At 43.5% G+C, this 283,753-nt stretch overlaps 2 protein-coding genes and 1 pseudogene across 7 annotated transcripts; 1 reads left to right on the forward strand and 2 right to left on the reverse strand.

The window, feature by feature from the left end:
* Positions 1–283: 283 nt before the first annotated feature.
* LOC116881990 lies at positions 284–19,811 on the reverse strand. Its single transcript, XM_032882171.1, is given in 4 exon segments — positions 284–1,057; positions 2,918–2,993; positions 19,521–19,561; positions 19,563–19,811. Coding segments are annotated over 4 exon segments (1,032 nt in total). The 5' UTR covers positions 19,788–19,811; the 3' UTR covers positions 284–367.
* Positions 19,174–176,228, forward strand: ATE1 (arginyltransferase 1). Of its 6 annotated transcripts, none has more exons than XM_032882168.1 (12): positions 19,174–19,322; positions 22,388–22,451; positions 23,578–23,640; positions 28,403–28,506; positions 30,285–30,539; positions 36,175–36,407; positions 39,347–39,475; positions 68,777–68,809; positions 95,572–95,753; positions 99,741–99,840; positions 139,919–140,039; positions 176,008–176,228. In XM_032882168.1, exons 1-12 carry the CDS (start codon positions 19,238–19,240, stop codon positions 176,184–176,186), a joined length of 1,548 nt encoding a protein of 515 aa, XP_032738059.1. In that variant the 5' UTR covers positions 19,174–19,237; the 3' UTR covers positions 176,187–176,228. The 6 variants fall into 6 exon arrangements, with proteins under 6 accessions (XP_032738059.1, XP_032738055.1, XP_032738054.1 ...); XM_032882164.1 differs by lacking the exon at positions 19,174–19,322 and adding an exon at positions 19,725–19,861 and having other exon boundaries at positions 176,008–176,227; XM_032882163.1 differs by lacking the exons at positions 19,174–19,322; positions 39,347–39,475 and adding exons at positions 19,725–19,861; positions 38,291–38,419 and having other exon boundaries at positions 176,008–176,226.
* LOC116881909 lies at positions 62,369–63,995 on the reverse strand (annotated as a pseudogene).
* Positions 176,229–283,753: the final 107,525 nt, after the last annotated feature.

The raw sequence follows: 283,753 nt of genomic DNA on the forward strand, positions 1-283,753 counted from the left end.
CAGCTAAACCCAGCCTTCTAGGCCACCCCAAGGGCACGAGGCCTGTACCCTCTTGTCCAGCTGTCACCTGATCATCCCCAAGCAGCTCTGGCAGTGTAGGACAGGGAAGAAAAATCGCCCAGCTGAGCTCTGTCTGAATTCCTCTTACGGAATTGGGAGATACAACAAAATAGTGGTCGTTTTAAGTCACTAAGTTTCGGGATAATCATGCAGAGAGGTGAAACAAACACTTGGTTTAACTCCCCCCGCCCCAAGTTTGATGCAAACAGACTCAGAAACACAGTTCGGGGGTTATGGGATTTTACTGCGCTGACAGTTGTCAAAGGATGCCAGCCTGCGAAAGAAATAGAATCATCCATAAAATAACTTAAACTTCCTTTTTTTCTAGTTGACTTCTCAAAAACGGTGGCATACTCAAGAGCTCTCGTCGGAGTGGCTTCTTTACGTTTTCCTCTTTTCTGGACTTTTCCGTGAGGATGGTCACTTCTATGAGCGCTTCCTGGTAAGGCTGGGCAATCGGGTAGGCTGTGATGCGTTCGAATTCTTTCTCTTCCTCCTTGTGTGTTGCAGGCCTGTGGAGGGGAGGAGCGGGAGCAGAGACCCTCCAGGCACGGAGTCTCTCGCTTCTCTGCTCTGTGAGCTCTCGCCCCCGAATCATTCGATCCTGATGTCCCTTGATCTGTTCCTTTGCCCAGGCCGCCCTGTGCTTTTTGGTCTTCGTTTTATGGGTTTTCTGGACAGCTGCAGTCTTCTCCTCCTTCCCTGGGCTTAGTATTTTGGGGATGACCGTTTCACTTGGAACCCTTTGAGGGAGGAGCCGGTACTTGTGGTCTCGGAGGCCTCTGGCTTGTTCGGCTCGGTAGATGTGCTTCTCTATGTGGTCCAGCTCCCTCTCAGACACTAAATAGTCCCATTTTTTAGTATCTCCTGTTTTGTCACTTTGTGGTCTCTGTCTCTGTATTTTAATTTCCCACCTTGGAGCCATCGTGTATCTCCATGCTTCTCCCAGCATCGTTGCCTGATGCCGTCGATAGTAGTACTCCTCCGCTTTGGCAAACTGGAAGTCAAAAGACATGGCTTTGAGCTGATGAAGGGTTTCATTCTCCTGCTGAGACTTTCGGAGCAACAATTTCCTCACTTTTGAAGAATGGACACCACCTAAACTCTTGTCAGAAGGAAGGATTAGAAGGTTTTTAAGTTGGACGTCCTTCGTTACAGGCCATGACATAGATCACAGAGTGTCTGGCACTCTGACACCATGTCCCTGGTCAGGGGTCTCCTAGCCATGTTCCCTGGCTTTCTCTCCAAACCTCTCACACTCCCCTCCCCAGGGTCCCCTTCATGAGTTCACCTTAGGCTTCCTTGAGAAAGCAGAAGCACACAGTCAGGAACGCCCTCTTCTTTCTGTTGCCAAAACCACCACCTTGCATCGATCCTGGACTCTGTCTTTACAATGGAAACGTTGCCCCTTTCTCTATCAAAGACCAGTTCTCCCACCTGTCCTTGTGAAGCTTCAGGAACTTCAATTTGCAATTACCAAATTCTCTTTCCTGCTTCATCAAAATTCCACCATGTGCCATGAAGCAGACACCTAGAAACCCTCTCCACTCCCACCTCCCGCTTCCCCCTTGGTCTTCCTCGGGTGGGTTTCCAGGCCCCAACTGCCCCGAGACTGCTCTCGTCTAGGTTGTGAGGCAGCTCCACAGCAACAAATTCAGTGGTCCTGTCTCTGTCCCTGTCATACTTGACGTCAGCAGCATTTTACAGAGTTGAGTACTTTACCCCTCTGGCTTCCAGACTGTGGCCAAGGGCATGTGACCTAGGCTATCTTGGATCACCCTAGACTGCAACACAGCCAGTAGCCGAATACCCCCAGGTGACCGAATAGCCCTTCATTCTATGGCCACGCCCTTCCACCTACTTTGCTGGTTCTGTCTTTTGAATGTAATGTAAGAAAATACAACAGAAATTGTCACTAAAGATGACCATAGTCTCATTTAGACTTTCTTGGGCATGGACAGTCTCAATCACTCAACAGGTGACCTACCGTGTGTCAGGGACTGCTCTAGAGGGGGCAAGGAGAGATGAGTGAGACCATTGAGACACACGAGACTGCCCAGTACTCACCTCTCAACTTCACCCCTAGACGCGATCTACTTAACATCACTTGGCTCTTCTTCCGAAGTGTTTCCTTCTCTTTCCCCCTTCTCAGTCCTGTCCCTACTAACTTCAAAATGCCCCCACCCTAGGGTAGCAGCCTAACTAGCTTCCCTGAATTCACGCTTCTCTCTCTCTCTGCCTCCCAGTCCCATCAGACCATGGACACAGCAACTGGCGGTCTTTGTATCACAGAAACCTGAGCATGTCCCTTCCCTACATTGAAACCTTAGAATAGTGTCCTGTTGCTTTTAGGAGAAAATCCCAAATCCCAGTATGGCTTTCATAATTTGGCCTCTGACTACCTCTCAGCTGGACTGCTTGCCCACTCTGCTGTGGTTACCCCAACTCTTCTGTTCCTCGAAAACCATATTCTCTTTGCCATCTGAGTATTTTCACATGTTTTTTCTTCATATACTCCCAAACACACAACACAGCAACTCTACAGTACTTATGTACATAATCTTTAGGTTTTAGCTTAAATGTTACTTCCTCAGACCTTCCATGTATTCATGCAAAAAAAAAAAATTCCCATCTTTCATGACCCTTATCATAATTTGTTTAGTGTCCGTGTCCCTCACCTGCCCCAGCCCTGTGGGGATACAATCGATGTTTGTCTTATCCAGTGTTGTCCAGCTGGAGCCAAGCCTAACAGACAAACCACTCCGGCTTGAAACACTCAGGCCCTTCCTACCTTGGAGATAAACTTTTTATGATGGTATTACTGGCTCCAAAGTTCACGATAAATGTATTTCCTCACCTTAATCTTCTTTTCTAGTGGGGACTGGGAACCCACTGCAATCCGAGGGTCCTGAGTGTTTTTGGCCCAGGCCAATCTGGAAGATTAAAGAGAGAAATTGCACTAGGATTTGGAGAAAGGTTTCAGGAAACATGGCCCTCATGTGAAATGAGGGAGGGAGTTGATTTGGGACTCACTGTTCACCCGCTTGTCATATGCTTTTTAATAGCAAGAGGCATTTCTCTGTGCCGATGGCAGGACTATGGTTAACTTGTAGCTTTCCTTGAAACAAGGAAAGACTGCTCTCTGATAAAAGTATGAACAAAGAATCATATTGAGTTTGAGGTTGAGACTAACAAATACTTTTGACACTGGAGAGTGGAGGCTAAGTTACTGATTCAAATTCCACAAACCAGTTTGTATAATTGTTGGTAGAACAAAGAACCATACCTTTGATGAGAGAATAAGTTCTCAAAGCTGGTAAGCCCCTTTTAAATTCAGTTATGCATAAAATTATAAATAGTATAAGATATCATTAATTTCTAACAACAGCCAACTGTAATATTTCATAATTCTTGTCAAACGTTTATATTTTAGATAGCCAATAAAACAATTTGATGGCAGGAAAGTTTTTTGTTTGTTTGTTTGTTTTAATTTAATGCAGAAAAATACAGCCGAGGAATTTGCTGTCACATTTAGGTATCCCGGAGAACTCTTATTTCTTAACGGGTTTAGTTAGTAAATAGGTTCTGTGTTTAACAACCTAGGTTGTAAATATTCTGTTTCTCTTGACTTATTTTTTTTTTTTAAGATTTTATTTATTTGAGAGAGTGAGACAGAGCACGAGAGCAGGGTGAGGCGCCAAGGGAGAAGCAGACTCCCTGCTGAGCAGGGACCCCCCCCCCCCCCCCCCCCCCCCGCCGACGCGGATTCAATCCTGGGACCCCAGGATCATAACCTGAGCCGAAGGCAGCCACTTAACTGACTGGCCACCCAGGCGCCCCTCTCTGACTTCTCTCTGCAGTGAAAGAGGATTTTATATTATCCACTGGTTAAAAAACACAATTATAATGACCGTGTAAGGAGAGCTAATTTCTTAAACAGATTCCTCCTCCTGCTTTCATGTTTTCTTTTCGATGAGGTTCTCGCATTATCTCCATGACAGCGTTTACCGAGCTTACTATACGCTGGGAGACGCGCTGGGGCCTTAAGTGGGTCCTTCCACCGGGCCCCCGAGCCGGCCCCGGGGCACTCATCAGGCCTCCCTGCGAGGGCCGCGGGGGCGGGAGAGGCCCGGGACCCGCCGCTTCGGGGGCAGGAGTGCGCCTGCGCGACTCGTCCCCGCGCTTCGCTGCTGCGGGGATAAACGAACGTTCTCCGGCCTGTAACCCAGAACGGAAGGACGTAATACCCACTGTTCTTCCGCACTCAGATCCAGCCACTCGGAGTCTGTCACCAGGGGGCCCCGTGAGGGTGGGGTCCGGCCCGCCAGTCGGTCACCGTCCCCGCCCGGCGCCCCCCCGCGCCCTCCCAGCCCCGCGCCCGAGGCCACCCCTCGAGGAGCATCGTGCTGCGGCTCTTCCGCGTCCTTTTCTTCTGCCGGTGCCCCGTCGGTCGCCAGCTTGGAGGATGACACGCTTGCCCCCTCGCTCTCTGCGTCACGGCGTCGGCTTTCCCCGCGCGGGGCTCCGTCTGGTTCTCGCTCCTGCAAAGGCTCGGTTCTCCGACTGAGCCTTCCGCGGGCCTCGGCTTGATTTCTAGGGCAACCACAGACAGTCACAAGCTTTTGTGTGTGTCATCACCGTCCCAGATTGACACTACTGTGAGGTGGGAGTGAAGACATCGTGGGGCCGGCGCGGAACGCACCGGTGTGAGCCGCGCTGAGTGGCCGCGGACAGCAGGTCCCGGGGGCCGAGTGTCACAGCACAGCCCCTCTGGTGCAGCAGGAGAAAGCGTCTTCCACGGCAGTGGGAGCGTCTTTGTCATTTTCGGATTTTTTTTTTTCGGGGGTAGATATATATTATGTATCTTCCGCAGAAATACAATCTATGGAGGGCCTGGGGGGAGGGGCGGGCCCTGCATGCACAGTCCCCGTGGCAGAGGGTGGGTGAGCGTGCCCGTGGCCTGGTCCCGTGTTCTCACCATCACTTAGCTGAGTGCTGCTGCTGTGGAGGTATTGAGCTCCGACCCCTTCAGCCTACTTTCAGCCACGTGTTTAATTATGTTCCTAACTGGTCATTACTCAGGGACGAGGAAGCAGACGGTACTCCAGTGTCAAAATACACATTAATGAAATAATTCTGCATATTCAAGACATTTGTCACCATATATTTGAGCTGTGGATGTCCAAATAAAGTCCTCATTGCTTTTCCCTTTTTTCTTTAAAAGATTTTATTTATTTGACAGAGAGAGAGGGAGCGAGAGAGGGAGCACAAGTGAACACAAGCAGGGGGAGTGGGTGAGGGAGAAGCAGGCTTCCCATTGTGCTGAAACCCCCATGCCAGGCTCCATCCCAGAGCCCTGGGATCAGGGCCCCAGCCGAAGGCAGACATCCAAGGACTGAGCCACCCCAGCACCCCAGTCCCATTTTTACTTCTTGAAATGTCTCTACTTCTTACAATGTGAAAGGAGAAAATACAGTGATTAATTAGAACCTGGCTTCATACTTATTAAGAATAAAATCTATCCCTCCCCAAATATGCTGTATGCAGAGATGTGTTTGACACCACAGCCCTGAACTCATTTAGAAAAGAAGACATGAAACAGTTATGAAGTAAATACGGGTATTTTATCAAAAATCAAAAGAATTTCAAACATTGTCATGACAGTGATTTCTGTTTTCATACCAAAACCTTGAATTACATTACAACCTACATTTTAGTATTCACAAGATACCATTTAACATTGATAAAATGTCATGTTACTCAAATATCAAACTTACTTGCTATTAATTCAGCCAAAATTTGTATTTGCGTGTGGCATGACAGCATCATACTACCCCAGGTTCCTAGTAGTCATGGACTATGAGGCAGGCACTGTGTAAAGTGCTAAAAGGAAGGGGTGACTGGGTGGCTCAGTCAGTTAAGTGTCTACCTTCAGCTCAGGTCGTGATCCTGGGGTCTTGTGATTGAGCCCTGCACTGGGCTCCCTGCTTAGTGTGAAGCCTGCTTCTCTTTCTTCTTCTGCTATTCCTCCTGCTTGTGTGCTCTCTCTCAAATAAATAAATAAAATCTTCTTTAAAAAAAAATGCCAAAAAGAAATCTCTTATTTTACCCTCCTGAAAACTGAATTTAGCCTTTTTTTTTTTTTTTTTTTTTTTTTTTTTTTGCGAGAGAGTGAGCATGAGCAGGGTCCGGGTGTGGGGTGCAGAGGGAGAGAGAGAAATTTAAGCAGACTTTACGCCCAGCATGGAGCCAAAAACAGGGCTCAATCTCACAACCCTGAGATCATGACCTGAGCCAAAATCAAGAGTCAGGCAGATGCTTAACCAACTGAGCCACTCAAGTGTCCCTAGCCTCCTTTTTGACAAAGAAAAATATGCAATTCCTAATATGAGCCTCTTTATAAGTAAGGAATCAGCTTAATTAAAATAAAAGAGACCATCATGTGGACCTAACAGTACTTTTTTCATTTAAGTATCATGCTTTGAATTGTTCCTTTTTCCTGATAAGACAAACAAGGGATGAAGACTTTAAGTCAGGGAGATAAATAAGCTTTTCGATAGCAAATCAGGTTGAAACAAACTATTGGCAAGACTAGACTTTGCCCTAACATAAACAAAAGGTGGCCTGAACTGTGTCTTTCTGTGAGAAATATAAAAAGAACACTTTGCTAACAAATATTTTATCATATACCTAAATTCTCATCGTTTGTCAAAAGTCATGAAATGTGTTTGAGTAACCATGAGAAATCATCACTGGGGAAGGACAGGATAGAGGTTCCTGAGCTGAAAGTGTCATTAACCACTTCTCATGACATGGAACTTAAAACAAACCAGAGTACCGTCAGAGACTTACTGCTGGCTTTGGAAACCACATGCTGTCCGCTGGCCCCATTTTGCAGGAGTTTGAAAACAGACTTAGAAACTAAAAGTGCCTCTGATTGTATCTGAACATAAAACACTGACACTCCAACCATCCTATTCGGTAATGTTCTTATTCTTCTGCCCATTTTCCATGGGAGGAAACATGGCTAAGAGAGTTACATGATTTGTTCAAGGCCACGCAGTTGCCAAACTGGAACTTGAACATGGATGTCTAAAAGCCAAGCTTGTAATGTTACACATGCTATCCTATCTGACCTTGGGAAACGGGAGGGGTGGAAACACAGACCACTTTTCTGGAGCTCACAACGCAGTGAGGGAGGCAAGAAATTGACAAAAGTGCACATATATGAGGTAGCCATACAAAGGCATTGCACAAGTATGGAGTGAAAACAAAGGGCAGGAGTCATCAGCATGAGGTGGGACTAAACATGGAGGACTTGCTGGGACCACATTCTGAGTAGAGTGGCAGAAACGTGGGAGATGCTCCTGAGACCAAAGAAGCAAGAGGTGACTCTGTCAGTGGTTGCCAGAGGAAGTTTCACAGGCAGGGTACCCCATGTGGGGAGCAAAGACTGGAGCCAGAATATGATGTAGAGGAATTATGATGACTTCCCCAAACAAACGGAGAACTATGAAATGTTAATACGAAAATTATTAAAAAGAACTGGCATGAGAGAAAAGATCCTGAAACCATAGAGCCTAGAAGCAGAGATTAAGTGGAAAACTGGGTTCATCCATTGGTGCTGTGAGAACCTGGTTCTGGACCAGCATTGTTCAATGAATATAGAATGTAACTCAGATATAATTTAACTTTTTCTGGGAGCTATGTTAAAAAAAAGTAAACAGAAACAGGTGAGATTAATTTTAGTGACATATTTTAACCCGTGATATATCCAAAATATTGTCATCTCAACGTGGAATCAATTTCAATTTTTTACACTGATGTTCTGTTTTCATTAATAAATTTAATTTTTTTAAATAAACCTAATTTTTAAGAGCACCTATAGATTTACAGGAATACTAATTAAAAAGTAATCTCTCTCCCTCTAAGTTCCTCCTATTATTTGTATCTTGTATTAGTATGGTATACTTGTTGCCACTGACAAATCAATATTGCCACATTATTATTAACTAAAGTCCATAGCTTACACTGAGTTTTACTCTTTGTCTGGTACATTCCATGGGTTTTAACAAATGTACAGTGACAGGTGTCCATCGTTACTGCATCATACAGAATCTTATTACTGCCCTAAAAATCCCATGTTCCAACTCTTTGTCACTCCCCCACCCCACATCCTAAGCCCCAGCAACCACTGATCTTTTTACTGTCTCATAGTTTTGCCATTTCCAGAATGTCATATAGTTGGCATCATACAGTGTGATTTTTTTCATGCTGAAAAGGCTTTTTCAGATTGGGTTGTTTCACTAAATAATATGCTTTTCATGTTTCTACATGTCTTTTCATGGCTTCATACATAGTTCATTTCTTCTTATGGCTGAACAACATTCCATCGTTGTTTTATCCATTCACCTAGTGAAGGACATCTTGCTGGCTTCCAGTTTTGAAAATTATAAATAAAGCTACTATTAACATTTGTGTGCAGGTTTTTGTGTGGATATAAGCTTTTGATTATTGGATTATATACTGAGGACTATTGGATCATATGGTTAAGAGTATGTCTACTATTATAAGGAACTGCCAAAGTATCTTGCAAAGTAGCTGTGCATTGTGCCTCCCCACCAGCAATGAATGAGAGTTCCTGTTGGTCTAGTAGTGTTGTCGGTGTTGTGAATTTTAGCCCCTGGAGGAGGTGTGAATGCTAGTTTGTTATTTTAATTTGCAATTTGCTAATAACATATGATGCTGAGCTTCTTATTATAACCTTATTTGCTATCTATTTATCTTTGGTTGGTATCTGTTCATATCTTTTGCCCATTTTTAATTGGGTTATTTTCTTGCTGAGAATTTTAAGATTTTTTTTTGTATGTGTATGTTTTAGATACCAGTCCTTTAGCAGGAATGTGTTTTGCTAAGACTTTCTCCTGGTCTATGGCTTGTTTTTTCATTCTTTTGCAGTGTCTTTTGCCAAGCAGAAGTTTTTAATTTTAATAAAGTACAACTTAATTTTTTCTTTCATGGGCCATGTTTGAGCATTCTATCGAAAAAGCCATCGCTAAAACCAAAGTCACCTAGATTTTCTCCTATGTTATCTTCTAGGGGTTTGTTTTGTGCTTTACGTTTAGGCTTATGATCCGTTTTGAGTTAATTTTTATTAAAAGTATAAGGTCTGTGTCTAGATTTATTTGTTTTTTCCATGTGGATGCCCAGTTTCAACACCATTGTTGAAAAGACTATCCTTTCTTCATTGACTTGTCTTTGCTCCCTTGTCAAAGATCAGTTAGCTATATGTGTGTGGGTCTATTTCTGGCTCTCTGTCCTGTTCTGTTGATCCATTTGTCTGTCCTTTCGCCAATCCCACACTGTCTTTGATTACTGTAGCTTTGCAAAAGTCTTCAATTCTGGTAGAGTCCGTCCTCTGGTCTTGTTTTCTCCTCTGACATTGTTTTGGTTATTCTGAGTCTTTTGCCTCTTCATATGAATTTTGGAGTCAGTTGGTCGGTATGTACAAAATAACTTCCTGGGACTTTTATTGGGATTACATTGAATCTAAAGATCCAGTTGGGACAAAATGACATCTTATAAGTATACATATTCCTGTCAATGAACATGGGTCATCTCCATATATTTAGACCTTTGATTTGTTCCATCTGAGGTCTTTTTGTTTTCCTTTTATAGATCTTATACATATTTTGTTAGATTTATACCTAAGTATTTCATTTTCTTTCTGGTGCTAATATGCCGCCTCCTGACGGTGCACGGGAGAAGAATGAGGCACAAACAAGTCAGCTGCAAGAGAAAGGGAGCAGGGGATGACAGTAGGAAAGACTCTCCCCAAACAACTCCTCAGTCTCATATTTATTAGAAAGTGCCTAACGACCAGCAAGAAAGGGGTTGTAGATTACACATTGACCATGAATCTTGTAGATATGGAAGAAAAAAGGCAAAACATGTCTGGGTACGTAGTACATGACCTATAGTGAGCAAGCCCACATGAAAGGATTGCCTGACTGCTGGTGCTCTCCGGGTAAGGAGAGAGAATGGAAAAATGAAGCAGGTGGCCTTCCGCCCTGAGTGGGCCGAGCATTCCCAGCTGCTTGACTTCAAGGATGTGTATCGTCCTCTCCCCCAGAGGCCTATTGCCAATACATGTTTTTCTTAAGGCTACATCTAAGCATGCTTGGTAACTAATATAATTTCTCATAGGTCATATTTTAAGCAGTACATTGTTCGGAGGGGTGGTTACACTAATATAAATGGTATTGTGTTTTTAATTTTCAAATTTCGATTGTTCATTTCTGATATATAGGAAAGAGATTAGTTCTTGCTATATAAAGCTTGTATCCTGCAACTTTGCTATTATTCGTTATTAGTTCCAGATTTTTATTGTTGTTGATTCTTTGGAATTTTCCATTTGGACAATCATGTCATCTGTGGATAAAAATAGTTTTATTCTTTTCTTCCCAAACTATAAATCTTTTATTCCTTTTCTTGTTTATTGCATTAGAGGGGACTTCCAGCATGATGTTGAATAGCTGTGGTGAGAGGGGGACATCCTTGCCTTGTTCGTGATCTAATTGAGAAAGCAACTAGTTTTTCATAATAGTGAGTTTTTTTGTAGATGTTCTTCACTCAAATTGAGGAAGTTCCTCTTTATTCCTAGTTTTCTGAGAGCTTTTATCATGAGTACGTGTTGGACTTTGTCAAACACTTTTTCTGTATCTACTAATATGATCATATGATTTTTCTTCTTTAGGGCATCGATGACATGGATTGCATTGTTTTGAAAGGTATAATAGTATATAATTCCTTTTATATATAGTTGAGTTCCATTTATTAATACACTTTTTTAGGATTTTCACATCTACGTTTATTAGAGATACTGGTCTGTGGTTTTCTTGTAATGTCTTTGGTTTTGGTATTAGGTAACGTTGGCCTCATAGAATGGGTTAGAAAGGGGCGCCTGGGTGGCTCAGTGGGTTAAGGCCTCTGCCTTCGGCTCAGGTCATGGTCTCAGGGTCCTGGGATCGAGCCCCGCATCGGGCTCTCTGCTCAGCAGGGAGCCTGCTTCCTCCTCTCTCTCTCTGCCTGACTCTCTGACTACTTGTGATCTGTCAAATAAATAAATAAAAATCTTTAAATAAAAAAAAATAAAAGAATGGATTAGAAAATTCCCTTTGCTTCTATTTTCTGGAAGAGACTACAGAGAGTTGGTATGATTTCTTCCTTAAATGTTTGGTAGAATTCACCAATGAACCCATCTGGCCCCAGGGCTGTTTTCAAAGGTTATTGATTATTAATTCCATTTCTTTACATATAGGTGTAATCATGTTATGTACTTCTTGTATGAGTTTTGGTAGATTGTATCTTTCAAAGAATGAATTCATTTCCTGTAGGTTATCATATGTATGGATGTAGAGTTGCTCGTAATATTCATTTGTTATACTTTTAATGTCCATGGTCTTTCTTTCATTTCTGACTGTGGCAATTTGTCTTCTCATTTTGTTTTAATTTGCTTCACTGGAAGTTTATCAATCTTACCGATCTTTTCAAAGAATTAACTTGGTTTTGTTGAATTTCTCTATTGATTTCTTGTATTGTTTCATTTAGTTTTAATTTTTGTTGTTTTCTTTTTAAAAAATATTTTATTTATCAGAGGCAGAGAGAGAGGCAGAGGCAGAGGGAGAAGCAGTCTTCCCACAGAGCCGGGAGCCCGATGCGGGACTCGATCCCAGAACTCTGGGATCATGACCTGAGCTGAAGGCAGATGCTTAACTGACAGCCACTCAGGTGCCCCTTGCTTATTTTGGATTTGATTTGCTGTTCTTCTTCTAGTATCCTGAGGTAGAAGCTTAGATTATTGATTTTAGATCTTTTTTCTAATATATACTTTCAATGCTATAAATATCCTCTAAGCACTGCTTTTGCTGCAACTCACAAATTGGGTAAGTTGTATAGTTGACCGCTGAATGCTTATGCAGAAGTCCACTTATTTGTGGATTTTGAGAAATATGCACTGTAAATATATTTTCTCTTCCTTGTAACTTTCTTAATAACATCTTTCTCTAGATTACCATAAGAATATAGTATAAAATACTTATAACACAAAATATATATATTAAGACTGTGTTATTGATAAGGCTTCTTGTCAACAGTAGGGTATTAGTAATTGTTTTGGGGGAGTCAATATTTATATGTGGATTTTTGACTGTGTTGGGGGGGCTGGCACCCCAACCCCAGTATTGTTCAAAGGTCAGCTGTATTTTCCTTTAGTTCAAAATATTTCTGAACTGCTTTGATCAAAGCATTTAGAAGTGTGTTATTTAATCTCTGATTATTTTGGATTTCTCCTACCACCTTTCTGTTGCTGATATCTAGTTTAATTCCATTTTGGTATGCATACTTTCCATGGTTTCTATTCTTTTAAACTTGTTTTTTTATGGCACAGAAAGTGGTCTATTTTGGTAAATGTCCCATGTGAGCTTGAGAAGAGTGTGTATTCTGACACTATTGGATTAAGTGTCCTAAAGACGTCAGTTAGAACCAGCTGATTGATGGTGTTGCTGGGTTCAATCACGTCCTTACAAATTTTCTGCCTGTTGGATCTGTCAACTACCAATATACGGGTATAGGAATCTCTAAATATCATAGTGGATTCATCTATTTCTCCTTGCAGTTCTCAGTTTTCACCTCACATATTTTGCCACTCTGTAGCTAGATGCATATACATTTAAAATTGTTGTTTTCTTGGAGAACTGACCACTTATCATCATGTAATGCCCCACTTTATTCACTTACCCATAAACTTATAAAATTGCCCTATGCAAATTGCCATTATTACTTTGAACCACATGTTATCTGTTAGAGCAATTACATTTTTAAAAATGAAAAATTTGATATTATCTCCATTTATCCCTTCTCTAATAATGCTTTTCCTTTCTTTATGTGGATTAATTTCTGACCTATATTATTTTCCTTCTTTCTGAAGAATTTAACATTTCTTGCAAATCAGGTCTACTGGCGACAAATTCCCTCCATTTTTGTTTGCTGAGAAAGTCTTTACATGAATACCTTGTTTCATTGTACTTCACCTCACTTTGCTTTGCAGATATTGTTTTTTATAAATTGAAAGTTTGTGGCAACCCTGCACTGAGCAAGTTTCTTGGCAATATTTTTCCAACAGTATTTGCTCACTTCATGTCTCTGTGTCACCTTTTGGTAATTCTTGTGATGTTTTAAAATTTTTTGTTATATTTGTTATAGTGATCTGTCATCAGTGATGATGGGCTGAGAGTTCAGATAGTGGTTAACATTTTTCAGTGACAAAGCATTTTAAATTAATGAATGTACTTTTTAAAAAGATATAATGCCATTTGCACATTTACTTTTATGCACATTGGAGAACCAAAAACATCCAGTTGATTTGCTTTATCACTATATTTGCTTTACTGCAGTGGTCTGCAACTGAACCACAATATCTCCGAGGTATGGCTATACTTCTTTCATTTTTGCAGGATAATTTCACTGGGTACGGAATTGTAGGTTAGTGGGATTTCCCCCCACCCCCCGCAACACTTAAAATATTTCACTTCCTTCTCTTCTTGCTTGCATATTTTCCAAGGAAATGTCCAATGTAATTCTTATTCCTGCTCCTCTATTAGCAAGGGTTTTCTTTCCTCTGCTTTTTCAAGAGTTTTGCTTATCTTTGATTGTGAGCATTTTGAATATGATAATGCTTACATGTAGATTTTTTGAATTTATCCTGCCAGGTGGTTTACACTGCTATAATTTAAAAATTCAAATAAATTTAAATAAAGTAAAATAAGAAGCTCAGTACTCCTGCTGCACTAGCCACATTTTAGGTGCTCAATACCCACAAGTGGCTAGTGGCTACTGTTAAAAAATAAAACTGGTAGTTATTTTCCTAGCAAAAATGGGTTTATTTGAGGATAGCAGAGAACTACAATCTGGGATAAGCCAAGTCACAGCAAAACCACAGCCTGGTCCAGAAAACAAAGGAGAGGAACACTCTTTTATAGAGGATAGGAGGAAGTTAGGAGGGTGGAAATAAAAAGTCCATTGGAATTTTGAAGTAGAGTCGTTTTTCATTGGTTGGGTTGTTGCCAGGGGAAGAGGAGGAACTTTCTTTGTCCTCCTGGATAGTAAAGTGTATCCACCCTGCAAGATGTTTCTTCCTATTGGGTCTGCAATTAATGTTAAGTAGTAGGGCTTGAGAGCTGCCCCACCCCCATTCTAAATGAGGTTGTTGTTAATTTTTGCACTACTAAGTTGGAGAGTGCATATTTACATGGTGGAGAGAGAAGTCCTCCAAGAGCCTCTTGGCAGTGAATGGCCCACAAGGAAAGCATCTTCTAGGACTCTACCATCACCAGCACCTGAAACCCCTGGTGTTCCTATCCACCTCCCTGTCTCTGTTCATGACACACCTCCTTCCTAGATTTAATTTATTTTGATGACTGCATAGTATTCCATTGTATATATAGACCACATCTTCTTTATCCATTCAACTGTTGATGGATATCTAGGTTCTTTCCATAGTTTGGCTGTTGTGGATATTGCTCTATAAACATTCGATACACATGCCCCTTCGGATCACTACGTTTGTATCTTTAGGGTAAATACCCAGTAGTGTGATTGCTGGGTCATAGGGTAGCTCTATTTTCAACTTTTTGAGGAACCTCCATACTGTTTTCCAGAGTGGCTGCACCAGCTTGCATTCCCACCAACAGTGTAGGAAGCTTCCCCTTTCTCCGCATCCTCACCAACATCGGTCATTTCCTGACTTGTTAATGTTAGCCATTCTGACTAGTGTGAGGTGGGATCTCATTGTGGTTTTGATTTGCATTTCCCTGATGCCGAGTGATATAGAGCACTTTTTCATGTGTCTGTTGGCCATCTGGATGTCTTCTCTGCAGAAATGTCTGTTCATGTCCTCTGCCCATTTCTTGATTGGATTATTTGTTCTTTGGGTGTTGAATCTGATAAGTTCCTTATAGATTTTGGATACTAGACCTTTATCTGATATGTCATTTGCGAGTATCTTCTCCCATTCTGTCGGTTATCTTTTGGTTTTGTTGCCTGTTTATTTTGCTGTGCAAAAGCTTTTGATCTTGATGAAGTCCCAATAGTTCATTTTTGCCCTAGCTTCCCTTGCCTTTGGTGATGTTTCTGGAAAGCAGAAACTGGAAGCAGTTGCTGTGGCTGAGGTCGAAGAGGTTGCTGCCTGTGTTCTCCTCAAGGATTTCGATGGATTCCTGTCTCACATTGAGGTTGTTCATCCATTTTGAGTCTATTTTTGTGTGTGGTGTAAGGAAATGGTCCAGTTTCATTTTTCTGCATGTGGCTGTCCAATTTTCCCAACACCATTTGTTGAAGAGGCTGTCTTTTTTCCATTGGACATTCTTTCCTGCTTTGTCGAAGATTAGTTGACCATAGAGTTGAGGGTCTATTTCTGGGCGCTCTATTCTGTTCCATTGATCTGTGTGTCTGTTTTTGTGCCAGGACCATACTGTCTTGATGATGACAGCTTTGTAATAGAGCTTGAAGTCTGGAATTGTGTATTGCCATCAGCTTTGACTATCTTTTTCGACATTCCTCTGTCTATTCAAGGTCTTTTCTGGTTCCACATAAATTATAGGATTATTTGTTCCATTTCTTTGAAAAAATTGATGGTATTTTAATAGGGACTGTGTTAAATGTGTAAATTGCTTTAGGTAGCATAGATATTTTCACAATATTTGCTCTTCGAATCCAGGAGCATGGAACGTTTTTCCATTTTTGTCTTCCTCAAATTCTTTCATGAGTACTTTATAGTTTCTGAGTACAGATTCTTTGCCTCTTTGGTTAGGTTTATTCCTAGGTATCTTATGGTTTTGGGTGCAATTATAAGTGGGACTGACTCCTTAATTTCTGTTTCTTTTGTCTTGCTGTTGGGTATATAGAAATGCAACTGATTTCTGTGCATTGATTTTATAACCTGACACTTTACGGAATTCCTGTATGAGTTCCAGCAGTTTTGGAGTGGAGTTTTTTGGGTTTTCCAGATAAGGTATCATAACATCTGCAAAGAGTGAGAGTTTGACTTCTTCTTTGCCGATACTAACACCTTTAATTTCTTTTCGTTGTCTGATTGTTGAGGCTAGGACTTCTAGTACTATGTTGAATAGGAGTGGTGATAATGGACATCCCTGCTGTGTTCCTGATCTTAGCGGAGAAGCTCTGTTTTTCCCCATTGAGAATGATATTCGCTGTGGGTTTTTCATAGATGGCTTTGATGATATTGAGGTATGTACCCTCTATCCCTACACTTTGAATAGTTTTGATCAAGAAAGGATGCATTGTCAAATGCTTTTTCAGCATCTATTGAGAGTATCATATGGTTCTTGTTCTTTCTATAAAAGAACATTCTAATAATGTCCTTTTCCCATGTCTGTCTGCAAAAGAGGGAACTAAAGCTTTGCTTTATTTTTCTCATTTAGGCCTGCAAGATGAAAACTTGTCTCTAACTTTCAGCAAAATAAAGACATCTAGAAACCACTGCCCTATAGTCCTTGTTGATCTCTTTTTCATAATTTTATTTTTATCACCTTTATTTTTCCACCTCTCTTGTGGAAGGTCATTGAAAAGACATGACCATCAGTTAACCCATAAATGAGCTGGACCCAGGTGATCAGAGGTTCCTTGCCTCCTCCCCTGTCCTTAGAATGTGGGTCCCACTTGCTTTTTGCTCTCCCAGAGGTTGCTGCAAGGATATTGCTTTGAGATAATGATGTGATGGTGAGAACACCTGCACAGGGCACATGACTGAACCCAGTTAAGGCCTCTCTCTATGCAAACTTTTTTTTAAAAGATTTATTTGAGAGAGAGGGAGACAGACATAGTGAGAGAGAACAGGAACAGGAAGGAGTGGGAGAAGTAGGCTCCCCACTGAGCAGGGAGCCTGATGCAGGGCTCCATCCCAGGACCCCAGCATCATGACCTGAGCCAAAAGCAGACACCCGAACAACTGAGCCACCCAGGAGTCCCTCTATACAAACTTTTAAGATTTAAGTGCTCAATAGCCATGGTTAGTGTGGTGGTGTGGGGATCCATTCATCTTGCTGCTGCCCAGTGCAAGCCTCATTCGCAAGTTCCCTTTGCTTACTGACTTCCACCTGTGGCGGTACCTGGCTGGCTCAGTTGGTTAAGCATCGTACTCTTGGCTTTGGCTCGGGTGCTGATTTTATGGCTTATGAGACGGAGCCCCACATTGGGCTCCACACTCAGTGGGAATCTGCTTGGATATTCTCTCCCTCTGCCCCTTCCCCTTTCCCACTTGTGTTCACAACATGCGCACTCTCTCTAAAATAAATAAATCTTAAAAACAAACAAAAAACCTGCCACCTGCCAACCTGGAGTGACCTGCCTCTATCTTTGATCTCTTCCTGACCTCCACACACAACTGTCTTATGTCTCTTACTAGCTGTGTGGTCTTGATCAGGTTATTTAGCCTCTCTAGTCTTCATTTCCTATGTTGTGAAGTTACTGTAAGGATTAAATGAGTTAACACGTATGCCTAGGGCATTGGCTTATAGCTCTCGATTGGCATTCCCTGGCAGAGGTTGGTCTAAGGCTTGGGATAAGGTTGGGACAACGGGACATAAGTGAATTGGTAAAGGACTACACTAAGAAAAAACAAAAAGCCTCCTGGCTTCCTACTTTCTGAGGATGGCATCTGCTGTCTTTGTTTATTCCACAAGCCTTTACTTTCTTCCAGAACAAGAGTCTGCCTGGAAAAGGACCAGGAATACTCAAATCTGCCATAATGGACAAAATGAATGAAGTCTGTCTTAATGGGTACTGATATGTACCCAAACTTCAAGTTTCAGGAGGTACTGGAGAAACCGAGAGGGGCCCTGAGAGCCTCCTACATGCTACAGCTGTCCCTGAGGTTCTTCCCGTTGTGTGAGGCACAAGTGATCCTTAGTAATATAACAGGTCATGCAGCTACCAAGAAATCCCTTCAACTTAAGAACGCATATATCCAACATAGTGCACCTTGCAGTCAAGAATGATAAAACTGACCTCAAAGTTTACTTGTTTCTCCAAGGTTCGTGATTTCATTTTTCAAAACACTACAAAAAGATAATCAGCTTGTTGACAAAAAATATAAAGACAACCTTAAATTACCTATGCACTAAGATTAAGGAATATTACCTTGTTGGCAGTACTCATTTTTATACTTTGCTCCAGACTATTACTTCCTTAAAAAAAAAAAAAAAACAAAAAACATCTTTAAGGGGTGCCTGGGTGGCTCAGTGGGTTAAAGCCTCTGCCTTCAGCTCAGGTCATGATCCCAGGGTCCTGGGATGGAGCCCCACATCCAGCTCTCTTCTCAGCAGGGAGCCTGCTTCCTCCTTTCTCTGCCTACTTGTGATCTCTCTCTGTCAAATAAATACCTTTTTAAAATAGGGAAGTCCACAGGCTGAATTCAACCTACATAAATGTTTTGTTTTGCTTGCATTACAATTTAAAAAAAAATAACATTTACAAATATTGGAACATTAAAAAATCGAGATCTTCTCTTTAAAGCCGTAAGATGTGGCGGCAATAGGCTTATAGCGTCAGAAGGCGGCTACTGGCTCCAAAAGTTGTTTGCTTTAAAACCATCAAGTGTTCAATTCATCTATGCCGGCCACTCACAGAACACCTGCACGTGTACCTGCACATGGCACGTAAGAGTGGACGTGCTGGTTTGGAAGAAACCCGAGCTGGCCCCCCACATGGTTGTCAGGGACCGCCCGAGATAGTAACTTTTATACTGAGCCCTGCGGGAAATGACTGACTCACAACCTCCGTGCCTCAGTTTCCTCATCTGTAAAACGGCGCTGACGATGAGTGATGCTTGGCGACTGCTTGACGAGGAATTATGCAAAGGGTTGGCCCTAATTCGGGGCCCGGGGGGCACGAATACCACTCTCGCTAAAGTCTCCGCAAGCCCCGGCACCCGCAGAGACCGGAGCCCCGAGGAGGCGTAGAAGCTCCGGTACGGGAGCTGGGACGCACCCGCCAGGCTTCAGTTCTCCTCCCCTCCCCGCCGCGGGCCCCCGCGCTCAGCCGAGGTCGGCCCCAGGGCGCGGAGAGGCGTGGCCGGCCCTGGCGGACCCTGGAGGCGGCCATGGCCTCGGTGGTGGAATACAAAGGGCTCAAGGCCAGCTACCACTGCGGCTACTGCGGCTCCGAGGAGGGCAAGGTGTCCTGCGGTGAGTGTCCCAAGGGGCAGGGCTGGCGCGGCCGCCGACGTCCGACTCTAGCACCGCCCGCCGAGCCCCGCGCCAGCCCCTCGCCTGCCCCTCGCCTGGGAGCGCACAGGGCCGGCTCCCCAAACTCACATTCCCCTCTCCCAGATGTTTTTTCTCAGACTATTTCCCTTCACAGCCCTCTCTCCTCTTCACCCTCACCGAAGATGGCGGTCCGGGTTAGAGAAGGAACGGAAATAGCGGAAGGCTGCCCTCGGTCAAGATGGCGCGGGCGGCGTCAACGTGCGGGACTCCTGGCGAACCCGGCCTGCGGGCGCCCGAGCAGCTTCGCGCGCGCCTCGGGGACTCCCGGGCGGCGCGGAGCATTGTGGGGTGGCGGCGGCGGCGGCGGCAGCGGGGCTGGGCTGGGTCGCGTCGCGTTTGGAGGGCCGGGGCCATGGCTTCCTGGGCCGCTCTTTCGCCCAGCATCGTGGAGTATTTCGAGGGCGAGGACTCCTACCGCTGCGGCTATTGCAAGAATGAGTCGGGCAGTCGCTCCAATGGTGAGAGTGCCGGCGGGCGGCGGAGGGCGCCGGGGCCTCGGGGCTCCGCGGCCGGCGGGCGTCCTCCGGGGTCGCGGCGCCCTGACCCGGGCCGACCGGCTCGAGGGACGCGCGGATCCTCCGGCCGGATCCCGTCCTGGGCGGGTGTACGGAACGCGGCTCGCAGGTTTGGGCCGTGGCTGCCAATTAAAAATGAACTTCAGCTCTGATTCATCAGGGAAGCCTCTAGGTGCTTATCCTTCACGCAGGTGCTCGGACGGGCTAGATGATGATTGTCTCGCCGTGGCCCAAAGTGTGGAAACAGGTGTCCGTCTTCAGTCCTTAGGAGACGGTTAAATGTGTGACAGCATGCCGTGCCAGGGAGCACGACAGTGCGGTCAGTTCCGCTGGGGCGGACCCCCAAGTGCTGATGCCGAAGTGGGATCATCCCCGATTTTCATTGCAGAATGCGGCGTGTTGGGTGGGCTGTTTGTGCAGGAAGAGGTGTGTGTGTGCATACGTGGGCATGGGCATCGGGATAAAATGTCTGGAAGCGTGTGCAAGATGCTGGTGACCCACCAAGGCGCTGCTGCGAGGGAGCCTATTTGTATTAAGGTGTCTGAAAATTTTACCAGGTGCTCCTATGCCTGTCGTTCCTCCACCCACCTCCAGAACGACAACAAAGCCAGCTTACTCGTTGTTTTGTCCCCCCCCCCCACCCCGTCACAGTTCAAGTGTCTTTCGGAAGACTTGTTGTTTGTAAACAAAACATTGTATTTATTTCCTGCCCTGTCTCGTATTGGCAGATAAAAAAATTTTTGTTTTAAGGAATAGCCCAGCATTGTGGAAAATGGGATAACCACGAAGATACAAATTTAGGTAGTTTCCATTAAAAAAAAAAAAAAAATTATATATATATATATATATATATATATATATATGAATGACTTGGACGAGTATAGTATGTCCACTTATTAACTGAAATTGTTTGTTAGATGTTTGTAGGTAAGGGGGAGCAGAACTTAATATAATGCAGTTATTAGGAGTGATGGTTATGAAGATGAGCTAAGCAGAAAAATGTTTAGAGTGTGGGGTTAAAGGGAGAAAAACAGGATGCAAATGACGTGTGTGACATGATCACAGTTCTGGGAGGATAAAAACCCAGGAGAAACACACCAGCTGGCAGTGGTTGCCTTAGGGTATTAGAGATTGCTCCTGTTTTCAGAATTTTAGTATTATGACTACAGTATGGTGTGATAAGCACTTTGTATTAAAGGTGTCTAAAATGAATATTTTCTTAGATCCTTAATTATTTTCCCAGTAATTTTGTAAGAGGAAATTGATTAATATAGATGTCCTTTGTTTAAAGTCCTGTAGAAGAAACCTGCTTTCACCCTTTTCATCTAAAGAGAGAACTGTAAATTTCCATTATGTTTGTTTTAATTCTGATTATCTTTACTGTAGGGCACCCACCTATTAGGTAGGTAGGTTTTATTATTCCTATTTTATAGATGATGAATTTGAGGCTCATAAAGTAACTCAGTGAGCGCCTGCCAAGCTCCTTTCTGTTTCTGAATATATTTTGTACTATCAAGCCTACCTCTATCTACATATCTCTGATGCAGTTTGCTGTTTACAAGAGAAAAATTTACTTTTCCTTTAACATCAATTCAAATATATCTTTTAATGTTTTCTCATTGTCTTCATTTTTTTAATGGTTGCATAATTATCCCATCATATGGATAATATCGTAGTCCCTGTAATCATTTTTCTGTTCCTGGGCATTTCAATTACTTTCAGTTTTTATATTTAAAAGGAATCTTGCTCTATATTTTTGTTCTATTTTCAATATCCAAAGCTATGCTAAAAACATAAAAATGAGGAAAATTTATATGCTTAAGAAAACATTTCCTCTTCACTTCTTCTGAAGTGACCAGTTTACTAAATTATTGGGGATGTTATTATGGTTTAAAAGTGTGATATAATCTGATTGCAGTAAGGACCTTAAATATATGAAGTCATAGAGACTATTGGCTAATCCTATATTAAATATAATCACTTTGATAAGTTTGATTTTTAAAATTAAGATAAATTTTAAAATTCATCTTTTAATATAAAAGCCACTGGGTGGCTCAGTGGGTTAAAGCCTCTGCCTTCATCTCAGGTCACAATCCCAGGGTTCTGAGATTGAGTCCCACATCAGGCTCCCTGCTCGGGGAGGGGTCCGGGGGAAGCCTGCCTCTCCCTCTCCCAACTCCCCCTGCTTGTGTTTCCTCTCTTGCTTTCTCTCTCTGTGTCAAATTAATGAATAAAATCTTTAAAAATAAGTAAATAAATGAATAAAATTAAGATAAATATCTTTTCCGTTTGTGTTGTATGTCAAACTTAAGTATGAAGTATGTGCAGACTTTCATTTCTCCAGTGTGAGCTAGATTTTTTTCTTTTGCTTCAGTATTCACATTTTGAAATAAAGATTTTGAATTTAAAAAATTTTTAAAAAGTTGAACTTGCTGTAATTAACACGGCACATGGCACTTACTTTTTCAGGCATGTGGGCGCATTCCATGACCGTACAGGATTATCAGGATCTTATAGATCGAGGATGGCGAAGGTAAAGCTCTTTAATACAAAGATACTTCTCTTGTTACTCAGGTTCTTCTTGTAATTGCAAAATATTGTTTGCCTTTAAAATGTTTTCCTGTTTTTGGAAAGAGGTTTAAGAAATTTTTTTGTTATATTTCTTTGTGTAGTGATTCTTTCCTCTCTCCTTTTAAAGATGTTTATTAGGAGAATTTCAAATACACATAAATGTAGAGAGTACAGTATAGTGAACCTCATGTCCTATCCGCAGGCTTCAACAGTTGTTGACATTTTGCCAATCTTGTTTCATCAATTCTCCTTGCTCCCTGTGTGGAGTGAATGTGAGTGTCATTCTCACCACCTTCTCCAAGTACATGGGCTCAGTCCTAACCCCCAATTTGATAGTATTTGGAGGTGGGCCAAGTGATTAAGTCAGAGGGTGGAGTCCTCGCAAATGGGATTAGTGCCCTTGTAAAAGAGACCCAGAGAGCTCCCTTGCCTCTTCTGCCATGTAAGCTTACAACAAAAATATGAACCAGGAAGCTTATCTTTACCAGACATAGAATATGATAGCACCTTGGTCTTGAACTTCCCAACCAAACTACAAGGAATACATTTATGTTGTTTATAAGCACTCAGCCTGTGGCATATTGTTACATCAGCTTGAACTGACTAAGATGTTCCTTCCTCCCCCACAAAATAATTTAAAGCAATTTTGTGTATCCTATTAGTATACCTGTAATAAATACATGTTCCTATGAAAGGTTTCTTTTTTCCTTTTTAACGCATCTATGATACCATTATCATACTTTACACAGTAATTCTTTGATGTCATCTATTACTTTGAGTAGATTTTCCTTTGATTACCTTTATGGTAGAGGATTGATGGTGGGTTGAGGGAAGGATTGCAGGTGCTGCTGAGAGGGTAATTGAGGTAAAGAAGTTTGGAGTCCATATATCAAGGTTTAGGAAAAGGCTGTACTCTGTCTTTGGTATGTCTATGTTGCAAGATTATTTAGGTTATGAAGAGTAAATCTAAATGTTTTTATGTTATTGGTTAGATTTTTACTCAAATTAATTTTGTGCTCCTATACTAGTCTTCTTTGGTACAAGTGAGAAATGTGTAAGACATTAACAAAACTACTTTTTAATTTTAGAAGTGGGAAATATGTGTACAAGCCTGTCATGAATCAAACATGTTGTCCTCAGTACACGATAAGGTAAGAAAGAGGATCTATATATAAATTTTTTTTAAAGATTTTATTTATTTATTTGACAGACAGCGATCACAAGTAGGCAGAGAGGCAGGCGGCAGGGGTTGGGGGGGGGAGGAAGCAGTCTCCCTGCTGAGCAGAGAGCCCGATGCGGAACTCAATCCCAGGACCCTGGGATCATGATCTGAACTGAAGGCAGAGGCTTTAACGCACTGAGCCACCCAGGTGCCCTGGATCTATATATAATTTGAAGAGTATGTATAATTCTTTAGTGACATCTTGCTTTTTTTACATGTTAATTTTCATTCCAGCTAGACTCTTTATAAAGAAAAGCAAATAAGTTGTATCTTTTCTGCATACTGATGCTACATTTATACTTCATCAGTAGCTTTTAATAATACTGTTTAATAGTTTGGGTGTAAATAGGATATGAAAAAGTATACTATTTAGCAATCTAGTCAGTGATTTCAGACATATTGTGAGAATATTAGAAAATACTAGAAAATACTCAAATTACTTTTAGATATCAAGTGTTTTATAGAACTTAGCTTGGGGCTTTCCACATTCTGGTGTATGACTGGACGCAGCTGTCACACTCCAGGAGTGCTGTGGGGTCTGCCGGAAGAGGAGGGGGAGGGGCCGACGTTGAATCTGCTGCACACATTTAGAGTCCAGGTTTCTTCATTGTAAAACTTAAACTAAAATGTCTCTTTTCCTCCAAAGTGATGGCTTAACCAGCAGACCCCAGTCTGACGTGGAAGGATTTTCCATTCTTCTCAAGTTACAAAGATCTTCCTCTTCTCCCTTGTGCTCCTTGCCTTCCTCTTCTTCTGGTACAAACTAGGGAAAGGATGTTGCATTGTTAAGCATTGTCTACAGTTTCAGTGTGAATAATCTCCAGATAAAAAAGCAAACATGGTTGTATCCATCACGTTTTGGCTGGTCCTCATACCTCTTTCCCTTCGTTGCTCTTAATTTGCTTTGGGATTAAAGACTTGACAATCGGATGAAAAGTTACAGACCCTCTCTGCAGCAAAACAAACAAAAGGGAGGGGGTGTATAGATAAAAATAGATAATAACATCTTGCATACTAATTTTAGGATGATCTTGGGCTCCCAGTGGGCTCACAAAGTTCCACTAATTCCCGGTTAAGAATCCTTTCTTTTATCTAACTGGTCATAGGACTGGGGCAGTAAAGAGAAAAGGTGGGTGTCTGGTTTACTGACGTCATCTCACTTACTATCCCAGGACAGCTCTGGTGTCCTCTTGCAGGTTTTTGTTTTGTTTTTGTTGTTGTTGTTTTTAGATTTCATTTATTTATTTGACAGAGAAAGAGAGATCACAGGTAGGCAGAGAGAGATGGGGGAAGCAGGCTCCCCGCCAAGCAGAGAGCCAATGTGGGGCTCGATCCCAGGACCCTGAGATAATGACCTGAGCCAAAGGCAGAGGCTTAGCCCACTGAGCCGCCCAGGCACCCCAAATGTCCTCTTGCAGTTTTAATGTTTATGAAGCAGTGACATCGTCAAAGACAGAAGTCCTTTTCCTTCAAATAACAATTTGTTATTGGATTATGGCCAGGGTTCTGTTTAAATAAGTCTGGAGTTGATTTGCTAGAACCCTGAGAATCTCTAATCAGAAAAGGTTAAAAAAAAAAAAAGTCTGTTTCAGTGGGTTAAAGAAAAAGACCAAGATTCTGTAATTTATTGGGTGTGTCTCAATGCAAAGCACTGCTCCAGGTGTATTGTTTTTATGAAAAGGAATTCAATTAACATTGCAAAACAAAAATAATTATAAAACGTGATTTTTTTTTTTTTTTTGCATGAAATCACAAACATTTCCTGAATTGCTATCCTTTACACAACTTCATTGTATGTATTGATATTATGGAGTCATTTACTGTTCTGTTTTTTCTTTCTTTTTTTAACTTTGTTTACGACAGTAGATCTAATGAGGCCTAACGGGAAGGCAAGGCAATTCTAACCTACAGCATAGCTTCTTGTTAGATGTCAGGGGCTGTATGTGAGTGTAAGTGAGGATGAGCTTCCTTGGCTATGAATTTTTTTTTTTTTTTTTTAGTTTTTATTTTTATATAGAGTTATATATGCTGGTAATTTAAAAATCAAACAATTCCATAAACTTATTTTGCAAAATTGCAGTCCCCTGAACCTCCCTATTATCTGTTTCCCAGTGTACTCTCAAATTTTTAACTGATTTTTTTTTTTCTTCTTTCTACCTTTAAGTGATGTGCTTATATAATTACAGAAACCTTATCTCATTACCTTTGGGTTTTTCTCATATCTCTGGGTTTCTCTTTTTAAAAGGTAAGGATTCAACTCTATTTTTTCTCATTATCTCTGAATTTCTCTCTTTGGAAGATAAAGATTTAATTTTTTTTCCTCCCTGCCCCTGTCATATTCAAGCTCCTTTTTGTCCTCATTGCTAACTTCCCAGCTCAGAAGATCGTAATATTGAATGGTATAGTTGCTGTATTACGGCCTGTAAATGTGCCGTATGGTCGAACCATGCAGTGTACTATGATTACATTTTCTTTCCTTCACAAGTTTTTGCTTTCCATAGTCTTTTTTTGTTTGCATAGTCTTCTGTGTACCTACCCATCACCAGTCGATTTTAAAAATCTTCCCACAGTTGTGGTATGTTTAGATGCTTCCGGTCCTCTATCACTTGTGTCCTCTTGATGATACCTTTGTGCTGTCTTCTGACCTGCTATGATCTGGACAGGTTGTCTTTCCAACTGATGCATCACTGTCACCCTAGGATCTCTTTTTACTGCCATCTAGGGGATTCTCTTTGGATCTCATGTTTTCTGTCTCCTCTGACCTCTTGGATTATTTCCTTGTTTTAGTGCCGCTCATCTTCCAATAGCTTTCTTGAGATAAAGTACATGAGAAGTACCTTTTTTAGACTTTGTACGTTTGGAAAAAAATCTTTTTTAAGTGAGAAAGAGCTGGGGGTGGAGTGGGGAGTGGGGGTGGAGGCAGAGGGAGAGGGAGAGAGAGAATCCCAAGTAGGCTCCATGCTCAGCACAGAGAGCCCGACTTAGGGCCCCATCTCATGACCCTGAAATCATAACCTGAACCCAGACCAAGAGTCAGATGCTCAACCAACTGAGCCACCCAGGTGCCCCTGTTTGAAATGTTTTAATTCACCACTCAGACTTCTAGTTTGGCCAGGCCATAGAAGTGTAGATTGGAAATAATTTTGCTTTAGAATTTTGAAGGCTTTGCTTCTGATTCTTGTTCCTTTGTCCAAAATGTTCTTTCTTTTTGGAAGGTTTTTTTGTCCCTAGTGTTCTGATATTTCACATCTAATGATGTGTCTGTTTGCATCCATTGCGTACAGATTTAAGGGGCCCTTCTTACTTACTTACCCTCCTATCATATCCTTCACTTCACAGAAATTTTCTTTTACTATTTTGTTGAACTTCTTCCCGCCCGCCCCCCACCGTTTTTTTTTTTCTCTTCTTTTATAATGTCTTCATTCAGATATTCAATTTTTATTTATTTACTTGTCAGGGAGAGCATACAAGTAGGGGGGAGAAGCAGGCAGAGGGCGAAGCAGACTCCTTGCTGAGTGAGGAGCCCAATGCAAGACTCAATCCCAGGATCCTGGGATCCTGACCTGAGCAGAAGGCAGATGCTTAACCGACTGAGCCACCCAGGTGCCCGAGATATTGAACTTTTAGAGTGAGCCCCTAATTATTTTTTTTCTCTTCAGTTTTCCATCCCCTTTTTTATATCTTTTGGAAAATTTCCTTGCTGTTTAATTGTTTATTTCCTCTATTATATTTTTACTTCTGAGAGATTTTTGGTTTTGGATTCTCTCTCTCTTTCTCTCTCTCTCTTTTTTTTTTTTTTTTTTTTAAATAACCTCCCATTGTTGTGCAGCTGTAATAGCTAAAGAGAAATAAGAGCTTGTTCTTCTTAGGATGTTTGTATTTTTAGGCTCTCTTCTCCCTGGGTGTCCTCCAAGTTACCTTCTCCAGTGTTGCTGTTACTTGTCTTTGGAGAGGTTCTTCTTGAGTGACGATTCTGACTTTCCATGGGTGGGGATCCTTGGATCTTGAGGGATCTCGAGGTCTGGTCACATTCTGGAGAGAAAGTGCCCGCGTTTGTGGCTGAGTTGGGGAATGGGGTGGAGGTCTCAGCATTCAGTAGGTACACTTTCATTTAAGCTTCCTGTTGCTAGTACATTTCCATTGCTTTCCACTGTGCCTGCATCCTCATGTGGGAGGCCCTATTTTTTACTCAATGTGCCACTTTCTCCTGGGTTGTGTGGGGAGTCATCTGTGTGGAGTGGTGGAGGGCATCAGACATCTAACTGCTTCCAAAATAGACTTTCAAGAGATCTATTTTCAGACCCCCTTCACGCTTATCTCCTGAGGTATCAGGTGTCAGCCAGTCCCTAAAATTTGTAAGGGTAAGGCAGAGAAAATTAGTTATCATTCTGGCTTTTCCCACTCTTGGCTTAGGATTCAACCTTCTTTGGCTGCTAAGTCAGTTACCACTTGTGCATGCTCTGTGCTGCTTCCAGCATTTCTCCTCTTCTCTTTCTTTCAGTAATTTATGTCTTTTTCTTTTTTCTAATTCCTTAAGGTAGTTTTAGTGAGATTTGAGGTGGAACTAGAGGCTGTGTCAAGCCCTGCCTTTACCCAGAAATCCCAGGCATGAGTTTTGCCTTACTGTCCAGAACTCATTTTATTTCTTCTAGTTTGAGTTCACTTTTTAAATATTTATTTTGCTTTCCTAGGTGCCGACCTTTACAGTTTCAGCCATCAAAATCTCACAAGAAGGTTTTGAAAAAAATGTTGAAATTTCTGGCTAAAGGGGAAATTTCCAAAGGAAATTGTGAGGGTAAGATGAGTTGGGGCTTTAAAACCTCTTTACCTGCAGTTGATGTAGATTTCCAAGGTGGTCCCTTTCTGTTATTTCTTAAGTAGGGGAATGGGTCCTTAACTGCGGTCAGGTAGTGCTATTCCTCTGATGGGGGGGTTGCTGTTAGTGTTGCTTTGCTGTCACTGTTACCACTGGCCCGAAAGTCAAGGACATGAGGAATGTCTGTCAGGGAAAGTTTAGCCTCGGAAGAAGGTGAAGGACAGTTTTGATGATACTGTGATGTCTTGGAGTTTATTGGAACTTTAGTTTTCACAGTACTGCGACAACTCTTACCTTACTTGATCCTGATAGCACCTTGTGAAGTAAGTGGAAGGTGGTGTTACATCTGAGAAACAGGTGCTTGGGTGCACCTGACACAAGATTGCACAGTCGCTTTGAATGATGTGTAAAGCTCAGGTTTTCTGTGTTGGAGGAAGCCTTTACTTCAGTAAATCATAGTATCTGAAATTTTCTTATTTGTGTGATGAATTTTGAATTGTGAGTTAATTTCCTTCAAGATAATTAGAAACATTTAGTGAACTTTCATTACAGATACTTTGCTTTTTCAGTTTTTTCAGTGTCTTGTCTTTTCCTTTTTAAAGTTTTCATGCAGGCAGTGCCTAATACATAAGTGTAATAATTGGGAATGCTGCCTATCCTTAGAGCTCTTTCTCACTTCTGCCATAGAAAATACCTAATCCTGGGAGCCTCCCATCCCAGTTTTAACTTGTTAATATGGCCCAAGCGCCCAAGCGTGTTTTCAGTGCCCACAGTGTGCCACTCTCTGTTTTAAGCACTGGTGATAGAGTGGCCAGCAGGACAGGTAAGTTCTTTGTCCTCCTCTACTGTCCTTAACAGACCAAGATTCAGGACAGTCTGGAGCAGATTTGGCAGAACTATGAGCAGTAAAGAGGCGGGAAGGCTTGGGTCTAGAGGTTCAGGGGTAAACGGGCATTGGAAACATCAGAATTTTGGTGCAGCTCTGGTTAGTACTGTCTGTATGTAATCGTGAAGACTAAATAAGTTTTGTTAGTCAAACATTTTTCTCAGTGGCTGGGAATCATGTTCTGAGTTTCAAAATTAATATTCAGATAAGCTTCGAGGTGCCTTCCATTTATAAATTGATGGTTGCCTTTCTTTACACATAGCTTTTACATTTGGATCTTTATTTGACTTGTTACAGGCTTCTAAATTATTTTTGTCTGCAGCTTAATTCATAAGAGTGATGTAGAATGGAAGGGTAAACAGCCGTAACAGAAAGACACCACAATGCAGTGACTAAAAAATAATCGAAGTCTGTTTCTTTCCTCATATAACTGTCCAGCACGGGTGTTCCATGTTAGCCTGCAGCTCTGTCCCCTCCCTCCCCCCATCCGTTGTGGGACTCCCTTCAGTGTGTGATTTCCAAGGTCACTCTGGTTTTCACTAATCCAGCCAGTGGGTAGGATAAAGAGTGAAAGTTCAGGATTATAAAATTCCTTTAAAAGCAAGTGAGGCCAAATTGAGCATATCAGTTTGGTTATGTTCCATTGGTGGGAGCTTGGTCACAACTTGCAGAGGGACTGGGGTGCATACCCTTGTTTGGGTGCCACAGTCTTAACTACAGTTCTGTTAACTTTGGAAGCCAAGAGAATGGGTTTTATGCACACACAGTAGTTTCTTTCACATGGGAAAGAAGGGGTATTGTTTTTTTTTCCTGTGTGTATCTTAACTGTGTCAGATTGCCTAGCTGATGGACTTTGACTTCTGATTTGTAGATGAGCCCATGGAGCCCACCATGGATGAGAGCGTTGCAGGTGACTTTGCATTAATAAATAAATTGGATATACAGTGTGACCTTAAAACACTCAGTGATGACCTCAAAGAGACCTTTGAGAGTGGGGAGAAGAAGAAAGGAAAAAGCCCAAAGAAAGAAGAACCTAAGGAATTAATTCAATCACAACAGATAGAGGAGAAGTTGGGCTCTGGTGAGCCATCCCATCCAGTTAAAGTACACATGGCTCCTAAGCCAGGTAAGGCAAGTTTGCTCTGTGGCCATTTTAAAATCCTAGTAAGTGATTTTCTTTGTGCTTGAGACTTTGTAGCCTTTGGGCTCTCCCATCAGCTAAACACACGAATTATGTGAAATCTGCAAAATAGATCCATATATTGTACAATTTAGTTTTACCTGGATTTAGATGGACAGATCATATTTTAAAAAATGCCATGTTTAAAAAGCCTGCAATAATAGTTACATTATCCCCAAATACAGATATTTTAAAAGAGTTCCATTTCTTCTTACTACCTTAGGATCCTAGAGGTTTGAGAATCAAATTTTATCTGTGAAAAGATATGCTGCTAAACGTTTTTATTTTTGGTGTGAAGTGAGACAACGTAAATTTTAGGTATTACATTGAAAAGTACAGACATTAAAGTTCTTTAGTTTATCATTAGATTTCTTTATGAATCATGATGAATTTTAGTTTAAAAATTTCCAAATTTTGATATTTAACTTCACCTTTAATAAGGTCAACAATTTTTTTCTATATTTTCACTTGTAAAAGAATTAGGTTTTAAAAATGTATCCAACATTGAGGCACCTGGGTGGCTCAGTTTACGTGTCTGACTCTTGGTTTCGGTTCGGGTCATGATCTCTTAGTCCTGGGATCAAGCCCCATGTCTGGCTCTGGGTTCAGCTCAGAGTCTTTTGGAGAGTCTTTCTATCCCTCCGTCCCTTTCTCTCTCTCTCAAATAAATCTTTGTAAAAATAATGTATCCAGCATTAAATGGGTTTGTTATATATATGTGTGCATGCATGTGTTTGTATGATTTTTATTTACTTATTTTTAAATGATTTTATTTATTTTTTTGGCAGAGAGATCACAAGTAGGCAGAGAGGCAGGCAGAGAGGGAAGGGGAAGCAGGCTCTCTGCTCAGAGGCTTAACCCACTGAGTGACCCAGGTGCCCCTCATTTTTTAAAAAAATTATTTCACAAAATGTCAGTCTGGATGGTTATACTTCAGTTCCTGAGTTTTTTCTTATATTTATTTATATAAAATGACCCAAAGGAGACATTTTTATTACTATTTTAGTTTTCCTTATCTAAATCATGTTACTATACAGAAAAGTGTGTGTTTGCGTTTTTCATATATAGTTTTTCTTAACGTAGGCTTTCATGACGTTTAAAGGGATGCCAGCTGAGATTTCATCTTAATTAGTAAGATTAGTCCAATAAAATGTTCTGAAGGATTTAGATAATTTCTTTCAACTCTTATTCTCTTGGGTGATAGGGTCAGTTCTTTTATTATTTTAATTGTTTATTATAAAGACTACTTACAGTTTCTTAAATTTTAAAAACCTTCATTTTGGAAACGTAGACTGAATATTATAATGAACTTCCACGTACCCTGTTCTCGTGTGACACTGTTACTGACTCAGGATGGGCACTCTTGTGTCATCTGTACTCCCATCCAGTTGCCCTCTCCAGTACTGTATTGAAGCAAATTCCAGACATTATGTCATCCCATATGTCAGAATGCATTCCTAAAAGATAAGAACTTTTGGGGCACCCATGTAGCTCAGTCGGTTAAGCATCCCCCTCACGATTTCAGGTCAGGTCATAATCTCATGGGTTGTGAGATCAAGCCTTGACTCCAGCTCCACGTGCCGTGGGGAGTCTGCTTGAGATTCTCTTCCTCTGTCCTTCTCCCCACTCACATCTGCGAGCGTTCTCTCTCTCTCTCTCTCTCTCTCAAATAAATATATCTTTAGGGGCGCCTGGGTGGCTCAGTGGGTTAAAGCCTCTGCCTTCGGCCCAGATCATGATCCCAGGGTCCTGGGATCGAGCCCCGCATTGGGCTCTCTGCTCAGTGGGGAGCCTGCTTCCTCCTCTCTCTCTGCCTCTCTGCCTACCTGTGATCTCTGTCAAATAAATAAATAAAAACTTAAAAAAAAAAAAGAAATCTTAAATACATCTTTTAAAAAAATAATTTTCAAATACACAAGTACTACCATTACACCTGAGTAAGATTCCTTACTGTTATTGAATAGTCTGTGTTCGAGTTCTTAATTTTTATGTATTTGTTTGCATCAGGATCCAAACACAGCCACATACTGCAGTTGACTGACACAGTTAGAAAACCCCTGTAGATCTGTAGGTACCTTCCATCACTCCCACTTTTTTATTTGCACTTTGTTTTTTGAAGAAACTAGGTTGGCTGTTCCGGGTTGTCTGATTACATCCACAGTGCAGTTTAACATACTCCTTTACCTGCCTGTAAATTGATGGTTGGATCTAGAGAGTCAAGATTAAATCAGTTCAGAGTTAAGATTAAATTGTATTTTTTTTTGTTTGTTTGTTTTGTTTTGGTGTTTCAGTTTTGTTTTGCTTTTCAGGGAGAGAGAGAAGTCTTAATCAGATTTCTAGTTCAAATTATTTATTTGAGGGGGGTAAGGTTACTTCATGGGTGGTGGGAGGTTCTTTCAGGAGACACATAATGTCTGGGTACCTCTCTTTGTTAATGCGAATAGCCATGGGTCAGTGCTCAATGCCTAAATCCATTGATCCATTAGATATTCTGTCTGTCATTCATTTTTCATTTACTGGCTAGATGCTTCCATAAATAGAACCTCTTCTCATCTCTTTCTCACGGAACTCAGAAAGGCAAGAGGAATGCTTGATTCTTGAATTTTATTGTCCATCCTACAAAATAACTCTTCTAACAGTGACTAATCAATCTTTCTTTCTTTTTTTTTCTTTTCTTTCTTTCTTTGTTTATTTCTGGTATCATTGTGAACTCATGGATCTAAACACATTGGCTGTGTCTTAATTCTTTGCTCCTGTGGAAATTTCTCTAAGTTGCCTTCTAGTTTTTCGGGGGATGAAATGGTAGTAGTCATGGCAGCTTCCTCTGACCTGAGGCTCCTGGATCATCTTGTACAGCCATTTCTCCAAGGAGTATGTACCATATTGATACTTGCAGTTCAAATTCAGGACTATCATATTTTTACATGTTTGTTTGACATTTAGATCTTCTTTTCTTCCACACTGAGAAATCTCGTTCTCAAGGACACAGATAATGGTAGAATTAGAATTAGAATATTGCAGTTACCCACATGCTTTACTCTATCTATCACAAACTTTTAGAATAACAATTCCAGTCTGATCTTCAGCATGTGATTATTAAAACAGTAAAAAAAAAAAAGTTTGCCGTTATTTTCCCTTTATGATATTTCTCATTAAAAATGTGAGATGATTTTAAAATGTAGGAATCTCTGGATTTTCTCCTGAAGCATGCATTGCCTTTTTATTTTAAAAATGTTAAAAGTATATTTCCTGAAATGTAATTAGAAATTATGCAGGTCTGTTGAACTCTATTCAAAACTCTTGGGACTAATCTAGGATCCTTGAGTGGTGTGAGCCTCTGTGATGTGGGGTTGGTATGGTGTATTGATTTTATATTGATCTGTTCCCATTCTCTTGAAGGATTTTACTGATCTGGGGAAATCTTTATCCCCTAAATAAGCTGAAATCCCAATTTGCTGTCTATTGCAGTTGGTAATGCAATAGTACATATGTGTAGACTAAAGCAACCACAGTAAGTATTGTTTACTTAGTCCAATGAATTAATTAGTGTGGAGCTGACATAGGTGGTATTTCTGGGAAAAAAAAAAAAAAAAGCTGAAAACTTGTTTCTCACTTCACTCCAGTTTTATAATTTGTTCATAGTTTTGAAACTTTGGTAGGGAATGTAGTTTTAAATAACTTTTAGAAAATGCAGGGATTTCGTTTGTGTGTTTGTTGGTTTTTGCCTTATTACAATTTATGGGACACCTGTATAGGTAAAACATTGTAGGAATTGGTGGTGCATATGATAGCTAATAATAGATAATCCTAATGAAATAGTGGGGTTTTTAAAAAAGATTTTATTTATTTATTTGTGTGTGAGAGAGAGAGGGAGAAAGAGCATGCACAAGTGGGGAGGAAGGGCAGAGGGAGAAGCAGAGTCCCCGCTGAGTGGGGAGCCTGACATGGGGCTCAGTCGCAGGATTCTGGGATCATGCCCGAGTCGAAGGCAGCCCTAACTTCATTCTCTAAGGCAATAGAGTAATGGTTAATTATAGATTCAGTCCTTTGTTGCCTGGTTATTAGACTTATTCAAAGTCTGTTTTTATATGTAAAGTTTGTTTTTAATTGGAAAACATGATAGTGAAGTAAAATGATTTTACTATTAGTGAAGTCACTATTTTCTCATCAAATTTTGTTTTTTAAATAAGATTATTATGTATTTGAGAGAGCGAACGTGCGTGAGCGGGGAAAGGGACAGAAGGAGAGGGAAAATCCCAAGCCGACTCCATGCTGAGCATGAAGCCATATCCGGGACTCCATCTCATGACCCTGAGATCATGACTTGAGCCGAAATTAAGTGCCAGACGCTCAACCAACTGAGCCACCCAGGCATCCAGTATCAGATTCGTTTCTTTTGACCAGCTCTTGGTCTCTGGAAGTCCCTTAACACCCTGGATCTTGAATTTCTTTTCTATAAAATTGAACTTGCTAATCTTGTAGAACTTCATATTGCGAACTTTCATATGATTTGTAAATACTGTTTTAGGATCTTAAAATAGCATTTTTATTTTGTCAATGACCTTAAAAAAATTACAAAAATATGTTCATTGTAGAGAATTTGCAGAAAAGAGGACATTGCAAGAAAAAAAACAAGAACAGTCCTTTCCCTGATTCTAAACCCATGTAAAATGACTGCTATGTTCCTTTCTAGGCTTTTTAAAAAGTATTTTTCATGTATCTATTTATACATAAGTGGAATTGTTTTTTAACCTTGTGTAATGACAAATCCCTGAAAATTTCTAAGCATTTCTAATGACTGGTATTCTGTGTTTTAGCTGTTTTAAAAATTGTAGACTTATTCTGGTATTGGGCATTTAAATTATTTTGAAGTTTTCATTTGTGTTAGTTATTTGCCTCTACCTCTTAATGATCTTCTCAACATCAGGTCCTTGAAGACTCTGCTAAATGAAAGGGCACTTACTAAAATTTGTGGTTTATTTTATCTAAAATGTTTATATCTTAAAGGCCTTTTAATTTGGTATTTGCTCTTTTAATTCAAACAACACTCATTAACTGGAGCTGAACAAATGAGACCCCATCCATTTGTTAGATGGAGAGACACAAGCACTACAAAGTAATTTCAAGGATATTTTTTCATCAAAAAACCTGCCGGAGTGTTTTCTTACACCCAGGTCCTAAGCATGTATTTATGTCACCAGTGCTTTGAGAGGAATGTCCCTCAGGAATGGGCTGGAAATATCCATGTCCTAGAGTAGAAGATATTTGATTATGTTTTTTTCAACTTAAAAAGGGAGAAAAGTGGATGAATATTAAAATTTTTTTAAATTTTATTTTCATAGAGGTGTGTGAAAAGTTTCTGTGACTATTTACTTTCTTTGACAGTTCCTACATCTAAGGTAGAATTTTAAGATCAACTTAAGTCTCTACATCAGAATCTTCTGAGATACCTACCTACAAAGCTAACCTAACTGTTGGAACTCTTTAGATTTAATTCTGTAGAATCTTTGAGACTTTGGGTAAAAACAAAAAAATTCTAGAGTCAGATGTGATTGGTCTAATATTTTGCAATTGTTTTTAGGCAAAGGGGCAGATTTGAGTAAGCCTCCATGTCGGAAAGCAAAGGAAATCCGAAAAGAAAGGAAAAGGTTAAAACTCATGCAGCAGAACCCAGCTGGAGAACTTGAGGGTTTCCAGGCTCAAGGTGAACCACCATCTTTGTTCCGACCAAAGGCTAATAAATCCAACCAGCCCAAATCACTTGAAGATTTAATTTTTGAATCTTTACCAGAGAATGCATCACACAAGTTAGAGGTACTTTGAAGGGTGTTTTATTTTATATTTTTGTGGTTGTTGATATCTTGTTTATTTTCATTTGAGGTTATACTACTCAGTTGATATTTTATTATTTAAATAATGGGAAATTACAGTGAATTGGGATGAAGTAGCATTTGTATTTACTAAGTTAACTGCTATTTGAGAAAACTTTTTAAGATTTAAAATAAATACTTTAGGCAGTTTGGCTACTAAAGTTGTGAAAATAATTCCAGTTTTAGCATGTTACTATGTAAGGGACTCTGGCTTATTGTATCCCTTAATTGATATCTAGTAGTTAAAGGGACAGAATATGCCATTTAAAATTTCATTTTTAGCAGTTTGGTTCAATCGTGAAGGAGAATAGATCACATCAGCAGATCACTGTTTTACCCATTCTAGTGGGTAAACAGATGTAGTACATGTGCCAGCCAGCAGTTAGGAATTGACCAAATAGTACTCGGTGGCACTACTTTAATCTTCTCTCAGTTATTCTCTCAAACCTCTGTAGGCATAGTATGATTACTTCTAGAGTATTCCTACTATTTTTATTTACATTGCAGATTAAATCTACATTCTTCAGTATTTGGTATTTATACATTTTCCCCCAAAATATTAATTGTAATGATTTTATTATATTTTCGTATCTCATAAATAACGGGGTCAGCCTTTGAATTTGTAGCTTAATACTATCTGAGAGCTTTGCGAAGGACCTGATATTGAAAATTAACTTTAACGGAATCTAAACCTTAGGATCATGTATATTATCAGACAGAAATCTTAACAACTTTGAGATTATAATCCCTTAGCTGCTCTGATTTTGGTATTGACTTTCTCCTTCTCAAATCGTAAAGAGAATTGGACGCGCTACTTAGAGTGTAGAACAGCAGCTCTACAAATAGGCAGGTTTTACTTTTTTAATGTAATGATACCTTGGATGGGCAGAGGTTTTTTGTCCACCGGGTGTTTATATTACTCTTTGTTGGCAGAAGAATTACTTCTTACGGCACACGTGAAAATTTTCCAGTTAGCTTTTTTGTTATATTGCATTCGATTTCCTGTTTGACTATTCTGTTTTGCTAACACATTTTAACTGGTTAGTAAATAATCACTATTAAAATAAGTGTTCACCATTACTGTGCCACTACTGTTGTAAACTCATCCTCATTTTGTGTGTGAGAAAACCAAGGCACAGAGAGGTAAATTTGTCTGCTTGACCAAGATGGTGACATGAAAATTTGAGTAAAAGAAATCTAACTTTAGGGTCTTCGTTCTTAACTACACCACGAAATAGGAATACTTTCTGAGGATTGTCTTTCACACTTACAAAAAAAATTGCAAGTTTAGAGTTAGCAGAGACGCATAAAGAATGTCTAAAAAATATATTCACATTTTTAGTTTTTCTGAATGATTTACTGAGTGGGGTTCCATAGTGTAATGGTTAGCACTCTGGACTCTGAATGATTTACTGAAGGTGCGTTCCATACAACTAGAATTCAAGAGTATTTATTTGTGTTTGTGTCTTGAGTGCCAGAAGTGTTCTGCCATTTTCCAGTAGAGTCAATCTTCCATAATTCAGTCGTAGATCTTAGTCTTCAGAACTGTACCCCTGAGACAAATAATACATTATATGTTAAAAAAGGGGAAAAAAATCTTAAGAGTTTAGATAGGATCCTTTGCCTTTTTAATACGTCTGGAAGTTGGAGAAATAACTTTTTAAAGAAAAATTTACTATCTTGTTCATTTGTAATGTTAAAATATTATATGTGCATGCTTTAATATTTGTATGGAAACTTTTGGTTCTTTTTGGGTGGGAGTAACTGTTAATGCGTATTCTGTGGAATAAATGATTAATGAACATTGTTTTTTAACTCCTTCTGAAGGTGAGGGTGGTGAGATCATCTCCACCAAGTTCTCAGTTCAAAGCCACATTTCAGGAGTCTTACCAGGTCTATAAACGTTACCAGATGGTTATTCACCAGGACCCACCTGATAAACCAACTGTGAGCCAGGTCAGCAGGCCAAGTGTAATTTTTCTGTGCAAATGGAACTTTCCCCTCCATTTGATACCATTGTATTATAACTTGATTTATTTGTGGTACATTTTATTTATATTCAATTTGCAGCATATCTGCAAAAGGATAGGAGTGTGGAGTAACGAACATTCTGAAAGTGCAGATTTTACCTAGGACATGTTAAGTGCCAGTCACACGTAATTGCAAAGTGGAAAGTAGCACATAAAATGAATTATCTTTAGCATTGCTATGTCTGGATGTATTTATCTGGAAATTAGTAATAAGTAGAGCTCTAAGATAAAATATTTATGAGAAAAAACAAAAAAGTCTTTATATTTTTATGATAGGCATATTTGCACAATATGGTTAATAGGCCTTATCTCCTTTTAAAAGTCATGTGTAGACAGAGTTCATGACAGCTAAATTATACTTTGTTGATGTCATCCCCATACACAACTGAGTGGGACTAGAAAAGTAAGATAGAATTTTTTTTTGAGATAATATTTTGATAGAAGTTCTCATATGCTTGTAATTTCATAAATCAGAATACGCAAGAAAAATGTGGAAGGGGAAAAATGTTAATACACTTAATACTAGCAGAGGGACAAAAGTAGTGGCCACTACCATGAGCAACACTGTTGACTCTGCAGAGAATCACGGTATGTGGAAAGAGTAAAAAACAAAAGAAAAATGAATTGTCCTGGCCCTTAGAAGTTAAAAATTTTCCTAAGTGTTAGTGTAAAGTTGGCGCTTTAGGCTCTGGGCCAGTCAGCACATTCCGGGGTTAATTCATTTCATGAAAAACTCCAGCGCTGAGCTTTGGAAGTGGATTTGCGGAGATCTTACTCTAGCCTCACCTTCAGAAGCACGTCAGTGGGTAGAGATGTTTCAATAGCATTTGCTTGTATTTTCCTTGCTCTGAAGGTGAGGTTAGTACCTGTCTCCTTTGAGGACCCAGAGTTCAAGTCGTCCTTCAGCCAGTCATTTTCTTTATATGTCAAGTATCAAATGGCCATACACCAGGATCCGCCTGATGAATGTGGGAAGACGGAGGTACCTTTTGTGAAACGTTTTTTCCTATCTTGATGAGGTTGTCTATGAAGAAGCATAATATAGAAATTTCTTTTGCTATTTTCTTATTTGTTAAGTAGAGCTGATGATCCTTTTCGGTGTATGTTAACTAAACCTTTGTGAAAACAAGTCCTACATGTGAGCGTTTAAGTCCCTCGGGAAAAAGGAGAGGTTGGTATTCAGGGCTCCTTCCAAGAACCTGGCGTAGCGTGTTTATGTGTTCATCATCAGGCTGGTTCGCAAACCCCGCTGATGCTGCTTACGTGCCAGACCTGACCCTGCGCGCGAGGGGAAGAGTCTCTGCCTTCGAGGGGTTGATAAACACGTGGGAAAGATGGACCAGTGAACAAACATATCTTAACAAGAAGCCAGTGGAAAGAATTAAATATGTTGAGATTATGTAGACTATGACTTAACAAGCATTTACTGAGGGCCTGTATTTTCCAGGCTGGAAAGATGTAGATGGAGGAGAGATGACAGAGTTGTCACGGGGGGATATATTAGAAGAAAGATGCCAACAGGTGCAGAAGAATTAAAGTTTGGATTTGTTTATTTGTTTTAATGACACAGACTGTGTTCGATTTAAAGAGATGATTAGTAAGACAGGAGTTAATGCTGGATGTTCCCAGAGAGAGGGCTGACTTTCAGGTCTCCCAGAACCTTACTGGAGGAAGTGTAGTCTCAGACCAACAGCATCCACCTGGGGTGCAGAATCTGGGGCCTCACTTCAGCCCTGCTGAATCCAAATCTGCCATTTGAATTAGGTTTCTGGGCAATTTGAATGCCCATTCCGGTTTGGGAAGTGCTTCCGTAAGTTCCCCATTGAGACGTGCAGCTGTGGGAGACAGTGTTTACAAATAGTAAGGAGTCTGCCAGGTGCAGAAACTCCCTTTGATATTCTTAGGGGTCTTACCCTTCTGGACATTAGTACTTCCCGTATTACCTGGAGATCCTGGCCCTGCGCTGCCTGCCTACCAGGTATGAATGGTCGGGCCATGACACCAGGCAATGATCTGCTGTCCTGGGTATAGATTACTTTCTGGAACTTCGCCGTGGAGTCCGGTCCTGCACACTAGGCCATTGCTAACGGCGTTCCCGGCCTGACTGGGGCAATGGGGTAGGCAGTTCCAGTGCCATTAGGTTTAGCTATTGAATTAGGAAGTAGGGGACGCCAGCTTAGTATGGGCCTGGAGGTTACGGAGGTTTTCTTTAAAGTCTTTAAAGAGTAAGTAAATGTTTGTCGGGCCAAAAAGGAGAATGGGATCCTCGGCAACAGGGCTATATGTAAGAAGTATAAAATGCCACCTATGGAATATTCTTGCTGAAGAAATCGAACCTGAATTATAAGCTTCTAGACGGAATAATCAGTTCACAAAAAATACGAGAGATAAAGGATTATTTAAAATGATACCTGGGTACTTCTGTGAGACAAATACATAATAAACAGTGTTTTGTTGTTTTTTTGTTTCGTTTTGTTTTAAGATTTTATTTATTTATTTGACAGAGATCACAAGTAGCCAGAGAGGCAGGCAGAGAGAGAGGGGGGGAAGCAGGGTCCCTGCTGAGCAGAGAGCCCGATGTGGGACTCCATCCCAGGACCCTGAGATCATGACCTGAGCCGAAGGCAGAGGCTTAACCCACTGAGCCACCCAGGCGCCCCTGTTTTTTTTTTCAAGGGAAATTTCTAGATTAAAAGTTATAAACTTTAAAAAAATATATATAACTGCAGTACCATAATCATGCCCAGCAAGCTTAACAATAAATTATGCCATCTAATGCCCAGTATATACTCAATTTTCTTTAGTTATCTCAGTTTTTTTTTTTTTTTTAAGTGTCTTTTTATAGTTGGTTTTTTTGGATGGGGATTCATGTAAGATCTATACATCCCATTTGGTTGAACATCTTTAAAGTAAATTTCCCTCTTGTTTTTAATAGCATTTTTAAAAGAAACTAGGTCATTTATCTTAGAATTAATTTTGCTTCTATTGATACTTTTTGAAATATAAGCACATACAGGCGGTATCTGTGTGTGTGCTTGTGTGTGATCTTTCTGAGTATATAGTGTGTGCGTGTAAGTGTATCTCTGTGTATGTGTGTTTTTACAACATACCAGTAGGTATACATATACTGAGATACGTTTCCCCCTGTTTATTATATGAACGTAGTATACTTGGAGGTCACACAAGAACAATGTATAGGAAAAAAAGAACAATATGTAGAGATCTTCATTTTCTAGCTGCTGAGTACTGGAATGGTTTCTTCATTCTGACTTTACTGGTGGCCATTTGGCAATTTCTAGTCTTTTACCCTTGCATAGTGTTGCAGTGAGTACCCTTGTACATAGAATTGTTTGTCTTTTTGTCACTGTGTCTTTGTTATAAGCTTCTGGATTGCTGGGTCACTTAGTCTCCAAAGGGATTCCTCTTCCCAGGGGTTGTACCCTTTTGTAGGCAGCAATCTATGTGAATGCCTGCCCGTTCCTCCATGGCCTTGGTCATTGAGATTTTGTAAGAACTTGAGTTTTTGCCGTATATATGCAAATGAAGTTTGTGTGATTTTAATTTCTTTCCTTTTATCATAAATGAAATTGAGCATGTTTTCTTATGTTTAAAATCCATTTGAGTTTTATATTCTGTGAACCACATGGTCATTGTTTTGCTTGTTTTTCTAGGAATACTTTTTTTCTTTCCATTTCTTAGAAACTTTATATATTAAAAACCTAAGCCCTTGGGGCAAAAGTTGCAGATACTCCTCTGTAGTTTGTCATTTATTTATTTATTTTTTTTTACTTTGCTTATGGTGTTTGCAATGCCAGAGTTGATTATTATGCCATCAAATAATCAAGGGGCCAGAATTTGTAGACTTTAAGGTCTTGGACTTTAACCTTAGTAGTAATAAAGAATGATTGAAAGATTTTAGTTAGTGGAGCTAGAGAATTCCATTTCGTTGTTAAGAAATGTGTTAGGACTTGATAGGCAACAGAAACCAAAGTGGAATTGATTTTAAGAAAGGATTTACTTGCATATGTAACAAAGAAGTTTTGGCTTCGTTAGATCTCAGGAAAATACCACTAGCGTCTCTTGCTCGTGGTCTCCCAGCTTGCTTTCTTTGTGAGGTTTGGACTCTGAAGCAGGCTCGGAGCGGCAGAGACGAATACTGCCAGTTTAAGGTACGTTGTTCTCACAGCCAGTGATCTCTGCGAAAAATAATGTGCGCTTTTTTTTGGTAAGAAGTCCAGAGGAAGGTACTGATTGGCCCAGGCTGAGATACATTCTTATCCCTAGTGGATCCAGATGTGGATCCAGACTCTGGTCATGTCTGGATCACATGTCCCACCTAGGAGCTTAGGTGGAGGAAGGTGCTTATTTGAACCACATGTTTTCAGAAGAGTAGAAGAGTGGTTCCCACAATAGTGTTAGCCAGGCGGAGGTGTCTGCGGGGGGTCTCGTTCCAGAGTGGTGAGACTTGAGGTAGAGCCGATGAGGCATGATGGACTTGAAGTCATACTGGTGGGAAGAGGATGGAGAGGGTACAACAAATACTTTTTAGGTAGAGTTGATGAGGATTTGGTGTTTGACTTGAAGGATGTTTGGGAGTTGGAAATGGAGGAGAGGGACAAGTCCAGATTGATTTTTTTTTTTTTTTCTGCCTTGTATGACTGGGTAGATCATGATGACCTTATCTGAGATAAGAAATACAACAAGAAGAAGAATTTGTGTGTTTTGGGACAGAAAATGAGTTCTGTGTTGGCCAGTTGGAGTTTGAGAAGCCTGTGGAACAACTGACTGTGGGAAGATACTGACCAGAAACGAGCGTCTGGAACTAGGCATCTGGAGAGGCTCCAGGGTGGTGGTTGGTATTTAGACAAGGTATGATAGAGACTCTCCTCCACCTGCTGCCGTGGGGTTTGAACTTACAACCCTGATATCAAGATCTCAATTGAGATCAAGAGTTGGATGCTTAACCAACTGAGCCACCCAGGTACCCTGATTGACACTATTTAAAAAAGGCTTTGTATTCTTCTGTCTGTGAGCTAGGTTATGTTTTCTCAATTTTATTATATATTATGGGACAACTCTAATGGCGCCCCTGGGACCCCTTTATTCTCTAGGAGGAACCCCCAAAAGGAAATGGTACTCTTTTACTAAAAAGGAACCATTTGGTTCCTCATAAAGTTTTCAGAGACAGAGGAAATTATATTGTTTTTCTTATAAGCTGATTTGTCTGTCATTTCTCTGAATATAGTTTTTAAGAAATAAATGCAAAATAATACCGTGCAGGTCAAGACTCCACACTGTGCCTTTTTTTTTTTTAATAGCTTTATTGAGATATAATTCACCCATTTAAAGTCTATGATTCAGTGGTTTTTAGTACATTTACAGTTATGCAACCATCATCACTAACGCCAGAAGCTTTCATCATTCCCAAAAGAAACCCCATACCCATCAGTAGTCCCTCATTTTTTCCTGAATGCCCCAGCTCTAGGCAACGACTGTTCCATTCTGTCTCTGGATTTACCTAATCTGGATATTTCATGCAAGCGGAATCACACAGTATGTGGTCTCTTGTTCCCTGGCTTCTTTCACACAGCATAGGGTTTTCAAGGTTCATTGACATTTTAGCATATACCAGTATTTTTTTTATGAATGAATAATAGTTCCTCATACCACATTTTGTTTCTCCATCCATCAGTGGGGATTTGGGTGGCTTTCATTTTTTTCCTTTGAAAAATACTGTGTACATTTGTGTACAGGTGTTATGTGGACATACTCATTTCTCTTTGGAATATATCTAGGACTGGATTTGAGTTACCATCTGGTGTAATTTCCCTATTGTGTTACAGCTTTGTTCCCATCCACCTTCTTTAGGATGATGTTATCAGATATATTTCTTGTGTGTATGTCATTGTTCCAGCAGCACAATTACGCTCTTTTATTCAATTGGTTTTAAAATCAGTAAGGAAGAGAGGAGAGTATCCATTTATGTAAAGTGTGAGAGGTCTCTGCTGTCATTCGCTAGGTCTCAGTCTTGAGCACTGCAGCTACCTTGGGATGGTAGTAGTCTCCCCAGTGTTCTGCTTTCTCTTCCCCTGATCTGTTTGTTAGGATGTTTGTCCCTTATGCTGTCAGACCCAGCTCTTAGGCTGCACCAATTGATGGCCGGTTGCTCTGTGGTTTTCAACAGTGTCCTGGGGCATAAACTGCTTTATAGTCTGGTTTAATTAAATCTGTGCCCCTTTGCAGGGACAGGTTTTTTTTTTGTTGTTGTTGTTGTTTTAAAATTTATTTATTTGACAGATAGAGATCACAAGTAGGCAGAGAGGCAGGCAGAGACAGAGAGAGGAGGAAGCAGACTCCCTGCTGAGCAGAGAGCCTGATGCGGGGCTCGATCCCAGGACCCTGAGATCATGACCTGAGCTGAAGGCAGAGGCTTTAACCCGCTGAGCCACCCAGGCGCCCCAACACGGACAGTTTTTGAGGCCACTCTTTGTAGTTTGTTCTGACCCCAAAAGGACTCTTCCTAGCTGCCTCTTCTATTTCTGTCTGATATATTAGCTGGGTCTGTGCTTTAGCATGTCATCTCATGAAACTGCTGGTCTCCTCTTCTTTGCTTATCACCAAAATCTCAATTTTTTAAGAACGCCCTTAGACTTGAACTTGCCCTTGTACTGACTGTTCCAAATACAGTTACTTCCTTTGGGAATTGGTGAGCCATTCTCTATTTTTGTGGCCTGCCCTCTTGTGCCTCATTGTGCCAATGAGTTAGGAGTGAACACGGTCATTTCTCTCTGAGTGATACCCCTGCTTTAGAAGCAGGGCGATGGTCAGGAGCACTACCTCAGGTTTTCTCTCGGTAACATAATTAAGTTTGGGGCTAATTAATAGGGAATTCAAGCCTGTGAGCTGCCTTGGAGATGGTTCCATGTAAGGAGAGGGTCACTGCTGTAAACGAGTGTGTTTCATCCTAGAAATTCTCATTTCATTTGGCAAAACCCTTGCTTACAGGTAGAGAGTAGGCACACGCTATCTGCAAGGTTGGCTGCCTTGAGAAACTGATCTGAACATAGTATTTTGCTTCCCAGTCTTGAAGTGTGGTGTTTTGTTTTGAAGGAACCATTTCATTCATTACCGAGTGCAGAGGTAATTTCCCCTTGTATATCAGTACAGTTTTCTGCATGATTAAATGGCCGGTGTTCCTGTGCTCGGATTCAGGAAAAGAAGCCAAAAAAGTTCTCCTCTGAAAAGTTCAAGTGTTCTTCTGACTTGCTTTAAGGGCTCTGTGCAGCAGCTCACTCTGGTGTGGTTTTGTTAATGTAATGGGTGAAACTAATTCACTTGTGTTGAAGAAAATACATTTTTTGTTCTCACAGTTGTAAAGCATTTAAAGTAAATGCAAGTCAGCATAGTAACTTTGGAGACTTCAAGCAATCATGTCAGTGCATAAAATCCATTTTAACTCTATTGGTAACCATAAAATAATCATTTCAGCATCCCAAAAAGTAGATAATTTTTTTAAAGATTTGATGAGAAGATAAATAAATATAGATTGCTTTGATATATAAAATAGCAAGTCAGTTCTTTTTAGTAACATCCTTAGAGCAGTAGCACATAATAATTAAGTAGTAAGATTGTAAAGGACTTGATGAATTACCTCTAGCATGTTTGCTTCCATTCCTGTTTTCAATCATTCAGATAGATACCAGATTTTCAGAAAATAATATAACATAAATAAAATCAGATGGGTGTAATTTGTGACCTATCTTTTGTATAATACAATATAAAACTAGCATATATGAATCTTCGTTTTTTAAAATACCATGAATTTTGTATATAAACGTGGGATCTTAGCTGGAATTTTATTGATACTGTATACAGAAAACGCCATTATCTAATGTTTATTAAGTGCCATTGGTCCCTTAGAATAATTAAAAATGACCTCAACTTTTCTAAACTCACTGAGAAACAGACTGTACTCACAGCTATAATGGTCTCTTCACGTTTTTGAGGCACTGACAGAATTGTTTTTTATGGACTTTCAAACAAAAAGGAAGTAGAAAGAATAGTATCCTGACCACCTATATACTCATCACCTAGATTCAATAATAGTTGCTTTTCCATGTTTACCTCATCTTTTTTGTGTGTGAGTCATTTTAATTTATATTGTACATGTGACATTTTACTCCTAAGTTCTTTAGCATGCATCTCTGAAAAATAAGATGTATTTACGCAAAATGCAATGTTATTATCACATATAAGAAAATTAACAGTGATTTACAAATGTCATCTCATATCTAATTCTTTATTTATTTACATTTTCCCATTTTTAAAAAGGAGTATACAATCTAGGTTTCTTGTTTCTGTTTTTTTTTTTTAAGAAAGAGAGCATGTGCTTATTTGAGTAGGGAGGAGGGGCGGAGGGAGAGGGAGAGAGGGTCCCAAGCAGGCTTCATGTTCAGCACACAGCCCTGAGATCATGACCTGAGCTAAAATCGAGAGTTGGGTGCTTGACTGACTGAGCCACCCCGGTGCCCCCAACCTTGGTTTTTATATTCTATTTCATTATTATATTTTTTATTCTAGAAGGGCTATCTTTTAAATGCTTTTTTTGTGTTATTACCATTTTTTGCCCAACTTTTTACTGTAAAACTTTGAAATTTACAAACAGAAAAGTTGAAAGATAACAGTGAACACCCACATACTGTTCACCAGGGCTCACTAGTTGTTAACAACTTTGTCAGATTTGCTTTATCTTCCTCTCTTTTTTTATCTGAACCGTTTGAGAGTAAGTTGTGGATTACAACATTTCACCTGAAAATACTGAGCATGCGCCTCCTGAGAATAAGTATATCCTTCTACATAATCACAGTATTTATCATTCCTAAAAAGTTAACAGAAATCTGTAATATCACAATCCATGTTCAGATACTCCCAGTTATACCAAAAATACTTTTCATTTTTGCTTGTTTTTTAAATATGGGATCCGTGCATTTCCTGAACTGTTGTATTTATCCTGTGTTTATAATATGGCTGTTGTTTCTTTAGTCTTTCTTATGACTGACATTTTTAGAGAGCTTAGGCTGATTGTCTGTAGGATGTCCTGTATTCAGGATTTGAGTGTTTTCTAGTGATTAGATTCAGTTTAAATGTTTTTAGGTGTGGGTGATGTGTACTTTAAAAAAACTTTCTATTGGAGTATAACGTTGATACAGAAAAATACGTGTAAGTGTTCAGATGGGTGAATTTTTATGAATTGAACTCATTTGCATATCAGTTCTCAGATCAAGCAATTGACTACTCCCAGCCCCTCAGAAGTCCCCTTTCGTCCTTTTCCAGTCACTGGCAGTACCCTCTTGACTTGTAAGCCTGCAGATTAGTTTTGCCCCTTTCGTGCTTTATGTAAATAGAGCCCTGCATATGTCCTCCTTTGCTTTCGGTCTTTTGTTCAACATTAGGTTAGTGTGATTCATCTGTGTTTGTGTCGTAGTGTGTCCGGTCTCATTGCCGTGTGGTGTACTACTTGTGAATGTACCGTAATTCACCACGTCTGCTGTTGGGAGTTGGAGTAGTTCCGACTTCGGGGCTACTGTGCCGAGTGCGGCGCCTGTCCGTCCTTGTACGCGTCTTCTAGTGAACGTGGGTGTTTCTGTGGGGCGTGTGCCTGCCGCGGAGCTGCTGTGTCACGGGACATGCTGGCATCCAGCTTCCAGAGAGCACCGGTTTGCTCTCGCCGTTGTGCCAATGTTTTGGCTCCGCAGCGCTATCTTGGGCAGCACACGGCGTCAGGTTTTCCCTTGTTCGTGATGCTAGGTCTGCTCACTTGATGGGATGGAAGCCACAGGATCCCTTTATTTATTTTTTTTTAAGATTTATTTATTTGGGAGAGAGTGAGCGAGTGAGTGAGTCGGGTTAGGGGAGGAGCAGGGGACGCAGAAGAGAATCTCAGGCAGGCTCCCCGCTGAGTGCGGAGCCCTGCATGGGGCTCAGTCTCCAGACCCTGAGAGCATGACCTGAGCCAAACGCAAGAGTCAGATGCTCAATTGACTGAGCCACCCAGGTGCCCCCAGATCTCTTCATTGTTGAGTGACATTTTCACCTTTCTAAGTAGATCCTTCTGTTGTAAAACACAAGGTACCATCAAGTAATCTGTGAGATGATGTTTTTGAGACATTTGGAATAACTCTTTCCCAACAGTGTATCGGCCAGTTTTTTTAATGTCCTTTGGTGATCCAGGCCCGAATCAGTTGTGGGAAGGTGGGAGAGGCGCAGATTGGTGATTTATCAAATTGAATTACATTCTCTTATGACCTCGTTTATTTTGATATTATTTTATTTATTTATTTGACAGAGTGAGATAGAGCACAAGCTGGCGGGGGGTGGGGGGAGCAGCAGGGAAAGGGAGAAGCAGGCTCCCCGCTGAGCCAGGATCTTGACGTAGGGCTTAGTCTCGGGACCCTGGGATCATGACCTGAGCCGCAGGCAGACGCTTAACCCACTGAGCCACCCAGGTGTCCCTATGACCTCGTTTATGATCTGAAATTGCATATTTGCTGTAAAAAAGATCATTAGCTCTCCATTCACTCCCCCCACCATCTTTTTTCCTTTTGGTGTGTCTGTGGGCTTATGGATTTTAAAGAAACCTTTAAATTATTATAATCCATTGCCATAATTTTTTAAATGCTTAAATTATCCCAAATTTGGCCACTAGGATTCCCCTTATGACCTTATGCTATGACCCCCATTAGTCAAGAATTTCCTTTTTATCTGGTACGAGACAAGGACGTTCTAGACTCATGTTGTAGCTTTTCCTTCCATATTTGGAATCTGCCTTTTCTTCGAGGAGTTCCAGTTCCTTTTAGTGTAGAGTCATATTTTTATGCCTTAATTAGGGTGCTGGTTTTATTTCTTACTATGGCAGTACATGGCATTGGGTTTTGAAAGTCCAGGCCAGTTGTCTTATAGGATGTCCCAAATTCTGTGTTTGAATCTTTCCTCCTGGTCTAATTTAACTTATTTCTTTGTGGCTTCAGTCTCCTACAGACTAAAAATTAAGTCTAAATCTTGATTAGATTCAGGTAAAATAATGTTGGCATGTTTAATTCATTAGGTAATTTTTTGTACATCATATTATGTCAGAAGACAAGGAATGATGGGATGTCTCAGTACTGATGGTGCTAATTTTGAACAGCCCGTTAAGGTGGTGACCTCTAGATCTCTTCATTTTAAGGATAAGATGTCCCCTTTGTGATTAGCAAGTAATCTGTAGAGAGGTATTACAGCACAGGTGAATGCCCTTTCTTCAACAGCCTTTTAGGTAATGGTGTTAGTGTCTGTTGGTGATCTTTGGGTCCATCATTCCACTGTTGGTTTTTGAACAGATATTTGCTTAGCTTTCCCTTTTCTCTTATAATACGTGCAGTAATAGCCATTCTTGGTTAAAAAGGCTGGAGAAGATTTTCCTAACCAATCGAAGATAACCTGTAGTTTCTCCTAAGAAGGCAAGGTAAACGCTGAATTCTTTCACCTTAATTACAAATTTTGGAGAAAGGAGCTGGTGACAAATTAGTTTCCCTCCCCCTCTTTTTTTTTTTTTAACCCCACTACAAAACTTCTGGATATATACTTTTTTCAGTACTTTGTAGTCACAGTCATTATTCTTTTTGATGCTCGAACAGTCCCAAGTTTGCTCTGTGCACATTCCATCAAGACAACCCCTCTGTCCTCTGATCAGCTCCTTTAGTCTTGAGAGCCGTCATGCTTTCTAGAACAGAATGATGCCCCAGCCTCATCTTACGCATTTCCCAGCGCAGTCTTGGAATCTGCCAGTCAGTTTTCCAAGAAGCCTATGTTCCTCGTAATGAAGATTGAATTTAGAGACCAAGAAGAATTAGGTAGTATGAATTTATGCTGATATTTCCAATTCAAATTTAACACGTGGTATTATCTTTTCTGATTTTATGTTTGTTTCTCTTTTATGTGTTTCTTGATTACATTAGCATATTTATGAACTTGGTTTGTATTATGATATACATAAAGTAGATTCAATATTGCAGTATCAATAACAGTACTAATGATAGCTGATAAATGCAGTTTATGACTCTTTTGTGATTCTTTTTTGTCCTTAGGACATAATCCCATTCAGATGTTCCATCAGAATACTGTGTTCAGAAATTACATGGAATAATTTTATTCTCTTATGTGGTTGTGATACTAGACTGACTTATGGTCATTTATTCAGTTTGTTTTGAATTTGAGGTTTACTTCTTAATTTTAGTGTTTTAATAGGTGATGCATTTATGTGGTTCCACAGTCACCCAAAAATATCCAGTCAGAGATGTCTTCTTTCCATGTCTCCTCCAGCCTGCTCCCTGTCCTCCAGTAATAACCAATTTTTTTTAAAGATTTCATTTATTTATTTGACAGAGCGAGAGATCACAAGTAAGCAGAGAGGCAGGCAGAGAGAGAAGGGGAAGCAGGCTCCCTGCTGAGCAGAGAGCCCGATGCGGAACTTGATCCCAGGACCCTGAGATCATGACCTGAGCTGAAGGCAGTGGCTTAACCCACTGAGCCACCCAGGTGCCCCCAGTAATAACCATTTTGATGAGTTTCTGGTTTATCCTTCTGGTGTTTTGTTTGGTTTTGCAAAAATAAACAAATACATATGAATAATCCTATTTTTCTCATTTTCACCAAGAAAAACATCCTGTGTACACTTTTTGGCACTTTTCTTTTGTCCCTAAAAACATACCCAAGGTCACAGTCCTAGCATCTCATAGAGAACCCTAATTCTTCGTTATTTCAGCTACATGCTGTTTTGTGAAAGGATGTGCTGTAGTTTACTGAAATGGTTTCTTGCTAATGGACATTTAAGTTATTTCTTTTTCTTTCTTTTCTTTCCTTTCCTTTTCCTTCCCTTCCCTTCCCTTCCCTTTTCTTTTCTCTTTTCTTTTCTTTTCTTTTCTTTTCTTTTCTTTTCTTTTTTCTTTCGGGAGAGCGTTTGAGTGGAGAAAGGGGCAGAGAGAATCCCAAGCAGACTCCGCTGCTGAGTGCGGAGCCCAACACGGGGCTCAGTCCCAGGACCCAGGAGATCATGACTCGAGCCAAAATCACGAGTCAGACGCTCAACTGACTGAGCCACCAGGTGCCCCTAGGTTATTTCTAATTTTGTGCTGCTATAGGCAGTATAATTTTGTCATTATGTGTGTGTAGAGGTGTGCTTTTATGGTTGATTTCATAGAGTGCATCAATGGGCAGAAATTCATACAATGTTGCTAGATTTTGCCAAATTCCCTTCCCAGATATTGTCCCCTTCTGCACTACAGCTTACAGGAGGGCCTTACTCCACAGCATACCCTACAGAGTATGGTACCAGACTTTTGGTTTTTTGATGACAGGTGAGAAATATACCCCTGCTTAATTTTTTTTTTTAAATTATTGGGAAGATGTTAGAGGAAGTGTCTTATTTTACAATCATAGGCTGAAATGTTTAGAGAGAATTGTGTTTTGCATTTCTACTTTATACAGTTTTTGGGAACAAGTTGCAGACGGATGCTCATGGCAACAGGAAAATGAACAGAAGTGAGCAGTCAAGTGTATATGACAGAAATGACATCACAGATTGTCATGAGTAACTAGGAAGGTTCTTAGGAGTGTAACTTCTGAGGTTTCAAGGTTATCTTTCTAACAAACAGCCTCTTGAATGACCCATAACTTTTTTCTCAGTAAGAATATGAATCTGCTCTGATAGATTTAGTGACTGAACCCAGGTTCTTACCTTAATAAAATATTTAAGCAGCAGGAAATGAGATCTGGTCTAACTTGTCTGTATGAAGTGTTCCATTTGCACTAAAGAAGTGGACTTATACTTGCCCTTTCCCCTTCATTGTGGAATAAACGTGTGACTTTGTGTGTATATATATTTGTATGTATGTGTACGTAATCTCATAGTCACATTGTTATAGAATTAAAAGAATTTTTACTTAAATTTTAAGAGAAATACATATTTCTACTTTTCATTTACTTACTGATTGATTGATTATGAGGTCGAGTCTTTTACCTGAGGCAGAGTTAGGGAGGATAGAAGGTAAGCCTGGCTTGTGTGATTTGCCTATAAGTCACTGCGTGGTTACATACTGAAGCACACCCAGTGTCAAGCAGAAGGGGCCTTCTGGTGACATCATTACTGTGTAGCCCTCTTCGTTGCCTGCTGTCCTTGGGGCCAGAGTAAGGGATTGGGGAGCTGCTGCCCATGGATCATGATCTCTCTGACTTTATTTTCCTTCCATGGCATTAACTAGAACCCTTCTTAAACTGCTTGTTCCTGGCTTTGTTGTTGGTAGTTTAACACCTGCCTGCTTTTAATAAGTTCCTGTCAAAGATCACGAAAGTGTTTCCTTTTGTGAGCATGCCATTCTCTATCTGATTTAACAAAGTTCTCAGGCTTCATGATCACCCCGTTCTGTGTTTTCATTATTCCTTTTTTTTTTAAACGATGTATTTATTTTTAGAGAGAGAATGAGAGAGCAACAGTGCGTGTACAGAGAGAGGAGCAAAGGGAGAGGAAGAGAGAGTCTTAAGCAGACGACACGTTGAGCATAAAGCCCAATGCAGGGCTTGAGCTCACAAGATCATGACCTGAGCCGAATCAGGAGTCGGTGGCTTAGTCAACTGCACCACCGAGGCACACCTTCATTCTTCCCTCTATGTCAGACATTCACAAGTTAGTAACAAGAAAGTATAGTGTAAGATGAAAATGGTTTCTCACCTGCTTGGTGTCTTCGTCAGTACTAGAGACATTCTTTGCCTTAATTACACAACACAGCGTCTTTGCTTTTGTTCAGATTGTTTATGACACAGCACACTGTGTGGATGAAACAAGTGGAAATGTTATGCTAGGCCGTAAGTACCCAAGTGAATAACATCAGGGGAGTTTTTCTCTGTTTGATTGTAGGTAATCAGGACATTCATAGTGTTACCATTTATTGTTTTTTAAGGAAATCTTTAAAAAACTTTTAAAAAAGATGACTAATTTTTTTTTTTGGAGTTTTAGGTTAAGAGGCTTTTTTTTTTTGAAAGAAGCTCACATATTACTTGAAAGGCATAGCCCTAAGATTAATAAGTAAATCTGAATGATTTATTTTTAAAACACTTTAAAGTTGAAAATTTCAAGCATTCATAGGATAAAGACAGTATGGTGAACCTGTGTGTGCCCACCACTGGGCTACAACGTTGTCCCCACAGCCTTGATCCCGCCCCTTACCACTTGTTTGTTGGGTTTTCCAAAAACAGGCTCCAGAAATTATGCCCTTTTACCCACAAATACCTTTTTTTGTTTGCTGATTCCATCAGGGGGTCTTGTATTAATTTAAAACTTAGGACTGAGGTTAGTTCAAACTATTGTGCTTTCCCGGAAAGCCGTTTTCTAAATTAGTTCAGAGAACTTCCTATGAAAGTCTCAAATATAAGGAGACCTCCTCTTCTGAAGAATATTTATTTTGGGGAAAGTTATCTTCATTCAGGCATATATGTTTCGACAGTGTGATAAAGAAAAGGGGAGATGGTTGTGATGGGTCCATGCTGACCCCATGGAGCAGTGAAAGGTTACAACACTGGATTGTTTTCTCACTGCTGCCACGAGGTGGCGGTCTAGGTCCACATCCTAGCTCCGCTCTGTTCCTGAGCCCGCTGTGCAAGTTGTGTGCTCGCTGCCTGTGAGGTTCGGTTAAGTGCTTAACTTTTGCCGTTTGTTGGAAGTAATTTGCATTGAGGCATTGAATATGGTCATTATAAATGAGTCTTTGCTTCTTAGAGAGTTAAATATTTCCTGGAACTTAACGCAATGAAGCCGTTAACCCTTTTTTTTTTTTAAATCTTATTTATTTGAGAGAGAGAGCACGAGCAGGGGGAGTGGCGGAGGGAGAAGGAGACGCAGACTCCCCACTGAGCGGGGAGCTTAATGTGGGACTTGATCCGCGGACCCTGGGATCATAATCTGAGCCGAAGGCAGACCCTTAGCTGACTGAACCACCCAGGTGTCCTTGACCGTTTTTCTCTTAATAGTTTTTCTCTATGTATATGAAAATAATGACTTATGTTTAGAAAAGTATTCACTGTATCAGACTGACATTTTTCTTCAATTATGTAGAGAAATCAGACACTCACGTATAGGCATGTACTGTTTTATAAAGAACTGTTACATAATTTGAATGCAGAATTTGAATGATGGCAAGTTCTCAGCATTTTGAAATATTTGTTATTTATTTTTAAGGCCAGGGAGAACTTGAGTGAATAAAGGAGAAGGCTTAAATGGTTATTTGTACAATCAATTAAAAAAAGTCACTTTTTACGAACAGCCCCTAAATAAAGAGACTTGAGTATTGTAGTGTGTCTTAAGTTTGTTTTAAGACATTTTTCACTACTAGTAGTTAAATTACTAAAGTTTTTGAATCACTTACCTAAATATATTAGAACAGAGACACGATTATATCCCCAGGATATTATTAATTTGGGGGGAGATGCAAAGGGGTGGAGTTAACAGCTATCACTAAGAATGTTTTCCCTTAAGGAGTGCCTGGGTGGCTCAGTCGATTAAGTGTCCGACTCTTGGCTTTTGGCTCAGGTCCTGGTATCAGGGTCCTGGAATTGAGCTCCTTATCCGGCTCTGTGCTCAGTGGGGGATCTGCTTGATATTCTCTCTCTCTCTCTCTTCCTCTCCCTTTGCCCCTTTGCCCCTCTCCCCTGCACTCTGTCTCTCTTGCTTTCTCTCCCTAAAATAAATGATCTTAAATAAAAACATTTTTTCCTTAAATTTTATTTTGTCAATAATATCTACAACTTTTCTCAGATTATAAAATCATAGTATTATACAACATTAGAAATGAAAGGACCTTAGTGATTGTGTAAATTCTCTTATTTAGAGAATTAAAGTAGGTTGTCCAAGATAGCATAGTGGTTAGTGGCAGAGCAGTGTCTGCAAGTTTCCGTGTTTTTTATGCTAGACCATGGTGCTCATTTATGAAAAAGTGAAAATGAGCCTAAGTATTCAATTATTAGAGAATAACTGACATCAGTGAATGAAACGTTCAGCATAAGCAGATTTTCCAATAATTAGAACATTTTTGTTGCTAAGCTTTTATGTACTCTAATCAGTTAAAATGATCTCCTTTCCCAAATGTGTGGTGTTCTTACCGGCCTTCTCACACAGGATACTGTGCAGGACTTGCCTGTTGTTAGTGGTTCTTATAGTCCCTCCGAAACGTTCTGTGCTTGCCATATTTGCTGTGGCACATGCCCTCGATGACTCCTTTTCTCTCAAGTGTTCTCTGTTTTAATCTTTCTTCCTTTTTTTTTGCTGTCCGTAGTTAACTGTATTTCTTTGTCTAGTTTGATCATTCTTTTTCTTTTGAATTTGTGGTTTCTTGATTTTATTAAAATTTTTAAAATTAAAAAAATCTTTTTTTCTTGATGTTTTGTTAAAATGTTTATTGAGCACTTCTGTGTGCCACATGCTCTTCCAGAAGCACTTGGTACAGTTAGCAAATGAGTGAGTTAGTCACAGGAAGATCCCTTGCTCTTGTGGGGCCCACATCCAGAGGTGGGAGTAGGTGGTCGGAGACAGTCCTTTAAACTATAAGCGTAATAAATTGGTAAATTATATAGTAGGTTAGCAGGGGATAAATATTAAGGAAAAGTAGAGCAGGTATAAGGGAGGAATGGAAATATTAATTATTGGCTTGGAAACTAGATCGCTAAGTTTATTGTTAGTGAAGTAGTAGTCAGGAGGAAAATGGGAAAAGAAGCTTAGAATTCTCTGAGAGTTGGGGACGTAAACATTCTGTTTTGCATCCTCATTTTGACCTTATTGTTCTCTTCTGGGGTTTTGTCTTTAGTTTAAGTATCTGATATTTTGGAGCAGCTTGATAACTAACTGCTAGTTATATAAGTGTAACAGGAACTCTCACAGTTATATATACATGCTTACATTGTTTTCTGAAACCTGAGGGTTAGGGCAGTGACATGGAATGCTAGGCTGTCAAGGGGAGTGTTTGGCATGAATGGATGTTGTTGTTGTTGTTGTTGTTGTTGTTGTTTTAACAGTTGCTTATTTGAGAGAGAGAGAGAGAGAGAGAGGATGTGTGTACGTGGGCAGAGGGGCAGAGGGAGAGATTCTCCGAGCAGACTCCTTGCTGAGCTGGGAGCCCCCAGCAGGGCTCGATCCCATGACTCCTGAGATCACAATCTGAACTGAAACCAAGAGTCGGAGGCCTAACAAGCTGAGCCACCCAGGCGCCCTGGATGTGGATTCTTGGTTAACCTGACTCTGCATTCCTGCTTTATTCGCCCTTGACCTCAGTATTCTCTGAGGATTCCTGACAGTTTATGGTCACCTGCATTCTAGCAACCAAAGTTTAGTCAATGATTATTTAACCAAGCACCTTTACCTTTATTTATAAAATCCTCATGGCAAACCCCACTGTACTATTTTTGTCTACTGTTTGTTTTCTGTACTGCTACACTTATATAACTAGCAGTCAGTTGTCAAGCTACTCCAGAATTTCAGACATTAAAACTAAAGACAAAACCCCAGAAGAGAGCAATAAAGAAAAAAAAAAAAAAAAGCTTGCCCACTTACTACCTGTATCTGTGTGGCTTTGAGCAAGTTTCTGATTCCTCTGCTTTATTCTTTTCAGGTTCGTCATTTGTAAACACGGGGGAGTAGTACAGTGGGGTTTGCCATGAGGATAATCATTGACTAAACTTTGGTCTTGGGATGCAGTGATCGTAAACCATTAGGAACCGTCAGTGAATACTGAGGTCAAGGGCAAGTAAGGGATACTTCTGGCTCATCCTGCCAGCATTTGCAAATGAAATTTTCTTTTTCTTTTTTGTTTTGTTTTTCCATTGTAATTCCAATATTTGTTTGAATTAAAAGATCACACATTTGAAATTTTAATACTAAATTTGAATTAGTTCTTTCAAAGGAAAAAAGTTCAAAGCCAGTTTGGTTCATTGATATGTAATTTGAGTCTTTAAAAATCTCATGATACCACATAAAACTTATAAAAGGGATTAGTTGGTGAAGATTTGTACATATATTTCTTACCTGCTTTGCTTATAGTGGGAAAGGAACTGAACGCTTCTGCCATTTTTTTTTCTTCTTTTACTCTTGTGATAGAGATTCTTGCTTATTCTTTAGGGTATATCTCTACTTTTGAAAAAATTAGCTCATTAGCCTACCATAATCTATGGCATACTTCATGCTGTTTTACCTACCTATAAAAATATGGTTCCAGAATCAGAAGAAATACACGATGCCCAGCAGAGTGTCTGGAATGGAGTAGTTGCCCAGTGACCGTGCACTGCGTGAACGAGCAGCCGGGTTGCCTGTTCTTGAGAAACAGCTGGAAAGAGAGCTCACTTGTTGCCAATGGAAAACTACTCAGAAAATAATGTTCGTGAAACTCGGCTCCTGAAGCGAAAGGAGAATTCAAATGATGTCAAAAGCGCCTGACAATTGTCCTTCTCTAATAAGTAAAAGCTGTTTTGAATTTCCTGAAGGAGAGTGTTGAGAAATTTACCTACAATGAGTTAAGCACATTTTAGTGAGTGCAAAGCTCAGGTGATAGGAATAATCTTGTCGTGAACACCATTCGTCTTCAGCTCTTGTGTGCTAGGTCTGCTTTTGCCATTAAATCTGCGGAGCCTCAAGTTTTATGACCTCCTGGTAGTGACTTGACAAGTGAACAGTACTGCCTATTGATAACTAGTCTAAAAGTTTGTTTTTGCTCTGGTAATTCATTCGCTATGCCAAATAATTTTAGGTAACTACTTGCATGATTAAAAAGTAGTCGATTTTATTCTAGTTAGTAGTTAGTTGTAAAGGTTAAAAAAATATACGTGCCTGATTATTTATCCAGAGCATAATTCTGCCTTTAAGGGAAATGGGGGATATATTTGTATGGGTCTGTAAATACTGATGTGTGTGTTACATGTTTTTCTGTGACAGTCATTCTAGAAATAGTGCAAAATTTTATATTTAGAATGGCTCCATGTTCCTTTCTTCTGAGCTGTGGAAGAGGGTGATTTTTCTATTTAACTAATCATATAAACATTGAATTCTTAGCATGTTGCAGTCACTGTGGTAGGTCCTAAGGATACTTACATGAGTACAACATGGACCTTTGCTCATTTTATTTAACAAATAAAATGGACTTTATAATACTTTAATAGGAGTGCCTGGGTGGCTCAGATGATGAAGTGTCTGCCTTGGGCTTAGAAAATGATCCCAGCACCCTGGGATCGAGCCCCACATCGGGCTCCCTGCTCAGCAGGGAGTCTGCTTCTCTCTCTCTGTCTGCCTCTCCCCTTGCTCGTGCTTTCCCTCTCTCTGTATCTCTGTCTCAAATTAATAAATAAAATTCTTAAAAAAATTGCTTAAAAAATAATAAACATCCTGACATAGGTTTGCATTACTGTTAAAATGTTAAAATACCAATATTAAAAATTATTGGAAATAATTTTTACATTAATAGTACCTGAGCCTGGGTGGCTAAGTCAGTTGAGCATCCCGGTCTTGATTTCAATCCCAGGTCATGGGATCGAACCCCATTTTGGGCTCCTCGCTCAATAGGGTGTCTGCTTCTCTCCCTTTCCCTCTGTCCCTCCCCCAACTCTCTTGCCCCCTGCCCCCTCTCAAATAAATAAAAATTTTAAAAAATTACTGGGTATATATGTACCTGGTATGATGTGGAGATATGTGATCTTGCTTGGAATCAGTTGATAAGTGTGTAAGAAGTACCTATAGCCATTATTAATACTTGTTAATAAAATCAACTATTAGTTTTTAATAATGATTAAATTACTGATAATACATTTGTTTCTTAGTGTTTTGACCAGAGGGCTTTTACAATTTTGTTTCAGTTGTGGTTTCCTGCTAATTTTTATTTCTAGGCTTTGTATTTTCTACTTATCCTTAATTCAGGTCATTCAGATTTTGAAAGACACCCAGTTTTTCAAGGTCAGTTTGAATCCTTTTGCCCAACTTAGTGTCATTTAATGATACCTGGTTTTGTCCTCAGTCTCTTGAGTAGCTGTTTCTCAGAAGTACTTACTGGAAGTTTCTCTGCAGGAAATTAAAGGTGTTTCTGGACTCCTGGGAAGATCAAATGAACAGGGCACAGGTGGTTTCTTCAGTGATAGCAATTCTTGGTTACTGGTGACTGCTTCTCTCTGGTTATGGCATTTCCCCTTGACCCGGTGTGACCCAGTTCTACAAAGTAGCCAGGGGCCATGAAGAGACATAGGGAAAAAGGGAAGACTATGAATATTTATGTATTCGTTCATGATTAATTCCAGTCCTGCATGAATGCATGTAGGCACTTAAGCAGCAAATATTGAGTTCCTACTGTGCGCCAGGCATTATTTTAGACTCCAGGGGTGCAACACAGTGAACAAGACAGAAATTTCTTACCCTCAGATTACATGCCGGTGAGGAAGATAGAAAGTATGTGCGGTGTGTTATCAGAGTAATAGGTGCTAACAGTTGATGAAGAAAAGGGGAGGGTTAGAGAGTGGTGGCGGTGATGGTTAAGGAAGGACGTCGGGAAGAGCCTCTGAGGGGAGGGGCCCCTTGGCGGACCCCTGAATGAAGAGCACAGGCCTCTGTGTGTTGTCAGAAGGTACGTTTCAGGGCGGCGGGAGAGGCCCGAGTGGCTCACGTAAGGACTGGCACTGGCGAGGCTGGGAAACGGGACACAGGATGTCTTCCTCATTTATGTTGCTTGTGAACATATTTTTAAAACACTGCCTTTTTGCCATTTGTTGGCTGAATTTGTCATTATCCTAAACATGATGCGTTCTGCTATAGACTTCTTAGCTGCTTTGTTTCCTTGTTACGTGAACATCTGTTTATCACCGTATCTTAGTTTTGTTTTATAACATGGAGATTTGGTATCTCTGGGTGTTACTGCTTTTGTGTGAGTTTGATTAATGGTGGTGATGAATCCTTGGTTTAATGGAAGGAGAGCAAGAACCTAGAAAGGCTTTTAGTTTTGCTGCTAACAGACTACCGGGTGTAACACGTGTGGGCCTCAGTTTATCCGGATGCAAGCTAGAGGAGCTGGACTAGATTATTACCAAATTCCTTTTAACCATAAAATTCTATGGCTTAAATAATTTTTAGGAAAAATCCACAGGAGGAGCTCACTCGTAGTTTTTTCTTTTTATTTTCTTTTTTGAATTTAATTTTTATATTTATATACAGCAAAGCTCACAAATTTTAAGTGTGCAACTTATTGAAATGTTACATTTGTATATGCCCCTTAATCACCACTCGGATTAAAAAAGAACATTTTCAGCATTCCAGAAGGCTCCTTTTCTAGTCAGTATGCTCTCACCCAGAGGCAGCTCCTCTTCGGACCCTAAGATGTTCTTGAGCTTCATATACATGTAATCGTGCGATATCTACTCTTCTGTGTCGCCTTCTTGCTCAGCATCTGTTGTGAGAGTCACGTGTGCTGCCTACGGGAGCAGTTTTCTCTCAGTCCTGTGTAGTCTTCCGTGGTGTGGGTAGTGGACAGTAAGTCCTTTCTCCTGCTGATGGGCATGCGGATGGCTTCCAATTTGGGGCTATAATGAAAACAGTTGCTCTGAACATTCTTCTGCCTGTCTTTTGATGGACGTGACACTCTTTTCTCTTGGGTATATACTTAGGAATTAAATCCCTCAATCGTAGCATAAAGATATCTTAGCTTTTGTGAATATGGCCCATTTTTCATAGTGTTTGGACCTTATGAGAATTCTTATTGCCGCACACTCTCACCAACACTTGGTAGTGTACGACATTTTAATCAGCCTCTCTGGTGGGTATCTTTAGTGGTATTATATTGAAGTTTAACTTTGCCTTTTGCCAAGCACCTTTTCATGAATGTATGAGCCGTTTGAATATCCTCATTTTGGGAAAGTGCCTGTTTAAGAGTCTGCCTCACCTTTAAAAAAATTAGGTTCTCATGTCTTTTCTCCTTATTGATTGCTAAGAGTTTTCTGTATTCTCTGGCTAGGGTCCTTTCACATATACGTGTCTTTTAAATACTTTTTCCCAATCTGGAAATAACCTGTATGTGATACTTAAGAAAATGTTACAGTGAGAAGAATGCAGTTTTAAGACTTCAGTTTTGATGCCTCCCCACTCAGTTTACAGATTAAGAGAACAACAGGTTTAAAGATTTTTCTTATTATACAGTTTCCCAATGTTCATTTAAAAAAAAATCCCAAGATATTTTTCCTCGTAAACACACTTAAATTATTTCCACATTTCTTATTATCTATTTTAATATTTTGTGCTAGTCCTTAATGTAAGTGTCGTAAACTTACATTAGGTCTTGTGGCGGAATGATTTTTTTTTTTTTTTAATATATTTATTTATTTATTTATCTGATAGAGAGCACACAGGCACAGGCACAAGCCCAATGCAGGCTCGATCCCAGGGCCCCGAGATCAGGATCTGAGCTGAAGGCAGACCCTTAACCGTTTGAACCACTCAAGTGCCCCCAAAAGATTCCTCCATTAGAGAAGCCCATGTTTCTGGACTCAGCACATGATGTCACCAACACATGAGTCTTTTTTTAGTGGGTGTTCATTTTGGTGACTTTGCCAAGAACTTTTCTTTGCCCTTTGATATGACCTCTGTTTATGGTGATTTTGTTTGGTGCTGATAGTTTTGTAAAACAATGAAATTCTTTTAAATTCCATTCTCTTTGAGCTCTTCAAGCTGCAGAATTATATATATATATATATATATATATATATATATATATATGTATGTGTGTATATATATATATATGGTTTGGTTTTTTTTTTTTTTAGTTCATGTATTTTATTATTAACCCATATACAGTTGTTTGTCTTCTGGTTTGTTGAAGCAATAGTTCAGACAACATTTGCCACAATAATATCTGTCCAAGTGGCTGGCCATAAAAACTCCAGCACCATACTCAGTCTAAAGGGCACTCCGACGAAGGCGACGGATTTTTCCATTCTCATCCACCTTATAGTATTTCAGGATGGCCAGTTTAACCTTCTTTCTCTTATTCTTGGAAGTGGTATAAGACTTCCTCTTCCTTTTCTTAGCACCAACACAAAATGAAGAGGGGACTCCTTTTGAGCGTTGTAACCAGGCAGAGTACGTCCATCTTCCAATAGCTTGCCAGCAAAGATCAGTCTCTGCTGATCAGGATGAATTCCTTCCTTATCCAGAATCTTGGCCTTCACGTTTTCTGTTGTATCTAAGGGTTAACCTTGAGAGCGATGGTCTTCCCTGTAAGGGTTTTCATGAAAATCTGCCTCTTGGCGGTGGTTCCACCGCAGATCGCAGATTGGATATATTGAATGTATTAAAAATTTATTTATTATTTAATACATTCAAATATATGTTATTTGTTTTAATAGATACTAAGTCACTGTAAGACGTACAACTGTCATTATAGTGAATACGTGCAGTGAGGTAGGTGGTAATGAATGACTTAGTTATTGCCCAAATCTCTACTGCTCTTAGAAATTGGCAAGTAGTAAAAGAGTATGCATCAAAGTAGCTCACTACTTAGGGCATGCGTTAGCCAACCGGACTCAACACAGCGAAAGCTGTGAAGCTCTTTGTAGGAGTGTTATGGACTTTTGTGATTCTGGGAAGATAGTACAATCTTTCAAGAGGCATTTTATTATAGTTCCTTCCGTGGTGTTGGCTTGAGCATTAAGCCGTTCAGCAATCTAAAGTGCAAAATCTTATACTAGGAGGGGTGATTTTGGATAGGAACCGTACCTCTTAAAAGGAGGGAAAAGGGGGCCAGTAATTCACTGATAGTTTGTATTAGATTTTTCATACTATAAACAGGCATATGGAATATTTTCAGTGAGCATTTTTATTAAATACGGTTTGGGGAAACTGAATCAGAGCTGGTAGCATTTCCCAGGACTTGTAGAATATTCTATAGAATGTTACTAAATGTTACGTGAAATTAAAAACAAACCAAAAAACAAAACTTTCTGGCCATGTAGCTTTGGAAAGCACTAGATTAAATAAAGTTGAAGTTTTGTTTTTCTAACTTTGTTGAGATGTAGTTGACAATAGAGTATTGTGTGAGGTCTACAACATGCTGATTTGAAACACATATACTGCAGCGTGATTACCACCAGAGTGCCAGCTAATACCTTGATTATATCCCATAGTTACCGTTTCTCTTTTGTCATGAAAACACTTAAGATCGATCTACTTGGGTTTTTTCTTTTAAAGCAACTTGCACTATATTGTACAGTGTTGTTACCTACGATCACAATGCTGTGCTTTCAATCCTCAGAACTTACTCATCTTGTAAGGTTTCTTGTTTTTAATGGCAGGAATTCTTAAAGCCTTCAATTTGTCAGTGTACCTTATAATTCTCTAGGATGAGGAAGGGGAGGTGAGGCAGCAATAATACGCAGCATTTCTTGAACCTCTGTGGCCATGGAGTCATGTTTTAGAGAGTGTCTCAGTAACTTGGTGTGCCCCAGTACCTTTTGGTGAAACTGGTTTGGCTGAAATCATTTTACAGGTAGAAAACTATGGCCCCAATAATTGAAGGTACTCACTCAAGTAGATGAATCTAGTGAGATTCCAGATCGACTCTTAGATCATTGTTCTTCCTTTCTGTTGACAAAAGAAGGGCATTTAGTGGCTTAGGGGACATAGATTTAAATACATTAGGATGTAAGTATGATTTTCTTTGTCATCTTTTAAGATTTATTGAAGCTTAATGGCTAGTCCAAGGGCTCCAGGTCTAACCAAATAAGCCAGTGCAAGTGTTAGTCCCTTTAGCCACCTTGCCGGCAGGTGGATTAGAGAGCAACTCTAGAAAGGAAGTTAAGGATTGCTTGAATCTGTTCTGTTTTCTCCCCCACTAAAGTCAGGGTAAACAAGATCTTTGTCCTCAGACTTTAGCTGTCATTGCCTGCTAAGTACAGATTTAATTCCATTCTCTGGATGACTTGTTAGATGGGTGTTAGCTGTGTAGGCTGCTTTTGAAGGTTTTGTTTTTCTGCAGTGAAATGAAATAATAAAACTGTTTTCTTCTGTAGAATCAGATTAATGTCTAAGAGTTGGAGATTCATGAGAAACACATTCTTAACAAAACTTAGTTCCTGCACTGCCTTAAAACAGTCAATTTCCAAATATAGTACCAAATATGTACCAGCAGTTATGGGAGAATGGAAAGGGAGCCTCAATTAACTTAATTTAGACTCTTAACTGAATCAAAACTGCCAAATTCCTGGTAGGAAAACTTAGCATCTTCCATGGAGGTATGATACAGGTTTTAAATAAAGATTTTGTTAGGTTATAGCCTAAAATCGTTAGACTTGTCCCCTGACAGTTTGTAAGTGCCATGTGCCGTGGTGAAAGATCCAGGGAGCAGGAGCAGTGGCAGCATTTGGTTAATGCGGGGACACTTTGGGTAATCGTGTGAACAGTTACGTGAAAGACTTGAACTCCACTTTGACAAGTAGGCGTAACTCACTTACGTTCTTTGATTTAGAAAAAAAAAGTTATGTCTTATAAAAAAATTGCTGTTTAATGTTTCTTTTTTTGTTAAAATATAGGATTTAACATGGTTCCTTATTAAAAAGAAAAGGCATTTCAGGAATATAGTAGCTTATATTACTTACATGTTGAATGTTTTCTATTGCAAAGATAAATGGTTGATCATAGTTTTGCCAGGCTATTTTTTTTTAAAGATTTTTTATTTATTTATTTGACAGACAGAGATCACAAGTAGGCAGAGAAGCAGGCAGAGAGAGATAGGAGGAAACAGACTCTCTGCTGAGCGGAGAGCCCAATGCGGGGCTCGATCCCAGGACCTGGGATCATGACCTGAGCTGAAGGCAGAGGCTTTAACCGACTGAGCCACCCAGGCGCCCCTTGCCAGGCTATTTTGACAAAACCAGTGGTGTGCATTCTTCTCTCCTTCTTTCCTCCTTCCCCCTCCCCTCCTCTCCCCCATCCAGTCCCCCCTACCCCCACTGCCCTCAGCATAACTGGCACGGTTAATAACAAGTCTTGGAAAAAGAAAGAACTTCCTGATCATAACTGACAAGAAGTTTAGCTAAATTTTGTGCTTGAAAAACTGTTGAGAAAATTTTGGTAAGCACTAAGTGCTTTTCTGGAAGGAACGAGAGGGTGTTATGACGTAGGCTACGGATGGAGCTAGAGGTGGTAAGAATACTTAAGAGAAGGAAGGTCAGTAAGTAGTGTGGAACATGAGAACTGATCTGGGTCTATCCTTTTTCCCTTTTTAGAGGCCTGAAAAGTTTTTAAAATAGTACTGATACCCTTTATGCCTGAATGCTAAATACAGAACGTACTTCTTCTTATTTAAAAAAAAATTCAGGGGCGCCTGCATGGCTCAGTCGGTGAAGCGTCTGCCTTCCTCAGGTCATGATCCCAGGGTCCTGGGATCCAGCTCAGGAGGGAGCCTACTTCTCCCTCTCTCTGCTGCTCCCCCCTGCTTATGCTCTCTTGCTTTCTATCAAATAAATAAAATCTTCTTTAAAAATTCAAGAGTAGATGAGATAATTGACAACATTTTTATGAATTTTAGCAACTGAGTCCAGGTAGTAATGTTACTGATGTTGTAACGAGAAACCTGTTTGTGTTTGAAAAGCCAGATGTCAGGGAGGTTGTTCCTATTTTCAACTGTATTAAATCAACATGTCTTAGAAGTAGTCTTTAAAATAGATAAAATAAAATAGATAAAATAGATTAAAGCTGTGGCTATATTTATTTCCAGTTGTTTCTAAAATGATGAAGTATATTCCTGTCTGTAAAATCAGTAAGATGTTTTGTAAACATATTAAGTTTAGTTTCTCAACATTTTGCCTAAATATCTAAAATAGGATCTTTCCCTTAAACTTACTAACTTAACTATGCCCATAACATAATATTTTTTAAGTAGACATATTAGTATAACTATGTTAGAAAAGTGGTGTTAATGTGGACTATAGACTGTGGCCATACTCTTTTTTGTTGTTGTAACAGCATCATTGAGCCATTTTTATACTGATCAGACATTCTGATGGCATCAGAGTGTATGTACAAATATATTTTGTAATTAATTTGCTTTTTTGTAGTTCTTTTTCAAAGTATTACCATTTGTGTTGAATATAATATGTGTCATTTCACAATGAAAATTTACTAATTAATTAACTGAAGGGAACTAGCCGTGGGTTTTCTGGTGTACTAATTGAGAAATAGCATTTTTGGACTTTTTCATGTCCTTTGAGAAGGAGAGTGAATGTGCACCTTGTGATTTATTATTCTGTTTTTACTGGTTTGGGAATTGAGAACGTCTACTTATGTACTTCATGTTTTGGCAGCTTCAAGCAGCATAGGAATTTTTAGGTCTATTTTGAAAAAGCTGTGACAGGAATGTTACATATACATGTGACAAAGGTGTGTGTCAGTTACTGGATCCACAGGGAGACCCTCATTTTCTTGGAGAGTAATCATGTGTTTCTCTTGATTGTTATTTAAAGTCAAGTGACTTCCATCCTAACTGACACATCAGTTACTACTGAACCAGAACTACTTCTAAGTCCTAAAGTATAATGTGTACCACGTCACTAATATGCACATAGTGGCCAGAAACCGGGCAAGAGCCTATTTCTCATTTTGAGATAAAAATTCTCCATACCTCATTTTTCTCCACTGTTAAAACTGGCTAGTCTTTCAGTTCTTTCTTTTTAGTCCTGGGAGGAAGGGTAGGGATAGTCTTGTGTTGGGCTACTGTGAAAATAATCCAAGATCACAAGGTTGCCCTTTAAATTTCAACAGAATTAATTTGTTACCTATCAGCATTATGAAAACTTAAAATTTTGGTATATCTTGCACTTTCAGAAAGTTCTCTTAACAGTTAATATAATCAAATTGTATATTGATATTTAAATTAAGAAAAAGTTTCCTTAAGTAACGGGACCTGAATGATAGTAGTTAATTACATGGCTTTGGTGTGCACTAGTAACATTTTACAAATATATTTGCTTTAGCTTTGTGGGGAGGAAGTGTCTGATATACTTTTTAAACTTTACTATAGAAAACTAGAAATATTCACAAAGTAGAAAGAGTTCTATAATGAATCTGCATATATTCATCTCCTGTCCTCACCAGTTTAATATAATGGCCAGTCTTGTTTGATCTACACACTATCCTACAATAGTTCCCTCCTGACAGCCCCCAGTGATTTTGAAGGAAATCCCAGACATCATGTAATTTCATTGAGAAATGTTTCAATGTGTATCTCTAAAAGAGAATCAAATTATTTGTATTCCCTGTGAGTACTCGCTAGCTTTGTTGTGGAGAGGGAGTTCAAGAGTGCTTGGAAACAAGCCTGTTACTGCATTTTATTGTAGTTATTTTGCATTTAGAAAGATCAAGAGTTTATACTACTTGGGTATTTTACTACTCCAGTAACTCTCAAAGGATTTGAAATGTTGATTTTATAAATAACAGCTAAAAAACATTGTGAATTATCATCACGAATGTATGTGGCGTTATGTGACAGTCCTCACCCCAGAGCTGACCTGCGGTTTGCTTTGTCATTTGTTCTTGGCTCCTCCCTACCCTGCCAAAATATATGTTTCTTTATTTAAATGCTGAGCAATGGCATGTATAACACTTAGTTTCAGATGAAATTCTGTAAGCCTTGGCATGTGTCAGAGAAGGAGATAGTAGAGAGAGCGAGGAAGCATGTGTGCTGAGAGAGAACAGGGTGAACGCTGTGGCCAGGCCCCAGAGTGGGCCGGACTCTCCTCCTTTCACCCTTGCTCCCCAGCCTCCTTGCCTGGTCTTGACTCTTTATTTCTTTTCTTGGTTCCCCTTTGGTTTCTATCTTTGCCTTCTCTTGGCCTTTACTTAATTTCGCCTGTGGCATTCATTGCCAGGAAGATTGCTGTGGAGGATGTGATATTATGTAGGGGTTGTAAGATGAAACCTTAAAAAAGGAAAGCTTTTAAGACTAATTTGTTGGGCTTTAATTCATTTTTATACAGATTTTATTTAATTCAAATAGCTGGATACCACCTGTGATTTCTCTACTCTGTGGATGAACTACACAATAGATCAAAAATGTTAATTTTGCAGACTTTAAAGTTTACTTTAGATGCTGTTATTGAAAAGATATGTAATAATAATTTTTCCTTTTTTGTTGTCTTTTGTTGCGCATTTCTTGGATGAAACTGATCCTGATATTCAAACGTGACTCTGCAGTTTACAAGGTTCCTTTGCAGCTCCCCTCTGGAGGTAAGAGTTTACTCCCTGATATTAATACTAGGATCACTAATGGGACATCACTATTGGCATGTTTTGTTAGGCACTTATTTGGTAATTTAGAGGTGATCATTTTGTTTTAACGCATACTCTTCAATAATGGTAATGAGATGAATACGGACTTTTTTTAGAATAAGAATTCCTGTAAGAAATCAGTCTTGCATTCTAAAGAGCCTTATTGTATCTGTTTCATTCGCAACTGTTGACACTAGCGGAATTGTCTTAACTGCCCTGGCATTAACTGAGAGCTGGAGGAGTTGTGGGGGGTGTTGGGGAGGGGTGCTATTGTCAGGCAAGTTTCTGTTGGTTTGAGAGCACTTTTTCAAACCCCTGAATTGATAAGCAAAGAACAAAGGATTTACCTGTTACTGAGCCTTTCTTAAACGCAGGCATGCTCCCTTCCTCTGTCTCCCTCCCCAACTTCTCTCCTTTCCTTTCCCTTCTCCCTCTCCCAGTGCACTGCCACCTTGAGTCCTCATACTCCTTCTGCAGCGTAGAGCTGAGTTTCCAGTGATAACACTGTGGTATAAAGATATTTAGGAAAAGCACCTGACTTGTGAGTTGACACAAGATGGGTAAGGCTTGGAGGAAGGAGAAGGACAGAGGAGGCAGCAGATTCTGTGGCGAGATGCTCGCTCTCAGAAGCAAAGCTGGGTTTCAGAGCATTCCTTCCCTTACTGTCACACTGGGCAAATAGCAACTTCCCTGCACCTGGATTTTGTTATCTTTAAAACGCAGGTGATAATTCCTATCTGTCCAATGAAGCAGTGGACATAGCAGCATTTTTTTTTTTAAGATTTTATTTATTTGACAGAGAGAGAGATCACAAGCAGGCAGAGAGGCAGGCAGAGAGAGAGAGAGGGGTAAGCAGGCTCCCTGCTGATCAGAGAGCCCGATGCGGGGCTCGATCCCAGGACCCTGGGATCATGACCTGAGCCGAAGGCAGAGGCTTTAACCCACTGAGCCACCCAGGCGCCCCCATAGCAGCATTTTTAAAGTGCTACTCAGGGACACCTGGGTAGCTGAGGCTCAGGTCTTGATCCCAGGATCATGAGTTCAAGTGAGTTTAGTAAATAAAGTGCTACTCAAACCTTAGTAATATTTCGTATTTTCCTCTTGGGCTGTACTGCAGCCCCACACAGTAAGACGCTGTTCTCTGCCTTTCCTTTGTTCTTTCTTTTGCTTCTGTTTATATTGCCTTTATGTTCCCTTCCCCTGTTCCCAACTTGTCCAAATCCTGTCCGTCTTCAGGTTGAGCCTTCACGCTTTGTCCACTGCCCGGCCCTTCTGTACCTCTGCACACAGAGGCAGTTGTTCCCTTTTCTGCTTCTGTGACACTGTGTTCACGAAATTACTGAAGCATTGTGGGTATACGGTGTAGCCCAGTCTGGCACACTGAATACTCTTAGAGACCAGTTTGATGATCGTCAAAGGAAACTGACGAGGCCAGAGAGTACCATTCAGGTTTGGTTACATTTTCTAAGTAATCCAGCATCAAGGGGGAAACAAAGCTCTGTTTGGACAGACTATGGGCTTTGAAATGTTGGCCCATGAGCAAGTCATTTCATCTTTTAGTTAATCTAAAAATGGAAATGGTGATATTTTAGGTTATTAAAACAAAATGAAATAGTGTGTGACAAACACTGAGCACAATGCCTGTCACATAGAATTCTAAAGTTTATTGCAAGAACAATCAAAAAGCAAACCATAAGAAATTTGAAGACAGTATAAATTATATAATTTACTCTTTAGTTGAAGCATTTTATAAGCACAGTAGGATGGGAAGTATCACAAAGGAAAGGATTGAAAAATGAGATTTGCTTCTGTTAAAAATCCTTAATTTTGGGGGTGCCTGGGTGGCTCGGTTGTTAAGTGTCTGCCTTCAGCTCGGGTCATGATCCCGGAGTCCTGGGATTGAGCCCCACGTCCGGCTCCCTGCTCAGCTGGAAGCCTGCTTCTCCTTCTCCCACTCCCCCTGCCTGTGATCCCTCTCTCCCTGTGTCTTTCTCTGTCAAATAAATAAATAAACAAAATCTTAAAAAAAAAATCCTTAATTTTGTTCATTAAAATGTATATAGATAGAAGGCAGTTTGGGGAAGGTGTGATAAGGTTATTATACTTAATGATCTCCTAGAATCAATTTTAAAATGTACTATTTTCTTTCCCATAACTTTTGGTTGTATTTTATGAGATAGTGTGGTGAAATACCAATGGTAATAAATGTTTTAAGAGTTTAACCTTGTAGGGGCGCCTGGGTGGCTCAGTGGGTTGAAGCCTCTGCCTTCGGCTCAGGTCATGATCCTGGGGTCCTGGGATCGAGCCCCACATCAGGCTCCCTGCTTGGCAGGGAGCCTGCTTCCTCCTCTCTCTCTGCCTGCCTCTTTACCTACTTGTAATCTCTGTCTGTCAAATAAAATAAATAAAATCTTAAAAAAAAAATGTTTAACCTTGTAAGTAATCAAAGAAGTATAGTTTAAAAGAACAGTGATAAATGCTTGCTTACCTATTTAGATATCTTTTTTTTTTTTTAATGAATGCTTGGGAAGATCTGATAGGATGGAATGTTTTTAAACTTTGTCTTTTAGAGAAATCAGTTTGGTCATCTATATAAATTCGTATCTGTGGGTTGTGTGCCCGAGTAGTTCTAGTCTAAGGATCACTGCCAGAGAAATAATCAGAAGTGAGGACAAAACTTGCATAAATGTTTATTACAGCATGACTTGTAATGGCAAAAAAATTATAAACAGTCTAAATGTCCAGCAGTAGGAGAAGGTCAAGTAAATAATGGCACGGATAGCCCTATTACTGACAGAACGCTTGACAACTATTAAAGTGGGAATTATGCATGTACATATTCATGAGTGTGTGTTGATCAACAAAACAGGGATAGAAGTAGGATGTAAAGTTATACATGTAAATCTCATTTTAAAAATAATTTAAGCATACAGAAATTAGTTACAAAGAAGATATACAAGATGTTAAATTGTTTGACCCTTTGCTTTTCCATGAAGGAGCCACAACGGGGAGAAGAGAAACCTTGGTAGGTTTTTAGCGGTGGCTTTTGTCATCAGTGTTTGGAAAGTACATCAGGCAAGTTTGATTGATGTGCAAACAGGGTCTAGTTTTGTAGGAAGAAGGTGGGTGGGGAGAAATTGTAGGAGCTTAGGTGAAGAGAATGCTGCTTACCGTCTCAGGTTGGACTCTGATTTCAGCAAGAGCTCTGAGGGGTAACCAGGAAGAATGGGTTTGAGCAGAAGACATTTAGGCTGGATTGGCTTACCTGGACATGGCGTGAGTAAGGAGGCTGGCTGGAGCTTGCTGTCCGCGGCACTACTGGGGCAAAGATCCTTGTAAACAGACCTCACCGATAGACTTTTCTCAAATGTAAGCCCAGTGAGAGAGGACCCTGTTTTTCTTGTTTCGTCTGTGTGTCTGGTTTTAGTAGTAATAGTACAGTGGAGGCTGTGGGTAAATATTTTTATTTTATTTTATTTTATTTATTTATTTGACCACAAGTAGGCAGAGAGGCAGGCAGAGGGAGACAGAGAAGCAGGCTCGCCACTGAACAGAGAGCCTGATGCGGGACTCAATCCCAGGACCCTGAGACCATGACCTGAGCCAAAGACAGAGGCTTAACCCACTGAGCCATGTGGGTAAATATTTTTGAATGAATGGTTGGATGAATGAATGAATGAGCTAGGTGGGGCTGAGGCTGCAAGGAACAGGGTTTTACCCATAATTTGGCAGCGGTCAGCTAAAAACACACAAGTCCTGATATTTGTGTTCCAATATGGTTAACAGTCTTTCTAGCAAGATTGTAGCTACTTAAGATCAGGATCTTTGTCTTTTTTCATCTTTGGACGCTCTCAGGTATAGATAGGGCTTGGAGTTTACCAACTGTACAGCTAGAGTTATACCAAATTTTTTTTTTTATTTTATCTGGTTAAATATTGAGAATCTATGTGCAAAAGCTTTACTCTTTGGTGAAGAGTAGAGGGAAAGTATGATCAAATTTTAGTGATAGTTTCTGTTGTTTTCTGTCTGATCTGCTTTCTCCACTTAATGATCTGGAGTTGTGTTTTACCTTGTTTAAATATCTCTTTTCTTACTGAGCTTATGGACTTGGGAAAGGAAAAAGAAGTCAAAATTACAGATAACCAATGTGCTTTTCTTTGCTTGAAGTATTTTTGGGATATACTTTGAGGGCTTTCTGTTGGAATTTTGCAGGGGCTTCCTGATGACCTAGTTAGTGGCTGCTACCCCAAATTTTCAACAGCACTGAGCCCAGGATTCTGTTCCTTTGCCACCTCACAGAGCCTGCGAGCCAAAGCAAAGCCAAAGCAGGAGAGTGTTAGGAGTCCCAAATGCTTAATTTTGCCATTGAGCTCGTGTTTTAGCTGGAGAAGGAAAGTTACACATACAGTAAATACCCAAACACCTTCCCTAATTTTGATTAAAAGAAAAATCTGGTAGAGACCATAAAATACATGAGTCTTGCAGCAGAAAATGAAGGATACTTTAAACTTCACTGAAACTAGTATGAATGAGCCATGTCCCTTGGTTGTAAGTCCTAAACCGTTAACTGCCACATGAATCTAACGAAATTGTCAGGTTACAGTAATTACATCAGTAACTTGATCTGCTGTCATTTGAATGGAGCCATGTGTGGAGAGTCAGTTACTTCCCTCTGTGGGGCTGACCCTTTTGCATTCCTGTAAGCTGAAGACTAATAGAGCTCATTAAGCTTTATGGGAAAAGAGCTTTTATCACCTCGTCAAGTCAGGCAACATATTTCCATTATATTCCTAATTTCATGTGGCTCCGTGGTTGCTGATGTGCACTCCCCTACTAGGTTCACATCGGCCCTCTTCCTTACAGACATTTTTATTGACGTTTCTAAGTCTGAATTACATTTTGTGTGGCACCACCTACAGATGTCTTCAATTAAATGTAGGTAAATAAAGGGGATTATATATCAGAGGCTAAAAGATTCTTGAAATTCTCTTCCGAATCAGACTTTGCCAGCCAGTCCAGTAGGGTGCAGTCTTGTCGGCATTTCGGAGGGAGAGCGCGACAGGAGAGGTGTTTCTAAGACATTTCACCATGTGTGAATGTAGGGGGCTTAGGTTCTGTTAAGGTATGTCCTTCTGATTTCATTTCAGATCAATTACAGTCTTCATTTAGTAGGTATCATAGTAACTTACCAAGATGTTAGCACCTGTAGTGGATGGGTGCTATCCTAAGCTCTTTGCTTATGTTGTTTTAATTCTCATAGAGCGTCTGTGGGGTAGATATTCCCAGGTTTGTTCTAAGGAAAATTGAGCCTGGAGAGGTACATTGGTTGAGCACAACATCCCAGCTGTCAGTATGTGGCAATAATAACAAGGTAGAAAGGAGAAAATGAAATAATCTATAAGATTTTTTTTAAGTTTTAATTTTACTTCTAATCAGTTAACACATAGTGTCATATTAGTTTCAGGTGTACAGTATAGTGGTTCAGCAGTTCCATACATCACCTGGTGCTCATCATGACCGGTGCCCTCCTTAGTCCCCATCACCTGTTTCACCCCCCCACCCCCCACCTCTGGTAATGCTGTAAGATTCTTGCACTATGTGAAGTGATAAGTTCGGGATGTATTTTGTAAACCCAAGGGCAAGATTTCTCAAGCTTGGCACTACTGACGTTTTGGATCCATTAAATCTTTCTTGTGGGCGCTCTCCTGTGCCTTGTGTGATGCTTCGCAACATCTCTAGCTCCTACCTAACAGATGCCCGGAGCACCCTCCCCCCAGTCGGAACAAAATGTCTCTAGACTGCCAGATGTCCCAGAGGGGCGAATTGACTCCCTCTTGAAAACCACTGCCCTAGAGCAGTCTTAGAAACAGAGAGATACAGTTGATAAGCCAGTCGTGAAGATAATGGCCAGGATAGCATGTTTTCAGTCTCATGAGAGGCAGGAAAAGGAGAGGTGAACAAAGAACAAGTGAGACGGGCAGCAAATAGCAAGAAGTCCAGCCCTGCTGGTTGCATTCAGTGTAAATGATCGGAAACAGGGCTCTGCTGTGTCGACGAGTTCCGTGTCTACACTGTCCCAAGCACATATATAGCTAGTGGTCGTATGTAGATACTGAGCTTTTTAGGATCTGAATTTAAAATTTTAAGGTTTTAGTGAACTTACGAAGCCACATATGGCCAGTGGCTCTCCTATTGGACAGTACCTATCCAAACACTCTAATTAAAAGTTAGATTGTCAGATTCAATTAAAAAAAAAAAAAACAAGATTTACCTTAACTGTGCTGACGTGGATCATTTAAAAGTAAAAGGCCAGAGTAAGGCAAACCACGCAAATGCTAATCATGAAAAAGTTGGAGCGGCTATATTCTTATCTGACAAAGCAAACTTCAGGGCATGGGCTGGCAACTGAAAAGGAAGAGGGACATTTCATAGAGCTAAAAGGTCAGTTCATCATAGAAAAATGCAGTAATCCAAAGTGTGAGACAGTAATAGAGCCCAGGAACACCTGGAGCAAAAGCCAGCGGAACTGAAAGGAGAAGGAGTCCAATCCACAGTCATAGTTGGAGACTTTAGGACAACTTTCTCTATAGTTGGCAGAAGAATTAGAAACTAGAAGGACTACAGAAGATGTGAACGACACTATCACACAATTTTACTTCATTGACCTCTGCTGAACACTGTACCCAACAGTGACAAATGACATATTTTTTCAAGTACACAGGGAACATTCACTAAGATCAGATGCTGTACCATTATACAGACCTCAGTAACGGAAAGGATCAAAATGGAATTGTTAGACTCGATAATAGAAAGAACTCATAGCTCAGTAGTAATAAGACAACGTAGTTAAAAAATGGGCAAAAGACTTGATTATGTATTTCACCAGAGAAAACATACAGTTGGTTAATAAGCTCATGAAAAGATGCTCACCGTCCATTAGGGAAATGCAGATTAAAACGACAATGAGATACCACCACAAACCCCTTAGAATGGCTGTAATCAAAAGACAGTAACAGGTGTTGGCAAGATGTGGAGAAATTAGCAACCTTATTCACTGCGGGGATGGTTAAAATGGTATAGCCATGGTTTTGCATTTCTTCAAAGTATTAAAGATAGGGGGGCACCTGGGTGGCTCAGTGAGTTAAAGCCTCTGCCTTCGGCTCAGGTCAATGATCCCAGGGTCCTGGGATCGAGCCCCACATTGGGCTCTCTGCCTGGCGGGGAGCCTGCTTCTTCCTCTCTCTCTGCCTGCCTCTCTGCCTACTTGTGATCTCTGTCTGTCAAATAAATAAATAAAATCTTAAAAAAAAAAAAAAATATATATATATATATTAAAGATAGGGTTACTGTTTGACCCCAAAATACAGGAATAACCAAGCAAAATGAAAAATAGACGTCCAAAGACTTGGATGTGAATGTTCATAGTGGCGTTATTCATAATGACCAGAAGTTGGGAACAGTTGAAGTGTCCGTCAGCGGGTGAGTGGATAAACGTCTGTGTGGACAGTGGAGTACCATTCAGCCGCAACGGGCACCAGTTGTGATACAGGTTACAACGTGGGTGAACCTTGAAAACATTACGCGAAAGAAGCCAGACATAGGGGGCTACATGCTGTGTTTCAGTTTTAATGAATTATTCAAAAAAGGGAAATTTAGAGAGGCGGAAAGCAGATGAGTGTAATTAGAGGTAGGAGTGAAGGATTAAGTACATAGGGGGCTCATAGGAGTTTGGAGATGATAGAGATAATCCCAAATTTGATTGTGGTGATGATTCCACAGTTCTATAAATTTGCTAAAAATCACACAATTTATGCTTAAAATGGGTGAGTTTTTATCATGTGTAACTAAAGCTGGGGGGAAAAAGGCATATATCATTTCTTCATCCTTTAATTTTCTAAAATGTAGAAAAGATCTGATTCAACTTGGTATCTTACTTCCTTACTATACCCCTAGTTGTGGTGTTAGTGTTTGCAGATTTAGTATTCCCCAAGACAGTGTTATATATTGAAATAGATATGTTTGAAGGAATATTAGCTATTTAGTTAATACTCTTAATTTTAAGTGTTGGCCATTAGTGTATTTTGATAGTTTGTAAAACCATCTTTCCAAACTTTTTTTTTTGAAGTTGAGAGCGACTTCTCACTTGGAGCTCTGCGATGGACTGCAATAATGTGGACATTTGGGTGCCTCTGTGTACACTAATTGCAATCTGCATGTAGTAGCAGGAAAAAAAGGACCATTAAAAACCTAACTGTCTCTTTAATCTGCAAGCAAATGAAATACCATTGCTTGGGGTGGCTCTGGTAGATGTCGGGATATCTCCAGTGGCCGGAATTTGGAAGAGGGAATGGCTGTTACCAAACTGGGTTCTGTAGAGTTGAAGGGAGCTTGCAGAGGTAGTAGTCAAGGGGTGACGTGGAGAAGATTGAGCTGTTAAACTTGGAAAGGGAGTTAAAACCGTTTTACCAAACAAGGAGGATCCTGAGGATCTGATAGCCCGGGAGCTGGCCCGAAGTGGAGAGCCGTGAGAGAAGGCTGGGAAGAAGGTTCAGCTGGGGGACTTAGAGGAACTTTCACCTGCGGTCTGGTCGGGGGCCTGGGAGCACCAGCTGTGCGTAGAGAGTCGGGACCAGGGCAGACAGAGCTATCTGACCGAGGGCTAGATCTCAGAGAATGGTTGTCCGGCTGTGTTGGTACTGAATAATTTAAAAAGGAAAGTGAGGCTGTGCCTACTGGATAAAAGGGAGTTAAAGTGAGAGGTGCTGTTTTTTCTAGCTAACGTGGGTTGGGGAAGAGTCCTGTAGTTTTCAGGCTGGGTCCCGTGTGCTGTAGAATCAGGCCGAGTAGTGTTGGGCGGAGGCACCAGTTTAGAATTCTAGAGATAAGATAATCATTGGGATTATCACTTGATTGCTCTCCCGTTCCCTTAGGTCCCAAGGGTGTTGGGCGCTTGTGGCTGGGGCTGCTGACAAAGAATCGTTTGAACTAAAGACATTTCCTGTTTGCCCTCTATTTACTTCGGTAAGCAGGGCGTAAGCATCTTTTATGTGGTAGTCGGAAGAGTATTCCCTGGGCTCACACCCAGCAAGTGCTGGTGGAATTCCAGCTGCTTCTGGATATTGCGTGACAGTTGAGCCAATGTTACTTGAAACTTTATGTTTTAGAATGAAATTGTATAAACTGGAAGTCTTTTCCTGGAAACCAGTCTCCTGTGATAAAAATATCAAAATTCTGAGAATAAGAGAAAAAGTACTAGAATAAAAACCCAGACCTTAAAGAGGAAAAATGCCATAAACTTCCTTGTTGAAGATGTTTCCGGCATGGAGCTTAGATTCGCTTAGGCTTCTTAAAAATCCAAGTCCTTTCCAGGTACCTTTTTGCCAGATCAGTCTTCCTTTAGCAAGTAGTTACGGTTTTCATCATTACTCCAGGGATCTTTCAACTGTGTTCAAAATTAAGGTCATCTGCCTTGACAGTTTTCATTACCCATTACATGTGCTTGAATGCTTCCGAAAATGTTTGAATAGTAAATCCTGGGGTGGATTAGTTTCCATGGGGATGTCAGTCTTGTTTGATGTTTGCAGTCATTCAGTTTTAAATAAAAATATCGGGCTGGGTTGTCACTGGGGGGATGCTTTTCCCCTCTAGAAGAAAGACTGGAAAAACAGGTCACAAATTGAACTGATGTTAAATAAGTTTCATTAAGGTAGTTACTCTTGATTCTAAGGTGTTTGTCGTAATCTTCAATAAATTTTTTTAAAAGATTTTATCTATTTATTATTTGAGAGAGAGAGAATGAATGAGAGAGATCATTAGAGGAGAGAGGTCAGCGGGAGAAGCAGACTCCGTGTCAAGCAGGGAGCCTGATGTGGGACTCGATCCTGAGACTTCAGGATCATGACCTGAACCGAAGGCAGTCACTTAACCAACTGAACCATCCAGGCTCCCATCTTCAATAAATATTGACTAATCTGTAGAATTGTGAGGTTTGAGGTTCTGTTACTTTTCCTTGTAAGGTTTTGTGGTGCCTCAGTAGATGTCTTTTTATTGGATAGTTAGGTTTTAAAAATATAAGGAAATGTCAAAGCAAACAGTTAACAGATTAACATCTTAATTTTTTTTGTATTCTGCAATAGAAATGCAAAAATAAGTTCCTTGCTTATTTCTGTCACACTTATTAAACACATTTACTTTAAATCATTCTTCAGTGATTTAAGCTCTATAAAGTTCAAATTTTTGTCATCACAGTGCTTTTAGTTTAAGTTATGAGTATTAGGGTGGACTATTTTGCTTGCTTTGAAGCATTTCATTTCCTAAGAATTATGTCATTGAGAAATACATTTCTTGATTCATCCTCTGGCTTAGTAAGTTGCTGAAGCATCTTAATTCATTACATTAAATAGAACATGTTACTGTATTGTGATTGTGTTCTGACGTGGGCCACCACAGAAGCAGTGTCCAGTGAGAAAAACACCAATAGTTGAGAATTCCAAGTTTGGGTCCTTCTCGTTCATCTAAATGGGTCTTGTGACCTTGGACAGGCCCCTTTATCACCCTAACCCTCACTTTTTCATTTTTAAAGTGATTAGGGGTATCTCAAATGAAGAACTCCCTCAAACTGAGTGATCTTAGCTAACATTTTAACATATTTTGTACAGTTGACTCTTGAACAACGTGGTGGGTTGAACTGTGGATCCACTAATACGTGGATTTTTGTAATAGAACAGTATTGTAAATATATTTGCTCTTATGATTTTATTAATATTTTCTCCAGCTTACTTTATTGTAAGAATACAGTATATAATACATATAACCCAAAATAATTGACTATTTCTTTTATCAGTTATGTTTCCTGTCAATACTGGGCTATTAGTAGTTAAGTTTCAGGGAGTCAAAGGTTATTTGTGTCTAAGATACCATCTTCACACCCATCAGGTTGGCTGTTATCAAAAATAAGCAAACAATAAATGTTGGCATGGATGTGGAGAAATTGGAACCCTTGTGCATTGCTTGTAGGCATGTAAAATGGTGCAGCCTCTATGGGAAATGAGTGGCAGTTCTTAAAAAATTAAAAATTGATTTACCATATGGTCCAGCAATTTCTCCTTTAGGTATATACTCAAAAAAAATTGAAAATTGGGGCTCAAACAAATACTGTGAACCAGTGTTCGTAGAGGCATTGTTCCCAAGAGCCAAAAGGTAGAAGCAACTCAAGTGTTTATGAACAGATGAAGAGATAAACAAAATGTGGTCTGGGCATCCCGTGGAATATTCCTCAGCCCTAAGAAGAAGGGAGACTCTGACACAGGCTATGACATGGATGGACCTTGAGGACATCATGCTAAGTGAAATAAGCCAGTCACAAAAAGACACATACTATGTGATTCCACCTACCTGAAGTAGTTAGAGTAGGCAAATTCAAAGAGACCGAAAGTAGAACAGAAGTTCCAGGGGCTGGGGAAGGTGGAGGGAGGGAGTTACTGTTTAGTGGATACAGAAATACTTGGCAAACTCAAACAAACTCGTAATTTAAAAAAATCTATTCATATATTATACGTAATACTAATAAATCTGAGAAAGACATGCTTTTTAATTTATTTTTTCTCTTTTAAGATTTATTAGAGAGGATATGACTGGGGGGAAGAGGGAAGGAGAGGAAGAAGCAGACTCCCCATGGAGCAGGGAGCCCCACTTGGGGGCTCCATCCCAGGACCACGGGATCATAACCTGAGCCAAAGGGAGAAACTTAACCAACTAAGCCACCCAGCACCCCCCTCTTTTTCTTTTTAAACCAAAATTATTAAGCCAGTTTGATTTATTTTAAAAATGTTTCTGAGGTAGTACTTTCTGTTAGGAGTTTATTTTCTGTGTATTTGGAGAATATTTGATTTATATAATATCTATAAGTCAATTTTACAGAGCTCCTCTAATAAGGAAATGTGATGTTATGATCCATTAATACCCTCTGAAGGTAGGAAAATGTTTCACATATAATAAGAAATAAAGACTTTTCTGAATCACAAATTCACAGACAGAGAGCTCTGAGCTCCGGTTCTGCAACTTGAGCTATAGGTCACATGTAAACACAGAAACTCATGGGTTCAGATCTCAAAGAGCTGTTCTCCTTAACTGACTGAGCTCAGAGATACACAGACAAAAAATACCCCTGGTGAACCAGAGTCTCTGCCTCCTCTCATTCAACAGAGAATGGATCTACGTCATTCATCCAATAGACCGTAAACCGAATCTAACTCCTGCTGCCACTGAGGGGCTAACTTACTGGTTATCAAACAGAAACAAAAACAAAGGCACAAACATAGTGGAGAGGGAGAAAAAGACAGAGAAACAGCACAGCTGGAGCAGTGGGAATGTCTTCGAGAGTCAAGAAAAGACAGGCTGGGTGTCACAGACCACGAGGGCCCTTGTGCATTTCTTAGCTCCAGTAAGTGTCGCTTGAGCTTCTCAGTAGGTCACCTCCAAAACTGCTCAGCTACATGGTCAGGTAGGGAAAAGCCTGATAACCATACATGAACGCATTAATTAGTGCCAGTATCAGTAACAGTAAAGCTGGTGCAAGGAGCATTTGTGAAAATATAGATACTGAGTTACACACGCACACACAATTTAATAATGGGTTGAGATGAGTTTGCTAAGTTGATTAGAATAATCAAGCCCAGAACTGCACTTAAACCATAAGAGACTCTTAACTCTAGGAAACAAACTGAGGGTTGCTGGAGGGCCGGTGGGTGGGGGGAGGATGGGGTGACTGCGGGATGGGCATTAAGGAGGGCATGTGATGGAATGAGCAGTGGGTATTATCTGCGCGTGATGAATCACTAAATTCTATCCCTGAAACTAATGATACACTATATGGACTATATGTTAACTAAATTGTATCTAGAAATAAATGAGGGGCGCCTGGGTGGCCCAGTGGGTTAAAGCCTCTGCCTTCGGTTTAGGTCAGGATTGAGCCCCACATCAGGCTCTCTGCTCAGCAGGGAGCCTGCCTCCCCCTCTCTCTCTGCCTGCCTCTCTGCTACTTTTGATCTCTGTCAAATAAAATAAATAAATAAATAAATAAATGAGAAAAGAATACCCAGTCATTTTTTTTTGGCCTTTATCAAATTTCAGGTATCACTGGTTCTTTTTAACACAGACTAATAATTCTTCAACCTCAGTCTCTAAAACTCTTGATTATATATTAGTGCATTTTTATTAAAAATAAAAGGAGAAAAGAGTATGTATCATCCACGAACCCTGTATTGATAGTACCCGATGTTTTTTCCCATCTTTATCAGTCTGTGTGTGTGCTGTGCACATGTAGAGAGGGAAAATTTTCATCTGGTTGGGATCATACATGGCATTTTATATTGTCTTCACTTGACTTGGAGAAATGTCTATAATGTTACTAAAAATTCTTGGTAAAAATAGCTTTTATTTATTACATAATAGTTCCTCATATGAATGTACTGTAATTAGCTTATTTTATTTTACAATTTTGTTTAATTTGGTTCTTTCTCCCAATTTGGAAGTACATAGACGTTGTCATGGTACGGTGTCATGGACATAGTAGGAGCAGATTGAAATTGTTAAGTTAGATGCTAATGAGTTGTTTATTGAGATTATCAACAGAAATTGAGGCAGTTGGTATATAGTTCGTTCCTCTCCGATGACCAGCTAATCTTCATCAACTCAGGGATTCTGATAAAATCGAGGCATTTAGAAGTTTACCCGGTATAAAATACTGTGTAGCAATTAGAGAGAATTGTGTGAATAGGAACATCATAGGAATTCTTCCTAATTCTAAGGCTATAAAATATAAGTGATTTATGTTACTTAGCAAAATCAACTTTTATATGCTTTTTGAGCAGAGGAAGTGTTGCTTAAAATAGAGCAAAAGAAAATATTGTAACTTTGGCATGCACTTTCTTTTATTAATATCATTTAAATGTAGTTGTCTTTGAATTGGAATATAAGTGGTGATTGGAAATAATCATATCAGAATAAGCCTGAATAGACTAATAATTGTGGTACAGGCTTGTTACAGAATTAGCATAATTTAATTTGTAATACCTAACTAAGATAATTGAATATTTTGAAGGCTAAGATTAATAAATTTGTCCCCTCTAATGTAAGCTGGGTTGTAAAATATTGACATCCAGCATGATATCAAATCAGGGTACTCACAGTTTCTGTTATTGTCAGAATGAGCCCCCCAAAACGTAACCTAGAAAGACAAAAATATTTCTTGGTGGTGGTGATTGCAATGCCTGTTGGTAGCTAAACCCATCAGGTAATGTTCCCCACTAGTTCAAGGCTACAGTTGTCTTCTTGAGGCGGGGGATTGTCAGCGAGCAGGGACTCGAGCTACCTGAGTGTTGTGTCAGTGAATGGAAGTGCACGGTTATGGAGTTTTCCTTTTCCCGGACATTTATAGGATTCTGATTAGAGGAAAGTGTAATGTTCTTTGGTGGATACTCCAGTCACCATATATTTTCTCAGAATTGGTCCTTAAAGTATTTTAATTTCACATACTTTCGGACCTAACTAGAAACAGGGCTGGAGTCTTCCAGGTAGATTGTCATTATATCTACCTTATAATATAGCTCTGAGGCAGGAAGTGTGTTACATTGGGGGCCATCTATAGTGTACCGATTGCCAACAAATTAGATGCTAATTAGATGCTAAAAAATCAAATGCAACCACTTCCCAACAAATTAGGAATTGGTTGCATTTGATTTTTTTATTAAAGATTTTATATATTTATTTGACAGATCACAAGTAGGCAGAGGGGCATGCAGAGAGAGAGGGGGGAAGCAGGCTCCCCGCTGAGCAAAGAGCCCAATGTGGGGCTTGATTCCAGGACCCTGAGATCATGACCTGAATTGAAGGCAGAGGCTTAACCCACTGAGCCACCCAGGCACCCCACATTTGATTTTTAAATCACTTATACAAGACTACATGATAGATAGTAACCATGAGTATTGCTATTTGTATTTTCCAACTTAAATTTATTTGTTGTCTTTACTTCTTATAGACTGTATTTTTTCAAATTAGCTTTGAGTTTTCTTTTTTAAGAAATTAGGTAGATTTTGATATCAGAGTGGTTTAGCACATCTTTGTGTTTTTATTTTTGAAATAAATCCCGATGCAGTGCCTGGGTGGCTCAGTCAGTTAAGTGTCCAATTAAGCATCTAACTCTTGGTTTCAGCTCAGGTAATGATCTTGGGGTCCTGAGAGCCAGCCCTGCCTCGGCTCCACGCCCAGCGGGGAGTTTGCTGGAGATTGTCTTGCCCTCTTACCCCCCACCCCCCAGCTCATGCCTTCTCTCCCTTTCTCTCATATTAAGTAAATAAATATTTTTAAACAAAATAAAATCAGTCCGAACTTCAGTGTTTCATGAAACTTAACAAAAGAAAACAATTGCAGAAATAAGTTCTTTCAATACAATGCAGACTTTGAATCAGGTGCTTAAAATGATTTCCTTTGGGGGCCTCCATGAACTGCTGTTTAAAAAAAATGCAGGACACTAATTGTCTAATTGTAGATTTTTGTGTGCACAGGCGTGGTCTGGGAGAGGTACTTTTGGATGTCTTGGGAGGACAGTGCAGGTTCTGCTTTCTTAAAGGTCGTGAAGACCTTCCCTGTTCAAAGATAATACTATCTTGGTACCCATGGTTAAGTCTGCCCAACAAATAAATTCTGCCTCTGGTCCCGGGCACGTGACTCCCCCTTTGTCTGTTCCTTTGAGTCTTAACAGTGTTTTTTTAGGCCTGAATGAGGTACGTGGAGGCAGGTGGGTCAGGAGACAGGTGTACTATCAGAGTACATATACACCCATTTGGGGAGTGGTTTAAGTAAAAGCCGAAATTGGCCTATTAATATTGATGCCATTTCTACAGAGCGCCTTTGGTGTCCTACTGCAGAGCTCACTCATCAATAAACCTCGCCATTCTTCCCCAGTCTTTAGGATGTTTTTTCTTTTCTCTAGTTAGTGGTGAGCTCTGCTACATTTTTTCCTGTTATCAGCTAAATCCTTGCAGTGGAGGAGCTTCTGAGAAATAACTTCGCTTATTAATTCTTTCCCATAGCCAGAATGTGCAAAATGCAAGCATGAGGAAGGTAAACTATTAGATCTTATTGATCACATCACTGATTTATGGTGAAATTCAGATAGAGGCTATTAATTAAAATAGCTGCTGTTCCAGGAGCTACCGGTGTAATCTCGCAGGTGTAATCTTTTAGGGTGTGCCATGCAGACCCCTTAAAACGAAAAGCTAAAACTGACCCAGATTTGCTCACAGTCTGCGAGATGCTTTTCTTTGTACATTATCATTTGTTCTTCACAATGATCTTTGAGGGTGAAGAGGAGTAGGATTCCTGTTTTAAAAATGCTGAGATGGGAGACACCTGGCCGGCTCAGTTGGTAGAGCACGGGAATCTTGGTCTCAGAGTCGTTGAGTTCAAGCCCCATGTTGGGCATGGAGCCTACTTTTAAAAAATGCAGAAATGGATAGTTTAAAAGTAGTTATTGCCTTGGTAAGGTAAAATAGCCAGAAAGTATACAGTGAAGTTAGGGCTCATCTCCAGCTACTTTAATTCCAAATCCCAGACTCAAGTCACTGTACGGTCCTCCCTTTCTTTTTATAGCTTACAGTTCATAGCCTCCTTCACTACCTGTATTTTTAAAAATTCACTTATGTGAGTGCTCTCAAAAGTGTCCTGCAATTCCTGATGGTCCCTGAAGCCTCCAGCAAGAGATCCTTGAGGTCAAAATGATATTTTATTAGCCTTTTTCTCTCTCATTCTCTTATGGGTATAGGGGGTGTTTTTCAGAGGCTGCATGGTGACAGCAAATACAGAAGCACTTATGAGATCCAGCTATCCTCTGCCAAACCAGACATTAAAGAGATTCCAGAAATGGAAATCAGTGCCATTTTTCTCACTAAATTTTTGTTTTATTTTGGAAAATATAGTAGTTATTTTTTAACAAGTGTTATTCATTGTTATTTTTAAGCAAATAACAAATACATACTTTAAAAAAATTTATTTTTTATTTTTTTATAAACATATAATGTATTATTAGCCCCAGGGGTACAGGTCTGTGAATCGCCAGGTTTACACACTTCACAGCACTCACCATAGCACACACCCTCCCCAATGTCCATCACCCCACCCCCCTCTCCTGGCCCCCCTCCCCCCAGCAACCCTCTGTTTTGTGAGATTAAGAGTCTCTTATGGTTTGTCTCCCTCCCAATCCCATCTTGTTTCACTTATTCTTTTCCTACCCCCTAACCTCCCACATTGCATCTCCACCTCCTCATATCAGGGAGATCATATGATCGTTGTCTTTCTCCGATTGACTTATTTCGCTAAGCATAATACCCTCTAGTTCCATCCACGTCATTGCAAATGGCAAGATTTCATTTCTTTTGATGGCTGCATAGTATTCCATTGTATATATATACCACTCTTCTTTATCCAGTCATCTGTTGATGGACATCTAGGTTCTTTCCATAACCTTCACTACCTGTATTTTTAAAAATAGTTTGGCTATTGTGGACATTGCTGCTATAAACATTCGGGTGCACGTGCCCCTTCAATCACTACGTTTGTATCTTTAGGGTAAATACCCAGTAGTGCATTTGCTGGGTCACAGAGTAGCTCTATTTTCAACTTTTTGAGGAACCTCCATGCTGTTTTCCAGAGTGGCTGCACCAGCTTGCATTCCCACCAGCAGTGTAGGAGGGTTCCCCTTTCTCCACATCCTCGCCCGCATCTGTCATTTCCTGACTTGTTCATTTTAGCCATTCTGATTGGTGTGATGTGGTATCTCATTGTGGTTTTGATTTGTATTTCCTTGATGCCGAGTGATGTGGGGCATTTTTTCATGTGTCTGTTGGCCATCTGGATGTCTTCTTTACAGAAATGTCTGTTCATGTCCTCTGCCCATTTCTTGATTGGATTATTTGTTCTTTGGGTGTTGAGTTTGCTAAGCTCTGTATAGATTTTGGACACTAGCCCTTTATCTGATATGTCGTTTGCAAATATCTTCTCCCATTCTGTCAGTTGTCTTTTGGTTTTGTTAAAATTTAAAAATACTAGTTTTAATATCTAGTACAATAAGTATCTCCTGAACTTATCTCCAATGAGCAAAATCTCCTTGCCATGCTCAGTAAGTTCTACAAGTGTAGAGAGATTTGGAGACCAAGAAGTGTGAGAGCTGCCAATTGACATCCTTCCTGCATCTCTGTTACTCTCTTTCCCAAAGTGTCTCCTTTCCTGTAGAATCTGTAATTGTATCACCCTCTGTGTTTTTAAGTAACAGTTGAAGGATGTTAACAATTAATAGACTTTATTTCATTTCATTTCCTTTTGTTTTGTTAACAATTAATAGGCTTAAAGAAGTAAGAGGTTGAAGAAATGCGACAGTCCCAAGTATTGAAATAGGATTCTCGAGGCAGTCAGTAAAGAGAGACTCGTCATTGACTGGATGCGGAGGGACTGAGCCCCTTGGAGAATTAAGAGAAGGAACTGTTTTAAGATGTGGATCTTTCTGACCTAGTGGGGGTGAGGGTGACAAATCTATGTTAACTGAAGATACACACATTTGTAAAAAATGTGATCTCTAGTTGCTCATAAAAACCAGCAGGTATCCTAATACTAGCATATTGAAGCATGTGGCATGAGAAAGTTCAGTGAGTCTAGATGTCAGGGGTGTTGTTCAGTGACTAGAGAGACATAACCAGGAGTTCTATTGATTTCTGATCACAGACTGACTTTTCTTTCTCTTTTTACCACCTTCTCTCTGTCACTCAAATTTCTGTATTCTTCCCATGTTTTAATGTTAAATAATTTGACCTAAGGGATCTTATTTGAGGGAAAGCCTGTTATGGCAGTTTTATGTCAGGTGGAAGGATAATACTGATTCAACAGATGTGTGTGTGTTCACAAATATGAAGCATGTGGGTGAAATCAGTTTAGTATATGATATTGGAAACATGGTAGGCACTGCATTTTTTCCACATTTCCCAGCCAGAAGGGAGTGATCTAGGGGCTCTGGCTGCGCCATCTCTTCACAGAGGGCCAAGGCGATCAGTAATTCAGCTTCACCTTCAACCCGTTTCCCACAGCTGCCACGTACCTGTTGAAAAACTTGGAAGTATTAATTGATTTACCAAACTGAGAACCGCAAATCATTATTAATCAGTAGTGCTGAAGCAACCAGATGTACCTTTTGGAAAATAGCTTCTTCTCTGCCTTCGCTTAGATTGTTTTCCACTTTTTAAATCTGATTTTTAAAATTGGGTCAGTGAAGGTCCCACAAGAGAGTAAAAGGAAATCATTCATTTTTTAATTACCAGAAAACACATTGGAAAGAAAAGGAATACAGCAAAACAAGTTTGAAGGAAGTTGTTGGACGGGGCGCCTGGGTGGCTCAGAGGGTTAAGCCTCTGCCTTTGTCTCAGGTCATGGTCCCAGGGTCCTGGGATCGAGTCCCACATCGGGTTCTCTGCTCAACGGGAGCCTGCTTCTTTCTCTACCTCTGCCGGTTACTTCCTCTGTCTGTGCTCTCTCTCTGGCAAATAAATAAATAAAATCTCTAAAAAAAAGAGTTAAAAAAAAAAAAAACAACAAAGTTGTTGGAAACCATGCATTGAAAAACTTTGTTTTCCATGTTGCCTTACCTGCTGACTTAGATATCCTAGGGATATTTGTAAAATGAAGATGTTTAAATGTGTGTGATTGGCGGATCTTCTTAGGATCGCATAACATTAGCATTGGCTAGGGGCTGGGAGGCTAGTTTGTATGTCAGTTTACAACTTCATGATTTAATCATCATTGATTGTATTGCTGAACTGACTCCTGGGTTTCTTGTTTCCTCATCTGTGATGTCGTGGGGGTCAGAATACATAGTTGAAGGACTCATTCTTTCTTCGGTAATTATAAGGCCAAATAGAGTTCTGCAGATGGAGAAGATCCTTGACTTCCACATGCATCGAGAGCTGGGAGTAGTGGTGGGAGGACACATTGGTTGTGACTGGACTCACAGGAGGACAAACAAGTAAAGTAAGTGAAAGCAGGTTTTTAAATGGGAGGTCCAGGGAATGAATGAAATTATTAAAATTGGAAACCAAGAAGGTAGTTGCAATTTGGAAAAAAAGTTTTCAAGCTTGTTCAACAAGCAGGGCTGAGTCATATTTAGGGTTAACATAAACTTTTGGTCATTTACTTATTGAGATAATGCTTATGAAGTCGTACTGTGTGTTTCATAAGTACATTTCTAGTGAATGAATGCACACATTAGATTTAATGAGTCCTAGAATGATGCTAAACTGAAATTATGCAAGAATTTCGATTCATTTCAAAGTCATCCAATTAGCTTTTACCTTGGAGGCTTCCTGACGTTGGCCGGCTGCCCGCCTTCCATAGCATAAACTACAGCTTGTCTCTGGTTCCTCGTCACTGCGGGGTTGCTCTCCTGCCTCATTCTTTTTAAAGACAGGAGCTGCATTCCTATGAGCCTCAGAGTTTGCTTATATCTCTAAGATGGTTTTCATAAAATTGAGTGATACGTAGGAATTTGTGTACATATTTGGAGTAGTCTGGCTTCTGAGACAGGTGATTCAACTTCAAGGCCATTAAGAATTTAGAGTGTTGGTGTCAGTTCAGGTATTGTAGTTTTAATAGATGAATATCCTTTCCTTTTTTTTTTTTTTTTTTTTGCTTCTTTTTGTTGCCAGTTCTACTCCTCAGACTATATCCTTTTCTAGGGAGAGAATCATGGCTTTTTAAAGAACAAAGGGATATGTGACAGTGAATGCTAGAACTGGGGTTTGACAAATAATAATAATAACATTATTATTATTTGTGGATGTTCTTAAAAGTTTAAAGATCTATTTATTGCCCAAACAACATTTTAACTATAACAGTGGGAGTTTTAGAAATCACTGATACTGCTGGAACCCATTTGCTGTTGTTCGCCTTGGTCACCTGTGCAGTTGCTCTCCTAAACCTCTTCCCATACTTGTCCTCTTTGGAAGGGAATTCCTGTGTGCAGCCCATACTTAGTTACGCTCCCTTACCTTAGCCTATTTACATAAGCTCTTTGGAATTCTTCTGCATGGGAAATTTGTATTTCTCCCTCATTCACTAATTTTTTCAGTCATATACATTAGTATAGACTCATGGATATTTATTTTATACTTTGGATTGTAATCTAATCCTACTTGATTTTGTTGCTCAAATTGTGCTAGCTTTGGCCATTGGGAGCTCTTTTAGTCATCCCCTTTGTCCCTTTCGTAGAACGCCATCAGTGTGTTCTTTTGGTTCTTCAAGTGCTTTCTTACTTTTTGACACTACAAAATGACCTAGGCTTAGGGTGCCTGGGTGGCTCAGTTGGTTGACTGTCCAGCTCTTGGTTTCAGCTCGTGTCGTGATCTCAGGGTCCTGGAATTGGGCCCTGTGTCAGCCTCTGTGCTCAGTGTAGAGTCTGTTTGGGATTCTCTCTCTCTCCCCCTGCCCCTCCTCCCACTTGCTTGCTTGCTCTGTCTCTGAAATAAAGAAATCTTTAAAAAGATGAGCCAGGCTTATATTACTTCCTGTCCCAGTCCTGGAATCAGCCATTTCCCAAAGAGGCTTGTTCTTTTACTACAGAATGGAGAAACCAAGATCTGGGTACTAGGCGTGCATGCTTGTTGCTACTAGGGTGTCATTTCCTTAGGCCTTCTCATCTGACAGAGTGAAGAAATAATATATGCGTACTATTATTGTATGAACATATCTTTGATATATACATGCCTATACATATTTCTGTATGTAACCATCTCCTCTATATTAGGCTAAACAGTTTCTTTTAAGATTTTATTTATTTATTTGACACAGAGAGAGAGAGAGAGAGCACAAGTAGAGCAGCAGGCAGAGTCAGAGGGAGAAGCAGGCTCCCCGCTGAGCAGAGAACCCGATGTGGGACTCGATCCCATGACCCTGGTATCCCAGGACCCTGGGATCATGACTGAAAGCAGACATTTAACCAGCTGAGGCACCCAGGCGTCCCTAAACAGTTGAGCTTAATACAGTGGGGACTCCAGTCCCGGATTCTAATCTATTACCCCATGGATTTTATCTTACTTATCTGTAAATTCCCACTCCCAATAGTGAGAAACCTCCATCCATTTACAGGAGACGTGTATCAATGTTATCAATGTATCAATTGTTAACCTGTAGTCTCATGTAAAACGGCTTTATCAGGCAGAATACAGTGCTTATGGCAGATTTACTTTCACCCTCATTCTTCTGGACCCAAAGGTTACTGAGGTCAACACCTTTCCCCTCCCAGCCACTTCCAGACATTTGTGACGAATCTGAATATGAATATAAATGTAATGAGTGTAAAGAGCCGCTTCTTACATTTGTGATACAGTTAGATTCTCTTGTCGTGTTTCTGTTCCTTCCTGGGATCCCCTCACCTCCGAAATGATTTTCTTTTGGTTTGCATCCATCAAGGCTCACTCTTTGTGTCATACAGTTCTGAGTTTTGCTCCGAGCATGATGTCACATGTCCACCAGGACAGAATCAGAGAGAAGAGTGTCGCCCTGTGAGTCCCTGTGCCTCAGCTACTCACCCCGCGCACTCATGGCCACCATCGATCGTTTCGCTGTCTCCGTAGTTTTGCCTTTTACAGAATATATTTGGAATGCTTGTGGGTAGCATTTGCAGACTGTCATCTTTCACTTAGCAGGATGTACTTAAGGTTTCTTCATTTTGTGTGTTTGTGACTTGATAGTTCATTTCTTTTGATCGACGAATAGTATTCCCTGTGCCATGATTTGTCTATCACCTGCTGAAGGATATCTTACTTGCTTCCAGCTTGGGTAATTGTGAATAAAATTCTTAGGAACATTTGCATGCAGGCTTGTGGGTTTTTGTGTGATCTGAGTTTTCAGACAAACTGGATAAATACCTATGAATGTGGTTATTGGGTTATATGGTAACACCATATCTAGTTTAGTCAGAAACTCCCAAACCATCGTCCGCAAAGTGTCCGTACCATTTTACATTCCATTATCAGGGAAGGAGGTTTCCTTTTGTCCCGCATCCTGGCCAGTATTTAATACTCAGGTTTTTGGATTTCAGCCAGTCCAGTAGTTGGTTCATACTATCTCATTGTTTTTCTTTTCCATTCCCTAACAAATGATGTCGAGCGTCTTTTCAAATGCTTATTTGCCACCTGTACCTCTCCTTTGGAGAGGTGTTTGCTCAGGTACTTTGTTCAGTTTTTAATCGGGCTGTTGGTTTTTTTTTTTAAAGGTTTTTTTTTTTTTTAAGATTTTATTTATTTATTTGACAGACAGAGATCACGAGTTGGCAGAGAGGCAGGCAGAGAAAGAGAGAGAGGAAGAAGCAGGCTCCCTGCTAAGCAGAGAGCCCCATGCGGGGCTCGATCCCAGGACCCTGAGATCAGGACCTGAGCTGAAGGCAGAGGCTTTAACCCACTGAGCCACCCAGGCGCCCCTGGGCTGTTGGTTTTCTTACTGTTGAATTTTGGTCTTTCTTTTCTTGAATACCAGTCCTTTATCCAATACATGTGTCACAGCTTTCTCCAGTCAGTAGCTTCACTTTTTATTCTTCTAATAGTGTGTTTTCCAAAGCAGTTTTTAATTTTAATGAAGGCCATCTTGCCAGTTATATCTTTCATGGATTGTGCTTCCGGCATCATCTCTGAAAACTCATTGCAAAACCCAAGGTCACCTAGATATTCTCCTTTGTTATCATCTAGAAGTTTTATAGAATATAGATATTCTCCTTTGTTATCATCTAGAAGTTGGCATTTTACATTCAGGCTTATGGTGCATTTTAAGCTAATATTTTTGAGAGATGTAAGGTCTGTGTCTAGATTTAGATTTTTTTGCATTTGGGTATCAGTTGTTACAGCATCATTTGTTGTAAAGACTGTCCTTTCTCTGTTGAACTGTCTTTGCTTTTTTGTCAGAGGTCAGTCACCCATACCTATGTGGTCTATTTCTGTGCTCTCTGTTCTGTTACACCATTCTACTTACCTGTTTTTTCACCAGGATCACCCTGTCTTGACTATTGTAGCTTCATTGCTTTACTGGTGAGTCTTTTTGTTTTTGTTTTTGTTTTTAAGATTTATTTATTTTAGAGAGAGAAAGAGTATACAAGGAGGAGGGGCAGGGAGAAGAAAAAGGAGAGAGAATCTCAAACAGACTCTGCACTGAGTGCAGAGCCCAGCCTGGACAGGGCTCTGTCTCATGACCCTGAGATCATGACCTGAGAAGACACCAAAAGTTAGACTGTTAACCGACTGTGCCACTCTGGCGCCCCAACTTTATTGATCGGGTAGCATTAGACCTTCAACTTGGTTCTTCTGTATTATGTTGGCTATTCTAGGTCTTCTGCCTTTTTATATAAATGTTAGATAAATTTGTTGATATCCACAAAATAATGTGCGAGATTTGGATTGGGATCATATTAAATCTGTGAACCAGCTTGGGAAGAATGAGTCTTCCAATCTAGGTGCATATAATATTTTTCAATTTAGCTAACCTCTTCTTTGATTCCTTCTGTCAGAATTTTCTGCATATATAGTCTACACATATTTTGTTGGATTTGTACTTAGCCATGTAATTTTTTTGGTTTTATAAATGGTATTGGGTTAAGTTCAAATTCTAGTTATAGCTAGTAAATAGTAAATAGTAAGTATAAATATAAGTATACGTGTAATATAGTTAGTAAATAGTAAAGCAAATTTCTTTAGATTGTTGACTCGGTATCCTGTGACCTTGCTATAATTGCTTATTATTTCCATTTTTTATTATTGATTCTTTGGATTTTCTACATAGTAAATCATGTCATTTGTGAATAAGGACAGTTTTATTCTTTTCTTTCCCAATCTTTATACCTTTTATTTCCTTTTTATTACACTAGCTAGGGTTTCCATTATGATGTTGAATAGGAGTGTTAAGAGAGGTATCATAGCCTTGTTCCTGATTTTATTGGGAAAGCATCCATTTTCTCACCATTAAGTATAATGTCAGCTGTAGATTTGGTATATATATTCTTTACCAAGTTGATGAAATTCCTTTCTCTTCCTAGTTTGTTTCTAGTCATGAATGGATGTTAGATTTTGTCAGAGGTGTTTTCTGCGTCAATTGATATATCATAGGATTTTTCCTTTAGCCTCTTTTCATGATAGAATACATTAATTGCCTTTTTAAAAAAATTACTTTTCTAATGTTGAACCAGCCTTCTGTACCTGGAATAAATCCCACTTTGTCACTTACATATATAATTCTTTTTATACATTTTTGGATTTGATTTACTGATACTTTGGTGAGAGTTTTTTATACCTATGTTTTGAGAGATACTGATCGGTAGATTTCCTATCTTGTAGTGTTTATTTTTTTTTCTGGTTTTAATACTAGTAGGCCAACTTATTTCATTTTTCTTCATTCTCATCTACTTTTGTCCATATGTACTATCTGTGATTTTAGCTGTATGAAAATGATATACATATTCTGTTGTATTTGTTCACTTAAATTGTTAATCTCTAAAATGCCTATTTAGTCTCTAGCAAAGCATTATTTTATGATGTGTCATAATTTTTGTTTTATGATTTTCATTTAGGAACAGTTATATTTAAAATCAGATTGAATTTTAGGGGCACCTGGGTGAGTCAGTCAGGTTGAGCATCGTACTCTTGGTTTTGGCTCTGGTCACAGTGTCTCAGGGTTGTGAGATTGAGCTCCCCCATCAGGCTCCATGGTCAGCAGGGAGTCTGCTTGAGATTCTCTCCCTCTCCCTCTGCTCCTCTCCTACTCCCCCACCTGCTCTTTCTCTCTCTCTCTAAAAGTAAATAAAAACATCTTTAAAAAAATCGTATTGAATTTTAAAATGAAAAATGTCGCTGGGATTATAGTTAAATTAAGATAATGGTAAGGAAATAACTTTATTTTCTTTAGGCCAGAAAGGGAAAGTCTTATAGCCCTTTTGTATTTACATAGGAACTCTTACCTAGAAAAAAATAATGGGATCCTATGCCTTATCAGTGTGGGCTCATCACAGATTAGGCCTGGCTGGCAGTATGGGGGCAGCTCTGTTCTCACCCATCCCTCTCCTTTTATATTCTCCATCTTCACTTGTACACCATTTCTTTCCCAACTTTTATGTGGAACAGAAAAATATAGTTTAATATTTATTTATCCTGTGAAATTTATGTTTCCTACTGTTATATTTTTTAAACAAGTTAAAAAAATCTTAAGCTTATTTCTTTTTTCTCATGCTTTTGTTCGGTCAGTGTTTATTTTATTTTATTTATTTATTTATTTTTTTATTTTAAAACATTTTATTTATTTATTTGACAGAGAGAGATCACAAGTAGGCAGAACAGCAGGCAGAGAGAGAGAGAGGGAAGCAGGCTCCCTGCTGAGCAGAGAGCCCGATGTGGGGCTCGATCCCAGGACCCTGAGATCATGACCTGAGCCGAAGGCAGAGGCCTAACCCACTGAGCCACCCAGGCGCCCCTCGGTCAGTGTTTATACAAGTAAAAAGTTTTATAAGGTGTGACTGCAGAGGATGATGGCAACATGGGAAATTTTAGTAGTCACGAAGGAAAATAAAAGTATATTAGGTAATTATTAAGATTTTTAATATAAAGATAAAAACAAAATGTTCATGTGTATATCTGTTTTCTCAACAGGCTGAGAACCCCCCTCATGGACCAGATTGTGGTTATGGCTCCTTTCACCAGCAGTACTGGCTTGATGGAAGAATCATTGCTGTGGGAGTGATTGACATCCTTCCATACTGTGTATCTTCTGTCTATTTGTACTATGATCCTGATTATTCATTCCTGTCTTTGGGTGTCTACTCCGCACTACGGTAAGATTACTTTTGACAGCGGTAATGGGTCATGTGGAACTTCAGATAATTCCTCATTTGATTAGAGTTCATCATGTAACGGCAGAAATCCTATATGACAGTGCATATTTGTTGCTATAGTAATCTGTTACATATTGGTGTTTAGAATACCGCTTTTAGAACTGAGGCCAATGTCTGATGCTAATTCCCTAGTTTTTTAAGTTATCATCTCGTCTAGGATAGGACAAGTCACTGTATTTGTGGGGTGTTTTTTGTTTGTGCCTTTATTTAAGCTCCTCTATCAGGAACAACTTAATGTTCCTTAAATATTATAGTATTTACATATTTTTGTCATTGTTGTATATATTTTTTTCATAATTAAAGGTTAAATGAATCTCGTGTAAGTAATGTGAGTCTTTTGGAAAGATTTATATAATGATAGAAAGTATATAGAACAGGACTAGAAGGCCCTACCTGTGCACTTAATTCTGTGGCTCTCACCAAAAGATTATTTCTCTTTTATGTCCACGGCTGCAAATGTACACAGCATAGCGCAGATACTTTGCATTATCCTCATGGTAAAAAGATTAGGGCCTTATTCTTTGAAAAATACTTGTTCTATTTTTATTCCTTCTTGTCTGCATATATATGTGGTAGAGAAGGGAAGGAGGATTGAAAATTATTTTTCTGTTGCTTGTCTGGGACCTTGAGACTTTCTTTCTTTCTCATGGTGTCATTGTTTTCTCGTTTCTCAGTCTCTGTGCAGTGGTCACATTCTCACATCTTGGGAAGATGTGTTTTGAGATTATTTATTTGTTGTGTATGTGCTTTTTTCTGAATTATAAAAGTGGAAGAGTTGGTATTTTTCTTTAATCTCCATTTGATTTTTGTAAAAAATCTGGCCCATGATTGCTTTTGTGTGTTTCAGTGGTCTGTAATATAAAGAAAAATTCCCCATCTAGGTACTTTCTTTTTTTTTTTTTTTTAAAGATATTATTTATTTATTTGACAGAGAGAGAGAGAGAGAGATCACAAGCAGGCAGAGGCAGGCAGAGAGAGGGGGAAGCAGGCTCCCTGCTGAGCAGGGAGCCCGATGTGGGGCTCAATCCCAGGACCCTGAGATCATGACCTTAGCTGAAGGCAGAGGTTTAACCCACTGAGCCACCCAGGCGCCCCATCCCATCTAGGTACTTTCAACCTGACATGTCTCCTAATGCCAAGTTAGAGCAGATTCACAATTATACAGTGTTTATAACTGAACTCTGTAATAATTTTTCTTTTTCTTATGTATTTAATTGCATTTGTGTATACACTAATTAAGAATATTCATGACACTTATGACATCAATGATATTGGAACTGATACTTTGAAGCATTTACATTTTGTAACTTTAGAAGTATATATTTATTTCAGAAAAACTACTTTTTTCTTTGAACAAAAATCAGCGAACACTTTGAAAGTATTGCCATTTTCCTTCTTGTTTTGTTTTTATATTTGTCACTTTACAGTGTGTATCCTTGGATTTGTTTAGACTTCTCAGGTAAATATCGAGAATATTTATATAACCACATAGTGAATCCCAACCTGTATATGACATATCATTTCATATCTCAATAAACCAAGGGATATTGAAATCCTACTGCATTCAAGATAGTAAATATACAATTCCCAGCAAAATTAATAAGAGTTTTATTTATTGCTTTGGTATGTCTCTTGAAGTTCTAGAGCTGAAGAGCTTTGAGGAAGCAACAGAGGAGCCTGGGAGCCTGAAAGCTATTGCCTCTGCATTATAGTCTTGTCATTTCCTTTTAGTGTCTTGAGAATATGAGTTGCTGAGTTTTCTAGAAGAGGAAAGGCAACCAGGAGATTGATATTTTCAAGCAAGAATGGGGAGAATAGGCTATAAATTGCCAGTTCTGTTATTGATTATAATGTATTTCAGTGAAATCTGTTTAGCTAGTTTCCCTCCATTTCTTTAATTTCTTAAGCAATTGTACAGTGAATATGGTTTTTATATTTTAATCTATAATTAATACAGATTTTTATATAACCTAGTCCGTAGGTTTAAAAAAAATGTTTGAATTAGGGATCATGAGTGTGGCATTTATTTATGTTTTGTTAGCAAGATAAATTTTAGAAATGAATTAATTTGTTTAACAGATGTTTATTTGATAAGAACCTATGTATCCTGGACACATTTCATAGAAATGAGTAAGGGTTTCCAGCTTTGTCAAAGCAGACAGTAAATTAGAAGCCAACATAATACTCCATTAAATATTCCATTATACTGTGACAAAAATAAAATCACGGTGGTAGGCATGAGGTCCTTCTTGTATAGGGTGGTCAGGAAAGACCTCTCTGGACAGGTGACATTTGAGGAGCCAAGAAAAAGTAAAGTATTCAAGTGTGTGAATAAAAATCTAAGGGTATAAGTATGGGTAGTACAGCATCTGAGGTGGTCAGGCTGGGATGGGAGTAGGAATTAGACAGGAGCTGAGCAGGGAGGGCAGAGATGCAGGAGGCACTGGTGAGGAGGGGCTGAGGGAGGTGCACTTGATAGGTCATGGTAGGGAGGTTTGATTTTATCTATGTGTGATACCAACGCACTTCGAAGGCCTAGGGTTTGGGGAGGTTACCTGATCTGATTCATACTGTAAAAAATGACTTAGACCACTCCGTGGGATTTATAGAGGGGCAAGAGTGGAAACTGGAAAGCCAGTCAGGAAGCTGTTACAGTCATCCAGGGGAACCATTATGCCGGCTTAGACCAGAATAGCTGAGATGGAGGTAGTGAGAAGTGGTCAGATTCAGGGTGTATTTTGGAGATGGGGCCAGCTGGACCTGTTGACGGATTGGACATGAGAGTGAGAGGAGAAGAACAGTTAAGGATGGTTCTAGGTTTGGGCTGGATAACTGAGGAGCAGAGGGGCAATGCAAGACCAAAGGAAGGAGTGCGGTGCTCAGCCGTGGGTGGTCCTGCATTGGTCCTATCAGTGCTTTCTTCCTCCCTTTGAACCTTGAAAGTGGATTCGTTCTAGGAATAGTGGGAGTTATTCTGTTACAGGCTAATAATGTTCAGTCTGCTTGGATTTAGAAATACTGTTATTTTCCAGATGAATTTGTAGGATCACAGGCCTTCAGTGATTTAAATTTGAACTTGCAAAATGCACAGACTATTCACTTAAAAAATTTCTCCTTGAATTTCAAGCATTCATTGGAAAGAAGGAAGGAAAGAAAGAAAAAGAAAGCCTTCAAGAAACATAAAAACGAAACAAGCAACTTTTCTCCTACTTTAGAAATGTACTAAAGTTCCCTTAAAACTCTCAAATACAAGTAGTCATTCATGTGGGCAAGTGAGATGAAGTTCTGTGCCCAGATTTATCCGGATGCAAATTAAAACCACTTCAAGCATGGGCATTGCTGACAGTGTCTTTGTTCAGTTAATCCTTGCCTATGCCAACAAAAAGAGAAAAAGTGGTGAGATAGCATAGTTTTTTCCACTCTTTAGTTTTAGGGAGAATAAATGTTAGAGTAGCATCTAGATGTAGGAAGGAGTTATACATCATATGCTGTTGCAGGTGTTTGCATGTTAATGGTCATAATAGTCATTCTTCCTGAAACGTGTTGGTTTTTCAGTTTTATAAAACTTGCTGCACTGTTTTTCACTTGATAAACACAGCATTTTGCGAACTCAAGGGGATAATGCGTAACATATTAAATAGATCTATTTTTATGCTGTTTGAATTTCAGATCAACTAATATGCTCAATAAAGTATAAAATGTGAACTTAGATGCATTTGCTCAAATAATTTAGAGTTGTTTATGTCTTTTTAGTAAAAGCTATCTTAAAGTATTTTCTAAAGTTTTTCTGTTTCAACACTTGAAGTTCCTTAATAGCTTAGCAATTGGTTTTTAGGATTTTATCAGATATTTGACATGAAATTACATATACTTTGAGTATTGGACCTAGATTTAACTGTACCTTCATCTTTATTCTTCTTTTGGCAGAGAAATTGGTTTTACTAGGCAACTTCATCAGAAAACATCTCAACTCAGCTATTATTATATGGGTTTCTACATTCATTCATGTCCCAAGATGAAATACAAGGTAAAGCTGATTTTCATGTGTGTCTGCTCGAGATGCAGTTCGTTGACATGAATACTTTCATGGTTTCTCATCATATTAACTCACTTACATATTTACAATGTATATAATGAATTATTTTTAAATGTGTTTTAAACTTCATGGAATCTGGCTTGTTCATTGCCTGAAACAGTGCTGGCCACATAGACACTTAATATTTGCTTACTACAGGTTGATCTGTGGAAACAAACCAAATATACAGAGATCCAGGCTCTTCTAGAATATTCAGTAGGGCCCTGCTTACATGGGGTAGCACAGTACACCCACTAGGAGTCTTCCTTGTCTGGGTGCATCCTAAGTCTTTCCCCACCCTCCATTTTTCCTCCCTCCCTTCCATTTTAGCTTTGTTTCCTTTAGACCCAGTCACAGTCCAGAAAAACTGGAGCTCAATGTAAGCAGTGAGGTATTTTCAATAATAAAAATAGTAACAATAATGCAAATGTTTGTAAGATTTTTATCAAAGAAAAATGAATCCTTAATATGATTTTTGTCTCAGGGCATATAGGACTTGGGCTCTGAAGGCATGACGAATGGGTTAATTAAGGAAATCACTTTGCTGCCTCAGAAATGAAGCTTTCTATAGTGAGAACCACAGCCTTTACTACTCTGACTTTGTAATTTATTGTATTATTGTGAGATTTAACTGTATGTCAGAATTTCCCTTTTAAAAAAGTTTTACCTTTTTGACTGTCTTTAATTAAACTCTTTGATGTTCTCTAAGGATTAGCAGCCTACTGTATGTAAAAACTACAGAGCAGTGTAAAGGAGCAGGTTCCCCACATCCTGCCCACCTTAAAAACAGGAACAGAACACCTTTTGCTCAACTTAGAATGCTGTTTTCAGTTCTGAAGAGGCAAAAAGATGTAAACATCAATCTTCTTCTTAAAACTTGTTATCTTGTTAGGATTGGGAGTATTCTATATGAGAACAGATCAGGATAATGGTTTGGGTAAGTGGCCTGATGTCCAGTAGGCAGATGGGGAAATACAGGTCAAAGAGAAGGAGCAGACAAGTAAGGATTTGCCGGTGACCTTGCCTGTGACATAGTCATATAAAAAAGGGGGAAACTGGGGCGCCTGGGTGGCTCAGTGGGTTAAAGCCTCTGCCTTCGGCTCGGGTCATGATCTCAGGGTCCTGGGATCGAGCCCCGCATCGGGCTTTCTGCTCAGCGGGAGCCTGCTTCCTCCTCTCTCTCTTTCTGCCTGCCTCTCTGCCTACTTGTGATCTCTGTCAAATAAATAAATAAAATCTTAAAAAAAAAAAAGGGGGGGGAACTGAAGGACTCGAAAGCTATTCTGAGGTATTTATGCCATTGGGAGTCATTGAAGGTTTCAGAGCCAAGAGCATGGCATGTGGAACTCAAAGAACATATTCATATGTATAAATTACCATTTTTTTAAAAAGTTATGGGTATTTTAAAAGCATAAACCAGATTGAAAAGTGTAATCAAACCCCTTTGTACCCATAACCCAGCTGCAGTGGTTTGCGGTCGTCCTCGTGTTTCATCTGTCCTTTCAGCCCTGTTCCTACCTCCATCATCTTTTGAATTATTTTGGAACAAACCCAGAATACCATTTTGTCTGTACATCTTTTAACGGGTATTTCTAAAAGATAAGAGCATTTGGAAAACATAATATAGTCTTAGCATCACACCTCAAAAGCATTAACAGTATTTCTAAATATCCTCCTCTATCTCCAGTCAGTGCTTATATTTTCTGATTGTCTCATAATATTTTTTTACAGTTTGTTTGACTTACAACCCGCGCAGAGTCTGTACATTTGATTGGTATGTCTTGTAAATCTTTTTAATCCATAAATTTCCCCTCTTTTTTTTCCCCCTGTGCAAATGAATAATCCACAAAACTTGTTGATTAACTAAATGTGGGAATGAACAAAAGTATTTCTAGAGCTTTGAGGTCAGGTGCTGAATGTCTGGGGAAGGGACGCTTCCACTGTTAGAACTATGGGTCCTAGAAGCAAAGTTGGCTCTGAAAGAAGAGTGATATACACTGTCTTGCTGGTTTTATGCTGACACGGCCCAAGTCTTCTGGTCAAGGTGTCCTGCTGGCATTTAATCCCATATTTAAGTGTACATTGTACGTAACTTGTGAATTTAATCCTTCAAATAGTTCCTTTATGCCTGAATTATTAATTTAGTTGATAGGTCTAGACATTTATACTCTGTGGAAAGAAAAGCATGACTATATTTCTCTTTTCTCAAAAATACTTACTTGGTACTGTTTTTACTAGTGTTTTCTCCTCCGAGCTCATTTTTGTGGTACCAGATCTAAATAAATTCAGGATAGGAAACTCAAATGCTCTAGGTATTGTAGTACAATAATAACACTCAGAAGAAAAGTCTAGCCACGCTATATATTCGTTCACCCTGTATATTTGTGTACTTGTGCATGACCCCTTCTGAACAGAAGTATTTTTATCCCAATTTTAGGAACTTGGAGAAATTTCACTTTTTCTTCCCATCTGTATTGGTCACGTTAGTGTTACAGGCTTTTTCCCTTAGTTTTTCCTTATGCCTAAGCTAAAATCTTAATTGCTCTGTATTTTATCCTGTTTCTTTTTTGTTGTTGTTGTTATTCATAGAAATGTTGACCATATTTTCATTACTCCTTTCTCCATATGAAGACTTTTTATTCCGCCTCGTTGACTTCAGTCCAGACCAAATGCCCAGTGTTCTTTAGTCTCCCTCCTAGGTTGAGCTCTGCTTGGAAATAGAAGTCTGGCTCATAGCTAGTTGTTACGTAAGAATTAAAAAGTGCTCTCCATACTGTTCAGTCATTTGGCTTAATCATACCAACTGAAATTTGTCAGAATTATAGCTTTAGGGTATTATTTTTTAAAATTCCATTTGCATAAGAGATACCCCTATGCCCACCTGTCGTTTTTTTCCTTCATTCACATAATACTGACTGCACTCCTACTGGAAGTGCAGCAGTGAGCAACACAGGCCAGATCCCTAGACTCCAGGACCTACGACAAGCTAATAAAGAAGACAGATAATCAGACAGGAATAAGCCCTGTGTGATGTGGTAAATACTTAGGAGGTGTGGCTCCTTCAGAGTCGGTCAGGGGGCGCCTTGAAGAGGCATAATGTTTAGACTAAGGTTTGATTGACAGAAGTCAGCCAGTGGGAAGCTGAGGGGTCATTTCAGGATGAGACCAGAGGACAGCTGGTGTTCTTTTCCTTTTCAGTTGCTGCTTTTAGCCATTTTGGCTGTACTTTAGGATGACCTAAGGAGCCTCTAAAAGATACCAATATGTGGGCCCTACCTTCTAAGATTTTGACTCATTGGCTGGGGGTCAAACCATGGGTGTTTTTTATTTGTTTGTTTGTTAATGCTTAGAAGATTCTTTTTTTTTTTTTTTAAAGATTTTATTTATTTATTTGACAGAGAGAGAGATCACAAGTAGGCAGAGAGAGAAGGGGAAGCAGGCTCCCTGCTGAGCAGAGAGCCTGATGCGAGACTTGATCCCAGGACCCTGAGATCATGACCTGAGCTGAAGGCAGTGGTTTAATCCGCTGAGCCACCCAGGCACCCCAATGCTTAGAAGATTCTAATGTGAAGTCAAGCTTGAGAACCACGGCACTAGATTAATTTTTTCACTTCCGAGAGCATAATAATGAACTGGAAGGATGATTATTTCTCATTTTAAAGTTAGCTATTTTCTGTTCATCAAATTCAGAATCACTCATATTGAAGAAGCTCCCATCTACGCTTGTTATCTGGGTTCTGGAACATTAAAGGCTGGCCGACCGGAGTCTTTCAGCTGGGTCTCCCACCCAGGGGCCTTTACCCTTAACTGATGTCTTGTTTTCCTCTCTCCCGCTGCACGTCCCCCTCCATCATTTCTCAGCCGAGCGGTCACTTGGTCCAGTGATCTATACTGGACACGAAGACTGGATTCGACCACCCACCCACCATCCCCAGCTCCCACCGTCCCCAGCTCCCTGAGCATTCTGTGTTTCTTCTCAAAGTTCAAGTCTGTCTCCTCTGTATACGTTTGTGAGACTCTTGATGTTTATCTTCAACATGTACACAAGTACCTAGAAGTGGGCCTGACACACAGTAGGTGTTTAATCTGTAATACACGTTTGTGGAATTAATGAGAAGAATTACTAGTGCTGAGGGTCAAGGAATTCCCTCTTGTTTAACAAGTATTTATTGAGCGTGACTAGGATAGCTTCTGCTTTGCAAATAGGTTAGAGCTTAGTAAGACACACAGGTGGTTCTAAGGGAGTACACTGGATATCGTGGGATACTGATAAGTACTCTGATATCAAAGGGGGGTTGTGGTACAGGAGTGTGTAATGATGGTTTGGACAAGTTGCTTAACTACAGCTGGTCATGGTTTTGAACTGTAAAATGGGAATGAGGTAGAAAATGAGATATAGTGTGGTTTTGTTTGTTTGTTTGTTTTTTAAAGTAAGCTCTGTGCCAGTGTGGGCCTTGAACTCACAACCCTGAGAACAAGAGTTGTATGTTCTACCAACAGCCAGTCAGATATATTGTGTTGTGGTTTTGTTTTTTTTTTTAAATCCCAGTTTGAGAATAGAATCTTCTTGTGCTGACTAGTAGGGTAGATCCTACCCAGCTGGATAGCATGTACAAAATCATTACTTTTGCTTTTGCTGAGACCTGTCGAAGTTCTGTGTTTCTCTACTGATAAATGGCAGCCAGATTGTTAAGTGGCTTGCTTGTGCTGCTAACCACACTTCTTAGTTTAGTTCAGATGCTGGGGAAAAGCAGAGGCTTCTGCTAATCTGTGCCAATACTGCCTCCCTTTATGAAAATTTCAGGATTGTGGACACTTCCCTCTTTCAGGATTGTGGACACTTCCATCTTTTGTTCGGAGGAAAGTGGCACTGAACTCTGCTGGGGTCGGTGCAGCAGAAAGGTGAAGCTCTCCAGAATAATGCCTGTGCTACGCCGCAGGGTGTCTGTTGGTTTTGGCCTTGACCGTCGAGGGCAGAAAAAGTCTGAGCTCAGATGTTTGTGGGCAGAATAAAATGACTGTTTTGTTCCATTTATAGATGTTTTCATTTCTTCTAAGGATATTTTATATTTTCAGCAAATGAGAGCCCTCACTTATGAAGGAACAGCACAACTGCTTTTAAAATGGGAATTCTTAATCAGAAATGTGCTGTTCAAAATTTGTAGGTAGATGTTGGTTCAAGCGTGAATATTTCTCATTGCAATTTGAAGGTCCAGAGCTAGACACCAACAAAAGGTAACTCACAGAAAATGAATTGCACACCATCGTAAAATCTCTCATTTTCAAGATTCAGTGAAGGTAAATTTAGCATATAACTGTAGGAATCATTAAAAGTATGTCTTCTTTCTTGCAGCATAACTAAGTGTTTAAAGCATTAGTAAAGGTGTATTTTTGCCACACGGTAAAATACATGTGGAAGAATCTGTATTTCTAGCTGGTATTAAGGAAAAAAGGAATATATCTTAAAATAGGAATATTTTTAATAATTGGGAAGCAGCAGTGTCTTAGGTACCTGGTACCCTCTAGACACTGGGAGTATAGCTGTGAACAGTGCAGATGTGGGCTCTGCTGGTGGGCGCTGGTGGAGGTTCCAGCTGAGGGGGCATGTTGGTAATAATCGCCGAGCGGCACCCAGCGATGCAAACTATACCTGAAACTAGAGTAATGTTTCGTTTGGATTTTCTTGTGTAGATTTAGACATGTTAAGTTACAGCCTTTGCCATATCACACACACACGTAAAGTAGAGCAAATGGCATATTTAACAGCAGGTCTGAGACACACAGAAGAGCTGGTTATACCTGCTCTCTTTTTACAGAGTCATGAGTTTTGCTGAGGGCGTGCTGGAATGACGGGTCTATCTTGATGGGTAGGGAGGACCATGGCGTGCTAGATGATTTCCAAGGTGTGGGTCCCTCTTCTGTGCCTCTCCCCTTGTATGTGCTCACTGCTCTGTCCGTCAGAAGTAGATTCTGGTTTCTCTGCTCTGGCTGGGCTGGCCTTCTGACTTGCACTCACTAGCAGGATACCACGGAGAGAACTCTGGGGGTCGTAAGGCCCAGGCCTTCAGAGGACTGGCAGCTTCCCCTTCCTCTTCGGAGCCAGCCGTCATACTGCGGCTGGTGAGAGACACCACCTGGGAGGCCCAACACCATCTTGGATGTTTCACTCCAGCTGAGCTTGCTGGCTGGGTCCGGCTGCCTGATTGAACCCAGGAGATACATCATCAGAGGAGCCACCTACCTGAGCCGTAGCCAACTCACAGGATCATGAAAAATAATAAATGATTGTGGTTTTCAGCTGCTGCAATTTGGAGTGGTTTGTTCCTCTGCAACAGAAGATGAGAACACATGGTATGGGATGGAGATCACTAGATAGAGATGTAGATGTCCCCATAGAGAGAAGTCATTCTCTGAGGAGCTGTGCAGACTCAGAATTGACCCTGAAGTGACCCGAACTGATCTGAGAAGTTTCTGATGGCTCAGTGTGAGAGAGTTTTGACACAGTCACCTAATGTCCATATGCAGTCATTACCTAGAGACGTGCCCAACTGACTTATGGGAAGTCATCTTTGTAAGGCATTTCATTTTGTAGACTTGACCCTACAAAGCATTTCTTAACATGATGAATTTCGATTTTGCTTCTCCGCTAATGATAATGATGAGCACTGCGAGATGAAAATCAGCATGTGGTCATTTTTCATGGTTTTGTAGATGACGCTCGCTGCCATAAATTTTCTGTGGTTTGCTAGTTTCCCGCAGTTATATTTTTGTGCATGATATTCCCTAAAATGCCTTTTTTATTGAATTCTTTTGATTTAGGTGGTGTTTGTATGTGTCGAGGTTGATTGACATAAACATGCCTTAGTGAGATGTGTTTGGTTTGTGCCTGTGCTCTTAGACATAAGACACAGGATAGTTACAGAAGAATCAGTGAGAGCTGGAAAATAGTCACTAATGAAAGGAAATGGGCTTGATTATGTCACGTTATCATTGTTCACATTAACTGTTTTAATAATCGTGGCCATGTTAATGGGATTTGGTAACAGTTTTAGCATAACTCAGTACCAGCTTGGGGGCTTAGGAGCTGGCTGACATGAAGAGAAATTGTATTTTCAGCCTAGAGGTGTTTCTTCCTGGAGGTGTTGCCCTACTAAAGCAGGAGGGGACAGTTCAGCTTTCTGCCATGCTCAGTAATGCCCATATTCTAGGTCTGCTTCTCTCATAGTTCCAAGGTGGTTGCCACCCATCTGGGCATCGTAGGCCATTAGCAGTAGCTAGAATAAGAAAAGAGTAATGTCTTCTCCTGTGTCTTTCACACATATACACACGCGCGTGCACACACACACACACACACACACACACTCTCTCTCTCTCTCTCTCTCTCCCTCCCCCTCCCTTTTTTTTTCTTTTTAAGTAGGCTCCATGCCCAGTGTGAAGTCTAACATGGGGCTTGGACTCAGGACCCTGAGTTTAAGACCTGTGCTGATATCAAGAGTCAGATGCTTAACTGAATGAGCCACTCAGGTGCCGCTCTCTTTCTTTTTTTTAACAAATATTTTTAATTGTGGTAAAATACACAGAACAAAATTTACCATCTTAACCATTTGAAGTGTACAAGTTAGAGGTATGAAGTATGTCCACAGGGCTGTGCAGCCATCACCACCATCCATTTTCAGAACTCTTTTCATCTTGCAGAACTGGCACTCTGTGTCCATTAAACAGTAGCCCCCCAAGCTCCATCCCACCAGCCCCTGGCAACCACTGTTCTACTGGTGACTCTGAATTTGACTCTGATAGGCCCATCATATAACTGGAATCATGTAGTATCTGTCTTCTTGTGACTGGCTTATTTAACTTAGCATAATGTCCTCAAGGTTCATCCATGTTGTAGCAAGTGTACGAATTTCATTCCTGTTTATGGCAAATAATATTCCAAATTATGTATATTTCCCATTTGGTTTATGCATTCGTCCATTGACGGACACTTGGGTTGCTTCCACCTTTCGGCTATTGTGAATAATGCTGCTATGAACATGGGTGTACAAATATTTGTTCAAGTTTCCTTTTTCACTTCTTTTATGTATATTCCCAGAAGTGGAATTGCTGGATAGTATGGTAATTTTATGTTTAATTTTTTAAAGACCCACCCTACTGTTTTCCATAGTGGCTCTGCACGCAGATTCTCATTTCTCCACATTCTTGCCAACACTTGTTATTTTCTGGGTTTGTTTGATAGTAGCTATCCCGATGTGTGTGAGGTTGTCTGTTTCTTTTTTTAAGATTAAGGGAAACCTTAACAAGAAGCCTCCCAGCCCAGTTCACTCATTTTACCTGTCAGAGTTGTGCCTCTCGTGTGTACTTGAGCCAGTCCCTGGCGAGGTGGATGGGACTGACCTTGTGCAACAGGAGGAGTCACTTCCTGGAGCATGTGGCGCTATAGATGGTGAACACTTGAACAGGTTTTCTCTTCATTTGGCCTAACCACCAGTATGTCTTGGAAACTGAGCTGTGGCTTTGTATTTATTTATTTTATATATGGATTATATCATTTATATGTTATATAGTTTGTATGTATGTATGTACACAGTATTATTATATATGCTTTTAAAAATCAGGTTGTTGGTTTCAATCTATTTGGCTTATTTTCTGAATATTTTTTAAGTGGATTTTCCTGTGTTTCCAGAATGTTTAATATTCACATGTAAAGCTTAGTTCATATTCTCTATTTTGACCCCTTTCCATACAATTCAAAACTGCTTGCCTTTGAAAGTAAAAATTGGAGCATATAGAAATGATGATAGGTATAATTTTTAAAATTTCTTCTCCGTGCTGCTGTAAGGCTCTTCTGTGATCTGAAAGAGGTGTTTTGACTAAATCCTTATCCAGACTTGTATGCAGGCCAAGGTAAACAGTGATTTCAGGCAGTCTGCTTTGGTAGCATGACATGGCCAGACATCAGATAGTTGAAAGACCAGAAAGGGTTCGGAAATGTCAGGAAAGAAACAAAAAGCTAATTCATCTGTGATTAATCATTCTTCAAGTCAGTGCCTCAGCTTAATTGTGGTCATACAGCACCTCTGAAATTCTGCAGGAGTTTGCCTAAAAGAAGGCAGTTGGCATCACTGTTACAAAAGTACCTACAGGAAAAAATTGGGGTTTATTTACAAAGCTACATCTGCCAAATCATGAGCCGTTGAAACCCCCAAGCTCCCACGCTTTCAAAATTTCCTGACCAGACAAATTAGCAGATGTTATTTTACTATGGCACTGCAGCCCCGGGTGATGCATTTGGGTACACGTAGTAGTGACTTTGCTGCTGTCGGTCGGAAAGAAATACAAGTGATCTCATCGCTTACCCACAGCAGAGGACACAACTCTGGAGTTTGTGATTCAGCATCTATTGTTTGGGATGTTAAATGTGTGATGAATTAGACATAGTCAGTAGAAAAAATGACCACAGAATAATTTTAATAAGGGATTTTTGATGCCTCCTACAGGCAGTGGGAGGTAAAAGAATTCACATGCTCATCACAAATTCTTGTTTCTAAAATTGTCCCATGTGGAAATTTGCTGCATCAGAGTCAAAAGGCAATTCCTTAAGAGCCAAGTGTTTTAAGCTACTTATTACAGATGAGAAAATTGAAGCTCGAAGTGCTTAACTTGCCCAGAGTTTGAATTAACTCACATTTTTAAAAGTATTTTATTTACCTATTTAAATAAACTCTGCACCCAATGTGGGGCTCAGATTTATGACCCCGAGACCAAGAGTCACATGCTCTATTGACTGAGCCTGCCAGGCACTCCTCACATTTTCATTTTAGTAACATAAGGGAGAGTTTGGAATTGAAATTCATATAAAAGGCTTTATTTTTTAGATTTATGATGAGTTGCTTGTAACTTTTAATTTTGGATAATTCTGTAATACTTTGCGTAGTAGTTAAAGGTAAATGTTAATGGGGGATAAAAGCATATTTAATCATGTGCCTTTCCCCATCCTTTTCCTCATTTGTGCATCCACAGTAAAATAGAAAGCCTGGTATAGTGCATGATTCCTTTTTTTTTTTTAAGATTTTATTTATTTATTTATTTATTTGACAGAAAGACAGAGAGAGCACAAGCAGGCAGAGCAACAGAGAGAGGGAGAGGGAGAAGCAGGCTCTCCGCTGAGTGGAGAGCCCGATGCAGGGCTTGATCCCAGGACCTTGAGATCGTGACCTGAGCCCAGGCGCCCCTAGGGCACGATTCCTGCCCTTTGAAAAACAGCAGCCATCTTTGGAGCTTTTGGAAAGATACTACTACCCGAGCTGTGCCCTGACCTACTGAAAAAGCAAGTCTGCTCTCCTCCTTCCCATAGCCCCCATTCCCCCACCGTCAGGCGCTACTCTCCTCCGTGCTCTGGAGCTTCCCTTCCTCCTACCTCTGAAAGGTCTTGCACTTAGCTCTGTGCGTGCCGGCTGGGGCTTCCTGTCCAGACCACGCTCCGGCTCTTTCTTGAAGCCATGCACTGCATTTGCCTACTGCCGCCGCCACCGACCCCACGCCCTGTGTGCCGAGTGAAGCTGGAGGCTGTCTTTCTGATCCTGTGAATTCTGTGTTCTCTGTAGCTGGGCTTGTACCCCAGTTGTCTGTAGGTATACATGACCAGTCCGTGTTTCCGGAGGGCCTCCTCCGTATAAAACATCCTGCTAGATGCCGAGGCAAGAGGAGTATGATCAGACGTGATTCCTGCTTGTCATGTCCCTGAGCAAACCATGGCTGATCTGTTGCTGTCCTCGGTGCCCAGCACATTAATTGGCACGTAGAAGGTGCTCAGTGAGTTTATTGACATGCATTGCCTGTGGAAGGCGGGCAGCTGTCTGAATGAGGAAAGCTGGGAAGCAAAGGGAGGCAGTGCGTACATGAGAAGCATGCAAGCATCTGGCTCCTTCACGGGTCTCTAATTGGAACACCGGGCTTAGAAGAAATGTGGTCAGGCCTGCCTCGGTGGTCCAGTTTGTATCTTCCAAGAATTGTCTCTGCTACCTAGCTGCAGTGTTTAAAAAAAAACAAAAACTTTATTGAAACATGGTGAGCATACAGAACAGTGCACGTTCTGAATTGTACAGCTTGATAAGTTTTCAGTGACTCCACCTGTGCAACCAGCACCAAGATCCAGAGCCAGAATATTCCAGCCACGCTTAAACCTCTTTCATGCCCCCATTGATTATGAGCAAACCCCAAAGATAACCACAGTAGTCTCTTCTTGCCTGTTTTTATACGTTACATAACCAGAATCACTCAGTGTATTTTATTTTGTGACTGACGTGTTCCATTCAACAGTCTGTTTGTGAGACTTATTTATGTGGTGTGTGGAGCGATAGGCGGTTTATTCTCATCGCTTGTATTCCCGTTCTCCTGGGGTGAACTCTTTCTAGGTTTTGGCTAGTGTAAGTGCATCTGTGAGTTTGTTTACATGTCTTTGGGTGAGCATATGTATTTCTGATGGGCATAGAGCTAGGTATGGAATTGCTAGATCGTGGGTTTAGTTCATACTGCCCGTAACTTAAGTGAATGTACCAATTTACACTGTTGCCTACAGCATGGTGGTAGTCCCAGGTGCCTCCCATCCTGATAGTGTCATGTGGGAGGAGCATTGTGGTTTTAATTTGCATTTTGATGTTGAATGCCTTGTCATAGGTCTGCTGGCCATTTGTAAAGTGTCTGTCCCAAGTCTTTTGCCCATTTATCTGTTGGGTTGTCTGGCTTTTATTTGTAGAAGTCCTCCCAGCAGTCTGGGTAGGAATCCTTTGTTGCATACGTGTTTTACAGGTAACTTCCTCCACTTGGCTGCTGGCCGTTTTATTCTCTTAATGGTATCTTGTGATGAGAAATTCTTAATTTTAATGTAGTCCAATTTATCTTTAGGGCCTTTGTGTCTTGTTCAAGAAAATTTTGCCTATCCTATGTCCATGGAAATATTTTATTTTCTTCTGAGATTTTTATAGTTTTACCTTTCACACTTAAGTAATTGATGGGAAATATTTGGTATATAGTTGTGCTAAGGGTCAAGACTGAATTTTTTCCCAGATGGATCATTACTTTTAGTTTCTTAAGGGCACTGCCTGCCCATAACCAGTTTAATTAGTATCTCAATCAGATGAACTCTGCCTTGTTACATTTGTACTGTAACAAACTGTCTCCGCTTTCCCTTTTTCAGACAGCCTTGATTCCATTAAATTAGAATACCTCATTTAATTTTAGATTTCTCCCTGAAGAATGATACTGGCCAGCCTGTTCTTAATTTCAGTACCGAAGGGTATGCAAACAAGTCACCTGCTCTTGGACATTTCTTCCAAATAACTTAAAAAATAAAAGATGCGGAGATGCAGAGCATCTCTTCACTGAAACAGGATGATGTTTTGTGAAAATTCAGTTACAAGAATGATTAAAACACAATGTATTTAGTATTAATATTACTAATACTTGTAGTATCAAACATTTACCATTTGTTGGTCACATCCCATTTTCTCATTTACCTTATATCATTGTTTATTGTATGTACATTTATTTAATTATACAGAAGTTAAATTTTTTTGTGTCACCCGGTTTATTAATCCTTTTGCTCTTGGGGTGCCAAGGTGGTTCAGTCACTTGACCATCCAACTCCTGATTGGGCTTAGGTACTCTGTCTCTGTGTCTTTCTCTGTCTCTCAAATAAATAAGCAAATCTTAAAAAAATAAATAAAAGACCTTCTTCTCTATGCCAACATATTAAAACAGTGATATCCTCCCTTTACTCCTCTTCACCTTGCAAAATTCAGCTCCTGTTTGCTCCCACTCTGAAACCTTGCCTAACGGCATTGTATGGTAAATACATGTTTTCCCATCTGTTTGTTTCTTTAGACTCTAAGCTTCTCAAGAAGTAGAGTTTGTTTTTTTTTTTTTTTCATTTAATTTTAACAGCAGTCCCTGACTTATAGTAATTATTCTGTAAATCTTTGGATGAACAGATGGATGGTAATATGAGAATAATGACTGATTTGATTATTGGTTAGAGGGAAAGTGCATATCCTTAAGTGGTATCATTTGGTATTTCTACAGGATAGATCTTTTTATGATTTCAGCAATATTAAAGGTAACTTTATTAAAAGATTGTTCAAGGGACTGAGAAAGTTATGTTTGAATTGTCACATAAATAGTGAAGATACTTTTGTGTTGCATATTTCTACAAATTGAAAAAGCATTGATTGCCAGTAATTTATAACATTTGTAATTCTGAAATGCTAACCCAGTATAAAGATACACATGGTTTATATTTGAATTAAAAGGTTTGTTTTTAAAAAGATTGATTTAGAAATGTATCCAATTGAAAAAAAGTTCATTATATGTAAAGCCCTTGAAACAACAGTATAGTCTTTTCTAGTCTTGATAGTTGTATTATGTAAATTTACAGTCTAAACATTATTTTTAACTAACATGGATTTATTTGTTTCATGACCTAACCTTAGCTATGATGGGGCAATGAAAGGCTTCCCACTCTGAGTTCCTGTTCCCACTTGCTCTTAAACAGTGGTTCTCTATTGAGCAATTTTGCCCCGATCCCTGCCCCATATCTAGAGACCCTTTTGATTGTCCCAGTGCGACAGTGGGGGAGGGGTGTGCATGCTACTGGCATCTAGTCGGCAGAGGCCCACGATGCCGCTAAACATTCTACACTATACACAAGAACTCCTAGCATCAAAGAAGTCTCTGGCCCAAAATGTCACTAGTGCCAAGGTTTGGAAACCCTGTTTTAACGTTTCTTACTTGCCATTGAAGTCTGTAGGGCTTCACAGTTGCTGAGTTACCATGGGTAATTTGACCACTGCTGTCAAAAAGGAATTGCCAGAAAGATTAATTTGGGGTTCACCATAACGGTCTCAAAACAAACTATCCTGTATGACACACCAGAGAGAAGTTTCTTGTGTCTAATTCCTAACCCTGAGCCAGCCATATACTCATTGATGACCCCAGGATTGTCTTAAGTTTTCTTTAGGGGGTTTATGGGTGGCCTTCCTGTCAACTTAAAGATAATTTAATGTTTCTGTACAAGGAGATACATCTAGCAAATCCGACATCTCTCGGAAGGAGCAGCATTAACAACAAATAAGTGTTAAAAAATTCCAAACTGTGGTGCTTTCTTTTTCTAGTTCCAACGTGCATGGTAGGGTCTGTCTTTAGTGTTTATAAATCATTCTGTTTTCCTTGCTTTTATTTTATGTTTATTTTTTCTTAAGATTTTATTTATTTATTTGACGGAGAGACAGAGAGAGAGCGTGAGAGGGGAGAAGGTCAGATGGAGAAGCAGACTCCCTGCTGAGCAGGGAGCCTGATGAGGGACTCCATCCCGGAACTCTGGGATCATGACCTGAGCCGAACGAAGGCAGTCGCTTGACCCACTGAGCCACCCAGGCGCCCTTGCTTTTAGAAATAAAAAGAAGGTTGACAGCTTAATAATAGCCAAGTGAACTTACCCTAGCAGCCAAATTCGTTCATTTTTTTAGTACAGACAACACAGCGTTGGCATATACGTTGTAGGCTGGGACGCTGTACTCGCTGTCAGCTTCACTGGGATAGAGGCTTGGCGCATTCTGTGTTCATGTGCTTCAACCTGGCGTGTTCACAGCTAAGCTGTTTCAGAGAAGCACTGATGCGTATGTGTTTAGCAACTGTCTATGGTTGAATGTTCTGCCGAGGTTACAATGAAACCGATTCCCACCCCTCCCCCCGTGTCCCCATCACGGCACAGATCTTCTTTCCTTCTTACTATAGCTGTAGATGTTCTCTTGGTTCTTAGGTCTTCCTGTGTAAAAAGCAGGCAACTGTAAGATTTCTCTATGGGACACTTTCAAAAAGCCTTATTGTCCGCGTTTGTGTATTAGCTAAACTGAAGCAACCTCGAGAGGTATAATTGTCTGGGCTGTAGGGCACTAAGTTGAAAATGACCACGCTGGGAAACAGAGGAAGCCCTGCATCCATCGCTGGTGGTGGACTGCCTCACTCCCTTCCGTCCTATGTCTAACTGCAACCACAGAACTGTTTAAGGATGATTTATACTGTGCACAAAACAGTTTTGCTAGAAAATCTGTGATTACCTTCTCACAGCTCTCTTAAATCCAGATTCCTTTGCCTGGTCTTCAAGGGTTCCCTTTTCTTCCAATTGTTCACCATTGGCCGTCAGACACACCTTTGTCCACCAGGATATGCTTCATTCATTCTTTCTTCATTCTTCATCCATTCATTCATTTTACTTCTTTCTTGTAAAATGCAATATAAATGTGAAACTCCAATAGTCTATCCTATGCTACCTTTACTGTTCTTTTTTTGGCATCCCTTCAAAAAAAAATATATATATATATATCTATATGTATGTATATGTACATGCATATATATATAACTTAATCTGTGGCCCATGTGAGGGTTTGTACTTATCCTCCATTTTTTTCTATTATGTTTGTTTTGCCTAGAGAAGTCCATTGCCTTCAGATGTCTACCATGCCCATACCCCTTTTCTGAGGGCATTTGTTGTAGACTCTACCAAAAGAAATGCATCCTTTGAGTTTAGGTCACCATTCTTAGTGACTGTTAAAACTGCCATCATAATCACTATTAATTGGACTAGGCATGGGTGCCTGACTGAAAGGGAGTCAGTCTTGGGTGGATTAGGGTCATGTGGGGCTCAGCATTAAAGCTTTGCCCTCTGAATAGTGGGCCACCAAATTGATGAGATCCTCTTTTAGAAGGAAGTTTGGATTGAGACTGTAGGGAGGATCGGTGCTTAGTAGGGATAGTCCTACAGAGTCCCACCCAGAGACACAGTGACCGAAGCTCAGAGTGAGTTTAAGGCTTCCTAAACACAGGTCCATAAAGTTTGAATTGTAGGCAGACTTTTGTCTATATGCACATTTATCTTGAGGAGAGAGTCCTTGGGTTTCTTTCATCTGGTTTTCAAAGGGGTCTGTAAATCAACAGATATCAAGATGAGAGTGCAGTGAGATTAGGGGGAGCAGAAGCAGAGTCAACGAGTAGCAGATAAAAAAACAGATTAGGGCCTCCTGCTGCTGAGGTGACATGATAACCTCTTTTTAGACCTGCTTGCCAGTTCTTGAGTTATGACCTATTATCTGTGAGGCCTTCATCTGGCCTGGATCTCCTCCTCTTCCTGGACAGCCTGGCGTTCTCTGGAGCCTGACCCCACATGGGTAATATTTCTGCCCTCAGTTTCTGATGTGTCTCCCTAACGTGTTGTGTTCCCCTACACCACTTACTGGATCACCTGAGTCAATTTCTTTGTTTCTTCAGGGCCAAGAGCCAAACTAATAAACGTGTCTGCCAGCAGCATGGGTGCTGTAGGGAGGCCAACAGCTGTGCCGTTTCCTTGGGTGCTCAGGATTGTGGTCAGTACCTGCTAGGCGTGTCCACATGAATAAAGCACTTGCCCACCCAAGTTTGAGATGGAGAATAAGAAGGGAAAGAGCTGGTAAATTATTCTGTATAAATAGAATTAGATGAAACCCATTTCAGGAATAGTTTTTAATCTTTCCCATCAGTGAAACGTTTTATCCTTTTTCCAAGATGTTGTCCTTAGGATTGTGATGGGGAGTTCAGATGAATAGTTATTAAGCATTTTTGTGCCTGGACTCAGTGTAGTATTTAGTGAGATAAATTCTACTTTTTAAAAAATTGACTTAAAAATTAATGTGAGCAGGGATGCATCTGCCATCTGCTCGGGTCATGATCCCAGGGTTCTGGGATCGAGTCCCGCATTAGGCTCCTTGCTCAGCTGTGAGTCTGCTGCTCTCTCTGCCTGCTACTCCCCCTACTTGAGTGCACGCTCTCTCTCTCTCTCTCTCTGACAAATAAAATCTTTATAAAAAATTAATATGAGCAGATGGTAGAGAATATTGTTATCTGAAGTTTTAAAATACTGAAACAGATTACTAAGGTTGAGAATTTTTTCCCAAGGATCTTGAAAAACAAAATGATGACAAACAGATCTTCATTGTCACCAAAGATATAGGACCTTGATCCCTTAGAGACAGGGCCATCTGGACTCTTCCGCCTGACTCTTGGAAACAGAGACCAAGGTGGCGCTAATGAGTTTATAGTCTTTCCTGGGATATGTAATGGTTGCTTTTCTCACCTGGAGCTACCAAGTTTGACTTAAACAGTAATTTTTCTGGGGTGTGTTGCTGCTTACTGTATGTGTGGCTAAGCACAGAGTTTTGAACTTGCTTTTCAAACTCTATTATGGTGAAGGATTGAAGCCTGGGGAGGGAGCAGGTGAGGAAGTGCATTGGTGTAGGAAATCAAACAGTAGCCAATGTGCATTTTTTTAATTTTTTCTCAATAATATTCTTAGGGAACAAAATAGTAAGTTGAAATAATGAAAATTAGAAATGCATAACTTACTTACAAACTAATCAGCTGCATTTCTTTGAATTTTGAGGTGGGAAAGGCTTTAAAGTGCTACAAGACTGCCTTGGTGAGCCAGGAAATCAGAAGTACTAGGAGGAGTCAGGAAAGTAAGGGCCTTCTTTTGGAGGATCCATTTTTCCCTTCTTTGTTACCATTTGTTGATTTTCTCTTACCTTTCCATTTTCTTCCCATTGGTTTTGGGCGAACTGAGGAAAACATACTGGGGGTGCTTGTGTCCCTTTGATATGTTCGTGGAGTCACATTGACTGTAGGCACATATTTTAGTTAAGAATTTGGAATTAGGCTCATAGAAGGGGAATTTCTGCCTTCTCTGTATTTTAGGTTCCATATTCTAGAATAGGCCCAAGTAGTTGCATGGCTCTTGGTTCACAAGGGAAAAACTTGAGGATGATAAAAGTTTTTCATAGTTTTGGATATAAAATCCTAGAAAGAAAGATCTAGGGAGATGCTAAGTATTTTTATTGCTTTAATTCAGATTAAATCTAATAAACTCACTCCTAAAGGATTATTAAATTCTTGGTTGGGGTCAGCTTTGTAGAATTGATGAGTCTTAGATGAGAGTCTGGCAAGCAGTTTTACTTGGATTTTTTTTGCGCATGCCGTGAATGCCGTTTTCTTAGTTCAGCTCTGCTTTGGACACCTTGCCCCTTCCAACTGTGGCCCAGGGCCCTCAGGCAGTATTTTAATGGAGACAGTAAGACCAGAGGGCTCAGTTCCATATTATTACAACTAATAGTCAAAGAGCAGAATTTGTTTTTATTTAGCTATTTATTTGGAAATATTTCCTAACTTTCAGAAAAGGTACAAGAATAAAAATGATACAGAGAGGCACCTGGGTGGCTTAGTCGGCTTAGCGTCCAGCTCATGATTTCCACTCAGGTCATGATCTCAGGGTCGTAAGATGGAGCCCCACGTCGGGCTCCACACTCAGCAGGGAGTTTGCTTAAGATTCTTTCTCTCTCTGCCCCTCCTCTCACTTTGGTGCACACCACAGGCACAGACACTAGCGCTCTCTTGAGCTCTCTCTCATAAATAAACAAAATCTTAAAAAAAAAATGCAGTAAATACCTGTATGCCCTTCTCTTGGGTTCACTTATTGGTAACATTTTACCCATCTGTTCTCTTGTTGCTCCAGCCCATTACACATAGATGTATGAATGTGTGTGATTGTATGCTTACACATACATAATAATGCATCTTATTTTTTTTAAATTTTTACTTATTTATTTATTTGTTAGAGAGAGAGAGAGAGCACACAGGCAGGCAGAGTGGAGGCAGAGGCAGAGGGAGAAGCAGGCTCCTTGCTGAGCAAGGAGCCTGATGGGGGCCTCGATCCCAGGACGCTGGGACCACGACCCGAGCCAAAGGCAGCTGCCCCACCAACGGAGCCTCCCAGGCGTCCCGCATGTTATCTTTTTAACTTTTTTTTTTTTTTTTCTAACTTGAAAGCAAGTTGACTATATTGTCTGGTTCTTTAAAATAACCTTGCTGACTATGTAACAAGTGCATTTGACAAGTAAGTTGTATAATTACACAGATAATTCTCACAGCAGTCCCAGACACAGGTGTTACCATTTTCACCATTTTATAGATGAGAAGCTTGGGACACACAGAGGACATGGGCAGACAGCTGGTTAATGCCGGAGAATTTAGACACAGGCTAAAGCCATCCCTGGCTCTGTGGTGCTGCACTGCTTCCCTTGTAGCAAACTTCCAATGTGAAGACTTGTGTAGGTTTCAAAAGCCCTCTGCGTCATCACTGGCCATATAAGTCTGTATCTCAGCTCCTCTGGGACATGCACTTTTTTCTCATTTTTATTTTAAAATCTCAGTTGTGTGTCTTACAGAGTGGATGGTGACGTAGTTGTCATTATGTACTTGTGTGTGCAAACTTGGTGGCTATTTCTGGTGGTGTGCTTGGACACTGTTTCAGTGGTGGCCACTGGCGTGTGTGTGTGTGTGTGTGTGTGTGTGTGTGTGTGTGTGTGTCTTGTCTGTGTCTTCCACTTCCCACCTGAAAGGGAAAATGATACTGGGATTAGCGGCTCCAAGGGGTGGAGGGGCTCTTGCATTTTATTAATATTGTAGACTTGTGTGAAGTCCAGACATGCTAAACTTTCACTAGTAAAATATATAAATATTTCTGAAAAGACATCTCAGATCCCCTTCCTGTTGGAGTTTGTTCTGACTTCTGGGGTTGTGAGAATTAGAAAGGTGACCGAGTGGAGTAGCTTGTGCAGTTCGGGAGTTACCTTCCTTGAAATGATTATTTCTGGATTCCTTCTATTTGCTCTTCCCCCATTCTATTCTTATTCTTCTCTTTCTTTTTTTTTAAATTTTAAAAATAATTCCTCTTGTGGAGAAGGGAATAAAGGGAGTATTAAAAATAAAAATTGCCTGCAGGTCTCTCACCCGGAGCTAATCACTGTTGACATTTTACGGTATTTCCTTAGGCTTTAGTAAATATGCATGTGATTCTTTTTCCCTCACAGTTAGTAGATGATATATACAATTTTCTTTTCTACCTTTTTCCCACTAGTATTTTCCTGTTCTCCTTAAATCTTTTGTTTACCCCTGATTTTAAGTGACTGTAAATGTTATAATGTGCCATAACTTACAGAGCTACTCACTGTACATTTAAGTTCATTCCACTTTTTTGTTCCAGATAGTACATGGCAAACATCTTTTTGCATATTTCCTTTTGAGATATTATCACAGAATTAGTTCTTCCGTACAGTCACGCTAAATGGAAGGAACCTGTCCATATTGTGTGTCTATTCATTTGGGGAATGTTCTTTCATGGAGAGTAGAAGAATGTCATATACCAGAAGCTGCTTAAAGTTAGACTCATATACATGCACAGGAATATAATAAAAATTACTTTCTGTTTCAGGAAAAATAAGCCAGCTGATTTTCTATAAGCCAGCTGATTTTCTATTCCAATTTTTCTGTTTCTCTTGAACTTTTACATTAAAGATTCACTTGACTTGATTGCCTTTGGTTCTTTTTATAAGTTGATAAAATGTTAAGTTAATCCCCCATTCCCACCGTTCCGTGGATCTCTTTAGGTGCTGGTGTGTTCTGTACTACCTTTTGGGATCTCTTGTGGCTAATTTGATTTCAAGTTGAAGTGCCACAGGTGACTTTATCGTTCCTTCAGTACTTCCCAGCTTTAGTTTGCAAGTCCTCAGGAGGATAATAAGAAAAATGGAATAGCTCAGGAATGTCAGCCCTCTTTGTAATAAGGTAAATAAAAGCTATTTTTTAAAATTTATTTCTCTGAAGGGGACAGTCTGCCAGAACAAATGAGGAATACATCAAACAATATGAAACTAAGGTCATTGTCTTTTGCCATTTTTGTTCTGTTTTCTCCCTTCTTTAGCTTTATTCCCTCTCAGACCATCGACAGGGCAACAGTGGCTCCATCCTGACTACTTCAGTTTTCCCTTACAGTCCCTGAGTAGGGTCACTAATCTTCTGCAGATGCCCCTTTTCAGCTGTGTCACCCTCAGCCCACGGAACCTAAGAACACTGTAACTGTGTCTGCTGGTCCGCGTTGTGCCCTGCTGTCAGAGCCCCGGCTCTGGCTTGCTTCTCCCTGCCCAGTGCCTTGAATCTGTTATTTATGTGTTCATTTTATCTGTTGATGCCGTCCATTCCCTCACAAAACTTAGCAGTGTGAAGCCCATGGCAGTCTCACGTTCGTGGCTGGAGGACTACACTTTAGTACACACGCATGTCTACTTTTATCCATAATGCCAATTTTACTTGTTATTGAAATGATAAAATTTAATTATATATTAAGTGAACTGACAAATGATGTTGTAAAGTAGTATTTGCATCAAACTTAATTTAAATGCCTCAGGTAGACTCGACGATGCGCCATAAATCACTGCCAAATTCATTGTAAAGAAGAGAACTAGAAGAGTTTGAGGTAAAAAAAAAAATCCATAAAAATCTGGAAAGATTCTACACTTCCATAAGTATCTTAAGTTCTCACTGTATTTTTTTTTTGAAGATTTTATTGTTTTAGAGAGCGTGCACGAGCAAAGGGAGAGGGACAAGCAGACAGCGGGCTGAGCCTGACACAGGGCTCAATCTCATGACCCTGAGATCATGACCTGAGCCAAAATTAAGAGTCGGGTGCTCAACCTACTGATCCAGTCACCCCAGTTCTGACTGTATTTTAAAGAACCAGTAACTGAAAGTCAAAATGATACATCCCCAAAGAAAGGGATTGGTCCTAAATCAAAGAACGAGTCAAGTAAACGGTAAAATGTTAAGGGTGCGCACGTTTGTGTGCATTTTCCCATATACGCGCCGTAAGGGTGTTTTCAGTGAATTCACCACTAGTTCTGGGTCACTGGGGATAAGGTGGCTTTTGCTATAAATTATTCTATGATATTTATAGTTGAAGATACTCAAGCCAAGTGTAATTAAATAGGTCTAACCAGTAAGCATTGCTGTAGAGTTCACAAGCCTTCAGTCTTGGCGTCTGAGTAAGATTGGAGAGTAGTTGGATATGGCTTCGCGCTCAGATACTTCCATAGTTGCCATTTAAATGTTAGATCAAAACCATATTAATTCTCCTCACTCTTCCGTCCTCCGAGATCCCAGAGTCTCACTGTTAAACCCCAGACTACGTCGGTGTGTCTGTTACTTGAGTCGGGTCCTGCTGTTACTGTCTGTTTGCCTGGGCTGCTTTTAGTTTCTCGAAAGTCTTTAACCGACTTGCTCTGGTTAATCTCTGTAGTTGCTGTTATCTGGCCATCATAATCTGGACTCTTTGTCACAGGTCAAACCTTGGTTCTGACAGCACCGCTCGAAAGTCACTATTTTATATCTTTAATTTTGGAAATGTGGGAATGTTATCTCTTTCATATACTCATACCATTCATTATATTAGGGTTTTTTTTTTTTTAAGATACCTTTTTATTGAGACATACAATACATGTAGAAAAGTCCACATTGGGGCGCCTGGGTGGCTCAGTGGGTTAAAGCCTCTGCCTTCGGCTCAGGTCATGATCTCAGGGTCCTGGGATCGAGCCCCGTGTCAGGCTCTCTGCTCAGCAGGGAGCCTGCTTCCCCCCGCGCCCCCCCGCCTGCCTCTCTGCCTACTTGTGATCTCTGTCAAATAAATAAATAAAATCTTTAAAAAAAAAAAAAGTCCACAAAAGTGTAGCACACCGTTATCATCACAAGATAAATAGACCCATGGGTCCTCGTTGTCTACTGGATATTGAAATTTCTTTCTCTGGTATTTATTCTATAAAGGGCCAGATAGTAAATATTTTAGGTTTACAGAACATATGGTCTGCCTTTGTAGCAAAAGCAGCCATAGAAAACACATAAACAAACAGGCATGGCTGGCTGTGCTCTAGTTAAACAGTATTTAAGGACATTGAAAGTCGGATGTCATATAATTTTCATCTGTCATAAAGTATTATTTTTCTTTTGATTTATTTTCAACCATTAAAAATGTAAAAAACCATTCTTAGATTGTGGGCCTAAGAAGGTACATGAGCAGCAAGCCAGTTTGGGCCCATGGCCATGGTTTGCTGACCGCTGCTCTACAGTATGCGGTAACTGCTTCTGTTTTACGGTCCTGCTCATCCAGTGCACACGCATCTGAATTAACACCACTGTCATCTTCATCATCTGGCACATAATAGCCATTCTCCTGCAATGACAGAACCCAGTTATTAGGACCATTTGGAATGTGAAATTCAATGATAAAATGACCCTGCTGTCTCCAGAATACATATTACCAACTTGGGAAATAAATTTTAAAATGGATTCTTACCTCCATAAATGTAAACTTACACTCTATGAGGTAATACCATGAGTTACTCCATAGTGGTTTTTAGACTAAACTTCTGTAATGGTGATTCTTTGATTCTTTGGTTATGCTTTTTTTTTTTTAATTTAGCTTTTCAGATATTTAATAGTTTTTAAATGATTTTAAGTTTAAGGGATTATATAGTATAGCTTATCAGCCATGAAATACTTCTGTTGTGAGTCCTTTTCAGTATTGTTTAAAACCTCTTATTGTCACCCACATGGTAGAATATCAGAGGAAACAAGTATTTAATTCCTCCCGCATTCCCTAGACCCACTTTGAATGAGGCACATGGAGGGTCTTCAGTGAGTGAGTCACTCCACTGGTCCTGATGAGGTAGCTCCTGTCTGCAAGGGGGTTTTCAACAAAACAAACACTTATAAAATTATCCTGCCAGATCAAATGTGGCATGTTCTAGAAGAAAGAGAGCACTGTGAGAGTGTGCACAGATGCTTGGTGGAGAGAAGTATGTATTTATTGAATCTGATTCCCCCCTGCCAAATTTTGAAAATTTCCGACCTACCAAAAAGTTGAAAGAATACGCTTTTACTTAGAGCAACCAGTTATCAACATCTTGCCATATTAATCTCATTATATGTATACATACATAACTTCGTGTGTATTTTTTCTGCTAAATGATTTTAAAGTTAGTTTCAAAGATCATGATATTTTATCCTCAGCATTTCAGCATGGGTCTGCTAAGAACAAGGATACTCTTATACTTAACTATATACTGTGATCGTGCTCAAGAAATTTAATAATCTTGCAACAATACATTCAAATAATATATTCAAATATGAATATATTCATATTCAAATATGGAATTAATATTCAGATTTCCCAGTTGTTCCAATCATACCCTTTATTTTTTTGCCTCAATCTTATCAAAGGTTTTAGATTTCATTTAGTTTTATGGATTTTTTTAAAGAGTCATTTAATCTAGGACTATAACTGCTTTTTACCCCCCCCTTTCACGCCATTGGCATTCTGGAAGAGTTCAGTATCTCATAATTTGAATTTGTGATTATTTCTTCAATAATTTTCTTCAGGTAAAACTTTATAGTCAGGCTACTACCAACGTGATGCTGTGTCAGTCATCACAAGGCCATGGAGCCGCATTTTCCCCTTTGCAGTTTGTGAGTGATCTGTGGGGTCATAGAGACTGAATATCCTTTTCTCCCAACCTTTTACCCAGGGATAGAATCTTTTTCTTTTTCATAATTTCTTATGAACAGTAGGATTTTAAAAAAACATATTCCAAAATTCCAGTTTTTTACAAACATTTAAAATTTATTTATGCATTTTCTTAATGAAATACTGTTGCAAGTTGAACTAGAAATATATTTCCTTATAGAATTTAAACATTAATTACCATTTCATCAGGAGAAAGCAGAGTTAAGATTAAGTCTCCACAGACATCTTGGCTTCATGCCTTGTTATAAGTACAGACTAAGCCTCAGTGTGTCTCTCTGTAAAATGGGAATACTAATCGCTATTCCTTATGGGTTGGTTGTGAGGATTAATGAGGTAGTACATGTAGGGTAGTTGGTGTAGTGCCCAGCTCATAGTATTAGGTTATTATTACGATTTTCAGTAGTAGAAACATTAATTATATATGTAGGTACAATCTTTACAAAAAATTAGTGACTTCTGGTTATAGAAAGAAAAAATTAAACATTTATTTGTTTAGTTCTTTTAATCAAATTTGGTCTGAAAATATAATTAGTTTCCTTTTTGTTCCCAGTGCATTTATTTTAGATTTTAGAAAACTTTCCTATGAATTTCAGTTAAGGATATTTTATTAAAATTACGTTGGAAAACTTACATTTAATTCTGTCTTGTGTGGTTCTTTGCAGTCATCTTGTAAATGCTTCATATTGTTACTACGGGAAGGAGGCTCAGAGGCTTAGAGACTGTACTGTACCCCAAGACTGAAGTTAAATAATTGGATGAAAGCTTAATTTATTCAGGGATAGCTTTTCAAATCTGTAGCTCAAAAACACAAAGTGAAGTGTGAGGATCATAAAAACTCCTTTAGTGAACGGTCTGTGTGAGGATGAAATGAAGTTAGCAAATGTCATTGTTAACCACGAAGATTTTATCAGAAGCTCTCAGGGGCCAACTGATATGGACTCCCACTGGCCAAAATATGGACAATTTGAGCAACAGAAAGGATAACTGCAGTGTATTGAAACACATTAAATATCTTTAGACCTGGGAGCTCGTAAAGATACAGAAGAATCATTGCTAGAGTCTGTGCTGTGTCCCACGTTGTATTACCCAGATACCGCATCACCAGAAGCTGACAGCCCGTCTGTAAATTCATAGCGTCCAGACTCCTCAGTGCTCCACACTTGCAGGCTCAAAACCATACAGATAGCATAATTTCAGGCTCTGCCTAATAGTAACTTGTCAAAACTATACTTTCCCACATCTGGAAGTTGTAGATTTCAGGTTTAATTTTATTTATACTATTTCCAGAGAGTTCGGACATGGTAAACTGACAAGATAATTATGCTGTTTTGATTTCACCAAACTGTTATTGATAGAAAGGTGATGATTAGCTCCTTAAAATTTTAAGAGAATATATTTTTTGTATAAAGTGAGAGATGTCATTGAAGAAGAATTTTAATGGTTTAACTATTGAACACTTTTCACTTTATATGCATATATTTTAAAATTGATTTCTAAATAACAGTTCAGAAGGTATGTAAAAATGTGAAAAATTCTTATCACATCATCAAGATTTTTTGTGTTTGGTGCATATATGGTTTTGTAATGGGCTAAAAAATGGATAATGGGCTAAAAAATGGATAAAAGTGTAACATTCACAGGAACATCGATGATTACTATGCTCCCGGAGAGTTCTATCATTCTAAATTTTATTCTAACAATATGGTCAGTTTGAACCAAAATGATATTTTAGGCTGAAAGTCTTAGAAGAATTGAAGAACTTAGGGTTCTCAGGTCGTGGCCAGAGATTATTTGGTGTTTGTAACAGAAGAAATTATTCACAGTAACTTATCTAAAATTCTGTGACTAGACTTCATTTGCTCACCCTGTGAAAAACTGGTTAAGTTAAAAGTGGCTGTGTTCATCATAATTACAGAGCTGACCATTTAGAAAAGGAAGACATACCGACCAGGTATGTTTTGAACTAGCTGAAGTGTGGGCCCTTCACATAGCCGTGATGTGAACCTTCCACCAAGTACTGCCTTGGAGAGCCGCAGAATACTGATGACTTCCAAGGGGATAGGATGTAAATTCTACCAGGACTCCTACTGCTACAGTTGAGAGGGGAAAGGTTATCCTTAAACTAGGAGCATTTAAGTCATTTGTGATGTATTTTCCATCAGGCAGAAAAAAAGGAATGATTACCAAAGATCACACCCTTGGGATAAATATGAGGTTATAGCTAACTTCTTATTTCCCTCAGGGGTGTAATTAAACAGACTTTTACGATTAAGGTTTTCAGGCATTGAAAAATGTTTACTGGAAAAAAATAATAGCTTCAGTCAGAGACATGATCAATCAGATACAGTTTACTGACTTTATTAAAGCTATGTGTTTGTCATGAACTGCTTTTAGCGTCTGTTTGACTCAGCGTATCAACTTAATGTTGAAAAGTAAAGCCAGTTATATATTTCTAATGGGTCCAGATGCTAAATCATTCTGATTAGGCACATTTTCATAAATGGTAACATAGGATGTTGCTGACACACTTCAGGTGTTCATACTTTAGCTTGGAAATTTTAACAGAAAATACTGAGATTGAGCTTCTGATCTTGGCTTTACCAGTAATTGGCCTTAAATCACTTAGCTTTTCTGTCCCCCTTCCCTTTTTAAATATTAAAATGAATCTAGATACTAACTAGGGAGGTCTACAGCCCTTCTAGTTTTAAAATTATCTGATTGGGGCGCCTCGGTGGCTCAGTCGCTTGTGTCTGACTTCGGCTCAGGTCATGATCCCTGGGTCCTGGGATCAAGCCCTGAGTCAGTCTCCCTGCTCATCAGGGAGTCTGCTTCTCCCTTTCCTTCTCCCTCGGCCCCTCCCCCTGCTTGTGTTCTCCCTCTCTCTCTTTCTCAAATAAATAATATCTTTAAAAAATAATAAAATTATCTATTTTTAAGAAATACAATTTGACACATTCAATTTAATTGGATAAATATTCAGTGAGTATTTATTGAAAACTCATTTCATATTAGGAATTCTGTCTAGGCACAAGGAATGCAAAGAAATGTACTCCCAGCTGTCTGGAAATTCCCAAGTTGAGATTGGGGAAGGAGGTATGGGGGATTGCAGTAGTAAGAGAGAAGCAGCCTGTCAACAGACAACTCTAATAGATTGTATTAACTTCTAAAAAAGACTTCTGTAGAAACCCAGATTACCACTGAAGATACCAACCCTGAATCTCCCAATCTAAATTAGGCCTCCCGGGGGCCCCCGGATGGCTCAGTGGGTTAAGCCTCTGCCTTTTGGCTCAGGTCATGTTCTTAGGGTCCTGAGATAGAGCCCCGCATTGGGCTCTCTGCTCCACAGGGAGCCTGCTTCCCTCTCTCTTTCTGCCTTCTGCTCTGCTTACTTGTGATCTCTCTCTCTCTGTCAAAGTCTTTAAAAAAAAAATGTTAAAAAAAATAAATTAGGCCTCCCTTTATACTGTCTGATGTTTTTTTCTTCATAGTATTTGCCACATTTTGTAATGATATATAAATTCTGTATGATTATTTTCTTAAAGCCACCTCCCTTTCTAGACTGGAAGGTCCCTGAGAACTGAGAACTGAAACTGTAAAGTAATTGTCACCATGGTGTTCCCAGGACCTTAGCATAGAGCCTTGCAGACAGTAGGCATTTAATAATTACCCACTGACTTACGGGAAAGAAAGTGCGGGGGATGATTCTGCTTGAAGATGAGAGTAGCTGGTGATGAGGGAAACAGAGTCCGAGGAGACCTTGGGAGACAAAGAGGCAGCATTTAGGGCCACAGGAGGCATTTAGACCAAGGGAGTCCTCAGCCTGGTGCCTAGATGTGAGTGCACCTGGGGTAGAGAGGAGGCTGATAGTAGGCCTTGGGCCCTGCACTCAGGGTGCGTGATCTGTCCGCACCAGGGAGCAAGCAGACTGAGTCTGTACGCATAGTGCACGCAGACTAATAAACACATGAGTACAGTATGGTGAGTGTGCAAACACATAGCTTCTGTTGTCTTTAGTAAAATCCAAACTCATTTAAAAGCATTTATGAATTTGTACTGCTTTTGATCTTATGTAATTTCTCATCAGCTCTAACTAAACTCACAGGAGTATCTTATAAAGGTCTGTTTTGTTTTGTTTTGTTTTACTTTAAGAAGGGATTATCCTGCTTTACTATAGATATTGGAGAGCCAGTGAGGGGTTTTAAGTGGAGCATTGACACAGTCGGTTCTTACTCTGTTGGCACTAGGAGGATGGATGGAGTCAGTGCAGAAGTTGGAGTCCCCCATTGCCCCCAAGTGAGGATGGCTCCATCTTGGGCAGGAGCAGAGCCAGTGATGGTCCCTACTGCTTCTCCCACAAGAGCCTTAAGCCTGACAAAGCAAACACCTAACCTGATACTTCTTCCTAGTATGGGGAAGGCCAGATTTAATATACACACACACATAAATATTGATATGAATATCTAATCTTTAACAGAAATTAAAGCAGCTTTGGGTTTTACTTTTTCATTTCTGTCTTATTTTCTTTGTCTTCGTCTTTCATTCTCTTTTTTCCTTCATCCTTTTCAACTTATGACCCTTCAGTTTGAAATTAAATTTGGGCTGTAAGTTGACTCCCTGAATCTTTTCTTCACAAGCTTTCTTTGTATTTTCTAGAAGAAAAAAGATTAACCCAGGGTTTCCAAAATAAAAGCAAAGATTATGATTAAAACTGAATTAGAATCTTTATTCTCTATTATTTGCTAATAGTAAAATAAATAGCCCAGACTTAAGGAAGCTTTAAAGTAAGTCCCAGAGCCTTTGCAAACCCTTGGAACCCTTGGATTTTAATTAAAGAAACACAGAATACCATCACTTTCTGTTTGTCAGTGGAAAAAAATATGTATTTTTAAATTTTCAAAGCTTAGCCTAGCAGCACATGGAGTACATCTGTTGGCTTTCAGAATTTGGGGAACACAAATGGATTCAGATGTTTAGGCCCTTTGTCTTCCCTGGTCTCTGCTCACCTCGCCAACTGAGTGTGGCACAATCCAAACACAGTTTCTGAAAACAGAGCAGCTAGAGTTACCTCTCAAGCACTCTCTTGGGGACTGATAAAGTCAATCTCTGTTTATGTAATGAAATCAGGGAGCAAGGGGTCTGCTGTAGTACTTTGTGGACGGGATTGCATTGGTGTTGTCTTTCAGGGAAAAGACTGGATTTAATAAGCCCTTGTTCTTTCTTGCTTTCTCTGGAGGTACAGCCCACTCTAATGGATTATTTCGAACTATTTTTGTTTATGTAGTATTAGAACTTCTCTTTAAGCAATTGGTTTTAGTAAAATCAGTAGATTTATCATAGAAAAGTAGGATACTGATATCAACTTTGCCTGATAAAAAGATTTAAATGTCTGGTGAATCTTGGTTCAGTGCTGCTGGGGCTTTGTGTGTGTGTTTGTATGTGTATTTAAATAATATTGCCTTTTTAGTGTTCTTACATTTTAATTTAACTTGAACTTTAAAAATAAACTCTGCTGGTTTATCCTCTCCTCAAATACGCGCGAAATCCGTCATATTTTTCAAAATATTTATAAAGTATTCTTGAGAGTGAAATCTCACAGAGATCTTTGCTTCAGGACCAGAGTTCAAAGGAAAGTCCGTTTGGTTTTAATTTGAAAACTGTAAAAACAAAATACCCTCAAAATGGCAGGGTGTGAATTGGTAACTTCAATTTTATTGCAATCTGCCAAGCCCATCCCCAGATGTTTCCAATTAAAAGCCAAGAATGCTAACTTGGGTGAATATCATATGAAAGCATTTCTTTACTTTTCTCTGATTTTTTTTTTTTTTCTGAGAAAAGTAAGTCTTAAATCCTTTAACGTTAATTAAAGAAATAACTTCTTACTTGCATGTTGTTTAAACTCATACAAAGACAAATGCAATACTCAAAGGGAATTCTTACATGTCAGATTTGTAAACATTTGTAGTCCTGAATGCATATGAGTTCATATATGTCATTTTATAAGGGCCAAAAAAAAAAAAAAAAGGCTTTTAAATGATGTTGGAGCCCTTTAGTAAAATCGCGTACTCCTGGATTTGCTATAATCAAAGAATAGACTTTTTAATACTGTGCATTTATTTAGAAAGGGGTGGCTAGTAATAAGCTTTTATTTTTGATCAGTTGTATATTCATTTGTAAGAAATGCTTCTGTAGGAATCTAAGAAGATGTAATAACATGAAAGAAACCCAGAATGTAATTTTGAAATTGTCAGTTTCATAATATTTCTCCAGATAATACCAAGTTACAGTGGGGTCCATTCATGAACTTGAAAGTTACTTTGAATATGTCATTCTAAATCAAAAAGAAAGATAAATGCTGGTAATAAATTTGAATTTATGGAAATTGGCATTTGTTTGGAGAAAAGACAGAGTTAGTCTTTAACCTAACCTTTTGAATATAAAGCTGAAGAGACATTTATTTTTGAAGTGTCACAAACCACAGACGTAGGACCACATGCTAATCCGTGGAGCTGAAACGGTCATTTTCCATTTCATTTCCTATTTGGTAAAATAATGATGGACATGTATTTGGGAGCTCAGGAGGGAGTCGGCCATATAGGTCTTGGATCTGTTTGTGCTTTTGGTAACTGCCTAACTTTTTCTCCAAACGTGGAAACGTGCTCCTCAGACTTGGACACGCCGTGGAAGGGACCTCTTCTGAGCTGGTTGTCTCTTCCTTGTGTTTGACCAGCAACTTGTTCCTCTGGATATCACATCCATGTTAGAGCCCTTTTGTGCTTCCACAGGACCTTGTGCCTGTGCCCCTGCATTGACTCTGGCTATGAAAGTTACTGGCGTACGCGGCCTCCCTTTCTCCAACCTATCACGAAGGCACCACGAGCCTCTTCCCATCCTTTCATCCTTGATGATGAGCAGAGTCTGTGCATGTTGAACTGAGTTGTGATTTTTAAGGTTTTTAGAACTTATTTTGAAAATCCTTTTAAAAATTACAAATATTCTAAAACCTAGGTATAGGAAGAGAATGGGAATCAGGTGTCTACGTTGAATTCATTTCAAGAAACATTACATTAGATCACTACCATTACATGATCTTACTCTTTCATCCACACGGTAGAAAGAGTGACTGTTTTCATTACTTTTGTCATTTATTCTGAGACTGAGCTCCTATGAGGTAGCGAATCATCATGAAGACTATGGTTTGTTTTTTTTTAAAGATTTATTTATTTACTTGAGAGAAAGCACAGCAGGGGGAGGGCGAAGAGGCAGAGGGACAAGCAGCTCCCTGTTGAGTAGGGAGCCCGAGGTAGGACTCGATCCAGGGACCTCAGGATCATGACCTGAGCCACAGTGAGATGCTTAACCAACTGAGCCACCGAAGCACCCCACGAAGAGCGTTCTTAAATGCCAGGGGAGCTCGTTGTCCTTGTTCTTACCCTCACCAGAGTGACACTGCCTTTTCTCAAGTCATGTTTCCCTCTCCTTTCCTAAAGTGAAACTTAATGTGAAGAACTGTGCATTTCTTTAAAAGAAAGTATACGCCATGAAATAAGGAAAGAAAAATTTTCAGTTTTGAGGGGAAAAAACTGTGTTGACATGAACTAGTAGTTTCTAACCTTGCATATGAGAGCCTCCTTTTTAATTGCAGTAACTCTTTCGGATCCTGGCACGATCACATACTGCGAGTCTTCAGTGATAATTCCCAGCATTCCTGAAGGTCGGGCACGGTCTCTATGCAGAGAAAATGTGGTGGGCCTGCATCATCAGTACGAGTTCGGCAAACACTGGTCGCTCCCTGCGTGCCGTGTAACGTGCTGGACGAGTGTATGAAAGTGACCTCCGCTGTGTCTAGACAGGGAGGTGGCAGAGGCGTGGGCCCAGTGTCCTGCATTCACATTTCCTCCAGCAGGTGGTTACTGAGCGGGTTTGGGATATGTCAGTGAACACATCAGACTAAAACTCCTGACCCTGTGCTCTAGCAAGGAGTTTCCTATAAATCTCATATATAAGTAAATTAACAGAAGGGTTAGAAGGTGGCACGTCCTTTGGAAGAAAAATAGTAGAGGGGATAGTGGGGGCTTCATTGAGGTGACATTTGCACGGAAACTTAGAGTCCCAGGAATATCTGTAAGGCCAGAAGAGAAGACAGAAGCCCTGAGGCACGAGCAGGCTTGATGTGGTGTTCTAGGAGCAATCGTGCAGCCAGCGTGGCCAGGGTGGAAGGAGGGAGGAGGGAAAAAGTCCTGGAGGACAAGCCAAAAAAGTAACATGGGCCACGTCACTAGGGCCTTGCAGGCTGTGTTGTGGCTTTGGGTTTTACTTGGCCTCTAATAGGAAGCGTGGCAATGTAAACAAATACTCCATTTTAAAGTGGATTGCCAGGAGATGTAATGGTTGCCAGGGGGTTGGGGGGAGAGGGCATGGGAAGTGACTGCTAATGGGTACAGGGCTTTTTTTTTTTTTTTTTTTTTTTAGAGTGATAGAGTGATAAAAATGTTATGGACTTTAGGTAATCGTGTTGATTGGGTAACCTTGTAAAATATACTAAACACAATGGAAATGTATACTTTAAAAAGGTGAATTTTATGGTGCGTCATTTGTGTCACAAAAAAAAATTTACAAAAAAAGATAGATTTGGGGGGCCTTGCTAGAACCATTTTTTGCCCTTCCTCCATCTACTTAATGTTGCTTTTGCCTTCAAAGATCCAGATTTCTAACTAGTTGTACCTTAAGGGAAAGATTTTTAGTATTGTTGGCTGTGTTTTCATTGAAAGTAAAGAATGTTGATCTATTTCAAAGTATCTTTTCTGAAATTGTTAATGATTGTGAAATCAAGGATTTCCAGATGCTCACCCCTGTTTATATGCACTTTATATACCTGTGTCACTTTTATTTGGTAAGAAAGGAAAGCACAGTATTTTTAACCTCTGGTTATCAAGAGGAATGTAATTTTTAGGTTGAAGTTTGATTAATATATTTTGCTAAACTAAGCTAATCTCCATCTAGTTTATTTTGTGATTCTTTTATAGGGTAGAAAAGTAGATCAGTATGATAATGTTCTTCAGATTATGGTCTGAAGCATGCAAGTGAAAGGAATTCCTCTTCATTCCATTGACCAAAAGCCAAAATTGTATGATCTCCTTTTCTGGAAGAAGCAGTTATTTTTAATAGAAATAGAGCAGGAAATGTATTTAGGTAGTTGTTTTCCCTTCCTGTTTTAGATTTAACTTTGGAATTTCCTTGAATTTCAGCCTGTGACAACCTAGTAAAGTTGACAGAAATATGACTATTTTTTAATTTCTTCTCCCTTTTTTTGTGGGGAGTGTAAGTATAATTTGGGTTTTACAAGTAGTCTAAGTGGTTTTCCTCAAACAAAATGAAATCAAGGAATAAAATCATCGAACTGAGCACTCTGAACAGAACCTCCCTCTTCCTTGACGACTGAAAACATAGAGGCACTTTGTTTTTTTGTTTTTGCTCTTGTTTTCCAGTCCAAAACAGTTTGTAAACAGCTACAGAACCTACCACAGAGGTGGCTGAACTTATCTCCCTTTCATGACTTTGAATGGAATGGTTATCCCTCCCCAGAAACATGTAATTAATAATGAGGAATAGTTATTCCCTCTTCTAATTTTAAGCTTTTTACAAGATTGCTTTTACCTTTCCCAGCCTTCTTAATCTTGAACTGCGTCATCCTCTGCCGGAGCCCCCCTCTTGAAACTGGTGCCTTTGCTTAGTAACATTTCATGGGGTGCTGTCCTTGTTGGGTGGTGGTTTTGAGATGGTGTGTGGAGACCTGGAGCTCATCTAAAATTGTACATCCAGTTGCAAAAAGGCTCAAAAAAATTGTGAGATAAGCCCTGTCAGACCAATTACATTTTCAGAATTTTGAGTACTTGAGAAATTTATGGTAACTCTGATTTTCTTATTTACAAAGAGTCAGCACCCTAGGAAAGAAATAATCTGCTTTTACCTCATTGTTCCAGTATGAATGAATGTACTTAGAAGTTGATTAAATATTTTTTTCTTCTGGCTATGGGAAAGTATGTCCAAATCCTTAAGTAATTACATTCTTAACACAGACATTTCTCATTTTCTTACATTGGCTGCAAAGGCAGGGTAGATTTCAAGCCCCTGTGTTTTTCATTTGTGTGGTGGCAACTTTAAATTGAGCTGTAAGCACTTTGGTCTCTTAACACTCAACCAGCTAATGTTAACGTTAGAATGTTAGAAAACATAACATTTCAGAGTGATTTATTTCATAAAACCCTTTGTATTCTTTGGTGGCATGAGAGAATATTTGATATGAAGCACTGAGATAAGCCTGTAGTTTGGTGAAAAATAATGGTTTTTTTTTGGTTTTGTTTTATTCATTTGAGAGAGAGATGAGAGACACAGCACTAGCTAGGGGAGAGGTGAGGGAGACTCCTCACTGACCTGGGAGCCCAATGTGGGACTCGATCCCAGGACCCTGAGATCATGACCTGAGCAGAAGGCTTAACCATCTGAGCCACCCAGGCACCCCAAGAGAAAAATAACGTCTTAAGCTGGTCTTTGGAACTTGATTTTAGATGATGAGCAGAGGTTAAAGTGTATACATTTGTGACTTTTCAGTGAAATAAATGAAGTGTACTTAAGGAGTTATAAAGAAAATCTCTCGGGGTGCCTGGGTGGCTCAGTGGGTTAAAGTCTCTGTCTTCGGCTCGGGTCATGATCTCGGGGTCTGGGGATCGAGCCCCGCATCGGGCTCTCTGCTCAGCCGTGAGCCTGCCTCCCCCTCTCTCTCTGCCTGCCTCTCTGCCTACTTGTGGTCTCTCTCTGTCAAATAAATAAATAAAATCTTTGGGGGAAAAAAGAAAGAAAGAAAGAAAAAATCTCTGGCCCACTACGAACAAGTATGACCTAAAAAGAATGTTGTGAAAATTTAAGAACTTCGAACCACTGTATACAATTACACTTGCTGTATTCTTTTTTTTTTTTTAAAGAGAGGTATTGAGGGTGAGGGAGGGAGGAGGTGTGTTGAAGGGAGAGAGAATCTCAAGTAGGCTCCACGCCCAGTGCATGAGCCCAGTGTGGGGCTTAATGTCGTGACCCTGAGATCATGACCTGAGCTGAAATAAGGAGTCAGATGCTTACCTGACTGAGCCATCCAAGTGTCCCCTTTCTACGTTCTTATGTTCATTTCATCTTTGTCCAGGTCTGTCACTGCCGGTAGATGGTGAGTTATCTAGAGGTGTGCACTCATTTGTTCATCGTTTTATTCCAAGCATCTAGTGTCTGTCACATAGTGAGGGTTCTTTTCCTGTTCCGTGACTGAGTATTTTTTAATGTCAATGTCATTGTTAAATCCAGGCACTGGGTTCAGGTGTCTGTGGATGAATTTGCATAGCTGCAGGGAATTTGTCTGTTTTAATCTTTAAAGACGTCTAAGATGATGCCTGACCGCCTCGCCCTACCCTGCCCCCCAATAAGGATCTGTGCATCTTAGCCAGTCATCACTCAGTTCTATCTTAAGTTAGAAAATGGTGTCATTTGTATGTTTTTTTTTTTTTAAACTTAAGATGATACATATATTTTCTTTTTACTAACATTCTTGGGATTCTCTGCTTTTATGTCCTGCCATCACAGTAGACAAAACACACCATAACATTTTTATTACTGTTTCATTGTTCATAATGGTAACATTTTTATATTAAGTACTGAATTTTATTTATTTATTTATTTATTTTTAAAGATTTTATGTAAGTTATGTCTACACCCATCGTGGGGCTCAAACTCAGAACCCTGTGATCAAGAGTTGCACACTGACTGAGCCAGCCAGGTACCCCCTATGTATAGAATTTTAGAAAAATTAAGCAGGAAGAGCCAGAAAATACTGTAAATGAAGAGCATGGGGGGGGGGGTTAGATCTGCTAGATATTAAAATAGATTATCAAGCTTCAACAGTTAAAACCGTGTGGCACTGGCACGTGAGTAGACGGGTGAGTATATCAAAATAAATGGGAGGCGCTGAAAGAGATCTAAATGTATATGGAAATTTGTAAGTTATCAGAAAGACATTTAAATCAGTGGGAAACCACAGTCCTAAAATGATATTGAAGCCACTTGGTAAACATCTGAAAGAAATTAGGTTAGATCCTTTTCTTATACCTTATTCCAAAATAAATTCTAGATGGAGCATAAATGTAAATGTAAAATTATGAAACCATAAAAGTACTAGGAAAAAAGTGGATGTTTTTATAATATTTGAGTGATAGTGACTTTTTAAAATTATATTGGAAAACTCAGACACCATTTTTAAAGATGATGAATTTGACCACTTGCCAGATTTCCACCTGGTGAAAGGAAATGGCATAGTCAAAAGACCTATAAACCAGGGAAGTAAAACATATTTTGCAAACTAAGGATGAATTTCCTTAATGTATAAAGAGTTTTTCAAATAGTAAGACCAGAAATCTAACAATAGTGGGCCAACATTATGGGAAAGGAAATACAAATTGCTTTAAACGTATGGAAAGCTTTGTGATGCAAATTAAAACCACAGTGAATTGCCATTTCTCGGATTGGCAGAGATTGAAAGTTTCAATTGTACGCTCTGTTGCTAACGAAGTAAGTGGGGTAATGAACACTTGTGTCCATATGTTGCTAATGGGAATGTAAAATGGCACAACTTCTATGGAAAATAGTTTTGTGCTGTAAAACATAAAAACCCTTACACGCATCAATTCCAATTCAAGGAATTTATCCTAAACATATTCACAAACGATAAATGTCCAAGAATATATTTTCCCAAGTGGTTATACCATTGTAAACCCACTGTATCCGTGTCGTACATAGTCCAGCTCCTTGCCAGAACTTGTTATTCAGTCTTTTTAATGTTAGCTGTTCTGGTGGGTGTGCAGTGATGTGTTATGGTTTTAATTGGCATTTCTGATAACTGATGTTGAATTTATTTTCAGATGCTTATTAGGCATTCATCTGTATTTGGTGCCTTTTTTTTAAGAAATGGGTTTCTTTTATTCTTGAGTTGTTAAGTTTTTTTAATGTGTTTTGGATACACATCTGTTTTCCAATATATGTTTTGTTAATGTTCTCTCGTAGTCTTTGGCTTGCCTATTTATTTTTTTTGACATTTTTTATTTATTTGAGAGAAAATGAGAGAGAGAGAGAGCACGAGAAGGGGAGGGCCAGAGGGAGAAGCAGACTTCCTGCTGAGCAGAGAGCCTAATGTGGGACTCGATCCCAGGACTCCAGGATCATGACCTGAGCCGAAGGGAGTCTCTTAACCAACTGAGCCACCCAGGCACCCGCCTATTTATTCTCTTAATAATTTTTTGAATACAGTATATAATTTTCATGAAATCAGCTCATCAGTTGTTTTTATTGTTTTGTTGTTGTTGTTGTTATGGTTAATGTGTTTTTGTGCACTAAGAAATCTTTGTGTACTCCAAGGTGAAGAAAATTTACTCCTTTTTTTCTTGTAGAAGTTTTATATCTTTAGCTTTTATGTTCAGCCTTTTTCCCTCAGCAGATTTCAAAATGGTCTCTGACCCAAAATGAAAATAAAGAAGATTTAGACCCATTGCTTGAGACTGCTAGTTTTTCAACTTTGTTAACAAGGTCAGCATCACATCATGCTGCTGCTTTCCATCAATAAAACAATTTCTGAATTAATGGAGAGAATGACATTGCTTTTGGTAAGATAGATATCATTGACTATCAGGCATTATTGTACCCACTTAATTATTAGCTCATCTCTAAAGAATCCTGTCAGTATTTTTCATGTTGGATGAGTATGTGGACCCCCTGGAGCTTCCCCTTACGGATGGCCTATCCTGCTCGGGGCCTCGAGGCATCAACAATGCCGTGAACAGTGTGGGAAGGTCAGGGTCAGGCACCTGAGTTCTAGTCTCCTCCCTCTTGTCACGCTTTCTCTCTTAGCCAGCAAGCATTCCCATTTCATCTAGAATATAGACCGAAACACGAATGTTGTGGCCTCACAGAATCTCTCCCAACCTCCTTTCCATTTCTGCAGTGCCCTGCTATTTCCTGTTCCTTGGGGTGATCTCATACCAGGCCCCACTGTGCGTCCTCCTTTACCCTGTTCCCTTCATCTAGATTGTTCTCATTCCTTTTCATCCTGCCCTAGACTTAACTCCAGTCATCTGTTAAATCCCCAGTAAAACTCCGCATCCCCCTTGACCTCTCTCCCAGCCTCTCCAGCAGGAGCTGATTTGCATATACTTTCTTCGTGTATGCTCTTCCCCGTTCACTTGTGAACTTCTGGATGCTTCGAGAGCTTGGGAGGGTGTATGTGAGTGAGTGAGGCTTCCTATAGTGTGACGTGCACATAGCAGGCAGGTGACAAAGTACCTTTCTGATAAAAAGGTCTGTAACAGTAGTGGGTCTGTAACGGCCGTATTCTTTGTAAAGGGCTTGTGCCCCATCATGTTTTTCAAACTCTGAGGCTGTGACCCACTAGCTGTTTGTAAAAGCAGTATTTATGGTTCAAGAGCATCATTAAAAAAGGAGGTAGAGTAAGATAGGAAATAAAAGATTACATAAGATGGGTAAACATTTTATAGTAAAAGGTTTGTTTCTAGTTCTGTATTTGCATATGTGTTTGCTGGGTTGTCATATAAGTATATTTCTTACTACAGGTTATACGAAACAGAGTTGGAAAACACTACTGGATTTTTAACCTCTGTAATGAATTTTGAATTTCAGAATTTTAGAGAAGAGATATTTGGAATTTTAATTAACTTTGATACTTCTAAAATTTTCACTGAGTGATTTCACATAATTTGTACCATCCCCTGTTGATTATCTACTACATTACTTATAGGCAAATGATTTTTTTTTCTTCAGCATCTAGTGTATAGTCTTTGTTTTAGATTTGGGGTATATAATTGGGTTATAAATGTATAAGTCATTTCTGCTAAAATGGTGTTTTGGAAGAAACTTGAGAGGATTATTATGATAGAAGTTTCCCTAAAATTTCTGTAATGTTTTTTAAACTTCTCTTTGTTTACATATAATAGTTTAGATTGTTCATGTAAGTTTCTTGACAAAACAGTACTTTTAAATACATTAACATGGAATGAGTATTATCAACTGAGTCTACAAATGAAAACATCCTGAAATTCCATTTCAGAAAAGAGTTTGCTCCAGATGTAAATTGTAATGCTGTCATATGTGAAAAGACCTTTCACTTTGATTTCAAAACTGGGTATTCTCTGCAGTCAGCTAAGCAAGAATCATATATTAAAATTTCTTGAAAAAGAAAGTAGAAACTTGAATCTTCCAGATCAATACACGCGTCACAAATAGTGATGCATTCCTTTTGGAGAAGCTTTTGAATCCAATGTGCATTCTTGAGTCAGGAAAGCAGTTTGGAGAGTCACTTAGTATTTACAAGAAAGCTGTTTCTGGTTGACTTTGTTTAAACTGGTGATTAAAACCTTTCCTGGAACTGGGGAGCCTTGTAACCAGGAAGTTACTGTGTTTGTAATGCCTGTGGGTTTTTTTTCCTTCACTTTCCTTTAGGGTCAGTATAGACCTTCTGATTTGTTGTGTCCTGAGACGTATGTTTGGGTGCCCATTGAGCAGTGCCTGTCGTTGCTTGAGAATTCCAAGTACTGCCGTTTCAACCAGGACCCAGAAGCAGGTACGTTCAGAGCAGAGCTCGCCGGAAATTGTTGGCAATGTTTTTAGGTTCCATGTGTATGGCTTTGGCTCTTCATAGGGTCCGGGGAGCTTTTTATCTATTGTAGAATGTGCATGAGTGTGTGTGTGTGTGTGTGTGTGTGTGTGTGTGTGTATGACGGGGAGCTAACACATGTGCACACATACAACACTCTCACTTTTGGAGATAAATGTGGAAACCTGTGCGTCTGCTCCTCACTACCTATCTTCTTCTGTTACTAGTTCTTATATGCTTTGAGGGCTGACCCCACTTTCCATTTATTTCTCTTTACAGCTATCACAGTGCATAGAAATTAGTCACTAGATTGTTTAGCTAGGGCAAAGAACGTAGAAATACTGACCAGTTGGATTGCATAAAGTTGTGGAAGGGTTTCCTAAGGGCCAACAGGCTGGGATGGGTTTTGTAAAAATGCTTTCTTACTCTTCGTGTGTGTGTGTGTGTGTGTGTGTGTGTGTGTGTGTGTAATACTTTGTTGACTTTCTTCATACATCTCCGGTGCTTCTCCTTTCCTGTCCCTTCTCCCACCTCCAGCACTGTAGAGCCCTAGCCATGTTTGATCTCCTTGGTATTCCGCATTTGGACGCTCTGTGCACTGGTAGTAGACACAGACACTGGAAGTATAGCCCAGGAGTCAGACTGCCTGCATTTGCTTCCTGGTTCATCAGCAGCCTGTAAATTGTATGCGCTTAGGCAATTTCATTACCTTCAATATTAAGATAATAGAACCTACCTTACTGAGCTATAATGAGGATTAAAGTAAGACAAACATGCTGAGAATAGCCCCGTATTATTGCTGAGTTGGTGGTTGCTGGGCAAATTAGCACACTGTGTCCCCTACACTGTACCATAGACTTTCGTCTGCATCTGCCTTTATTTAGTCCATTTCCTGGCTCCAAGAAAATGTGCAGTTCTGCTCACCTCCCTTTTGTCCAAACCCCCCTCAGTTGACAGCAGTCCCCTCTACACGGCCCTCCTCATCCTCCCTGTGTTCTACTACAACTTTGTTCAGCACGGGAGAGCTGTGACGTTCTCGTTGTGGGTTGCATCAAGTCCCCATGCGTGTTTTTCCTCAGGCTGAAGTGCCTGGGTGCTCCCCTGTGTGCTTCCTGGGTTCTGACTCCTCCCAACCCACCAGAGGAGATTGCCTGATGCACAATGAAGAATAAAATATTTTTTATCTAGTCATTTATGGCCTCAACTTGGGGGAAAAAATCAGAAAAGAGAAGTGAAAAAGCCCAGGGGGGAAGGGAATAAATGGGAAAATCAAATAGGAAGACAAAAGGGACAAGAAAAGAAATGCAGTAATTTCTTCTGTTCTAGGGTGTGCCTTTCCCCCCTGACAAATCAGGTTTTTTCTTATTAAAAAAAAATTGGTTCATGTCCCATTGTATTTTGGTCTCTCCTTTGAAAAGCTGTTACAAAATCAAGAGGGGGCACTTCTTACTCATGGTGATAGCTTAGAATCTGATGAAGATGTCTAACTCATAGGCCAGACCCCTAGGATCACCCCCAGGTTCCCGAGGTATTTAGGATCATAGAACAACCATGGCTTTACAGTTCTTATACCTTCAGTTGTTAATCAGAACTTTATCCTTTCTTTCTAAGTAAAATTACACCAGACTCATCAAACAGATGTATTGCTTAAAAACAGACCTATTGCATTTGTCAATTAGTATTTGAGTCAAGCTCAAAGGGAAAAGCAGTAATAATAAGTAGTTTAGAGGAAAGCGTATACTTAATTCACTGTCCCTTCAAAAAAGATTTTTTTCCTTTTTAACAAATTTTCTCAAGGGTGGCTCAGAGCCGTTCCCTTATGGTGAAAACTGCTAACCATCTTCATTGCATTATTTCACGTTCACATACAAAAATGTGTAAGTTCCTTCCAACTAAGTAATATCATGAACTGGTTTCCGACTTCCAAACTTAAGACACAGTTTCACCTTCCCCTTTTTCTTTCCTTTTTCATCTGTTTTAAAGTTTCCTTCTTTTATATAATGCCTGGAAATTAAGGCCATCACAGGCTCTCCCTGCTCTGTAAAGTTGAAAAGGTAGCTGAATACTTTCCACGCACCGAATGGATATTCAAGTAAAGATTCATTTGTGTTAATAGGTTCTAAGTTCATTTTCCAAAGTTAGCACAAATGAGCATTTCACAGAAAAATTTGAAGTCGGTTCCAATGGTGTGAGCCCGTGAGGAGTGGAGAGTATGTAGGATGCCTTCCTCCTGTAGTCTGTTAAATTACCTTTCTTAAGGCACAAGCTTTAGCTCTTAATAGTCATTGTTTAGAATTCATTTACAAAAGTCAGAGGAGGAAATTTCTCCCAGAATAGTGCTTCAAACAAAAGGAAGATCCTTTTCCATATGCTGAATCTTTGCACCTTTCCAGAGAACACCATACAGCCCTGTCAGTATTGAATATCACAGTCCAGACGCTATTTGAAATCAGACTTCTGTCCTGTGGTTTTAGGAAATTAAAATGCAGTTACATGCTGGAGTGTATTGGGCATGCTGTGAAACACAGTCATTTGAGATTTAAACGCCAATCTGTGAGAAACTGTTCTCTTTTCTCAGGCCAGTTTTACTCTTATGTGACCCAAACTCTGACTCAGACAAAATACAGAGCTTAATATGGACACCATTGCGGGTCGGTATGGTGCTCCCCCCCACGCCCCCTGTCCGGCCCCCTAAATCTTGTTTCTTCTCCCAGCTGTTCAGGAGTTAAATTGCTCTGCAGAAGGCACAGCCGATCACCGCGGGTCCCTGTAAAACAAAGCTTGGCTACAAGGTGCATTGGGGCCACTTGTAAGAAAAATTACATTTCCCTCTCTCCCGAATTGTTAGCCTCTGGAAATGCTATTCCTCCTTGCCCTCAACCTCCCCCTCCCCCACCCACCACATTTTGGAGGTTTGGGTTATATGGTTATTTTCTTAACTAGGAAGTCTGCAGAGTGGTAAAAACCTGTTGTTTACTGCTTTAATGTATTGGGAGGAAGCTGACAAACAGAAGCCACTTGAAAAACTAAAGAAATCCCTTTGTTCATGAATCGGTCTTTTGTTTTTGAATTCAGGACCTCTGCTGGCTCTAAAGAAAGGATTTTAGAAGTTTCTCACCTGATTTTTGAGTAAAAATCTGTTAGATTGCTTATCAAATTAGTAGTTGGATTTGTATAGAATTTTAAAAATTTTTCATCACACATTTTGCTTTTCTTGTTTTAAATTATCTTTTAAACATGTTTACTGTGAACAGCAGTAGTAGGTTTATCCAAGTGCATAAAACCACTGGTAAGAAGAAATTGAAATGACCCTATCATCTCTCTATACGGCAGTAATCACGTCAGTGTTTTTATGCTTTCCATCTGATTTTTTTTTTCCTCTATGCATTGGTGTACATTTTTTAAAAAACAGCAGGAATCCTCCTTCACACTTTTCTTGTTTTTACTGAATGCTGTGTGTTGCTTCCTCCTTTTAGGAAGGTAGAAAACTCCCTGACCACGGATTTGGGGTTCAGCAGACAAATGCCAGGGGTTGGGTGGTAGGCTGTGTCCAACATGGATATCTATAAGCGTCGCTGACAGAGTAAACCAGATGTTTTGGAGTTCGTTTTAGAACCGTGATAAATTATGATTTGATTTGACTCTTAATGTTATACAGGTGTTGTGTTATTTATTGTTGGTAGTAAAATCCTTTTGCTTCCAAATTTGTAACCAGGGACAACGTCACCGAGTGTATGTTACTTCCCAAGTGCCATCCCGTGGTGCCTCCTGGGTGACCTCAGTTGATCCTTAGGACAGGAGGGAATATTTTGTCACTGACCCCCTCAGATATCATTTATTGGGAAAAATACCAGTGAATACTTGTTTATAATCAGAGATTTAAAATAATCTTGACCCAAATATTGCTCTCTCTTTTTTATAAGTACTGATTTTAGTATTGATTTTAAGGAGCTAATTAGAATGGTCTTTATTTCTGTCTCTACTGATAATTGCAGTGGTAAAGTCATTTTACCACAGATTAGTCTAGATTTCTCTCCCTCTTTTCTATACATAATGTGAAATGTTTGTAAGAAATTTCTTAATCTAAGTCACAATATTAGTAAGGGTATTGAATTTAAATTTGCTGTAAAAATAATGGCACCTAATTTTGTCTTACTGCTTTATGCATTTCCCCAGGTTAGAGAATTTCTAGGACACTTGAACACTTCCCAGCCAGTTAGTGAAAACCCAGGTGTAAGGAGCTTTCTTCTGGTTTGAGCCCCAAAGTTCCAGGGCTCCAGTCTGTTATTTTATGTCGTTTCAATTGTCTCTTTACTCCATTCTTCTTTCTTGCTGACATGGTTCCCTAGCACTTTTTTGTCCTTTGGGGTCTCTGTCACATATGCTCATGGAGAAAGCAAGTCCCACTCTGACCGTGTGTGAAATAATCAGGTTGAGAAAGAGCTCTGACCTGTTTTTGCTTGCCTGGTTTCTCCGAGCCTGGTATCTCTTCCTGAACACTGGTCATGGTCTCTCGAAAGGGCCTGCCTTGGCCTCCATGTCTCCCGATCACTGGGAAATACTACGTAATGACAAAGCAGAATCACCAGATCTCCCGAGGGGCCCTAAAAGTGTGCTGCAGCGCGAACTTACAACTAAATGGACAGTGACTTTAATTATTATAGGTATAGAATTAAGCTGGCTTTGGGGTTGACCTACATACTTTGATACTGATTGTTGGATACTTAGTAAACATATATTCTTTGTTGCTAGTAAATATGGTCCTGGGATGTGTAGCCAGGTAGAGTGAGAACCAATGTCTTTGGAAATTTGGCTTTTATATTTGGTGAATCTGGAGAATGTGTTTTGATGTGGAAAGTATAAAAAGTTATAGTCTTTTGTTTTGTTTTTTAAGATTTTATTAATTTGTCAGAGAGAGAAAGAGAGCACAAGCAGGGGAAGTGACAGGCGGAGGGAGAAACAGGCTCCTGGCTGAGCAAAGAGCCTGATGTGGGACTTGATCCCAGGACCCCGGGATCATGACCTGAGCCAAAGGCAAACACTTAATGGACTAAGCCACCCAGGACAGTCTTTACAACAAATGATGCTGTAACAACTGACAACCAAATTCAAAAAAAATCTAAATCTAGACACAGACCTTACATCTTTCAAAAAAATTAGCTCAAAATGCACTCTATCCGTGTGAAAATATTACTTCATCATGTTATTTCTGTCTTTTCCCACTTAACCTATTTTTCAAAGATACCCTTTCTTATCCAGGTGTCAGTGTAACACTAATAAGACTCCTGTTTTAAAAATTAGAAACTAGGTTTCCCTAGTTGACATGGTTTTTTAATGAGGACAGTAAGGAGCAAGAAAACAAGGCTTTCCTATGGTATTTGTGCATATCACTAAAGTATTGTAACATTTTAGTATTTGCATTTTCTACTGAAAATGTGCAACAGACTTATTACTAAAGTAAATTCAACATTTGCAACCACTGTTCCCATTTTTTTTTTTTTTAGTGTCTTCAAGCCAGTCTTGCATGAGAGAAATTTTAAGAACAGTGCTTTACAAATTTTTACCAGCCAGTCTTTGCCCGAAAAGGCATGCATGAACAGTGAGCCAATGACTGAAAGTTGCCAGAGTCCTGGCCAGAGGCAGACTGAAGTAGTTCTGAAGAAGTTTGAAGTAGACTTGAGGTTTCCATTTAGTTATTTAAGAAATATTTCTCTGATCCCTTTCTCTTTTCTGATTGAATAGATAAATTTTTTAAGGAAATAATTCCCTTTTGTAATCACCCAGTTTTTAATTTAATTAATTCTATAATAAATAACAATCATTTTGAAATCATTCCATCTAGCAAGCTGGACACAATCATGATGCTTGAGAGCATGTCTATAAAATGCTCATTTAGCCTCGCTCTACTGTGTGGTGTCTTCCAGTGCTGTTCTGTTTGTTTGTTTGAGTAAAAAACTGACATTTTTTATATAGTGAAGAGGTTGTCCAAAGTGTCAGTTAAAGAATAAAATTAAAGCCCGTACTGTTGTCTAAGTGCTGGATGAACGATGATGTCCTGTTGAACAACGTGAGCTGTCATCAATTTCAGCCCTTTATTTGATGTACTACTAAGATAGGAGAAATGTTGCCAATTAGACTATGACTCCATCAGTTGTAAGATGCATCTGGGTTTCAGAAATATCAGAATGTGTAAAAATGTGAATCTTAACACAGAGGAGGTGTGGGTCACCTGGCAATCTATAGAGTATTTAAGAGACTTGTTTTTAGGGACACCTGGGTGGCTGGCTCAGTCTTTAAGTGTCTGCCTTCAACTCAGGTCATGATCCCAGCATCTTGGGATCGAGCCTTGCATCCGGCTCCATGCTCAGTAGGAAGCTGCTTCTCCCTCTCCAGCTCCCCCGTGCTTGTGTTTCCTCTCTCGCTATCACTCTCCATCATACATAAATAAAATCTATTTTTAAAAAAAGAGAGAGAGGGGCGCCTGGGTGGCTCAGTTGGTGAGGCCTTTGGCTCGGGTCACGATCCCAGAGTCCCGGGATAGAGTCCTACATCGGGCTCCCAGCTCTGCGGAGAGTCTGCTTCTCCCCTTTACCTTCTCCCCTCTCATTCTCTCTCTTACTTGTTCTCTCTCAAATAAATAATAAAATCTTTTTTAAAAAGATAGAGAGAGACTTGTTTTTATTTGTTAGGGAGCTTTGTGGCATCTTAATTCTAGGCATTACATATATTATAAATGGAGAATATACTTAACATATCAGAGCTGGGAGGCATGGATTTCACATGCTTTTTTATAAAAATAATATTACTATCGCTGATGCATGATAATAGTAGAATTCTTTTAATACTCTGACCCAGGTACCTTAGAAAATTTTGAGAAGACACATAACCCCTTCACAAGGATACTTTATTGTAATGAAAGTAAAAATTTATTACTACCCCAAAAGCACTGAAATTCCTTAAGCATTGATGATTTCTGTGCGTTCTGGTTTTAAACAAATTTTAAAAATTCAAAAACTTTGCTAAAAGAGAATTTATAAACTTTGCTTAGCCAATAAATGATCTCTGACAAATGATGGAATGATTAAAGATTAAATAAGTAAAGAAAGGGCAAAAGATCATATCCCAGGATGTCAGTCAAGCTTATCATCAGCCCCAAGTAATGTGCAATTAACTGAACATTTTTCAACCTTGCAAATTATCAGTAAGTATTCTTGGTTTAACTTGTGCCTCTGTAGTAACAGAGCATGAATCATTAGCTTAATTGAAAAAAATTGTTGAAGGGTACTCGGTGCTATATTTTGGTGGTATATTTCAGAACTTGCATCATTTGCTAGTCATAATACTGTGTCTACTAGCTGTTGGAGGAAGTGACCCAAAGACAAACATAATAATCCAAAGTTTCTTATGTCATTCACACCCAGCTTCAATATAAGAATGAAGTCTCTGCCTTTGTCTGAAAGGTATTTTTAAACTGTTTAGATTCTCTTTTGTGTCTGTTAAGATTCAGTCTCTGAGCAGAAAAATAAGCAAGCTATAAAGTGAAGGTATGAGAAGGTCTGTTTATTTTATAAGTGTTCTTTTATGTGATGCTAGCAAAATGTTTTTGATATAAACATGGAAACTGGGGTTGAATTCCTGTTCTTGTAAGAAATGTATTTTCCTAGCTGCCATTCATTTGAAATGGACATCATTGATGGGAGACTTAACTTGTTCGTGCTGTGGAGTGTTCAATGATAACAAAGTGAAATTTGTCTGAAAATAGGAAGGACATGTTGACAACCGGGAAAGAAGTAAAGCTACCTGTTTTACCAACCCCTATCAAAATAAGAAAACAAGAGTAAAAATTGTGATGCTGAAGAGTTATTTAGCCTGCTTTCCCTCCAGAAGCAGATCCTGAAACATGGGCTTGCGTTCCGGGGAGCAGGAGTGGAGACCAGAGACAGTGAACTAGTGAAGGGAAGAGGGAGAGATAACAGAATGGTGGGTGCTCACGGTGCGGATCAGCACTAACATGACTGCACTGCAGCCCCTTGAGAAACCCTCAGGGATGTCTCAGAATTGGCTGCCTGAAGGACCTCAGGAAGACCTATGTCCCCTGGCTTTCTCGGTCCCCTGGCTGATGATGGTCTCACTGGGTGTTAATGTCTCTTCGCTGTGCATTTGCACATGTCCGAGTGGAGATCAGGCTGCTACATCGGAAAGGCGGGAAGCAAGACAGACCTTGCCCAACTCCCCTTCACAGAACTGTGCACGTTAGTCATGGCATGAGTCAGAGACGAGGCCCGGGGGATGAGAGGCAATGCCCAGGCAGTGTCTGATGTAGAAGAAGTATTGAGACGGCATATCCCTAGTGTCAGCTGACCATGTCCGTGGCATTGGGACACGCAGAGTAAGGACCACAAACAGGAGAAAGTAGTGGATTAAAAAAACAAAAAAAAGGTCTAGTCTAATTTGAAATACTTGGAGGAGCCAGCCAAGAATTAGAATCAGAAGTGGGAAGAATTCATAAAATCATTCATTCAACACATGTTTATCCAGCCCAGTATTATGCTTCATGAGGATGATGTAAATTAGTCCTCCCAGCCGCCCGAGAGCTCAGCAGAGGACGCCGACAGGTCCCCGGCAGGCTCAGTGAAGCGTGTAAGTGGCATACTGGGGGAGATAAAAGCAGTTAGTTCCCGTCAGGGGATCCTCAGTCCGGTTTTGGACACGGGAGGGCAGGGAGTGCTTCTTGGATGAAGTGATCTGTTGGAATTTTTAAAGGGCGGGGACACGCAAGAGCTTCCAGAAGAGAGAAGGGCTTATTTAGAAGGCCCGGGTCGGGGAGGGGGCGCTGCGGTGCAGGGAGCACAGCGAGAGTTTGGCCGGGGGTGCTGGGCTTGGTGGGAGAGAGGCAGCTGGCTGGTGAAGAGCGTTGCTCTATCATTATAAGGACTTCAAGATTTCTCTTCAACATACTGGAAGGCCAGGGAAGGTTTTTAAGCACCAGAGTAACATCAGCAGTTCTGTCATTTCTATTGTACATGCGGAGAACGACCAGGACTCAATTAAGACTGGAGGTGGGGACACTGATCTGGAGGGTTTGTGTGGGGTCCTCTAAGCAAAGGATGATGGTGGCCTGGACCAGGGTGGTGACAGCTGGGACTGGGACAGGAGTGAACACATGCTAGGGTATTCAGGAGGCGGGGCACACAGAACTGGCCGGTTAATTGTATATGGTGAGGGTGAGGGAAGAGAGTGGTCAAGCCCGACAGGAACAGAATTAAGGCTGACTCTTCATTTCTGACCGGAGGAACACGGAAGGAGCAGCAGATCCGGGGGAGGAGAGGGACGGTGAGCTCAGCCTGGACACGTTGGGTTGAGGGTGTTTGGAGACATGAACAGAGGTGTCGGGGAGACAGTTGGACACAGACCTGACGCTGATGAAGGGCCTGGGAAGGCGGCGTTAGAACGTGCGAAGGAGCCTGACGAGTGCGTGCGGCTGCTTGCAGTGAAGAGCAGTGGTCTGAGGCGAGAACCCCGAGGCAGCCACCATGGAGCGACCGAATAGATGAGGATCCACACTAGAGGCCAGAGACGTCAGGAGAAGCCAAGAGAGTGTAGAGTCCTGGAAGTCACAAGAAGCGTGTTCAAGAAGAGGGGGCAGTAGCAGCGTCTGATTCTGCTGACAGGGCTTGAGAAGCACCTTTGGAGCCGCTCGGCAAGAACGGTCTCAGCCCGGCGGGGAAGCAGCCGCGTCGGGGCTTGGAAGCTGAGAGGGGGCGCCTGCTTAGGCCTCTGCCTCCGGCTCGGGTCCTGAGACCAGGCCCCACACTGAGCTCCCTGCTTCTCCCTCGGCCTCTCTCCCTCCCCTGCTCCTGTCACCACCCCCCACTCTCTCTCAAGTAAAATCTTGAAAAACAAACAACGAGGTTCAAGTGAAGAAGGTGACGTAATCTGAATTTTGAAGACGCTCGTCAGAAAGGTAAATCTGAAGACCGAAGGCCTTCAGAACTGAGAGAGACTGGAGGAGTTCGGGCAGGGGAGGTGTAACAGTGACAGAAGGGGCTGGAAACCGGTATGTCCAGGTCTCTGGCATGAAGCACAAGAAGAGCCAAGCACACAGATGGGAAGATGAGCCTTAGAGAGTAAGGACCCTTCGTCTGTTGTAGGAGAGAGTGAGGAAAGGCTCAGTGCGGTGAGGGTGATTGGATCGGTGTGGTGGCAGCAGGTTGAAAGCTTTCTCTTCTGATGCCTTTTGTTTTCCATTCAAAATAGGTACTAGTGACAGGGGTGGTGGCAGGACAAGAAGAACAGGAGACAGAGTGAGTTGCCAGTCCTCGTCCAAATCGGCGAGGGTGCGGGGGCCGGGCTGGCTCTGTCAGAAGAGCATGTGCCTCTTGATCTCAGGGTCATGAGTTCGAGTCCTGTATTGGGGGGTAGAGATTACTTAAATAAAACTTAAAAAATCAGCGAGGGTGATTGTGTAGATGGAGAATCTCTAGCCTGGAGAAGGCAGACAGTCGTCTCGTCAGGCTGTTCGTTGCCGTGAAAGGGCAAGAATTTAAAGCTGTTGTCAGGGAAATGGTTGAAATATGGTAATAGCATCTGAAGTCAGTTAGAAAGGAACCAAAGCTAGGACAAATGGAGCAAAACGTCATAGAAGGGGTCACAGGACTGGTCGTCTCTGAAAACCGGGTGACGGGCTCACTGAACCCATCAAGGATACGAAATGGCATCCAGAGAAGAAGGAGTGTCTGGTTTTATAGTTCCAGAGGCATGTCAGGCTGTGGCCTGGGGTTTGGGGAGCTGAAGTAGAATGAAGGTAGGCTTACTGAGGAAGACTGACGCAACCAGGACGACAGCCGCGGCCAGTACCACATGGTGGTGCAGCAGAGACGGACCTGCCAGAGATTTCCATTCCTTGGTGCCATTAGATATAGGAGCGCTGATGTCCTTGAATGAAGCCCCTTTTCATTTACCAGATAATTCTCAGGCTGCTATAGCCCCCAGTAATGTAAACACGGGGCGGCGGGGAGTGCCTCCCGGGCATCTGTAAGTGACAGAGAATAGAGAGTGTACCGTTTTTTAGAAAAATCTCATATTGTGTAGATAGTGATGTTGAGGACAACTGTCTTTGTTTTTTTCACAGTTTTAACTACAACCCATAGGAAAAATACAATTTGTATCTCCACCTAGCGCACAGCCCTTGTACATGTGCCTGTGTGCAAGTGTTGTGTCTGTCCGTATAGATATGCAGTTGAAACCAAAGTTTCATGAAATAAGGTTTATCCTCATTAGATGTGATATATTCCATTTGCTTTGCTATTTTATAAAAAAAAAAAAAAAAAGGCTGTCCTGACCCACTACATTGATTCATAACCCACTAATAAATGACCACTTGGAATTTTTGAAGACTGGTTTATCTCAGCTTTTAAAGATTTATGTAGTAGGTTTTCAAGTTTGTGGGTATAATGGTATCAGCTGTTGAAGAGTAAGTTTTAGGTGCCTGTGAGCATGATTTTTGTTTGCAAGAAAGACAATGCCAAGGTTCACTTTAATTTCAGAACTTATTGTTCATTACAGTGATAGTTTATTAAAATAACATCTGTTCCTTCTTTAGACATTTAAACTCAGATTATAAATCTTGTTTTCAGTGTGCAAGTTTTGTACATTTTAGCAATCGTTTTTTTAAGGGGCTTTTGAATAATGTTTGATTGTATTTATAAAATGCTGACTAAATCTCTTTCAACATTTTAAAACTTCTTTTATAAATGTAATGTAATCTGTTTCCCTATAATTCAGTTGTCTGTTAAAATACTCATATAAATGGGGGTGCCTGGGTGGCTCAGCCGTTAAGCATCTGCCTTCAGCTTAGGTCATGATCCCAGGGTCCTGAGGTCAAGTCCCACATCGGGCTCCATGCTCAGTGGGGAGCCTGCTTTTCCCTCTCCCTCTGTCCCTCCCCACTACTCATACTGTCTCTCATTCTCTCAAATAAATAAAATCTTTTTTTTTTTTTAAAGATTTTATTTATTTATTTGACAGAGATCACAAGTAGGCGGAGAAGCAGGCAGAGAAAGAGGAGGAAGCAGACTCCTTGCTGAGCAGAGAGCCCAATGAGGGGCTTGATCCCAGGACTCTGGGATCATGACCTGAGCCAAAGGCAGAGGCTTTAACCCACTGAGCCACCCAGGTGCCCCTCAAATAAATCTTAAAAAAAAAAAAAAAAGACTAAAATAAAATTCCATATAAATGTAATACATTTATAGAGGTGATGAACCTAAATTTTTACTTAGTTTGGAAGTAACAAGTCTTAATCAGTTATTTAACTATGCATTTCCTGTTGGAGACAAAAAGTATTGTTTACGTCGAAAATTTTCAGAAGTATGCTAATCAACTACTAGAACTAGTAAGTAAATTTTAGCAAGATAGCAGGATGTGAGGCTAATATACAAAAATCAATTGAATTTTTAACCTACTAGCAGCAAACAATTAGAAAATGAATTTTTTTAAAAAAATCTACAGTAGCATAAAAGATATTCATTACTTAGATAGATATATATATATATATATATATATATATATATATATATATATTTATCAAGACTCCTGCAAGTCTGGGAACTACAAAACATTCTTCAGAGACCTAAAAAATGGAGAGATTTGCCACATTCATGGACTGAAGATTGAATGTTTGTCAAGGTGACAGATGAGATCATGAGAGCAATCTGTTTATTATTCTAATGGACCCGGGTCAATCAAATATTATAAGTACCAAAAATAGCAAATATGCTCAGATTCCTCAACACCATTATTAGTACCATAGTATTTATTCTCAAACATTTTCCTTCTTAATTCAGTTTTTCCAGGTTGTAAGACACACCAGAGCTATATAGTGCCATTTCAGGGACACCGTATCCCAAAGAAATGGACACATAGCCCATGACCAAGTGTTTCCTTAGCAAATTTCTTGTCTGCTCATTGCAGTTTGCATTGCTTAAGCCCCAAAGATTATATCTTGATTGTCGTGTGCATTGCATTTAGGTCTTAAGATATGTCATTGATTTGGGGGCGCCTGGGTGGCTTAGTTGGTTAAGCAACTGCCTTTGGCTCAGGTCATGATCCTGGAGTCCCAGGATTGAGTCCCGCATTGGGCTCCCTGCTCAGCAGGGAATCTGCTTCTCCCTCTGACCCTCCCCCCTCTCATGCTCTCTCTCTGTCTCTCTCTTTCAAATAAATAAAATCTTTTTAAAAAAAATATGTCATTGATTCCTAACTAGCTCTAAAGATCTTTGAACTGATGGTATTGTCATATTGACCAACAAACTGACTACATTGTCGTGTTCTTAGGATCATTCAAATTAAGAGTTGAGTAATACAATATTCAGTTGAATTTTTAGTATCTTTGATAGCATTTTCTGATTTTTCATGAACAACTTCCAAAATCAGTCTATTAACTTTGTATTTAATACTTAACCATTACTACCATAGAAGAGGAGGCAACTGGAGTGTGAATGCCAAGTAACATATTTAAAGTAGAGATATTAAGACAAAGGTTCTGGTTTTGTCACACATTAGTTTTGTGACTTCAGGCAGGTCACAAGTTCTCAGCCTCTGTTTCATATCTGTGAAGTGGGAAATTCAGACTACATAAAGTTAAGAATCCTAGTACGGGTTTTTTATTTATTTTTTTAAGTTTTTATTTAAATTCCCAATGTTAACATACAGTGTTATATTAGTTTCAGGTAAACAGTGTGATTCAGCACTTCCCATCACCCAGTGCCCATCACAAGTGCCCTCTTTAATCACCTGTTTTCACCCATCTCCCCCCACCCACCCCCCCTCTGGTAATCATCAGTTGTTCTCTATAGTTAAGAATCTTTTTCTTCGTTTGCCTCTCTTTTTTTTTCCCTTTACTTGTTTATTTTGTTTCTAAAATTCCACATACGAGTGAAGTCGTATAGTATTTGTCTTCCTCAGACTTACTTGGTTAGCATGATACCCTCTAACTCCATCCGTGTCATTGCAAATAACAAGATTGCGTTCTTTTTTATGGCTGAGTAAAACACGTGTGCTTGCTTCGGCAGCACATATACTAAAAATGGCTGAGTAAAACACACACACACACACACACACACACACACACACACAGAGTTTTCTTTATCCACTCATCAGTTGATGGACACTTGGGCTGTTTCCACAGTTCAGCTATTGTAGATCATACTGCTATAAACATTGGGGTGCATGTATCCCTTTGAATTAGTATTTTTGTTTTCTTTGGATAAATACGGAGTAGTGCAATTGCTTGATCATAGAGTAGTAGTTCTATTTTTAAGGAACCATTTTTAGTTCTGTTTTTGAGGGGCCTCTGTACTGTTTTCCAGAGTGGCTGCACTAGTTTGCCTTCCCGCCAACATACACAAAGATAATTTCAAAATGGATTAAAGACATAAATGTGAGACCTGAAACCATAAAAATCCTAGAAGAGAACAGAGGCAATAACTTCTTTGACATTGGCCATAGCAGCTTCTTTCTAGATGCCTCCCAAGGCAAGGAAGACAAAAGTAAATATAAGTATCGATTTTATCAAAATAAAAGCTTCTGTAAGCAAGGGAAACAATCAGCAAAACTCACAGGCAATCTACAGAATGGGAGAAGATATTTGCAAATGACATATCCAATAAAGGCTTAGTGTCCAGTATATATAAAGATCTTCTAAAACTCAACACTCAGAGAAGGTATGTTTTGTGACCTCCAAATGTTTTAAGATTTGTTGTGAGGATCACACTGCTTAAAAACTAGAACGCAGGGGCGCCTGGGTGGCTCAGTGGGTTAAAGCCTCTGCCTTTGGCTCAGGTCATGATCCCAGGGTCCTGGGATTGAGCCCCGTGTCGGGCTCTCTGCTCTGCAAGGAGCCTGCTTCCTCCCCTCTCTCTCTCTGCCTGCCTCTCTGCCTATTTGTGATCTCTCTCTCTGTCAAGTAATTGAAAATCTTAAAAAAAAAAAAAAAAAAAAACAACAACTAGAACGCATTCCATAAATGTAAGCTATGTGGTTCTGAAGCACCAACTACTATGCACCGTATTGACATTATAGCATTTGCCGTATTGACGTTGTAGCATTTGCTGTAATCCTGCTGGATTTCACTACACGGCTACACTGTGTTCTTTTCACCCACCTTCCCTGTTCCCACTGTTGACACCAGAAGATTCAAACTGTAGTTTCAGGTGAGGCCAAGTAGTTTAGGGAAGTGTTTTCCGAACTCTTGGATGTGGTCCACCATAAGAAATGGATTTTCCTCCGTGACTGTACCCATTTGCACATTTCTCACAAACACAGAGCTGAAACAAAAGTGCTGAACAGTGCTCCTCTTTGCTCATGTGATACACTCCAGTATTTTTTTATTTGTTCTACAACCGAGAGACGAGGAGGGAGGGGAGAAGCCCTGGATTCTTGCTCCAGCTGTGCTCCACTCCTGATCTGGGAGACGGAGCCATGGTAGCAGCGAGTGCTGTGATGAGTATTTGTTGGTCCGTGCATTGTGCTAAATGCTTATTTCAGCCCCACACTGACCCTATTGTTCTAAATCCATATTCATGAGGCTAACAACTGATGAGTATTAGAAAGGGGCTGGGATGGGCAGGCATCTTAGAGTATATCTGTCGTTGGGAAGACTTCTTTAAATTACTCTGTAGACATCACACTGTTGTGGTTATCGAGAGTCCTTTGCGACCGTGACCAGTGGGTGTTATCGGTGTGTGGTGGGTCCCTGAACACTGAGGTCAGACCAGGGAACATGCCCACCACAGCCACATTACTGCCCTGAATGACCAGTTATTACCCTAGACAGCTTCGTGTGGGGGGTCTAGATGGATATTTTGAGCCTGTCTGATGAAACTTGCCTGATTGAAATAATGGGCGCAATCATCAAAAGCATGAGGAAAGTATAGGTGAGAACTAGGCTACAGGCAGGAAAAACTAGTACAAGTTTGAACTGGTCTGTGGCTGACAGGCCTCTCTCTGTTTCTTAATTCCAGTGATACTGATAACCAAGACAGCAGTTTTGCACACGGTTTTCATTTTGTGTTTTATTCTGTGTATCCACATGTATATATGGGCCCTGTGTAAGAGAAGTCACTTGTTTATCGGCAAAGTGACAAACTGGTTCTTTTTCTCTCTTCTGCTGCTGCAGATACAGACAGAGTTAGCACAGATCTTTCTGTTCTTATAAGTGGTCTACTGTCTTGGTCAAGATTCTGACCTTTTTATATTTTACTACAGCCTAAATTTGTAATTTTACTGGTTAGGTATGCCAAAGATTATGTTCCTAGCTAGATAATTAACTGAAAACTGTCCAAAATGAAACCAAATTGTATTATGTGGTGTCATAAATAATCTCATTGTTTATCATGTATTTTAGCAAACTCTACAATAATTGCATGCCTAATTTTTAAAATAACTCCTCACTTTTGTTTTGCTTGTAATGTAACTATCTTTGTCTACCAAGCATCTGGATTCTCCAGATGTGTCTGCCTTTGGAGAAAGAAGTGACCATATAGGCTTATGTCCCCTGACAAACCCTGGACTGAAATACTATGTCCATTGATTTTATTATGCAAAAATGCCATGTATTTACTTACTTATTTATGTATTTATGATTTATTTATTTGAGAGAGAGAGCATACATATGGGGAGGAGAGGGAGAGAGAGTATCTCAAGCAGACTCCCCACTGAGCACGGAGCTCAGTGTGGGACTTGATCTCGTGACCCTGAGATCATGACCTGAGCCAAAATCAAGAGTTGGACACTTAACTGACCAAACCATCTAGGTGCCCCCTCAAAGATGCCTTTTAAAAAATATATATTTTTAGAGGCACCTGGGTGGTTCAGTGGGTTAAGCCTCTGCCTTCAGCTCAGGTCATGATCTCAAGGTCCTAGGATCGAGCCCTGCATCGGGCTCTCTTGTCAGTGGGGAGCCTGCTTTCCCCCCAACTCTGCCTGCCTCTCTGCCTACTTGTGATCTCTCTCTATATCTCTCAAATAAATAAAATCTTTAAAAACATATATGTAAAACACACATATATATGTGTTTTTAAACACATATTTTATATATATGTGTGTTTTTAAAGATTTTATTTCATATGTGTGTTTTTTAAGATTTTATTTATTTGAGAGAGAGAGTAAGTGTGAGTGTGGGAAGGGGCAGAGGGAGAGAATATCCAATCAGACTCCCACTGAGCTCAGAGCCCGACATGAGGCTTGATCTCACAACCCACGAGATCAGGACCTGAGCAAAAACCAAGAGTCGGTTGTTTAACTGACTGAGCCACCCAGGCATCCCTAAAAAGTATTTTACTTTAAGTAAACATGAGTTGAGTGTGCTAGAGAAAACTTAAATAAATGCCATTTGTGTTTTCCTCTTTTAATTTCTTTATTGCTTACTTAATGTTAAATCGCATCGATTGTTTCTTTGAGCAGACAACAGCAGTTACTGCGGTGGTCTAAGCCTTGGCGTCAGGATCTCGGTTCTCATTTCACATTCAGATCTGAGTTAAGTCCCTTCATAAAGAAGATCTGTCTCTTCGAAGAGTCAGTTATAAGTGTAGCAGCTGTTGATGGACGCCCGCTCTGCAGGCGCCTGGGAGGGCTCGGGGACGACACTAGTACGATTTGAACTTCTCCTCGGCATTTTTTCCACCTGCTGTCTGTATAGGCCTTAGCAGCCTGAAGTGAATTATTGTCCACGTGGGAGCTTTGATACGCATCTTAAAGTGATGCCAGGTAGTGCCTCAAAACTGGGAATTAAACCAGAAAACCTTCCTTTCAAGTTGACGAAATTAGAGGGTATGGGGAGCAGGAGGGATTAGGTGCTGTGATGTACTGACTCAGTGTAAATAGTGGATTTGAGCTAGTTCACGAAATTTGAGTGATCCTTGTTCTATAAAATACAATACTGTTTTCAGAAAAGTGATTATAAATTGAACTCTATTTCTTAATGTCTTTTGAAAAACACCCTGTTGTTAAATCCATCACTGCGAATCTTGACAAAACCAAGGCTCTTCCGCAATGCGGCTAATCAGTTATTGTGTTACATTGTCATTTTAAAAATGAGGAGTTTTGAATAGGAGACTTTTTTCTTCCTCCCTCCCTTCCTTCCTTCCTTCCTTCCTTCCTTCCTTCCTTCCTTCCTTCCTTCCTTTTAGAAAGAGAGAGAAAGGCAAGGGACAGGGAGAGGGAAAATCACAAGCAGGCTCCGTGCCCAATGCAGAGCCCAATATAGGGCTCGATCTCATAACCCTGAGATCATGAGCTAAGCTGAAATCAGGAGTCAGATGCTTAACCACCTGAGCCACCCACACCCTCCCGGCGTTTCGAACTTGTTCTTGAAGCACTCAAACTGCATTGAAGAAAGCAAGGAAAATCAGAAGGGATCTTTCAGTTTATGAGCACTTTCTGGTTTGCCAGTGGTGCTAGAGGTAATTTTAGAACCATAGACCTGGCTTTCACTACAAACTGTCGCCATTCTTTTCTTAACTGCACACTTCTGAACCCTCAAACAACAGGAATTATGAGTACCTACCCGCCCCCCATGCAGTTGAAAATCAGCGTTAACTTCAGACTCCCCCAAAACTTAGCTAGTAAGAGCCTACCATTGGCCATACCAATAACATAAACAGCACATAATTGTTCTGTTATATATGTATTGTACAGTCTATTCTTACAACAAAGTCAGCTAGAAAAAATATTAAGAAAATCATAAGGAATAGAAAATACATTCACAGTTGTGTACTGTATTTATCAAAAAGAAAAAATCTGTGTATATGTGGACCCATGCAGTTCAGACTTATTTAAGTATCAGCTTGTATTTTTTTAAAACAAATTTGTTCTCAAGAGAAGGAGTGTGTATGGACTAAAAATACAGTGCTTTGTAACACTGCTTTATTCATTTTTAGTCACCATACTTATTTATTTTGTTTTTCAAAATACATTAAAGGAATAGTTGAGATTTTTAAAAAATATGTAACAGAAACATGTTTGGATTCAAAGGACCGAGCAACACTGTTCTATAAAAGGCCTCTGATTCTGTCATCTTGTGTTGTTGCCCTCAAAAGTTCTATAACAATTTCAGGTCTTAGAAAAAAAGTAATTGGGGGTGTCTGGGTAGCTCAGTTGTTGAGTATCTGCCTTCTGCTCGGGTCATGATCCCGGGGTCCTGGGATCGAGCTCTCTGCTCGTCGGAAAGCCTGCTTCTCCCTCTCCCCCTGCTTGTGTTCCCTCTCTTGCTGTTTCTCTCTCTCTGTCAAATAAATAAATAAAAATCTAAAAAAAATAAAAAATAAAAAAAGGAAGAGGAGGAGGAGAAAAAGAAGTAGTGGGGATACAGGAAGATTTCTTAGAGATTTATTTTAAACTTTAAAAAAACTGGAATTTAGAAAGTCTCAAGTTTGGGGGCTTGTGAATAAATCTTGTGGCTGAGCAACAGGAAGACAAAAACTCAGTTTCTGTGTCAGACCCGTCAGAGCTGATGAAGAACACAGGAGAGAGTCTGAAATGTGGCCTGAACAAAAGAGAATTTTTCTGTTGTTCAGAGGTTCTATGTATCGATGGTGAAATTTTGCCTTAACTCATTTGGTTGCTGGTTAATTTATTTAATGACAAGAAAGGAGTTTTAATGTTGTTATTATAGTGCACACATTTTCATTCTTAAAACATTTTACTTCAAAGTGGAGCTTTTCAGTGCACTGTGAAGAACATGAGAACCAAGAGCATTAAGTCACTTGGGGAGATCTGAGTCAGCAAGTAACAAATGGATTTCATCATAAGCAAATGTGACCCAGTGAGAGCACAGCAGAAGCTCTGGAAGTGCACAGACGAGTCCCCCAGCCCGCTAGCACAAGATGGGTGGAAGGATGTAGTGAGATTAAAGCAAAAACAGCGAACCTGCGTGGCTCTCCGAGGGTCAAAGAAAACATTTCTTCCTCTGAGCAACAGACAGCAAAACTGATTTGGTTTCATGCCTTCGTTGATCACCTCGGGAAAGGGAGTTTGCTTTCCGAAAGTGGATTGCGGGTTCTGATCTAGTATCCAAAGACAGTAGAATCAAACACTCAGGTATAGGTTATGCTCACTGGATTAGGGACCAGTGACCATCGGGGCCTTTGAGCAGTAGCAAAGCAACTCGTAGCTCGTGGCTGACTCAGAAGTATCCTTAAATGCTGCTTACGCCGTTCACTTTGGCTGTGGCTCACTGTCGGGTTCGGGCCCAGACTCCTCTCTCTGTACAAATCATCAGTTCAGTTCTGCCAGTTCATAAAAGGTCTGGAGCATGGGTACTCCCCACACAGTTTCTTTGTTTCTAGAATTCTTAGTCTCTCTGGAGAAGCAGACATAGACTAGATTAGGATATGAAGCATGAGACACAGCGTTTCATTCCAGATAAACCTAGGGCATGTTTGATGGGTTGTTTGCAGTTAACATCATTTCTGTACAATTTACTGTGGTTAATTAATGGGAATTTTATGAAGATGCCAGATACCATTCTTGTTCTAAAAATGGATTAGCACAGAACACAATTTAAAGCTTTTGTGACCTGATTAATTTCAATATTTATTACACATTTAGAAACAAAACAATCCAAGAATGATTTAATTGGAGAATTCAGACACTGAGTAATAAACATGAGGTACTAATTAACAAGAAAGTGGATGAAAGCGGGGTAGTTGCTCTGAAGATCTGTCTTCTGTTGCTTGTCTATTAATTAGAGTGGGAGAAAGATGAGCCCCAGGAACCGCAGACACTGACGGGATGCCCGCTCTGCACTGCGCCGCGTGGGTCTCCGCATCCCCAGCATCTCGGGAATGTGGTACCTGGGCCCCCAGCCGAGAAGTACAAGACTTGCTTCCCAACCTTGGGGAGTTTACCATCAGGTTGGTTAGGCTACCCACAGAGAAAATGGCAGAACGCAACCAGAATGCTCTTCCTATAAAAGGCTTTTTCTGCATGAAAAATCACTTTTGATAGATGTGTTAATTAGCTTGACGGTGATAATCATTTCACAGTGTGTACGTGTATCCAGATACCACAATGTACACACTACATGTGCACGATCCTAATACTTGTCAGGTTTATCTCGGTGAAGCTGGGTGGAGGAAAGCTCCGTTTTTAAGTGGTTATAAGAAAAGGAAAAACTCAGTTGACAGTAAGCTGGCTTACAGGGACAAAATCGCTGAGGTTTTAAATTGCATTTTTCCAGGCAAAGTTGGCCAAAGTAGAAAAAAATGCTGCATGCATTTTCCTCATTGCTAATTTTTCTTAAGTATTGAATTTATTGCTCATTCCATTTTAGTCTCTGAATTGTGAGAACATTTTAAAAAATTATTAGAAATGGATATGCAGTATCCACAGAAATGCAAATCTTTGCATTTTTAAAAAAGGATGTAAGAGTTTCACTTTCTTCTCACCACTTTGGCTTCCATCAGACCTTGCAGGCTTAGATCCCAGGGATGGATGGGGTGAGGATTTAAAAAAAAAAAAGTAGATTTTCTCTAATTTGCATAAAAGATCTTGGAAACTTTGATTATGGCCATTAACTCCGTTCACTGGCCTTTGCATTCCCACCATTGTTTGGGATTAAAAATAAAATCTAGGGGCACCTGGGTGGCTCAGTGGGTTAAAGCCTCTGGCTTTGGCTCAGGTCATGGTCCCAGGGTCCTGGGATCGAGCCCCACATTGGGCTCTCTGCTTGGCAGGGAGCCTGCTTCCTCCTCTCTCCCTGCCTGCCTCTCTGCCTACTTGTGATCTTTGTCAAATAAATAAATAAAATCTTTTTTAAAAAAATCTAAAGTGTGTTTTGAGTATGAAAAAGCTTTAGGATTGTAGGATAGCTGGGTTGTTCATGGCTGGTGAATCTGGGGCCAGAAGCAGAGCTTCTTCTGGCCTTTCTTCCTAGGTAAACAGTGCCTCTGTTTGCATTAAGCATGGTTCGAGACCCGCAGATTGTCTTTATCTTGATATTCAGAAAAATCAGGGGCATCTGGGTGGCTCAGTCAATTAAGTGTCTGCCTTCCGCTCAGGTCCTCAGGTTGTGATCCCAGGACCCTGGGATTGAGCCCTGCGTCGAGCTCCCTACTCAGTGGGTAGCCTGCTTCCTCCCTTTGTCTCTGCCCCTCCCTACAACTTGTGCGCACTCTCTCTCAAATAAATAAATAAAATTTAAAAAATAATAATCACTACTTAACAGTGGAGAGAGATGGCCTTCACTTATCTGAGCCCTTTATGAGGATTTTTGAGGGACCTAATTTGACGTTTTGTTCTGATTGCTTTATTTTTCTCTGACAGCCTCAGTTTCATTTGCTAGTATTACATGTTTCTTTATTTAAATTTTTTTGCGAGCTTCAGTGAGGCAAGTGTCATTCTTACAGATATCCTGGTTAGCTCTGAGACTTGAGTTGTGTTTGTTTGTTGTAAGATTTATTTATTTATTTAGAGCGTAAGTAGGAGGGACAGAGGAAGCCAGAGAGAGAATCTCAAGCAGATGCCACCCTGAGCACAAAGCCAACACGGGGCTCAATCCCACCACCATGATGTCATGACCTGAGCCTGAACCAAGAGCCAGATGCTTAACTGACTGTGCCACCCAGGCGCCTAGACTTGAGTTTTTTATGGTTAAGAAGTTTTAGACATCTGTTCATTAATTCATTCAAGTTTCTTTAAAACAGTGAATGTGTAAAGTCTCATTTTGAGATTGCTCTTAATTGCAGTATGTAATGAAAGATCCTGATACCGTCATTTTTTTCAGTTAAGGAAATAATCATATAAATCCCCTACTCATCTTGAATAATAAATTATTAAAAGTCAACACAATGAGTTATTGCTTTATTAAGTCAGATCAGACTTATTGAACTTTGGCTTTATTGATCAATGTATTTGGTTTATAGCATTGTGTGAACTTTGAACCAGAAGTAGAAGAAAGTAATTGAGCTTAAGTTTCAAAAGCAGATAGATAATTTTAAAGGATACAATATATAATAAAATCTGAAAATATTTTAAATTTGTACATAAAATGCTATAGTTTGTTTTTGCTTATGAAGATAAGTAAAATCCTGAAATATACTACCTTTGACCACTAATCTCAGATTACTAGGGATTTTTATGCTAAAATAACTAAATTACAAAGACATGGTCCCATAAGATGTTCTAGATGTTTTACTAAATTTCCTTTGTGAGTTCCCTCTTTCCTTCTTTATATGTGTGAGGGGTTGGTGTTGGCGGGTGGAGTATACGTGTATGTGTCTCTCTCTTTCTTCATGTATTAATAATCCATTCCTTCTTACTGCTGAGAAGTAGTCCATGGTATGGACCGTGGTTGTACCATAGCTTGTTTAATTATTTACCTGTTGAAGGACATCTGGTTAGTTTCCATTTTAGGACTCTCACTCAAAAAACCTGCTGTAAACATCTGTTACACAGGTTTTCATGTAAACTTATTTTTTATCTCTCTGGGATAAATGACCAAGAGTATAATTGCTAGGTTGTAGGGTTAAATATATGTTTAATTTCTTACGAAGCTGCCAAACTGTTTTCCAGAATGGCTGTATTATTTTCTATTACCACCAACATGTATTTAAGACAATATTTCTTCACATTCTTGCCAGCATTGGTTTTGTTACTGTTTTTGTTTTAGCTGTTCTGATAGGTGGATAGCAGTATCCAACTATGGTCTTAATTTGTGTTTCCCCAATAGCTGTTGATCATCCTTTCATGTGCTTACTTGCCATCTGCATATTCCCTTCAGTGAAATGCACCCCATGTCTTATTTGTTTTTATATGGCTGCATTACGAGAATTGTTTATATACTTTATTTTTGTAAAGTTTTTAAAATTTATTTGAGGAATTTCTACACCTAATGTGGGGCTCAGATTCACTCAAGATCAGGAGTCGCATGCACAGGGCGCCTGGGTGACTCAAAGGGTTAAAGACTCTGCCTTCAGCTCAGGTCATGATTGGGGTCCTGGGATCTAGTCCTGCCTCAGGCTTTCTGCTCAGCGGGGAGCCTGCTTCCCACCCCACCCCACCCCACACCCGCTTCTCTGCCTACTTGTGATCTGTCAAATAAATAAATAAAATCTTTAAAAAAAAAAGAGTCGCGTGCTCTTCCAACTGAGACCGCCAGGTGCCCACCTTTATGTTTTTTAAATACAGGTTCTCAGTAACTTGTCTTTTTGTCCTTTGTTGGTTTTCACAAAGCAAAAGTTTTTAATTTTGATGCTGTCCAGTTTATCATTTTTTTTCTTTTTCTTTTATGAATCATGCTTTTGATGTCCTAAGAACTCTTCAATAAGCCCTAGGTACCAGAGATATTCTGTTAGTTTTATACTTTTACATGTAACATATGATTCATGAGTTAACCTTTGTTTAAGATGGAAAGTTTAGATCAAGATTTAGTTTTTTGCCTATGGATATCCAATTGCTCCCAAACTGCTGGTTACAAAGGCTCTTCCCCACCGAATTGCTTTGGCATTTTTGTCAAAATCAGTTGGCCGGACTTGTGCGGTGCTGTTTCCGGATCCTCTGTCCTGTTCCACAGATCTGTGTGTCCACCCTTGTAAATACTACACAGTCTTGATTGCTGGAACTATGAAGCAAGCCTTGAAGTTGGGTAGAATGATTCTTCTCCAACTTCATTCTTTTTCAGAGTTGTTTCAGCTCTCCCAGCCTTTCTGTATAAATTTTAGAATAATCTTGCCTATATCCGTAAAAATACTTATGAAGATTTTGTTAGGAGCTGTGTTAAATCTGTGTGTCAGCTTGGAGAGAATTAATATTTTTCTCAAAAGTCTTCCAATCCATGAACTTAAAAAGTGTGATTCAGTGCATTAAGTACATTCACATTGTTGTGCAGCCATCACCACCATCCGTCTTCAGAACTTTTTTCATGGCCCCATAACTAAACTCTGTATCTATTAAACAATAGCTCCCATTCCTTTCTCAGCTCACAAGTCTAATTGCCGTCTTTATGAATTTGACGATTAAGTCCTTCATAGAGGAGTAGCATCATACATTATTTGTCCTTTTGGGTTCATTCATGCCTTCAGGGTTCATTCATGTTGTAGCGTTAGAACTTCATTTCTTTTTAAGGTTGAATGATATCCATTGTACGGGGAGACCATATTTTGTTTACCCATTCAACCATCACGGACGCCTGGGTTGTTTCCACCTTGTGGCTGTTTAAATAATGCTGCAATGAACATGGGTATCCTCCAGATATCTCTTTGAAAGCCTGCTTTCTATTTTTTGAGGTCTATGTCCAGAAATGGAGTTCTGGATTATATAATAATTCTAACTTTTTTGAGGAACGACTGATACTGTTTTTCCCAGAGGGCACACTTTTACATCCCCACCAGCAGTGGTGCAGGCATTCCAGTTTCTCCACATCCTTGCCGACACTTGCTGTTTTCTGGGTTTTTGACAATGACCATCTTAATGCGTGGGACATGGTATTTTATTGTGGTTTCAATTTGCATTTCCCTAATGACGAGTGATGTTGAGCATCTTTTCATATGATCATTGGCCACCTGTATGTCATCTTTGGAGAAATGTCTATTCATGTCTTTTGCCTGTTTTTGAGTCAACTTATTTGGGTTCTTTTGTTGTTGAGTTTTAGGAGTTCTTTATATCTGGGATATTGATCCCTTACAAGGTGTGTGACTTACAGTTCATTTCATTGTTGTATGTTGATCTTTTACCTTGTGATTTTGCTGGGCTCATTTACAATTCTAGGAGGATTGCTTTATAGCACCCTCGAGATTCTCTACAGACACTGTTATGTCATATGCAAATAGGGACAGTTTTATTTCTTCTTTTCCTATCTGCATGCATTTCAGTTCCTGTTTTCAATTCTGTTCCTATTGCATTAGCTAGGACTTCCAGCACTATTTTGAGTAAAACTGGTGATGGTACGAGTTTTTGCCTTCTCTTTCTTTCTTTTAAAGAATTTATTTATTTATTTGACAGAGAGAGATCACAAGTAGGCAGAGAGGCAGGCGGGGTGGGGGTGGGGGAAGCAGGCTCCCAGCTGAGCAAAGAGCCCAATGCAGGGCTCAATCCCAGGACCCTGAGATCATGACCTGAGCCAAAGGCAGAGGCTTAACCCTCTGAGCCACCCAGGCGCGCCACCTTATTTCTAACGTTAGGGGGGAAGCGTTCATTCTTTATCAAGTTAAGGAAATCCCTGTGCAGTCCTAGTTTTCTGGGAGTTTTTATCATGCCTGGTTGGGTGTTGAACCCTTGAGGTATATTTTCGCATCAGTTGATGTGAGTATGTAGATGTTTTCTCTAAACTGTTAAAATGGGAGGTATATTGATTGGCTTTCAAATACTGACTCAGCCTTGCATCCTGGGAGTACGTGCAGCCGCTGGATCCATGTTTGCCAACACCTTGTCAAGGATTTCTGCATCTATATTCCTAATGGGCACTGCTTTGCAGTTTTCTTTTGCTCTGATTTAGGTTCCTTCTCTTTTATTTTCTGAAAGATTTTGTGTAGAATTGGTGCTCATTCTTATTTAAATGTTTGGTAGAATTCTCCAGTGAAACCATTGGGGCCTAGAGATTTCTTTTTCAAAATTAATTACAAACTCAATTTCTTCACTGGCTTTAGAGCTATTTACATTATCTTTCATATTGGGTGAGTTGTGGCAGTTTATGTTTTTTTGAGATTATTGGCAGAAAGTTTCCTTTCTTGCTAGGCTGCCACTTTCCTGGACCTCTGGTTAAAGGGAGGTTTTTCTTATTACTTTTTGTTTGTTTGTTTTGTCTCAGTGCACTGGCTTTTTGGAGTTGCTAGCTTTCCAGTATCCCCTCTGGAAAACCTGAGGCAAAAGGAAAGCCCAGGATGCTCACCACCTTATCGTGCCTCAGATCTCAGCGTCCCCACTGGGTTGCCTCTTCTTTCGTTTCACTGTCTTCTTATGTTTGTTGTATAATGTGCAGGGTTTTCTGTTCTATGGGACAGGGGGGAGAACTAGGCAGAGATTATCTTCTGGAAGTGGAAGCCCTCCTGTCTTAATTTAAAAGAAAAAAAAAGTCCCAGAACTATTTTTTGCTAGTTAGGAATGTGTAAACTATCACTGTTATTTTAGCTGTGCGTTTCCAGCTGTACTGGGAAGAATATTAAACACACCGCCGCTAGTTAATGTAGCAGAGTAATTGAGAAAATCTGAAGTTAATTTACTACCTGGTAATATCAGACCTGATAAAATCTAATCCAAGTTTTGTAAAAGGCTTATTTGTATCACTAATGTTAACTTGCCGTTATGAACTTTCAGAGAGATTATAACAACCAGTTTTAGGTTTAAAAATCCAGAAAAGAAAACTTTCAAAAGCATAAAACTGAACCGTAACAAAGCACTTACAGAGATGATACCACTGACCCTTACCTTACTCCTCACGTTTTTTGTTTGTTTTGTCTTTTTTTTTTAAAGATTTTATTTATTTGACAGACAGAGATCACAAATAGGCAGAGAGGCAGGGAGAGGGAGAGGCAGGCTCCCCACTGAGCGGAGAGCCTGATGCGGGGCTCGATCCCAGGACCCTGGGATCATGACCTGAGCCGAAGGCAGAGGCTTAACCCACTGAGCCACCCAGGCGCCCCTCCTCAGGTTTTGACAGTCTGTAAACTGATTCTTAAGGAATTATCGATGTCTCTTTTTCTCTCATCTATGTTAATATATTGTTTTTTTTTTAGTCTTCACTGAGTCACTTTATCAAGTTACAAATAAAATTAAATGGAAGTCTGCTGACTTCTAACACAAAACTAGTGGATCAAAACATTATTCTATCAGATATAAAAAGACAAGCGGGTTATCTTGTAGGTTCTTATTTGCGCCATTCAGGCACCCCTGAGGTCCACCCTCTCCACTCTGAAGCTTTAATGGGAGCAGAAATGAAAAATGGCCACATGAAGATAGTAACATAGGAATTCCCCGCTGTAGCCTTGGTTTTTGGTTTGGGGGTTGGATTTTTTTGGGGGGGGGTTGCCAATTCTCTGTCCTAGAGCACTATTTTTAAAGACAATTTCAAGAAATTGTTAACATATCCTTAGATTCACCTACTGGTGTGTTTTAAAGATCCCCTCTTTGTCTGACTGCATGATGGGGTATTTCTGTACCGTTATCTCTGGGCCCCACAGTGTATGCTGAGCATCAGAGTTCCCTAAAACCTCGCACAGGACTCTAAGATGCCATCAAAATGGAGAGCCAGCGCAGTAGAATTTAGCTCACTGTCTGTAATACCTGGTTTCTTTGGAAGGCTGGCAGTGCTTTCTTCTGCCTCTGGGGCCATTCATTCACACGGAAGTTTAGATGAGCCCCCAGGGGCGACTTCGCACGGAGGCAGGTCCCGGCCTGGGACCAGCACTGCCTTGGGGGGGCCCTGCCCCATGTGCAGCCCCAGTCAGCTGACTCAGAAGCTCCCTCCCATTTCCAGGAGCTCTGCAGGCAGGCGTTCCCCACACCCAGCTCTGGCCCCCAGCGTCACACGGTAAAGGCCGCGCAGACGTGAGCACTCTCTTTAAACAGAGGCTTCGTGACCGAAGTGGGCATTCTGGGTGCTGAGAAGAGCGGCACAGCCTTTACTGAGATCAGCGGTGGCAGTCGTGCTGCTGCTCTGAGCACCCATCCTGGGCTGGATGCTTCGTATTTATTTATTCACCAGCACTTGAGCTCTGGGTGGCTTCTTTTGGTTTAAGAATTTTTTTTTACCAGAAACATGATTGGGTGATACGCTTGTGATTATTAAACATATGATGCGGAAAGTGAAAATCCCACAACGCATCCCAGCGCAAGGGAGCTTGCTCACACACGCCCACATGCCTGGCTCTGCGGAGGTAAGCGCTGCTGAAGTTTGGTGGGAAGGCCTCGGGTTCTTTCTGTGCGTATGTTTTTTAATTCCAATTTTTAATTATATCATTTGTTTAACATACAATTTATACATATAAATTAAATCATTCTAAAAATATCCTGTGGCTTGTTTTTTACATTAACATTAGGTTATCTTGAAAAATCTTTATTATTGTATAATAGACTTCCTCATTCTTTTTAAAAATAAACTTTTTGGGTGCCTGGGTGGCCCAGTGGGTTGGGCCTCTGCCTTCGGCTCAGGTCATGATCTCAGGGTCCTGGGATCGAGCCCCACATCAGTCCTCTGCTCAGCGGGGAGCCTGCTTCCCCTACCCTCTCTCTATGTCTACTTGTGATCTCTGTCTGTCAAATAAATATATAAAATCTTTGAAAAAGAAATAAAAACTTTTTTAGAAGAGTTGTAGCTTTACAGAAAAATTGCAGAGATAATGTAAAGCCTTCTCCCATACCCCATACCCAGCTTCCCCTCTTGTCAGTATCTTACATTTTTCTCATTCTTTTTTTTTAAATAGACCTTTTTGGAGCAGTTTTTGGTATACAGAAAAATTGAGCAGAAAGTACAAAGAATTTCCATCTGCCCTCCTACTCCCACCTCCCATTTGCCATATTATTAACATCTTGCATTATAGGATACTTTGGATACAATTGATAAGCCAGTATTGATCCATTATGATCAGCTGAAGTCCACAGTTTACATTAGGGTTTACTCTTTGTGTTGTACGTTGTATGAGTTTTGACAAACATATAGTGACGTGTGTCCTATAGAGTGGTCTCGTTGCCCTAAACACCCTCTGTGTTCCATTCACTCATCCCCCTTCCCTGCCATAAACCCTGGCAACCACTCCTGTTTATCCTGCCTCCGCAGTTTCGCCCTTTCCAGAATGTCATAGACTTGGAACCCTACGGTAGCACATAGCTTTGTCAGATTGGCTTCTTACACTGTCACATGCATTTTAAGGTCCTCCATGTCTTTTCACGGCCTGCAAATTCATTTCTTTTCATCACTGAATGATAGTACTACTGTTTATTCGTTCACCCATTGCAGAACATTTCTCTTGCTTCTGTATTTTGGCAGTTACAAGTAAAACTGCTTTAAACATCTGTTTGCGGGTTTTTGTGTGGACATAAGTTTTCAGCTCCTTGGGGCTCCAGGCGGGCCCAGGTGATAGACCATGGGACTCTTGATCTTGGCATTGTAAGTTTGAGCCCCACATTGGGTGCAGAAATTATTAAAAAAAAAAAAATCTTAAAAAAAAAACTGAAGGGGTGCCTGGGTGGCTCAGTGGGTTAAGCCTCTGCCTTCGGCTCAGGTCATGATCCCAGAGTCCTGGGATCGAGCCCCGCATCGGGCTTTCTGCTCGGCAGAGAGCCTGCTTCCCTTCCTCTCTCTCTGCCTCTCTCTCTGCCTACTTGTGATCTCTGTCAAATAAATAAATAAAAAATCTTTAAAAAAAAACCCCAAAACTGAAGAAAAAAAAGTTTTCAGCTCCTTTGGGGAAATACTGAGAAGCATATTTATTGGACCATATGGTATAAGTGATTACCTGTACTTTCTTAAAGGCTATATACAGTGATATGTATTATTGGTAATCATTACCCTCATTGATGGACATTTAAGTTTTACGTATTTTGCTATTACAAATAATGCCACAGCATACTCTTAAATATGCATCTTTTTGCACACTTACTAATATTTCTGCAGGACACAATCCTAAAAGAATTGCTCTAAGACCATGTGAGTTTGCCTGGCAAAAGACAAGTTGTAGACCATAGCCTCCTAACCTTAGCTGCACGTGGTGTTACCGTGTCTTCCTGAGGCTCAAGAGTAGGATTTCAGCTCTAACCTGAGGATTTGGAGGTCGGATTAATGATGGTAACTGAATCCATGCACGTGGGTGAAGTTTCCTAGGAAGAAAGTATAGCGGGGAAGAGGGATGACCTAGAACAGAACACTGTCTATCTCCCAGCATCTGACGGTCTGGTGAAGAACTGGCCTGGTGGAAAGAGAAAACCTGGAGCGAGTGTTGTCAGAAAGGCTGGAGTGGATTTCAGGGAAGAGGACGTGCTCCTCTAAGTTTACACTCTGCTGAGGGAGATGAAAGCTGAAATGTGTTCATTATATTCAAGAGCAGTGAGACCTTTGACCTTAGTGAGCAGAGTGGGCTTGATGGAGCAAGACACACATGGCAATAGATTGTTCAGTGAGTGAGAGGCGAGGAAGTGGCCATTAAGTAAATATCCTTTAAAGAAGGAGAGAAAAGTGGAATGAACTAGCTGGAGGGTAAACAGAGACTACAGAGTTTTGTTTGTTTCTGTCCGAAGGCAGTCTTAAGCTTTTGTGAAAGGGAGTAGAAAGGAAATAGTGGGGAAAAAAAAATGGATTGCAGGAGATGTTGTAATTTACAGCGATTGTATGCAGATCGGGTTGAGGCCAAGAATGGGGAAGAGGACACATTTCCAGATCGAGACCTTTGGCAAAGAAAAGTGAATTTGTATTTGCTCTAAAGGCACTGGGACGGGGCCCGGCAGGAAGAGGTGTGTGTTTGCTGTAGGAAGCTGCTGGTTACGTGCTTAGTGCTCAAGGTGGAGGGTCTGTGCAGGGAGTATGAGATTATAAATCCCTGTGAATTTCTACTCATAAACTACTTCTGCAGCGTTTCTCCAGTGCTTATCATTCAGCTGGATGTTAACTATCGGTGAGATGTACAGGCAGTCATGAGACCCTTTAAGAATGTAGTGACCGGCACGTATTCGATCCTTATCAGAGCTCTGCAGGCTGGAGGTCAGCCTTCGGGGCTAAAGGGGAACATTTTTCTGCTGCTGTCTCTCAGCAGACATACTTTAAAATTCCAATTTAAAAAATTCAAAGGCTTTAGATTTAGAAGATATTGTACAGTTTTACCAGTGTTCTTGCTCCTTGGCTGCTCTCAGTGACCTTTACCAGTTTTCTATTTGTATGAGGCTCTAAATGTACTCGAGCCTACCTTTTTTCTGCTGCATTTATACCCAGGTGATGGAGTTAGTTGTTTGTGTTGCAGTATATGGACATAAAAATTCCCAGAGCTGACATCAGGAACCAGGACATTGCCCTTTTCCGTTGTCACTTATCCTAATAAGGGGTGTGGAAACCTAGCAAACACAAAGTATTTCATTGTGTTAAAGTATGTGGGTTTCCTGCTTCAGCTGGACAAAGTAATTTGTTGAACACACAAATTTTGAAGTCGGTATGTTCAACCCGAGCACCAAAACCACTTCCGGTACTTACAACAGTGAACATTTAATGCAGGGAATCGGTGATAACAGAGAGTGGTGCTGCTGAGAGCTGGGCAAGGCACAGAGTGACCCAGAGATGAGTGACAGCTGGAAGCCACTGCCTCTTCTGGGCCACCCCTGCACCACCCCAGGGCTACCACTAGAAGCTGGAACCTTAACCACTTCAAGCATAGCTGGAGCTGCTGCCGAAAAGCAGAGCCAAGAAAGAAAGAAGCCAGGTTTGGGGGAGAAACCCTGGCTCCGTCTCCCCGCACCCCCAGGTCCAGCCTCCTGCAGCGCAGAGCCAAGCAGTAGAAGCAGGGAGGGCAGACAGGCCCAGGCATGGCGCTGGAGATAAATCAAGTAGTGAAAGGTTGGATCCCTGCCTCTCCAGATTCTGTCCCCCTTCACCTTGATCTCCCCCGAATGTATCCCGGGTAACGTGACAATCTAAAACTACACCAGCACTTGGTTCTGAGGATATGAAGACCCTCTGGCTGGCATCCTTGGTGTCCCCTTTCCTTCATACCTGCGCGCCTTCCCACGTAGGGTTCTCAGTGGGCCCATGTGGTGTTCTCTGACAATGGAGAACTTCTTTTGGGATAATAGTACATGATGAGCTTGCATCTCCCTCTAACAAATTTCTGAATAGATGTAGAGTATAATTTTGGAATGCCCTAACTCGTTTTATCACTTTCTGATGATTGAGATCAGCTGGCCTATGCTGAGTCCAGAAATGTGATGTCTCTTTGTGTTTTAGATATCGGAAGCGTAGTTAGACTTCTGTCTCTTCTGAAACTGATGTTGGATGATTAATCCAGACTAATTAATGAATACCCAGTAGAAGAAACAGCTTCAGTTGAGGAAGAATAAACATTTAACTGTTGCTTCAATTTCACAATAAAAAGGGATGTAATTCAGTTCAAATGTTTAAAAACATAGAGCCTTCTGTGAGATGCCCAATAAAATGTTGAATTTATAGCAACTCTATTGTGAAACTATGATGACTTTTATTTGACTTGAAGAAGTTTATAGCTGAAAGATCCTGAGAAATCTTCTAAAAGAATCCTTTTGTTAAAAAGGAAACTAACATTTCCACTTTCCAGTTTCAGAAGACCCAAATTAATTTTTTTTTAAGATTTTATTTATTTAATCGATAGAAGACACAGGGAGAGAGGGAACACAAGCAGGGGGAGTGGGAGATGGAGAAGCAGGCTTTCCGCCAAGCAGGGAGCCCCATGCAGGACTCGATCCCAGGACCCTGGGATCATGACCCGAGCCGAAGGCAGATGCCCAACAACTGAGCCACCCAAGCGCCCCAACCCAAATTAATTTTTTTAAATGCCTAAATCAACCTTAAAAACAACTGTTTAAAATTATAAAAGCCTTATGCCAATTATAGAAAATCCAAGAAATGAGGAGAGTATGTGTATGCGTGTGTGTTTCCCACAGTGTGAAAGTCTCCCGTCATGTTCCTGCCTCCCAAGGTAGACTCGTTCATTCGTCTAGCGAGTATGTATGGAGCACCTGCCATCAGGCGTTGTACTGGACACCGAGGAAGTATTAGTGGGCAAAACAGTCACAATGCTTCATTTAATTTGTATTCACATAGGACTTTCTAGTGGAAAAGGAAACACGCAATAACTACGTATGTCACGTGGTAGTCAGTGCAATGAAGGCAGTTAAGGAGCTCAAGGGGAGCCAGGGCGCTGGTTTATAGCGAGTCCGGGAAGACCCTCTGAGGAGCCAACCGCTGACGTCATCTGAGGAAGCAGGAGGGTGAGCCGGGTTTTTTCTGGGGGAAAGAAAGGGTCTTTCCAGGCAAAGGGAATGGAGAGAAGTAACTGTACAAAGGTTGATGTGGATTCGCTCTGATCTGTTGTGTGCACATACTGGGCTTCTAAAGAACAGTAATTTACCTTGTGCCTCCGTTTTTTTTTTCCACTTAACAATCTGTCTTCCTTTGTCTTTTTGATCGCTGTGTAGCATTTTATCACATGCCTGTACCTTAACACATCTGGCCAGTTCTCCGTTGGTGAACCCGTGCGTTGTTTCCAGGTCCTCGGTACCGCTGAGTGTGGCTCTAAACCCGCTTATGCTCGCATATAAATACTGACGTGTGTGTTTCTCTGTTCTCAACCCACCTTATTTTTTAAATTATTTTCTTAAGATTTTATCTATTCATTTGTTTTAGAGAGAGAGAGAGAGCACGCGCGCGAGTGTGGGGAGGAACAGAGGGGGAGGGACAGGGAGGTGGAAAAAAATCTCAAGAAGACCCGTGTCGAGCGCCAGGGGGGCAGGGGCTCGATTTCATGACCCTGAGATTTCAAAACCAAGAGCTGGGCGCTCAACCGACTGAGCCACCCAGGTGTCCCAACTCAACCCACTTTAAAAGGCTTAAGAAAATACCGATGCTCAGGTTTTATTCAGACCAGTTTCTAAATCAGGATAGTCTGGAGGAGGGATCCAGGACTTTTTTGGTATTTCTTAAAGGTTCCTTGGATGATTCCAGTATGTGGTCAGGGTTGAGAACCGCAGCTATAGGATGATTCTTACAAGTGACCTGGCTGAGTCAGTGATAAAAGACATGGTACATTTTAATTGATAGTAAAGTTGTTCCGTGTATTAGTTAGAATTAGGAGCAGCTGCCAGTAGTAGAAATCTAAGGTCAGAGGCACCTGGGTGGCTCAGTGGGTTAAAGTCTCTAATTCGGCTCAGGTCATGATCCCAGGGTCCTGGGATCAGGCCCCTGCATTGGGCTCTCTGCTAAGCAGGGAGCCTGCTTCCTCCTCTCCCTGCCTGCTTCTCTGCCTACTTGTGATTTCCACCTGTCAAATAAAATCTTTTAAAAATTAAAAAAAAAAAAAAAATCTAAAGTCCGTTGGCTTAAACAAGATCGTTTCATTTTTCTATGAAATTCTTTACATAGGCAGACCAGGACTAGAGTGTTACACGGAGTCCTCAGGTACCCGGGTTCCTTCTGGCTTTTGTTTTTGCTGACCTAAGGGAAATCTTCTAATCTCAAGCTCAAGAGAGACAGAGACAGAAGAGGGGTCAGGGCTTCTGCCATGACTTCCATGATGCAGGCCGCACAATGAGGGAAGAAGGGTTGAAGGGCACACACCAGCTGTTCTCTTAAAAGATGCCTGGAAACTTCCACAGAACACTTCCGCTTGTGTCCCGTGGGCCAGAGCTTGGTCAGGGGGCCGGACCCAACTGCAGGGGAAGCTGGACACAGGTTTTCCTCCAGGTGACCGGTGTGTCCTGTAGAAGCCAGGGCTTTGCTTATCTGAAAAAGAAGAAGAACCGGGAGCCACAGCCACCAGCCGCCCCTGCCCTGTCCCGCTCCCCAGGGCTGTGAGCTCTGCCCTCCGCCCCCAGACCCTTCATGCCCCAGGGCCAGGACCTGCCCCGCTGCAGTTCGCCCAGGCCTCCGAGTCACGGAAAGCTTGGCTGCAGCGCGGGGAACCTCAGGACATCGGCCTGGGAGAGACGCAGAGTCCGTGCAGTTCGGACCCAGGAAGGACGGTGGCAAACCCGACCGTCAGAGAAAACAACGGGTTGAAGGCCCGGGTTTTAACTGCGCACAGCTCTCCTCTGACGTTCCCGCTCCCCCGGGGGAGGGCGTCTTCCTGCCAGCGGGTGTCCGTCCCCGCCGTCCCGCTCGGACATCCTGAAGGACGCGTCTTCCTCCCTCATTCGTACGGCGGGAATTATCGTTCCTTTCGGGGGCGACAGTAGCGTGACCATGACTTGGTTTAATGCGTCTTCTTTGACCTTGCAGTGGACGAAGGTCGCAGCAAGGAGCCCGACCGGCTGCAGGTGTTCCACAAGAAAGCCATCCTGCCCTACGGCGTCTACAAGAGGCAGCACAAGGCGGCGGCCGAGGAGGCGGCGGTGCTGCAGTACGCGCGGCTGGTGGGGCAGGCGTGCGCCGAGCGGATGCTGCTGCTGCGGAACTGACGGCGGCCGCGCCCCCCGCGCCCCCCCTGCGCCCCGCACCCCTACGCACGCCCGCGCCCGGGGAACGCCCCCGGCCTGCCCACAGATGAGATATTTTTTATTTTGACTCTTCTATGGCTTTTCTAAACCATTTTGTGGCGGTCTTGGCGTGAGAATCCCCGGCCCCTGTAAAGATTTGGAAAACGGGTCGTGACCTGGCCTCCTCGTGGAGGGCTCTCGTTCCGGAAGTTTGTTTTATGAACAAGATACGGTATCGATGTCTCATGTTAATATTTTGCAAAGTAAAATGAGTAGGTGGGTCTTAAGTCGTTTAAACACCGTCGTGCTTTTTTGGTCCAAGAAGTCACAGCCGACTTTGCTCAGAGCCGTTTGACATTGGCTGATGCCAGGAGACCTAGGGCTGCGGAAGAAGGTGGGGAGCCGGCCTGCCTCTTCCAGACTCCTCGCAAGAGCACTCGGTGTTTAGTATCCCTGCCGAAGGTTGTGTAGTTGATAGAACACTCAGAAGATACAAACCTTAAAGGCGGTCCTGTGGACCTCAGAGGATCATTTACCCACGACAGCCCCCGTGCTGTCATGTCTGTTGTCGTCACACGATTGTTTTTTCCTGGAATAATTATTACTCTCAAATAATTTTACACCCGAAAGTATCCCAGTTTGACAACGAAGTAATATGATTACCCTAGTTGCACGTATTATTCGTTCTATTTCTAAAAATCGAAGAAATGGAGGTTTTATGGGGGGGGGGGGGTTTGTTGGTTTTTTGTTTGGGGGCCCTTTTTTTTGGCCTGTTTTAGGAAAATGTTAGCTCCTGCCTTGACCTGAGACCCATCAGAAGTAACTATATGCTACATTTTTCACTCTTTAGAACTCAGGACACTTGTCTTCAGTTATTGATTAAAAATGAGTTAATATCTGACTCCTTTTATAGCTGTGCTACAAACCACGTTTAAGAAGGAATCATCTTGACCTCTGTTCCAGGGCAGAGGTGGAGCAATCCACTTTTTGCCCTTTGATTTGGGAGTCAGCACATGCTCGCTCCGTGTCCTCTCACTTTCTTTTGGCCCCTCACCCAGTCAGCAAATGTCCCTTGTCCACCCGGGTCAAGGTTGCAGGCCCTGTGCGGGGTGGGGGGGGGGGGGGACTCAGCCGCATCAGTTCACAGAACAGAATTGTGTTGGAGACGATGAATGACAGAGGAGGGTTAGTTTCCTGTGCTCCCTCTCAGCTGACCCCCGGCCTTCTGCCACCTGCTTGGCCACTGAGTTCATTCCATTCCCCATTTTGCCCGTTTTCTATCAATATTTTTAAAAAACCATATTATAAAACATAGTACTTTTGAAATCTACTACTGGTTTTAATCTTTTCTTCTAAATACACTGAATTTAGATAAGACATTAGAAAATAATTTTGTTTAGCTAAAAGAAGGATCATTAAACAATGATTTTAAAAATCACATGTCTAGAAATTCAGCATCCAAATAAACTGTGTATTTATTCATTCAGAGTGTGTGTGTGTGTGTGTGTGTGTGTGTAAAACACCTGCCACATGCAGGTACTTTGCCAACTGAGGTGAGAGTAGCGAGGAAAGCCATTTTCTCTGATCGCATGGGTTTTGCGTTCTTCTGAGATTTTGTTCTTCAGAGGCATCTCCCAAGAGTATTTGATCGACTCTTGTTTGGAAATGCCTTCAGAATCTGTAGATTTTTTTCTTTTTCCTCCAAAAAGAAGATAGCTTAATGTTTTTAGAATCACAAAATGGTACTCACTGTAAGCAGTTCAAATATTAATAAAACTATAAATAAGAAGGTAAAATATAATCTGAAATTCTACCATACTAGAAAAAGAGAGAATTGTTATATATCGACACACATATGTACATAATTTGAATATACATGGAATTATGCTCTATATACTGTGCTGTGGACATAGCTGAATTTTGAAAGAAATTTCAAAGTAGGACTTCAGAAGTGTTGTGAGTAATATGAGTACCAGGAAAGTCAGCGGGGTAGGGCCGCATCTTGGTACCCTTGGCGTCAGAATGTTTTTGATGCTACCAACTGCATCACACCCTCTTTATCTCCGTGACTGGTATGTGGAATAGCAGCCCTAGAGATCACAACTCTTGAGTAGCCCGTGAAGAGAAAACCGGACGCTTACATCTTACCACGACTCTGGTTTCCTCCTGTAGAATTCAGTTTGGGTTCCTTCAGAGCAAAGTGATCGATCACATCCCTGTCTGGGAATCAGGGTCCTGCCCCTGCGGGCGGCATTCAAGGCTGGCTACAGTGGACCTCCAGAGAGAACTGGCCACAAAGATGCTTTTGCTCTGTTGCTGTATTCATGTGCTGTTCTTTGGGGAAGAGACAGTGTATTGATCCTAATGAGTTAATTATTTGTTCTTTGGCATCCTGGCTGAGTACTGATGGCGTGCTAGAAAAGGACAGCAAGGCAAGTGACCCGGCTTGGCTGGGTGACCGTGCGGTCTAGCTGAGAAATCTGGTTTTATGTTCATGGCTTTCATCCAAAGAAAGACACTCAAGAACCTTTCAAAGATAGTTTCTATCTTTTCAAGGCTTTAAGCTGTGCATTCACGCTCTTAGAGTTGGAGTTGGAGTTCCTTTCCGGATGCACGTAAATGCTTACCTGCTTCCTTGTTTCCGGAGCAGAAATGTCATCAAGGTTTTCCAGGCCACCATCTTTATTTACATTCTTCCAGTTCTGTGAGATTTTTGTTATTTTTTAAAAATGTAATCTGAGCACTTTTTTTAAAGTATTCTATAAAAGAGGCTATTACCAAATGAATATATTATTCATTTGATTAAAATTATTTAGATAAGAAATCATTACTGTTTAGCTTTGCTTTCAGACAATGTATCCTATTTTTTATCCATTTTGCAAAATATCACTTGTGTGTGGTTTCTTAACATAGCAGAATCTATTATGTAAATGAACCTTTTCAGATATCTGAGCAGTCTATGGTTTGATTGTATAGGCTTTGTAATATTTAAGTGTGAATAAAAATGAGGAAGAATATAATGACGAGTTATCTATAAGGTTTTGGTGGTTGCTAACTTTAAAGAAAAGAAGGAAATGAAATGGAAACATAATGTTTGAATTAGAAGTTATTCAAATGTGTGTTCTTTTCCAAAAGAAAACCAGTGACTAAAGCAAAACAAGTTTGATTGCATGTGTTTTATTTTTTTTGCTCTTGTGTATGCCTTTTGAACAGTCCATTTGATAAATCTTGAATGAAAAAAATAAAGCTGTTTCTATCTGCAGTGGGTTGTGCTGATCAATACTTAAAAGACATGTGTTTCCATACTTTTCAATTTTTTACTACATTTTACGTGTAATGAATATGCAGAAAACAGAGATAGAACATTGGCTGTATGAATCATAATATCTCATTTACAGTAACTCTGGGAATTCCAGATCATTTGGTTACCTAAATCAAAGCATGATGGATTCCTTTCTCGGGAGTAAACAAAAATAAAGTAAATCTCACTTTAAGAAAAACATCCAGATTTCACATGATAAATTAGGAAATAGATATAGGATTTAGGTAGCAAACTCAAATATAATTTCTCTCAAAAAGCTTAGTTTACAGAGAAATTCTCTTAAAATACCCCATAAAGCAAGTGTGCCTTAATCATTCATAATAGTACACAGTATATTTATGGAACACATTTACAAGAGTTTTGTCTTTTTTACAGTAAAGAGGTCCCTGGTAGGTTTAGGATAAAATGAATCCTATTTTCCAAGTGATTTAAATGTTGGTTATAATTCCCACTGACATATTACCGAAGAAAATACAAAATCACTTACCATGCCATCAGTAATCACCACCCCTGCCATTCATGTTTTGATGTTGTACGCTCTCAAACTTCTTTCTACCTACATGTCTTTTTTTCTTTTTTTAAGATTTTGTTTATTTTTATTTGAGAGACAGGTAGCTAGAGATAGCACACAAGTAGTGCGGAGAGGGAGAAGCAGACTCCCCACTGAGCAGGAAACCCTATGCGGGACTTGATCTCAGGACCCTGCAATCATGACCTGGGCCAAAGGCAGACGCTTAACTGACTGAGCCACCCAGGCGACCCTGTCTTATTTTTAAATAAAAATGGAATCATGTCATGTATATGGTTTCATAATTGTGAACATTTTAATCCATTTGTGAACATGAAAATAAATGAAGAATATAACTTTTTTAAAGATTTTATTTATTTATTTGACAGAGATCACAAGTCGGCAGAGAGGCAGGCAGAGATAGAGAGGAGGAAGCAGGCTCCCTGCTGAGCAGAGAGCCAATGCGGGGCTCGATCCCAGGACCCTGGGATCATGACCTGAGCTGAAGGCAGAGGCTTTAACCCACTGAGCCACCCAGGCACCCCGAGAATGTAATTGCTTTCGAGGCAGTTCAGTAATAGCTGTGTCTAGTATCTTTTGAGAAAGGGGGCTTACGTGGTTCTTACTGCTCCTTTTCCTGGATCCAATGCCTTTCCCCGACAGTAGGGGTTTCCTCCGAACTCGAACGTTCAGGTATAGCTTTTATAAAAGTTAGTGCCGCCTCCTCTCATTGTCCCTCAACTAAATATTTCCTGGGAGACTGTCCTACCGTTTTTACAGTTTGAACACCTCTAAAATTCCCAATTAGAAAATATCTTATTTAAAAGCTTAAGGTTATTTAAAACAAATTAAGGTTCTGATTCATGGATTCTTTATACAACAGAGGCCCTTAAAATGGGTACCTGGAAAGGGTGGGCTATTACTGTTAGCTCAGCCAAGATTTTTTAGTTTGAAAAACATGTTGGCTTTTTAAGATTTAATTCTAAGTAAAACGGCACTTCTGTATCCAGTTAATTGTCACAGTTGGTATCTTCAGTCCAGTCCTGTCCAGGAAATAGTTTCCTATTGACGGTCTAATTCTCAATTAGGCCAAGAACTGAAGTTGCTAAATATATTTGGTATGCCAAATTTTTATTCACGGAGAGCTCCAAAATATCTTACAGATTTTTATCGCTGGGGTTTCTCACTGTATCTTTCCACTTGCAATATGAAGAAGAAATTTCAAATGGACGCGCTGTTAAAAAAAACAAAACAAAACAAAACTGGGGGCACCTGGGTGGCTCAGTCAGTTAAGCGTCCGACTCTTGATTTCAGTTCAGGTCATGATCTCAGGGTCTTGGGATCAAGCCCCACATTGGGCTCTGAACTCAGCGGGAGTCTGCTTGGGATTCTCTCCCTTTCTCTCCCTCCCCTTCTACCCCTCTCCTTGCATGTGCTCTCTCTCTCTCTCAAATAAATAAAATCTTTAAAAAAAAAATGAAATGTAGCAGAGCAAATCTTAAAAGCTATGTGGCATTTGTGATTTTTAACCCTTTAATATGGAATTCCATAATATATGTTTCAGCCACCTCAGAGTAGAGAAAGACATCCTTCACTTGTCTGGTATGCATTAAGCAGACCATGAGTGACCAGCATGAGTATCTGTTTCTTTGATCATCACAGTTTGATTAAAACCAATAGACAGAAAGTGGTTTCTATAACCAGTTATAGGTTGCATGCTAAAGCCATCATACCAAAAAGGTATAAATGTTGTGCTCCCTGCTTGCCTAATTCAACTCTGTGGTTTTTGGATCATGTTTTCCCCTGCCCCTTAATTTTTCATGCTTTTGTCAGTCTGTGCCAGGGTCTTAAAATCATTTAACACTGGCCTTTTATAAAATGTTATTTAATTAGTGTTAAATGAAGACTCATGAATACTTCACGCAGTCCCATTCATCACACTTTGTTAATTCAGTATTCAGTGAGTCTGAATAGCATCTCTCAACTCACGGAGCTTTTTGATCATGAAATAAGGAAAACAGCATTTGGGGGTTTGTGAATTCAGAGCTTAAGGATCTCAGCTCGGTTGTATGTGGAGCCTTCTATACACTATCCGCACGTCTGAGAATGTTCAGAGATGGCCAGACTGGAAGCTGACCATTGCTGATGTTGTTTAATTGACCATTAAAGCAAAGATTGTATGTATCTACACATACAGTGGGAGAGAGCGTGTGCTTCATGAAAGCTCACTTGTAAGGGTATGATTATTCTCAGTTTTAAATCAATCAGCTCAATACAGTTGCCTCTTGAACAACACGGGCTCACATGGGTCCGCTTCTACACAGATTTTTTGCGATAAGTACAGTACTGTGCGGTCAATGTATTTTCCTTGATTTTCTTAAGAACGTTGTGTTTTCTCTAGGAGCGCTGACTTGATGGTAGGAATACAGTGTATGACACATATGATACAGGAAATATGTGTTAATCAACTGTGCATGTTATCAGCAAGGCTTCTGGGCAACAGTAGGCGATGAATGAAGTTTTGGGGGAGTCAGATTTTTGACCACGTGGGGGGTCGGTGTCCCTAACCCCTGTGTTGTTCACGGGTCAACTAAAAGGGTTTGGATGTATAGGACTAGTGTAGAAGTCCGACAAACTGATAAAGCCGCCCCGTCCACAAGAGCCACGGCTGTCTATTTCATTTAATTACAATTAAAATTCAGTTCTCAGCCTCACTAGCTACATTTCAGGGGCTCACAGCTGGCCCTGTGGGGCCCCTGGGCTGCTGTAATAGCTTATCACGACTGAAAACAACACGCATTGATTCTCACAGTTCTGGAGGCTGGAAGTCCAAACCCAAGGAATTGACAGGGCCGTGCTCACTCTGATGGATCCAGGAGGAGTCTTTCTGGAGCCTTCTAGCTGTGGCTGGTTACCAGCAATGCTCAGTGTTCCTTGGCTGGCAGCTGCCTCATTCCCAGTTTCTGCCTCCCTGTTCTCAAGGCCACCTTGTCTCTGTATGTTTCCCTGGGTCAACTCCTCACGAGGATTACCAGTCATACAGGATTTGGAGCTCATTGTAATCTGGTATATGACCTTATCTTAACACGTCAGCAAGGCACCAAGGGTTAGAACTTCAACGTATCTTTTTGCCAGGGGCTGGGGGTGGAGAGGGACACAATTCCTTTTTTCTTCAGTAAGCTCCAAGCCTAACAGGGGGCTTGAACTCATGACCCTGAGACCAAGAGTTGCATGCTCCACCCACGGAGCCAGCCCCGTGCCCCCATGGGGGACACAGTCGCACCCACCAGAGCGGCCCCATTGGACAGTACAGATACTGAACGATTCCACTGTTGTAAGTTCTAGTGGACGGTGCTGCAGAAAGGCCGTCTTACAAAATGAAAATGTCATGGTTTGATATGTTTTATACGTTTCTACATGGCCAAACATCTCACAGCGAATCCAGTGGGACATTAGGGCAACTTACTTTGACAGTGTCTGGTTTCTCACGTAACTCACATCGAGCGATCTCGTCTCATCTGAAAGTGCTGTTGCCCATACGTATGAATCTGCAGATTCTCAGTATCTCAGGACCGTGAGGCTGCCTCAGTTTCTTGATGTAACTGCCACGTTACTGTGATTTAAAGTTAAACTATGGGGGCGCCTGGGTGGCTCTGTTGGCTAAGCACCTGACTCTTGATTTCGGCTCTGGTCATGATCTCAGGGTTGTGAGATCGATCCCCAAGTCAGACTCTTTGCTGAGCGAGTCAGATTCTCTCCCACCCTCTCCCCCAACGCCGAGTAAATAAATAAAATCTTTAAAGTTAAAATATGTGTAATGTTTAATGAATAATTTGAATGACTGAGAGATTAATCCAGAAGTATTTCTGAAGTACTTGTGCTCTTCTATTATTTCCTTTTTTAAGAAATTTTTTTATTTATTTACTTGAGAGAGAGAGAAAGAGCACAAGCCGTGGGGAGGTGCAGAAGGAGAGGGAGAAGCAGACTCCCCGTTGAGCAGGGAGCCTGACACGGGGCTCAGTCCCGGGACCCTGGGATCATGACCTGAGCCCAAGGCAGACGCTTAACCAACCGAGCCACCCAGGTGCCCCTTTATTTCCATTTTTATATTTCCATTTTATATTTCCATTTTTATATATTTTATATATATTTTCTTTTAGGTTTCTAGTTCTAGTTACATGGTTATTTTGATCAAGTAGAAAAAAAATTTTTATAAATGTATCAATAAAAATCTTTGAATCTGTACCAATAAAAGGATTTATATGCATCTCTCACAGAACTATGCAGTGAACCTGTGTGCAAAAGAAAATGGGAAAAATAAATCCTCATTACACATCTCTCTTGTCTTGTTGAATACACAGCTGGTGGTTACCTCACATGAGTAAGTCCAGAAGACATTAGATTGATTTACAGGTCTGCCTTAAAGATTTTTTATGCCTTTACTATTGTATTTTATTTTAAAAGATCTTATTTATTTATTTGACAGAGACACAGTGAGAGAGGGAGCACAAGCAAGGGGAGCGGGAGAGGGAGAAGCAGGCTTCCGGTGGAGCAAGGAGCCCGATGCGTGGCTCGATCCCAGAACCCTGGGATCATGACCTGAGCCGAAGGCAGACGCTTAATGACTGAGCCACCCAGGCATCCCTACTATTGTATTTTTAAGGGTGATTTTGAATACTGGCTTTTTTTCCCCTAGTACAGCCTACTTCGGACCCAAACTGCCTGTCATTGTCCTCAACGTGGAGATCTTCATGGAATTTCACCAGAGGCGTAGGATTTAGATACAGAGACATCTGTTTGGATTCACTTCCCCAGACTGTTTGCGGCCACCCATGAACAGAGCCGGCGGGGGGTGGGGAAGGTCCGCAGGAGCCCCCGAGGTTGGTCAGCGGCCTCCAGGGGCTCTGCACGGGGTGAGGGCAAGGCCTGCAGGAATTAAGGGTCACGGTCTCCAGTCTCCCGGGTCTCTGCCTCTTCTCCAGAGCCACACTGTGATTTACGTAATTCTACTCCATATGCTTTTTTATAAGTCAGCCAGAGAAGCATCCGTGTGTAGCCAACTGTGTGTAATTACGAGCTCTCCGTCTACAGCCGCTGGTGGTTCACGCTTGTGGTAATTAATATTTCTGATCATATCACCAAAGATGCTGCCGAGAACGTTTGGAAATAAAGGATCCACGTTGGGAGGGGAAAGTCTGGAGACCACTTTGAGCTTACGATAATGAATGCATTATTCATTTCTATTACTCCTTTATTGCCTTTGTTAAGATATGGAAACTGTCCTGTGCCAGCATTCCTTGTGAGTCATGACGATCTCCGACTGTCCTTATCTGCAGGTTGCTTATCCAGGCTCTTCACCATCTGGAACATGAACAGAGTGTCCAAAAGTAAGGTAAAAAAAAAAAAAAAAAAAAAAAAAAAAAAAAAGAAAAGAAAGAAAGAAAGAAAGAAAGAAAGAAAGAAAGAAAGAAAGAAACTTGCCTCTTACAAGCAAAATGGGGCTTGAATCGAGGCTCTAGAGCTCATGCCCTATTAATGGGACAGCCACTTGGGCCGCGTGGCATAAGGAGAAGAAATTTTTGGTGCCGAAGGAAAAGGATAAAATGTGGAAATGGCACGTTAGTGGAAGGGTGTACATCACCTCCTGGACAGCTCTTACTGTGTGTCCGCTGGCATTCAACACTGCCCCGTGGACAGTGGTGCTGGAGCCTGTTCTGGAGGAAGACGGACTGTAGCAGGGAGGGCCGACACAGACCTAGAGTGACCTTCTGACCGTGTTCCACGAGCAACCAGTTCCTTCCATTAACCTCAGTAAGTTAACAGAATATGAAGGGAACCTGGACCCTGGGGACAAGCTGGACCAAGTTCAAGTCCTGGGATCGCTTAACTCATTGTGGCACCTTAGGCCAGGACCAGAAGGCAAGCAGACCTCAGCTTCCTCATCAGGAGAGGTGACCTGGGCAGGTGGGGGGCCAGCTGGTAGGGGTCAAGGACAGTTGTCTTGCAGAAGTAGCCTCACCGGGCCCATGCTCTGCAGCCCATTACATCTTGCCCAAAGCAGATGTCGACAAAAAGAAAGGTAAAGAAGAAATATTTGAACAAAATATTAAAAAAGAAAGAAAGAGTAGACCCTACCAATCCAAGGCCTAGAAGCTTGAACATGTCAACAGCCCCCGAGCACACAACGTGGTCAGGGCAATCAGAGTTGACATTGGTAATGACAATGCTGACTGGTCAAGGAAACAATTCGAGTACATTCGAGTATATTTCTATTCAAAATTGTGATAGTAACAAAAAGATTCCATTAACTTGATAAGTTCCGGTTATCTGCAAAATTCACCATACTGAAACAGGTCTTCACGACTACAGAATTAGAATCCATTTGGAATGGCCCATTAACAAAGGATGCTCTAGTGTTAGAGAGGCAGAAACTTTCTATTGGCTGGCCTCTAACAGAGTGTGGATAAACAATTATTCAGAGGAACCCACGGAGGGCCTCGCTCTCCAGTGGCGCCACCATTCAGAACTTCCTTGGTATACTGGGAGAATAAAATGGGTTTTGAGGCCTGGTACAATTATGCGCATTTTTGTTTGTTTTGTTTGGGACAAAACTAAACAACAGGATATCTGGAAAACCAGCAGCATTTTGTAGGCTGGGCCAAACGCCCCGCACAGCGGGCTGCCATATCCACTTACAGTTTCAGTGATAATGACTGGACTGTTTTCAGCCAACCCCCAACTGCTCCTGCTTTTCTTCATCCTTCTGCATTATTCCCCTGCATGAAGGCAAATTCTGGAAGAGACATTACCTCTTAAAATCGGCTTTTCACAGGGCCACACGTTAGCCAAAGAGCATTATCAAAAAGGTCAGGAAATCAAAAGCACATTTTTTCAAGTGGACCGCAGAATGCCGCCCTCGTGGGGGACAAGAGGCGAGCCCGAAGACGAAAGTGGGAAATAGACTGGTCTCTTTTACTGCCTCCCTAAAACACCCCCTCAAACCAGAAAACCCCAGCCTAATTAAAAGTGCATTCTGCTGTGTGCAGAGCTGTGTGCCCAGCGCCTGGGCCAGTGCGATTCGACACGGAGGCCAGTGGTGCTGTTTCCTGAGCATTGTCAGAGATGCTCTGCTCCCAGGTCACGTTCTAGCAAGTACTCAGTGCAAGCGGAGTTAGGCTCTCTGGGGCCAACTCCACTGTCCAGTCGGGCGGGGGGCAGAGCCACAGGCTCGCACTTAGCAGACCACACTGGCGGGGGCCTGACCTCTGCTCGCCGACCTCAGGCAGAAGATCTGAGATGTCAGGACGTCTGAAACGTCTTCGTTGTGTTTGGTGGGTGTTTGCTCTGTTGATACTGGGCGCAAGGTGGAGAAACGGGTCCCCTTTCTCCGTTCTGCCCTCCCTAGTCAATTCTCCCAGAAGCCACCAGGGGGCAGAAAGAATCTTTCTTGCCTTCCCCCCACCCCCAGAGGAAACTCTGCATGGGAAGGTAAACATTTCCTTTGGTCCACTTGGGCCAATGTTCTTGATATAAATTGTATTTCTTATTTCCCAAATCCTTGATTTTTTTCAGATTTGGGTTGTCTCTAAATTAACTCTTCTTTCTGCAGGGAAAGCCATGAAGGCATTTTATATTGATGGATGACTTAGCTCTGAGATCTCCAGGACTGACACAGCAGCCCAGGCTCTCCCGCATTTTCCTCCCTGTCTCCAGCCTCACTGGGCCAGTGCAGGCCCCCAGGCCCTTTTGCCAGGATCATTGCAATAGCCTGCCAACCTTCGCAGCCAGTTCTCACACCCGGCACACATCTGACTCTCATCTGTCTCTCCTGGTCCCGCCTCAGACCATGCATTACCTACTGCATAAAGCCTCAACCGCCCCCTTGGCATGTCCCACTCCTTTTCCAACCCTTCACTGCATCTTCCTTCCATAAACCCTACTCTCAGCCGTTTCTTGCCTGTTTCTTGACCTCCAACCTCCTCCGTCTGCAGACACTGTAATCTGCAAGGTTACCACCTCCCTGTGAGCCCCTGGTCTACCATATCCGAGGCTTTTCTTCAAGTCACAATTCTCTCTTAAGGCTCGAGACAAGCAACACAAGTCAGGCCACGGGAATGATGCGCGTTGCTCTCAGAGAGGCGGCCAGAGCCCAGTTCATCAGAGAAACCTCCCTCGAGAAAGTGTGTTTGTGTCCGGTGGGTGGATGCTGAGACCTGGCTCCCAGGTGCCCGGGACAAGTCTGGTCCTCGGACTGTTTCACAGCACGGGGTGGAAATGCCGAGAAAGCCTTCCTGAGCAGTGGGTCCGTAGTGGGATCGGTTGAACGTGGCAGGTTCTTAACACATTAAGAACATCGGAAATGCCCATAAAGGAGAGCTGTAAATTTGACGCACCTAAGTGAAGAGTTTCTCTTTATAACCTTAGAGAAGCCACAGTCTGTTTGCCTTGGAACAGGCGGTGCCAGGGAATGTGTCCGTGGTTCCATCTGGCGGCGTGTTCACACCGGGGGCGGGGCGAACGGGGACGAGCGGTCCCAGAGGGGAAGATTTTGCTTGTGGGGGTACCTGTGCCTCGACAGCTCCCTTCATGGCCGCCAGCTGCCAAATGAACAGTGAGAGAGAAGAAAGGACCCCATGTGTGTGCCGGGGGGCAGGCGGGTCTTGGCAGACAGGGGAGCCTTCGGGGACGAGTTTTTGGGGGACATCTGGCTGTTTTGTCTAAGAATTCCTGGCCTAATGGGTCTGTGGACCCAGTACTTGAGGGCAGGCCTGTTCTGGTTTAGAGCTCTTCCACACACACACACACACACACACACACACACACAAAAGCACCGATATGAATTGAAAATTCTTAAAGGGGATCAGTGTAATCCCTATTTAATTTGGACTTCTCCTCTTAATTCATTTTGCATATGGCGAGACATTCTTGCAACGGACACAAAGGGCCTCTCACCCATCCTGACGCGCTCTGCACCAGGGGAGAAGCCCCCCCCCCCCGCCCCTAACTGAGATCCTGAAAGCAGGAGAAAACCCTTGCAAAATTCCCCCAACTTCCCCCTGTGCAGAAGAGAGCCCTGGCACCACCCGAGAGCCTTGGGGAGCCAGTCCCCCGCCCTGGGGACCTCAGGCACTGGGGGCTTCCGTAAGAGTGGGCCAGTGCAGGTGCTGAAGTGAGGCCCTGCATTCATCTCGAAGATTCCCTTGCTGGTCTTTTCACTTGGTCTTAAATTCTGTTAACCCTTCCTAAAATTTACGAGGCCACCGCTTCCCCTGGAAGCTCACAGGGCGCCCAAGAACAGGCCCACCTGGGTGACACGGGTTGCTCGGTTCACGTGGATTGTGACCGGCTTAGAGGGACGAGGACACAGCGGCAGTTGTAGGGCATCGCCACCTGGCCCAACAGCAGAACGTGCCATTACAGCTGGCGGGCGGGCAGGGGCGGTTCCGGGGCGAGCGGCCCTCACCTGCCTGGCATGTCACGGGGCTGCAGCCTGACATCGCCAGAGGCCGGGGCTGTCCGCATGCTCGCTCTCGTAAAGCTCTTCCACAAAATCCCAGCCCCACACATAGGCTTTGTTCGTGCATTTTTTGGATGGATCCACCTGTCCACCCAGCAGCGATCTGAGCCCCTGTCCTGCACCCAGCGTTGCGCGTGGCGCAGACGTGAACCAGTCTGAGTCCCTGTCTTGGAATTTCACTCCAGCGAGAGAGACAGACGGTTTGCAGCCAACAGAGGAGTCAGAGTGCTGGACTGTGTTTGGTCACACGAAAGGCCACTTTGGACAGGGTGTCAGGGATGGCTTTGGAAGCGGGGACGATCTGTGGGCGTTGAGTGAAGGGAACGTGGACATCCTAAAGATCAGAGGCGGAGTGGTCATGTTCTTGGCTCTTCGGAGACCACGGTCTTGGAGGGTTGACCCAAACGCATGGACTGGAACAAGAACTGCTCCGAGAGGGTAGACGAAATCCCAGGGACACTCAGGAAGGAAAGCTCGCATCTAATGGAAACGATCAGAGCCGTTTCTGGAGGGAGTTGATTTGACGTACAGTCGATTTTGAGAAAGGAGGGTCAGGGCGTTCCAGGCAGAAGGGATGGAATAAGACCCCGTGTGGAGGCAGAAAGACAGGGCTTGAGAGAGCAGGGTGCCCTCTCATTTGGCTGAGTTATAAAGAATTTGGAAGTCCTGGGCGCTGGGGTAGACGGCAGAGCGAAGTTCCTCGGGAGGGGCGGGCTTCTACACTGGCAGGCCACGGTGTGCAAATCGTCCCCCCCCCCGCCCCCAGCAGCTCCCCTGGGAGCCACTTTGGACGGCCGTGGGGAGCAGCCATGGCTGGAGAGGAGAAGCCAGGATAGAAACCAAGAACACCCACCACAACTGCACAAACCAGATTATGGCTTACACCAGCTAACCTGGTTTGCTGTTTTCACCAGGAGACCTAGGACGGAATATGCGAGCGTCCTAAGCCTCTCCCAGAGGGAGCCCCCCAGGGGGAGGCCACAAGGAAAGGCAGCGCCCCCACGAGAAAAGCCCCAGAAGGATGCAACAAAGTGCGCGGCCAACGTGGCTGGTGAACCAAGGAATTCCTGTTCCAAAACAAGCCCGTTCGAAAGGCATGAACCGTCCTTGATGGAGGCTTCGGTAGCTTTCCCAGAGCACCTGCGGCCCATCACCTCGATAAGCGCGTGGGCTTCCCAGGCCCGCCCTCCCCTCCTCCGAGCCCGCCGCTGCTCCCTGAGGTCAGCAGGAGGCCGCCCTTGCTCCTCGGCAAACTGCCGTTTCCTTCTTGGAATGTTAAGCGTAAAAACCAAAATTCATGTGCTACCAGTGCGGGAAGGAAACGTCCTAATCGATCCCGAGAACGGGGGCGCTAGCATCAAAGCAAAGAGCAGAAGGGGGCGTCCCTGGAAGGGGAGGTGGACGGGGCGGAGCAGGTGTGTGGGATATGGAAGTAATGATGTCTGTGCGAGAGGAGCAGGCGGGTGTTGGGTCAGATTTCCCAGATGCAGGGCCCTGCCGGGCTCCTCGGACGGGGGGTGTGGTTGGATAGAGGGAGCTCGCTGAGGAAAGGGGAAGGAGGAAGCAGAGGGCACAAGGCCAGGGACGGAGCAGGGCTGGGCTCAGTGGACCCGCGCCCCAGCCAGGTGAGGGCAATGACCTTGCAGGTGGGATGGTTTCTGCTCGGCCCAGGGCTGCACCCCCGCAGCGGGGTAGGAGTTGCTGCTCCGGGCCCACACGCACACACGGCCTCGGGGTCTGGGCACCTGGCAATGTCCACAGCAAGGCTCAGAAGTCTTTGCTGCTGGGGCATGTGAACAGAGAGCTCTGAGCCCACGGAGAAAAACCTGTAGGCCTGGGGAAACAAAAGAGGGGGCAGGAGAGACAGAAAACCCGGCAGCCGCAGCCCGGCCCCACACCAGCTCCTCCTGCCGTCCTGCTGGAGTCACTGTCCCTGCAGCCCTCCTCCTCCAGGGGTGAGTAGACACCCTGATTGCAGCCAGGCTCTGGGGTCATCAGCCCCTTGCCCCGTAACTGGTGTGTTCCTGGGAAAGAGTCCACAAGAGAGCAGCCCGTTGATCGTGAAGACCTAGAAAGACATGTTGACAGAAGTAGGACGAGTGATCTGGAAAGACTGAAATTAGGCCTTGAAGGAAGGTATGAGGGCATCACAGGGGGTAAGAGGAGGCAAGGCTAAGAAAATGCACTTGATAGTAAAAAGAAAACGTGCGCGTGCAGACACACATACACACAAGGGAAGGGACGAAGGCAGCAAGCCACCTGGGGCCGATGAGGAGAACAGGGGACTAGGGGACGATCGGGTTCTCACCCTGGATCTGACACCTGAGAGCTGGGGACTTGGACAGGTGTCCTAACCTCACGTGGCCTGAGGAAGAACAAGGTACCCACCCGCCCACTGTACGGGGGCCCCACTCTGTCCCCACCAAGAATGCCGTTCTCCCTGCTCTGGTTCTGCTGGCTTCCCCTCGGGAAGGCCTCTGTTCCCCGATTTAAATCAGCACCCAACCATTGGCTTTCGACATGACAAGTAGAATGTTGTCGCGTTCTTGTGTGGGGCCTGCCCTCTACAGACTGTGTTTCCTGTTCGTGCTGCTGTCTGTCTCATCAGTGGACTGGTAGCTCTGGGGGCGGAGGTCTGCTCTGGCCTGCCAGCAGCTCTATCACCAGACTCCGAACAGCCCCTAGTGGGCTCTCAGTGAACACTTTGTGAATGACTGAATGGGACTCACCAGAGGAAAAAAGAAGATAAAAATGAGAAAGGATCAAGGAAAATTTGAAATTCTTTCTCTTTCAAAGTTATCTCTATACCCAGTGTGGGGCTCGAACCCAAAACTCTGAGATCAAGAGTCACATGTTCCACCAACGAAGCCAGCCAGGCACCTGTGAAATTCCCTATATGCCTGGCATTAATATTCTAGGCGTTCTGGGCGAAGGTCACTCCGTGCTTTTCTTTGAGAATATATATGGATATATGGATATCCATTGAAGATCCTTTTTTCTTTCTTTCTTTAGAAATACGGAAACATGATACTCAAGGTGACCGGGACATATTTCCAATGATAAAGAAGAAGCAAATATTCCTTTTATTTAAATTGTGGCTTTGTAAAAACAAAACCGGAAAATCTCCACCTACGTCTCTCTTAAGTGTAAGGTGACTTTTGTCTCTGCTGGAGCCCTGATTGTCGCTGAGGCCGTTTGCATGAGGCTGGTGTTGGGGTTCCAAGCCTTTCCCTGGTCTGCCCGCCAGCAGGGCCCATCTGCCCCAGGGCATGTGCTCGCCCCAGTCCTCAGCCCACCTTTTTGGTGTGACCGTGAGATGCATAATCGATAGGCGAGGTCCTGCTCCCCGGGGGTGCTGGGGATCTAGTCCGTCCCTGACATCAGGACCACAGAGACCCAGTCTGGAATGAGCACCTTACTATGTGTTGCTCTGGCTACCAACTCTGGTCCTACTGCCCCCTTTCCTCAGCAAGTGCTGGGGCCCATGCTTTCCCTGACCCCCACACAGCTCCCACAGACTCTAATAAGGGACATGTGACAGAAACCACATGCTGGGCTTGGAGAATGTATGGGCTGACCCACACTTTCTCTCCAGGGAGGAGAGAGCTTTTACTCCTCCAGTCAGTCAAGGCCAATGAAAACCAAATGTGTCTGCCGTGGCCTGCAAACCCACATGGACACACGCACACAGACACACACACAGACACGCACACACGCTGCAAATATTCATTATGTGTGATAGGCCAAGGGTCATTGCTGTTGTTGAAATGGAAGCTTGTTGCTGGTTCTCTAGAAGGCACAACACTGGGATTCAAACAATTCCTGTGCGCCACGTCCTCCCCTTGCTGCTACGGCTGAATCACTGACCTGATCACCAGACTCTGCTCTGTGGGAAAACAGCTGATTCTGTATTCTTTTTTTTTTTAACCTTAAGATTTATTTATTTATTTATTTGACAGACAGAGATCACAAGCAGGCAGAGAGGCAGGCAGAGAGAGAGAGAGAGGGGAGGAAGCAGGCTTCTGGCTGAGCAGAGAGCCCGATGCCGGGCTCGATCCCAGGACCCTGAGATCATGACCTGAGCCGAAGGCAGAGGCTCAACCCACTGAGCCACCCAGGCGCCCCTGATTCCGTATTCTGTCGACAACGTGTTGTGTCTAAGGTAGTGCGCCTTTCCAACTCGGAGAAGATGCCTCAAATCTTGTGATGTTTCCCCTGCCAACCTGTCCTCACTGCTGGAGGAGGGGCAGGGCCTGCCCCGTATCCCCAGAAAAAGGGACCCCATGCCCCGCAACTGCTGGAGCAGTAGCCAGAGCCTGGCTTGGCTTTCCCAAGAAGGGCTCGGCCTGCAGCCCACGTCCCCCGCCACCCCCGGTGGATTCCATTTTGCAGAAGGAAGAGCTGAGTGTCCCCATGTGGGCTGCAGCCAGCGGGGCGAGGGCGGCTCCCCGGTGTGCCCAGCACTCAGCCAGTGCTTGCCGATGCCTTTGCTGGAACACTTCGGCCAAAGCTGGGGAGGGTCCCTGGCTCTGCTCCCGGTGACAGAGTTGGCGGGACAAGCCCACGTGGGACAGTGCATCAAAATTCCTTTATTCTCGCCGAGTTCCCCGATCTCTTTTTACCCCCTTGGGTGGTGTCATCAGGGGTCGCCTGCCGCTGTCTCCTCTCTGCTCCCACTTCTACCTGCCGACACCTTCGTTCTTGAGCTGATTCACTGCAGCTCGGTGCAGCGGGATCGTGGAGTCCGATCTCTCGTGTCTGACACAGAGTCACTTGGAAAGCCCTCTCCATTGCATCTCCGGTGTAGTTCATGCGTCTCGGGGGTTTCCTTCCCCTGATGCTAGTAACGTCTGTGCATTGCATTTGTCCTCAGCTCAGCCAGCGCAAGAGGCTCCCCGCGGGCCTGCCAGCTTTAGTCCGCTCTCCAGTGCAGCGCGATCTGGCTGAGTAATTGGCAAAGGCCATTCCTTCCTAAAATAAGGTAAGCTAGAGATGCCGGGACTGGCTTCGTTGGGGGAGCGTGCGACGCTTGATCTTGGGGTTGTAAGTTTGAGCCCCACGTTCGGTAAAGAGATTAAACTCTTAGAAAAAGGTAAGAGAATGCCTTCCGTGCCTTTTCACCAATTCCTGATATTTCTCTGAGCTAGCCTTTCGTCGCGCTGTGAAACGCTCAACGTAAAAATCGAACCACTTCCTCAGAGCATGGCTACTATTAAAAAAAAAAGTCAGAACAGAGCAAGTGTTGGTGAACACGTGCAGAAATTGGAACCCTTGTGCGCTGTAGGTAGGAATGAACAACGACAGTGCTTCTATAAGGGGGTGTCTCAAATTAAAAATAGGGTTACCGTGTATCCAGCAATTCCCCTTGAGGGATATATACAGAAGAACCGCAAGCCGGATGTGAGCGATACATTTGCAGGCCGAGTTCTAATCACAGTTGTCAGGGGCTGAGGGCAGCTGGAGTGTCCTCACGTGGGTGAGTGGATGAACAAAACGTGGCTACACATAATGGGATACTGGCCAGCCTTGAAAGGGAAGTGTGTTCTGACACACACTACAACACGGATGAATCTTGCTCACGATCAGTGAACTTGAGGGCATTATGTGAAGTGGAACAAGGCAGTTGCAAGGAGCCAAATATACCATGTGATTCCATGGATATGTCTGGAAGAGTTAAGCGAACGGGGGAGCTGTTGTTTTGTGAGTACTGAGTTTCAGTTTGGCAGTCCTGGGTATTTGGTTGCGCAACGGTGTGAATATATGCGACACTACAACATTGTACAATGTCAGTGGTTAAGATGGTAGGTTTCCTTATGTGTATTTTAACAGTTAAATATTTAAAATAATTTTTAAATTAAGCTTACATTACGATAGAGCAACCTGGGTGTCTGTTGCCCTATTTCATGAAGTTGAATTTCAGTATTGGGCAGAAGAAGTTAACTCCGTAAACTGTATGGTACTTGTAGAATAACAAAATATAAACTCCATCTCTCTTCTAAGAAGGATGAATTAGATCCCCTGCAGTAAATTTATAATATTATAATATTTATAATATTTATAAGATTCTTTGACATGAAACTTTCCAGGTGAAACTTTGTCCCGTTGTTGACATGACCAACGGTCCATGTGCTCCACTTGGCACAGGATTTTTAGCAAGTTTAGGTAGCTGAGAACTTAGAATCTTACGAAAGTAAATTGCAGGGGTACATTTTGGTACTGGAGCACAAAAGGCTATGAGACTAGTTGGTTACCCAAATCTGGACCACGCGCTGCCCATTTATCGGGAGATTTTCCATTCCCACTTCAAAGGAAGAGAAAGAATAATACAAGCCAGTGTCCAGACCATTTTAATAAATACAGAGTCCCCCAAAGACCCACCATTCCAGACCTTACGGCTCCTGCCAAATCCTGTAAAAATAAAGATTAAACCATACGGAATATTTGTTTTGTTCTGATTGCCGTTATTTTGTTTTGGTAATAAATGTCTCCAGGCTTCTGGCCTAAGAGAGTGCTGACGGCTCTAACTTTTGATTTGGCTCATCTCTGGCCCTTGAAAAGGAATCACTTCTTCCTTGGCTGCCTGATACCCTCGACTCCTAGAATAACATACCGCCTTGCTCCTAGGGAGTGGGAGCACACTGTGCTGCCCTGGGCAAGGGCTAGGTTCTAGCATCGGTGGGCCTGGCTCTCAGATTCCTCATCATGTCCTGAACTTTTGTATTTTTAAATAATTTCAAGCTTATGGAAAATTTACAGGAACAGTACAAAGAACAACTGCATTTGCAGGGAGCCTGCTTCCTCCTCTCTCTCTCTCTCTCTGTGCCTACTCGTGGTCTCTCTCTGTCAAACAAATAAATAAAATCTTAAACACTACTGCAAATCTTTTACCCCGTTTCATCCATTGTCAATAGTTTGCCTTTCTCTTCCTCTTTCTGTGTCTCATATTGTCACAGTACAATGATCAAAATCAGGCAATGAAACATTAGCACAATAGTTATCCACAGTATGTCTAATGTAGTCAATTTTCCCAATAACGTCTTCTATAGTTTTTTGGTTTTTGTTTTCCAGTCTAGGATTATTCACTGAATGTGTTTAGGCAGCAGGGATTCAGCCACTTTTTTTTTTTTTTTTTTTTTTTTTTGGTCAGAGAGAGAGAAAGAGAACACAAGTGTGGGGAGAGGCAGTAGGAGAAGCAGGCTCTGACCTGAGCAAAGAGCCCGGTGTGGGACTTGGTCCTGGGATCATGACCTGAGCAGAAGGCAGACGCTTACCCGCCTGGACCATCCAGGATTCATTTACTCTTGACCACCAGTAAAGCAAGTCAGCCCTCCCTGCCCTTTCCCATTTTCCAGCAGAGAAAGAAGTTGGTGATTACAAGGAATTGGGGAACAGTTAACTTGTTTCCAGCCTATATGAGTTAATCATAATTTAACCTTTCAAATAAGATGAATGTATATGGCTTTATATTATTGATCTATTACCCTATAATAACTGAAAAGAGCCTACAATGAAAAAGAATGTTTCTTTTTCTTTTTACGATGCACATTATTTAAATGATACAGCTTCTCACGCTACAGCCATGAAGAAGTATCCCTTTGCAGAACAGGACAGTGATGATGCAAACATGGTTGCAATAGGAGCCATGTCTTGTTTGTGGACTAAAGTCACTGTTGCACCGTCCCTCGCCATAGGGCTAATCACGCAGTTCATAAGTAACCCAACAGTAATAAGAGGGAGTAGAGAAATGGTCAGAGGGAAAGTCCCCAGGTTGAGGGTGGGAGTTCTCTGATGCTGATGGCACCTGTCGCCCCACCTTATCCACACATCCCAGTTAAAGGCTGGATTGGACCTCTTAAAAATATCGCCCGTGCTGTGACTCTATGAAACATACACTCATTTCTTCTGGGAATGAGGACTCCCAAAGGAGGAAAGTTGAGCTTTCAGAGGTTGGTGATGGAAAGGAGGGGCTGGACTTCCAGAATGGTAGTTACAATGCCTTCTTCCTCAACCCCGTCTTAGGGGTGTATGTGTGTATGTGTGTGTAGGTCCTTTCCGGGGGTATCTTTGATCAGGGTGCATTTCTTTTTTTTTAAGATTTAATTATTTATTTTAGAGAGCATGTGTGAGTTGGGGGAGGGGCAGAGACAGGGGGGAACAAGCAGACTCCCTGCTGAGTGTGCAGCCTGACACAGGGCTCAACCCTAGGACCCTGAGATCATGATCTGAGCTGAAACCAAGAGTCAGGCCTTCACTGACTGAGCCGCCCAGGTGCCTCAGGGTGTATTTCTTTAGGTCAAAGAGGCTCTTGCTTAAGAGAGAATGGCAATAGTCCATCCCATGGACCTATGAGCAACACTGACCTCTTGAGAGTTGTGACCAGAGGTTTCTGATGTTATTAATTTACTGTGGTGTTTGAAAGGGGCCAACAGGCTCATTCAGGGTGCACAGTGTCAGATCTGAAAGTAGAGACTAGTATCCTTAGGATTGTAGGAATTCCACTTTAAAAAAGATAAATTTTTCATTGTGGAAGATTTTAAACACAAATTAGAGTAGTATAATGAGCCCCCAAATACCTATCACACAGCCTCAACAAAATCATCTCATGCATTTTATCTGTTCCCTCTTACCTTGACTCCCCTAGATTCTTCCTTATCTTGATTCCTCTTGATGATCCTGAATTATTTCGAATAAACCCTGATGTCATATCATTCCATCAATAAATATTTCAGCATGTATCTTTGGAAGATATATGTTTTTTTTTTTTAAGATTTTATTTATTTATTTGACAGAGATCACAAGTAGGCAGAGAGGCAGGCAGAGCGAGGAGGAAGCAGGCTCCCTGCTGAGCAAAGAGTCCGATGTGAGGCTCAATCCCAGGACCCTGAGATCATGACCTGAGCCAAAAGCAGAGACTCAACCCACTGAGCCACCCAGACACCCCAAAGATACATGTTCTTAAAACAGCCATAAGCCCCAGCATTCCTTGTCACAGCTCCATTTTGGTGATCGTCAGTAATTTCTCCATATCACTAACTGTTCGGTTATAGCATTTCCTCTATTATCTTATAAATTGTTTCACTAATTGTTCAAATTAGGATCCAAATTAGGTCCACTCATTGCAATTAGTTAACATGTCTCTTAAGTTTATTTTCATCTGTAAGTCTGTCGGCACATTCTACCTGCCTTGGAAATTAATAGTTGAAGAAACCTGGTCATTTGTCTTGCAGAGTTTCTCAAAGTCCAGATGTTGTTGGTTATGTCCCCCTGGTGTCACTGAACATGTTCCTCTTTCCCCTGTACTTTTTGTCAATTGCTGCTTCCATCTCAAGGCTTAATGAAACACAGGTTTGAGATTTTTAATAAGACTCCTTCACAGGGAATGGTGTGTTCTCCCAGTAAGAGTGGAAAGAAAATGTCTGTTTTTTCCTCTTTGTTGATATTAGCAGCCATTAGTGATTATTGCCTCGATCTATTATTTAGTTAAGGGTTGAAAATGGTGATAGTCTAATTTTATCATTTCATCTTTGCTTGTTATCTGTAAAGATACCTTACTTCATCCACTATTTGACCCCAAAGCACAGTTCTTGTAGAAAGCTAGGCTAAGTGCTTCATTCTTGCTTTTTAGCAACTTTTGAATCAAGGAATTGGTTTCCTAGCATATTCCAAAGGTAACCAACAAGTTTGTTTTAAAATATCACATGAACTCATGGATTTAAACAGAGTTGGTAGGTTGTTTTGTTTTAGGATTGTATTTATTTATTTGACAGGAGGAGAAAGAGACAGAGAGAAAGCATAAGTTTGGGGGGCGGTTGCAGAGGGAGAAGAAAGCTCCCCACTGAGCAGGGAGCCCAATGTGGGGCTCAGTCCTAGGACCCTAAGATCATGACCTAAACTGAAGGCAGATGCTTCATAAACTGAGCCACTGAGGTGCCCCCAGAATTGGTGGGTTTTAGTCCATTATATTTATTATTCTTAAATGATCGCTTAATTATCCTATTTTTGGGCAACGGAAGTCTTTTCAGATTTGTTGCTGTGGCCTTTTGACAGAATCCCAGAAGTCTCTGATGGTTTTTGATAGAAGTCTTTCTAAATTTTTTGGTATGACAAGTTTTTCCAAGCTGATCTTGAAAATTTCTGCCCAATTCTGGAGGAAGCCACTTCTCTAAGGGGTCTTGGAGCTTTTTAGCAGGAAATGGTATTTAGAGACCACAAACTAGGTACTAAGGACATTTACTATTCCTGGGCTGGGGGTCATTTTAGGCCTTTTCAAGGAACAAGCCTAAGAAATACATAAAACAAAACAAGACAAAACAAAGAAACCTATAGCATAAGTTCATAATAATATTTCTGATCCAAATTTAGGGATCTATATATTTTACTTACTCTGACCAATCTCTTATCTACCTTCATCCCTTTTCTCCATGTTGAAAAGTCCCAGTCCCCAGTGATACCAACATAATTACTCATTTACTTTATGAGCAACACACACATTCCAGTCCCAGAATAATAATGCTGACACTCTCACCAGCAATACACTTATTGAAATGGGCTTTCGTTAAAAAACACACTATGTAGGGATTTGCTTGAGTGTCTTAGTTTCTCAATTTGTATTTGGGACAATGAATTGCATGTGCGCAGGGAATTAGGATCTCACGGAGGATTCAGTCAACAAAGGAATGCCTCAGTGGATTTTGACTGGTCTCATTACTAGTTGCAAAGAAACTTATGGAAACTGTGAAGTCGAGATGGGGTGAGTGTGCAAGTCCCAGGGCCATAAGACTAGTTAAAGGAAACTTGGGTCACATGTTGTCAGATTTTCATATTAGACATTACTCTCCTTCCACACAGCCTGGCCTCCTTTCAGGCCTAAATTAATTCTTTGAGATCCTGGTTTGTAGGCACAGCTTCACAGGATGTTGGATCTAAAGAGAACTGCAAGCTCAGGGGACATCTAGTTCAACTCTCTTCTATTACAGATAGGGAAATTGGGTCTTAGAGAAGCTCCGTGTGCTTATGATAACATTTTTTTAATTGAATGTGCAAGGTCGTAAGGAGTGTTCATGTGATGACCTTTTACTGGTTGTGGGAAGGGGGAAGATTAAATCCAAATAATTTGCATAATGACAAAATTATTTTATTAGGAATTAGGTTAAATTTTATCATGGCTAAAAAGATGTCAGAAACTATAATGAAAATGGCAAGGAAATATAATGACTGGTTCTTTTTTACATTACCTGACCACACTGTCTAATGGTAAACATTTCAGAGTGACCAATTTGAAAAGAGGGAAGCTAATGGTATGCCCTGTGTAGTTAATCCTCTTGGTAATAATAAGAAAGCATCTCGGTCAGAATTCTAGGTTTCTGATCCCTTTAAGATAAGAAAAAAAAAAAAAGCAGAGAGGCACCTGGGTGGCTCAGTGGGTTAAAGCCTCTGCCTTCGGCTCAGGTCATGATCCCAGGGTCCTGGGATTGAGTCCCACATTGGGCTCTCTGCTCGGCAGGGAGCCTGCTTCCTCCTCTCTCTCTGCCTGCCTCTCTGTGTACTTGTGATCTTTCTCTGTCAAGTAAATAAATAAAATCTTAAAAAAAAAATAAGAAAGGCAGAAAGGATTTAAACATGTAATTCACAGAAAAAAAGGAAGGTTACCAATAAGCATGTGATATAAACAAGTTCACTCACAATCAGAGAAATGCAAGTCAAACCCATAAGTGATGTATAATTCTTCACTTACTCGGTTGTGAAACTGTAAATGTGTGGTGAGTCCGCACTGTGAATGATGTGGAGAAGTAGATACGAAGCACATTGTTGTAGGGAGTGTAAAACTTTGTGAAAGTGGACAGGGTGTTTTGACAATATCTCTCACAATCCAAAAAGCACGCATCCTTTGACTTAAATTTTGTTGCTAAGAAATCCACCCTATGGACATTCTTGAAAATTACGTAACAATGTCTGTCCCAGGATGTTCATTTCAGCATGTCTGTGATAGCCCCAAATTCCAAGAATTAAATGGGCACCAGTAAAAGTTAAATAAATTATGAAACAGATTTGTAATAAAATATGATGCAACCAGTAAAAAGCATGAAGTACGACTTTATGTGCTAAAATAGGAATCTTCCCCAAATACATTATTAAGTGAAAAATGCAAGATAAAGACCAATCTGTATATAATATCTAATTCATGTAAAAATAGTTCTAAAGACTACACATATCCTCTTATGGATATACTACTACATATACATTTGCATAACTTATTTTCTGGAAGTGCACACGTGAAGTAGTAATAGTTGTGGTTTGGGGATGGAGAAACTGAAAATAGCCTTTAAACTGGGTTTTCTATCTTTTTACTTATTTGGTGTTTGTTTTTTGCTGTTTGGGTTTTTCACTAATTCATTTTACTTCAGTTCTTTTTCAAAGGAGATTAGGTCCTTATCCTTAAATAGCAGTAGTCAGTAAAGGTAAATAAATATTATCTTAAATGAATATTGAATCAGATTATTTAATCATGGAAAGTGTCCTGGTAGAATTGTCCAGACTTTCGAACTAAGTGAAGAAGGAAGCAGGAAAATCGCTTGGATTTTAATATTTTAACCCTCATGGTATGATAGTTAGTATGTCCATGCATGATAGGCAACAAAGAGAAGAGTGCATGGGTGGGATAGGAAATACAGGATATGGATACAGTGTGATTTAATAGTTCTGAGCTCCCTTTCTGGAAGGGAGTGCTCCCATCTGTAAAATGATGGAAGTGGACTAGATCTAACCAGGTCCTAAGCTTTCTTCTTGATTCTGGGCTGAGACTGGTTAAGGGGACACAGTCAATTTGGTGTCCTTTCCATAGGTAGCACAGCCTCGGAGTGACAATCATGGTACCTCAGCCTGATCCCCATGTACAGGAACTCACTTACAAGTGCATCTTTAAAGGATGCCTGGGTGGCTCAGTCAGTTAAGCGGCTGCCTTCGGGTCAGGTCATGATCCCAGGGTCCTGGGATCAAGTCCCACATCGGGATCCTTGCTCAGCACGGAGCCTGCTTCTCTTTCTGCCTCTACCTGCTTTTGTTCTCTCTTTCTGACAAATAAGTAAATAAAATCTTAAAAAGAAACCCACCAAAAACCCCCCAAAAACGTGCATCTTTAAAAAATTACTTAATGAACTATAATAAAGCAAACACCCCCATAAATAGCATGCAGGTCATAACTTGGAACTTTACTGGTACCCTAGAATCCCTTCCTTTACTGTCTCAGTGATATAGATATATAATTTTACATATTAAACATGCACATTTAAACATATTTAACATATTTGAACATATTCTGTGAGTGTTAATCCATTGTGATTATTAACCTTATTGAAACTCCTGGAGCACCATCTTTGGCCAGTGGGAAATTAACAAGTGCTTCTTGATAATAAATCACTCATAGATTCATTAGTTCATTTGCTCATTCATTCAACTGAGAGTTTCAGGTACCTATCATAGGCAAGATGTACAACTAGACAATGTCAAGGGTATAAAAAGAAATAAGATTTGGTTCTTGTCCATAAAAAGCTTGCAGTCTGTAATGAGAAAGAACATATATACAGGCCACCACTAGAAGGTAGTATCATAAGAGGCAGAGAAATAAAAAGAGGTTGTAGTGATCTGGAGGTGAAGCTGGTGTGAACCGTGTCCTTGTCACTTACCAGCCTCTTCTTCGCTCCGCCATCCTTAGTGCGAGGATTCCCTTTTAGGATCTACGATGGCTGCTACATCCTCTGCCAGCAAAAAAAATGGAGAAGAAGGGAAAGACAAGCTTCTACCTTTTAAGGTCAGCACCTGGAAGCTGTACAGATGACTTCTGCTCATCTACCAATGGCCAGGCTCTGGCCGCATGGCCACACCTCACTGCAAGGGAGTCTGGGATATGTAGTTTCTGGTCAACCCCTGTGCCTTTTCTCCCTGCTATGTGCAAACCCTGGGTAGGTAGACCTTCTACTCCTTAAATTTAATATGCATATGAATCACCTGGGGATCTTGTTAAAATGGAGATTCTGAGTCAGTAGGCATGGGTAGGGAGTGAGGATGTTGGAGTTTTGCATTTCCAGGAGCTCCCAGGTAGCGCAGAGAAGGTTGACTCTTGGACCACATGTAGGCACCACACTTCAAGAGGGTGCAGATGACCGCATAGACGGGTCTGCTTTGTGGTGGCTATCAGGACACTATCAGTCCTAGAGACCACTGTGGTCTTCATGAATCTGTAACTGATCCTCCTGGAGCTGTTTGGGTAAATACTTTTGGGGAATGTTGAGTGCGTTGAGTTCCTATCAAATACCCACATAACGGGCCATGTACAAAGTGTAATGAGAAGGCTCTTTGCTCAAGCTAAACTGTATATTAGCTTTTGTTTAGAATTTGAAGTTTTCCCGTAGGATTAGAAAGCTGGGGTCATAATAATTTTTAAAATGAGTTATTTTCTAAGTCGAAACCAAATCACGGCAGTGCACAGATTTCTTGGTGTTCTAGATATTTGGGTTTGTGGCCCTCCTCCAGTTCTCTCCAAACACTTTCGAAAGTGTGAATAATTATACTTTATGCCAATATAAACAGCATTTTAATTTCCTACAGAAGTCTAAACACTTGAAGGCCCTTCAAGTAGGTTATCTGCAAAATTTTTTAATAAAAATAGAGTTGCCAAGACTTCCTTGCTTCCCTGGGCCTGGGTCCACTGCCTGGGCTCTCCCCTCCCACTGCACCCTCCAGGTCTCCCGCGAGGCCCTCCGGAACTGTCCACCTCAGGTTGGCAGGACTGTCCTGCCCTTGCTCACTCCTGGATCCCACAGCCTAGAACACTTCCAGTTCCCAGGGGTAGATTCTGAAGTTTGGATTTCTGGGTTTGTTTTGTCCCCAGCAACCGGCCTTTTCTGCTTGAGCTGGCAATGCCTGGGACAGGGCTTTGATCTCACTCCAGCCAGGCACAACCAGGGCTTATCGGAACAGCCCAGGGTTGTTAGGAAGATTGTAAGAGGAAAGATAAGTAGAAGCACTTTGTGATTCAGAGAGTGCCTACAAATGTAATAGAGCCTTACTTTGCATAATAAAAATTATTATTTTTATTATAATTTTTGGGCCATTGCTGCAAGCCAGGAAGTCAGTGTTCTACAAAATTGTCTTCTTTAATTCTCATCTCTAGTTCTCCAACGGAGAAATCTGAGGTTTCAGGAATTTAGCTGAGCTCAGGCAGCTGAGCCAGTGGAGCCAGGAATCTCTCCCAGGCCTGGGACTCCAGAGCCCACGCTCTTAAATTGGATACTTTTAAATCTGATCCCATTATAAGTTGAGAACATATTCTGGGATATGTTCAGACTTGAGTCTGGGCTTTTAAATCACGATCATATTTAGTTTCTTTTCATATTCCAAACTGTGCTTTACCTACCAAGAGCTCCTCCCGGCAAGTTTTAGCTCCATCTCTGAAGGGGGGCCTCTACTGTCCCTCCCTCTGTGCGCATCAAAGGAGTGGTCTGGGTGTGTGCTGTGTCCCAGCAGTCACCTGTCGTCTTTCTGGTTTATCCACGCGAGGACACCCCAGAATCCGGGTGCGAAAGAAGCAGGAGAGAGCAGCGCAGGAAGGATGCCTCCCACTGGCCCGTTTGGGAGTCTCCAATCAGTTAGGACCATTATCTTAGCCCGTTCTGCATGTTTTCTTCCGCATAATGTTAATTCCCCCTCCCTCCAACTTGGAAAATCACTTACCCTACAGTGTATAAAGTAGGAAAGCCCGATGCTTTAGAAAGGTGCATGAAATGGAAAGGGAATTTACCTTACCCGCTCTGGGCACCTCAGTGAGCTCTTTGAACGATGCTTAATGAAGCATGGGGCTTTAGAGTGGACGTACATTCAAGCCGCAAGCTTTGGGTTTTTCTCCTTCATCCTCTGATCACGAATGAGAGCAGGTCTCATCTCTCTCTCTCTCCCAGCCCTAGCTCCAAACAGCCCCCATTTACCACCACCCACCCCTCACTGCACCACCCCCCACACTGGACACACACCCCCTCCCCAGCCAGAATGGCAAATATCCTGTGGCTCCCTCCCCCAAGTCAGCCTGAAAATAGCGCTCAGAGGGAGAGAAAGCGGCTTTGGGAAGTGTGACCTGAGCAGTCAGCTTAGGCGAAATGTACACAATAAACTTCTATCTGGACTGAATTGTTCGGTAAAGTGGCAATCACTTCCCAGACAGACGAGCCCTGAAGGACCCGCCATTCTGCATCTTTTAATCACCGTTGCTATGGAGAAAGCCACTATTTCATTAGAGAAAGCGCCTTAACGCAATTAACACATAGTTCAGTTGTTCCCCATCCCTTTGGGGCCCCAAGATGGAGGGGGCTGGGGGTATGGCTTTCCCCGGGGCCCACGAGAGACAGCAGGGCAAGCAGGGCAGGGAGGGTTCCCAGGAAGGAAACTGTCAGCAATACAGGACTAGGTTGCGTATTTGTCCCAAAGAGGAGCGAGCTTAAAATTAATGAAACCTCAGGGTGCGGGTTGACTCAGTGCTTCAGAGCAGAGCAACACAAACTAAAACAGAGGAAAACGCCTCTGGCTCCTTTTTGAGTTGGAAATACACTGATCTCTATACACCCTCTGGTGAAACTGATTTTCCTATTTCTTGTTTCAATTTGCCCCCCCCCCCCCCAGAACTGGGTCAAACTCTAGCTGGCCATAGAGGCGACCACTGTCCCCACTGCCGGCTTACAGATTTTTTTCCCTGGCCGCTGTTTCAAACTCCCTTTCACAAGCTCATTTGCAAAACAGGGAAGATAATATTTTCTACTTAACTGGGCCATCCTAAGAAGAAGCTTTCCCCAGGGTGCCTGCCAGGCCAGAAAAAGGAAATGCTCATACAAAAAAGATGAATTTTGATGTTTATGAAATGAGGGCTTGGAGGGAGTTTTGTGAAGTTACCAAATTCTGGGCATTTCCCAAGAGCGGGGCCATAGATGGGTGCCCCTGTCCTAGGCTTTTCTCTAGCTGCCTGGAACAAAAGACTCCGGCCATCACTGAATTCTCAATTAGCGGTATTAAAAAGAAGTAGAAGGTATACTCATGCATCCTGGGTTCTGAGAAATCTGTCCTGTAGGAGAAGGGCGGTAGAAAAGGCGGGCGGCGAGCGAGTGCTGGCATATAGGACTTGTATAGAGATGTTTGCATCGTCCCTAATTAGCTAATGTATTTCTTTCCGCCTGCCCTCTTGGAGGAATTCTCAAGCATGTCCCCTGCCGCTCCTGGAGACCACAGAAAAGCAAATGACACCGAATTTTCCCTTCTTAATTAAAATGTTAAACAGGGTTAAGATGCCAAGTCGCATCAGAGATATTTGTTCCCCCGGTGAACTCTTAAGTCCTGCTGGGGTTCAGTTCAATGGGAGTTATTTGAATCAACACATGTTATTAAGTTTCCAAATGTAATCAGCCCAGATATTTTAATGGAAACTTTCTCCTTTCTTTTAATAAGCATGTGGTTCGGTTAAAAAAGCACTTGGGTGAGGTGCCCTGCGTTGCCCTTCCGTAACCAAATCGCCATAGCAACCGGCAGCTGGTCTCTACAAAGGCTGCGGGCGCTGCGAGGGGGCCCCGGCGGGAGCCCAGCCCCCAGCGGCAGTGTTTGGCCGGGCACAAGGATCCTCAATGGGATTAGAATGTTTAAGGGGCTAAAGGCTGTGGGAAAACTTTTGTCTGCCATATTTATCTCTTCTGCTGTTGTGTGTTAACCTTTCCACTCGGGGTACAATGGGGTTAAAAGTAAGAGCAAATGTTTTGATGGGTTCATTTTGAATTATGAATTCATGGTCGGCATAACCGGCTGTCAGCATCAACCTGGTCTGACTGTGCCAGAGATTGGGGGGGTGGGAGTAGAGCGGGGAGATGGCAGTGGGAATTTACACCGGGGAAGAGCATCAGCATGGAGAATTAATTACATGGGTGAGGGGAGCCGCTTTTCCCCCTGGGTGGACACTCCGTATCTTAGAGACAGGTTTTGGGCTCCCAGCGCGGCTCCCCGGGTGAGGTCTTTGCAAAGAGCAGGTCTTCTTCTTGGACCGGTTTGTTGTTCCGGGGCAAGAAGGAACCGGCAGGCGGGTGTTTCTGTCTCCTGGTCCTCACGTGCTCTACAAGTGGGGTAGGATGCGGGGTTCAGTACAGCCGTAAGGAGTGCTCTCCAGTGACGGGCCGAGTTGTGTCCTTCTGTGAACTCCTATGTTGACCTTATAACCCCAAGCCCCTTCGTGTGTGACGGCATTTGGAGATGGGATCTTTGAGGCAGGGTGTGAAAAGAGGGCCATTAGGGTGAGGCTAGTCCGCTCTGACCGGTGTCCTTGTGAGAAGACGTTGTTGCAGAGACACCAGAAGTAAGAGGGCGTAGGAGAAAGTCCACGTGAAGACCCAGCAAGAAGGTGGCCACGTCCAAGCCAAGGAGAGAAGCCACAGAAGAAACCAAACCAACCAGCATGTCAATGTTGGATTTCTAACCCCTGAAGCTGTGAAAAAATGAATTTCTATTTTCTGAGTCACCCAATCTGTGGCATTTTGTTATGAGAACCCTGGCAAATAAAGACACCCCCCCCAAACAATTTTCTAACTCCTTTGGACATGTGGGTGACGTGTGACAGGAAAAGCATGTGTGAAGGCCCTGTGAGGACAGCTGAGGTCATAGCCCAACCCTCTCCCTTTTCCCTTCTTCCTGGGGAAAAGCACATGTCCCATTCCTAAACCAGAGAGCCTGCCATTAAAGCAGGGTTAGCACACACCGTTGTCTATCCCTTCTAAGCGGCTTACCTTTTTCTTTTGTACTCATATCTGGCTTCGATGTTATGTGTAATTGGCACATTTAATGAAGCAGAAGTTGAACTATTACATTATTTTGTAAAACTTCTGTGCTAATCATGCCCATGTTTATTATGCCTCCCAGGAACCCAGCGTTTGAGGGCCCAGGCCCTCCCCACACGGATCCTTCCCTACGCTCCACTGAGCCAGCCCTGCCATGCCAAGGGAGCAAGGGAAGTCCCTGTTCCAACTGCCCTGGGAGATGAGCCAAGTGTGAAATGGAAGAGGGTAGGCATGCCCCAATTTTAAGCGACCTGCTGTATCAAACTTGGATTTGAAAACAGAAAATTTCAGGTTGTTGATGTGCGTTTCCATAAAATGCCCTTTGCAAAATGAAATGTGAGGGAAACATTAAACAAGAGACTCCTTCAGTACATTTAGAATTGGATTCAGTGTAGAAAATTCTGATTTGCAAGGAATTTCTTGCAGAATACTTGCACAAAGCAAGGCCTTCCTCTTGAGTAGAATAGGACACTGATGGATAAGCAAGATCTCTTAGTTAAGCTCTTTAGGTCAGGAAGGAGGGTAGTGCAGCTGGATGAGGGCCAGGTACAACTTATTGGATGAATATACACACACAGAAATATATATACACATGTACATATATCCGTAGATAGAAAATCATATACAGATTCGCACATATACGCATACCTGTGGTCACACATGCGCACGCGCGCGCACACACACACACACACACACAATTTCTTGCAGCTGATGCCTCATTCAAGGACCATTTATCAAGGGCTCGCTCTGTTTGCTATGGTGCTAGCCGCTTAGAATACAGACGATACGCAGTTTGTGCCTGAGAAGTTCACCACTAGAGGAGTGAGATATGGAAACAAATACTTGTAACTCCACTGGCATGAAGCACATGGGGATGTTTGCAGTCACTTTTTCCCAGGTGCACAGTCCTGCCTGCTTTCACACCCCCGACTTGTGAAGTCAGCCTCCGTGTGGCGGGATCACCTGCCCGGCTTCAGGGAGAAAGTAGAGAATTCTGTGTCAATATGCGGTCATGTACACTCCCCACCCCGCCCCGCCGTGCATTAGAAGTGATCAAAAGGGGCAAAACTAATGAAGTAGAATGCAAATTTGCCTTAGGATGGTAACGGAGTTTTTTTTTCTTACCTGAAATTGGTCTCTAAGGCGAATCTAAAAACCAAACAGGAAACAGTTTGGGTTTCTTTTCAGTCCTTACAACCTGAAGCTTTCGCTGGTCTCCTGTTTCCGGAGTTTGCGGTCACAAAATTTGCACAGCTCCACAGAGAATGTCCACGTTTCACTCATCCATCTGCTCCTTTCTTCATATTCTGCACCTGCCTTCCTTCCGATTGCCCTTTCCTCCCCTGGTGGACAGGGTGAGAGGAATCCTACGTGCTGTATGTCACCCCACCTCATGCTGCTGTCTGAGTAACAGACCTGCGGCACAAGTACAATCGTATTTCCCCTCAGCATCTCCCCCTCCAAGTGTATTTAAACTTTCAGAGCAGCCATCCATGTGCTAAAGAGTATGCATGTGTGTGTCTTATGGATCAGAGTCCCACCCTGAAAGCAAGAATCGGGGAGCCTCTGGTTGGAGCCCATTTGGCTCTCAGAAGCTTCCGCCAAGCTCTGTGGCATGCTGGACGCCCCTTGACCTGTCTTTGCTACGTCCACTACCCCACACACCTTTCCACTCATCTCTCACTCACCTGTTGTGCTCTCCCCACCTAGAACGGCTTGTGATAAATTAAAAAAGAAGGTCATGAAGGGTGCCTGGGTGGCTCAGTTGGTTCAAGTGTCTGACTCTTGATTTGGATTCAGGTCATGATTTCAGGGTCCTGAGATGGAGCCCCTTCTTGGGCACTGCACTGGCCCTGGAGCCTGCCTAAGGTTCCTCTCCCTCTGTCCCTCCCAGCCTCAATCATACACGCTTGCTCTCTCTCAAAAAAAGTCATAAGCACATTCATGTAAAAGAACAACACTTATATAATAAACAATAAACAAAAGTTCCCATTCAGGGGCAAAAAAAACAACTCTGAGGAAAAGACACTAAAATATTCAGAGTGGTTGTTTCTGGGTACTGGAGTCGTGCGTGCGGTTTTTCTTTCTACTTTTTGTGTTTCCTGAATTTTTAAAAAAGATTTATTTAGAGAGAGAGAGAGCATAAGCAGGAGGGACAGAGGGAGAGGGGGAAAAACAATCTCAAGCAGGCTCTGCGCCCAGAAGGGAGCCCAACGTGGGACTCGATCCCATGACCCTGAGATCATGACCTGAGCTGAAACAAAGAGTCGGACATTTAACCGACTGCACCATCCAGGCGCCCCGTGGGTTCCCTGAATTTTTGATATTAAATATATTTTGCCCTAAGAAAGGAAGAAAAAACAAAAAAGGATTTCAAAAATAAAACCTACTTATTCTTCAAGACCTAGCCTGGGATGGCAGATAATTCTTCAGATGATAGAAAAGAGAACGAGCTTTTGATCAGTCAAACTGAAGTTCAGAGCCAGCTTCTAACTTAGAGGCTAGGATTAGCTGTGTACGCACATCTTTAACACGGGATAATGTCTTTTGTATAAAACGTGAGGGATAAAATGTAATGTCCATAAGCTACTTAGCATGTTGCTGTGCAGTAGAGGTTAATAGTGAGTATCAGTTTTGATCCCTTCCCCTTCCTCGCCCTCTGTGCAGTCAAAAGCGTTATCAGGAAGCCCTCTCTTCTACCCTTTCTGTGTCGTGATGAAAATCGAGAACACAAAAGCTATTTAGCTACCTCTGTCTGTCCTGGAGCTCCTCTTCCCATAACAGACACTCAACAAATCTTTTTCGGACAGAAGTAAATAATCAATCTCTGATGAAACAAAGAATCTTCCAGAAAAGTTCTGAGAAACCGAGATACAATGAAAAGCAGATTCAGTCAGAAAGCAAGAAAAACCAAGGGAAAAAGAGTAGCCATTTTACACTCACTTGAAAGTCATAACTATCAGAAAATTCAGAATTATGACTCCCTCTCCCACTATAACCTCTTCACATCACACATATGTAATAGAGACCGTAAAAGTGAACGCGGCGTTCGGTAGTGCACGTTACAAACAGATCGCATGATGTGTGTGAGTTACTGTGGCGATGGGATTCATAACTTGGAATTTCCTCACTTTTATGTGTTCATAATAGCGTCCGCCCTAGCTGGGCCTTGACGCCCCACACCCGAACTGTATTTATAACTGGAACAAAGAAGGGGAGAAGGTACCCTTCATGAGACCCCGAGACTGCCCTGCCTCTCTTGGGGTTCACTTGCACATGTTCCAAGCGCCCATTTTCAGAGACCTACTGGAATAAATGGAGTATGTTCCTGCAATACAGCACTTCTGCTTGAATTTAGCTCACAGGGTTATTTTCCATTAAAATCAATATTTTCAGGTGAGGGCCGTGTCGCCGAGGCTGTCGGTGTCGACAGAGGTCCCTGGATCGCAGTAGGACACTCTGGGTGTGGGTGACACTGGGACCTCACAGACCGTCCGTAGCCAGGGGAGCTCGTTCAACGCTTGCCCCTTGTGCTTCCAGGGACATCATGAATGTGACCTCCAGAAGAAGCTGTCCCCCCACCACCCCGAGGAGAGGTGAGACATGAAATCTTGGGCTGGGAGGTGACCTGGGTTTGCGCTGTCACACTACAAACAGAGATGTCCCACGCGACCCTCCAGCTCTGCGCCCAGGTGAGTGGCCTCTGTCCTTTAAAAGATGTGCAGAGTGAGGGCTGCCTTTCCCGGTGGCCTGTCCCTTGACTAATGGTTCTGCTGGCTAGGAAATTAGGCCTTTGTCATACCTTCATCTTTCATTCCTCGCTCCGAGTCTTTTTTATTGAGAAAGTCTTCTCCCAAGATGGAGAACAGACAAGGACTCTGTTCCTGGGAGGCTTTGACCCCGCTGGTTGTTATGAAGGTTTCCTTCACTCTGTCTTCTGCCATCCCGATCAATCCGGCGTGCCTTAGGCCTTTCTCTCCGGGCCTTGTTTTCTTACCGTTCATTGGTTTTGTCATTGTCAGGCTCCCAAGATTCCGCTCTGTGGGGCAGAGTCACAGTCCCCAGATGAGTAATTGTGAGCTTAAGGACTGAAGTCTAAACTAATTTTGAGTCTAAGGTAGGACTTGTAACACCCAGGGAAGATTTTCCTTAAAGCACTTGTTCAAATTTATATCAGTAGAACAAAACAGCATCATATGTGCACACACACACACACACCCGCACACCCACACACCCCCACACACACGCCCGGATGTTTGAAGTAGTGGAGAGACCGTGGGAGCGAGTTATGTGCTTGTTTTCTTCCGAGGAGAGTTAGCTCATGACAGATGGTCATGGCCTTTGGAATATTTTAATATTCCCATAATTTTAAATTCCTGCATTTTATTTTTTATGTACTTTACTTTGCTGAATGTCTTTTGGTAATTCCTGTCAGGGTTGCATTTTGGAAAATGGCAAACACCTCCTTGGCAATACCTAAGAGGAAAAATCTAGGCATACGTTGGGGTGAGGGCCAAGCGGCCTGTCCCTGTGAATGAGCCAGTGAGGTCAGTGTGGGTTTTGTTTTTTTGGTGGGTTGGCGGGGGGATAGGAGGAGGGGTAAGATGGTTTGCTGAAATAAAAATGCCCTCTATGTTTGTGTGAACTTTCAGAAGGACAGAAAATCTTTCAGTAATCCAAAAACAAAGGGGAAATTCTGATAGTTTCAAGCCTTTTGCAGGTGTATTTGGATACATGGTTGTTTTTTGAGAGGTCTCAGAAAGGGTGAGACTGGGAGGAAGTTGGGGGTTTTGATCCTATCAGTAAAATCTCCTTCTCAAGTGGTAGCAAAAAATGGGTGTTTTCTGCAAGGTCTATAAAAGTTAGATGGAAGTTTAAAATTGTTCTAAGAAATTTGACAAATATCAAGGTTTCCCATTCAACTCATCAAGGGTCTTTAAAGCACAAACATGGATCCATTAAGTGCCTAAACTTCTTGGCTAAGGTGATTTGGTTCTGGCTGGGGACATAGTAGTTATTCTAAATGGGATCCAGTCTATCCACTCATTCTGGAGAGACCAGGGAGACCTCTGTGCTAAGAAGGCTTGAGTTCTTGAACCCAAGAGTCATAGTAAATGGACTCCATTTTCCTGCTCATTTACTATTTCCAGTGCTACTTTCAGTTAGAGCCACAAAAATCCCTGATAGGGTTTTCTGTGGTGCACTCAGGATAAGTGATTGTACTACAACTGTGTATTTACTGGTTTTTATATACCATTTCTAAAGTTTGACATCTTGAAATAAAGGCATGTAATCAATGAGAGAGATTTTAAAAATAAAGTCAGAAAGAGAGATCACCAACTGTGTTGGGGGAAAGGGGTCATAAGTGGTTGGAGATGGTTCTGTGGGGAATATATGGGAAGATGGGTGGGATTAGATTTGGCTGTGACAGAAAACCCAGAGTAATATGGCTTATATGAGAGAGTTTATTTTTCTTTCCTATAAAGGTCCATGGATAGGCAATCTATGTTGAGATAGTAGCCCCATGATCTTGGCTTCTTCTATCGTGCTTATTTATCAGCTTTAGCTTGAACCTCATGGTCCAAAATAGTTGCATAAGCTCCAGCCATCCCATTAACCTACCAATCAGCAGAAAGGGGGGAAAAACTGCACACTACAGTTCCTCTAACATCCTACTTGCCAGAAGTTAACTTATAGCTTCACTATGTCTGATTGGGAAGCAAATCAGAGAGCTCTGGTTTCTATTCTGAGTAACCATATGCCCAGCTAAAAATCACAAGTTCTATGTATATATATTTTAAAGATTTTATTTATTTGACAGAGAAAGACAGCAAAAGAGGGAATACAAACAGGGGGAGTGGGAGAGGGAGAAGCAGGCTTCCCTCTGAGCCGGGATCCCAATGCAGGGCTCGATCCCAGGACCCTGGGATCATGACCTGAGCCGAAGGCAAATGCTTAACCAACTGAACCACCCAGGCACCCCCAAAAGCTCTATTAAAAAAAACAAAGTGGACAAGAGGTAGTCTGGATACCTATTCTAAAGGAGAGAAAAACACTTAAAAAATTAAATTTAAGGGGCGCCTGGGTGGCTCAGTGGGTTAAGCCTCTGTGTCGGCTCAGGTCATGATCCCGGGATCCTGGGATCAAGCCCCGCATCGGGCTCTCTGGTCAGCGGGGAGCCTGCTTCCTCCTCTCTCTCTCTGCCTGCCTCTCTGCCTACTGTGATCTTTCTCTGTCTGTCAAATAAATAAATAAAATCTTTAAAAATAATTAAATTTAAAAAAAGAAGAGAGAAATACTGTCCTGAGATTTGTAATTTATAGCCATATTAGTGTTCATTCCATTAAAATTTGAAAATAATAACAATATTATCTTTATTTACCCATTTACCCAATATTGACCCATTTTTTACTTACGAAGAATGGCTTGGAGGATTGGAAATACATCCTTGAGGTGGCTGCCCTCTGCGTCCCCAACCCTGTCACTCCTCCGTGGCAGATCCACTCTAACAGGGACACTCTCTTGTGGGCTAGCAATCAGAAGGCATTGATTTCTCACACCCTCAAAGCCCCTCCCTTGCACTGTGGCCTTGGGCTGCCCCTCCATGCTCTTTGAACCTCACTTTCCTCTTGAATAAAAAATTCACAGTCATGCCAACCTCAAAGGTGACATTTTAAGTGCGCTCCAGGGAACTTGGTGAATGTGACTGTCCTTCGCTCTGAGCCTCTTGTCGTCCTCCACCTAATACATTCGGAGTTGATAATGTACCAACAAAGGCTGGGGGCGATCTCCACGCGGGCTCTTGAGGAAGCCGTCCACATCACCTGCAGGAGCATCCGCGTGATGGGAAAGCAACCTGATGGCCGAGAAACGTGCCTGGGTCACCCGGCTGGGCAGCGACAGCCGGGACCTCAGCCCAGTTCCCGTGACTTCTGGAGCCCAAGGACGGAAGCTCTGCTGAGCTGAAAATAACAAGTTTGGGTTGAGAGCCGCCTCTCACTTTTCAAACCAGTAAAAACTTTCAAAACTTTCACAACTTTCTAAGCCTAAGCTAGAGGCCATCAAGAAGGCTGGCTGGCTTCCGGAGCTTGTGACAGAACCTGTCAATGGTTCAGAATGGTGTGTTTATAAAGTCCACGAGGGGAATAAAAAAGGATCGTTACTGTTTCCTTTTGTTTGTGCTTGAAAACACTGAGGAGAGGGAAGCTTTTAAAAAATTTTTATTTTTCTAATAATCTTGTTTTTATAATTAATTTATAATTTTTATACTTTTATTTAAATTTATAATCTAATTTTTTATAATAAATCTTTTAAAAGATTTATCTATTTACTTGTGAGAAAGAGAGATAGAGGAAGCACAATTGGGGCAAAAGGGCAGAGGGAGAGGGAAAAGCAGGCTCCCTGCTGAGCAGGGAGCCCCAGGGATGCAGGGCTCGATCCCAGGATCCCAGGATCACGAACTGAGGCGAAGACACATACTTAACCAACTGAGTTCATCCAGGCCCCACCGAACCATTTTAAAAGAGTCTGGTGCGCCCACTGTTCTCAGCTCCACTGGTGTCTACTCACATTCATGGGGGGGGCAGGTGTTCTCAGGACCCACAGAAAGCCTTCTGAATGGGCCATCGTCCCGGGACAGCAGGGGACAGTGTGGTCTGTGGAGCCTGCTCTCCTGCCCTCTGCCCTGTGCGGCGGGCACCGGAGTGGATTCCTCCTAGACACGGGCTATTTCTCCAGCTCAGACCGTATCAAGGCATCTGCCTTCCCTTTGATCACCGGTATCTTGCTCTGACCTGAAGCCCCGGGGAAAGCATTTGTCCCCATCCTCCATCCAGGCATGTAATTCCCACCAACCCCAGGAAGCTGCTGCAGAGACAGAATGTGGGCTTGCGGGCAGTGGCTGGGGCGGGAGATAAAAGGCGCCAGGGCTGGCACAACTGAGCCTCTGAAACAGAAACTCCGTCTATGGGAGACCAGACGGCTGTGTGTTTCACCTGTGGAAGATGTTAAGCCCCAAAAGCCGTGGGGCTCCTACGGAGGAGCATCTTAGCCAGTGCCCTGTGAGTAGGTTTTCTGCCTAAATACACAACTATAAGACCAAAAAAAAAAAAAAAAAAAAAAAAGTTTTTCTTCACTTCTGAGTATGGGACCCCATGGCTTTTTAAGATGCCCTTTGGAAATAAAGTCAGCCAGGCTCCCATGGAACTTCAGGGCCCTTGCCTCTGGTCACTGCCCACTCCTGGGCTCTACTTTTCCGACAATGTGTGGGAAGGTCTTCCTCAGCGCGGTGCTCAGGTCACGCTGGCCGCGTGCTGGCCATGTGCCACAAAAAACTGACATGGTTGACAGTAGGCTGTGCCCCCTGGAGGAAAGCCAGACCAGTCTCATGGGGCTGGACCGCCACCTCAGATTTCCTGAGTTTCTCTGCGTGGGATTGGAGATCTCTCCCCTCTGCCCAGATGCCAGCTTCTGCCCAAAGGCAACCATGCCTTAATAGTCGGGCTGGGTTTCTGCTGGAAACTTTTGGCTTCAGAAGAAGACGAGGGGTTAAGCATCCAACTCTTAATTTCACCTCAGGTCATGATCTCAAGGTCATGAGATCGAGCTCCACATTGGGCTCCGTGCTCAGTCAGTGGAGAGTCTGCTTCTTTCCCTCTGTCCCTATCCCTCTGCCCGAGCTTCCTCTCTCTAAAATAAATAAATAAACAAATCTTTAAAAAAAAAAAAGAGAGAGAGCAGACGATGAACTCTTTTCTCTGTTACCTTCCCAGCCTTTGATAAGAGGCTGTCCCCCTTCTAGGAGACCCACCACAACAACATCTCTCAGCCAGAGCCCAAGTCTTTAAGGAGCAAGACCAGGGAGAGATGAGTACATGCTCAGTGCTGGTAAAACCAGCAGAGGGCCTGCTCAGTCTCCAAGGCAGAAGGAAGGATCCTTTTCCCATTCTCTGCTGGGCACACTGGTCTCCCCCACCCCCCAGCTTTACCAACCACTTTGCTGAGTGACCTTGGGCAAGTTACAGACTCTCCCCATGTCCGTGTCTCGGTCTGTAAAAGTAACGGTCCCCGTCTCATAGGGGAGTGGAAAGGATTTAAGGCATCAATGCATAGAGAGGGCTGCTTGCGGTGCTTGACCCGTAGATGTGCTCAACAGATGTCCCCTAGGATCACTGTAGTGTCTGTAGGGACTCAGTCTCTGAACAGTGAGTGGGAGACATGGTTAGCCTCGAGCATGTTTCCTTAGGCATTAAAGATATGCACTTGAGTAAATCAGGCAGACTCTAGGGCTCAAATCCCCACTAAAGACCAAAGGGGATGATATATGAGAGAAAAATTCACGTATGGGGGTGTCTGGGAGTAAAGGAACAGGAGGAAGATTAAGAATAGGACGCTGGGTTTTGAGGCTTGACTAGTCAAAACTTGTATCACTTCTCTCATTCATTCATTCATGCAGTGAATAGTTACTGAGTATATATTGGGGGCCAGGCACCATGCTGAGTGCTGGAGATCCCGGGATGACCATGGATAAGTTCGTGGAACTTATGTCCTGTTGGCTGGATAGTGGGGAAAGGGAAGGAAGGTCATGGAAACTTAACAAGCGTGTGAACGAGATTATTTCAGATAGTGGTTGGTTATCCATAGCTGTGCGGCACACTACCTAAAACAAAGGGACTGAAAACCACCATTTGTTTGCCCAGGATTCCGCAGCTGAGACTGGAGTTGGTGGGGTCAGCTTGTCTTGACTCCATGTGGCATCGGCTGCCTCACTCCCTGGGCGGGCACACTGTTGCTGGCTATTGGTTCTCAGCTGTTGGCCAGGGCCCAGCTGTTCCCAGAGCTGCGACGGGTCTGTCACAAAGGGGCCTAGGTCAATGAGAAAGCATTCCATGATGAGTGGCAAGAGAGCGGGGCAACCACCACGGGGGCCAGGTGGGGCAGGGATGTGATCTGAGAAGGCAAGAGCAGGACCTCTTCTTCATTCATTAAAATGGGAGACCTGCCTGAGCGACTTCGAAGGTTCCTTCCAGCTAATTTTTCCAGAAGAGCGCCACTTCTTTGGTGGCTGTCTTTCTGGATTGGGGTCTTTTCTGCTGTACTTTCTCACCTGGAAAGCAATGAAGAACCAGAAGGCTTCCTGGATGCTTAATGAGAGAAGACACTCACTAGTGAAAGGGTCCTCAGCATGTTCTCCAGGCTGCTTGTGGGCTGGGTCATCAGGTCCCTATGCATGCAAAGCATGAGAAAGGCAGGTGCCCAAGCAAAGGCTCTTTGGAGCAAAAAAGAAGGAATTCCAGTTATCAGAGAATTTCAGAAGATACAATTCCTCCAGGCCAGACAAGACCGACGTGTAAACCAAATCCCGCCGAGCTGGTGTTACCCCGGGGTAACTCTGTGGTCTGGGAGGCCATTGGAATTGACGTTTTCTTTGCAATTTAATTAGATCAAGATGGTTGATATGCTCCTTAAGGAGGGAGCTGAGCATTGAAAATGATCCCAAAGATATTTTTCCCTGGGTATCTGATCTGTAAGGGAAACCGTGAACCTATCAAAACGTGTGACAAGGAAGCTACATGTGTCATTTTAAACTAGTTCAAACCAGCCAGGCTGCTCCCTGCTCTGAGCTCCTGGCTATTAGCTGTCATCCAGCCTGGATGTGAGACAGGCAGGTGGATAAGGAAGACATCATCTCGTTAGGACTTGCAGGAACAGGCAAGCAGGGTGCCTATCGCCGTCCACATCTCCGAGGCAGGCTCAGGCTCCAGCATGAGCCACTGTGCTCGACGGCCCTTTTCATTTCAATGACATTTTTTTGGAAAGGTTAGAATTTAATCCTCTCTCAGGATGGAGTTATTTCGGTTTCCACTGATCCTTCTGATAAATGAGACAGGGTTTCATTTTTTTTCGTTCTCTTGCTACCGTGGTATCTAATTTTATAAAAGCCTCCAACAATGTCATAATTTATTGTAACAACAGGATGGCTGCGTGTAATGACTCGTCCACTTTCTATTAATTTTCTAAACGAACCTCTTCCCCTTACCACCGAGAAGCTGTGCATGCCTTTCTCTGTGGGTTTCATTAAGACTGTTTGAAGTCATGATGGCAAGATCATTACGATGTTTTTGAAAGATAGTGGGTTTCAAAGAGTTGTACTTACAAGCCTTAAAAAGCTTCATCATCTTAATTCCTATCCTCAGCTACTTTTTCGGAGCTGTGATCTGGATGTGTGGTAATTGGGATCATTTTCCTTACAAGCTCTCCCGTAGCTTTTTTTGTTCTTATCACTGCTATTCCTCTTCTGAAGTGACACGTGTAGTAAGAAATTAAAAAAATAAGTCAGGGTCTAGCATCTTCTAAGGAATTCAAAACCAATGTAGAAATAGCAGCATCCAGTATCCAGAATCAGGGTCATTGTACGTGTCCTTAAGAGGGGGGAAACAGAGGCAGACGATCTTTGATAAGCAGTCTAGCTTAGATAAAACCACTTCTTACAGTCATGCCATGGCCATGCCCTGGGTAGGGCCCGTGTGGGCATAAAGTAGATATCAGCAGAGGAGCGCGTGAAAACATTTGCAAAATCATCCCCAGGGGATGGGGATGAAGCGGATGAAGGAAAAAAAAGGATCCATTCTGAGCCTCAGAGGCCAGCCTGGGGCTTTCTGCTAAGACAGAGAACCGGAGCTAAGATGGAGACAAGTTGGGGCTGGGCAGTTTGAGGGACAAGCCAATAATTCTCACAGATTCCTAAACTTGACCTTGATTTACAAAGAAGTCTTGTATCTGAATTACAATCATTTCATCTTGTGACTGAAACCCCTAAAGCCTCCGTTTTGCAGAGACGTTAACTCAGGAAGCAAGATGTCAACGAACCTGTCCAAGCTCATAAAGAAAGATCACGAATTCAGAGGCAAGTTGTGATATCGCTAGTGTGTGATTTAACCGGCAGAAGCCTCCCGCCTATCCTGGTTAGTGCTAGGAGAGAAAAGGTGGTTGGTGTGATTGTACAAACCAAGGGGCCCCTTCTGCCCCAATGGGCAATATGTCCATCGTATCCAGGTTTTCTACAGAAAACACTTTGCTCGTTGAGCCGCATTTCAAACCCATTCAGGACATATTACTTTGTAGGCTTAACCTAGATCTGGGACTTTTGATAATGGAATAGATACGCTCCCTTAGCCAAGCATGTCTTACTGATTTCTTAGAGATTGGGGTGTGATCCTATTGGGGGGGTGGGGAAGACACCGTACAGGAGATCAGCCTTTTGTAGAAAAACATTTTTGACAAAGAGCAAACGGATCAAAGCTATCACAGGGAAATTTCCCTTTTTGCTGCTCAAGAAATGTCTCTAAAAATCCAAAGAGTGGGAACACTGCAGAAAAATATAATTGAGGAAAAACGTCTCTGTCCCTTGCCGCTTTCTTTAAAATGGTCTTGTGCCCTTTCCGACACACATACCATGGATGTTGCTGAATGAGCTCTTCCCAGCCTCACTCACTGTCCCTTCTCCGAAACTGCCTTCCGAGGAGAGTAATGCTCAGAGGAATGATATGCCATCCGCTGTGGCGACCCACATCTCATGGAGCTGCTTTCCTAACTGTCTTTTTGCAATCTGCTTTGAGAGTTTGCCCTCCTTAATCCAAAGTCAGCGTTCGGTGCTGTGGTCTGGGATCGTCCCCTTCAAAGTTGATAGTCACGTGCCTTTCCGTTTGGAGCCCTGGGAAGTTTCTGTGTCGGTGGCTCCCTTACTCAAGATGATAGGATCTGGAAAGAATTTTTTGAATGAGAGACAGAGAGGTAAAAGGCACTCTGTTGTGCAGTGTTATTTTCACTTTTGCAAACACACACTCTTAGATGCACATGCCGGACTGCTCTGGAAACACAGGAGCTTGAGTCCCAGCCAAGGTCTCTGCTGGTTGGCGTCCTTCTTACCCGAAAGGGACCGTTGTAATAGCTGTATTCATAGAAGTTAAAATTAAATTTCTGTGTGTTGATGTAAAGCCAGCTTTCCCCTCAGGGCTATTTATTTTAAAAATCAAAAATAGTAAGGGGTCCACAGGACATGCCGCAACGTAAGCGAATTGGGGGTCTGTGCTCTGAGCAAAGCCTTCTTTGTGCTTGTCCCTGAGATATAATGCCCTGCAGGAGAAGCCTGGCAACATGCTGGCTTCCCCTTCCCCTTCAACATGTGGCAAGCTCAGGCAGTTTGCAGATTCGCCTACAAGAGCCTTTGTTCAAGATTTTTATACCTGGAGGCAAACGCTGTAATCAACAGAGCTGTCCCCGGTGTGCCACCCCCGGGTGTGGGTCAGGGGGTGGGGTGGGCACAGAGAACTCAGCGCACGTGGGCAATGACTTCTTTCAGGGTCCGAGGCTGGGACTGATGGTGTGTTTAAACATATTTTTTTCAAATAAAAAAAATTTTTTTTAATTAAAAGTAAACACTAAAAAGCCAAAGGGAAGGAAGCCATCTCCAATAAATGCCAGTAAATAAAGCCAAGAAATGGCACATGCACTTATAAAGGCAAAGGCTTCAAATGTAGCTGTTTAACAAGGAGAAGAGGAAGAAGAAGTTGAAGGCAGTGGTCACTGTAAGTTGGGGTGCGAAGTAACAGAAGCAGAAGGCGTTCTTCTTCTTGGCTCCTTGGTTGGAGTAAAGTAAAAGCAAGACTTCTTTAAAATGCCTTTGAAAAAATCCCAAAGCCCTTCTAGTTAAGCAAGGAACAGCCAAGGCAGTGGTGGGAAGGCTGATGGGTCAGCGTGGACCTTCCCTTTGCAACGCCCAGCCAGTCCCCCCCACCCCCAACCCGCAAAGCTGCAGGAAGCCTTTCAGGCTGGATTCGCCTTTGATTTCCACACTTGCAATTTTTATTTTCACCCAGAAGAAGTCTGTCCAGCTAATGAGAGGACTTGCTCATCTTCCTTCTCAGAAGTGAGTCGCGCTGATTTCTCCCTTTGTGTTAGAGAAGCAATTTAACAGATGAAGTACCGGCTGTCGGGCAGGAGGAAAAGGAAATATTGATGAGCGAGGGCGCAGGGACTTCTCCGGTTGGTGGGAGGCCTGTTTCGGCTGTTCTTGAAAGACTGGGATTGAACGGAAACTGTCCTAGTAACAAGGAAATGCTGCCCGCCTGTCGTTGGCGTGACTCAGTTGCCCTAGAGTAGGGGATTCTGTAATATCACCCGTGGTTTCTTGTCCATGTGTTATCCAGGACCCCCGACCTGGAAGGGAGCGCAGCAGCCCCCCTTGGCAGCTGGGTTTCCCCTTCCTTTGTGCCTCCCTTGGGATCCGTGAGTCATCGGTGCGTTGTACAGGGGAGCGACCTCCGCTTCTCTGGGCGAATTGAACAGAGTTGGAGCTGTAAAAGCAGAACCATAAATCAGCTCCGTTACAATGGCAAAGTTCTTGAAAGCACCTAAAAGCCCCACAGGCATTCCTCCTAGTTAATAAGCAACAAGGTAGAGCCTATGTCACTGGCTGGGTGGAGGCCAAGTTAGAACCAAAAGATGGATGTGCAAAACTCAGTCACCCAGGAAAATCTAAGCCACCCAAAGAAACCCAGCCAACTTCAAAGGCCCCTTCTTCCTTCTCCCATACAATGGGATGCTGAATACTTTGCTAAAACAAAACAAAACAAAACAAAACAAAACAAAAACACAAAAAACGCAGCTGGGTCTTCCATGAACACAGCTGTTGGAACCCATTTGGAGCAAACTATCGAAGGGGACTTAAAACCTTCTTTAAACTTTCCTTGAGGTATTGCCTGGATCCCCTGGGACATGCAGAAAGCTGGTGACAGTCTCCTCTTCTCTGGGCTTGGAGGCCCTCATGTTCTCTTACTTGCTGGATTTCTCTGACCCCCAAGTGTGTCGATAACAACTTGCTCCCTTCGTCAGCTGCCCAGGAGGCGTGCAGCCCGGCAGGCTCACAGTCATGAAACTAAGACAGATTCCTGCTGATGGGGCTTTGCTTTCCCTGTGAGAGGAGGTGTCCCAGGCCTCTGCAGCAGAAGAAAGGAAAATTGAATTCCAAAGCATGTACATAATCCATTTAACCTCTGGTGTGTGTGTGTGTGTGTGTTTCTAGTTTATTGGTCTTCTCTTATCATATTTGCTGTAGGTTTACATACGAATCACAGAACTTTAACTTCCTTCCCTCTCCCTTTTAGAATTGGTCCTTATGCACTGGGTAAGTCTTGGCCCACCACACACCCTACAAGCCCCTCCCCAAGGCCATCCCTGTCATGGGGATTCAACAATAACCAAAGATCCACATGGATTTTTCAACAATAACCATAGATCCACATGGATTTTTTTTGGCTTTCCAGAGAAGCAAAACTCTCCCCCTCCCCATTCCCAATGTAGGTGTCATGTTTGAGAAAAAGCATTTTCCTAGAGGGGTCCTGATTTAATAACAAAAAGGAAATGTGTGCAATAGTTTTACCTTTCAGATGCCTGCCTCATCATGTCCTTTTCACTGGAGCGATGAGCCTTCACTGGGCTCCCCACAAAGTGTGTCTCAGGTCTGTGTTGTGGGCGACATGCATGGCTGTATGGCAAAGGTCCCGTAGTGTCTCCAGTGGCGAGCCTGACATTTCCGCTTGTGCCATGCCCTGGCCAGCACTTACCGATGGTTTGGGCCATGGCCATGGCCACTGTGGGCTGTTCTCTGAGCTTCATGCTTAACCCTCAGAGCAAAGAGTCTGCTCCTTTTCCTTTAACCCTCACGTACGCATCACTCTCAAACCCCCCATAGAATCCAGCTTGGTTCACATAGTCCCTCAGGGAAGGCTAGTTTCCCTATCAGAGGCCATTTAACCTGTGGTCTCCGGACCCCAGAAAGCCCACGAATGGGTTTTGGGGTTGCAACCACCCCCTGAGAGCATATACACAGTGTTGTATGTGCTAAGACTTGTTTTGGTGACAAGTGGGCTTGTCGTTTCATCCTCAGTGGAATCTAGGAGGACTCTGAGACCTGGCAGAAGTTCATTGCCGTCACTCTTGCTGGTTTCCTGATTTCATTCTCTCTCCAGTTCATCCTGTATGTGATGTTAGCGTCCTCCGTCCAAAATCGACTCATGTCTTGCTCCACAAGCCAAAGCCTGCCAAGACTCCCCTTGCCGGCAAGACAACGCATACTCTTGTCCTCACAGCCTTCCTTGTTCCCTCTCCCACGGTTCTCTGCACCTCTCCCTCCAGACTGTCCTACTTACCTCCCCGCATGCCCACTGTCATCCCTTCCCCACATCCTTATGTTTCAACTCCTTTCAAATCAGACTTTCCCCATGATGACTTCCTCCCACTGACCAAGAGCCTCCCTCTCGCCCCCAAGCTTGAACCATCCACGTATGCTCTCACCCCGAATCTGACCCTCCCTCATAATGTTATTTATGTCATAGAATTAATTACCCTTTTTGTGTTTGTTTCGCCATCCAAACTGGATTGTGAATTTCCTGAAGGCCAAGTTTCATTCACTCATTCCTTTGTTCAGCAGATACACAATCAGTGTTTTCTACTTATGGGGTGCTGAGCCGGTGCTGGACTTGGGCCCCCACTGCCCCTGGACCAGTTCTGTGCACAGAGAACATACTCAGTGAGCAATGAATGAATGAATGAATGAGTGGGTTTGGGTTAAAGCAAGCTATTTCAGGAGTGCTTACAAACCCAGGGTGCCTGGGTGGCTCAGTCGGTTAAGTGTCTGCCTTCTGCTCAGGTCATGATCCTGGGGTCCTGGGATTGAGCCCCACATCGGGCTCTCTGCTCAGCAGGGAGCCTGCTTCTCCCTTTCCCACTGCTGCATGCTCTCTCTCTCTCAAATAAATAAGTAAATAAAATATATATTAAAAATTCAATTAAAAAAAAAAAAAGAATGTACAGCCAGAGACTCCCTAGGTCTCTGGAGCCAAAGCAGAACATTGAGATGTGATGATTCCTCAATGTAGCCTTCTGGAAGGGCTCAGAGACCCAACCAACAGTTTCTTTCCACATCAAGGGAGACAGTTTTCTGCTGACTCTGCACTGTTCGTGGCAGGTTCCTGGCTTTGCTGGCTGGCCTTGGCTCTCCCTTTCCTGGGGATGGCTGAGCAAGAGTGGGATCAAAGTCTACCCTTTCATTGGAGCTCATAACCTACAGTGAGGAAAGAAAAAGAAAACACCAGTCCTTTATACCCACCAGAGCTTTCTAGCATTCTCGCCCCCTCAGGGCCAGCAGCTAAACTAATATCTCCGGTGGTGTTCTTTCCTGAAGAAACCCACCTGTGGAACCGGGGCGGGGGCAGCGGCATCCGTGCAGGTGGTGTGGAGTTTGCACACCTTCGGGTGGGCTCGGGACCTGGGTGCTAGGTGCACATGGCTTTTAGAGGCTGCTTTGAAAGCCCCTGAGTGTTTGTCTTGGCTGGGTCCACGGGCACTTGAATATCTGCCATGAGAGCTGGCCAGGCTGGCAGCTCCGTTTGCAAGGCCTTTGAATCTTGGTTTGGGATGGATTCCGCCCCTCTGCCTCCATCAAAGAAGGGGGAATATAGCCCCCGAGACCAGGGAGCAGCAGTGAGCTCCCACTCTGGAAGCCACATCCCGGAGGCTGGGGGCGGGCCCCCGGGGGCTGCGGGACTCTGTCCTCGCTGCTGCAAACCAGAGCACCAGTTCTGCTCCTGGCCCGAGCGAGGCCTCCGCGTCTGCTCTTTCTCCTTTTAGCCTCCTGCTCTCTCCTGCCAGTAAAAATAAGAGCGTGAAACAGCTTTGATGGCGGACCTCCCTCCAGACGACCTGGTGCGCGCCGGCAGGGAGAGAGAGAGAGATTGTGCGTGTGCATTTCAGCGTATCTTTTACGCCTCAGGCTTTATTTCTCTTGACTCTTTTTTTGCAGAAGTCCCCTGCAGAGGTCCTGAGCAGCTACCTTCAAAGTAATATAAGTAAAATACACTGCAACACTGTTTGGTTAGGACCATGGACAGAATGTTCTCGAATGGGAGAAAAGTCACCTTTTACTCTTTATAAAACGGACCCATGTGGGGCGCCTGGGTGGGCTCAGTCGGTTAAGCATCCCACTCTTGGTTTTGGCTCAGGTCATAATCTCAGGGTGTGGGGTCCCCTCTCTCTCCCTCTGCCCCTCCCCGTGCTTGCATTTTCTCTCTAAAATAAATAAATAAACCTTTTAAAAAAATGGGCCCATGTGAAAATATGCTGTTACCTTTTGATTTTATTGTGGTAAAATCTTAACAGCTTTAAATGGGACAGTTCAGTGGCATCTGGCGCATTCATGACTTTGTGCGGCCGTCATCACCATCTACTTCCAGAACATTTTTATCACCCCTACAAGAAGCCTTGCCTCATCAGAAGTCATCCCCACTCCTCTCCCCCAAACCCTGGCAACCACTACTCAGATTTCTGTCTCTACAGGTTTCCCTATTCTGCATATTTCATGTAAATGGAATCGGACATTACGTGCCCTTCGTGTGGCTTCCTTCACTCCACGTCAGGCTTCCACGTTCATTCACAAGATGGCATATATCAGAACAACTGTCCTATGTCCTCTTTTCTCTCCTTTGAATTTCCATTCCCGCCCACACCTTCACCCTGGTTCTAGACCTTCAGAGATTATGACTCATCTAAACTTGATTCCTCCTAACTTGCTCCCCTCCAATCTGGCCAGCAACCCCCAAACCATACCTGAGAACCATATTTGCACCAGGGTCTCCTGAAGCGCTGATTAAAACTTCAGCTTCCCAGCCCTGCTCTACAGCTCCACAGCTCCACACCCCCTAAGCTGCTTCCTCTGGGGAAGGAGCCAGAAAATCTGCATTTCTTACACGATCCCTGGTCTGTGGTGCGCACCTGTGTGACCACCAGGACTGTGCCACAGGGCTAGCGCACTCCTCCCAAACACCATGGTCAAATCTCAATGGCTCGACTTCAACCCCATCCATGCCCACCGGAAGCCCAGCTCGAAGGCCACATCACCTCTGATTTGTAAGACTTTCCTCAACTCTGGGCTAGAAATCATCTCTCTTAGACTATGAGCAACCTGGAAGCAGGGTCCAGGCTTCTCTTAGTATCCCTTGAGTAAAATTCATTCCCAGAACTCACTTACACGCAGGTGTTATCCTATGTGCTTCTTATCAGTCACCACATTTCATCTTCACGGGACACATATGTCATATCCCCAAACACCTGCAACAGCTACCTTTCCAGGAAGCGCCAGGGTCTTTCTGCTTGTGACAGATGGGGACTGAGCCTTCAGCCTGTCAGGAAGCCATGCACGAATAAATTAAAAAAAAAAAAAAAAGGCTATCCTAAACTCACTGCTTTAAAAAAAAAAAAAAGGTATCCTAAACTCAATGGTAATAAAAAAGTCTCACGGTACTGGTAGGATAATACTCAATTTAAAACAAATAATAGTGGCTTCTAAGGAAGAGATGTGCCACGCTCAGCTAGGCTTTCAACCCCACAGAGGGCTTCCTTCTGTCCCTCCGCTTTGTGCTTCCTCCTGGGTACCTGGCCAGCTCTTCTGCACCTGAGGCTTCCTATGTGGAAGGTGTTCATCTTCCTTCTCCTTTGCTTTGGGTCTCACTTGGTTCAGTTTTCTCCATCCTGGCCAAAGCAGAAGGTATGAGCCGTTTACCGTAAGAAAGGCACACATTAACTCATGACTGGGCTCCCGCAGCAAGACCTGTGGGACACGTGGCCCCTGTGGCTCCTGTCTGGTAGTCTAGGGCAAGCCTTAGCCAAGAAAGTAAAGCTCTGAAGCAAAATTGAGACTTTCCTTACCACGTAACCTGGCAATTCCACTCCTAGGCATACTTTCAAAATACTTGAAAACAGGGACTTCAGATGCTTATGTATCCGTGTTCGTAGCAGCGCCATTATTCATAATCGCCGAGAGGTGGGAACAACCCAGTGTCCATCGACAGATGAATGGATAGACAGAACGGGAGACACACGCACTGTAGAATACGCTTTAGCCCTATAAAGAAGTAGTGACACATGCTGTGACATGGATTAACCTGGGAATCATTACACTAGGTGAAATAAGGACAAAAGGACAAATCATTTTATAATCTCACTTACGTGAAAGAGCTAGAGTAGGCAGATTCATAGAGACAGAGAGTGGACTGGAGTTTACCCGGGGTCATGGGAGGGAGGCATGGAGAGTTATTGCTTAATGGGGACAGAGTTTCTGTTTAAGGTGTTAAAAAACATTTGGAAAATAAGCAGTGGCGATATCTGCATAACATTGTGAGTGTAATTAATGCCACTGAGCTGTACATTTAAAAATGTTTAAAATGGTAAATTTGATGTTACTTATATTTTACCAAAGTAAAAAAAAAAAAAAAAAAAAGCTCAGCTTTTCTTTTTAACCACTATAATGAAATAAAGAACTGGGGGTTTGCCAGATTCTGTTGCAGAATCCTTGGGTCTTAGGTCCCCTTTGAATAGGGTCTATTAGGAGCTCCCTGCTGTTGAGCACATAATCTGTTTAACCTCCTACTTCCCAGGCCCAGCTGCTGTGGTCTGGGCTGAAAAGGATTTCTGGCTTTCTCTGAACGGCCCCAGGGAGAGTGTGTCCCAGCTGAGAGTCAACCCCTGGCCAGCAGGCCCTCCCAGCAAGTCTCAACCAGCAGATGTGCCCCGGGGCACGTTCTGTTCTGGGATCTGGGATCAGAGTCCGGGCTGGTTATCTTGCAGTGGCCGCTAACTGCGGTGTTCTTTCATTGTTAGGAATTCCCGGATGACATGCTGCCTGTGTCCTTTCAGGGCTGATAGACTTTCCAACAATGAGCCAAGCATTGGATAAATGTCCAGATTCACCCCCAGCAGTGTGGATATACCTACAGAGACTTTGCAGACCAGGTGGAGGTAGTCCTGCGAATCCCACAAGACAGGAGGGCAGCGACCAGAACTAGGGACAAAAACATGACTGACTGGTGGCAAGGCTCACAGTGGGGTTGATGGATGCTGTCAAATACCCCCATATTCAGAGCACGTGGTTAATAATCTTCAATCATCTCCAGTTTATGTGCATGTCATATTGATTCTATAAGCAAAAAAGTCTCCTTATCAATTAAATGCTCTATCAAAGACCTCCATGCCTCCCCAAAGCCTCATGTGCTCCAGGCTATTTGGAAAAACACTGGCTTAGGTCTTCTGGGAAGTCACTTATGGATATTTTATTTTATTTTAATTTTTATTATTAGTTTATTAAGCTCGTATGTAGATTTATTATATGCCCAATATATTCCGAGCTCTCTATAAATATCACCTCGTTGAATCTTCCTAATGGTCCTATGAGGTAGTTCTTACCTGTTATTACGTTCATTTTACAGACAAGAAGACTGAGGCACAGACTGCTAGGACATTTCCTAAGGGGGACACACAAGAGACCAAACAACCCAGCACCCATATGCAGGGTCAGTACCCAGCCCCACCTGCCCATGACGCTTCTAGAACCTGGCACGGTCCTCTAAATGGCAGGGCAAGAATAGGAAGCCTGGCCGCCTGCCTCTCTTTTTCCTCCCGTCCCTTGTCCACCTGCTCTCCTTGGCTGCTGGTGAAACTGAGGGAACGAGGGAGGGGCCAGTGTCTTTTTCCACCTGCCTTGGATGGCGGAGGGGAGGCCAGGGTCTCCTGATCATCCCAGGCGTGGGCGCACCTGGAGCAGGGGAGCTGAGCCATTTAAGAGCGATGCTGCAACTCCTGGCAATGCAGCCTTTGTTGAAAGCCTTGCAAGAGGGGCCTAACATACCATTGTTTAAGTCTGAGTGAGGGCCCTCAGTCGGCCCAAAGGCGGCTTCCGGGTTTTGATGTGTGCCTTAGTGATGCGAGATGTTATCGTGGGGGGAGCTGGGTGAAAGGTACACAGGTCCCCTGTGCGCTATTTTTGCAACTTCCTATGTATTTATAATTATTTCAGAATAGAAGAGTGTTTTAAAATGCCATTGTTGGCAACCAGGGAGCCGTGGCCCCTTCTTCAGCTGTGTTTCTCTGCGCTTCTGCGCTTCCTGCTGGCTGACTTCTGCCGTGGAACAATTGCCCCCCAGGGGCTGTGCTTGCCTCTGTCAGACGCTGACCCCCCCGCTTGGCACCCGCCCCCCTTTGCCCTACGCTGGGGATTCTCTTTTCCTCTCTGGAGCTGGGACATTCTCAGGTGCTCCCTTGGGTGCGACTAGGGCCCTGTGCTACTTGCCCATAAACCTCGGGCACCTTCGGCCCCGAGACTCCCAGCCTCCTGCTCCAGCTTTCTGGAGGGTCCGTCCCTCTCGTCCCCTGTTGGGCACTTCACTGGGTTCTCCCAACAGCAGGGAAGGATTTTTTTTTAAGGATTTATTTATTTGTCAGAGAGAGAGAGAGAGAGCACAGGCAGGCCAGAGCAGCAGGCAGAGGCAGAGGGAGAAGCAGGCTCCCCGCTGAGGAAGAAGCCCGATGTGGGACTCGATCTCAGGAGCTGGGATCATGGCCAGAGCCGAAGGCAGCCGCTTAACCAATTGAGCCACCCAGGTGGGCCTACAAGGAAGGATTTTTGACCCGGGAAGTGCAGGTATCTGCGGGGGAGGGAGCCCCAGAAGCCAAGGTGTGGTGACAAGACTGTGTGGGCCACTGGGAACAGTGGAGGTGCCCTGAGGTGGCACCATCACTTGGGCGTCGTGGGGACATTCTGAGGCCTGGAGTTAACGAGGCTCCTGGCAAATATGGAAATGAGGTTCTCAGCCCCAGTAAAACAGTCTGGGCTTTCTTCGTGCTCCAGACATAAAGGGCTGTCATCTTGCCCAGGTTCTGACACAAGGGGCTGTCATCTGGCCCAGATTCTGAGAAGCATGTGAAGAGTCTCCTACTTCTGTGGCTGGCTGCGGGAGCCTACCCTTATGGCCCCGACTGCCCAGACTCCGATCGCTCCGAACCCTGGCCTTTGGGGCTGGGGCCTCTTCAAGGGGAAACAAACCACGATGGGACATGGTGGCCGCAACGGTGAAGTCCCCAAGCCTGCAGGGCCGCGAATCCCTGTGTGTTGGATTGGGCTAGAACGCCTTGGGGGTTAGGGGTGCTTTAGGGAATCTGAACCCCGAGGCCCTGGATTAGGAGGTGCGGGGATCGCTTCTGGGGCGTCTTCTCTCTCCACCTCACTCAGCTTCGGCTTCGGAGTCCGGAAACAAGGCTGCCATCCCAGGCTCTAGGGCTGCACCCCTCCCGGCTCCCTGCCCCCTTGCCCCGAGGAGCCAGGACAACGGTCTCCCCAAAGAGAGGCGTCAGATGAATAATGCTCAGGAGAACTATGTCATCAGGGGCGGTCCTCTCTCCATCCCCGTCTCTAGCCTAGCCTGCTTTTTTTGTGGTTCCTTCCCCCCCAAGACGACCAAGCAGCTTTTCACAGGCTGTTTCTGAATTTTGGCCTCCAGTCTGAGCCAACTGATTCTCCCATGGGGGGCCACATTGGGTCCTAAAGGTTGGCACCTTAATTTTCTCCCTAAGAGGCTCCTGTCTTGGCCATAAGCCCCCCGAGTGGGACTGCAGGGTCGCCCAGTAGGAGGACCCCACCCTGCATCCCGGCTTCCCACCAGCAGGCACCACAGGCCTTGTTCTCACTAACAGGCCCCTGAGGCCTGGCAGACACAGACTGCCCGGGGAGGGGGGCGGTGCAGCTGGGGGGTCCCCACTGGGACAGCAGCCTCCAGCTCCAGGAAGCTGAGTGGGAGGAAAAGCAGGTCACAACTTAACCTCACTTAAGCAGTGAAAGAAGGGGTGCCCTGTGGCTCAGTCGGTTGAGTGTCCAACTCTTGGTTTTGGCTCAGGTCATGATCTCTGGGTCCAGGGATGGAACCCCACATTGGACTCCCCGCTCAGCTGGGGCTCTGCTCATCTCCTTCTTCCTCTGCTTCTTCTCCTGATCACTTGTGCACTCTCTAAAATAAATAAATAAATCTTTAAAAAAAAAAAAAAAGGAAAGGATAATAGTGGTGAAGGAAAAGGAAGGCCCCATACCGTATTTTATGTGGTGATGGTAAAGGTGACATCGCAGATGGACAGGGGCTCTGTGTGCTAAGACCCTGGCCTGACTTCACGTCCAGTAGTGTCCGCGCCAGGCTTGGCAACACTAGCTAATACTTCCGTACCACCACTGTCTTGCGTGCTTGTCACCTAACAGCTCAGCTAATCCTCCTCACAGCCCCATTTTATGGATGAAAACTGAGATTTAACCACTAGGAGACTTGAACTTATATGGTCTGGCTCCAGGGTCCTTGCTATTAACCACTAAGCAGCCGTTAATAATAATAATAATAATAATAATAATAAATTAGACCATAAATATTAAAATATTACTCTAGAAATTCATATTTATAGAATATTAATTTAATAATTGTTATATTATACTAGTGTATATAATGATATAGATTAAATATGTAATATTATATAATACAATATATTTAATTTTCTATTAAGCAATATGAATTTTGATATTTAAATTATTTAATATTATTAACATGATAGTTTAATGCTAATAAAGTATTTGCTAAGCCCTTTTTAAATGTCAGGCACCATGCTTTGAAATGCATCACCCTCATTCCTCTGGGGAAGGTGTTTTATGCCCATTTTATGGGTACAGAAACTGAGGCTCAGTTCAGCACAAGATCCTGGCTCAGGCTTCTCTGCTTCAGGCTTCTCCTGGTCCTTATTTGGGGTGATCCAGGTGGAAGGGAGACTATCAAATGCTCCCTGGGAGGGAACCCCAGCAGCAGTGTAGCAGGTCTTTTCTGTACATGTACTTCCTAGGGGCTCGGACTCGCCTGTCACATGGCCTCTGGGCACCTACCTTCCACCTTTCTGATTCTTGCCAAGTACCTTCCCTTGATGTTCTGGCTCACCCAGTACCTGAACCCAACATGGCTGGACTTGAATGCCACCCATGACCCATGTACCACCCACCCTGAATCTCTAGGAAACCAGTCCCTTCTTCAGCTGCACTTTCTGTCACCCACCCCCCTTGTCTTGAAACCTTGGGGTCATCTTTGACTCTTTTTTTCCCACTTGTCCTTAAACCCAATAGTTACCAAGTCAGAAAAAAGCAGTGACCCCTGGGACACACTCATGACTTTTTAGTGGAGAAAACCCTGGAGCGGCCAGATGAGATCCTGGATCTCTGGCTCTTTCTTTCGGGGTCCATGCTAGCATCTAATAAACATAAGCCCCCATGCGCTGAGCTACTGTGTTCTACGCCAGCCTTGAGTCTCCCTCTCCAGCTTCATGGGCTTCAGGGGTTCTGCTGCTATGTATGCAATGTTTGTGTCCTCCTCAGAGTCCTCTGCTGAAGCCCTAACCCCCATTGGGATGGCATCTGGAGATGGGTTCTTTGGGAGGGGATTAGGGTTAGATGAGGGGACGACCAACCACCCAAAACAATAGGATAAAAGTTTCAAAGCAGAAAGTCAAGAGGTACCAAAGGGAAGCAGACCCCCCTGGACCTAGTTCCCTTCCCCAGAGGCAAACACTGCTCCCCCTTGATTTGATGGGAATATTCCAGAGATAGTTGGTGCTTCCTCCGTCCCACAGCCAAACCCGCTCCGACCTTTTTACCTGCATGGTAGCATGTTATATTCACTATCTGGTCCTCGATTTAAGCAAACCCACAGATACTATTTCCCTCCTTCTGCTTCACGGTCTGTGTGACCCGTAACGGACAGAACCAACTTCCTAATAATGGGCGTGTAGATTGTTTGCAGTCTTTTTGAGTCTTGGGAATCCGGACCGTGAAATATGGTCTGGAACAGGATGCAAATTATGCCATATATTTTTTTTTTCTCACATTGAGGGTTGAGAGTCTCCTTTTATTTAAGTACAGTCATTTGGATGTGGTTTTCTGTGCATTTACTGGGTAAGGCTCTGCTCTCAGCTCCTTGGGTCTCCGTGGGAAGAAACACCCTTAAGACCATTCCCATTCCTTAACACCAAAAACTGCCTGCTCAAGGCATGCGGGAGTGACAGCCTCAGGAGGGTTGGCAGAGTCCCCTCTGAGTTGAAAGATAGGATGAAAGGAGGGATGCCCCCTGGCAGGACTGTCAACATGGCAGCCTGTGTTCCAAGAAAGAAAATGATTTCTGTCAACCCAAGGCATCTCTCAAGCGTCTGAACATACCTTTAACAAGAGTAGCAGCCAGCATTCTTTAAGGAGCCTCAAGAGAGGCTGTGTGCTGGACAGCAATGGTTCAGCTCATTAGGTGCATTATTTCCTTTGATTCTCACCGTCAGGTCAGTACCGTTGCACCTGTTTTACGGATGAGACGACCAAGGCACAGAGGGGTCAAGCAAGTTGTCTGGGATCACACACCAATGGGCAGGATTTGAACCCAGGCTATACCTTTCATGCTAGACATCCTCCCACATGAGTAGACAAGTGCGTCTCAGGCTGGTGGGCATAAGGGTAGCCCAGGGAAGTAGGTATTGTGAGGGACTCCACCAAGAACTTCCTGGCTTCTTCAAGGTCACGGTCACCCTTGCCAGTGATGTTCATCAGAGGGGCAGTCGTAACCTCCCTCACCAAAAGCAAAAATGATCCCATTAAGGTGGTAAGAAGCCCCTTTGCTCAGGGCTCAGCTTTGCCTTCCTTCTCTTAGACTTGTTTCGGCAGAAGCAGCCAGGAGTTTGGCTGTCCTGTAAAGGTCAGAGAAACACCTACAAAGCGGGGAGGGTGTTTCCCTCTTCAGCCCCTCCGGTACCCTGGTATCCTTCCAAAGCAGCATATGAATCCCTAGCTTCTGGAAGGGAAGCTCCTCTGGCCCCTCCTAGGAGGGGACCAACCATAGCAGCACTCAGGGAGGAGGGAGACAACCTTCTGCACCTGCTCGGCTTTTGGCTGAGGCCTGGAAGAATTTCCAGCCGCACCCAAGCTACATGATGATTCAAGGCTACACCGGGCTTAGGATGTAGGACCGAAGGGCTGTTTCCACCAGCAGCTCCTGGTGTGCTGGGACAACCTAGGAGCCTGAAGACAGGTGACCTCAGATATGGGCCTCAGATCTGTCAGTTTCTGGTGCCACTTCTCTCCCTTTCACAGGGAAGGTATATCTTACCTCACCTGCTCCCCCCGGGCGGGTATGTACCACGGGGAGATTGTCAGAAGCTTTCCTCTCTCTCTCTCCTGATGCCGCCCAGCTGAGCACCCACCTCGCTCTCACCCAGAGCTGACGGCAGTCTGTTTGCTGGCCATCACATCCAGGCTGATAAAGGCTCCCTTGGCCTCAAAGTTGTCCAAAGTGTGTGTGTGTGTGTGTGTGTGTGTGTGTGTGTGTGTGTGTTTGGAGAGAGAGGGAAGGGTGAAAGGTAATAAATGCAATAGAGAGATCACTTGCGTCAAAATTTTTCTCTCTCCCAAATATTCACCTTCAGGAGGAATTTTCTAGAAAACGAGGCCAGGGTTGTTTTATACCCAGGATATACAGTGAATAGCTAAGAGAGTGAACAAGTTGTCAGGCTCAGCCATGCGGGAAAAGGTAGCTCCTCGGTCAAGCTGGCTCTGGCGCCACTTCTAGCCTTGGTGAATCAGGGTTATGGAAGCTCCGAGGCCTTCCTGCCTGGTCCCCACCTTCTCTTTCGCTACCCCGTATGGGAACCGTGCTGAACCGCTTACCAAGTACACGCAGACCCATTCTTTCCCACTTCCATGCCTTTGCTCGTGCCTTTCGCTCCCCGGGGAGAGCCTTCCTTCTGTCTCCCAGGCTCCTACATTGTCTGTGCCTCGGGTCCCAGGTATAGGCCACCCCCTCCTCTGCGCCACCTCCCACATTGCTCAGGGAATGAGCAGATCTCAATGGGAAAGGGACGGGGGCCAATCAGACACCGCAGATGTGGAGAGCCATGGTCCACAGCGCTAAGTGCCTCTTGTTTGGTTCGGGAAGCAACGAGCCCGACTAAAAAAACTACCGTCCCAGCTCCCTTGCAGCTGGGGGACCGTGTGTCCTAGTTCTGACCAGGAAGATGTAAAGAGAAGCTTGAGTAGGCCTTCTGGGGACATGGCTTAAATGAGAACAGGATCACGAAGTGGCCCCCCCAAGGATCCAAGTCCCACACTAGGGTTGGCCATAGAGGGGCTGGAAGGAGCCTGGGTCCCTGCGGGCTCTGGGAGGAAGGCTTCCCGAGCCCGGAGAAGTTTCGTGCAACAGATCCAGGTTTTGTGAGGCCTGAGGCTTTTCCAATGTTAGGTGAGGGGGGCCTTCTTTGCGAAAAAGAATACAAAATAGGAAATATAACGGCTAAAACGTGGGAGGGGTCCCAAAGTTTCCTGGGACCTCTGGCAGGACTCCGATTTCTGTGCCTCTTTTAACAAAGAAAAAGGGAACTCTTCATTTGTCTAGGCCACAGTGCTCAGAACGCCGTTACTCAGGGCAGAACAACATTCCTAACACCCCCGTGTCCTCAGGAGCATTAGCAAGTGCGGGCCACCCCGTCCGTCCAGAACAAGGTCCTGAACCTGGCTGTTGGCTGGCCGTGCCTGAGACACGTCCATGGTCTTTGCTGGGTGTTGAGCTGTGCTCCAGAATTCAGTCCCTAGAATTTGTAAGCCGATGTGGCTGGTGTCCTTGTAAACAGGGCGAGTTGGACCGGAGCTGGGCACAGAGGAAAGACAATTAGAAGGCATGGGAAGAAGATGTCGTCTACACGCCAAGGAGCAAGGCTTCAGAAGGAACCAACCCAGCCGACAGCTCGGTCTGGGGCTTCTAGCCTCCAGAACCGCGAAACACAGTCGATTGTGGTTGTTAAGCCGCTGCTGCGGCCTGGCTTGTGGGATGCTGTTAGGGCAGCCCTGAGACCCAGGCCCCACCCAGAGAGTCTGATTCAATGGCCTGGGGCCAGTCGGAGCTGGTCCCGTGTTAAACCAGTCCTGGGGTGATCTAGTCTGCAGCCAGGATGTAGAATCCTGGCTACAGAGGATTGAAGAAAGATTCAGAGTAGATGAAGCTCCCGTGGGCCTTGAAGACTGACTGGCTGAACGGGCGCAAAGCAGGCAAGGTGCTCAGACAGGGTAACCGGCCAGGGTCAGCAGCGCGCAGCCCAGCCGTGTGGCCACGTCAGAGGGACCAGGCAGGGGGGCTGGAGGTGAGTGGGGTCTCACGTGGCCTGTGCGGGGCATTTTCCCCAGCAGCAGGGAGTCGGTCACGTCTGTGGACTGAGGCCGGCCGGGTTCAGAGCTGTTCTTCAGAAAGGCAGCGTCTTTACTTTCCCCGGGTGTTGGTGGCCGGGTCTGAACCCCTCAGCTCGGGGGCAGCTCTGAACGCGCACGGGTCCTGGCTGCGTGGCGCCACAGTGGCCGTCCACAGGCTGGGCCCCTAGGACAGCGAGTGTGACACCCGTGGACACTCACAGGCTGAAATCAGTGGGCTTTCCTTTCACGGGACGCCCTTCCCCCTTGTCCTCTGGGCAAACTCCTACAGCACCTTCAACACCCAGGGCCCCCCACCTCTCCTGGACAGCCCGTCCTCTCTTCCTTCAGAGGCCGCCGCCATCCCCCATTCCAGAACCTTCCATGCTGCACTGCCCCCTCCTCACTGGTCTGTGGGTCCCTGAAGAATAATGACGCTGTCTCCTCTGTCATTTATTCAACAACGGTTACCACGCAGCGGCCACCTGCCGGACACCACCCTGCAGTGGGGAGCGCAGCTGACGCCCGCAGGCCGGACTGATGGAGCAGGAAGAAGACTCTTAAGGGTGCGGAAACCAAAGGAACAATTTTGCCTCGTGGCAGCTTGAAGATGTGTGAGGGTGTGGATGGCTCCAGGGCCTGTATTGTGTGAATTCAGTTAACCCCTTAAAACTCTCCAGGCTGTTTGCCGGTCTATAAAGCAAGAGTCTGAATCAGCTATAGGTGCAAATCTCTTTGAGGCAAATTCACTAAATTGTATTCTGTCTGCGCTTGCTTTCTTTCCCGGGGCTGGTGCCTGTACGAATTCTGAGCGTTTGGTCAGTTTTCTGGTCATGTCTCCTGTGCGGGGAGAACCTGGCTGCCTCCTCCCGCCTCCAGGTTTTGGCGTGGGTGGAACGTGGACAAGCCGATGGCCGGTCCCCCTGTCCCTGTCCTAGCTGCCTGTTCCCCTTTCGCCCACTGCAGGCTTTGCTCTGATGCAAGGCTTCCTGGGTGAAATTTTGGGTCCCCTTGCAGCCCTGAGCGTTGTCTGCCGTAGCAATGGCTGCATTAGAGAAATAAAGAAGAAGAAAGGAAAGCCCAGGGCGTGACTCGCTGAGACCCGAGAGGAAGGTGGTCTGAGCGTCATCAGCGGCCTGTCTCCTCCTCCTCAGGCCACATCGTCTCAGCCACCAGGACTTCATTCCCTGAGCTGGTTTCTCCTCCCGCACCGGAGGCCCCTGGGAGGAGATTCCAGTCCGCCTGGCAGAAGGGCCAGCTTCAGAGGAAAGGCTCAGCTTCCTGCTGAAAGCAAACCAGGTGTTCCCAGGGGAATTCTGCCATTCAGGAATGATAAATGCCTCCTTGGCAGAAAGCCTGCTGCAGAGGGGAGTGGCTGTTGTAGCAAAAAAGTCACAATTAATGGATATTTCTTTGAACCCATCCCATGTGTTACAGGAACAAGCTTTTATTAAAGATCACACTGACCCTGGTATTTGGCACTTACTTCCTTGGGCTGGCCCAGAGCTGTCAAGCTGCTGGACACCGAGGCAGCCCAAGCCACCCACTATCTATTTGGCGAGGGGCCTTCTTTGCCCCGAGGTGGACAGGCCTGGAAGATACCATTCTAGGTGTTTCGACAACTTGAAACAGTGGATCATGCTTTGACTGCCTTCGAAGTTACGCCTGGATGGGGGCCCCTGGGTGGTTCAGTCGGTGAAGACCGTCTGACTCTTGATTTCGCCTCAGGTCATGGTCTCAGGGTCCTGGGATCGAGCCCCGCATTGGGCTCCACACTGAGCAGGGGGTCTGCTTGAGAATTCTCTCTCTCCCTCTGCCCCTTGCCCCACTCATTCTGTCTCTCTCTCTCAAATAAATAAATCTTTAAAAAGAGAAGTCGTGCATGGGTGAATGGGTCGTTTTGGGGAGGGATGAGATGTTGTTCCATGTCAGTAGCAAGGGCACACAGAGTTGAGGGACAGGGGGGTGAGGGGGCCCGGGTTTGCCACCTGTGGGGGCAAGGAGTCTTGAAATTGGACCCAATACGCGCTCTGGCTGGGTTTCTTTGGCAGCAAGCGAGGACCACAGCCTGGAGGGTACACCAGCATCAGGCCTGCTCCTTAGAACCGCTGTGGGCACTTAGCTCACCCCCGAGGGTGCAAACACCGCTGCCTCGGAGGGCTGCTGCGTTGGGGGAGAAGCTAGAAACTTTGGGCAAGCTGAAGGTAATGTTCTCACCTTTCCCTGCTCCTTCTAGCAGCCAGGTGGGAGCCGACTACTGGCAGTTTCTTTGAAACTCTGACCTTTTGGCTTATTTGACCAATGCTTGCCATGGACTTACTTAGGAAGGGGCTAGGGGCGCCTGGGTGCCTCAGTGGGTTGGGCCTCTGCCTTCGGCTCAGGTCATGGTCCCAGGGTCCTGGGATTGGGCCCGTGTCAGGCTCTCTGGCGAGGGGCCTTCTTCCCCTTTCCCCTCTGCCTGCCTCTCTGCCTGGTTTTGATTTCTCTCTCGCTCACTGTCAAATAAATAGATAAATAAAATATAAAAAGAAAGAAAGAAAGGGGCTAGGATATGGCCACCTCGAGGGGTAACCATCTCATCGGACACCCAGGCCCTGTGGCCCTTCAGCGGCAGGCTCTGCCTCTCTCATCTCTCTCCCCTTGTCCCCCCGCCCCCATCAAATCTGCCACCTTCCAGGCTGTGCCCGACTCCCTCACTCAGCCTTTCTAAGGTTCCTCAATCCTGAATCCTGTATTTCAAAGACCAGTACGATTGGCCCCACCGCCTTCCCAACTTTGATCCCTCTGGGAGAATTTTCTCTTCCTGGAGCTCCAGATAACCCAGAAACACTTTGCCCTCCCAGCTGTGCTCCCAGCTTGGGATCCTCTCGGCCTGGCAACTTGCCCGGCAACTTGCCCACGTCCTCAGCCCACTACAACCTGGGAGCTCCCAACTCAAGGCCTTATCCAAATCCCTCTTCACCCTGATTCCCAAATGGAGCCAGGCCTTCCTCCTGTGCCTTCCATGGTTCGGGCACCTCCCACACTGGCTAATATCCCCAGCCTGCTTCACGCAGTATATCTCAGATCCCTCTTTTTCATTTAATATGGAGCCTCATATGTTAAGGCTCTGGTTCTCAAACTTCCTGCACTTGGAACCTTGTGGAGGGCTTTGTAGGAACACCAAGGTCTGGGGTCGACACCCAGAGATTCTGACATCATTAGTCTGTGTCAAGTGGGGAGGTTTAAGAACTCAACACGCGGTTCTAGTATCCAGTGATGTTTCGAGACCATCTTTACCTCCTCAGTGGTATCCAATTTATTGAATTTGAAGGAATTATTGGAACTTGGAGGTAGAGTTAGGACACGAGGTTATTGACCAGCACTGACCAATGGAAATATAATGTGAGCCACAAATATGAGCCATGTATGTAATCTTCAATTTTCTAGTCACCACACTCAAGGAAGTAAAGGAAGTAAAAGGAAACAGTGAAGTTAATGTTTGTCTTTATTATGGGTTTTTTTTTGTTTTGTTTTTGTTTTTTTGGTACCAGCTCTGTGAAATCAGGAGTGTATTTTATACTTTCGGTACATCTCAGGTAGGAGGAGCTCCCTAGTCCTCCCTAGCGTGGCTGGCTGCTGCCATCTTGGTAGGTGGTTGTGGCCCGGAGGCTGATGACATCTCGAGGTTGCGGTGCTGAGCTCGCCTGGAGGGCACCTGCATGCTCTGCCTGCAGAAGGCGAGGTGGCTTCTGCAGCTGTGATGAGAGAGATCTGACACTCCTGGCCCTGAGCACCGCCCTCTTTCTGGTTAAATCACTCTATCTTCTTATCTTGCTCCATTCCTCTCCCCTAGAGCCCCACCATCTGGATCGCACATCCAAAACAAATTTCCTCCCATCCTCAGCCTCCTGTGCGCCAGCTTTCCAGCCCCCAGCTGTAGACCTGCTGTTGTTTCCTGTTCCCCTTGCTCTTGGAGAGCTGGCGGCCAGTTGCGGCGGGAGAGAGGCGTGGGAGGGTGGGGGCACCTGGCCTGGCCATCTGGGAGAGGTCCTCGGGAGCGTGGGGAGTGTGTGCTCTCCCATTTGTAACCCTTCGCTTCCTCTTGCTTTCTCCTGGGGTCATCTGCTACAGCCACTGACCGTCCCCCAACCCGCATCCCCACCCTCGGGGCCTTGAGGGGCTCTGCAGCCTTTGAGAAGCCCCCAGAGCAGAACAGTTCTCCAGGTGAGAATCATCTGGCTATTTGCCAACCTCTCCAGCGGCAACCCCTGGAGGGGACATTTGGATGCCAAAATGTGCAGAGCCAGCGAGAACAGGACTATTATTAGACCTCCCTCCCACCCCCCAATCCCTGCCATCCCAGTTACCGGCCACATGACTTGGCCCTTTGATGTCACAGTAGGATCTTGGGTCCAGCTCTCACTCCGCGACACAAATATGGTATTTCTGCAAATGCTTTCCCACTGGCACATACTATCACCATGCTCTCAGTGATTATCTTTTATTTCCAAAGGCAATTAATCTTCTTTGTTGTCTTTTCTTTTTTTCCTGCATGTGGCCAGTCCTGGTCTTTGTTGCTGTTTCAAATCTGTGAATTGTTTAGGAGCATGTGGTACATTGGCTTTTATGCTCTACGTTTTTGCTGAAAGCTGAGGTGGCAGGAATGGCTAATGAGAAATATATATTTTTAAAAGTGCTATAATTCTTAGTCATGTAGCAGGAGGTTTCACACGGAAACTTGGGAAGATTAATTGTCAATGACCCAATTTTATGGCAGTGTAGAGTGCTACAACCTCACCGGTCTTGCAGATCAAACATCGGAGATTGATGGGGCTGGCAACGGGACAGCTCCTGACAGGCTCCTGAGGAGGTGTGGTGGGGACAGACAATAAGCCTCGTCTAGTAGAGGAGATAAGATGTCTGGTGCAGGTAGATAGAGGCCACAAGATCACATATGCTAAAAGGAAGTCTACAAAAGCAACACTACAGACCTAACAGGGAGCCAGACAAGGAGGGGTGATCTGGGAGGCTCCCCAGAGGAGGTGTGCTTGGGCAGAGCAAAAGGATAGGCTGGTCATAGCCACAGCAGCCAGGGAGGACATCCAGTAACTCCCACAGAAGGTTTCCATGAGTCTGGAGGGGGTGTCAGGCTTTGTGATGCTTGAAGTTTGGAAGATGCTCTATTTCATGGCAGAAGTTGTGATTCCAAAAGTCAAGAACATTCAGTTCTCCTTTTAGCTCTACTGCTGATAACCCTCTGGTGACTTTGGCGAGGCACATAACCACCTCTGGACCACTTCTAGGACTGAGGGTTCCTGTCATTGCCTTTCCCTTGATCTGCTGTTCAGAAAAGATCAGAAATTGACCATTCACCATCATTCACCATCTAAACATCTGTCCATCTATCTATCCAACCATCTATCCATAAATCCATCCATCCGTCCAATCATAGACCTGTCTGTCCATCTGCCCATCCACTACCCATTCACCCATCCAGACATCCGTGCATTCACCTGGCCACCCATCAAATCATCCATCCATCCATCCGTAAACGGACCCATGCACCCATCCACCTGTCCTCCCATTTATCAGCAGTGTGTTTATTCATTCATCCAGTCCTTGTTTTCCGAAGGCCTAGCCTGTTACGTACACTGTACTAAGAGCGAAGAAATGCAGAGCCAAAAAGCACAGTTCTCCAGTCAAGAAGGGTAAGGATGCATATGCAGATGACAGAGTTCCTGCCATAAGACAGGGGTAAACAAAGGACTGCCAGGTTAGAGGAAGAAAAGGACCCTGAAGAAGTAGTAACAGTGTGAGTTCTCCTCTGCCTGAGCACGGACTTCATGGGATTGATTATCTGTGTGTCTTCTTTGTTGGATTCTAAGCTCTTGACCATGGTTTCAGTACCACCCTCTGACTGAGGCAGAGGGACCTCTGTTCGATTTCAGGGCCCGGCTCTGATTCTCCGTCAGTAACCCCATCTCCCCAGGGACACACTCCCCTGGAGCCCGTGCCTCCTCTTCTCTTTCGAGTCCTGCCACAGATGGCCAAGGCCACCAAAAACCAAGGCCAGAATTCTTGGTCCACATGGACCTAAAGAGGCCTCTTCCCTGTCCCATATCACTGGTGGGTGCATCCCTAAGACCGAGTGGTGGTCCAAGGGCCGCCATTTGTGGGGTTCAGGTGAAACTTGGAAGTGCAGACTAGGTTGTCCACTTGTGTGCATGCAAGGCTCCTAATGATGTGGGACAGAGTCCAGATGGCCAGAGAAAGGGGGGCAGGCTACAGGCCAGGGACAGGAGGCTGCTCTTCCCAAGTCATGGATTCCAGCATAGAACCCCAAGGAGTCCAAGAATTCTACATTGGAAACTGGACTTTCCAGTTGTTTTGAAGCTGCATTTGTTGAGTAGGAGGACAGAACGTATTTTAATGAATGGTTGAAAAAAATAGCCTTTAGATATTTAGATCTATGACCCACGTGCCTCCTCCAGTGCTCTTGCCTGGGTCCCATAAATGTTAGGGATGGGACTCCATGCCTTTCTATGGCTAAATGGAAAATCCCCAAGTATAAGTGATGTAGTATGTAATTATGTGTGTAGTATGTAGATGTAGTATGTAATTCTGGATGGGATTCTGAACAAGAGGAAAGAATTCTGTAAGAGACATGATTGGGACAATGGACAAAATTGGAATTTGGACTGTAGATTGAAGTATTATATCAATGTGAAATTCTAGTATTTGAGAGCTGTGTTGTGGTTACCTGAAGGAAGGTCCTTGTGTTTAGGGATCACAGCAGAAGTCTAAGGGGCAAAGGGGCGTGATGTCTGCGGTCCTTCTCAAATGATCCAGAGGAGGGGGAAATGATAGTGAGAAAACCCACGGAGAAAACATTAGAAACTCATGAATGGGGGTACCGGGTATATGGAGGGCCTCTGTATCATTCCTTCAGCTTTTCTTTCAACTGTCAGCTTGAGATTATTTCAAAATAAGAAGTTTGAAAACAAAGCAGCAGAGTGCCTTGGGCAGAGTAAGCAGTGTTTGCTGGGGTAACAGCTCAGCCGGCCCTGGAGGAGGGCTCTGGCTTCAATAGTCGGAAATGGGGGGAGAAATAGGGGTTAACAGCCACGGCCAATAAGCATGTGGCATGGAAGTCGTGTCTACATCTTGCTGAGGGGCTCTGCTGTATCAACTCACTTAATCCCCGTGAAAGCCGTGTGCGGTGGGTTTGATCGTTTTCGACGTTGCACAGAGGCGAGGCCGTAGCCCAGGGAGGTGAGCTGCACTGCCCAGGCCCTGCAGGGGTTCACAGCAGAGGCGGGGTTGGAAGCCAGGTGCAAGAGCTGAGAGCTCACCTCTCAGCCCTTACACTCCCCTGCATCTGATAACATCAGCTGATACCCCGTGAGCACACAGTGCAGAGTGTCTTGGTGCCGGATCTTTACCATCTCTCGGCTCCATTACGCCCCATAGGATCCCTCTGCCGTGCCGTCTAAATCACTTAAGTATTAGGCTTATTATTTATTTTATGCCCCCCCCCACCCCACCTTCAGCTAGAACGCAATTGCCGTTAAAGCCGAGATGTTTCATCTAACTTTGTGCGCTGATGTGTCCCCAAAGCCCACAACCGTGTCTGCCTCATTGTAGCTACTCAGTAAATCCAATGGACTTCACGGAGTTGGGGGATCAGGAGGGACTGGTTGGGGCGGAGGTGTTTTGAGGCCAAAGAGAAGCGCTCTGGGGCCTTCTAGAGGACATGGTTTCTAAAGCAGCCCCCTCCCCATTCCTCTCTCTATGGGGCTTCCCAGGACCCAGATGCTACATGCCGGCTTCTGGGGCCTTGGGCTGCCCCTGCCTGACCCCGAGAGACCTGAGCTAGTACGCCCAGGAGCAAGGGCCGTGAGAGCAGGAGAGTTTTAACGTTACTCTTTCCGGCAGGAGTCACTGGACTGAATCAGATCGGCAGGTGTAGCGTTGGATAGCGTAACAACACTTTTTCCCTGAAAAGACGTTTCTCCCGGACAGCGGGTGAAGGCGGCAAGCCGTGCTCCTCGTGCTCCCGACAAACGACGTCCCTCTGGAAGTCGTACAAAGGCGGCGTTGTTCTCAGGAGGGGAGCTGAGCCTCCATCTCCCCACGGAGCGAGCGGCTCAGCGCGTGGGCGGCGGATGCGGGCGCTGCGGCCCCCTCCGGAGCCCTGGGGCGCCCTTCCTGCGATCACCGCCACCCCGGCTGCTGCTGACCGCGGCCAGAGCCCGGGGGGCCCAGTGTTGATTCGGATGCTCCCCTGGGCTGCACCTGGCGCCCTGCTCCCTGGCTGCCCCAGCAGTTGGAAGACGCACTCAGGGCCGCTTCCACACTTGGCTCTGCCCACGGAAACTCTGGGCCGGTTCATACCGCCGAGCAGCTGGCCGCCCGCCGGGCCTCCCAGCGCCGCTCCTTCCTGCCCGGAGACCCGTCCTTCCCGGGAGCCGGTCCTTTGCCTTTGCTTTCTCAGGGCCTGCGGTGGGGCTCGGCATCCACACGGTCCCCATGGAGGCTCTCAAGTCGAGCCTGAAGACAGGAGCTATCTGCAGATCGATGACACCCCCTCCTGGAGGTCCGCCCAATAAACCGGCCACCCTCCGCTGGTGAAAAGCCGGGGCCAGGATAACCAAATAAACCTTCTAGAGCTTTGGACAAGATCCTGTTTATAAAAACCGGGGACTTTTTCCATTTTACACAAAGACCTTCCAAAAACTGGCCTCCATCCCTGTGCCATGCCTCCCGACACTCTGCCTGAGCGCCCTGTTAGGTCCTCCGTGCACAGTGCGCGGCCCTCGGTCCGCACCCACTGCACAGAGGCCGAGCACATGCCTTCCTTCCCGCTGGGAGGAGATGCTTTCTACCTCGCCCGAGCCCCTCCAGCACCCACATCCAGGCCTGCTCTCTGTGAAGATTTCTCCAAGCTCTTTCCTAAGGAGCTTCCCCTGGCCGCAGAGGTCCAGCCTTTCCTTCAGCTCCGTCGGCATCCCCTTCCCTCCAAAGAAACCCTTAAATCACGCAGCGCTGGTTTCTGTGGCTTGCATCAAAGAACCTCCTAAATTTTTCTTTGGGAACAGGGACGAGGATGTGGCGAGGCGGGGTCCTCACGTGGACTGAGTAGTCCTCCAGGCCAGGCAAGGTGCCAAGCCTCACGCATTCAAGTGCGCACGTTCCCCCGACACACACGCATTTTCGCGTGAACAAACCAGCCTGGTTTTACCCCAGCGGCCAGCCACAGAGCCGGCTGTCGGTGTACCGACCGGTGGGTGAAGGTCAATATTTGCAGGGTCAGGGCCTCTGACAGAAATCCCGGAGACAATGAAGAGAGCTCTCTTAAGAGAAGCTACATACTTCCAGAACGAGTTTTGGTTTGGATTTGTGTTTTGTTTTTTTTTTTTTTTTTTTTAGAAGTGCTATGTCTCCAGCAGGCACAGAGGACAGTATTTTGTGGGAAAATGTGGATGGTGACAAGTCTCGATTAGAAGGATAATTGTAGGGACGTCTGGCAGGCACATAGCTCTTGATCTTGGGGTTGTGAGTTCGAGCCCCATGTTCGATGTAGAGATTACTTAAAAAAATAAGTACTTAAAAGAGATAATTGAGAAGAATAGGGCTCTAAATGACAAGAAGGTTTAGGAATGTTTTAGCCAATTTATTTTACTTTTAAGATTTATTTATTTGAGAGAAAGAGAGAGGGAACATGAGTGGAAGGAGGGTTCAGGAGGGTTCAGGAGGGAGGGGCAGGGGAGTTCTTAAGCAGACTCCGCGATGAGCTGGGATGAGCAGGGAGCCCGACGTGGGGCTGGATGCCACAACCCTGAGATCACGACCTAAGCCCAAACCAAGAGTGGGACACTTAACCGACCTAGGATCCAGGCGCTCCTAAGCAATTTAAATCACTTAAATATCTCATTTCATCATGGATGCCATAGAAAGATGTCTGATGAAAATACTGTATAAAGAGGCACCTGGGTGGTTCAGTGGGTTAAAGCCTCTGCCTTCAGCTCAGGTCATGATCTCAGGGTCCTGGGATGGAGCCCTGAATCGCGCGAGCCCCGCATCGGGCTCTCTGCTCAGCAGGGAGCCTGCTTCCTCCTCTCTCTCTCTCTGCCTGCCTCTCTGCCTGCTTGTGATCTCTGTCTGTCAAAAAAAAAAAATTAAAATTAAAATACTATGTAAATTAAAAAAAATACTATGTAAATAAATCTAAAACAGTTTGGTTGATAAGGATAGAATAAACATTCTAAACTAGGGATTGGCAACATTTTTCTATAAAGACCAGTAAATGTTTCAGGCAGTGTGAGCCAGATAATCCCCATCACAACCAAGGAGCTCCGCTGTTGTAGCCTTATGGATGACAAGAGAGCAAAATGGGCATGACTGTGCTCCTGTATGTGTATAAATATCCCATAATATTCATTTGTGGACACCAAAATTTGGATGTCATACAGTTTTTACGTGTCATGAAAAACTCTGTGTGTGTGTGTGTGTGTGTGTGTAACCATTTGCAAATATAAAAGCCATTCTTAGCTCGTGGGCCATACAAAAATAGAGGGTAGGCTGATAGCTTGCCAACCCCTGTGCTATGTGATAAGAAAGCTCTGTATCACGGCCCAAGTGACAGCATCTTTTCTCCGAGTTCACTCACGCTTCAGTAATGATGGACCATAGGGTCCATGCGGTCCGTTTCACAGCAGTCCTGGGAAGCAGGTAGATTCCCAGACGGAGCAACAATACATGCAGAGGTTTTGTTGCCCAAGATCGAGCCGTTGGCTAGTGGCAGAGCGCAGGTTCAACCCTAGTCTGGTTAATTCACTAAAAAGTCCCACAAGAAACAAAAACAGATGCTTTTTTAAAGGTAGCAAATCGGATGCTATAACGGACCTTATGTCCACAGGAAAAGCCTGCAGTGGGTCTGGTGGCTTTCATTTGAATCTGCCCCGTCCATACAGAAGAATGCAGGAATTTAGGTCTAGGTTTGGGACAGTCACCGCATGACGGGCCAGGTAGGTCACTATTCTAACCGGGAGCCGATGGCCTGGTTCCCTGGCCAGCACGTACTTTGAAGGCTCTAATTTTCATAAAGCTCATCAGGCTCACTGTCCTACTTACCTCTTACTGTTTCGAAATACATTTTTATTCAGAGAAAAATGCAGATAAAACAAATGGAATGAAGTGTTGCTTATAATAGGTGCTCCTAGCCTCAGCTCCCTCCCTGGCCGGCTTCGGCTTGCACACTCCTGGTTTTTTGGAACCCAGGCAGGGCATTGGCTCCCTCACTCCCGTCCCCGGGAAGCCTGGCAGAGCAGAGGTGTGGAACGGCGAGCCTCGCTGTCGGTGGAGCAGGGGCTGGCCGGCCTGGTGGTCGCAGAGCCACGGAGGAATGAACAAGTGTTCTGCTCTATTGTTCCCAGGCCCCGCACCGCGGACGGGCCTCCTGGACCAGCCTGAGATGAGTCCTGCAGATGGGCTTCCAAAATCAATAGGGCACCAAGAGCTCTCTGGCCCACAGACCTTGCCTTGGGCTGCTTCACCTGCATCGAAGACTTTGCTCTCCCTGGCATGGCTCCGGGGCACACCGCGGCTTAGGTCACAGCTGCGACACGGGCCTGGGAAGCGATACCAGGAGTGAGTGGCTGTAAAGACCAAACAAATGCCTCTCGCTGGGGATCCTTCCTGGTGTGCTGTCCTCCCGGTGGCCCTCTCGGAGACCCTGCTTTCCCTTCTTCGGGTTGTGGCCCTGGAGGGTGGAATGTCTTCTGAGGACTGTTGGGGTCCTTCTTCATAAGATCAGTGGCTACCAGTTCCCGAGCAGCGGCTATGTGCCAGGCATGGCTCTCTGAACTTCAGAACGGTTTTCTGTCTCTCCTTTTTTTTTTCTCCCTCACACCAACCATTACAGTGTTATCCCTCCTTTATGGAGGAGGAAACTGAGCCTCAGAGAGGGGCTGAATGTGGCTTGCGGTCTAGGCTGGGGTGCAGCATCCATTCTGTCTTGGTGGAAGCCGGGGCTAATTTCATGGTACTGGAGCTGAGAATTAAAGAGCCCATCAGAACCGTGGCCTGAAATCAGACCCGTCCGCGAATCGTTTCTCGTGTCCAGATTCTCCTGAATTCAGGCCTTCGCCCGGCTCAGCTAGAAGCTGGCAACCATCTGTACCTCACATGGGACGCGGAAGCAGGGGTTGTGGATTTCTCTCCCGCCCCCGCACCCCTACCCCGCTCCGGACTAGAGTCGGAGCACATGGAGGGAGGAGGGCAAGCCAGAGTTTTCTGCAGCTGCCCCACTGCCCTTGTGTGCAAGGGCTTCCTATTTGCTTGTGGAACCCACGCATGAGCCCACTATCCGATCACCCTGTCCCTCTGTCAAACAGTCGTGATCTCCAGGTGAAAGCTTTCCTCCACAATGTGGAGCTAATGGGATGTTACCGCATCTCTCATCCTTGGAAGCTGCTTGATTTCCGGGTTAAATCTATGTGCGCAGCCGGCTGGGGGATGACTGGGAAGGAAGGGGGTTTTCCTTATAAAAACAGGATGTATTTTTGAACTTACAGGTTGTCTCCAAGGCATGCCAATCCTTAGGGTTATATCTTACGGTGACAGAGCAGTGGGGTGGTAAGAGCAAGCTGTGCATTTCCAGTCTGGCAGGGAATTGGAAATACACAGACTGAGCATGGAGATCATGTTGCAGTGTTTGCGGGAAACCGAGACACACGTGTGATTATACACTGCCGCACGGAACCAGCTCCCGGCACTGGGTACTGTGGTTGGGTAGCAGAAGGGAAGCCAACAGCTCTAGAGACATGGAGAATCCACTCCCTCCACCACCAACCAACCCCCGCCCCTTCACTGTGAGAAGACTGTAGATGCAGCACACGGCTTTGAAAGGAAACTCCCCCATTCTGCCTTGCCAAAGGGACCTGAAAACAAGTGAAGACCTTTCAACCAAGCCGGGGCTGGTTTTGCATCCTTCCATGCTACTAATAGAACTAACCCCATGGTGAGTTTCTGCTTAAAATGGCCCTGGAATATCCTTCTTTTTTTTTTTTTTTTTCTTAAATAAAGATTTTATTTATTTATTTGACAGAGAGAGACACAGTGAGAGAGGGAATACAAGCAGGGGGAGTGGGAGAGGGAGAAGCAGGCTTCCCACTGAACAGGGAGCCTGATGCAGTCCTGATGTTGACCTGAGCCGAAAGCAGACTCTTAACCAACTGAGCCACCCAGGTGCCCCTCAGCTAGTTGTTTTTAACTAACTGTTCAAGTTGGGAGCCTGCCAAGCGAAGATTTCAAAACCAAGGGTCCAGCTGTTGGCAGGCCCAAGGACACTCTGATTGCGGATCAACATCTGAGAGGCATCAGGACTAGCTCCATGCATACGGTGCTCTACTGAGAGTCGTGGGGACATGCCACCCCCACCCCACAAAGGACTGACGCCACTCGGAGAGAAAAGGAAGACAAGGGATCAAGAGAGCAGACAAGGCACGCCTGATTGAACAAGGGGATCTGGGTAATGCAGGGGTTTGGAGGAAGAAGGGACTCCTGGGAGTCTGCATGGAAGAGAGGGCTTTCCCTGGGCCCACCCTGTGAGGAGAGGATTGGGGTCCTCCAGCAAGAATGGAGTGGAGACAGGGAGTAGACAGGGCAGACAGACTCTGCTGGCCAGAGTGTTTGCCTTAAGGGTAGAGCTGGACATGGGTGTGCATGTAGGTTGGCCCCAGTTGTAGGGCATTCAGATTTTTTTTTTTTAAGATTTTATCCATTTATTTGAGAGACAGAGACAGCATGAGCAAGCGGGAGGGGCAGAGGGAGAGGGAGAAACAGACTCCTCGCTGAATAGGGAGGCCAATGCAGGACTCAATCCCAGGACCTCAGGATCACGACCTGAGCTGGAGGCAGACGTTAAACCGACTGAACCCTCCAGGCTCCCTGGGATTTGGATTTCTACACCTAGCAGTCAGGAGCAGAGCTCCAGGTCCACGTTTCCCCCACCTGCTCCTCTCTCTGGCTTCTCCATCTTGGGATCACCACCCTCCACTGCTGAGGGCTCCAGCCAGGAGCTGCCTTGGTTCTTCTCTGTCCGTCCTCCCTGGGCCCATGGCCTCCAGTCCATCAGAAGTCCCGTCATCTCTGTTTTCAAAATATATATCCCGGGTCCAACCACTTTTTATCCCCTCTCCGGCTCCCATGCTGGTCCAAGGCTCCATTGTTTCTTGGAGGGGTGAGTACAATGGCTCCTTCCCTAGCCTCTGTTTCCATCTCCTTAAGGCTGCCAAAATGATCTGTCTACTGTACATGTGACTGGGAATTTATTGTCACTCCATAGCCCCCGTTACACTTGGGATGAAATCCCAGCTCTGCACCCGGGTTGCAGAGCCCAGAGGGCCTGGCCCAGCTGACTACCCTTCCCCTTTCTGGTCTCCATCCCCCGTCTGGCCTCCTTCAGCCACACTGCAGCATGTCCCACTCAGGCCTACCTCAGGACCTTTGCATTTGCTATAGTGTCCATCCCCAGGCTCTTGGTCCTGCTCACGTTTTCTCAACCAGATCTCTTCCCAAATGTCCTGCCCTCTGACAGTCTCCGTGACCCACCATCCAGACAGGCCCTCATCTGCCATCCAGTCCTTCCGTAGCCCTCGCCCTGCCCTATTTTCTTATAGTAGAGCTCATGGTGGGAAGGGACATTATTATTCATTTGTGCCTGTGCTCGTTCTCCGTCTCACTCCAGGGAGCACAGTTCTAGGGGTACCTGCAACTGGTCTTGCTCATTGTGGGAGATCGGACCCCTCGGTCACCCAGTGACCTTCTCAGAATAATGGCTTTGAGTGTGTGAAGTAAGAGCGTAAGATAACAGCAGGTATTGAAATATAATCTCAATGGTTATGAAAATACTAAAAATGGGTGATAGTATAACAGGGCATAAGCTTCTTCATTAATGAAATTCAATGTGGGTATAATAACTATAGTAACAATTACCATAATAACTACATTTCAAGGTAATGATGAGGATAAACGCTATTTTATGTCTGCAGCAGTTATAAGATGATACGAAAACTACCTGAGATTTGGGTTGGTGACACTAGTCACAGGCACTGCTAATACTGTGGCTTGGGACGTATGTTCATAATTGGTGGAAACACTGAATATTAATTTGAAGTTAGTAAAATTAAAGATATCATTTTTTCCTCCTGCTGCAAGGAGTGTCCGGTCCCATTGGATCAAACAGTCATGCACGAGCAGATAATTTCGATACAACAGAGCAAACTGAACAGCCTGCCCCGAGGTACTGAGCCCACAGGGGGTCTGCAGAGCAAGCGCCTGGAGGAGAATCCCTCGAGCTAAATGCTGGGGATAAATGACACCTGTCCAGATGAAGGTGGGGTTGGAAGTGTGTTCTAGACCCATGGAACAGCATGAGTGGAGCTCAGAGTTTTAAGGGGTGGGGAAGAGCAAAATGCACTGTGGGGAGTTAAGGAGGCTGATTCCTTCCACAGAGGTTTATTGAGCACCTACTAAGTGCCAGGGAATCCTGTGCTGAAGGAGACAGATTCTCTGCTTCTAATGAGCTTGCGTTTAGGTCAAGAGAGTCAGACAGCAAACAAGTGTACACACTGTGGTGTCCAGCGGTGATGGTTCTGGTACAAGGAGAGCGGAAGGTGAGTATGAGTTCCCGCAGGAACTCTAGGCCATGTGTGGGGTAAAGAGATCGCCCGGCAGACACCATGTCGGAGGCGATGGCAATATACAGGCGGGCACTTGGGCCTGCCTGGGCCACTGAGCCACTGAGCCTTGATGACACTGAGATTTGTTCCATCCCCGCATTTTCAGGCAGACTAGGAAATGGGGGAAGGGAGCTCATTGTCCCAAGACTTCCTCTCCCTGGCCGGCAGAGCTCTTGGGGACCCTATTGTTCCCACACAAAGGGGCAGTGAGAAGTTGGTTGTTTGTAGCTTCTGGTGCCAGTGAGAGAGGCTGCCTCCCTGCCCTAGGGCCTGCCTGTGTGGAGTACCAGAAGATGTGAGGCCTGGAGCTCTCCCTTGGTGGCGGAGGAGGGGCTGGGCTCATACCTGAATCACAGAAGCGGCATTGATGGCTCTGGGCAGGCTGGGCAGGCTGAGGACCAAGCTGGACAGCGCCGGGCTGGCACTGGCTGCTCCCGGGTCCGGGAGGGGCATGTCTACGTCTCTGTACTCGGTCCTACTCTCCTTGCTGCCTGGCCTTCCTTCCCCCTGCCCACCCTCCTCCTTTCCTCCCCGTCTTTTTCTCTCTCTCCATCCTCTCCCTTTCCCCTTCCACTCCCGATAGACGGCTAACCTGTCCAGCAGGTGTCTGCTCTCCCCGCCCTCCCCTCAAGAGCCCTGCACCCCCATGCAGGCCTGAGCTCCCACCGCAGCACCTGGCACCCCTTGTCCCCAGGTCAGTCTGTGCCTAGTCCACTTCCCCCACCCTTCCTCTCTCTTCATCCAAACTTACCTGTCCTACATCTCAGTGCCCTCCAGACCCTGTGGGGTGGGTGGCTTGGTGCTGGGCCGAGGCACTTGTTCGGTAAGTGGAGTTACTGGCTGATCTGAGCTCATTGGGGCTGATGGATCGGCTGGAGTCAGTGATTTAATGTCTTCTCCCTCTTATTTCACCTTGGCATTATCAGGGCTCCTCCTGGCTCTGATCTTGTGGCCATGGATCAAGGGGAAGGCGTTCCCTAGCTTTGGGTCTACTCCACTGCCTCACTAGGCTAAGCACCCTTGCGCTCCTAGGGACCCAACAGGGATTCTGCCTCTGCAAGCCCGGCTGGCCAGGGAGGGACACTATAGTCTGGCTTAGACCTCTGGTTCTGTGCTCCCCCTGTCCTGGGCCTCCAGTACACACCTGCGTCTTAGCTACCGCCACCTTTCTGCTTTCTCGGCTTGACCAGTGGTCTGATGAACTAGTCACAGCCATGCTATGGCTTCTGGTTTCATGGAGCCTCTATATTTTAAATGGCACAGCCCAAGGGACAAGGTGGATCTCAAAATAGGGATATTTCTGCGTGATGGGTAGGTGGGTTGGGTGGCCTTCTTGTTCAGAGGAGTCTTTATCCTTGTCCTCAGAATCACCCTGCGCTGCCCGCAGCAGGGCCCTGTCTTCTAGCATCGGCATGGCAGGTGCCTCCCCAATGCTTGTCTGACAAAGGCGCACGTGAGACACAGCCATGATGATGAGGCTCGTACCGGCACTTGCCTACGACTGCTTGTCCTGTAAGTGCAGAGATTTGCATCCATTTTGTTCTGTTTCCACAGCAAACAACTGCATGGTATTTGGCCTACAGTGTGCGCCCCCCATATCCTTCTCGAATAAGTGAATGCCACGGAGTCCCCTAGCCAGGAATGGCCATTATCTCCAGGAGGCTGGGTGCTGGACTGAATGGATTCTTAGGGTTCCCTACAGTTCTGGGGATCTAGCCCGTGTAGGTTTTTTCCTACAATCAGCAAGAGGCCTCTTCTAGCTGCCAGCAAACCTGACTTCATAATTACGCGCCATGTTTGGATGCTTTCGGATCCTTGTTCCATTTGCTCCTCACGATCACCTAAAAAGCAGGCAGATCTAACCACATTAAGCCATTCTATAGAGGGGAAACTGAGGCTTGGGGACATTCAGTGTCTTGCCCAAGGTCACACAAACAGTGAGTGAGCCCAGAAGCCAAGTCCACGGCCTTCTGCCGGACTTCCTGTGTTGGGGGCATCTGTGAGCACTGAGGTCGTGACTGACAAGGGAGGGTCTTGAGAGGGTCTTACCAACCAAAGCCAGCAAGACCTTTCCACCCAAAGAAGACAAAGATCCTTTTAGATTTACGTGCGTGGCCTCTGGGGCCTTGGAGTTGTTCACTTTCTTAGTGAAGTAAAAATCACACAACATAAAAATAATTGTTCAAAAATGCACACTTTTGTGGCATTTCGTATATTCACAGTGCCCAAGGCTTTGCAGCCACGAATGGGCTGTCTGTCGCTATGGACTTGCCTGTTCTGGGCACGCTCAATGAACCCGGAGGAAACTGGACAGAGAGCTCAGGGGGGGACAGCACTGGGGACCGGAGTCAGCAGACCACGCCCTGCGATCCCTGCCTCGCGTTCACTGGCAGCCTCGCGGAGAACTTTCCTTGCTGGGTTGCGTGTCCCACTCCATGCAAGTGAGGTGTAGGCTCCAGTCCCCTCCTACCTTGCACACCCCAAGCTCCAATCTGTTCATTTCTGGTACTAGCTGCTCCAGGCCTAGTGTCCAGCTTGGGGTTCCCAGCTTGTTTTTCCCTCCACCTGCCACGGGGAACTTTTGGATGCTCATCAGAACCTTCCCCAGGTTCCAATCTCCGAACTCCAGCGTGAACCACCTGTGGGGCCATAGGTTCATGAATGAGGACTCATGGGGCAATTACATGAGTTCATTACACACATTTTCTGGCTTCTAAATTTTCAGCAACTCTCTGTGAACACTGTGATCATCAGTATTATTATAATTGAGTATAGTGGAAAAAGCAGTACAAAAATGCGGCTGCTTGGCCCGCCTGCTGGCCGAATTCCCCATTTCCCTGCAAGTCTGAGCTGGGAACCGTGGACCGGTCTTCCGGGGAGCTCAGCATCACCTGTGGCTATCAGGAACCAGCGTTCCCAGCCTCCTGCCGCCCCGCACACAAAGAGAAGGTGGGCTCGGCGTCACAGAGTATAGTCCATATTTAACAGGATCCAAAGCAGAGACAGCACTTCCTCCTCACCGCTCTCCCCACATCCTGTTTCCAAGTGGCTTTGAGGATAGAGCCAGCTTCGCAAATGATACCACACAACGATCCCAGCAATCAGGAGCTGATTGCTACCTTGGATGCTTTGGCTGAAATGCAACAAGTTTCATAAATGAGCGTTTCTTGAGCTTTCGTGTGCTTACCGACCCCCTGCGACCTGCCCAAAACATCGAGGTTGTTCAGCAGCAGGGGTAGAGCCCAAGATTCTGCATTTCCAGCAGTCTCCCAGGGGAGCTGGCCTGCTGGTCCTTGAATCACCCCCGGGGGAGCAAGGGTCTACACGTTTCATGCCCTTGCCTGGGCTGCATGTGTGAGGCTCAGCTGTCACGGGAGCTTTTGGAAACCCCCTAACAGGGCTTGTCTGCGGCTCGTGAGCTATGACAGTGGTGTTCCTGAATGACATCAGGAGAGGGAGTCCCGCAGCTGTGACCAGCCGGGATGCAGGAGGAGCCGTGGCCTGTCGTGTTAATGGCCCGTGACCTGGAACAGAACTGTGGTCTATTCCGTCTGCTGGTTTGAACCTGCAGGCACCTCTCTTGCCCATGGCCACTGCTCAGCTGCAGGGGTGCTCAGTCCGTGGGCCTGGGGCTGGGGTGGTGGGGGATACCAGGGGGCACATGGGAAGGGCGGAGGTTTGGGCCCCTTCCCCTGCCATGGTTTCTGGTCTCAGTCAAATGTCAACTGTTAGTGTGATTCTGGGTGTCACCTTCTCGCCACATGGGCTGCACCAGGCTGCAGAGGCAGGGAGGGGGACTAACTCGCCCTCCTGGGGTCACCCAGGCCAGACCCTGAACCACCTGGTCCCCCAGCTACTCCAGTGTCTGCTGGAGGAGGGGTCACATTGCCGAGACCGTGGAGTACACAAAGACATCTGGAAGATTCCACAACCAGAAAAGAATGCCCACTCTAATCCTGAGAGGATGCAGGACATGAGCACCCCACTTCCCGCCGGGCTCCCGTGCCCACGCTGGGCTCCCTGTCATTCCACCCCTTGGTACGATCCGTGACCACCAGGCCTTGGGACTTTGTGTTTTTCTCATAATGTATGAGGCAAGGGTTTCCTCCAGGAAATGGGGTAGAGAGCCAGAAATCATACCTTTCGTTCTTTCCTTTTCTATCTAGGGGAATGGGAATGTTCTTGGAAAAGGAGACAAGTGTGCACCCCCTTTGGGAAAGGAGACAAGTGTGCACCCCCTTTGGGTGCCATAAATTTCAGACACACCTTGCAGGGAGCGATGGGACTGAGCCTCAGCTGGGGCAAGTGGCCAGGGGTGGAAAGAACAGTTTGAAGCAACTTTATTTTATTATTTTTTTTAGTTTTATTTATTTATTTGACAGAGATTTCAAGTAGTCAGAGAGGCAGGCAGAGAGAGACAAAGAAGCAGGCTCCCTGGTTAGCAGAGAGCCCGACGCAGGGCTTGATCCCAGGACCCTGAGATCATGACCGGAGCCGAAGGCAGAGGCTTTAACCCACTGAGCCACCCAGGCGCTGCTTGAAACAACTTTAAATGCTCCTCTTCTTCAGATCAGGGCAGAAAGGCCAAGGCCAGGGGATGCTTGGGCAGCTGGGAATATGGGGATGGGGGAGGGGCAGAGCAGACCTGCTAGGGCATGGTGCTGGTCCCATAGGTGCCTCCCGGTTGGTGGGAAATAGAAAAGGAGGCACCAGGGCGCCTGGGTTGCTCAGTCAGTTATGTGTCGACTCTTGATTTTAGCTCAGGTCATGTTCCCAGGGTCCTGGGATGGAGCCCCAGGTTGGGTTCCCTGCTTGGCGGGGAATCTGCTTCTCTCTCTCCCTCTGTTGCTCCCCCGGCTTGTGTTCTCTCTCTCAAAAAAAAAAAAAGAAAAGAAAAGAAAAGAAAAGCAGGCTGCAGAGTGAAAGCCAATGGGGAGAAAATGAGGGGTTTCTTCTCAGAGCAAGTGGGGAGAAGGTGGGAAGTGAGAGAAGTCTCCTCTGGGAAAAAACTATTTGTCACCCAGAATCTGCTGGAGTAAGTGCTTCACAGGTGCCTCCACTCAGTTAATCCTCAAAGATCATGCAAGGGAGATGTTTTTATGCCCATTTTACAGATGCAAAAACCAAGGCTCCTTTAAAGGAGGTTGTCGTTTACAGTCACCATGTGACCCCCGGAGGGTGGAGCCCCAGGCCTGGATCTGGAAGCAGCTGGCCCAGTGCCCCAGGTGATTCCGAGGCCGCTGTAGCCACAGCCAACGTCTGGGCTGGGGTGGTGGTCGCCGTTCTTCAGAAGGGACACTTTGCCTCTAAAAAGTGAGACATAGCATCTATGAAAGCTCAGTGGAGAAAAACAGTGCGAGAGAACCTTCTAAAAGTATTCTGTGGGTTCTCCAGGCAAAAAAAAACTTCTGAGCTTGGACCAAGTGCTGGAAGAACTTGACAATTGCATGGAATTAGCTCGTTCAGAGCATGTGTGTTACCTTCTCGTTGACAGCGGATGGTGAGTCAAGCTCCCACTGGTTTCCAGCAGAATCAAAACAAACTGACAGTTTTGTATTTGCTCATGTCTCCATACGGTAAGGCCTTTGTCTTTGAAAGATTTTACTGATTCAGGGCTTCCCAAGATGCCTGTCGTAATCTGTTTCTGTGCAGAACCCGAGTGGGTGCATCAGTATTGAATCAGTGGTGGACGTTTATTGGGTGTTTACTATGGGCCAGATATTTAAAAACGCACTTTACAAGTATTGCCTCCTGAGACCTCACTGCAAGCCTGGATGCAGGTCCTGTCAGATGACGACACTGAGGCCCTGAGAGGTTCGGTGACTTTCCCTTGATCACACAGCCAGAGAATTCTGGGACAAAGATAGGAGACCAGACGTGTTTGTTTGTCTTAAAAAACTGTTTACTTTGGAAAATTTCAAAGTAGAGAGAATTGCATAATGAATTCCCATGTTTCTATCACCTACTTTCAGTGTTGATCAACATTCTGCCATCTTGGTTTTTTTTTCTTTCCCACATTTGCTGCTGTTTTCTGCAATATTTTAATCCCAGATATCATATCATTTCACCTATAAATACTTTAGTGAGTTTATGTCACAGATTAGGACTTTTCCTTTTTCATATGGCCATAATACTATAATTACTCCCCACATTATTCCTTCATATCATCTAACACCTGGTGGGATCAGTTTTCCCTGATCACCCCCAACGTGTCTTTTTGCAGCTGGTATGTTTGAATCAAGATGCAACCACCCAACATCGCGCTTGGGTGATATTTTTCATCTCTTTAGGACAGTTTCCCACTCTTCTCCGGGCCATTTCTGGGTAGAATGGTCTAGATTTTGCTGTTTCTGTCGTGGTGGTGTCATTCAACCTGTTCCGTGGGAGTTAGAATGAGGGGCGGGATTCCATTCAGGCTTAATTCCCTGGAAAGAGCCCTTCCTGGGTATCGCTCTTCCTCCCTCGTAGGTAGGCTGTCTGGGGACACCGTTTTTTAATGATGTGAATTTTTCTGTGGATTCAGGTGGTGTCAGCCTGGTCACTTCACGACCCCGCTCCCCGTTGGTCTTTGTAGCCATCGTGAGCACCGTCGAGGTCCCCCCGGGACAGCAAAATGGAGTTGTGTCTCCTCCTGCCATCCTGATCCGGATCCATTAGCTGAGCTGCTTCTCTGAAGTTTCCCACTAAGTCAGGCAGTTGGACTTGAGAGTTTGTATTCCGAAACTGGGCTTCTGGAACCTTCGTGTGTGCCCAGATCAACTGAGAGTCTTGTTAGGTTGCAGATTCTGGCTCACTAGGACAGGGATGGGACGTGAGATTCTGTATTTTTAATAAGCTCCCAAGTGAATGGATGCCGGGTGCTGCTCCGTGAACCACATTTAAGGAGCAAGGCCAATCAATCACCAGTTTTTGCCCCCCAGTTAAATTCTTCTGGCTGCTTCTTTTCTCTACAGAATTATACTTGATTTATACAGGGACAAGCTATTCCAATGCTAAACTCTGGCTTCACAACTACCCAAGGCTAGTGGTTTTTACAAGAAGGTTTTTGCAAGAAGCTACCAGCATCGAAGATTGGATCTTCTCGTAGGATCGCCACTCCTCTACCTCCCAAAGCGACCCCACCAACACCGGCAATTGCAGCCACATCTAAAGGATGTTTCAATTATGGGGGTCTCTGTGAGGTCCCTGTGTCATCAGACAAGTTTTGTGTAGTACATTCTGCTTAAGAAGGTAGGGAGGGGGAGGGCCCGGCTGGCACAGTTGGTTGAGCGTTTGACTCTTGGTCTCGGCTCAGGTCATGGTCCTCAGGGTCGAGAGATGGAGCTCCGAGTCAGGCTTCATGCAGGGCGTGGAGTCTGCTTGAGATTCTCTCCCCCTCCCTCTGACCCTCCCCACTCAAGGGCGTGCATGTGTGTGTGTGTGTGCGCGCACGTGCTCTCTCTCTCTCTCTCTCAAATGAAAAAAGGAAGGGAGGGTGGAATTTCTTGCTGAAGAAAGTAGAAGGATATTCATCCTCCCAATTCTCAACAAAACAAATTAGTAAATAACAAAAATAAAAATAAGACCCCAAAAAGCAAAGAGAGAAAAACAAATAGAAAGAAAGAAAAGAAAAGAAAAAAGCCCTACCAAAAACAAACAAATGAATAAACAAACCAAAAACCCACAAGTAGTAACCAAGCAAGGAATTACCTTTGTCTGGGAAAGTCATGACCTTGGAAAGAAACAGTAAATCCCAATGTAGGGCGGCTCCCGAGTCCAAACCTCTCTCTCCAAGAAAAGAAAGAACGTTGGTGAAATTCAGCATTTTTACTAATTCTCTTCCATTTAGAGAGAAACAGGATCTCCAGCAGAAAATGCAAGAGGAGGTAGCGCTGTGAAAAGATCCGTTGAATGTGCAAGGCCCAAAATGTCCCCTTGAAACCTCAGCCAAGGTTTGCCAGCGTCCAGGAAGCCAAAACCTGTAGAAGTGAGATGCAGCCTTGGCTGGATGAAGTGGCCCTTGATTCATGACATCTAGTGACAGCCCCAAAGAGAGCAGTGCCCAGGCTTCCACAAGAAGGCTGCTGGCCCAGCTCCCTACCCCATGACCTGCTCCTTCCCCATCTCCTTTCCCCAGATTATAAAAGAATGGAGAACTAGTAAAATCCCCACCAGGCTGTGACCTACAAGACAATGAACTCTCAATAATGCGAAGACCAAGGAAAATTCTTCTACTGTTTCTTTTCTTCTTCGTTGTCTTCTTCTTCCTTTTTTTTAAAAAGATTTAATTATTTATTTTAGAAACAGAGAGGGGCACCTGGGTGGCTCAGTGGGTTGGGGCCTCTGCTTTCGGCTCAAGTCATGATCCCGGGGTCCTGGGATCAAGCCCCACATCGGGCTCTCCGCCTGTCAGGGAGCCTGCTTCCTCCTGTCTCTCTCTCTCTCTCTCTGCCTGACTCTCTGCCTACTTGTGATCTCTGTCAAATAAATGGATAAAATCTTAAAAAAAAATAGAAATAGAAACAGAGAGAGAGTACACAAGCTGGGGAGGAGCAGAGGGAGAGAGAGCAAGGGGAAGCAGACTCCTCACTGAGTGGGGAGCCTGAGGCAAGGTGGGGCTTGATCCCACAATACTGAGACCATACCCTGAGCTGAAACCAAGGGTCCAACGCTTAACCCACTAAGCAACCCAAATTCCTCCACTATTTTAGAGCAAATAGGTGCATAAATGGGTGCACTCATTCAACTTGAATAAGAAAGACACGGGATGACAACCCCGCAAATACATCATAGCAACGGCAACGTAGGAAAGACAGGGAACACAGCTGGCAAAAAAACAAATAGACGAGGTGTGGGCCATGGATGAAAACGTATTCCAGGAACTACCTGTGGACATGCTGGGTAACAGAATAACTTAGTAATACTGTGAATCCATTAACACAAGACCTCAAAAGCTAAATGATATAAAATAATTGAATGTGATTTGAAAAGATCTCAGAACAAAAGAAGCACACTGAGAAGTAAAAAAAAAAAAAAGGCAGTATTGATGATATCGCTAATACACTGGAAGTCAGGAATAATAGAGATGCCACTGAAAAATCGAATTATTAACAAGGAAGACTTGCTGGAATTGTTCCTGGTATATACTCAGGAAGAAGCAAAGACGAGAGTAGGCTAGAACACAGGAAAGCCACGGAGGACAAAGAGGGCCCAACATGGTCATGAGCGCTCAGAGTGAGGGACCCGACAAATGAAAGAGAGGAAATGTGCTTGGATAGAGAAATTCTCGGAAAGAAAGTACAAACCTTAGAACAAAAAGGCATCGGGAAGAAAACAGCATGGACATACTGACGTTCAGCTGTATCCTGGTGAAGATCTTGAACTTGGAGGGTAAACAAAGGCTTCTCAGACATTCAGAAGAAGCCAATGAGGGGAAAAAGTCAGGTTTCGCAGACTCAGTAAGAGAAGACAATAAAGCAATGTCTTGAGTGTTCGGAAGGAAGGAAAGCCAAATCCAAAAATATTAAACCGAAGCAAGCTGTCACTCAAACCAAAGAGCAGCGTGCAGACACCCGAGCAGAGCCCGTGCAGGACCTCCAGCGTCTGCCCGCTCCTCTGCAAGGAGCCCCTCCAGCCGAAAACACGAATTCAAGTGAAGACCTTGGAAGTGTCGTGCACGCAACAAAAACTAGGAGGGGGCTGGAAACGACTCCAAATTCGTGGTCTCTTTTTTTTTACGAATAAAAAATCAAGGGGCACCTGAGTGGCTCAGTTGGTTAAGTGTCTGCCTTCGGCTCAGGTCATATTAATATATCACAATCAGATCATTTAATATTCTGTATTATATATAGCATTATAATATATAATATAGCATAAATAGCATCTTAAATATTTAATATATCATAGATCAAATATCATACATTACATATGATATATATATATATAGCATTATTATATATGTAATACTATAAAATTATTTCTTATCCTTCTATCTATCTTTACAGAACTTTAGAATGATGTTCACCAAATATTAATGCTGTGATTTCTGGGTGGTTGGATGTGTGTCTTTGAAACTTTCATGTTGACTAAACTCTTTCTATAAAGCACATGTGTGACACTTTTCAATGAAATACAGGTATTTAAAAAAAAAAACTTGTATGAATGCTCTAGTTAATTGGAAATTGGGGAATTATTCCCTTTCACTTATTCATTTTGCTGCTCTTTCATTGTTAACGATGCTAAATGTTTTCCCATATTTTTGTTAGCTCAGGAATACATTAATCCTCATTGGAATGTTCAATGTTAGATAGTATTCCACTTATATGCCTGGATATATAAATGTGTTCTTTCGACTTTTGCAATCTCCAACATATTTCTTCTTTACTGTACATATTATTCCTGGCCTTGTTTATGTTCATGTCTTAATTATTAAAATAATATATTTTTCTTTATAAAAATACATGATCATTGCAGAAAAATCAAATAATATATATACAGTGAAGGGAAAAATTACACAATCCCACCTATTCAGAAACAACATCCATTAACACCTTGGAGTACAGATTTCCAGACGCTTTTCTGTATAAATACCAGTTGGGATTTTTTTTTTTTAAACAAAACGTCACAATTCCACACTGTTTTGCAATATGTTTTTCTTCACTTAATTTACCGTGAGCATCTTTCCATATCATTAAACTGTCCTGTTTTATTATTTGGCTCCTTATTTTTGGTTAATTCACTCTTGGCTCTTTCGATGGTTTCCTGTCTTTTGCTATTTTAATCCACAACCGCATGGAGGTGTTTTATAAGTAGATTTTTGTGCACACCCATGTTTCTTTCCATGTACAGTTGCCAGGACAAAAACTAGACACATTTTTAAAAGATGTTTGATATATATCAAAAACTGTCATCCAGGAAGACTGACCAAATTTCAGTCCCAAGGGAAGTACACGGGAGCTTTTGTCCTGACAACTTGCTAAAAATGCATCATGTTGGTTTCTTAAACCTCCTTACAGGTGAAAAATTGTGTCTGAAAGTTGCTTTAACATGAAATACTTTGATTAGGGGGAAGGTTGATGTTTTAAAATTCTTATCTGTTATTTCTTTTTCTTCTCTAAGAAATGCATCTTCATGTTTTCCGTCATTAGACAAAAATGGGTATCTATTTCTTCTTGTTTTGGAATAGTTGCTTATGTCATAAGGACATAAGTAACCCTTTATTATATATTTTATAACTCTTTTTCGTGGTTTGACATTTAATTTTTATTCTGATCTTTGTGCTAAAGTTTTGTTTATTTCTGTTGCAAAGTTATCAAAATTCTCCTTAAAAACACTAGGGGAGCGTATAGCGTAACATACAGAGTTTCCACTTAACCTCAGTGAGAGCAGAAATGCTCAAGCACGTGACTTGATGCAAATGGATTCTCCAGCATTGCTCTTTCTCCCCAGGTTTCTTTTCCTTCTCCCCCGCCCTAAATATTTTGTTTATTTATTTGAGAGAGAGAGAGAGAGCACAAGCAGGGGGAGAGGGGGTAGGAGAAGCAGACTCCTTACTGTGCTGGGAGCCCAACATGGGGCTCCGATCCCAGGACCCTGGCATCATGAACCTGAGCCAAAGGCAGACGCGTAACCACCACTCAGGTGTCCCTCTGCTGAGGGTTCCGATCACCCCGGTTCTGCCGCAATTTGCTTTCATCTGTCCCCAGGATGCTGGTGACCTGCCACAATCCATTTCTCTTTTCTGGGGCACCTGCTACTCACCAGCTCGTGGATGAGAAGATGAGTTTGACAAGGCCGGTGCTCCGGGGTGCCCGCACTTTAAGCCAGGCTGGTGGAGCTGCCCCAGGCACCAAAGCAGTCCCCCTGCTTGGCCAGCCCTTCCCCCCGGAGGGGGTGGGCGGAGGGGGCCTGCTGACACTGCTGCATGTAGGGCGTGTAGGTTTGGGCCCCAAGGGGATGTGGTTCTGGGCTGGACCCCCTCCTTGGGACCCCGGAAGGGGCAGGGCGAGGCTCCTCCAGTCCTGGAGAACATGGGGCGTCCCTAGACAGCCTGGCCACTGACAGGTCTGAGGAAGCCGGGTTGTGGGGAGCAAAGTCAGGGTCCGGAAACCAGGGGTGGTCAGAGTGCAGCAGCTGCAAGAAAGGGGCTCTGAAGACCTTAACACCCGCAGGCTTTAATGTTTCTTGACTTACGAGCCCCGTGCCCCAAACTTCAGGCAATCCCTCCTGCGCCCATACATATTCCCCACCTACTGTGTGGCACGCTTTGCTCTGGGCTAGGGTAACTGCTGCACAGGTGTTATCTGCCTCCTGGATCGCACCTCCCTGAGGTCCTGTGTCTGCACCCCCTCGAGCGCTCAACACGGAGCTTGGCCGGCACAAGCCTCCCTGCAGAATGGATGCCTCATGGGGATGGGTGACCGGCCATGCACCGATTCAGTTGTCAAAACAGAAAGCTTCTCCTCCTCCTCCTCATCACGATGATGGAAGCGTTGGTGGCGGTGATACTTAATGAAGCATTTGTTTCCCCAAAGTTGGCGGCAGGCATCGCGCACTAAAGAAATAGGGTTTTCCCAGCCATTCACTTTTGTCTCAAAGACGAGTTTTGCTGTAAACAAGGTTTCTTTGTTACAAAGTATGAAAACCTGATCCAAAGTCGCATTTCTCTGTGGGCTTCCCCGAGGACCAATCTCCAGTCGGGCGCTCACTGCAGGACTTCCTGATCGGTTTCCACAGGACCAGCCAAGGCCATGGACACAAGGGATGCAACCGTCCGAAGATATGGGAAGCAGGAAAGCCTGTGTCCTGCTTGAGCAGACGCCTGGGGGACACTTTACTCCAAGGATCCAGCCTACAATGTCACAGGGGGAAGGTGACCCCAAAACCACAGAAGCCAAGCCAAGACCCTGAGAAGAAGCACCGTCCATTTAGAGATGTGACACCCCAGCTCCTGGGGTGGGAGGTTGTGCAAAAGGAAGTGGTGGGACAATCAGGGAGACAACGGCAGAAGATAGTGAGGCTTCTGCTCCTGCCCCACGGCCTGTTTCCAGCTTTGGGAAGTGAATGGTTGAACATGAACCTGAACTATTCATTTTCTCGCACATAAGCTCTGCTTGCCCTTCTCGCCAGCTCCGACCTAGAAGTGTGGGGTGTCAGAATATATTCACACCCCAACTCAGACAATCGCGGGGCTCCGAGTCGCAGCACAGGCGTGGGGGGGTGGGCTTCCACCCTGCAGGTGCCCGCCCCCCCAGCTCCCTTCCCGGGGTCCCCCAGCAGCAAAATCCTAAACAAAAGCCCACTGGTGAAGGTTCTGGCTGGCGGGGGAGAAGAAAGGCGGACGGGTGGGTTTGCTGAGAGCCCAGAGCCATAAACCCAAGGTCCCCTCCACAGCCAGGAAGGAACAGAGGAGTGCTTGTTATTCTTTAAAATGTGTCTTTCTAAGCATCTGGCAAAGGCACCACATATAAATAAAGCACGTTCCGGCGAAGGGAGGGTTTAAGTGATACAGCTGACGGTTCACCGTCTGGCCTGCGTGTTTGACTTGAACGACAGTGGGAAGGGGGAGTGTGTACTTGACATTTCTTCTTGAGCGTCTAATGTGTTGCCAATCTGTCTCCAGGATGGGACGCTCGTGGAAACCTCTGTGTGTTCACCAGCAGCGACGCAGGTTCTGAGTTGCCCAGCATGGAACCACTTTCGGCAAAACCCCTCAGAGATCCCAATTTTATTTCTTTGTTCCCCAACCACACGGGGGTGTAGATTCCCAGCATCCGATTTGAGTTAGGCTACTTTGTTGCTGTGTTCCCACGGGCAGGTCGCTTGGCCTCTCTGTGCCCTAGTTTTAACATTTGCACAGAGCAGAGTGTCAGATTTAACATTTGTGCGAGCCATCTTTAGGCGAGAGTTCAGCAAACAGTGGCCCCTGGGTCAAATCTAGCTTTTGTATGGCTGGAGAGATAAGAAAGGTTTTTACATCTTTAGATCATTGAAAAACATCAAAAGAAGAATATTTTGTGCAATGCCACAATTATATAAAATTCACACCATGCTAAGTGAAATAAGCCAGACACGAAAGGATAAAATACTGATTCTGCTCATACGAGGTAAGTTCAAGTTCACAGGGACAGAAAGTAGAATGGTGGGTGCTGGGGGAGGGGCAAAGGGTCGGGGAGAGGAATGGGGAGTTAGTGTTTGATTTGTACGGAGTTTCAGTTTGGGAAGACGAAAATGTTCCAGAGATGGGTGGTGGCGGTGTGGTTACTGCCTACTGACCTGTACACTCCAAAATGGTTAACGTGGTCAATTTATGTTACGTGCGCTTTATCACAATAAAACAATGATGTGGAGCACCTGGGTGGCTCAATCATTGAGCGTCTGTCTTTGGCTCAGGTCATGATCCCAGGGTTCTGGGATTGAGCCCTACATCGGGCTCCCTGCTTGGCAGAAGGCCTGCTTCTCCTTCTCCCTTTACCACCCCCTCACTCTGTCTCTCTCTGTCAAATAAGTAAATAAAATTAAAAAGAAAAAATAATGACGTGAAATTCAAATTTCATCATCCATAGGTTAAGTCTGATCGGAATACTGTGCAGCCAGCCACTCACAGATCATCGACGGCTCCTCGTGCCATGACTGTGGACTCCAATAGTCACAACAGAGACCGTATGGTTCACAAAGCCAACGTCATTTCTATCTGGCCTTTTGCAGAGAAGGTTTGCTGAGCTCTCGAGTCGTAAAACATGTAAAACACGTAAAACAGCACTGAGGCAGACACGGGGACCACCACGTATTCAGGCGTCTCTGAATTCAAGGCATCTCTCATGGAGGCAGGGTGGTGAGACAGAAAGACATGGCGACGTGGGGAGCAGTCGTCAAGCTCTGCCACCAGCTATCTGGGTGACTGTGGACAGGTCCTATCCCTCTCCGGGCCACAGTGTACTGAGAGGTGTGGGGGTGCATGTGGACCCCGGAGGGGCAGGTATATATCTACAACCAGTCAGAGCCGCTTCTGAGCTGCGGGATGGTTGGATTAGGAATGGTACTGCCCCGTGCCTCAGTTTCCCCCTCCTCACCGGATTAAAGAGGAGAAGTGTGTAGTTTGGGATGGTGAAAAAGTTCTGGACACAGGTGCTGGTGATGGTTGCACAACAATGTGAATGAACTTCATGCCCGCAAACCGCCCACTTAGAACACCTAAGACGATACACTTTACGTGATGGACATTTCACCACAACAATACAGAAAGAGTGGATCGCGCGCAGAGTTTAGCCTTGCACCTGGCATGCAGCAAGCCCTTAATAAAGACAAACCATCTATGTGATGAAGGTTTGAAACCAGATGATGGTGAAGAACAATGGTAACACTTGGGATCTGAGGGGTGTGTGCTCTTTGGATCCCAAATTTATTGCCCTCCCGTTAGTTTCTGAAAGCAGACTCTACCTGCTTGGGCCTTCTCCCATGGGGCTTTTGCTCAGTGCCCAGCAGGGACAACCGGTCAGCTGTTAGGATTTTCCTCCCCATTGAAGGGAGCCACCACCTTAAGGAACACGCTTGCGTTCTTCCTACTCCACGATATCCAGGGGGACAAAACATGACTTCTACCTCCCATGGTCCCACCTGCGCTTCCTTGATGAGACCCAGCAAATGACTGGCCCTCAGTGGCCCCCGTTATGAGCTGAGAATGGGGACATTACCTCGCTTGCTTGCTTCTCGTAAGAGAAGCAAATAGTTCCCTTCAGAGATGATTAAGAACATTACTGCTGCGTAATGAAGTGTCCTAAAACCCACTATGCCAATGCCGTGACTTACTAGTTTTAGCAGGCTTTACCAGCCTCTGCATTTGGTTTCCAAAATAATCGAGTTAGAGTTAAATTAACAAGGAGTGATCAGTTCATTGCTTTGAGAGGCTTGTACCGTCACATGGAACGGTCATTTCTAATAGGGCTGGAACAGGCGGGGAGGGCAGGAGAGTTAAATAAGACTTTTCTTCGAGGTAAAACTTTATTTCTGGTTTTTAAAACCATCACAGAGTAATGTTCGTGGAGAAAGCCAGCTGAAGCCCAGCCTCCCTGCGTCTTTACCCAGGGAGCCCACATGCGCGGAAGCGGACCCACGAGAAAGGCTGGGGCTGAGACGAGCGCTTCTCAATTTGAGCAGGCGCGCTAAAAATCACAATCTGTGCTTTTGCAAAATGGCAGCTCAAATTTCAGTCTTGAGGTTTGCCACAGTCTGTGACCATCCGTTTAAACAGTCAGGTTGTAACTTAATTCTGTAGATCAGCGTTCCTCTAAAGGAGACGTTTTTAGCTGGGGGGCTCTGCCCAGCCTTTTCCTGGCAGCCTCGCTCGGAAGCCGTGTGTGCCTTTCTGCCTCCTCAGATCTTTAAGGACAGAACTGAATGCTGAGAAACTTTAGTCCATTTAAAAGAAACCCAGTCCATATGTAGACCCCTAAGAGGACCCAGGGCATGCTGGAGATTAAAAAATGTGATGATCACACCTTGTTTGGGCTGTGGGAGGGTGGGTAGAGGGGAACGGGATAGTTTTTTAACCAGTAAAGGCGTGTGTAAGACATAGATCTGAAAGAATTTCTGTAAATGCATTTTCACAAGCAGCATGCTAAATGCACTTTGGGGGGAAACTTGATGGTAAAGGATTCTCTTCCAGATGGTCTCTCTCTCCTTTCTTTTTTTCTAAGATTCTATCCATTTATCTTAGAGAGAGATAGAGGGAGTGAGAGGGGGAGGGGCTGGGGGAGAAAGACAAGAAGACTCCCCACTAAGTGTGAGCCCAGTGAAGGCCCTATCCCAGGACCCTGGGATCATGACCTGAGCCGAAGGCAGATGCTTAACCGACTGAGCCACCCAGGCACCCCCAGATGGTATTTCCGTTTTTTTTTTTTTTTTAAGATTTTGTTTATTTATTTGACAGAGATCACAAGTAGGCAGAGAGGCAGGCAGAGAGAGAGGGGGAAGCAGGCTTCCTGCTGAGCAGAGAGCCTGATGCTGGGCTCAATCCCAGGACCCTGAGATCATGACCTGAGCTGAAGGCAGAGGCTTAACCACTGAGCCACCCAGGCTTTGCAACAGTGTTGTGCTGACTTGCCCACAATTGCCAGGGGAGGGCAGAGAACTGGGAGGATGGGTAGACACTGGGAGGAGTATGTGGGCTAAGAAGAGTCAGGCAGGGTTTGGTGCCATGATTATAGTAGCAGTGTGCTTGTCAATGTGTAACAGCTGCTTCCCTGAAAGGGGAAAAAAGCGCCCCAATTTATAGCATTTGCCGATGACTGTGGTGGAAACACTCCCACCATGGCCATGCTCAAGCGATCCACATGACCTCTCCAGACATGCCCTCGGCGGGAGGTATACACCGCAGGCTCCCGAGAACCCGAGGAGCCAGCTCCATCCCACCTATGGGATAAATAGTGATTCTCCGGGATTCAGGAGAGAGATGGCCGTGGGCACGAGGGAAGGAGACCTGGCTGAGGAAAGTCCCTGGCTGTGACCTAGGCTCAATCATTTGGGGGTGGGGACCTGGCACCTGACACTTTTCACTAGAGACAGGACATGTCAGCAGGGAGGCTTGGGGCTCTTTCTGAGAATTTTCATGTCTTGACAGGGGAAATTTGGATCCCTGTCCGTTTGTATTGGGTTGTTGGCCATGATACTGACACGGAGAGCAATGACATTCAGCAACCTTCTCTGTGAGAGGGAGCAAGACCACCCTGGGCCAGGCATAACCTCTCCCTCTGCAGAGCTCAGACCCCAGAAAGAGACATGTAACATACCAACGATGCTATGGTACGGATAGGTATGGCAGCAAGATGAAGGGACAGTGACTTCTGACCAAATGTCTGCATTGTGCACCCACGATCACAACCAATCCGTGAGCTCCGAAACACACACACCAAATGAAGATGTGAGACGTTCCTGGAACTGCAGCTGACATCAACATGCCGACTCCCCCTTGAGCTCTTAGGAGCCACGTGCTGACATCCCACACTTCAGTGGAAGAGTCTGGGACACTGCCTGAGCTTACTGCTCTGTGGCCTTAGGCACGTTTCTTAACTTCTCTGAGGTTCATGGTCAAGCGTTGCAGAATGGGACCTTGCAGAACCACAGGGACGGAGACCAGAGTGGCACTCCGCAGTGCTCGTGTTCTTGAGGGCAAGGAGCTTACACCTGCAGCGTGATTCTGAACCCGCATTCTGCTAATGGGCTTTGTGGTTTCAGGTCACTCTTTACCTCCCCAGGAATCACTAATTTATGTTTTGAATAAATAGTTTGGATCTGATCATCTCTAAGGATCTCTTTATGAAACAGTGACAGTGGGGGTGACCACGTGCCTTCACTTACCCAGAACAGTCCTGATTGACACTTGCTGTTCCGGCATAATTATGAAAGTGCCCTATTTGCTACCCAAAGTGTCCCTGTTTGGCCCATAGCATATACGGTCACCTTCTACAGCTGACATTTTTCAAGTACTTACTACTTGTCAGATGATGTGCTTTATAAATTTTATTTCGTTTAATGATTTCACTTTCATTTCATCATTTAAATTTATGGATTCATAAGCTTGGAGGGTGTAAGGTCATCCAGAATGACAGACATCACTGAGACACGGACCCGGATCCTTCAGTCTGAAGCCAACGTCTCAGTCCCTTTCAGACACCAAGCTTCACTGCCTCAATGTTGTTCAGTCACTCAACAAATATTTATAGAGTGCCTCTTATTCTATTCTAGTCCTGTGGTTCAGAAGAGGGTTCCAGAAACGAGTTCAAAAGGCTGTGCGTGTGAAGTTGGTTATTGCTAATAAGGAAAAGCATCATTAATTAGCCTGTGCCTAAGGCATACACTGAGGGCTTTCACGCACATGTGGTGCATACACGCGGCACATCTAGGCTTCAGGGAATCTTGCAGTAAAAAGAGATTTGCCTTTTTCAACTTGATGCTTTGGGGAGGCCAAACTAATGTGAAACATTAGCTTAAGTAAAGCACCAATTAAGTAGGTGTGTTTGGTGCAAGGCGTGTTTCTGCTTGATAATTGTTCTTTATCACACACAGATGTGGGTCAGATTCCCAGAGATGCCCAACCCTGACGCCAAAGAAAATCGGGGAGACCCATCGGGGGCTTAAAGAGACAGTAAAGCCTTTTCAGATACGACTGGTTTTGCGTGATGTTTTTGCAAGGCTTCTCTGTGACTCCCAATTTCCTGTCTTTTTCTCTGACCACGGCAGATCCATTCGTCCTGCACTAAACCCAGACAACCACTCGCCCAGGCGGATGCCCAGCCGCTTCCTTCATATCGCCAACTAGGATCCCCATCGGTCTGCTTCAAGGCTGGGTAAACTCCAGGCTTCTAGATCTGACTTCTCATCGTACGAATGTCTGTTTCCTCTGGTTGCACCATACACTGCAAGGAAAGCAGGGCTGCACTGTTAGCCCCATCCACAGATGGGCCTCCAGGGCCAGGAGGTTCAGTGCTTGCTAGCAAGGTCACTGGGGCTCGAGTGTCATCCCGCCCAACCTGCTGCTCCATCCGCAGCACCCAGGGCGCCTGAGGACCGAGTACAGCCCTCGGAGACTCGGTAATGAAAAGATGCAGGTCCAAGCAGAGTAAAACGGCTGGGTGCTGAGATGCGTGTTGGGGGCGGGGACTGCTAAGTGCAAGCCACTCGGCCAGGGTCTGCAGTGTGCCCCATGGTCTGTAGTCCTTAGACCAGCAGCATCAGCGTCATCTGAAAGCAGGTGCAACAGGCAGCGTCTCAAGCCCCAGCCCAGAACTCAGGTATGAGACTGCATTTTTTGGTAGGATCCGCAGGTGCTTCATGGTTAAACTGAATTTGGAGACCCTCTTTAGACAGTGGCTGCCCACCTGCGGAAGGGTGGGCTCCAAACCACAAGGACAAGACCCCTCGGGCACTCTTGACCTCCAGCCTTTATTTTCTTGTTCCCTCTTGGTGTGATCTGTAATTGTCTTGTTTATTTATTTACTGGGCTATTGTCTGTCCCTTCCAGAATATAAATTTTATTGAGGGGGGCAGCAAAGACATCATCTTATTCCATGCTAAATTCCTGGTGCCTCATCCAGAGCTTGGCACAAGGCAGGTGTGCAAAAATACATTAGTAGGTTGGCTGGTTGGTTGGATGAGAATGAATGAATATATATGGGGGGGAAGAAGGAAGGAGAGAGGTACATTGGCAGACAAGTGGCCATCCTTTTCTCAAATCTCCTAAAGGCTCCTCTTGTTGCTTGTGAACTATTTGTCCCTCTTTGTCACAAAGCTGCCATTAGCAGAAATGGGTGACATTTATAGATTGACTGTAAGAGATACAGAGTTGTCAGTGGGATCCTTTAATGACCTAGCATTGGGGTTGTCACGTTTACTTTAGCAGGGAAACTCCTTTGAAAGTGAAGTCTGATTGCAGAAACCCGACTTAGATGACGTACATAGCCAGCAGCAAAGGGATTCCAGATCAGGAGACCCTGGCATGTCCAGCCGAGGCCTCCCAGGTGCCCTGCATTGGGGGGGTGGGACTGGGCACCTCCTCACTCCATCCCTCTTGTTCTGGCCCTGACCACCTTCAGAATGAACACAGAGCACCCCTGTTTCCCCTCTTCTACGATGGGGCTCGATGGTCAGCAGAGTGATGGAAAGCTGAAGGTGCTGCTCAGCCCAGGACAATGGGGGCAGCGGCCGGGACCTCCCTGGAGCCACAGCCTTCCCAGGCCTGCAGAGCGTGGGCCTTTCCCCTGCTAGACAGGTAACAGCACACAGGTGCCCAGACAACAGTGTGGTTGGGGACCAGCCTCTGGCCCCAGGGGAAGCTCCCCACCCCCGCCGCCCGTTGCTCCCCTGTTGGTCAGTGGAAGAGCGTGGCCCACCAGCCCTTTCCAACCACGTTTGCAGATAAGAAAACAAAGCCAGAGAAGGGCAGTGTCTGCATTTGGCCTCCAGTGACCAAGCTGGGATGAGAACTGCCGTCCCTGGGGCAGTCCCAGTCCTGCCCCCACCTCCCCAGGCTGGGCCTGTCTTTTGGAAAGAAAGAAGGAAAGGAAGAAAAGAAGGAAGGAAGGAGGGAAGGGAGGAAAGGAGAGAGAAAGAAAGAAAGAGAGAGGGGGAGAGAGAAAGGAAGGAAGGAAGGAAGGAAGGAAGAGAGAAAGAAAGAAAAGAAGGACAGAAAGAAACAGAGAGGGAGGGAGAGAGGAAGGAAGAGGGGGAGAGAGAGAAGGACAGAAGGAGAGAAGGAAAGAAGGAAAGAAAAGGAGGAAGGGATGAAGGAAGAAGGGAAGAGGAGGAGGAAGGGAGGAAGAAAGGGGAGGGAAAGCCGGAGGGAGGAAAGCAGGGAATGCTGGGAACAGACGGCTTGCGTTCCCACCTCCCCGCCCCGGCCCTAAATTCAGATGTTGAAACTGAATCCCAAATGTGACGAGATCTGGAGGTGGGGCTTTTGGAAGGGAATTAGGTCATGAAGGTGGAGTCCTCGTGAAGGGGATTCACGCCCTGATAATAGAGGCCCGAGAGCTCCCTTCCCCCTCCACCACTTGAGGACCCAGCCGGAGGATGCTCATTCATGAACCAGAAGGCGAGCTCTCACCAGACCTCCAATCTTCCAGCACCTTGATCTTGGCCTTCCCAGCCTCTGGAACCGTGAGAAACAACTATTTGATGTTTAAGGACCCGGTCTAGGTGTCTGTGTTGTAGCAGCCCCAACAGACTCAGACACTGAGTCACCAGAATGATGGGCTGTAGGGATGAGTGGTAGAGGAGTGGCTGTTTGTCTCCATGGTCAAGTGTCCATTTCCTGGTGTGAACTTCAGACCAATCTCTGTACGATATTTGGTGGCCGGGTCATGGCATCGGGTGCAGGACGGTGCCCATCGAAACTAGGCAGCAGACACCATTAATTCTCAAATCATGTGTTCATAATGTATTACTTTTTCAAACAGGACCTGGGCTGAGAGCTGCAGAACCCAATCTGTGCAGGCTTTGAGCGGAGATGCAGGACTAATGACATGATTCACATTTGCAGTGAGACATGGTTCTACGGCGTTCTTCCGACTTGTGATTACTTACAGAACACCTGGGCTCCCACCTGACGGCAAGCTCCAGGACCATGGGCTCGAGCCGCCCAGCTACTCAGTAAACGGTGACTGAATGAACGTACAAATCAGAGTCACTAGAAGTTGTCTGGAGTTTCTTGGTTATTTATTGCGTGGCTGTCCATGCATTTTATCAAATGTTCCAATTACCTCCCAGATATGTCTTGATGTGGAGACCGACCATTTCTTTTTTGTTTCATTTTGTTGGATTTTAAATTGGTTTTGGGAACACCTCCAAAAGTAGGAGAATGCGCTGAGACAGCTGACCGGCGACACCATTAGTCACTGCGGAGAGCAGGGACACAGGTGTGCAGTGACTGTCCCCACACCCCTGGGCTGCAGTCCGCAGCAACATCTTTATGCTCTCTGGAATTGCCTTGTGGATGAGAAATCGCTTTCTGGAAACCTAGTGTGGTTTTCGCATTACGGTTTGGGAGTCCTTTAAATCTATTTCTGATACCCACACCCGTCCCCCACCGCTTTTCCCAGGAAAGAATTGGATTGGCCTTCTAGGTGTGGGGTGGGGGGGTCCTCGGGGGCCCAGTTCAGAGATCACCGCCAAGCTATAGTAGTATCTGTAGTCTGTGTGTGTGAAATCAGGCAGGGATGAGAGAAAGGAGGTTAAAACAAAACAAAACAAAACAAAACAAAAAACAAGTGTGTGTCTCTTTCCCGACTGTTCTCTATGTGGATTTAAGTGTTCTGCCGTGAATTCAGCCCCAAGCTTAAGCTTCAGCGGATTTAGATCCCAGCACGGTCACGTAGAAAACGGCTCCTGGAAAGTGTGTTTGAAGCTTGGGATGGAAAAGTGCGGAGCGTTGTGTGTCTTGTGGTCACCCACAGACTCAAGTGGGTCAGTGAAAGCTCCCCGTTTTCATCAGGAATGTCCAAACTAGGGAAGAAGTGACGAGGCCAGGACAGTGTGGCTTCAAAGCCAAGCCATGCTCCCCCTGCCATCTCTCGCCCATTGAGGGAAAGGTGGAAAGTTTCCTTGTTTCTGTGATTCGTGTCTCCAGCCATTGGTCTCCCTGCCACTTCAATGTCACGCCAGGACCGCTGTGTGACCGATCCTTCTGCCCGGGCTGCTGTGAGTCCTTAGCCACCAGTGGGGTCTTTAGCACCACAAAGGGGAGTGTCATCCTCCATCCCCCAAGAGTGGTCTCCTGCGGTGGATTAAAGATGGTCTCGAATTTTCTGCTGCTCCTCCCTCCTCCAAGGGTCCCTTCCCACTCCCCTTGGATTTGGGCTGGCCTGACTTGCTTGGATGAGAGGGACGTGAGGGAGCCTCTGGGGCTGGGGTCTCCCAGGTCTGCAGCTTCTGCTTGGAACCCAGCGCTACCACCACGAGAAGCTCAAAGCCCTGCGGAGGGACTGTAGAGAGGGAAACTGAGGGTCTCTGTCGACGGCCCATCAGAGCTCCCAGATGACAGCTTGCACACATCGCTGACTGTGCGAGTAGATGAGAGAGTGGGCATTCCTGCCCAGCGAAGCTTCCAGATGAGCGCGCCCCTGGTGACACCACTGGAGAGCCAAAAACCCCCAGCTGAGCCCAGCCAACCCACACGACTGTGGGGAGAGCAACCGGCTGCTGAGGCAGTCAAACATGCCTCAGAATCATGACAAAAAGGAGGTCCTGGCTCAAGAGCCTCAGGTGGCCTCTCACCTGGCTTCCTTGACTTTGGCAGGTGCTCTGGGCTGAGCCGAGGCTGTGAGCGGCAGGTGCTGATCATGACCTCCTGGGCCGCTGGAAGCGTCGCCTGGCTTGTGGCGAGGGCCTGACTGGATTGCACCTGGAGATGTTCCAGAAGGATCTGCAGCTTGGACTCTCCCTCCCCCACAACCTAACAGGGAGCATTTCCTCTGAGCGGAACTTCCACACGCAGGCCCCTAGGAGGGATCCATAAACTAGGGTTATTAACCAGCTGAGAGGTGAGGAGCTCCGGACCCAGGGCTTTGACGCTAGGAAGATTCAAACATCACCACATTTGTTTATTTTTTTTTACGTTTCTGAGCGAATGTATATTTCTTCATGTTTAGAGATTGGCAGCCCTGGAAAATGAAGTTTATTTATCCACCAGATACACATCATATAAACAGCTGCAAACGGCTTCCCCCTACTCCCCCTGCGGCTGTGGCTCTCAGCTCTGACCTGTGGGACCGCAGGCTCTCTGACTGAAAGGTGGTTTCATTTTCTGGCATGCTCGGCCCTTGGCCTGGCCTTGGGGTGGTTCCTGTGGGAGATGGAGAGCCTGCATTCTGGGACCCAGGTAGTGGGCAGACTAAGTCTCGGCTGCAAGAGGGGGCGGCTTTCAGAATCCTATCTGGTTGCCTCCGATCATTCCCGGCTTGCGCTTACTTGTTCATTCAACAAACTGCTATCCCTCTTTCCCGAGCGCTGTGCTAGTCACTGGTAATGCAGGGATAATCAGCCCAGCACCCACCCTCCGAGGGGGACCCTTACCCTGAAGGTGAGAGCCTCCAGAAGCAGTGCCTTGGGGGAAACGGTGACTTCCCTCTGGGGCGTCTTTCAACCCCAACGGAGCCTACCCGCCTCTTCTATTTCCCCAGCGGCTACAGCTGTCCCTCGTCCTCCCTGCCCTGTTCCCATCTGTGCTGGGGGATGGGGCGGGGTGTGAACTTAAGGACGTTTCCGGAAATGAGGAGAGGTCAGGATGCTAAAGTGTTTGGAAGTCATTCTAGAGGACGCCCGCTGAGGCTCTCACTCTCCATGAAACTCTGCTTGTGGGACTGCTCTGGCTTTGCACGTGTTCCCATTTATTAAACGTGGAGGCGCTCAGCTTCGGGGTGAGATCCCAGGGCTGCTGATGGGATCCATCAAACCTTTCCTCCACTGCATGTCGAAGGCGGGTGGACAGAAGAAATGCACAAGGGCGGTCATCAGCCAATACCCAGAGTCTTGCATGTAATGCAGATCCCCCAAGAATTATGGCTCCTGGAAGGCTCACTTGGCAAGAGTGTTTGGATGTTATTGTTTTTCTTTCTAGGAAGAGCAGTTCACGTTTACAAGATGGATGATTATCGGGCCAGGCGCGGCAGAGGGTGCAATTTCTTGCCTGAAAATTACTCGTCTTCTGAACCTTTCAGCCACTGAGTCAGCCCCTTGCTTTGTCTTTGCTTCTTCCTGGCGGGGCTGGGTTTTTCCTATCTGCATTTCCTAACAGGAAGGCTTTTTTCCCGGCCAGCTGGGCAGCAGGATTTCCAGGGTGGTACGGCTTCTCCGTTCTCACTCTTTAGTCAGCTCAACCTGCCAGTGGGTGCAGCACCTGAGATCTGGCCTTCCAGAACAGGTGGGACTTGAAGAGCGGCCAAGATGTGCATTTGGACAGCCCAGGGGTGGAGGGGGGCTCTCAGGCAAGGGGGCAGCCTGAGTTAAGGGCTCTAGGGAAAGCTGAACCCGTGCTGAGACAGGGATGGTCAGGAAGGCAGGACAGAAGGAGACTCCATTTCTCAGGCTCTTGCCACACGTGCACCAGCTGGCCCAATGCATGCCCGCCGGGACCCAGACCGCATGACCGTAGAGCTGCCCAGTGCCTCCCCCATTGGTTAAGCACCAGCCAGAGGTCTGGTCCCCATGCTAGGTGCTTTTCTGCCATTACCTTGTGTTTTGGGTTGAATTTTGTCCTTTTGAAGTCCTAACCCCATGATCTATGAATGCGACCTTGTCTGGAAATAGGATCTCTGCCGATGGAATCAAGTTAAGATGTGTTCGTCATGGCAGACCCCCCCCTTCAGTGGGACTGGTGTCCTCGGAAGAAGAGGGAAATTGGGACCCAGACCTGCAGGAGAAGATTGACTCCAAACAGAGGCAGAGCGGCAAGACTGGGACTCAGTGACTGCCAGCCACTGCCAGGAGCCAGGAGAAGAGAGGGAGAATTCTCTAAGGTTTCAGAGGGAGCATGGCCCCACTGACTGCTTGATTTGGGCCTTCTAGACACCAGGACTGTGAGACGAGTCACCTGGCTTGTGGCACTTGGTTCCATTAGCCCTAAGAAACCAGTATGCCGGGGGTTACCCTACAACATTGTCACTCCACCTGTGGTTGGCAAATAATGGCCCCCGTCCCGCGATGTCCATTCTCTACTCCCCAGAATCTGGTGAAAGGACTTGCAGATGACATTAGAGCTGCTGAGGTTGAAACAGGGAGCATACCTGGGTGGACCCGACCTGATCACGTGAGCCCCTGAAAGCAGACAGAGTCGTCCAGCTGGAGCAGAAGAGATGTGGCAGGGGGGAAGGCACAGAGACTTGGAGGGTGACTGGGGCTGGAATGAAGCTGCCAGCTCTGAACATGAAGGCCAGGCGCTGAGGGAGGCTCCCGGCTGCCGGTCAGGCCAGGAAACAGCGACTGAGTTCTGCAGCCATGAGGAACTGCCTTCTGCCAACAACCAGAACACGCCCAGAACAGGTTCTTGCCCTGGAGTCTCCAGGAAGGAACACAGCTCCACCAATGCCTTGATTTTGACGGAGTCCCCCCAGACCCCTGGCCTTACAGAACTGTGATCTGAGAAATATGTGTTGTTTCAAGCCACTAAGTTTATGGTTACGTGTTCCGGCAGCCCTAGGACACCAATGCACCATGTATAAACCTCATGGAGCAGAGAGAGGTTAGCCACCTTGCCCAAGTTCAGATGAAGGCTCGGTAGAGAAGTGGGCATGGGGACCCAGCTCTGACTGAAACCAATGTCCACAACTTACCTGTTGAAAGCCGAAGACATTTGTGGCAAAAGTGAATGACGGGTAAAATGAGGCAGAGAACATCATTGATGTGACATACAGGGGCTGGCAGGGGGTAGGGGTGGGTAGACAGGGGGACTGTGATCCCCACGCTGGTAGGGGTGTGGTACCCACCAAACATGGCTGACACGGTCAGGGTCAGGAGAAGTTTCTGGGAACCCCACAGGCTTGAGCAGAGAGCCAGCCCTGACCACCAGAACCAGGTAGAGTGGCAGAGGCTGGTGCTGGCAGGCAGCCAGAAAAATGGGCCAAGCAAGAGGGTGCATTTGTAGCAGGTGGTCTGACTCCATCCCGGACCAAAGTTCTATTTTCCCCATAAACTAACTCCCCATAGGATAGCTGAGACCAGGTGAGAAACCACAGTGGTGGGAGGCTGTCATCCCAAGCTTTGTGGCCAAAGTCCTCTTGGACCCACACTAACCCTGAGCAGGAAGACAGGACCCAGGACGGCCTGTGAAGCACCATTCTGTGGTGACATGGTCACTGGGTTCTAAGAAATGGATGGTGACCAGGATTTCTCCTGAGGGCAGGTGCCAGAGGCTGGCTGGTAAGGACCTGCCAATAGTGGTGAAACTGGCTGGTCCCTTAAATGTCTGGGGTCTCACAGAGATTGTCCACTGTGGCAAGACTCTGCCCTGGGGAACTGACCCCAGCCACACGTCTCGTGTGCACATTTGATGACCAAACACCATAGCATCCTCACGTCCCAGTCGACAACCAGATGCTACTTCATTCAAGAGAAAAATATGGTGGGGCGCCCGGCTGGCTCAGTTGGGAGGGCATGAGACTCATAATCTCAGGTTGTGAGTTTGAGCTCCACGTTGGGTATAGAGATTACTTAAAAATAAAACCTTAAAAAAGATCCCTTTAATTAAAAAAAAAAAAAAAGAGGAAACAGGACATTCTATAAGATTACTATCATTAACACCAAATATACAAATAGCTCTGTCAATTCATAAATTAATCACTTCAAAATAGGCCCAAGTCTGCCATACGGTGGCCCCAGAAACCAAGCCCAGGGAAAGCATTACACAGTTTCTGATCAGGCCTGACCCCCTTCTATTTAATGGAGACTTTTCCAGTGTGAGCCCAGGATGGAAGGAAAAGGCAGGTAATGCCCAGTGGTCTCTGGGAGGAATGCCCACTCTCTTGGACTTGTCCCAACCAGTCAACTTGTGTGAGTGGCTTTTCCCCCAGTATTGGGTTGCCATAGAAAATATAGAACACAAAGTTCAATCTGAGTTTCAGAAAAACAGTAATTTTTTAAAAAGATTTTTTATTTTATTTATTTATTTGACTGAGATCACAAGTAGGCAGAGAGGCAGGCAGAGGTGTGGGGGAGGGGGAAGCAGGCTACCCACTGAGCAAAGACCCTGATTCAGGGCTTGATCCTAAGACCCTGAGATCATGACCCAAGCTAAAGGCAGAGACCTAACCCACTGAGCCACTGGCACCCTGAAAAACAATAATTTTTAATGTAAGTATGTCCCATGCAGTATTTGTTCATACAATATTGGGGAATGCTTCTCCTAAAAAAAAAAAAATTGTTTATCTGAAATTATAATTTAACTGGGTTTCCTGCATTTTTATTATTTGTTACCCCAAACTAGCAGGGTTCTGAAGTGGTATCTTGTCTTATTTGGAGGAGACAAGGTGAACAAATGTCTTGGTTCCCATTTTGAAGCACAAAGAGGACTTTTTTTTTTTTTTTTTAACAAAGGAAATGTCCTTGTCCCCAGAGGATGGGACAAAACAATGCTTCAGGTGGATCCATGCAGAAGGTGCCCATCACCATGACAAGCTACCTCTGGAATGAATCTGTGTGATTTCAGGAGGACCTTTAGAAGAAAGTGAGCAAATGCTCTGCCCTCAACAGCTCCGGCTTCTGCTGGAATCAAGGCTTTTAGAGGTGAGTCTGCAATATGGTTACATCCAATATTCACAACCTATGAATAAGGACACAGAGTCAGAAAAGCCAAGAAACTTGCCCAGAGTCACACAGCAAAGATAAACAGGGGGTGGTAAGGCCAGGGTTAGGACAGGGCTACAAAGAAGGCTCTGCATGCTTCTAGTCTGGAAACAGGAATCTCAGCTAACACACACTGACCGGTTGCCATGAACCGAGCATCCCCCTGAAGCCTCCCATTCAATCCACACAAACTCGGGTAAGCACGTTAAGCAGGTTTATTATTCCAATTTACAGAGAAAGATGTGGTCAGAAGGGGCAGACATGAGGCCCTTTGGCAGCCGAACTGGCTTATAGATCCCGTGCTCCTAGCCACTTCCGGACAGCAGATGATAAGACCTGCAGACCCACAGGACAACCCAACAAAGGAGTTAATGTCTAGAAATTGAGACAATTAGGGGCGCCTGGGTGGTTCATTCAGTTCAGTGGCTGCCTTTTGCTCAGGTCATGATGCCAGGGTCCTGGGATGGAGCCCTGCATTGGGCTCCCAGCTCAGTGGGGAGCCTGCTTCTCTCTCTCCCTCTGCCACTCCTCCCAGCTTGTGTTCTCAATATCTCTCAAAAAAATAAATAATATCTTTAAAAAAATAAAAACAGAGACAATTACCGTAATCTGGATCGAGAGGCCAACTTCTCCAGAAGGAATGGAAGAATGGGCTCCATTGGCCTACATTCCCAGTCTTGGGCTGTCCTGCCACTCTGGACCCTCCCCCACCTGGCCCACACCCCGTGCTCACCTATACGGGCAGCATAAGTGAAAAGCACACACTCAGAAATCAGGCTCGCTCCTTCAAGACCCTATGACCTTGAGCATGCTCTCAAAGTTTCCGCTGCCCAGTTTGCAAAACTGGGGTCATAATGGAATCCACTTCACAGAGCTCTCGTAATCAATATGTGCTAATTCATGAAAGGCTCTGCTCACAGTTGTTTGGAATGTAATAGGAATCCAGTAAGTGTCCGCCACCACGCACCCACTCTGCGCAGAGAGAGCAGTTGCCATGATTCTTGCAAATGGGGACCCACCAAGGCTCTGAATGACCTGATGGAGGAGGATGACAGTGGTCCCCTCCTCTGGGCAGATGGCTGGCAAGCTGCCCAAGGATCCTGAATGACCATCCAGATGGAGCCTGGACAGCTTCAATGATACTAGAGAAAAGACCAAAAAGGATGGGGTACGTGGCTTTCAAAAGACAGCCCAGATCTAGGCTTGGGATGGCCTCGGTGAGAGGAGAGCTGGCAACCCCCGGCCTGGAGGGGGCCGGCCCAGGTGGAGACTAGGGCCTTAAGCTCAAACAGGAGGCCGGTAGTTGAAGCCGGTAAAGGCAGCTCTCTGGCTTGAGGATCCAGGGGAGGAGTTGCCGCCCCAAGCTGTGGACAGAGAGGAAGCCAAAGATAGCTTCAGGCCAGGCCAGGGGCCGGGTGGAGACCGGGCAGGATCCCCTCCCAGCCACGCTTCAGCAAGATCCAGGATTCCTGCCACAGACACGCCTCGGCCTGGATCGCTCATCACCTGCACAGCCCGAGCGAGTTCGGGGTGAGGCCTGGTGCCCTCCTCCGCGCCGGGCCTCCAACCCGCATCGCGCTCCTAGTCCCCCAGCCCCCTGCCCCGGGCGCCGACCGCCCCCGCACCCAGCCTGCGCCTCTCCGGACGCGCGCTGCCACACGGGGGCGCTGGCACCCGCCGCGCGTACCTGCGCAGAGCCCC

This window comes from Lontra canadensis, unplaced genomic scaffold (genome assembly GCF_010015895.1).
Source record: "Lontra canadensis isolate GAN:19392208 unplaced genomic scaffold, GSC_riverotter_1.0 scaffold79, whole genome shotgun sequence".
NCBI classification, from domain to species: Eukaryota; Metazoa; Chordata; class Mammalia; order Carnivora; family Mustelidae; genus Lontra; species Lontra canadensis.

Bases quoted from the DNA above. Each gene is read 5' to 3' on its own strand.
- ATE1 (XM_032882164.1), top strand. From the start codon at position 19,756: ATGGCTTCCTGGGCCGCTCTTTCGCCCAGCATCGTGGAGTATTTCGAG. The intron at 23,641-28,402 runs GTAAGAAAGAGG...TTGCTTTCCTAG, and splicing joins TGTCCTCAGTACACGATAAG to GTGCCGACCTTTACAGTTTC. The intron at 39,476-68,776 runs GTACCTTTTGTG...GTGACTCTGCAG, and splicing joins ATGAATGTGGGAAGACGGAG to TTTACAAGGTTCCTTTGCAG.